The following is a 243,793-nucleotide window of genomic DNA, read 5'->3' on the forward strand; positions in this document are numbered from 1 at the left end:
CTTGTACCCAACACACAGTGCTAGCCTTGAGGGAACTCCCTTTTTACCCACCTCCCCAAATACAGGCACTCCAGGTTTTCTATGCATTTCTCAAATAATGAGCTCCCAATGCAAAATTCAGCACATCTGGATAGCATGCGAGTTGGCCGTGCACCCTGCTGGTGATTTCAGCAGAAGATGAAGGCCAGCAAACCATGAAGACAACACCCTCTCTGATGGAGATGCCTTTCCTTGCATTTTGCTCAGATTGTTTAAAACAAATTGCATCAATCTATCTCCTGCACACTGCACAGTCTGAATCTTAAAAAATAGCACATTGGGTTATGAATAAATGGAGAATAACATGTTATATTCCCGAGAAGTTTTAGACTTCCAGGATACGGCTACCCACTTTGCTAACTGCTTGTTCCACACAGGAGCCAAATAAGTAGTTCTCCACTAATTTATGTCACTAGGTTGTAATTATTTTCTAGTAATACTCTTGGGCGAGGCTCTGTATAAATACAAAATATAAAAATAGCCCCTGTGCTAGGAACTTGCAGTTCAAATGACACAGAAAGTAGTGCCATATTAATGAACATAGGATCATGGTGGGCCTTATTTATCCGTAATTAGCCATCAGATCAGATTAGATCTGATATTAGAAAAAATACAATTACTTCACAAGCATCAACTGTGCTCACATTAAAACTATTATAGAAAGTCACATATTTACTTAAGCAAAAAAAACCCCCCGAGCCTGTGTTTACTTTAGTGCTAAATACAAAAAAGTATTCTATTAAAGCAAAGCCTTGCTAGCATCTTCCTCGTCTTGTATGCCAGTCCATGCATTTCCCAACCATTGAGCTTCTCAGGAATGCTGCTCTTCTCTATTTACACCAAAACCTTTCACATGGCCAACCATAACTTGCTCTGCAGCCAGCAGTGTTGAGTGTGCTCTCTGCAGTGACCAATTGCCGGGTGAAGGGATGCTCACAGTGCCCAGGGGGCAGGGAAGACGCCACATTTCCGAAGCACATGGCACTGTGTGCACCTGCAGCATCAAGGTCCTTCCCAACAGGCTCTTATAGGAAGACATTTGTTGGACATTTTGCATTCTCAAGACGATATCAGGATCTAAAATCTTCTTCTCTACAGAGAATAAGTAACTGAACAGCATCTCCAGGAGCCCACTCACAACGATGACCTCTACATACACAGCAAAATTGATTAAATGTACGCTTACATCCCTGCAGCTTCAGCAAGGCCAGCAGGTCAATCACATTAATATCAGATACTCTGTTTTATTGGAGATTTCTTGCAGAAATAACTGTCAGCATGGATGCAGTCCAGAAATGTAAAGATTCACTGGAGAAGTCAAACATAAATGGATCATATTGTGAGGTTTGACAAAGCTTTTTCCATTGATATTTCTCCCTAGGCACCTCAAGCAAGGGCTGCAATATAGAATATGCTCTATGATTAGGAGAAATGTTTTGTCAGATAAAGTGTCTTAGCACAACACAGAAGCAAGTGAAATGCAGTGGCTTTTGGGATGCCATACATCTCCCCTGACACTGGAGATATTATTATAAACATCTCCATCTCCATTAGTGGCATGGGCTCCTTTCATAGCTAAGGAGACAAATTAAGACTGCTAAAGCAGAAGCTATCATCAGACACATTTAAGATACCTATCATAAAAGGAGATTGACCATAGCCTGAAAGTGCCTGTTGTGCTGCAGTCTCTGCAAAAGATGGTCCTTGTTTGTAAGGAACCAGCAGTTTCAGTGATAGATGGCTCAGATGGGGCTTGCAGCAGAGCTAAGGGGATGGCCGTGGCCTGTCAGCCCTTCCACTCTTTCTCCTTTTGCAGACTCCTGTCTGCAGTTCAGTCTCCTGCTTTCTCCACTGCTTCCCTGCCCTGAAGGAGCCCCTGTGCCATGATCGGTGTCACTGTAGTTTTACCATTGTGGCCACATGGGCTGGAGACCTGGAAGGAACAGAGCTTGGGGATTTCTTCTGCTCTGCTTTACTCCCCCAAAACAGCCTACAGCCTCGACTTGCATATTGCCTGCAAAACCCAAAACCTCCAGGAGATTTTAAAGTTTGCAGTGCAGTATATTAACAACACACCACACATGCAAATGCATAACTTCAAATATCATAGTGTTATAGAATAAGGTGGAAATTAAAGGGAAAGAAAAGGTAAGTGCTTCAGTGGTCCTGTCCTCTCCTGCCCCAGCGTCGCACAGGCACTGTGACACCGAGTCTGTGCAAGCCATCAAAAACCTCAGGTACCTGTTGAAACCAGTGAAATGACCAAGACACGAAGCTACTAGCACAGGGGTGTTTGTATGACTGGCAACTGCTCGCTAAATTCATGTTTTGTTTACTTATATTCATCCTTGTCAGATTAAATTAGGTTTCAAAACGCTTTAAAAATGTTGGACAAATTCAGTATATCATTAAGGGAAGATTCATTATCTGTGTAGCATTATTAAACTTATACCTTATACCCTTTTTAGCACCAGTTTTTGGTAAGTTAATTACCCAAAGCTTTTCTGCACCAAGAACACTAATGAAACCTCTAACGTGCTGCAATCAAGCAATTTTTTGTTAATATAGAGAAGTGCTTGGATTTATGTTTAAAGGCAAAAAATGAAGAGTAGTGTCAGATCTTTGAAGAATATATGTTGTATTTGCATTTTCAGAGGCTGGCTCATTCCTTGATTACTGTGTCCCTTGATTACTCTTACAGATGGGGTGAATGTGGCTGTACGAAGACAGCAGCTTGTCAAGGCCCCCGCGGTACCCATAAATCAAAGGCAGCAGCAATTGCTTTTTTTTTTTCCCTGCAGGTCTCAGAAATGTTTGTGGTCTCAGCTGTTTCCATGACTGGTCGAGCGCCAATTCACCATTTCGAACATCATCCCGAGTCCAGTCCCGAGCAGCTGAGCCGGTTGACGAGGCACGGCCAGGCAAGGCACGGCCAACTGCATGCGGGGGGATTTGTGGGCAAGAAGAGAACATATAAAAAAAGGCATGCAAAAACAGAGGAATGACAAGAAAAATGGCCCAGCGCTGTTCTTTGACCAGAGCAAAGCAGAAATGGGAGAAGCTCTCAGAGCAGAGTACAAGAAAACACATGTTTTGGAAAGAAAATAAACCAACAAAGACTGTAAATATCAGCAGTATGGGGAAAGAATTGCAGTTCCCTGTGAGGGAAATGATGGCTCCCATCTTTGTTGCGGCCACCTGGTGAGTGTCAGCGTTGAAATGCTCGCCCCGTCTCCCCACGCGGGCTGCACATCCCAGCAGGCACCAATGCCCTGCGCATCACCCCGAAAGGGGGGTGCGTGAGCACGTAAAACAGTAAATCTCAATAAATGCTGGGGATGGTGAAGTTTTGGAGCCTTCCCTCAAAAAATAGGCTCCATGTGGCAGTGACATTGGGAAGGGCTCCCCGGGAAGCCTGCTGTTCCCTGCCCTCCCTGGCTGCAGGGACAATGCTCTGCCGAGGGGACCAAGAGCAGCAGCTCCTCGGCTGTGAATTACCATGGGAAATTAGATAGCAAGAGGCAGTTTGCTTATGGACGCTGTGCCATACACTCTCAGAGGGCTTGATAAACTGCAGCAATATTTACCTAGCCAGCCACTTTCTATTTCAGAGGGAAAAAGGGCAGCAAACATTAAGAAAAGTGGCCTTGTGAGAGCTTTCATTCTGTCACTTGTCTACAACTGTAAGACTTTTAAGAGATGAAGGACAGTAGGAAGGCTAGAAATAAACATGACACCCTCTTATATTTTTAGACAGAGAAACATGCTATCTCATATGTAGGAAATATTATATAAAAGAAAGGTGTATTTGCAGTACTGTAGAGCTTTACATAAAACAGTGCAAGGAAGCCAGGCAAGCATTCAATGAACAATCCCAAGCTTAGCATCTTTGGTATTTCAGTATAATTTATTGCCTCTTAAGAGGTGACTTGACCAGAGCCTACACGAGTCTATGCAGGGGGAGTATATGATGCTGGCACCTAGCAGAAAATGGCACAATGAAATGGGAGCTGAGCCCAGACAAAAGGCTGAAAAGACGGCACAAAATGTTTAATAAAGACAATATTTAATAAGCTGTGTAGATACGCCAGCTTCCCCTGCACTGCAGGGCTTTGCATCGGGACTGGGGATCCTGAACTAAGGCAGCGCTGAAGTGCAGGCATGTTCAATCAGGAGTTACTGGGTGAGATTCAGGTTTGGAGGCGGCAGTCAGCCTTGAAAATCCATTCTCATCACTTGTGGCCAAAAAGCATTTGATTGTATCCTTTGAGTTCAGCTTGAGCAGTGTCATCGCAGGGCAGGGAAGGTTGGGCACCTTGCTCCTGCTCTGCAGGGAGGTGTCCCTGCCTACCTGCCCCTGATTTTCTGATCACACAGGAGCATGTACAAGCCCAGTACCCCCCCGCATAATGGTGGAGCTGCCCTCTGGTGCTCATCCTTACCGTCTGTGGTGACGGACACATCCGTGCACTCAGAGGATGGCACCGAACGGCAGTGGGATCCTGCAGGGAAAAGGCAAAGCACAAAGCCTGCTCAGGGACGGCTTGCCCGGGTGATACAAGTGCTGGCTCCTGCAATGACTGGGGAGTCTGCTGGCAGTTTTTTGTAGTTACGGTTATTCCCAGTGAAGAGCTCCTTACCTCCCACTGCGCTTCGAGCTGCAGGGTTTAACTGATATTAGCCTTTTTCCAGCTGTTTGAAATCTAGTGAGCAATGTTGCTTTGCTTCTCCCCTCTGCCATTGCTGGCCTCCCTGGGGGCAATATTTTGGCTGTTTTCCCATCTGAAGATGTGTTTGGAAATTTGGATGAGTCCAGGGAGCAAACTGTCTCTTTCATTCTCATCACAAGTACCACTAGAGTTGTCGGGCTTCATAGTTATTTCCACCACCACGTACCCGTTGTAAAACACTGCCCTGCCCTCAGCAGTGGTGCTGGCCCTCCTACTGCTGGTCCTGATCAGCATGAGCTGTTGCTTGTGGGTGTCTCTCCACCTCGCTCCCAGCCCACCCGAGGACCATATTGCCTTGTTTGTCCTTACCCCCCCGTCTCACTGTAATGACGTGGGGCTGACTGGAGCTGTTTTCTTCTACCCACGCAGCCCAAAGAGCTGCTGGGGAGGCACACAGACTTGGTCCCTCTGCTCTACACACAGTAAAACGGCTGCAGTAGATCAGCTTGCCAGAGATTGTGCCAGTGAGGCCAATAAAGCAATGAGTGTTCAAACAGTGTTTCAGCCCTGCTCTTCAAAACCTGCTGTTTAGAAGAAATAAGCTCTGTCTTGATCAGCACAATCCTGTCAGAGAAACGAAGCCTGGCTCTGCAAAACTGCTGAAGTTTAGGACTTGTCCTAAAGATGTGTGATTGATTGATACACCAAGGGTGAAGAGGGTCCAGGTGGAGAAGCTCTCACCAAGACTGATGCAGAGCTGGTGGGTGTCCTGGAAACCCATGTGGCTGCAAGCTGGGATGCCCTTGTACCCAGAGCATGGGCAGCCCTCGAGGCAACACCAGATGGGGAGAGATGCATTAGCCCTGGGAGATCGGAGCGGCTGTCCCCGTTTGATACCATGGCTTTGCCGGTATCACAGACTGGCTGCTGCAAACCACCTGCTGAAATAGGATTTTTCTGTAGGGTGTGCCATGCCCTGGCTGAGCGTGGTGGTAGAAGCAACTCGGCAAGTCGGCAATCTGACAAATTATGTCCTATGACACTGACTACCTGTTGCAGCTGGATTTGCTGTTAAACAGGATCTTTTCTGTTTCTGTGTAATATCTCTGCAAACGGTGTTCAGTTCAGAGCACCGCCCAAGACCAAGGCAGTAAGATGTTCCTGTGAATCACAGAAACCATGATACAGGAGAATTATTTTTGTTAAGCGATATGACCATTCTTATAATTTATTTAAAATCAGTAGTGTCCCAGGATCATTACAAAGAACTTAATCTTTTTAAGTAATAGGCTGAGGCAGTTCTATAGCAATTTTACTGCTATTATTATCCTCTTAACCACCACCTACATGTAGAAATATTCATTTGTGTGTATATATATGTATATATATACAGTGCTTGATATCACCCCAGGATCAAGTTTCTTAGTGGAGGAGAAAATTTTGCATCTAACCTGAAAGAAACTGCTTGCAACAAAAATACTTGGGGAGTAATGGGAAATGCGAACGCTGCACGAATGCTTGGAAGAGATCCAAACTGATGCTTTTAAAACCTACATCAGACCTTCCTGTTCTGTTGCTGCTGCTGTGTGATATCATGTACAGAGATGTCAAATTACTTAGAAGGCTGAAATCTGTGTAACTCAGCACCTTTCCCATCAATAAATTAGAGAATCAAAGTGTAATCAAACTATTAGAGGAGGTTTCCATGGTGTAAAGAGGCATATTTCCTTGCATTAATATGCTTTTAAGGGACAAATTCACCCAGCAGTTGCTTTACCAGCTTGTAAAATGTGCAGCGTGAGCACAGCCAACACACACGACAGGACAGACCCAGACCTTTCGCTACTCAGGAAAATCGCTTTCTCTGTGCAAACTTCAGGAGCTTTACCAGTCTATAACTTTACCAGGGCTGTATTTGGGCTGTATTTCTCCGTGAGCCTGGATCAACTGCGTCTTATTTGGGTGAGCACATCCCTGACTCAGGGCAGGTGGTTGCAAAGGGGTACTTTATAAGACAGAGCTTTCTCGTTTGCCTTGCCCGGGAAGGCAGAGCCCACAGTGGGAAGGGTGAGGTGGCAGCAGGGCTGTGCCTGTGGGCACCAGCTGGACCCCCGTGGCAGCCCCTCATCAGAGCTCTAGCAAATGGAGAGGAAAAAGAAGTCAAGCATTGCTCCTCACTGACTTTCCAAAGTCACCCCAGGTCCCTTGAATGCAGCAGCCCCCACCGGTGAAACCACAGTCACGGGCTTCTTCAGATTTACATTGTAGTGCCCTGGTGATGTGTTTCTAACTCGTCCATAAAAATGTGCATGTAGGTGAGACATTGAAATATCTAGGTGATTCAAAGTGAAAGGCATGAAGCTGAGTTTCTTTTTTTTTGTTTGGTCCAGCTGAAGTCTTCCTTTTTTCATCAAATTTGGCAAGGGGTTGGTTAAAAGCAGCTTTCAACCTCCTTGAATTTGTGGGAGCCTGAAACTTTCCCAGGGGATCTCTCCAGGAATTTCACAGGGAGCCTGGCTGTGGCATTACCCATGTGAATAATTAAAAAATGATCCTTTGGAGTGGTCAAAGAGGAATTCCTTTGAGAAAACTCAACCAAATCCAGCAATTCCTGAACAGCTCAGGAGGGGACCCAAGCACTCTTCTCCGAATGGGCCTTGGTGTGTCAAGATGCTCACCATCATTTCCAAAATAACCATAGGAGAAACAGCCCCTTTCTAGGTGTACGAGTTTCACACCTTTCGGTTTGATTAAATCCCCCACCCGCTACCTCTGCAAACTCTTTTGCTCTTGCCAACCATGGCCAAGCTCCTGGATGGGACACTCAACGGGTTGGATGTTATTTGCATCCTGCCTGATGGCAAGAGCAAAGTCCTTACGAGCAGCTTTGAGTCTGCTTGCCAAGTATAAGCCAGTCCTTTCCTGAATTAATAGCAGAGAAATTTCAACGTGCTGCGAGCCATGGCCGTGCCATCGGCAAGGATGCTCCGCAGCACCCGAGTGGTATCGCCGGGAAGCGCACAAACAGCCGGCTGGTATTTGTGTCAAATTGTTGATATGTAAGCAGGGAGCATGCTGTGCATTTAAATCACTTTCACACTAAATTTGGAACAGAAATCATTAAATATTTATTCTGTGCCTAAAATACTGCTCGAGCGTCCTACTTACTGATATTACATATTAATTCACATAGATTTTGCAGTACTGATAATGCGTTTATTTTAAAATGGTGACTCTGAGGCATTCATTATGATTGGGCTGTTTAATAAAAAGTGAGATTCATGGCCCCAGAGGAATCCCATCTAGTCACTTCTGTAAACCTGAGGAAGTTGCTCGTGCGAAGGGAAATTCAAGGGTTCATAATTACCATGAAAAAAGCAGTAGCTGGAAGTTTTTAGTGATCTGCTGAAGACCAGTAAAATCAGCCTTTCCAGAATAAAGACACTTCAAAGCCTAGTAGAAATTAGGAGTTATTTCCTTAGCAGCGGGAGTATTGTACATTCAGAGAAGCAATCACTCAGCTAGAGCATAATTGCTACAAATCAGTTGCTACCTTCTCCGGGTACTTCCCTGAAATGTGAGGGCCAGTTGAAAAACTACCACAAGAAACTTAAAAATAAGTAAACAGACGCACCTTGACTTGCAGTGACCCCGGGGATGGCAATCAGGCACTGAACGGCAGCAGCAATCTAGCCCAGGTTTTGTAGCAACCCTGTGCATGCTGGAATAGATCAGCTGCAATTATTTCCAGGCTCTGGGCTAGCAGAGTAGGGTGCATTTAATAAATCTCCCGTGGTCCTCCTACCTGCAATAAGCCTCAGTCATTTTTAATTATAGACACCTCGAAAGCTGGGAGCCAGTGCTGACTGGGCAGCAAAATATTGCTACAATCCTCTCAGTAGTGTTTGGAAAAGGATTTTGGTGCTGAACCTGACACGGATGTGATGCTGCCAGTCTGGCCAGAAAGCGGAGATAAACAGCTCGCTTGTGGATTTTGCTGAGTAGCCGCAGACGTCGAGTCTGCCCTCCTTCAGGGCCTGCTGGGTCAGGCTAATTTGGTGTTATTTATTTTAACACCTGGTGTAATAAACCCTAGGAAGAGGCTGCAAAGACCGGAGCCAGCGTCAGGGCCAAGCGCATCCCTGATGGCCAGCTGGCTCTGCCCAAGCCCAGGGGAGGAGAGCAGCGGGGCAGCGGGCCCAGGGCATGCAGTATGTTTCCCACCGTGGTTAAATGTGCCGATCTCCTGCCTTGCGTTATCAAAGAAGGTGACTCAACCTCTCCTCCTCTGCCCCTGCCCTGAGTTGCCTCTCACCGTGCATCACCCCTTCTCTCCCTGCAGCGTTTGCTCTCCCAGTGCCTCGGAGCAATAGCAGGCGCCTGGGAGAAACACATCAGGTGGATCATCACATGAGCATCAGCCTCAAGGCACAGGAGGCACCAAAGCCAACGTGCTGGCTGCCTCCTTCCCGCAGAAGGACTGCGGGAGGCAGAGGGCTGGGGAGCAGCAGCAGCATTGCCTTTGGTGACCAGGGCTGCTTCAAACCCAGCCACCAGCACCCCACACGCAGCCGCGGCTGCGGCGTGTCTAAATCCAGTTACAGGGTGGAATAAGCACTCCTACCTCAGCACACATGGCTATTTCTGACTGTGGAGCCTGGCTGCTGTGGGAGCTCTCATTTCCCTGCAGATGCTAATCAGGTCTGGAGAGCAGCACCCAGCACCTGCAAGGGAGGGAGAGGCGAGGGAAAATGACGGCTCAAGAGACTTTTTCAAGGGACTGAAATGCTTTCTCAAAGTGTCTTCAAACACACTACCCAGAAATAGATTAGGAGGTGACCTCATTGCAAGCCCCAGTTTCCTGGCGGCACGGGCGGCGTGGGGCACTCCATCTCTCCTGGAAGGAGGGCTCTGTCAGTCTCCAGCGGGCAGCTGCCACCAAGCAGGACACAGATAACCGGTCCCACCACGGAGGAGAGACAGACCTTCAATGGACTGGAAGCTGCCCTCTGAGATAGCAGTTTGCTGAAGAAAGGAAACTTTCTTGCCCAGGTTGTAATTCAGGGAGCCCTGCGCTGTAAATACTCTGTGTGCAGGGCAGGGAGGAGGCTGAGCAAATGCTACAACACTGGTAAGAGAAATGCTGAGCTGCAGCAGTGGCACTCCGGCTCTTGCACCATCCACAGCTGCAGCGGCTGGGTCTCCTGAGGTGCCTCCCTTTCCCATCCCACGCTTCCCCGATGCCGAGGGGTTAAGCAAGGCCAGCAGCCCTTGCTCGCCCCTGCTTTGCTCCTGGCGCAGCCCTGATGCAGCCAGGATCCCAATGTAAATATTAGCTGAGCGTGCGTGAACGGGTGAAAAGAGCACCATTTTAAGCCATTCTGTTTGGAAGACACAGCAATCTATATAACGCTGTTACCAAGAAACAAGGAATGTTTTCTGTTCTATTTTAGGAGTCAGTGAAATAAATGGAGCCTAGGACACACCAGGATTTCTATTTCCCCTCTGTAGATCAGTGTTATTACCAAGCGGCAGTGTTTCACAGTGGCACTTTGCAGCCGGACTCTATTCATGCCTAAAAGAAAGGATGTGTTGCTCAAACCTGCCCACTCACACGCTCCTGTTATCCAGTGTCGTAACTGCTGTTCTTTAATCTGCCCAGCTGCAAGGTGCAAACTGTCCGGCCCCTCGCAGTGTGTGTCCAAGGACATCACAGCGAGTCCTCAGGAGAAGGTACCATTTACTCGGCACTACTTGTTGCACAGCCCAAGCCAGGCTGGCCCTCAGCAGCTCCTCTGCTTCCTCTTTCAGTTGCTGCTGAAATTTCTCATTTTTGTGAACTGGAAGATATTTTTAAGTAGACTCTTTGCCACTTACTTTGTCTCTTTTTTTTCCTTTCCCTTGTCGCCTGCTACTGTACAAAATTCAGACTTGTATTGCAAACTTGCTTTTCCAAAACGAGAGATACAACGGAGGTAGAGGTACTTATTTCACGTTTTGATGGCACGTTGCCAAAGGGGTTGCGGTGAGTAACAGCCGGAAGAACAAATGATCACAGATGTTGGACTCCTATACGCGCCGAGAGCAGCAGCCAGCAGGCAGCGTGTAATTCCCGGGGGGCTGGCACCGGGCGGCACCGTGCCCACCTCTACATCACCCGAAATCTGGAGCTGCTCTGCAGTCGGTCTCGAAGTGAGGGTGAATCCCAGCTGAGGCCCCTGCACACCCCTCCAGCATTTTCAGATCCGCCCCCAGCACACTGCAGGTATAAGGCACATCATCCCTGGCTCATTTAACCAACACCATCCGAGCCGGGCTAGGGACAGGAGGTAGCGGGTGTGGTAGGTGACCTGTGGGGAGAAGCAGCGAGTGCCCCAGCACCAGCAGCCTGCGCGTTCACCTTGCTTTCCAAATCTTATGTTCAGTGCAAGTGATTTTCCGTGGCCACGAGGGATCTCAGGGGAGGCTAAACAGCACAAGAGATGTGCTTTACTCTCTCTTTTCCCTTCTAGACCGTCCCGCGACTCGCTGCCATCGGTGCACATAGATTTTACAAAGGCGCTAATTGCTTCCAGCTTTCATAATATTCTGTTTTAGGCCTTTAACCAGGATTAATAAAAAGAGCACGAGTTTGTTTGTTTTTCATGCAAATGTGAGCCTCCCTGTGGGAGCTATTCAGCTAAGCTCTCCCAAATGGCTGCTTTAAATGGAGTTTACTCTTTCTGAGGGTTTCTTCCAAACCATTGGGTCCTGCCAGCCTGCTTTCAAAGGCAGCGCCGCAGCACCCTGTGCCACGTACACAGGCCCTCTCTTTCCAAAGCAAGGGCCTCTGCTTCAGCTCTGCTTTTCTTTACAGTCATTTCCACAAATCATTATCTACACTGATTTCCCCTGTCTAATGGGAATAAATGGAGAGGGAAATGAATGCTACAGCAGTGATTTTTTCTAATATCAGCAGGTTCTGCCCTATGACACTGTACAAAATGGAAACAAATTTGAAGTATTTCACAAACTACTTTTAATATTCTTCAACCAATGCTGCTTCCAATATCTGAGGCCACCTGAGATCTCCTTTACGCAGCTGCAGTGGCTCCAGCCAGGAGAGGTGAGAAGCGTTACGCTGTCTGCAGGGATGGCACAGGCGCTGCTGGGCGGGTGCACATTTGCTGCTCCTTGTTTGTCGTGAAAAGAGGAGCAGGCACAGAGGTCGAGTATTCCTGCACGGCGTGCATTGCCTCTTACTGGAACCCGCAAGAGAGCTGGCAATGCAGGCACTTTGGATCTCATTAGGTAATTATTCTGGAAAGTGTTTTAGAAGAAGCAATTAATTCGTGATGCTGGGAACAAATAGGTAGGGCCAGATTTTTTGAAACCTCCTGGAGCCTGCTCCGAAGTGATAAGCTAGAAAGGACCATGGATTTTGCAGCTATGTTTCATCTTGAAAATGAACTGCCCAACATTACGCATCCTTTTAACCCAAACAGCCTCTGTTTTAGTATCCTAAGGAAACAGCAATATACACCAATATAATATCAAAAATGACTTAGCTAATGCTCTCATTTGTCTACATTTACCTACTCATAACGGGTAATTACACAATTACCCACCATGAAATACTACCACTGGAAGTTACGCACCCGTAATTTTCATGATCGCTCCTTCCCTTCCTGCATGATGCTGGACAGCCGTGCCTGTCACACGGCTGCTTTGCTGGGTCACCCAGCCATGTTTCAGATCATCTTTCTAGATGCAAAATTCAGGGTTCGCATGGCGTTCATGTTTTTAACACGGCAATATTCCTTGGGATGTTTCAATACCACGGAAGCCCTCAGCTCCTGCAAAAAGTGCCACAAAAAATGGGTGCAGGGAGGCTAACACTGAAAGCTTTTGAAAATCTTACTCCTCTTGGTGTCATCAGAGGGGATCTTCCCTGCAGCTGGAGATGCTGTAATAGTGCTGCTCTGCAGTAGGATACAAACAACTGTAAGTGGGAGATGTTTTAGAGGGAGCTGGATACACCTCTCTGGACAAAAATGGCATTTGGAAACAGAAAGCAAGAGGCCTGAGACTTTTTGACCTTGGTCTTTCCTTTACTCAAGAAAAAACATTAATGTTGTAACTGTACATTCAAACATACATAGCCACTGGGAAAACACGGCTGTGTGAATTAAGGAAAGAGAAAGTGTTGATCACTCTGAAGGCAATGTGTCCCTGCTTCTCTGGACCAGCAGCACTTCCAGACGAACCCTGACTAATCCGTGCCTGAATGTCTAGTCAGGCCCTTTCAAGCATATCCAATTTCAAAGTTCTCCATTGAGCAAAATCTCACCCACTAAAGGATAAATATAATTCTGAAAGCTCCTGAAGAAGAACACTTTTTTTTTTGGTGGTTGTACGTATCTATTTTGCATCAATTAATTTAAGAAATCTTTTCTGACAATCTGTCAGAAAAGTCAATCTGTCTCTATAGATAGATATGCAATGTCTGTGATGTTCCTACCAGGAAAAGTTGCTTCTGTCATCCCCAGCTGCTTTCCTCTAGTGAATCCACCTCTGCAGTTACCTAAACAGTTCAGAGCAATCACCACTGAAAGAAAACCTTTCATAAAAAATGGTTCAGTTTTCCACTGATCATCTTAGAGGGTTCCATTGCTGTCATGTCTGGGACTGGGAAGACGGAGAGCTGCAGCTTTCAAACATCTACCTCCTCAACTATGAGGGAGAGCATCTGCAGCCTCGTGTCACAGAAAGAACTTTCTCCGTTCTCCAGTATGATAAACAGCATTTCTTTCTTGAAAACCCCAAAGACAAAGGCTTCTCCTCTCTTGTGGGATTACCTATAGATAATATCATTATAGGCACTGATGTAATTGACTCTATTTTTTCTGCCTTCACAGTTGGCACAACTGGACTCAGGGCAATGAGTTTTTCTGATGGATAATATGAAAATGACATCAATTTTAAAAAAAACAGAAGAGACTTTAAAAAAATCAGAGAACTTGGCTGAGGAAGAGATCTTTGAGACATTCCCATCACCCTTGTGGTAGTCATCCTTGCGTTAGTCATGTTAAGGGCCATGTGCCAGGCAAAATGGCACTAGGAGGTGCTGTACGACCTGTCCCCATCGCAAGGGACTGGCAGCACAACTACATGACATGCCCCTTGGGCGAGGAGGGGTAGTTGCATCACAGCAATGATATCATGGTACTTTTGTTTGTTTGTTTGGGGAGATAATAAATAGGGAGGCATGAAGTGAAATGATTCTAAGAAAGGCTGAGAGGGGCTGAAGAACCTTTTCCTAACCTCAGCTTGGACCAGCCTCTGTATCCCAACACCACACCATGTGTCTTTTCCTTTCCCAGACTGATGGGAAGATGCAGATGTAGGAAAATGCCATGCGCTGCCAGACGTCCTCACCGTCCTGCCCTGCAGCCAGCACTGCCGCTCGCACAGCAAGCTGCCTGCCAGCACCAGCACCGTGCGCTCAGTTCACGCTGTTTATCCCTGAATGCCAGCCGGGCTGCGGGTTGTCCTGGTACAATGCTGGGGTGGCTTCTGCCGGCTTTTGTCAGCCCATGGGTTGGATTGACAGTCCTGGCAGTAGCTCCAGAGAAACTGGGCAATAAAGGACCGTTTCTGGAGGTGGTCTCAGATGAAAGCAGTAGCTGGGCAGAGCAAGCTGTGTGGCTGTTCCAGCTTTAGACATCTCCAGTCTGATGTGCAGTATTTATTTGACTTGCTGACTGTGCTGTTGCAGAAAATGCAGCGTTGCTTTCCAAGAGTTGCCAATGAGTGATGCAAACATGAAGGGTGTGAAGGTGAAACAGGGCTAGAGCTGTGTTTGCCTGGTGTGTTGGTGCGTGTCGGCACCCGGCACTTGTAGGAGCCCATCCACACTCAGTGGGGTCCAGGGCTCCCCCACAGCTGGCACCGTTGCAGGGTGAGAGGGCTCGGGGCTGTGCAAAGGGCAGCGGTCGTGCCTTGCAGAGCTCACCCTGACGTCCTGGGCAGGATGTCCTCCGGGGGGCCGGTCCCAAGAAGACCGAGCCATGGATGTCCTCATGCAGCGCCAGGGATGCGAGGCTCTGAATCCCAGCCTTGGCAAACAAGATTACCAACGTGGAGCACAGGGAAAACTTTGCTTGCAGGAGCTTGACAACTTTGCTCTTTCCCGCACAGAGCTCAGCATCCCCAGGACTTCCCGCGCCGCAGGCAGGACACACACCATGGCACACACAGCCGCAGGGCTGCAGCCGGCCACTGGCCCCCCTTAATGCTGCCGGTGTCCCCGCGGGAGAAGGGGCTCCCACGGCAGTGGCAGTGAGCCCGGCCAGTGAGCATGGCTGTTCCTGCACGCAGCTCCGTGGGGCGTGCGGGATGGCACAGCTCTGGCAGGTAAGGCTAATGGAAATGGGGAAAGCCATTTTTCCCCCTCTGCGCCAATTTTTCAGCCGCTTCTCGTGGCTTTTGGAAATGCAGGGCCCTGAAGTTTTTCCAGATTCATCTGCTATGCTGAGCTTTTAATTAGAAGTAGGCAAGAAGCTCAGAGGCCAGATGATGTGAAAATCCTGAAACACGTGGTCTGAAGCAGCACCCATCTCCCCTCCCATGAGCTAATCTCACAGCCCCATCACCAGGAATCGATGTTTACCTATTCTCCCCAAAAGTGAAACAAACATTTATTAACATGTATAACAGGTGACAGGTATTTTGACATTTACAAAACAGGCACTGCTAATTAGGCAGGAAAAAACAAACCTTGAAAACACCCACCCAGCACAAATACACACATACGTGCAAATGAAGTCTCAGTCAGATCTGAAAATCACCGAAAATTAAAATATCGAACACACACACACACGAAGTCTTCACTGATTCATCCCTCAGAGCCGCTCCTGAAGTCCTCAGCTCGCTCCAGGTAATTTTCAAAGCAGAACACCACGATACCATTACACATGTAATAATTAGTGACTTGGGTGAAATATTTATTAGCAGTATTGCTTTTCAATTAAGATTTTTAGCTGCATCCGCTTGCCAGAGAGCAAACTTGCTGAGAGCCTCAAGCCTGCAGACATTCGTGTGGCTCACGTAGCTGTGGGGACCCAGCCATGCCTGCGTGGGGACACTGAGAGACAGCGGCGTCTGTGGGGACACCGCGGGCACAGTGGTATCTGTGCGTGGCTGCGGGGACACCGAAGACACAACGGCGTCTGTGGGGCCACCCAGGACGCAGCGGTGTCCGTGTGGGGCTGTGGGGACACCGAGGACGCAGCGGTGCCCGGCCCGGGCGCCGGCCCCACGCTCCGCGCCCCGCCGCCCTCCTCAGGCGACGACCATGGCGCCTCGCCGGCCCCCAGCGGGCATGCGCGGCGGGGCCGCTCTCTCGCGCTCGCTCTCCCCCCCCTCGCCCCCCGCCGTGCAGCACCGCGGCCAGCGCCCGCGCGCACGGGGCGGGGCGGGGCGAGGGCGGGGCGGCGCGGGGGCGCGCGCGGGCGCGGCGGCGAGCGGAGCCGGAGCCGGAGCCGGAGCCGGGCAGAGGCGCGCCGCGGCGAGCGGAGCCAGCGCAGCCCAGAGCCGGCCCGGCCCCGGCCGAGCCCAGCCGCCGCCGCCGCGATGCTGGACCCGTCGTCCAGCGAGGAGGAGTCGGAGGAGCTGGTGGAGGAGGAGAGCGGGAAGGAGCCGCTGGCGCCTGCCGCGGCGCGGCTCTCGCCCAGCCGCCCCGGCGAGGGCCCGGGAGGCGGTGGCGGTGCCGGCGCTGGCGGCGGCGGGGGACTGCAGCCGGGCGGGCGCGGCGGGGGCGCGGCGCGGCCCTCCAGTCCCAGCCCCTCGGTGGCCAGCGAGAAGGAGAAGGATGAGCTGGAGCGGCTGCAGCGGGAGGAGGAGGAGAGGAAGAGGAAGCTGCAGCTCTACGTCTTCGTCATGCGCTGCATCGCCTACCCCTTCAACGCCAAGCAGCCCACCGACATGGCCCGCCGGCAGCAGAAGGTACAGCCGTGCGGGCTGCCCTGCCCTGCCCGGCTCTGCCTGCACGGCCAGGCCCGGCCTCCCCTGCCCGCGCCCTGCCCCGGCAGCTCCCCTGCCTGCCTGCACCCCCATCACCCACCCCTTGGCTACTCCCTGCCTGCCCCTGTCCTCCTGCCCCCTGGCAGCAACCTTCCTGCCTGCCTACCCCTAGCCCACTCTCCTAACTGCTCTTCTGCTCCCTGCTTACCTACCCCCCTGCATGCTCCCCTAAACACCCTCCTGCCCGCACCCCTGCCTGCTCCCTTGCCTCTCCTCCTGCCCCCCTGCCTCCATCCCGCTCCCCAGCAGCCCCAGGCAGGCGCTCCCCAGGCCCGCAGCCGCCCGGGCACCCCAAGGGCAATCCCGGCGCAGGGCACCTTGGGCCCGCACGGGTGGGGTTTGCCAGCAGCATCCCTGTCCCGGGGTGCGGGGAAGCCCCCTGCCCCCTTGCCACCCCTCCATGCTGGTCCCCGCCATGGTCTCCCGCACGGAGCTGGCGCGCTGACATATGGCATTGCTCCTAGTTACGCAACATCGGGATTCGGGAAGTTTGGGATGTTGGCCATCTAAAGGTTGTCAAAAGGAGAGAAATGGGTTATATTGCTCAAAAACACCAGGCGCGTGCCTTTGCCTCCTGCAAAGGGACTCCACAACTCCATGCTCGCTGCAAAGTTCACTTAACTGGGAGTGCTGGCACTGACTTGGGGAGTTACCGAGTCTCATTTCAACTTCTTGCAAATGTTTATGCGCGGCGAGCTCCCCGATGCTGGCTTCTGGGCAAAACGTGGCAGCAGAGCTTTGCGATGAAGTCGCTGCCACAATCCTGACTCTTCCTCCCCGAGTGCGTCACCACAGCAGGGCCGTGCGCTGCTCCAGGCAGAGGCTGGGCAGGAGCACTTCACCTGGGCTCCCCATCCCGAGGAGCTGTCTTGGAGCTTGTTTCTCCGCTGAGGCACAAGCTCATGGGCCAGGGCAGAAATTAAGTTTCTCCGGGATGCGGACACAGGCGCCTTTCAATCAAATGTAGCCAACTTTTTCCCTGTGGCAGCCAGAGTTAGGTCTGTGATGGGACGTAGCTCTCTGAAACAGCTGGCCGATTTTTTTTCTCCATTTTCAGTTGAGTTTCTTAGACTGCAGTTTTAGCCTTGATACTGTTCTGTGTTCACAAATGACCTTTACAAATCAGACAGGTTCCTGGATGTATTGATGCAAACGATATTCAGTTCTGCTACACCACAGGACTATTATTAGTCATTGCAACATACGGAGGTAGGAAAGTGTATCTGTACTGCATGTAGTTTAAAGGCAATATAGGACAATCTGGTGTTGCTGGAAGGTTGAATGATCTGCTTTTGTTTGCTGAGCAAAGTGCATCGCTGAAAATACAGCTAAGTTTGGAGATTTCTTTCTATATTTGTCTATCTATCTAGATATATATATATATGTATTTTTTTTTGCCTACAACCCTTTTCAATAGATTGTGGATTTTCAAAGTTGTCTTGGCTTTTATTTCCTGTGCAACTTCTTCGCATTAGAAAAAGATGACGGAATTTAAGTAATTGCCAGTTTTGCAGAAATTAAACAGACAAGCCCTGCAACTGTTTCTTACATAAAAGTGAACTGAGATTGAAAAGGAGTTTTTCCAAAGGAGCAGGCAGCGTCTTAGCGGTCCGGAGAAGAGTGGCTGGGAAGAAGCGCGATCCATAGTCCCTGAAATCAAAATACTGCACTGTGAAGGGACAGAAAGAGGGGAGGGAAAGAGAAAAGGGGGGAATAAAGTGCAGGTGAAACAAAGAAATGAGGAGTAATGAGAAAAATGATAAACTGGCAGCAATACTTGAGGGAATGGGGAAGTTACACAGGATCTTGGGAGGAAATAATCCATTCTCTCTGAAATGAATAACGTAGGGAAATGCGTCTGGCTTATTTATACAAATAGCTAAAATAGGTGTGTCTCGGGGGCTCACCATCTCCCCTCAAACTTAGCAGTGAGATGGAACTGGGAAAGCTAAATTTAACTTGACAACACATGTCAAATTGAATTCACCCTTTTAAAGGTGAATTCATTCTGGGTTTTCGTCTTCTGTATATCCTTATATTCAGTTGTCATGCTGGGAGTAAATCCTTGCTCTTTTTCCTTAGCCAAGACTCCTATTAAAGTCAATTAAAGGACTGCCGGAGCCTGGAGTTTGTTGCTGGACTTCATGTGTTCCTCTGCTTTCCTCACGCATCCCTCTGGGAAAGCCCACCCTTCCTCCTCTGGCTCGCGGGGGACCAGAGCGTGAAGGTGTGGGGCTCATTCCCTCTTGGGCACCGAGATTCTGTCATGGCGGCTCTGCCAAGCTGAGTGGTCTCTGTGGGGACTTTGTGTGTTGGTGGGCCTTCGGCAGTGATGGAAATGCCAGATGCTTCAAGACTCACCAGGGTGGAGCAAATGCATTTTACTCCTCAGGGGAAAGGTGGGAGAAAACCAGGTTTTGGTCCAGTTCTGATGGGAGCTGTTGCCTCAGTTTCCTCATCAGCAGAGAAGGGATAAACTGCTTCCTTCTCCATGTGCCATTTGCCTCTCCACCCTCACAGCCTGCCATTTGCGAGGGAAGGGTTTCATCCTGGGAGAAATGGGAAGCAGAAAACCCCCAAGCGTTGTCGTTTGCAGTCCCCGTGCTGGTGTGCAGGACCGTGCTCCTGCCTCTCCGGTTGGTGCCGGATGGAGAGGCTGTGGAGGGAGGTACTGGATCCACCGCACGCCTGGACACCCTGGAGATGTGAGGGCCTAACCCTGCCGGTCTGCCTGCTGTGGTCGCTGCCCGCGGGCAGGACAACTGGGAGCCCCGCTGGGGCTCTGCCGAGGCATGGGGAGACCAGCCGGGCTTCGCGTGGGACTGCTCAGACCCCACGCCTGCATCAGGGAGGTGCCGAGCAGCCACCGCAGCTGTGTTTTGGCAGAGCTGTGCAGCGGTGAGGGCTGGTGACCTGTCCCCAGCCCCGCTCAGCAGGTCCTGCCCGGCGCTAGGAGGAGGAGGAGGTCTAGCTTCACCTGGCCCACAGCTCTCCCCTGTAGCATGTGAGATGCTGCCACCTCCAAGCACAGCCCGAGCAGGGTGACCATGGCTTTGCAGGTGAGGCTGTCACCCTGCACAGCAGCTGCCTGGCACAACCCAGCGTCTCTGGGTTACCTGATAAGAGCCAGCCCATCTCCACGGGAGGACCACAGGGCCTGAGATGGGCTGCATTGCATGCAGCCCCCACCGAGCTCCCGGAGCCTGGGCTGCTTCTGTAGCTTCATCTTCTTCTTTGCAATTTGCTTGGAAAAGAAAGCAACTGATTTTGTTGCAGTTGCAGCACTGAAGTTCTTGCCTGGACTGAAGATCCCCGCGGTGTGTAATCCTCCCTCCTTGATCCTGCAGCGCTGCTGTATCAGAGCTGGCTGGTACCCTGAGCCCCAGGGGCTGCACGTTACGGCGGTGTAATGCATAGGCACCACGGGTACTGGCTGCACGTTACGGCGGTGTAATGCACAGGCACTGCGGGTACCGGTTATGTAGCAGCATGCCTGTGTGTAGTGCTCGGGAGCTGGAAAATGCAGCCTGGTGTTTTACAGCGCTCGTGAACCACCTTGGAATAAAGGGAAGTGTGTACTTAAGGTACTGTTGCAACAGAAAGATAATTACATGCCGTTTGATAAATTATAACATATACGAGAGCGAAGAGAGCAGTGGAAATGTGTGAATGGACGGCGTAGCCGGGCATATACTGCACGTGGGCATGACAGCGTTGCTTGTTTACACCAGTAACAAACTCTGTTTCAGATTTCAAGATGAATTCAAGCAAATGCCACTCAGAGCTGTTTTTTTTCTGATCCTGACACCCCAGAAATTTCAGCAACAGAGTAAAAATTGGTTTTTAGATCAGTATGTTCAAGCCTACACCTCTGCTTCAAGTTTATCTTGATGTTTATGTGGTAAGGCTTCACTTGAGTAACTACACATCTGTGATGTCTACCTGTAAGTTCTTTTATTTACATCTCACTAGCATTGTTTCCTAAGAAAAAAAAAACAAAACAAACCCGCTTATTAGATACCTGCGTGTGCTGTCTCACTTCCCGCTTGGATTTCTTTTTTAAGCCACCACTGAATTCCAGGCACATTTGACAGGCAGACAGTGGTCTGCAAGATACTCGTCCCTTAAAAGGTTGGTGAAAATAGGGAGATCCGTATGTATCTCCTACCCCAGGTGGGATGAAGGTGGCAGTGTGCGGGCAGCCCTTACTAGACACTGGGGAATCTGAGCAAGAGATCTACTGAATGTGTGGCCCAGGAGGAAAAGCTCCCATCAGAGCTTACACCTTGCTGGACACTGAAGGCTCCAGCCTCGCGATGCAGCTCAGGAGGAAAGCGGCTTTGCCAGCTCTGTTGCTCTCAGAACAACGTGTTTTAGTACCACAGATGGCACTTAGCTCGGTAATTGCTTGCCCAGGATGTATTTAGTCTTTTCTCTAGCTCACGCTGACTTGTTGGAAGTAGAGTTGAGATGACCGGCCGTGCTTGATCCCAACTGTCTGAAGCCTTTGGGAGGAAAGCTCAGCTGGCAGCCTGGGGAAGTCAGGCAACATGTATGTCTCTGTAGTGATGCAGACCAAGCACCCTTGGATGTGGGTTATACCTCTTGCTAAATACCTCCAAAGCACAGCAGCCAAAAGGCACAGCGCAACCCAGGAATCAGCGTTTGCTCATTCAAAATAGCATAAACTGGGAGATCTTCTCCAGATTATCACCAGCCCTTTGAAAACACTCGTTGGGAAAGGGGCAGCAGGAAGAACTTGTTAGGAGATAAAACATGGAGAGCATGTTAGGTCAGGCATCACTGCAGTCAGGGTTGCCATCACCTGTTTTCCTCCCCGCACAATGAGGGAGCGAGCAGGCGGCACACGGGAGAGTAGATCAGTTCCCAGCGGGATAAATGTGGGATGAAAAAAAGTTCCAGCTCAGTTGCAGATTACCAGAGCTACTCCTGGGAGAAGTGGCTTGTGATTTGGGTCCTTGTGTAAGCCTGTGGGATGACATCGGGTGCATTAGCAAAATTCTCAGTCAAATTCAGCAAAGCGCTTGAGCTTGTGCTTTACTGAATGGTGATTGATTTAAGCATGGTGCTTAATGCAGAACAGGTGTGAGGGATCAGAAACTCTGTTAAATTGGTTATGATGCATCTTAATATATCAAATTTCTGCCATTTTGGCATGCATGCAGATGCTACAACAGTTAGGAACATAGTAAAGCTAGTGCAGCCTTCCAAATAATCACATACTTCTTCCCTATCCTGGGTTGGGTTGTTACTCTCACATAATATTTACACAAGTTTTCTCTTAAAACCACCACCACGTTGTTCTTCTGGGACAGACTGTGACTCAGGTAGTGTTGGGACTTGTTTTAGCAGCTTTCTGCTGGAGGAACTGTGATTTTTATGGTCAGATTCTGCTCTGCTGGCCCCAGGAAACCCTGGGAGGTGTGGTTTCCTCAGCTCTGCAGGAGAGTAGAGGTAAAGATGATGCTCTGCTTGTTTTCTGTCTGTTCCTCGGTTGCTCTCTAGTGCTGTTTAAGAAGGAGATGCAAGATCCAGGCAGGTCTGAAGTGTGAGCTGGACCCCACGCACAGCTCTGTAGCTGCAGCAAAGCTTGCAAGATAATTATTGGTGCTATGCCCATAGAAGCCTGGAAGAGTAGTTAGGGGCTGCCTTTGCCGCTTAGCTGGCTCAGTGTGGGCATTGGCCACTGCCACCATCAAATGAGAGCTGTGTGTGTGGCTGGGCTCTTGGCTAGGGCTGTCCCTGGGTCAGCTCTGTGCTAGCCCTGCAGTGAAGACGAGCCTGCCCACATTTCACTGCTGCCTGGAGAGCATTGCCATGGGGAAGAAGGTCTGGCACATCTGAGATGCGGTGTTCCTTAGCAGTGTGGAGTGCAGAATGTGATCGTTGTGCTCAAGTTGTCTGGAATCTGCAGAAAATGGTTATTTTCGGTTAAAACACTTATTTATTTTGCCAGTGCCTTATCTTAATTTAATTCTAGCAGATATTAAATATTTGTCATACTTTGGCTATTTATGTTCTTGCAGCTTATTGGATTGGGAAGCAGGTAATTAAATAGGCTGTGAGCTTGGTCTTTGGCTGTTGTAAAACTTTGCAGTTCCTGATCCATAGCCTGACGATTCAATTATTGTGGGTGGCACCTCTCGGGTCAGAGGCGTTGTGAACTAAGAGTGCAGAAGACTCATCAGATCGTGCAGCTCCAACCCCTGCTAAAGCCTGTCGTTTCCAAAAGGTATTATTTATGGCCTTGCTTTGCGTAGTCTAGACGCTCTGCCCGAAGCACTTTGCCTTTTGCACAACTTGTAATTCCTTCTGCTGAATGATGAGTCACTTGTTCTCTGATCACCTAAGCGGGAAGCGGTCAGCAAGTCATTTCCCTATGTAATTTTTTGTTAGCTGGAGAAGTATTTAATTTGGTTTTAGTGTGGTTTAGCAGTAGGAACCCAGCTATTGCAACACTGCTACTAGCAGTGTATGTATACAAAACCCTTACAGCTACTGCCAATGCTTTAGTTCAGGGGGGTACAAGGTAAACATCCTATTTCTATTTAATTATGTAAACCTGATTAATATGTTAAGACCAATCAATATAGTATAATCAATAAAGCTGTTGCTTGGTTGGTGTCGATGTGAATTCAGCTAGTGGCTTCAGCAGCACCAGGGTTTCACCCACAAAGTGATCTCTAGGAACCATGTATATTTTAGTGTGTCTTTAAAAACTAAGACTGATTAAAACAGTAGAGTTCCCTGAAAATAGCAGACAAGGGGACCTTCCCTGGTGGTGAGCAGGTCCTCTCCATTGGTCACCCAGGAGGATGGGTGGCTCCTCAGAGGTGGGGTTTGATGGGTGGCCCCTCAAAGGTCTTCCTTTCCTGGAAACAGAGCAGGGTGAGGTGCAAGGGAGGGTGACACCTCACTCCCCAGCTCTCGAAGAGCATGATGCAGGCACAGGAGGACAAGCAGAGTTTGCTCCACACAGTAAGTGACACCACCAGCTCCCAGCGGGTCAGAATTGGGCCACCCTTCTCATAGACCATGCTTTGAGGACCGGCAGCAGGGTCCAGCTGTGCCTTCATGAGGATGGGAGAGGAGATGCAAGAGGTGGCAGGTTCCTGGGGAGTTTCCCCATGTCGTTACCCTGTAGGTACTGAAAAAAAGACAGGGAGCATCCTAACCTGGTGCTTGCTTTAGAAGAAGTTATTTGTGGGTACAGGATACTTGGAGTGCTTTGACTGGGTTTTCTTCTGGATTGGGTGGGCATCATTCTTAAAACCGGACGTAAGTGCAGTCACTGAGTGTTTGATGTGAATGTGTGAAATTGTTTGAAAAGGTGCTTTTAGTGATAATATTTGGTATTGTTTGTCTGTGATTCAGGCTGATAAAGTCAGATGTTTTCTAGAATTTAAACACCTGAGTCAAAATGTCATGCAAATGTTTATTCAGCTTGGGGTAAGCGATGCCGTGTTTGTAGTTGTCATAGTTCAAAATCTGTCTGTCTACCTCACAGTAAGATTGGGAGCTTGGACTTTTAGAAGCGTGAGGTATATAATGACCCTTGTGAGGGGACATTAGTACAGGCCACCTCCAGCCTGGAGGGGCTGGAAAACTGCCCCGACACACAACTCAATGACTTGGGCCATAAAACTCAATGACTTGACCCCTGTGCTTCAGGACAGTTGCGTGACCACAACTGCTCAAGTGCTGAGCATCTGCCCATACCCAAATGTTAATGTTTAATGAAGAAACTTAATGAAATCTAGATTTAGTCATGTTTTTCCTAGCCCAAAGGGTGGGGTTTTTTTAATGACGGTGCTGCAGTGTTTATCTTTGGGGACTGGAGATGCAGTGTACAGATCCTGAAGGAACCCCACTGACTTTGGTAGGACTTCGGCCTGATGCCACAATGCATTTGTACAAATACCCTGGCAAACAGGGCTGCCCACTAATGGTTCAGCAGTGGCCTTTTGTGATCTCATGTGCTAAATTAGGGTGATGTTCGCTCAAGGGCAGGGCACTCTTTGTCTTCAGAACATGATGAGACAGTCTTCAGGTCTAGCTTTGTCTGTAGGCCCCTGTTTCCACCTCTTACTCTCTTTTCAGGTGGGATTTAGATCCACAGTTGATGATTTAGGATGAGCACCAGGTATGAACTGGATCTGATCCTGTGCAAGCATGGAGCAGAGTGACCCTGTCCCTGCAAGCCCATCACGTGCTGTTTGTCTTCAGCCAGGGGAAGGATCTTGGGGGGCAAAAACTCAATAAACTTTTTGGCAGTGGAAAAGAAGCACTTGTTTTGGATGTTGTCGTTGCCTAACGTACTCCTGCAGGAGAAGGGAGCTCTGCATCCAGAGCAGCCGCAGCACTGTGGCGTGCACAGGCTCAGCTTGGTCCCTCGGAGCAGGGCTCGAAGTGGGTGGTTTGGCTCCCAATTGCCTGTCTGGCGCAGGGGAGGGAAGTGATAGGGAGGAAAGGCTGTTCTCCAGGCTTGCACCGTGAGGAACTACTGATAGAAGAAGCTATTTGTTAAGAAATGTCTTATTGAAACAGTTTCACATGTTGCCTTGTGAAGAGCATCAGCGGTGTCTGCTCTAGCATCTGAATTTGATCCTGAGCACCTGCTGAGATGGAGAGGATGATGCTGGGAGTTTGCAAATCCTGTAAGTTTGTAGTAACCACTGACGCCTATTAGTTGCAATACGTGTTTGCAATTGATGAGGTGTGCGGGGCACACCAACTCCTGTAGGAAGCGATTCTCCCTTCCCTGGGGAATCTATCATGTTACCAGTCCAGATGATGTTAAGTCGGCGTTGCCCTGAGATACAGAAGGCTGTGTGTTGGGGTGCAGGATTTTACCATCTTAAGCACCCCAACATGTGGCTGCAGCCACAGGTAAAATCCTGCACCCCAACACACAGCCTTCCCCACCTCCATATCACAGGGGAGCGGCCCCTTGCTTTCCTTGGAGCCACTGGGAGAGGGGCAGCGATTTGCTGCTTTCGGGAGGGATGCGGGTGTGTGTGCACAAGGGTTGTTTTGGAGCCTGGGGAGTCACAGCTGACGTACAGGCTCCGACTTGGAACAGGAGGGGGTAAGCTGCCAGGCTGGTGGCACCCTGGTGAGATAAAGGGACTTGGGTTTGATATTTGGCTGTCAGAGGGAACATAAAACGATGGTCCTAAATACAGCACCATGCTCACTTAGTGAGATATGATGTTAATTCAACAAGGAGGCAGATTTGGGGTCAAAAACTTCTTTTTTTTTTTTTTTCCCCTCCTATATAGAGAATGCGTTTTTTTGTACATGACCTTACTGTCCTTTCTACCACCCATCTCACTTCCAACTGGTGCTTTGCTTGGAAACAAACTCTTGTCCCAAGGAGAGATTCAGGGGAGCCCTGTCCAGCCAGTTGGCCAAGTAAACTAAAATACTGCAAAGGCACTTTGGGAAGAGGTTTCTGGGCTCGCTCTGGCCGACCTTGGCATGTGGCTGGTGCAGGTGGCTGCGGAATGAAGAAGCTCCTCCATGAGCAGCCAGCCAGATGCAGCCTGTGTGCCACTCAGCGCTCCCCTCGGTTGTCCCTGTCTGATGGGTGGGGGCCAGGAAGGAGAGGGGGTTCAGGCGTTATGTTTTAGGCACAGAAAATATTGGATGATTTGGGAGCAGTTAAGTGAAGCTGTTCAGAAGTTCTGTTGGGACTGCTGTTGATGCTGACAGGGGCTAGCTTTTGCAAGAAGGGGGTTTCACTTTGCCGGGCGTGCTGTGGGGAGGGTCAGCTGCTCTCGCACCTCAGCAGCAGAGGATTTAGGCAGCTGGAAGGCGATGCGGGCATCACACAAGCAGAACAGCAAGCAGAAAGCAAATTTCCTCTAAGATGTCAAATGTCCTTTCCTGATTCAGCAAGAGGGCACAAATGCTTTGCATATTGCACATGCTGAGTTTGCTTTTATTGCCTACACCCCTAGGTTTCCCCTCCCTCCTAGCAGGCTGCTCCCACCCTTCTTGCAACCAGAGACGACAGACTCATCGCTGCCTCAGAAGGAAGTTAATGGGGTGACGCAGCAGGAGCCAGCTGCTTTGCTACCTGCATGGTGACAATGCAAGGATGAAGGAAGGACACAGCCAGCACTTCTTCAGCCACGGGCGAGGCTGCGTGACCCGCCAGTGGTGCGTGCTGCAAAAACCAGCGCTGTGCCTCCCACCCCCAGCACTGCAGACCACCCTCTGCCAGCGAGACCTCTAGGCAGAAGCCATCTGCTGCTGTTATCTGGGGACGTGCAGCTGTCTGAGCTGCATGGGGTTGTTTTTTGGTGCATAGCCAAGAGCTAGCTGGAGTTAGGACTGCAGAGACTTTGTGTGTGCTCAGTCATTCGCGAGGGCAGAGCAGCTCCCGAGCGTGAATCGATGCCGATGCTCTGCGGTGGGAAGGAGCGGGGAGCTGGGAAGGGCACCAGGCCTGGCTGAGGGAGTTCGGAGCTGGGAAGTGACAGCTTTGCTCCTTCCCTTTCTTGGGCCTTTGGTGCTTCAGTTTGCAAATTTTCCCCCTCCAGAAGGGTATCTGTGAAGGAGCTGGGGCAGGGAGGAGGGATTGCTCACAGCTCTGAGGTGCAGCTGCGTTTTCCATCTCCCATTTGCTTTGCAGCAGGCATGGCCCAGGGCCGTGCAGGGATGGTGGGGAATAGTACTTTTCTAGCCTCTAGCTGTCTCAAGAGAGAACTGATGTCCTCAAAAAACTTGAGTTGATCATGCAGCGGTGGTTTACGTTGGCCAGGGATCCACCCGGTACAATTTCTGCTTGTTGACAGGTTCCCTGGACTTCAGTGGTGCCTTCTGCTCTTAAAGATGTTGGTTGCGATGCTGCAAAGACCCTGCCCCTACCTTCAGCTGGGGTTTCGTGGGTTTTACCTGCTCTGAGGGCTCCTTCTTCCCAAGGACCTCTCATGGCACATTCCCTCACGGCCTGAGCTGTGTGCCTGGACAGAAGAGTGTCTCATGGCAGCCAGTGCATTTGCTCCAGCCTAGCTGGCCTAGGGAGGGAAGGCTGGGCAGGGAATGGCATCAGAGAGCTTGTTCTTTAAACAGCAAGCTAGCTGCTTGCACCGGCTACCTTGAGCCTGTACAGCCAAGACATGGGCATCCCCCCAAGGGTTACACCAGCCCAGGGGAGGGGGTTACATGTCTGTGGAACAGTCGTGCTCCTCGCTGCGGACCAGAGCGAGCACACCTGAGGCACAGGTAGGGAACAGAAGGAGCACGCTGGTGGCAGCCTGAAGAGCACGCTGGAGGATGGGGGAGGTGGGTTTGGCATTTGAATTCCACTTTTAAACCTCTCTTTTTGCTTGCTGTTAAATGCTGTTACAAGTGCATGTGTGCACATGCTTGAGCAAGGGTTATGAGCTGAGCAGAGCAGGATCTCCATGGGTGCTGGAGAGCAGCGTGGTTAGGGGGTTTCTCCATCAATAGTGGCAGCCACTGAACTGCCTGGACTCCAGTACCGTACACGTTGCTGGCTGGTGTAAAATGGATGTTTCTTTCTAAGGCTATTTTGCATCTCTGCTGCTGAACTTTTATCTGGAGTTCCTCAAGCTTAGACCTCTGATGTCTCTGTTGCAAAGCTCCTGCTTGGTGTGTATTTCATGCAGAAGGATGTGTGTGATAGAAATTCTTCCTGTAATCTCATCTCTCTGTAAACTCTCTTCTCTCAGCTTCCGTCTCACACCAGAATATTCCTGTCTGTGCAGAAGTCACCCCAAAAGTGAATCAGATCCTGCTGAGCGGGACAGTCTTCCCACCACCTATTTATAGCGCATGCAATTACCCTCCATGCATCTCGGAACTCTAATTGCCTTTTTATTGCTGTTTAGCAGTGTGTTAAAGGTTTTTGAATGCTCATGCCTTGTTTTCTCATTAGCTCTATTTATTCCTCCTTTGGCTCTCTTCCTCAACCTCATCAAATTTAGCATCTTCTTGCCTTCGGGGCCTTGGGCAGCTCTGCCACTTCTTACTACTTCTCCTGTGTCCTTTCTCGTGTTGCTGCTCCAGATGCTTTGTGTTCCCCGGTCTCGCTCTGATGTGCTCTCGGGGCCTATCATCTCCTGGAAAGGGCTCTGCGCCTGCTCTGATGCTCTGCCAGCGATCCCTTTGCTGGGCAGGGTGGCTCAGGCAAGATGCCTCAGTGTCTCCTAAGGCAGCTGCCTTGCATCAGGCAGGGCTGGTTAGCGTGGCAAGGTTGCCTGGGCAATTAGGGGCAGCTACACAATCTGGGAATGGGGAGCAATGGTCAAGAGTCTGGAAAGGAGCTGGTAATAGGGACTGGGAGTTGGGAAGCAAGGTGGGAGGCAGGCGCTGTGGCCTGAGGTTCCCTGCGTGGATTTGCTTTGCCAGGGTGGCCCAGGAGCTGCTGCATCGCCAGCGGTCCCCGTGTAGCATGGCCCCTCTCTAAAGCCACAGTGTGTTGGGCCGGAGGCACTTACAACTAGTATCACTGGGGTTGCATTTTTAATGTTTCGTGTGTATCCTGTACCTGTTTTCACCTATCTGCTCTCTCTGATGGCCGTGACAACGTTTGTGCCTGTACAGTGCCTGGCACCCTGCATGGATAACTGGGAGCAAGCTGTAGCCTGGGTTTGTCTCATATGGTCTCTGAGTGCAAAGTCCTTTTTGATGTTATCTGCTTTATGTTTTAGCCTTGTTGTGTGGCATTTCCATAGCTCAAATTAATTTAATTATCCCCCAAGGTCCTTGCTTGCTCACAGTTGTCTGGGACTTTATTGCCCTCCTCTTGTGTATTGAGGAGCCCACACAACTCTGAATCATCAGTAAATGTAATCACAGTACTTGATGTTTGTTCTTCCAAGTCCATGATATATACAATAAATGAAACTGGTCTTAATACCAATCTGTGCCTCCCCTTTCGGCACCTGTTATGTTCCAAAACGCTGCCTCACTGTGTACGGCCCCGCCGCTCAATCCTAACAGTGTTCGCATTGACCGGAGAGATTAATATTTTATGTAAAATTGTATCAAAAGCTTTCTCACCCTGTAGGTAATTTATGGCCAGAGCTTGCCCCCAGCAACCTTAGCACATCTGCTAAGCGTGGTGTCAGCTCGGCGGGGGCTCGGTGACCAGACTGAATTAAGTAGCCTGCGGCGCTCTGCAGGTCGCGGGCTCGGGGCAGGTGAGTGCACCGCGCTGCCAGCCTGCATCCCTGCCTGCGCCCAGCGTTTGCCTGCGAGCCGGTGGTACTTGCGACGTGGGCTGTGCAGCGCGGCGCTAGGCTGGCATCCTCACCGGTGGGCTCCAGCTGATGCGGGGGTTCATTAGTCAAAGAGAAAATTACTGAACTGAAACAGGGACCAGAGCTCCCTGGTCGCGGAGGGGGTTTGCTGTTTCAGGTCCCTTGTGCTCCCAGGTGAAAGCAGAGGCAGAGCTGGGCAGTTTGGGCGCTGGCTAGGAGCTTGGGTCTGAGCTAGGTTACAGGCTCAGCTCCCTGCTCGCTCCTTCACAAGCTCACACAATTCTCCAGATCTTTCTAAAGCTGCCATGAATAAAAAGGTGATGAAAATATTTCTCTTTCCTCCATAGAGTGCTGGAAGACAGTGAGAGCTTATGAGATGCTGAGTTAATTGCTTAGCGCAGGATGTGCGGGTCCCTGGGAGCACTAGGACTGGACCCGGTGAGAGTGGCTCGGCTGTAGCTCAGACACACGTACACACTGAGCATCCATGGGCTGCCTCTTCTGTGACTTGCTGTGTCCTCCGAGTGGCTTCTACAGCTGCTCCCTCTTATAATAAGACAGTTAATAGTCTTGCATAATTCATGCTTACAAGTTGTATGCACTTGATGATAAAAGGAGCCGATGTTTAATTTACACACGTGGGGCTTCATATAGGTCTTAACAACTCTATGCACAATAGCCGTGCACCCTTTCCTCCTCTCTTTGCATTTGGGAAGGTGGGCAGCAGGCTGCCCAGTGTTTTCATACGCAGCGGAGTGCATGGCTTGCCCGCAGCTCGCTCCTCTGTCATCTCCCAAGCTTGTCACGGGTGCTGCCATCCTTCAGGAGGGTGCAGCAGGGAGAATTGCACTGTAATGCAGAAGCAGGACAGGAAAATCTTCAGCCTTATTGCTCCACTTTTCTCTTTTCTTTTAATGCTCTCACAACCCAACTGCTGTATGAAAGGAAGGCAGCCTGGAGCACTGAGCCTGGTTTTGCATTTCTGGGAGTCTGTGAAGCGAGGCTCTGCTCCAGACGGGCGCTCTCTGGATGCATATGCATGTGCTCCGGCTGCCCTTGCTTAGGGCACTCTCGGTGCAAACAGCAGCCTCCAGATGTTTGTCCCATGGTGATGGCTAAGGCTTGCAGGGGCAAACAAAACGGGACTAACAAGAGATGGGCATTTAAACTAGCGTAACAGCTCAGCTGCCCCCGATTTAAGCCCATACGAGCAGGAGAAGAGTAAGACCCCAATTCTTTCGTATCAGCCAAATGCATAAGATTCAGTGGCCAGCAAGAAGCAGATGGCTTGCTATTTCTGTGCCCTTTCGTTTGATTGCTGCAGGTCTGGGAGGGAGTTACAGCTGCTCCAGTAGTGTGGCAAATCGTCTCCATTTATCTTGCGGTGTTATGCCTCGATGATGTCGGATGGTCTCTTTACATTGCATATATATTCAGACTAAGCAAATCACAGTGTTTTTTCCATTAAAATTTAATGATGAAAGATGACACTATAAGTGATTTCTTTTCTTCTTTTCTTTTTTTCTTTAACCAATTGTTTCATTTGCTGTATAAACCTCATGCTAATGGTAATAATCTTTCCTTGCTGTGGCTCAGGAGAACAGATGTGTCTTTTGAATTTATTTTTTTTTACCTAGACAGAATCTTCTTTTTTTTTTTTTTTTTTTTTTTTTCCAGCTCTGATTACTTGCTTGGCAATGCTGTGACCTATATTCAAGGTGAAACTTGTGATAAATATTTGCTTTGGGGAGGGAGGCACAACCATGTTTTTGAGAAGATTAAGGCCTGTCAGGCAGCAACCCTCATTTCAATTAGATGTCAAAATGCAAATCATCCAGGCTTCAGAGTATGTCAAGGTGAGAGTAGAAAGGACTTTAATCCATTCTAAGATTAAGTTGAAATCCTCGTGTGCTTTAATTGTTCTTGGTCAATTATGCTGGGTAGGAATGGTGTAGGGGTAAGTCAAAGTTGTGCAAGGAAACCCTTCAATGATATTTTTTGTCATGTGTTAAAAGGTTTGCTGGCTACATGTAGTACTTGCTCCCTCAAAGGGCTATCATCCCTCAAATGATAGAAAAATGACTCTGAAATTTGTGGCTGTAGTAATAGCTCCCCTGATTTTAATGGCTCTATTTATTAATTTTTGCATGGGGTATTAGCAGGTAAGTGCTGCATGAACTGGGCTGTGGCGTGCCCAACACAGGGGCACAGGTTGTGCTTTTGGGTTAGCATCCCTGTGTCATGTCTGGGGGACATGTGGGGGCACAGTCTCCCCTCCGCCTCTCCTGCATCACCCTGGGGAGCCCCAGCCGCTGGGGGTGCGGCAGTCGGTGCCCAGGGTGCGCAGCATGAGGCCCGGGGTGGATGCGGAGGATGTCTTGTGCTCTCAGTGTTCCCTTCTGCCTGGTGATGCCACTGGTTTCATGCATTTTGACCAGAAAAACAACAAAACCCAGAAGGTTTTTAAGGCTGGCATCACCGAGGTGCATCCTGGTTTGGGCATCCCGGCCAGCAGGGTTTGTCTAGTTTGCCTCTTGGTACTTTTGGTTAAATCAGCTGCTTTCATGGGAGGATCTTAAAAAAACAGGCAAGTTCTCAAAGCAAGTTAAAAAAAAAAATCCAGCAAAGGCAGATGCAACATGGGTGCTACAGCCGGACCTCCCCAGGTGACCTGTGGGACCAGCAAGTCCTGCATGACCAACCCTGGTCCCTGTCCCAGCCAAGAGCCGGGGCTGCTGTGGAAAGGCGGGGGAGCTCGTTGCAGGATGGCAGGGCATGGGAGAAGCCCCTTGGGGCCGGTGGCAGCTCCGCTGGATGCTCCGTGGCTTGGATGGGGCAGCGATGCGGAGCGGGGCCACAGCCAGAAGTCGCTGAGCATCAGCATCACTAAATAGCAGGACTGGGGGTTTTCCCCACCATGCTGGTGCCTTTGGGAGAGAAGGTGCCTGGAGCCGAGAGCACAGTTTGCTAAAGCAGAAAGGAGCAAATTAGCCCCAGGAATTCGGGGGCTGGAGGAAGGAATTGCTCACATGGATGCTTGGTATGGAGCAGGTAGGTGCTTGGGAGGCTTTTCTTCCCTTTGCTGGCTTTGAAATGGTGAATGAGAGAGCTCGGGTGGTGGGAAGGCTCTGGAATATTTTCATTCTCTCTGCTTGAAGAGGTAAGTTACAGTTTTAGAAAATGTAAGGTAAATGAAAGATAATGTTTCCACTCTCCAGTCTTTCTCCTTGTCATATATCTGCTTCTCCTTCTGGCTTCTCAGCAAACATTAATGAAAAAATTGGGGGTGAGAACCAGCAAAAAACAACTTGTCCCTGTTGAAACCATGTGTACAAGGTCGTAGCTGTTTATGTAACAAATCTCACAGGACTTGAAAAATGTCCTTGGTGTCATCTTGTGCAATTTATCAGGGGTGTTTATGGAGTCACAGCACTACTTTGCACCAGAGATGGCAACCATACGCTATAGTTGTACATCGTGCCTCTTTTTGTACCCAGCTTGGATGACTTAAGATTTGTAGATACAAGGCTCATAAGCTCAATGAAAAAACAGCAAAAATGTGAATTATGCAGCTATATTCATAGCAAAACACTTCATTATGGTTGCGGGTAGACTTTGCACTAGAAAAACTGCTGTAGACGGAGAAGCTCTATAAATGTCTGTGTTCTTGGGAGCTGGACCTTGCCTGAAGGGCATTCACAGGCACCCCACATCCCCCCTTCCCGAGGGAGCTGAGCAGCCGGCAAGTCCCCCGTGGCTGGCAGGTCTCCCCCATCCCCGTGGGGTTGGGGGTGTTCTTGCAAGGCAGACCGGGGCATCGCTCTTGGGAGCTGCTGGGAGTTGGGGACTGAGCCAAGGTGGGAAGGGCTGCAAACGGGGAGGCAGAGGCAAGGGAACAACCTTCTGCATCACGTGGGCTGCTGCTGAATCACTGTTTACGCTGTTTCTGTACCTGCTGACTCGATGCATGGAAATAGGGTATCTCTATTTTTAGTTCTTACCTTGTGCATTCATGCACATGCACGCTGAAATTAGACTTTTTGTGATGGGAGCAGTTTCTTGCCTACACAGGGAAAGTATTTCGGAGTTGTGGCACAGTAACGATTCCCGATTTCTTCCCTTCCTAACATCATCTGCACAAGGAGAGGGTGAGGGAGAGCTGCTTGCTCAGTGTAGTAGTAAAGCAGCGTGGGACCCGAGTGCCTCAGAGCTGCCTCTGCCTTCGGCACCTCCAGCCGTGGTCCTGCCCCGCTGCATTTCTGGCACCAGAATTGCAGCTGCCAAATTTTATTCCATATCCTGCTGGCTTCCTTTACCTTCTCCTTTAGAGCTGATTTGGTACATAAATATGATCTCTCAACTATTGCAGCAGGACCAGGGTGTTTTGATTTGCTGCTGCCAGTTTTTACTCACCTGTGATTTCCTTTGCCTGTCTCGTTGCTCATTGATGCTAGTGGAGCAATATCGAGCTCTGTCAGCAGAGGAGTAGGTCCCAAGATGAAACCAGCACATTTGTGTTGGCAGGAGTTGTGTGTTGGCTGTTACCTGCTGCTACAGTTAATTGTGTTGTGAAAACAGGCGCCGCTTATGCATACGAGCCGGGACATTGAGGCAAGGTAAAGCAGTGACTCGTCAGTGGCAAAAAATCACATTGATTTCATTGGGGCCAAGATCTGGTTTACTTTGTTAACGCTGCATGGAGCAGGAGTGCAAAGGTGGTTGCTGGTGGAATATTCCAGTGAAAACAAGGCTTTCTCATCCTAGTGTATTGGGATTGACAATGGCATTTTGGGAAGAGAAGAAATGAAAAGTACTCTGCTTATAAATGGCTCTGTCATCTGTGTAGCAGGAGCTCTGTGGCACTGTCTGTCCTCAGCTGCTGTGACTTCAGAACCCGGCCAGGATTCCCTGGAGCTGATGAGATTATTTGATTTAGTGATATTATTTAGAAGATCCATTATTCCCTCCCTGGTGCCCTCCTGGTGCGGAGGGCGCTGGTCCCTGCCACCAGAAAGCCTGGGAGCGGGTGCTGGTGCTCAAATGAGTGAAATGGCACATACGGCGATAGCAAACTGGTGTGAGTGCTGTGTCGCGTGCGTACAGGGAGCGTGACAAAAGGCTTGTTGGGATTCCTGCCTTAAAACCCTTGCGTCCAAAACCTTAATGCTGTATTCACATCCATGATGTTCTTCCAACTGCCCTCTTGGGTTTGCTGTCAGGAGAAGGTGGGCAGGGGAGACCCTGCTGCTCTGGGTGAGGTTTGGCATCGGCTGGTGGGAATCATGGCTTTGACTCCAAAGTCTCTGTAGCTTTCATTTCTGGAAAGTCTCGTTGCTAAACTGCCATCTCCCAGCAGGTCTCATGTCCTAAACCGCTTGCAGCAGACCCTGCAGCAGTCTTGCTTTCCTTACCCAGCTTGTTCAGAGAGTCGATATCCAGAAACTAGCGTTGCCTCCAAATTCAGATCCATTTCTCAAATAACCATTAATTGTGCTGTGAGAGTGTGGGCTGGCCAGAGAGAATGACTTAGTCATTCTGGTACTCGCTCTGGCCCAGTGATGCCTGATGTCTTTTGGGTCCTTTGCTGCCCTTTGTCATTACAGTGCCTTGGCACCTGCACCCAGGAGAGCGCGGCGTCCTTGTGAAACCCTCGCTGGGTGAGTTCCTCCCCTTGTTTCAGGGATATCAGGAATGAAGCAGTCACTTGCATTGCTGCAGAATAGTTTTCTGCCTCTGGAGCCACACATGGAGCTGCTGCGCGTTCGCTCCTCACTGCACGTGTAGCCCTGGCTTTTTCCCGGCATGAAAAAGCCTGCCGAATTGTTTTGAAACTTCACAGCAGGCAAGAGCTTTGCTTCTCGTACTCTGTTGCGTTTGCCAGCCCAACTTGTGAGCTGTTTGCCAGAAGTACACACACGAGTATAAATGCATTGTCTTCACGTGGGCTGGTTTTCCGTGCATTTGTGGCTGCCCTGCGGAGGGGCATCACCAGTCCATGCTAGAAACCTCCCATGGCAAAAGGGGGGAGACGGGGAAGAGGGGAGCTGAGGAGAGGTGGGACGAAGGTGCTCGTGTTGAAGAAGAAACACCGTTTGCTTCTGCTTCACCTGCCTGCAAAGAGACAAGGAGGACCTCGGGTTTGTGCCAGGACGCTTCCCCCAGCAGCTGGGAATAAGGTAGAGCAAGGGATCAGCACATCCCAAGGATGGGATGGTGCTACCCAAGGGTACGGTGGGTACTGAGTGGGAGCCCACTGAAATCCCTGGCCCAGGTGTTGGAGTGTGGTGCCTTGTACTCGATGCTTTTGGTGCTGTGGTGCTGGCGTGGAGGGGCGTATTCCTCCCCTGTGGTTCCCTCCTTTCTTAGAGAGCACCAGCGATCTTATTAATGTCTCCTTAGAGGAGCAGGCTTAGAGGGCTATTACTAAGTTTATATTGAAAAGCCTATTTGTTAGGTGGGTTTTCCTAAGCTTTTCAGAAATGAGTCCACAGTACCTCTCTGTTTTGGGGGGAGAAACACTGAAGGTTTGGGCACTTAATGTCCTTTTTTTCTGGACCCCAAACTAAGATGCAAATCTTTTCTCTCCAAAGATGTTTAAGGCTAAGCATCATGAGGCTGAAACTGTGTGCAAGATCTCCAGCTGTGCCCAAGTCTTTGGTCTCCAGGATTATTCAAAGATTTGCAAATTAGAAGGGTGCTGAAACCAGTTGCCTTGAGTTTCGGTGGAAAAGTATTTGATGGTATGTGGTATCTTGCAGATAACTTCCCAGGCACCGTCCTACATTGGTGGTACTTTTCCATCACCAATGCTATCAGTGGCCAGAGCTCTCTGCTTGGCTAATAGCTGTCCTCTTATTTAAGGCAGAGAGAGACGAAGGCAAGGGGAAGAGGGGCCGAGCACAACCTGTACGGGGAAGACGCTCCCAAATCAGTGCTGTGCTCTAGCTCTTTCCCAGCTGTGCCTGGGGAGATGCCAGTGGCTATGCTGGGGATGTTCTGGTGCTTGACATGGGGTACGTGACGTCTCATCAGACACCTGCGCAGAGGGCTCGCAGGTCAATATCTTGTTATAGCAAATCCATGTGTCTGGCTTGTCTTTTTGCTCTCTTAATTGCCGCCTCCTTGCTTCCTATCTGCATCCAGTAAGCAAGCTGCTGTGATAGTTAATTACTCTTCTGGGTCGAGTGCTGTATTATAGTCCGTTCTGTCAATACTAATTGTTTTATAGAAATATGAAGTACCACTTTCCCTTCCCTCCAAGGACTTTGAGATGCAATGTGGGCTTTAATGATATCATTTGCCCTTCTGTCCAGTGTGCGCAGGAAAATTTGATCTCCCATTTGCAGTGGGCACTTAGGGTTATCTTTTGGAGAGCTGCAAGTGCTCTGCTCTGCTTTTGGGGCCTGTTCACCTTTCCAATAAAGCTTTTTCCCTGCCCTGGTACCTTGCTGGTGGTGTGTATTTATAGCTAATCAATCGCAACTCAAGATCAGAGCGATGACTATTGTTTGTACTGGTGAATCCAGGCAATCCTTCCTTACACTGTTCCCTTCCTGGGTGGGGTTCCTTCTTCTTGCTTTTCAACCTTTGGTTTAATAAATAGGTTGTGCAAAAGAACAAGTAAATAAGAAGAGGTTGTACGTGGGTGTCTCCTGAGAGTGCACACAGTAGCACATAAGGATATCACATAAGGAAAACTCTCCTTCTCATGCATGAAAAATGTCAGCCCTTGGCATTCGATTGTATCTCCACTTGCTTGCATTGGTGGTCAAGATAGGCGTGCACTGGTGGTGGTTCTTTGCAGAGGGATTTATAATTTTGGATGTGTTTTTATTGCTCTGGAGTAAACACCAGATAAACCCACATTCATTCATAATTAAAGAAAAGTAAATTAAAATGTGCCCCATGTGTGTTCAGCTTCAGGTTACATGGTGTGTTTGTAGTGACTAATGTTTTGGGGCTGTGCTCTGGTTCTCTTTGCCTCGCTGGAGGTTTTGCTGTTAGCTTTTGTCATTAGCAGTATTGCACAGAGCAGGATGAACTCCCAGGTGAGCACCCGAGATCTGTGCTAGCTGTTGTGCAGAAATGGAATAGGAGCGCAGGGAAGGGCTCAGTACCTGGCTGCGGGAAAGGCCCTGCCACCAGGATGCTCTGGACCTGATCCTGACTGCTTTGCATACCCACAACTTCCCGCAGAAGCCTCAAAAATGAGATACGGGTGTGTCTGAGGTGTTGGTGTGGTTTTAAAGGAGCCGAGGAGGGTTTGTTGGCAGAAGGATGGCTGGCAGAGTCACGTTCCCCGGTGGGGCAGGGAGGATGAGAGATGTCTTAGCCCTTCACTGCGTAGCACCTCTTGCTTGGCACGTGCCTCTGTGTTGCTTGACACAGCTGCAGGTGCACATCTTGGCACTTAGATCAGGGCTTCATCTGCTCTCGGCTGGTTACACCGGGTAAAAGGAGACAGGCTGTGCAGGAGGAGGGTCAGACACAAGGGTTGATGGTATTCCTCTGTCTTCCCAGGGGATTCATGGAGCAGAACCATACTTAATTAGACTTGCTTTCAGAAAATAGTCCAACTTCTGTTGCTATCAGCACTTTTCAATGGCAAGCACGGGAGGGCAAGCAGCAGTGGAGGTATTGCAGACCCACAGGGCCAGAAATGCTCGGAGACTGAGAACTGGGAGGCAGGAGTGCTGATCCATGAGTTGAACGGCGCCAAATGACTGCTGGCTACTCCCACCAGCATGCCATGGTGCTGGACTGCTGGACATCCTCAGTGCATCCTTGTCAGTCTGAGGAATCTTTGTTGAAAGTCTGAAACTGCTGTACGCAGGGTGAGATTACATGGCCATCAATGCAAGCCATGAACTGGGAGGTGACACAGCTTTTTCTCTGGAGTAGGGGTTTTTTTTGCATATCGTGTGGGATTTATAAACAAAACTTATTCCAGTATGGGCTAAACCTTTCCTTTATTCCATTAAAATATGGGGTGGGACGGAAATTAGCTTTTTAGACTTGGTCTCTATCCTCTTCATCTGTGTTGAGGGCTGAGTGTTTTTGTGACCAGAGATTTGTTGTTCGGTTTGGAGTTCCTGTACAAGGACTTCCCATCCCAGCTGAGCACTCTCAGTGACTTCTCTGCTGTTTTTCTCTGCAGGCATTCAGCAAAGTTTGATATACTGCTGCTGTCACCTGCAGAAAGTCCAGTTCCGTGACCTTAAAATGCATCCCAACTTCAAACCTGCTCCATCAGGGACTTGAGAAAGCCTGTGCTGATGTCCTTGCTCTCGTATCACCCAGGCTTGTTGAAGGCTGCATGTAAATTGGTCTCTGAAAACAGTTTTCTGATCTCAGCTACAAATCTGATTATGGTTACATTAGGGAATGGAAGCATGAGAAGCTGGGTCGTTGCTTTAAATTTTAGCATTAAAGGTCAAGTTCAGTTGATTTTTAATCCTTTGGCGGCAGCAGCAGCAGCAGCCTCCTGTCTTGTACACCTGCAACTTCATGTGTGTCTACCAAGGCATAAGCAGGAGCTTAGAGATGAGGCACCAGCAAGGCCGGGCTTTGCTTCTGGGACTTTTCTGGGGAAAAGAGGCAGGAATATCTGGGCTCTCAGTTTGTTTTAAGACGAAAGCCTGGAGCCACTGTCACTTAGAGGGACCCGATGCTGCTGCTTTGTGCCCGCCGTCAGTGGGATGCTGGGGAGCCCCAGCGCTATGCGCAGCCCTGTCCTGGGCGCGAGCAATGGCACCTCGCTGTTTGGGACCGGCACCTGGAAACCTGTGGCAAAACATCCACCGGGTTCAGCGGGAGTGGGGCCAGCTTCCAGGCTGTGCCCGCTCGGGGTCTGTGGCAAGAGGACGTGTGTTTTAGGAGGGTGCGGGGTCGTGTGCTTCAAAGGTGAGTGAGACTCCCACGCATGGACTTGGGGACGTGCAGCAGCTCAGGACACCACCAATGATACCGTCAGCTTAATATTCATTCATCTCTTGTGTTTGCAAATCTTGGCATGAGCTGCACATTCTTCTACTAGTGTTTTGGGGCTATTTCCTTCAGTTCCTTATTAAAATGCATATGTTTTTCCTCATTTTAAAAGATCATCTGTATCAAAAAGCTAATGATCACAATACCTGGCTTCCTTTTCCCCAACAAAGATGACAGCAGTGATATAAATCATTATGTTGCTGATTGTAAAATTGCTACCTTCAGGCACGTCTTTATTTTAGGGTTGGATTTTTTGGCTGCCACAATTTACAAGAGAAAGACAGTTGGAAATTTTCTCCTTTAATATGTAGTTTTCACAGCTCTCAAGTCTTTATCGAGTCAAGCGGCTTTGGCTGCCAGGCTGGAAAGAGCAGAAGATTAAAGTGCCTTTTTTTTTTTTTTTTTTTTTTTTTAATATGCAGCTCTTCATGTAAGTATATTGTGGCTTTCCTGAGGTAAGAACAAGTCATAAAGATTTCCTGGTGGGCTTTTGCATTGCTCGGCTATTGTGGTCCTTGCTGCAGTAGACAATGAATATCCTTTCCTTGGGACTTTTTGCTCGTCTGTTTTAAGCCCCAGTCACCTTCCTGCAGTTCCTGGCATGGTCGTTGTGGGACTACGGATCCTCCTAGCACCGAGGTGCAGCAGCTCCAACAGAGCTGGCACATGCAGGGTCCTGCTGAGAATTTGGATTTTAATTGCTAGTTTTTGGAGTGAAATCTCAATGGGATTTTAATGCAGCATCATATGGAAACACTAGGGCTTGGTTTGGGTTTTTTTTCTTTCCCCCGCGCCCCCACCTATGTGGGGAGACATAAATGCCTGTCTAGGAAAATCAGGAGCTGCAGAGAGTATCAGAAACGCCACCACCATCTGCCCACCTCCCAAACGGCCGAGGTCTGTGCTCGGTGAATGACGACAGCGGGCCCTATCAAGGGTATGGCTTGTATTTAATTCTGCATTACAATCCCTTTAATCTAGGATTATATCCAGTTGTTTTCTTCACGCAGGGTGTATGCTGTCAGATAAAAGCAATAGCAGCTGGGAGGAGAAAAACGGCTTCAAATAGGGGCTGAAAACCTTGAGTATCTGCAAATGCTTTTGTCAGAGGCATGAACCTATCTCACAAAAAAAAGTCCAGGCAGGTGCAGGGGCTGACAGAACCCTCCAGCTCTGATAGATGAAGACCCTAGGAAGGCAACTGGTTGCAAATGAAATGGTAATTGCTTTCCCCTCACTGAATGAAATCTTCTCTGAGGCGATTACACAGATTAAAGCTTCCCACTGCAATGTACCAGAATAAATATAGCCTGCGCCTCTCACGGGGGCCACTGCGGAGCAGCGTCGGGCTGTGGGGTGCCTTGTGCGAGGTACGGCGGGGTAGCTGGAGTCAAGAGTAGAAATCCTGTAAAAACAAGGCTGGAAGAACCTCAGGCTATCTGATCATCTTCCTCCCTCGAAGCAGGATTGAGTGTCCCCAGGTCATTCCTGGTGGTGTTTGTCTGGCCGGTCCCGCCGGGGATGCAGGGACATGGGCTCCTGGGCCACCTCCTCCTGTGCATCTGCATCCTTACTGGGACAGCGCTTTTTCCCCAGTATCCAGCCTGGCTTCCTTGCTGTAACACATACTTTTAATTTCTTGTCGTGGACACAGCGAATGAATTATTTTCTTCCTTGCAGCAGATTTTTCCGTACTTTGAGGACTCTTGTCCTCAAAGCCTCTCCCTCCCTGAGGGAGCTCTGCGGTTCCCGCAGCCCGTCCCCAGGCTCACATTTCTTGCCTTGCTCCTGCTCCCCTTCTTGGGGGCTCCCCAGGTAGTCAGGTGCCCCTTCCCTGCTCCAGGGGAAGGAGGGTGCTCCCTCTGCCTCTTCCCTTGTCTGCCCATCTCTATGTGATGCTTTGGCGTTTTTTGCAATACAGTATACCTCCCTTTGCTTGTTCTCTGCCTGTGTTCCTCTCCACTGACAGCTGAATAGCACTGTGCAAATGACTTAATGCACCCCCAGCCATGCGCTTTACGTGTTAAGTCAGACCGTTGCCCTCAATAACAGGTACGTTTTGCCAACTTGATAATTGGTAGTAGATGCCACTTTGACGGAGGTGCAAGGGAGACTTTGCCACACCTACACAAAATCATTTTCCTTGTGTCGCGGTTTAACCCCAGCCAGCAACTAAGCACCACGCAGCCGCTCCCCGCTCCTAGTGGGATGGGGAGGAGGATAGGGGGGAAAAAAAGTAAAACTCGTGAGTTAAGATAAGAACAGTTTAATAACTAAAGTAAAATAAAATATAATACTAACTAATAATAATAATAAAAATATAATAATAATAGTTGTAATGAAAAGGAATGTAACAAAAAAAAGAGAGAAATAAAACCCGAGAAAAGACAACAATGCAGTTGCTCACCACCCGCTGACTGATGCCCGAGCAGCGATCCGCCCCTCCCCGCCAACTCCCCCCCATTTATATACTGAGCATGACGTTCCATGGTATGGAATACCCCTTTGGCTACTTCAGGTCAGCTGCCCTGGCCATGCTCATCCCAGCTTCTTGCATACCTGCTTGCTGGCAGAGCATGGGAAACTGAAAAAAAGTCCTTAATTTAGGATACGCGCTACTTAGCAACAACTAAAACATCAGTGTGTTATCAACATTATTCTCACACTAAATCCAAAACACAGCACTGTACCAGCTACTAAGAAGAAAATTAACTCTATCCTAGCTGAAACCAGGACACCTTGCTTATCACAGCATGATTTAACTACCTGGCGTTGTTCATGTTGTTTGATTAGGTTATGTGCTATATAATTCCAAGTACAGTGTGTGCATGGTAGTTGCATAACACAAATTAAAAATCTCTGAAGTACAGGAGTCATATATGTGAGAGTCATAGAGATCCTTTTCGACTCTAATTAGCTCCTTTCCAGAAGAAAATAAAAAAGCATTAAAAAAATGCAGCTCACTTCAGTGTGTAGTAAAAGATAATGCATTGTGTGGGCTTGGACAGTGCCACATGACGGAGCATCATGCTGGGTGGTACAAAGCTGTGTCTCTTCCCTGCAGCGGTTTGCTCCCCTGAAGAGTCTGGCTTTGCTAAGATGGTTGGCAAACCTGATGTGAGCAAGCGCAGGTACAGCGGGAGGGGGGTGCCCTCTCCCTCCCCTGCACCCAGCTTGTCCAGACCCCATCGGCGGGAGCTTGCCTCCCCTCCCAGAGTTCAGCATCAGTCCATGCCCAAGGGATGCAGACTTGTGTCCTTTACACAGCCCTGGGAAGGGGACTGCTCCTGGCTCTCATGGATTATCATGTGAAATTATTCCGAGTTATGAGTACCTTGGGGCACAGGCTGGTGGGGTTTTTCTTCCATTCTGCACCGAGCGGTACAGGGAGACCATGAGAGTCCAGTTATCGGCAGGAAAAATAAACCCTGGAACTGACCTGGGTGCGAACGGGACAAGGCAGGTCCCTGGGAAGCACAGGCTGCTGCAGAGGCATTTGCAACCAAAGGGACCTGAGTGAGCCGTAGGGGAGCCCTCAGTAGTGCTTTGGATTGTGAAGGTGATCTCAGCACCCTCACCGCCTATCAAATGAATCAGCAGGAAAAAAGTATTTCTCTGGCTCAAGGCTAGTTAGTTTAATTAAAGGTCTGTTGCTCTTGCCAGCAGTTCAGGCAGAATTTGATGTAGTCAGCTAAGTTGGTTGCTTAAATGATGTGATGTTGTTATGCCTATTTTTCCTCGAGTCTGAATTTCTGTGGCGTAAGTAACAGGATGAAATGATCTGTTGCTGTCTGTGGAGAGCTGTTGAGAAACGAGTGGTGGAGGTGGTGGGGAGACACTTCAAACTGGCAGGGGATCTGCTGTGAGACCTAATGGTTTTGCTGCAAATTGCAAGGGCCGAGGATGTGCCAGCGACTTGCCTTGTGTGGCACACTGGATAAACGGCCACCACAGGCTCAGCACCTGCTTATTAAACTATTTTAAAGAAAATAACCTTGACATCTAGTTTATCCACTCTCAAAGGACTGTGGTTTGTATCTGGCTTTTTCTCTAAAGAATAAAAGTCTGTATTTATATCTTGGGGATGAATTTTCTCTAGGCTTTTGCATATCCAAAAGGCTCAATGACTTGAAGTGATGGTTGCAGTGATGGACTTTTCACTCTGCTTGAACTGCTGGACCATAATGGGGGATGTAAAGTAGTACATTTAAAGTGGGATTTGTTTCTGTAAAGGTGCAATGATTGTATAATTGCTGTCTGCTAAAAACCAATGAAAATAAGAGCAACCGTCTTTCCGTTGGTATAATGAATTTACAAGGCAAAAATAACACTGAAGTATCACTTTGAAACAGAGGTAGACATAGCTGAACCCCAGGCTCTTGATGTGGTGCTGTGTTGTAGCAAGGGTTATTAACTTTTTCAATCAAAATCTCTGTTTCGGAGATCCTGAGCTTCGAGGAGTCTGAAAACCACAGGGGTGGCTGTAGGAAGCAGAAACCTGAGTGAGTAGGTTGCACAACAAGGACTTCACAGGCTACTCCCAAGAAGATGTTTATGTGTGTTTAGCTAGGAAGCAATAATACTTCTTTCTGGTTGCTTGTTACAGAGCTGTGCAAGTGAAGCTAGGTATAGCCAAAAAAACCCCACAACAACATCTTCTGATTTTACGTCCCTGTTCTTCCATACCTGTAGTTTTCTCATGGACCATCTTATGTTTCCTGTTATACCATATTCTGATTCTAAGCGCTTGTTTTTCCATACCTATACTTTTCTTGTGAATCATCTTATGTTTCCACTGGGGATAGAAACGCAGCCTCCGTGCTCCGTCCCAAGGACCTTGGCAGTTGTTGGCAATAGCCATTCCTGGAGTAGCCGCAAGAAATGCTGTGGTGGCCACCTGGTTCCTTCAGGCTTTCTCCCAAGGACTGTAACCGACTGCCACGTGGACGCTGGACTGGGGGTAGGCTTGTGCCATTGCTGACACCTTGCTGGCCGTTTGCACTGCTCTGGCTCCGACTCCCCATCCCAGCTGGGATCCAGCCCTTCTTTGGAGCCTGTTGAACTTGAGTCCTGGCTGTTTTCTCATGCTTGCAGCCACGATCATTTGCGTGGTACAGCTGCTGGGACTGACTTAATGCAGTTCTGTACTTATCAAAGGCAATCATCGAGATTGTAGGCTTTTTGGCTTCTTGGCTGTGGCTTCTGTCAGTAGTTCCTATTAACACTAATGGAAATCACTCTCTGGCATCAGCAGCACAACACCCCCTGCACGGTGCTCCACTATCTGACAGCGTGATGCTGCAGGATTCACAGGAATGGGATTGTGGAGGTAATTCCTTCTGCGTCACACAGAGATTTTACTGCGAGGGGTCTTGCTATCACTTCGTACGTACTGTGCCAGCTTAATGTGCTGTTATTTTCGTTCTTGGGAAGAGCCCGTAAAGCTGAAGAGCGTGGTGGAGGTTAACACTGGTTCTGCAGGCACCAAGAATAAGGGAAGAAAAGTCTTACTTCTTTTGAACTCCAGCCTCTGTCGCAGTGCTTCAGAGGGTTTCTCTGTGGCCCTCCGTAACTACAGGGAACGTCAGTCTCTCTTCAGCAGCACAGCAGCAGCCCCCGAGCAGGGAAAGCAGCCTGTGTCGCCCACCCAAATGTCAGCCCGTAGGCAAGAGGATTTGTGCACAGGCTTAGCAGAGAGCTCAGCTACCAGACCAATTCAGAAGTCTCCTTGGTCTTCCAAACAGGCTGGTGGGTGCCTTGCTCTTACTGATTCATGTTGGCCAGACTCCGGGTTGCTCAAGATAAGCGTCTTCATTCTATCATGCACTTGCTGCATATGTCTGTTTGCTGTTAGCCTGCAATGTGGCAGAGGCATCTATCTTTCTGTGTTGTTTTTTTTTTTTTGTCTGATGCTATCTTCAGTTTCTTTGCTTCTCCCTTGTATCTGGATGAATTGGGATTTGTTTTGCTTGCTTAGATCACATTTCTGTGAAAGTTGTCTAAGGAATTAATCATGAAGCTCGACAAAATAGTATATGGTTTGAAAAGAAGTGGTCACAGTGTAGAAGATTAAAGGAAATAAAAAATTCTTTTTGCCCCCTAACTTTAACAGGAGCTTAGGTGTACCCCAGGAGATAGCATGGGAGAGAGAAGTGAAATTGCAAAGAAGACACACATCAACCAGAAAGAGTGACCTGTGCCCAGTAGTTCTGCGTTTGGGCTTAGGGAGCTTTGCCAGGGGGTACATGCTCCTGACGAAGACTTTGACTTTTGAGTCAGTGAGGGGAAAGGTATCTTCTCCAGGACTAGAGCTGCCCCTTTGCTTCCCGATGGGCAGTGATGCTGAGCTTCTCAGGTGACTTCTATTTCCAGCTTCCCTGGCTTTTCTTTCCAAGATTTCCTGTGGGAGGAAATTTGTTGCTGATTTTTGTTTGCCACAGTATGCATAGTCTCCGGCTTTCCAAGCCCGCAGCCAGGGTTTTGGCTGGAACCTGGCAGCTTTCTCTGCTGCGTGGGTCAAGCCAAGCGCTGAAGCCTGGCTGGGAATGAGTTGGAGGTGGAACAAAGTTTCACACCAGTTTGTCCTTCTCTTGTCAGTGTGGGCAGGATACTTGCCCACTCAAGTAACTGAAGTCTCTAAAGTTTGGAAACTGCAGATAAGGAGTGGCTGAATGGCAAAACAATGCTGGCATCACTGAAAAAAGCCCTGCCAGTGTGAAACTGCTGCTGCACCCAGGGGTACGGGCTTGTTCGTGCTGCTTCGCTGGTGCTTTCCTTCCATGCACACCCCAGCCTTGCCCAGCTTTCTGGACAAAACCTGCTTGGTGGCAGTTCAGCTTGGTCCCCTCTTCTTTATGGGGTTTTGAGGCCATGTCAGAGGAGCTGCACGAGCCAATGAAGCCAGTGCGGTGTTTTTTGGCAGCGCCTGCCTTCACCTGTGCACCCCGAGGGCTCGCCGCTCCCTCCCCATCTCACAGCGCGCCTCCTCCCTCGCCCAGCTGCCAGGGAAGCTTGCCGCCGTTATCCCAGAGGGGTGCGAAGGCATTTGTCTTCGAGACAACCGTCAATCAGGGACGCCTCCTCCCGAGCAGGCTGTGTGGGCCACTTCTGCAATATGTCGCTGTGCCGCGTGCCTGGGGAGAGGCGATCGCTGGCTGTGCCGGTGCATGCCCATCAGTTAGCACCGGGAGCGAAACTCCGAGCTCCTCTCATTCAAATATTTTGGGGCGTTTTCAGGTAAAAGACTGGATTCCCAGATCCTCAGTTCTGCAGCTTTTATTTAAGTAATATTTAAGATTAGTATTTTTTCCTTCCTATTTTTGCAGGTAACGGTTAACTCTAATTCTTTGGCGTAGGCTGAGGCTTCTAATAGGAATGCTTGAGTTAAAAAAAAAAAAAAAAAAGCAATCCACGCTGTAGGCTGAGGTGAGCTGGAGTCACTGGGATGGTGTGTGTGCATGTACAGCACAGTGTGGGATCTGTTTTGTGGGATGAGGGCACATGGGGTCCTGTGGTCCGGCTGCCACCGAGCTCTGGGATCTGCCACCTGCACAGACCTGCTTCCAGGACGTAGCCTGTTCCTTGCGCTTGCTGGGAGGAGGAAAACAAGAGTAGTGATTCAATGCATTGTGCTCATTTTGGGAGTTTATTTTCCCACTTTCTGTGGTTTTGACTCTTACGGTTTCAGTGACCTCTTCCAGGGCTCCTGGGAGCAGAAGTGAAGCTACAGGATGGAGAACGCTGTAGGCAAATTCTAGCATAGCTGCCTTTTACGAAGAATAATTTGATTTTGTTTTTTCCTCTTTCTGTATGCCCACGTGTTTTCTGCTCCTACAAACACTCCTCTGAAATTATATGCTTCAGATCTGCAGTAGCTGTGTTGCTTTTTGTGGGGGTTTCAACTTGTACTCTCAATGTGCAGACAAACTCATTACCAGATGTAGTAACAGGCAGTTCTTCCCGCCTGCCCTTTAGGACTGTGCTCTGCTACCTCTGTACACAGCCTGCTCTCCTCCCTCCTCGTGGGCTTTTTCAGCTAGCAATAAGGTGGCATAAGAGACAAAGGAAATCTGGATTTTGGGCTCGGACAACATATTCTGGGGGTGTGCTGAAGAGGGTATTTGCTCCATCTGTTACACCCCCTTCTGCTGCAGGTCACTGCTTTTGTAGCATCAGCTTGTAATTCTTCTCATCCACTTGCACACAACCTGCAGCAAGCGAGGAGCAGAGACAGCTCATCTGATGGGAAGGGGATAGCGGGGGGCAGTAACCCTCCCAGCAGAAATGCCCAGAGCTCCTCACTCAAAGCCCTTAAAAATAGCCTGCCTCAAGCCCAAAGAAGAAAAGTGACTCTCTCTTCTTTTTGAGACAGCCTTCAATATACTACACTGTACAGGAATCCTTAAAACAGCTTTCCTAGCTTTAAATGAGAGAGTTTTTAATGTGTAGTCATGTGTTTTTGGAAAGGATCTTTATGTAGGGCCATATACAACTGTTGTGTTGAAAATTGCCAGACTTCAGGTAGTTAATATATAATAGTGGTACCAAACTTGCTTTTTCTGGGTTTGTTAGAAAAGCTGGATGTTTCGAATTAGTATCTCTCACGTTTGGCCAAAAAAGGCACTACAGGCCATCAAAGGCACAAAAAAAAGGCTTTATTTATGGGTTTTTTACTTCCAGCTTACCAGCACTGTCTCTGTCTCTGTCTCCAGGCTGGGTTGCAGATGGGTGCTGGGGAGGCAAGTTGGACGGGACCAGATTTGGCTGCCTTTGCTCTGTGCCAGGGAGCCAGCATGAGATATTTTTGCAGTTGGGACCTGCCGCACGGGGCTGGATGGCTGGTTCTGGGTCACAGCAAGCAGCTTTGGGGGGTGTTATTTAGCTCTAATTAAACTTGGCAGGAGATGAAAGGCAAAATACAACCAGCACGCCAGCTAGAGGCACCAAGGGCAGAGGGATCGTCACTCGGGGAGCTAGGATGTCCCTCTTGCCCTTGCCAGATGCCCCCAGGGATGGTTCCAAGCACATGTTGGTTATGGCATTGCTTCTTCCACTCTACCGCTGGGTTTTGCTGTGGGGCAGGTCCTGGTGCCAAGCTGTGCGTGGCCTGGACACCTCACCCTGGAGGCTCCTGTCCTTCCACCGGTTCCCCAGCAGATCTCCCTGTGTTGCAAGGCACAGACTGATTGCTGCAGACTCCAAAGCCCGTCAGCCAGCAAATGGCCTTTCTCTTCTCTTAAAAACCGTTATCAAACTCCACGCCTATTTCATGCAAGCAGCTAACTGTCTTCTTTGCAGATGCCAGCGCGGGACCTGCACACGCTGCATGCAGCTGCATGCGCATCGTAGTGAATGCAATTTCTCTAGCTACATTTCATTTACATTTACAGCCCAAAGCTGAGAAAAGGCCACTGCTTCCTCCAGCCTCCCCTGCCAAGTGAATGTGCTCCGAGCCTGGAAATTTGAGCACTTGCTTGAGCTAAACTAGCCTCGGGGGGGTATGTCCCCATGGGGCTCTCACCCTGTCCCTGTGATGCCTCAGGTAATTTGCAAGATTTACCCCTTTCATTTTCAGCCTCCTGACATAAACTGGGTCCAAGGACTATGGCTGTGGAAAAAAATTGGATAATTTTAACAGTGCCTTTCCTTAAATAATAATAAATCACCCCAGTGGAACAATGTTACTGCAAATAGTGTTCCCTAATGTTTTTGAATGAGCAGACATTCATTCTCAGCTATTTTGGGTACATATCAGCCACTGTGCAAAGGTATATTCCCACGTCTCTGCCCGGCGGTGGGGATGGAAAGTTGAAAAGCTCTGTTTTCTTGCAGTAGTTTGCTGCCTCAGAACAAACTACCTTTTACCAAACTTTTTCTTCCAGCTCCAAACAACATGCCCTTGTAAAATCGGAGATTACTCACTTTAGCAGGAAATGTGAGGAGGAGGAGGAGGTGCACTACAGTTTCACACCTTTTCTCTCTTGTTTTTCCATCTAGAAACAAGTTCTGTTCTGGCTTGACTGATTGATTGAACCTTTTTCAAGTGCTGTCTGAAGGAGACAGCTTATCTTTACTGGATCAGAGATGTGTTTGGCTCTTAAACTGATTTTCTTTAAAATCTGGGGTGTTTTCTTTCTTTTTGTTTATTTCCTGGAAATCATAGCACATACACAGAACAAGGGAAAATTTTGAACACGACAAGTTGTACTTAGCCAGAGCCCCAGCATGTAATAGGTCAGATCTCTTGATGGGCTGCTGTGAAAATGTGCTTTCTTTGGAAAAGAAATATTGCTCAGACCTGTGTGTGCTTCCCCTTCCACCCCACCGGCCCAGTTTCAAGTTGGTTTAGACAGCAGCCCTCTGTTTTGGGGGGTTGGTAGTTTCCCCAGCTGTCGGCAAGGGCCGGCGGGTGCGTGTGGCATGCCCACGGCAGGGCTCACCATCTCAGCCTTGTCTGCCTGGAAGCTTCTCTCCATTTCTTGCTGTCTTGTTCAGTCCTATTAAAGATATTCCCTCCCCTGCTAACTTTGCCAGGCTGAAAACGGCACTTTCACAGAGGCTGGGACACACCAGGAGTCCTTGAGTCTCCATTCACTTGTCCGTTGCTTCTGCTCGGTTAGAACTGTTTTTAAAATAGCTTGTGAGGAAGAGAGTCAGAGTTTAATGATGAAAATGGTACAAAAATAATTCCAGTGATGGTGGATGTACTTTTTTTTCTTTTTTTTTTTTTTAAAGAGACAAGACTGGGTTTTTTGTTTGGGGATCTGAAGTGTCGGTAGGAGATCTTTAGCTCTGGTTGTTTAATGTTTTCAACTCAGCATGAGCTGCTGTATACATTAACCAGGAAGGATGATTAGCTTCTGTGGTATGTGAGGTCTGCCTGGAGTGGGAACATAGAGATTAAAATAGTTCAAATAGTGATTTAAAAGTGTGTCTCTAAAAGTAGCTTGCTTTTCTTCTTGGATAGCCCACCATCCTAGTCTGTGAGAGGCTCTCGGTCTTTTCATGCGTGTAGCCACTTCTGGAGAGAAGTGAAGTGCTGGTATTCTCCTTTCACAAATGGGAAGTGTGGCACAAAAGAAAAAGACAACTGGGCTGTTGGAGAGCGAGGACTTGCCTGGGTCCTGGGACACTGCCCTCCTCTATGGGGGACCCACCAGCATGGAGCAACTTGTGTTCCCACCCCATCCCTCACCCACTTTTTGGACTCAGCTAGCTTATGGATATTTAGCTGTTCTTAGGTTGTGCCTGGGATCTCCAAACACAGGATATACCAAGCCTTGCCTAGCCTCTAAAGTAGTCCAAGAATGGAGATGCTTGGGTAGTATCGGCAGCCATGTGGGTTACTGGTCTTCAGAGTACTGTACTGTCCAAATAACACTGACCAGAGTGGTGGGAAGAGGTTCTCCACTGTTAGTTACTCATCGGGAGGGGCTGGCAGGGTGTCCCTGGTCAAAGGGGCTCTGGCCACATTCATCAGCTGAGTAAAACCATTCACTTTTACACAATTCTTTCTGTTGGGCACCTGAGCATCATTTGTGAATGCACCTTTGTAGTACTTGTAGGAGATTTTGCACAAAACTTTTTTATTATGAAATAAATACAGCATCAGCTATCTACTGCAGATGATTGAACTGAGAGATTTTACATGCCTGTCTCAGTGACAGAGCAGGAGGCTTAGGTTTTTGTGGCCACCAGGCAATAGGTGTGCAGCATCCACACCCCAAACTGACTTTTTTACTTTCCTTGTCAGTAAGGCTGTAAAACATCCAAGTTCTGGAAGTTGTCCTCGGAAGATTTTGAAAGAAATATAAATTCTAGTAGTTTTATAGCCCAGCCTGTCCCTGACTTTTCCAAGGGACACGGCACGGGCGACTCATGGGAGATGACCTGTGATGTTCTCCAGCTCCACGCCATGCCCTTCCACTGTGAAGCACACCATAGTCTTGAGGCACGAAAGTATGCGAGGTGATGTCTCAGGAGCTGTGTCACGTCAATACTGACAAGCTTCAGGAGACGTGTGTTGTTTTCCATCCAAAAGAAAAAGAGAAGGAGCGAAAACATTGCTTTCCAAGACTGCCTGTAAGGCTCAAGAGGAAAGGAAGATCTTCCCTTGATCCTTTTTCCTGGGCTAAGTTTTTTTGGAGGTCTCAGAGCGGCAATGGACTGTACCTACCACACTGTACTGTTGGAGTAAAAGGGCAGGCCAAGCCATTTCTGTTGCATTTGCAGAGAGCTCCTATGCCAGTCAAAGCAAACATGACTTGACCTGCACCTCTGACCAAGGCCCTTGCTAGCAGGATTTTCCAGAGGAGGCTGTGTAAGTGGTTGTGTTAGCAGCCCTCGGGACTTGGGGTACACCAGAGGGTGACTGGGAGGGAGCAAAGAAGGTGTTTGGGCCTGAGGGAGGAGGAGGAGAGCCACCAGCTGCAGAGTCCAGCCTGGAGGAGACCTCAGGGAAATAAAGGGATTTGTCTCCTGCCTTTGGGGCACCCAGAGGGGCACCCAGTGTTGAGGGGGCTTTGCACATCGCTCTGGCCATCCTAGACAGCCTCCATTCTATATGCCTCCTGGTTTTATTTGCTAGCTGTATTTCTGCTAGTATTTTTATGGGTTTGTTTTTTCTGTTTTATTAACAGAGCAGCTACACTTTTACCACAGGCAGGATGATGCTGGGCTTTCTGCTGAAAGCTGCCAGATCACGATGAAGTGTTTTACCCAGCAGAGCTCACCAGGCGAGGCTCCCGTCACGGCAGAAGTCACCAGGGAGGTTTCTTGGAGCAGCAATTGCCCCTGAGCCCATGCTCAGTCACTGGCCTAGTATTTCATCATTTCTATTTCTTGCTTGTATTTTGTGCTGGCTTCTCCATTCTTCTGAGATCAAAGTCATATTTTTATTAATCAGTAAAAAAATAGGGGCACATATCTGTTTGATCATACACAGAAAAATACCCAGCAGGGCTAGCTTAGTCTGTTGGATCTATTGCAAACTCACTCTGCTAATGGCTTGCTTAGGTAAAATAAGATCAAAGTTGGGAGAAGTTCCAAGTTTTCTGTGCTCTTGTCAGGTGGCTCCATCTTGGGGTTATTCGCTTGCACACCAGCTGCAGAGGAGGGACCAGCCAGGGAAAGAGAGAGGCAGCAGGAGAAGGAAACTTGCAGACACGAGCAGAAGTTCCTGAAGCTGTCAGAGCTGCTTTTTCCAATAAGTGTGGTTGATCTTAATGGAAAAGGGGACCCTTTGCAGGGGGGAGATGCAGGGTTGGCATGTGAGCGTTGGACGGACACACCTGGTACAAACAGAGGTAGCAAGTGACGCAGACAGTGGCAAGGTATCTTTTGATGTGGCTGCATCTAGGCTTGCCCTGTGGTGCAGGCTGCAGAAGAAAGGTGTAGCTTGGAGAGCACCAGGGAGAAGGTCATCATGGCAAAGGCCCAGTCCCAAATCCTGGCTTTGCTTTCCTCTTTTAGCATTGTGCATCACTGTGTTTCAGAAAGTGGGAGCAGCCATAGTAACGTTTTAGGTCTTTCATGTATGTCAAAGAAGTGTGCCTAGCTGGTAGAGTGAATCATAGAAAAGAAATGCACTCAGGGTTTGAGAGGACAAAAAAGAGCATCCACATGTTTCAAAGAGAGCGACTCAGAGCCTGTGCTTTGTCTCTTCTGATAAACCTGCTACTGGATATAGTCTGGGGCAGTGGAAAGGAGAAATCTGCTCTGCTTGATCTAGAGGCTCTGTGCCTGCAACTGGCCTAACCAAAGGGATTGATGTTTTACCTTCCCATTACTTCTCCAGCAGTATTTGAGCCTCTTTAAAGAAGAAATGTTCCAGCAAGTGCCAAAATCATTTAGCACTCACTGCTCATGCTGCAAAGCTGCTGGAGTTTGCTTGTAATAACGGAGGTAGCGAGAGGTCCTGGCAAGGATTGGAGCTGATGCTGTGGTAGGGCACTGGCTGGGTGGTAGCTCTGCGGCTGGGCAGAGGAGGGGGCTTCCTTCCTCTGCAGGCAGCTCCGGTGGGTTTTCTCACCTCTTCGGTCATGTTGCTGAAGCAGACATTTACTGTCAGTTCAGGAAATATTATTCTTGTATTGTCGGGCTGCTTGAGTGAGAGGTTTGCTCAGTCTCTGAGCTGCAAATCGGTGCTGGGCTGGTGTGTAAGGACTCAGGGGCTGTTTGCGTTGCTTGTGCCCGAACCCAGCCTGATTTCTGAGCATGGGGCAGGTGGCTATGTAGGAGTGTTGCTCCTTGGAGGGTCCCCATCCCCAACATCCTAGGTGGACTGAACAGACAGGGCATGAGCTGCTGCAGGCAGAAGGGGTTGTTTGTGCCCTTCACTGCCCCATGTGTGTAAACCCAGGCATGGTGACAGCACAGTCGTTTTCTCTGCAGCAAGTCAACTGGGCACCTCTTCTGAGAGAGGAGAAGGTGGCACCAGGGTTGGTGGCCAGGGATGTGACCGGTGCTTTTCTTGTTTGCCATCCACAAAGGATGAGAATGGCTGGAGAGAGGGCGGGCAGCGTGGATGCACCAGGGCCTGTAAATCATGGACAGAGGGGGGAGGCAACAAATCAAGTGCCCACGAAGAGGGAATTGTATAGAGAGCGGTAAATCAGTGGGTGTGTGTCCAGTGATCCACTGTAAGGGAAAAGGACGTGCTGGCTCGGTATCCCTGGAAAGATGTATTGTGGCTATCGGAAACGAAAGCACAAGGAGGTCTCTCTGGTAACAAATATTAAACTTCTCTGAAACAACCAGAAAATACACTGTTAGGCAGCTGGGAAAAGTTCCCCGAGACTGGCAGTTAATACTGATCGCTTACGTTAAGAACGAAAAGCCAGCGATGTTCAGCCATTTGCAAAGCAGCCGCGTCTGCCCAGGAGAGTTTGCAATTAAAACCCCAAATGCTGGGGATGTGAGTCACCCCCCGTGTGGTCCTCTCTCCCGTCAGGGGGAAAGCAGCATTGGCGCAGGGAGAACCTGATGCATTTTCCCAGTGCAAAATAACCTGACAGGTTTTTTTCTAGTCTCATGCCCATTGCTGGGGCCTCTGGCCTCTGCCCCGAGGCCAGCGCTTGGCTGCTCCGGCCCCCTGCACCTCCCGCTCTCCCTCCCCCCCTCATTCATGTCATGGCTGGTTTTCTGACTGTGGAAGCAATGATGCTGAGGGATGCTCGTTTGGTTGGTTTAGCTTTTTGCTAAATCACCTGGTGCCAAGGCGTAATAAAATATTTATTAGATGTTACAAAACCAAACCCAGAACAGCAGCACAGTGAGCAGTTAAATATTCCTCCTTGCAGTGGTGCCTGAACAGCAGGTGCCCTAAGGAGGAAGAACTCTGTGCTGCTCTTGGTCGCGTGCTGTAAGCTGGCCTTTCTGGACAAAAGGCAGAGGTGCTTCCCCTGGGAATTACCTGCGGTTCCCAGCTGAACCAATTCCTGTGAGAACACGGGTGATACTGATGGGCTGAGCCGTCAGGGACCGGTGTGCAGCACCGCGGTGCATCCTCACGTCCTGGCTGCAGGGCAGACCATTCCAAGTTGGATGCGCTGGGTGCAAGGGCACCGTGAGGCATCAGTGCACTGAAACACCCAGTCCTCGATCAGAGGTGTTCAAGTGTGGCAGTAAAGGGGGACACCTCTCTACCACAGGGATGCCTTTCACTTGAAAACCTCCTTCTACAGAGTTGAAATCTGACTGCTATTCCAGCAGCCATCACGTTGATGGATAGGGCTTTATTAGCAGGTTTGCGTACACGTACAGCTGTGGATGGGTTATTCTGTAGCCTGCCACTGACAAATCAGCGGTTAGCCCTAAAACGTTTGGCAACCTACAATCTAGGATGGCCTCTCCTTGCAAATCTTCTGTTGGATATCGTACTGCCATAGTGTAATGTAGGTTGCAAGGGACTTCTGGAGGTCTCTGGCCCAATTTCCCTGCTCAAAGCAGGGCTCCCTCCCAAACCAGATCACGTTCATGCAGTCAGGTTGTGCAAATTTGCAAGGCTGGAGGTGCCACAGCCTCTCTGGGCCCCTGTCTCAGTGCTGGACCCCCCTCACTGCAACATTACGCAAGAATTCTTATAAATTCTTATGAAACTCTCCTTTCTACTAGCTTTCAAGGCATGTATCTGTGGCTTTTGGACATTCAGTACTGTTGATGTGCATCGTGCAAAGCTTGGAAAGACAACTGTCCTGTGAGTGCAAGTCATCTTGTTTTCTTCGCACATGCAGATTTGAAAGTTTGCTTTGAAAGAGTGAAAATCTGCAGAAGTCGTTCTGGTTCTTCGAAGTTCAAAGCATGTAAATCTGAGATTCTGCTTTGAGCCCATCCATGATACAGTGTGGGGTACAAAACCCAAATCCGGCTAATGTTATGTTGTTGTGTAATGTAGACCCTAAGCAGTGAGCTGTGCGGCCGTGCTTATTCCTGCGTGCTCAGACACAGCAAAGCATTTTGGAGAGAGGATGGATTAGTGAGGCACGTTGCTGTGTGTAACTGTTTTCAGGGAACTTTTCTGCTGCAAACAGCTCCTCTTTGCAATGCTTGTGCTCCCCCGGTGTAGGCGAAGGAGGCTGGAGACGATGTGCAGAGATAGTGCCAGCTGTTCGCTGGCTGGAACAACTCTGGAGAAGGTGCCATGGCTCCGTGCGTTTGGGTTTGCGTTCGGCTCTAAGTCAGATGGAATATGTGCAAAAATAACACGTAGCAAGAAAGCTGCCAGTGAGCTCCCGAGGAGGCTGGTGCGCTGGTTGCTGAGATCTCCATCAAGATCTCCATCAAATTCAAGAAATTGCCTCCGTGATTTGCTTGTGACCATGGTGGGGACATGGCACATGCCAGAGATTGTTCCACCCCATTTCTGAGGTCACTAGATTGTGCTAGGCATGCAGTTTCTCTTAAAAAGGTTAGACCAAGAAGGTAGGAAGCATTTGGATGCCCAGATCTAGTCACTGGTGAGCTCTTCCCCATAATTTAGTCCGTTTTGGAGAAGACCTCTGCCAAGCTTCTTATAAAAAGCTGTGCAATCCACTAGGGATGCCAGCCCAAAGCTCCATGGGTGCCCTGCCTGATACCTGTGCCAGGAGTTCATCACCACTGACTCAATTAATGACATTTTTAATATGCATGTGTATATTTGGCAACTTAAGTACTCACATGCTTTAGATAGATAAAGGCTGTGAAACACTCTGCTGCATAAACACACCACAATATTAACTTGGGAGAGTTCACTTGGATCCAGAGACTGTATGCAAGCAGGGCGTTCTGCAATCTCTGTCGAATGCAGAAACGACTGTTATTGCTTTAACGGCTGTCACACACTGAAAGCAGTTGTGGGGAAAACCAGTGAGAGTGGGAAAAGCGAGGGAAGGTAAATAGGATAAACCTTTTCCATCCACCACAGTGCTCCTGCTTACTCCCAGCTCTCTACTTCTCTCCTGTGTGATGGCACCTGGATTTGTATTTGCGTCAGGGGCAGGGAGGCTCTGCCCCCCACCAGCCTCACACCCGCGGAGCTTGCAACCCAACAGGGCTTCACCTCCTGCCGTAGCTGGCGCAAAGGCTGTGCTATTGTACTGATGTGCTTTGAAGGGGAAGTAATTCTGTTGTTTTCTGCTATTTGTAAGCACACTGCGGAAGGTAACTAAGTGAGAAGTGGTTTGTATTGGCCCCTTAGTGGCCTTACTGGATCTGCAGAAGCTTTTGGCTAGCTTTATGGGGATTTCTAGCTGGTCACTGGTGCCTCTAATAGCGAGAGATAAAATAACACCCCTGCCTTTAAAAAACTTAAGCTCCCAGGTACAAGTGTTCAGGGCATGTGCTCTTTTAAGCCCGTGGATGGGTTGGTGGCATTGCTTGGCCCTGCTTCAAGGCTTTGGAGTGTGACATGGGGGCTGAGGCTGCCCTCCTGCCCAGTCCAGCCTCTGCCGGGGAGGTGCTGCCTCCCGGCTGCCCGAGGGGCAATTCTGGGGTTCGGCAGCAATGCCCTTGGCGCCTGACGGGGAGGGGAAGAGGCATAAAATAGGAGGTGGAGCATGCTGGGCAGATTTCGTTGACCTGTGGGTCTGACCACCCTCCGCTTCCCGGCTGGTGCTGACTTTCTGCACGAGGCATCTGCTGCTGTGCTGCAGAAGCTAAATTTAATATGAAAGCAGTTTAATTTCAGCTCAGATTGACTGCTTTCCTGATAATGTCCTTAACAGTGGCACAGACACAGATCAATACACCGGTGCTGTTTCACGGTCTGGAGGGGATGGAAGACCGAGGGTCCCATTAGCCAGGGACTGGGCCATGCTGCAGCCTGGTGTGATCAGAGAGGATCTCTTTTTCCCTGGATGGGGAAAATACTTGCATAGAGCTTGGGGGTGAGGAGGAGGGAACTGACACTCCAGTAGAGACAAATCCGATGATTCATTTCCACAGCCCCCAGGAGCTTACGTGTGAGCTGTGTATTGGGAGTTTCTAGGAATTTCAAGGACCGTCATTTGTTTTGAAGGTAGCCCATTCAATATTGAGGAAGGGGCATAAAATATTGCTGCTAGATGACATTACAGTAATTGAACAAGCGAGGACTTCTGGAGGTTGTCCTAAGTAATAACCTGGGAAAAAAAAACCCATAAAAATGCCATGCACATTGTTAAAATCCCAAATGAAAAGCCTCTTGGCTCAGAGTATCTGTGCTCTTAGTATGTCTTTCCTTGTGCCTCAACACCCTGATTTCAGTGTTACCTGTAGTTTTCCTCTTTCTTTTCCCAGTTTCTTATGGCCTCTGTCGCCCTGTTGTTTCTGCCAGATGTTCACAATGGTTGCTAATACAAAATCGTCAATATATTTAATCAACATCTTGCTTTTCTCTTCGTCCAGATAATTAAATGCTTAATAAAAACAGACCTAGCACCTTCCCACAGGTGTCTCCCACTCGATCACTGCATTGTCTCTGGCTCCTCTTATCACTGACCCAGTTTTCTTTTCCATTCCGTCAGGAGTTTCCATCGGCTCAGATAGGTTTGGAGCCTGCTTTACGTCTGATGCTGTGCCTATTGCCCAAGGGCTCGTGATATCTAGGGTGCTACTGGCAAACACCACAAAGGGTTTTAGGTGCCTGACATGGCAGATGGACTCTTAAAGCCAAAAATTAGATCCTGCCAGCCTTAAAGCCAGCAGCTTTTGGCAGTGCTTTTCCACAGGGCTCATCATTGCAGATGGTGCCCAAGGCTGAGGTGAGTCAGGTTAGAGGGACGGTCCTTGCTCCAGCCCTGTGATGCTGAGCCTTGTTGCATGTGTCAGACCCTGTGAAGTGTGGGCTGCTGTTTTGGGGATGGGAATGACCCGTCTTTCCAGCACCCACAGGGGCGGCGAAGGCTGTTCCATGTTTTTTGAAGCAGAGTGTATTGAGTCTGGCTTTATGTCACTTTGATGAACACCTCTCCATAAGCACCAGGATAAACTAATGCCAGATTATCACATCAAATTGCCATTGCTCACTAACCCTCCTCAGCATGGTGTAGCAGAATTAATTACCAGTATTCATGATGTTCGTTACCACAGTCCCTAAACACCCCGCATGGCACATCATCTAGATCTAGTGATTTTTATCGTTGCGTTTTCCAAGTGGTCCCTCTCCTGCTTTTTATCACTAGCTGTGTTTACCAGGCTTCATTATGCTCTAGTTGTTTGGATGTCTGTAGTTTTTGATACTTTATTCAAAGCCATTTTGACACTTAGAGCCATTAATTTTATTTTTCTCTTCCATTCTAATAGGCTGGTTTCTTCTGCTGGCATACAAGTGAGAAAAAAGCACTCTTCTCTAGACCTTTTGGTCATTAGTAAATAGTTGTCCTAATTCTTACTGCTCTCTTTTCCCTTTAAGTTTGAAGTTGTCGTATATACATCTTGTTTGCTTCCTTTTCTTTTGTCTAAATTAATTCTTATCCTCAAACCTGAAGTAGCCCCATGGTAAACCAGGCACAACTACATTTAGGCCCCTGCAGCCCTTCAGCATGCGTGTTATCTGCATCTTAAGATGTTATGCTGACATTGCTGGTACATGACTTACGTGCCTGCTGTGACTTTGTCTGCACTACAAGCTGAAGAGGTGGGGGTTTTTAGCTATATCTGTTTTTAAACTGACAGATAAATTGGCAAAATAATGGCATGTTATCTTAAGAGGCTGGAATAAACCCTTGTAAACTTTCTATTGATGTCATTGTGCCAAAATTAGAACTGTCTTGTAAGTTATACCAGCTATATGCTGGACGGAAACTGTTTTGAGCAGCAAAGAGATGATAGAGAAAGTCCTTGCTAGGATAAGGAGAACAGGTTTGCCCTTGTATGATTTCTTTGGCATTAAATGGCATTAAATTCTTTCACCACTGGTCCTGACTGGTGTTTTATATGTGACAAGCCAAAAGAAATGAGCAAGGGAAAAAAAAAACAAACGAGGAAAGACCAAGGCCCCAGAGTGCTGATGAGTGCTGTCTTCAACAGCCAGCTCATAAGGCTTCCCGTTCAGTGATGAAACTTCATCTTCTGAAGGGGAGGAGAGGCTAAATGGGGAAGAGATTGCACTGAAACAGTCTGTTCCAAGCATGCACACAGCAGCTTGCTTTTGACTTAGGTATACCTGAAGCAGTAGAAGTCTTGTGTGTGTGTTTTGTGGCGGCAGAGTTGTTTAGCAATGATGTTCAGGGTGGTTTTAGGTGCTCGTGATGCTTAAATGAACTTGCCAGGGTGAAGAGTGCATGTGTGTGTGTACCCACGCATGGCTGATTCCTCATCTATTGCTGCTGTCCGCAAAGGAGAGCAGAAGTGCGCATCATAAGCACCCCGATAAGATATTGCAGAAGAATTAGTGGATTTTTTTCCTCATACATAAACCTTTCTTGACTGATTTTCTCCTTTTGCATGTTTTGCAGATAAGTAAGCAGCAGCTCCAGACAATCAAAGATCGTTTCCAGGCCTTTCTCAATGGAGAAACCCAGATTGTGGCAGATGAAGCATTTATAAACGCTGTCCAGAGCTACTATGAGGTAAGGAGAGACAACACAATATTCATATGAATCCCTGTTCTCACCCCTATTCACAGATGGGGTCGAATTCTGAACTAATGGATTGTCCTTTGTCAAACGGCACAAAACAAAGGCAAGTGCAAGGCTTCTTCCATCTGATGTCTGGTACATCACCAGGTTTGTGAGGTTCAGGGTTTGGACATGCAACCACACGGCAACCGTGGCAACCCCTATACCATGGTGTATCCTATAGCTTGATTATGGGGAAGATCGCCCTTCCTGTAAGCTGAAAAATACCTTCCTGATGCTTTTAAACAGTGTACTCTAAAACAGGGAAGATGGCACAATGTAAAATAAATGTCACATGCTCCCTATGAAAAATACCAAGAGAAAACTGGGCAGCACATTCAGTTCTTGCTGAAGCTTTTGCGTTGTGTCTAATTGACTTTGGGATTTTCAGCAAGAGTCTTGTCTTTTCTCTTCGGTATGACAAGTGCTGTAAAGCAAAGGGGAAGGGAGGAGGGTGTACATCTACAAAACTAGATGATACCAAAGAACAGGAAGCATCATTCATAATTGTGCTAAAGAATAATTATGCATGTCTGTCTTTTTGCACCTCTTTGTATGCAGCCCTTCATGCTGCCTTTCATATCTTTTCTCAGAAGGAAAGAGCTTCTGTTTTTGAAGGAAGTCAGTGCTTGCGATTTGTATGAGGAGTGTCACTTATTTTTTTGCTAGCCTTTCTGCAAACCATTTCTCTTTCTCCCTAGAGCTATTCGGTCATAAAAGGTGAAGATTTTGAATTGCCTACATAAAATATTTCTCTGGAAGTGGAATCTAAGAGGGGACCAAAATCAGATACTAAAACTGAAGGAATTTTAACTCTATAAAAAATGGCAGCAGCTGCTTCTGTGTAAGGAAAGCACAAATTATCTCTGGATTAACTGTATTAAACCGGCCTAGTAGTTACTGCTCCATCATTCTCTGTACAGGAAGGAAGTTGAGAGTAATTTACATCTCTTATCAGAAAAGAAATTGCCAAGGCATCATCAGTTTATCACAGCTTCACTGAACAGATGCTCTCAGAGAAAGTTTCCAAGATGGCGTGAGCTGCATTTTAGGATGCAAGAGCAGCGTAATCTGTTCAGATAAGACTATTGGGCAGGAGAAGGAACCTGCTTAAAAACAGGCAAAATACATCCCTCTTTCACTGGTGGGTCTGGCTGAACGTGTGTCCTGCCCAGCTCCAGAAGTCCTGTGCTGTATAATTACCCCAAGTGATCAAACTTACAAAGAGCGGTTGATCAGCTCTAGATGTCTGCAAACCCTATGTCTTCAGTTCAGTTGGACGCTCCACCTGCTCTGTCCTACTTAAAACAGGCCATGAAAAGCATAATGCATCGCTCTGTGTCCTTTAGCACAACTTTCTTTTTCTTCTCCTTAACTGTTGGCCGCCTTTAATTTACAGCCATGTACTTTCAGCTTCTGTGCAGCTGTAGCACGGCTGCGTGTCTCTTCCTCGGCACCATCTGCAGTGGCACAAGGCAAAGCCTTGCCGCAGAAAGCCTCTGCTCCCTCTCAGTGCCTGAGCAGCATTCCCTGCTGATGGTGTTCTCCTTCCGCCCTTCTCTGCAGAGAGGTGTCCACCCTTGGTCGAGCACCTTGATGGTGCAGTCACAGCAGATCCTGCTTATCTCAGCTCCTGCAAATCTCAGAGTTTTGTGCAATTAACTGTCCCTTGGATGGACGCTATCTAGAAATTGACGTTTAGGTACTGACTTGTAAAGCTGCATGATGGCTTGGAAAATAGTAAATATTGGGTTTTTGCTCAGCTGAAACTGGCCATCTCTGTGCAGGACATGGCTGATGTTTCTAAGGGGTTCACTTACTATGAGTGCAGAACAGGATCATTACCTGGGGAATTACTTTTTTTGCTGGAGAAAGAAAGAGGTAAAGGTGACATGGTAGGTCAGGGATGTGTTTGCTCTTGCCATGGACGTGTTTGCATGGCCACGTTCTGATGTTAAGTCTGCTGTCAAGGAGTAAGCATGTGATTGCCAGTCTTAGACTAGTTCACAGGCCACTATCAAATTAAAAGATTGAGTGAGCTGAGCAGACTCCACCACTGGTCTGCAAAACACCGCTGTGCCTGCAGGAATGCTGCAGATCCATGTGTGCGAGATGGGCCCAGCAAGCTCCAACAGACACTCCAGGAGAGCCTGTCTCATGTCCTTTTACTTCTAGTGAGTAAAGCTTCATCTGTCAACCAGCACTTTAGGCGGCAGTCCCTTTGGTGGGTATTATGGAAATGCTTCGTTAGACCCATTTCCAGTCTGCTGTGGGCAGAAAGAGCCAGGACCACACGTGACCTGGGGGGCTCGTCTCTGGACATGGCAGGAGATGCCTGACCCAGCTCACAGAGGCCAGTTCCCTTCTGCGTGTGCCGATGTATGCACCCACGCTAGGAATTTGCTCCAGAAATTCTAGACTCCTGGCAGTCCTACTAGGCAGCCTTACAGCCGGGCGATTCACCTGGTATTTTCTAAAGAAAGCAGCTCATTCTGCAGGACAAAACACCTCTTTCATCTTTTTTTACCTTCCTATTTCACGGTCTTTTTCTGCTGCTTTGTGTCTGACTGGCACTCCCCTGCGCCTGCCTCCTCTGTGCCAGCCGCAGACCTCCTTTCCTCTGCTGGCTGCGGCTCCGCACTCGGGGAGGATAAATAGGGGCTGAGGGGAGATGGGGGGTCAGGTCCCTTGGGGAGATGGGGAGTCGAGTCCCTCTGCTCACAGTGCCGTCACCCCTCCAATGGGGGTGAGGACCACGGATAACAACAGCCGCTGGTGCTGGCAGGTATGGGAAGTCATTAGCGCTGTCACACAGGGTCAGGCCAAAGGCGCTTGGAGCGGATGATTAGAGAGGGGATGTGGGAGCCGAGGGTGCTGCAGCGGGGCTGTTCACCATGACCTCCCACCGTTTCCAGCAGTCAGTGTGCTGGGGACTTCCTCGGCTGCGTCAGGAGCTTGGATTTTCATAGCTCTCACCTATTATTTAAAAGCACCCGCACACACCCAGGGTGTTATCACTCATTTTTAAGCTCTGCAGGGAAACGAAGTGTGTGCTGGTATCGTTTCAGCATGGACTGAAGAGGCTGCTGGTGGGATCCTGCCTGTCTCGTCTGCAGGGAGTGCTCCCCAGCACGGTGATGTTGGAAGGAAACAGCCCAGCTCTTCCTCAGCAGCATTTCTGGGCTAGTCCTGGAGCAAAACCCACTGCTACTCCCAACAGATGCCTGTGCCATCAAGCATCTGGGAACATGGAGTGCCATGTTGCTGAGTGGTATAAAAAAAATCTGCCATGTCCTTAGGTCATCCTCAAGCTCTTTAATTATTGAGAGCTGACAGATACACCCTGGTGCTGGCACAGCTTCTTCCCAGCCTGCTGCATTCATCCGTTCTCAGCATCATTAATAAAACAGCAGTTCTTGCTGGACATCGATTGCTCTCCTGTGTTCAGGGCTTGGGAGAGGAGACCTAACACAATATCCCCCTGTCCCTCTGTCACCCTTCAGCTCTGTGTTGCTCCCATGGCATCTCCTGGTCTGCAGGGGTCTGTTATGTTTTGACCCTTCTGCTGCTCTTGCAATGGGAAGAGCATCTTCATCAAACGCCTTCTCCCTTGCTCCTGCTGTCAGTGTCCTGCACCTTGCAGGCTGCTCTCTCTGCAGAGCCTTCCCAGGCAGCCTCAAGCCGTGCTGAACCATCCTGTGCTACTTCAACAGAGCTGGAGCAGGAAGGGATTTGGCCTCGTCCACCTGTGGCCGCGCCACCTTTTAGTGAGCTGGGTTGCCTTGGTGTTTACCCATCAGTTTGCAAAGATCAGGCCATTTGTCCTTTGTCCTTTCCCGGGGTGTTTTAACGGGGCTCTTGCAGTGCTGGTTGCCCAGGTTGGAAAGACCAGGGTATGGGAGAAGTGGGGACACACGTGTTATTTAACTGAAGGTAACATTAAATTAATGAACACAATGCCATTCCTGTCATCTTGTGACAGCAGGGCAGTCTGCAAAGATCTCGTCTGGTGTAATAGCTTAATGAAAGCCTGGTCCTTGCACTGGTCAGAGGTTTCCCAGGGGCCTGGCTACCAGGATAAATGCAATGCAATGCTGTTCACTTGAGTAGGATGACTAGGCTCCCTCTAACAAGGCAGAACTTGGCTAGGTGAATGTAGTTGTGCAATAACTTCCTTGTTAAAACATTTGATAGAGCAAAATATAATCCTGCTTTCCCAAAGGGCATTTATGTATCTGGTGAGGTGCGACCACAACATTGTATGAAGTCCTAATTGCATCAAAAGGTTCCATTTTAGTGGACACAAAGCTGATATTGAGCTTCACCCTGAGCTTCACCTGATTTCATTACACTTCCCAAAGTACAGCTGGAAACTCTGTCCATCTGGCAACATGTGGTTGTTGAGTGAGGAGTTGGAAAGTGTACTGGCAGCCAGTTAGCGGGCTTCCCAGCAGTGAAACCACATTTTGTGGTACTTAAGGGGGATTTTTTTTTTTTAACTGACACCATTTGAAGTCACCCTTTTTTTGCAGGTATTCCTGAAAAGCGACCGTGTTGCTAGGATGGTGCAGAGCGGAGGGTGCTCAGCGAATGACTCCCGGGAGGTCTTCAAGAAGCACATTGAGAAGAGAGTGCGCAGCCTCCCAGAAATTGATGGCCTCAGCAAGGAGACGGTCCTGAGCTCTTGGATGGCAAAGTTTGATGCTATTTATCGTGGGGAAGAGGATCCCCGCAAGCAGCAGGCCAGGATGACGGCAAGCGCTGCCTCAGAGCTCATTCTCAGCAAGGAGCAGCTCTATGAGATGTTCCAGAACATTTTGGGGATCAAGAAATTTGAGCATCAGCTTCTGTACAACGCATGTCAGGTAAGGTCCTTCTCCCAGGCTGAGTGGGAATGTAAGGGGTTTTCTTGGGGAAGAGCTTGCCAATGGGTAATACTGCTGTCATGGACTGGAAACTTTGGGTCTGACTAGACTGTTTTTGAGAGAACATCCACTAGGGAAGAGGATTTTGGTTCATGGTGGGACTTCTGCACTGCCAGTTATGTTCTGGCTGTCCAAGTGGGCCTCCTTCTCTTGCTTATGCTTGTTTTCTCTTGGTTGGTTGCTTAGGGTTTTCTGCAGATGTTTGAGAAGGTCTTTATATAAAGTTTTCTTTCCTGAAATCCCATAGGATTGCTGGGATGGGAAAATTTTATTCTTTCAGCTGAGTGTCTGGGTGAGCAGGTCTTTGATGGTGCCTAAGTGAGCCATTTTGCTGGGACTTGCTTGCCTTTCTGCTGTCACATCACCAATCTAAATGACAGAAGTACGTTCTTGCAGCCTGCAATAACCTTATTAGTACTTGAAGCTCAGATGCCCCTGGGGTGGATGTCTTATGCAGACTCACTTATTGAGGTTGTACGGGTTCTCCTTAAGTAGAGGGAGCCTCTGTGACCCCTGCGTGCCCATGGCGGAAGGAGAGAGCGTCCCAAACCCCCATGACCTCAGGGCGGCTCTGCTTGCCCTATGATTTCCCAGATAGATGAAAACCCTTTCCCATTCCTCTCTTTTTCTCCCCCAGTAAGAGCTGGTTCCCCAGAGGTGTGGCGCTGGGACTCTGCAGTGCTGCTTGCATGTCCAGCAGCTCTTGCTGAGGGCTGTTGGTGGCTGTCCAGGCTGTTGGTGACCCAGATTATGGTCCCCTGCTATCGGATATAAATATCGCAGGCGGGATAAAGGATGTCAGAGTCACGGGGAGGGTAAGGTAATGCTGTGGAAAGTTTTCAGAGGAGGCGCAGACCTCAATCTCTTCCCCATAATTCAGGGCTTCAACTTCTTATTGAAATTAATGCATTCGAGACCAATTCTGTCTGTCTTCTGTCTAGACATTTCCAATTCTTTTCAAGACATAGAAAACTATGCTTGATCTGTTTTTTCTCCTGTGAAGAGCTTAATTATCTTGCATTTGTTCTTCATCTCAGACCTTAATGGCAGAGTGGGGAGAAGATAATAAATGTCCCTGAGTAAGGCGTCTTCATAGCAAAAAGGCAACAGCAAGGACTGCATCGGTCCTCATAAATTATGTTTACAAACCAGATTTCGTGCCTCCATCCTCTGTTGGAGGACTTCTTTAAAATCAAACCCATAATGTTTTCAGTGATGTGTTGAGAGCTGAGTCAGTTCTGCCGTGATTTTTTTTAACTTAAACCAACTCAAGCCCTGTGTCTCTCATCCTCCCTTGACCTGTGCTCAGCTAAGGAACTAGGGTGGTTTTGTGTGAGCGTGTGTGCAATCCTACCCTCTTGCTTTGTGGTTCCCAGTGAAGCAGAAAACAGTATTTAATCATGGCTGCCCTGCTTTGTGGATGATCTCTGCTTATGAGAGCCTTTCTGGCTGACACCATAAACCCAGTGGCTGCTCCCTGCAAATTGCCCTGTTGCATCGAGCAACCTGTTTCCTGCAGTAGGTCCTGATTTTACTCTGAAAGTGAAGGATTTAATTCTGGGTCTTTTCTAATACTCAGAGGCAGCAAACCTGTAATTTAAGTTTTTAGAGAAAGACGTAATTTCTGTTGAAAGCGAGCATTATCATGGGAGTTACTCTGTTTTTAATACCTGGATAGTGAGGATTAGCTATGCAGAAGGGAAAGCCCTTTATACGAGGCACGGCTTAGAAAGCTGCAAGGCCGGCAGTTGTTCAGCCATTTGGTATATTCCTGGGGTACAGTGCGAGTGGTTACAGTGCCATGGTGCCGGCGTGGTGGGGTGGGAGCCTGCCCTGCAGGGAGTGGAGGTGGGAGCAGGTCGCTGCTGCTCCTTCTCCCATTAGGTGCTGCAGGGAAGGCAGCAGTGAGCACCCAGGGAAACTGCAGGCTTTGCTGTGGGGACCCTTATTTCGGTGCTACCTCTGGTCATCTGAGCTGTACCAGAGGGATCTCTGGAGCTCTCAGGCCACCAGCTGCTCTGCACTTCTGTCTCGCCGTGAAGCACCAAAATTGCTGTTGACCACTACTCCTTCCTGCAGGGTCTCAGCCATCACTTGCAGCCAGTCTGTTGTAGGGTATAAGTAAAACCTGTCAACCTACAAATGTTTTTGTTTGCTTAGCTTGTATGGGGAGTTCCTGGCAAAAGTTGAAGGTGCACACCACTTGGCTAGCGTGTTTTCTGCAACCGAGCTGCAGGGGAGAGCAGAAAATGATATGCAATAGGCAGTGATATGGTAACCTGCCCCTTTCCCCACATGAAAGCTTCCTCCTCATGAGGAAGCATTTGCATCAGCCCTGAAACAGGAGATTTTACCCTTTCCCTCTTAAACTTTAGTAGCAAATCATTTTCTACTCCAAAAGCTCTTGGTGTTCGCACAGGGCAGATTTCAAAGCCACAACGGCAGCTGGGTGCCCGATTGCTGCAGGCTGGAGATGCAGGTCAAGCCCTAGGTGCTGCCCTTTGTGGCTTGGAAACTCTCCCATGCTGTAACCCCTTGGACTGTGCTGAGCTGCTCTGCACCGGCAGCATCTCCGATGTGGGAAGTCTGACACCAATTAGGGAGCCAGAGGCACCTGCCAACATTACAGCACTAAAACCAGAGACATCTGGAGAGAGAAGAATTGTGTGTACAGCATTGCAGCAGCCCGGATGGGCGCTGGGGGGGAGAGGACCCGGGGCAGCTGGAGGGGAGGAATGGCTCCCTGCTTTGCATGTACCTGTGTGTGATGGCCGTGGCAGGGCTGGGACATGCTTCTGCAGGACTGACTTCCAGCCGCTCGCTCTCTCCAACCCCCACTTCGCATTTTCATGAATTTTTATTTGCCCCATCTGCCTTTCTCTGTTTGACAAGCCATCTTCTGTAAACACCTCTGCTCTGCCAGCCTCTCCCAAAATCAGCGGTGAGCTCCCTTTCTGGATGGGTTTGCAAACACCTCTCAGCCTGCGCCTGCAGCTGTACTTGCAGCACAGAGCACACCCATTGGGCTTTGGGGTGCTGGCCCCATAACCCCTAAAAATGGTCATTTATTGCCATCGTGCTGTTTTGTTTCAGTCCGGATTGTGTTTCCGTCAGAGTCAGCCTAAGCAGTGCTCGTTTGCCTCCCTGTGAAGACACAGTGACTCTGTTGGTCTGACTCTTGTCTCATCAGAGTTAATTGGAAGTACAACTTAAATCTTTTTCTTAATAATTTGATTGAAGCTTCTGTCACCTGTTTCGTAAGAACAAAATATTTTATATATTCTGTTTGTGAATAAGCTTTCAGTAAAACGAAAATACTGGCATTTTCCTGGATGTGCTGAAATTACAATATTCCCAGAAACGCTGTGCAGGCTCAAGTTGCGCATACGTGGGTGATTAATACGTTTGCTTTCCTCCCTTGAGCAGCGTACAGGCAGCTCCTGCCAGAGCCCACCGCGGACCCTGGCTCGGTACCCTGCCATGGTGCCAGCCGCAGGCTTTACACTGAGACTGAGCAAACCTCCCAAACAAATCGGGGGGCAATCACGAGCTTCCCAGCGGTGGTTTGGCACGGTATAAGCTACACTTATTTTTGACCTACGCTTGTCTGCCGTGCATGGGAGGAATTGGGAAACGGAGCCTTTTCCCTGGCAGGCTGTCTGAATGCCATCACTCTTTCTGGAGTGGCAGTGCAGTGCTGTTAATGCAGTTTATCAGTCAATCACCTGTGCTTAGAAAATCAAAGCCCATCGGCTTCTCCTATTGCTCCCGTTGGCTGGGAGCGGAGGGGCTAGCTGGTCTGATGTGCTCTCCCTTGCCTTGGTGTGCAGGGTGAAACTGCCCCAGAGGCTGTGCAGGGAGGCAAGGGGTAAGAAGGCTTTGTCTAGTTATTGGACTCCTAAAGCATGAGCAGGAATGGTGCTGAGAGCCCCAAACACTTGCTTGAACTTCTCCTGCAGTCTGGAAGAAGGTGCTTTTCTCTATGTGGCCTCCTGTTACATCATACTTACTAATTGCATAATGACTGCATCACTGGGACGGCATTTTCATTCAGTTCTGAAATAGTATTTTGTTTGTGGATGGATGATTTCTAAAGGGATTTTTTTTTTAATACAATATCCGCAGGTGGTATGAGATAAGTGTGTTCTTAATGTGATAGCGGTGATATAGCAGGATCTGAGATAGCAACAGAGCAAAAGGGATTGATGCAGTTGGAAAGGCTTCTAGGAAACAAAGATGGGAAGTGGTGTTGTAGCAGAATGGTTGTGGAGATAATGGTGGTGTTAAACACAACCTCTGACTAGAATGTTTTAAATAATACACAGAGGCTTAAGTTTTTTGCGTAACACATGCTATGTGGCTTGGTGTTTCTGCTCCACTGGAGTCAGTGTGGGAATTGAGTATCTCCAGCTCCAGCAGCGAGCTCCTCTGCTGTGCAAGAGGCATCGTGGAGGGAGCAGTGTGTTTCAGTCTAGGGTTTCTGGTCCAGAACCCATTGGCAAGGCTTGAGTTTAGTTCTTCTGCTTTGTAATTAACCTGTGGAAGAGTCATACAGGAGCTATTTTCTATAAGTAAGTGTTGGGCAACACCAAACTTGGGTCTTTGCTGCAGTCGGCATTTCCTTGGGCACGAGCCCTGTATTTCCCACTGACCTTCATGACGGCTGAATTGCAGCAGCATCTCTGAAAATCAGGCTGTGGTGTTCTCCCTGTCTTGTTCTTCCCCAGCCATAGGGCAGTGATTTACTTTTCTATCTCAAGCTGTGTTTGAGAGTCATTTTTAGCTGCAGTGAGAAGGAGCTAGTACAATGCTGTTCAGTTAATCCAGCAGCAGTAGCTGATGTCCAGGCCACATCTATGATGAGCTGCACACTTCTATCCTCCTGCTTCGGAGGAAGCGCAGGACTCTGGGCTGTCCATGCAGGACTGTCTGAATTCACAGGCTTCACAATCAGACTTTCTCTCCTTACCTGGGCCTGAAGTGTCCCGTACATGGTGGCATTCCTGTTAAATGTGCAAAATACCTGTGCTAAGTTTCCAATTTCATCTAATTCCCTTAGATACTAGGTTTGAAAACAAACAGATAAATATATGCATGTCAAACCTGCTGAGTAATACACAGTAATACATGGTCTTGGTTTTTCAACATCTATTCCTGTCCATCCAGGTAGAAGGTAAAACATCAGAGAAGCATGCATGTGTAGGTGGGCTACAACACAGACCAAGTCCCATCGCTGTCTGGTGGCTATTTCACGTAAAGGGATGAAAGCCTTTAACTAGTGCAATTGGAATTGTTTCATAAGTTTTGGGGGCCTGTGATTTTAGCTAGGAAACATTTCAACCCAAATTTTGCCGACCAGACCTGGCTTGAAACTAGAATTCACTGTTTTGACATTTATTTTTGCAGCTGAGTTAGGACACTGTGTCCAAAGGTTGACATTTCTCACAAAGTAGAAAGTTCCCCTGCCAAAAAAATTGGTTTCAGAAGCGTTAGCAGAAAAGATATTTAGGATTTCTGTCCCGAATCAAATGTTTGATTTTAGCTCAAGTCAGTATTAGAGATGATTTGCTGAGGTGCTGTCTCGCCTTCTGCCCCTCTCTCATCTCTGCAGTTCACGTGGTTTTCCCGAACTTCATTTCTTGACTCGCTGCAGTATGTTGAGCCTGTTGCAGAGATGCTGCAGTGGTACTTGGAAGATGCAGCCCAAGTTAGGGCAGAAACAAGTAAGGACAGAAACTGCCGTGAGGCACTGTAACAGCTCAGACGGTGAGATGAAGGTTAAGGTGACCTCAGAATAAATGTTTGGTTTGTGTGTATCCTCCCCAAACCAAGTATTTAATTTAGTTTGTTGTGAGGAAAAATTCCCAGCCATGCCTTGCAATGAGAATTGAGCCCCGGGTGGTTGCGCACAGCATGGAGTTACCTGTCTGTGCACATCTCTGTGTCCCTTCAGAGACACAGGGATTTAGTATCAGATCACTCCCTTCTGCTCCCTATTCATCATTTTTGAAGAACATAAAGCAATTCCTTTTTATTCTAGCTTCATCTTGAAGCTCAACGCCTGTGAAATGGCCATTTGCAGTTCTGGGCATTTAAGCAGTAACACTGGCTATAATGACCCCTCCAAAAGGGCAGGAGGTTTGCTTCAGCCCCAGAGCCCCTGCAAACAGACCGTCATGGGGCTGGGGGTGGCGAGCCAGGGCTGCCCCGGGGCTGCAGGCAAGGACCAACGAGCCTCCACGGGCTCCTCTCTCCAGGGCTGGATACCTGGATGCTGTGGACAACCGGCAGCTTCGGCCAGCACCGCTGTCCCCCTTGCAAATCCCCAGGGCATCAGGCAGATGCCCTGGCTTTTTTTCCCCCTCTTTCACTCCTTTAAAACACCTTTCGGTTGCTCCACCTATTTCTGCACTGTAAGCGTTATCCCTCTCCCCCCCTTGAAGCCACCACCAATAAAAATGGGTTAAGGTGGTTTTGAGATGATCAAAAGCCTCAAAATCCATAAAGCATCATACTCTCTTTTCAGTAATTCAGTATTTATTTCCATGGAAACGGAAATGGCAGCCTGGAGCCTTCTGCAGGGTTGTAATTACTCCTGTAGCAGCCAGCGGCAGCCGCAGCATGCCTGTCAGGGCTCGAGCATCTCCCAAAGACGGCAGTCATTTAGCACCCGATGGGAAATTGAAAAGAAAAAGTGTTGGGAAGTGAATGAAATTTTCCCCTTCATAATAACGCGACATAGATACACGTGGTCCTTCAGGGAGGAGGGGGAATTGCCTTTCTTCGTCGGCTCGGGGTGTGATGTTTTGAAGAATGATGTTGGCATGAGAGGGTGGAGAAACCGAGAGGGACAGTGGAATGTCAGGGATGGGGCGAGTGTGATGTCTGGCTCTGCTGGACCCTCGGCTGCCAGCCGCCCTGTTTGGGAGAGGTTTGCTGATGGAGGTCACCCAGGAGGTACAGAGTGGTCCCCTGATGGTCCCTGTTGGTCCCATGTGGTGCAGAAACGGTGACCCTACATGTGATACATCGTTTAGTGCCTTTATAATTAGGAGCAGGAGAGGTGGTTGAGATGGGACATCTGTCTGCTCCAGCATCAGAAACCTGGTCTCCTCCAGCATCCAACAGAGAGCTGTGGGGAAGAGCTCAGCCAGCTGGAGGGGGACATGGTGGCGAGCGGAGCGGCGCTGCCAGCCCAGCAGTGTGCCGTGGTGCTGCTGCCGTTTGGGGAGGAAAATGGAGCGATCGCTCTCTGCCAGGGTGGGACCCGCTGCCCCGAGCTGTCGTCACCGAGTGTCTGATTTGCATGGGCACGTATGGACCTACGTGTGCGTCCATTAGCTGTAGGATCAGCTAATGTTCTGTTATGGACTTAGAGAGCAATCTTGGCCCCTGTAATTAAATTTAAAGCAAATTAGCTCTTCTATTAAACAAAATAAATCTGATGTAGCCTAATGCTGTATTCTCTAGCTATGGCTGATCAATCGCTCCTGCAAAGAGCAGGCAAATGCTGCTGAGCAGATGGTCTTGGCTGAGGCATGGTCAATTAAACTAATTAAAGATGCTTTCATTTAATCAGAGGGTGTTTTAACCCTGTTAGCTGCCAGTTGGGGATGTATGTTTTCGTGCACTAGGAACTTCCAGTTCTGGCCCTACTATGGACATCTTCTGGTTTTACAGTCCCTTTACAGAAACCAGGCTAGAGTGTGCATTCGAAGAGCAGATGTTTGGCAGAGAAATGATAATGTCATGCAACAATAGTGAAGAGTTGCAGAGGAAAAGTCAGTCGTTTTCTTCTAACACTAACCAGAGATGTTTATTAGACTGAAGAAGTCTTCTGCACTGAATCCTTCCCACGCTACCTCCTGCCAGCCTTCCCTCTGGGTTTAGTGGTGTGGATGCCTCTCCACAGCCTAGCCAAATGTCGCTTGTTCCACCAAAACAAGTGGTGGCTTGTTATGGCGTATTATTTAAGGGACAGAAAATGGTTTCAGCATCCAGACAGATTCTGGAGTGGAGGAGCAGCCTCTTATTTCTGCTCTCTGCTGCCATGCAAAACGTTTTGGCTGCTGGGAGCCTCTTCGCCACAGAGTTCTGGAGATGGATTTAGTTCATTATTTGCTGCAGAAGTCCACGGGGACTCCTCTGAGCCAAAGACCTGTTTTAGTTTGCTTAATAGAGCACTAAGTCGTCGTTTGTCACAACTGGGCACCCTCACCATTTCCCGTTCCCCCTTTCCGATCTGCTGCGCTGCTCCCCTGCCCTCACTGTAAGGGGTGACACCGCTTGCCAGCAAGGTAAGTGCGACCAAGAGAGCTCATTAGTCTAATGGAAAAGCATGCAAAATTATCTCAAGAAGCAGCAGTAGACTAACGCATCCAGACCGTTAGTGACCCCCTCACTGGGCAGCACCGAGGGGCTGCAGCACGCCGGGACCAGCAATCCTCTGCATTTCCAGCAGCTTGGACAAATTAAATTAGAAACAGTTGTGCTTTATCCAGAGGCCACATCGGCAACTTCATGCATCAGACCAGATCTATCCTGCTCCAGCAATATTGATCCCTGCAGGTACATTAGGGCTACAGTCAGGATGATTTTCAAGATGTTCATCCTTTGTGAAATGGTTTTTATTCGTCTGTTTAGCGAGGGGTTTTTGTGGTGCAATATCAGCTGAATGCTCTTCGTTGTCTGTGTGGACTGATTAATTTCCACAGTTTAAGGTTTAAATTGCCATCAAGGTATCTCTTCAGTTTTATTTTTGTTTCAATTGGCCCATGCGTATTTTTCATCATCAGCATTCATGCTGCAAAGGAATGCATAAAAAATAACCATGGTTACCTTATAAAATATCAATGACTTGACATTTTCAATCTACCTTAAACTCTCTATTTAGGGACTGCTAATTCTCTTCTTTCACTGAAAATCTAGTTGTTGGCATGACTTTCCTGCTGCTTAGCCAGATTTTTTTTTTTCCCTCCCATCAGATCAGGAGCCTCATTTCAAATGGATGTTTATTAATACAATTCCATTTCCCTACCACTACCTTGCATTTTGGAAAGAGTAAATTGAGTGGTGAATTCCTGGCTCTAGGTAGGAGCAACTGGGGAAAAGTATGAAGGATTGAAGTAGCGGATGATGTGCTGATCTGCTGATGCTGCCATTTGCAGACTAGCAGAGGTCTCTGGGAAGGGAAACACTTTGGCCCTGAGATTATTAACTGGGAGAGCTGTTCTGGTGTCTGCTGCCTCTGCAAGTGCCTGGCTGCTTCCACCTCTGAGCTTTATTATAGGAATAGAGCAGAGCAGAGGGGAGGGTCAGGAAGACGGACCATTCCTGGCACAGCTGTACAGAGGGAGACGCTGAAGCAGTGGGGTAGGTTTTGCAGGAGCTAGAGAAATAGGAAAAGTTCTTGAGCATCATTAAATGTGACAACATTCGGGAATTATAGCTTGAAACCATTTCAGTGGAGAGGAGATTTGGGATGGCACAAAATATAAACCCCAGAGGTGTTACCTTTGTATTGGCAGAGAGGAGACTACTGATAGAAATGGGGGAGCAAGTGGAGAAAAAGTTGCTGAATTCAGGGAAACCACTTTGCACTGAAAAACCCAACGATCTCGTGGGGCACATTGCCACTGCACAGGGTGGCCCAGCCTCAAAACACCTGGTGGCTCTGCCCAAGGAGAAGCCAAGCCAAACGTTGTCCATCACGGGGAGGTGCAGTAGCCAAAGGTGATACATAAAATCAGATGTTTATTGCTGATCTCCCAAAAAAAGAACCTAAAATGTAACTGAGCTGGGTTGGAGTGTGGATTCTGAGTGGGGCTTCCATGTGGTCTGGTTCCCGGAGGTGGGATTCGACTCTCAAAATGGTATGTTTATTTCAAGCAATCTCTCTTGCTTTCCTAACGTTGAATTCAGTGCAAGCCACTGTACGTAAAACCCAGTTCCTCAGCCTGTCCTGTGTTTTATTAGGAAAAGAAAATGTCACTCCTCCTCTTTGTCTTTCCCTCAACCAGAGATGGTGAGCAGAAGACGTGACAAAGAAATGACCCCACTGGCCCCATTCAGAGAAAGTAATCCTGTTTTTCCTTTGAGCAGCATTTGTTCCCTGCAGTACATGTTCCTGTCAATCAGCCCAGGAGGCCCTGGGAGACAGAAGGGGTGTTATCCAGACCTCTGTCTCTTTAAGCAAGGAACTGCTAGCTGCAAAAGAACCCATATGTGATGCTTATCTTAAGGAAGGCTAGAATACTTAATAAGACATAACTGGTGCATGACCCTGCACTATGTTAATGCCTCTCTTTCTCTTCCTTTTAACTGGAAATACAATGCAGCCGCTAGAATTTAATTTTGCATGTAGGTCTTTAAATCTAATTTGAATTCCACATGAAAACCTCAATGCTTTGCAGCACTTCAACCCTCACTCATATATTTTATCGCTGAAATCCTGTTGCTTTCCTGGGGAACTTTCAATGCCTATCTCACGAGCAAAATGGAAGGATACTGTCGTAGTTGCACATTGCAGAGGTTATACATGGTCATGCTGGAGGCTTGTGCCAGAGCTCCAGGGTGTTCATTTCAACCAGCAATGTCTTGTTGGAGAACCTGCACTGGTTTTCACTGAGCTGTGCTAGCCCAACATTACACACTACTCTTTCAGTTTTCTTTTTATCATCTTAAATAGAGAGATCATTCTTGTGACATACATCATCCACTAAGCGAATATTCTGAAAGTTCTCTATTAATATTTTACTGAGTTTTCTCTAATCTTATTTCTGAAAGACGCGGTTTCTCCAAGGCTGCTTCTACCCCTTTGCAATCCATATCATGTTCAGTATTCCAGAAAAGAGAATTATTTTTAAAAAAGACGTGTTATTCACTAGTCCTTTCCTCCACTCCCTATACTTTGTTCTTCAGACTACCAGTGTTTCCGTGTTACTTGACAAATGCTTCATGCCACAGCTTGGGATGTGATAGACAGTGTCATTTTAATTCAGAAGAACCTTTGAGAGTCAGATGGATCAGGCCATAGAAAGTACTGCATGAATATAAAATACAGCTGGGTTAATCTTCCAGTTTGCATCTAAAAAAGTACCAAAATAAAAAGAGAATAGGTATATTTCTTAAGAGGAATGAGGTGCCAAGAATTTTCTTCAAAAGGATATCAAAGTAGGCACATACTTGTTCCCACTGAGCTGACTGTAAATTGGGAAATGATCAACAAACTAGATTTCATGCATTTCAAAGGCTCAGTCTCAATATCCCAAACTACAGGGAATGCAACTTATGTAAGCTGTTCCTTACCTCTATTTCAGTGTTGAGTTTTCATATTCAATATACTATGGTTTTTCTGGAACATGTGATTCTACTCATGGTTTGTGAGAAATTAGAGTGCAAGTTCAATGGGGAATTGGATGCAAGACAGCTTCAAATGCAGTCTCTCATGTATTTAAAAGGCAGCTATAGTAGCTTCAAGTCATATAAAAACCGTGCTGGCCTTCATCGCACAGACTTTGTTGTATAATGCAGGGCGGCAGTGATGTTTCCTATCAGGAGTGATCTGTGCATGTGTTGTTCATGTGCTGTAGCCTTTGGTCCAGTTCTTTTGCCTCTGAAATAGAGGACAGTAAGGAGATGGGGAGGTGATGGCACAATATTCTTTGTCGTTCAGTGTGAAGTCTTTGTAGAAACGTCATTGCAATGAAAGAGGGAAAATTATTGCATCCCCCCGTTTAATAAAGTGTAGGATGGTGTGACAGCCATTCCTTCCAAAGAGTATTTTGAGATTAAAGGCAATATTGAGTTGAAGTTCGTGTAATATGGGAAGACCTAGAAGGCAAGGGAGAGAGGTATAAGTCTCTCTGCGGGTTGTGCAGCCAGCTCGAAGTCAGACTTCAGGGGCGCATGTGTTTTGCTGTAGATGCTGTAAAGTTGGGGACTGTTGATGTTAAACATTGATAGCTATGGCAGGGAAGTGAGCTGAGTTTCCCAACACGGCTGTATGTGAGCCTGGAGTGCTGGTGGCCCAGGAGAGCGCAGTGCAGGCTGGAGGTTGGCATCTGAACCCCATGGTGCCCCTGTGTCACCGGGCTCCCAACCACAACCAGGTTCCTGCACCTTGTGGGCTCCTGGGCACTGGTGGAGCTGAGCTGCACGCTCGTGTGTTCATGCTTGAGCCTTAAGCCTTCCTTAGAGCGTGCAGAGGAGGGGCCGGCTGAAATTATAGGCATTTCCCACAACAAAGGAGAACAAAGTGCAGATGCATAATTTTGCTGTCCTCTTCTGAGCGTGCTGCCAGGGGAGTGAGGTTTGCAATGACAAAAGGTGCTGGGGAGGAAGCAAGCACAGTGACAGACAGTGACCCACAGAGAAGCGCACACAGACTTTGCCCAGCGCCCTGCTGAGCTTTGGTTATGTGTACCTACTCGTTCTCGCAGGTGCTGGGACGTGACCCATGCTCATTTCTGCATCTTGACCGACTACCACCTGTGTTTACAGCTATGCTGGCAACAGCAGCACTGTTGCAGGTCTCCAGGCGTCATTAGTCCACAGGAAGGGAATTTGGGCAACATCTATACTGAGGGTATTTTGCTCCAGGAATCAACATAAAAAAGTAAAACGCAGGACACAGAAAGCAAAATACCAGGTCACCAACAAAGCTAGGAGATCCTGGCAGGTAACACAGATTGGAGTAGGATGCTGGAGGGAGGCATCGAGTGTAAGGCTTTACTCCTTGGCTATTCCTTAGCAGAAGGAGCATCAGTGAAGCGTTTCCTTGTTACTAGGTTGAGGACCATGAGCTGTTGGCTTTTGTGGAGGGTTTTGCTAAACATAACTAGCTTCTCTTGTGACCTAGCTATGTCCAGAGATGACAGCGAGAAAGTCTTTTGGGTGGTTTAAATTATAAAATTCTAATAGTAGAGTAATTAAATGGTCTCTTATTTGTTCTCGACACCAGCCATTTATCCTGCTGATATTTCTGCCAGTTTGCTGGCGAGCTCATGTTGTGCAACATTGGTGAAATGAGCTGCAGGCATGTGTTTGGTTGCCATTACCAGGAGTCTTGCGCACCCGCATGCAGAGCTGAGACCAGGACTGGTAAAATAGCTGCAAAACAGAGATGTGGTTTCATGGAGAAACTATTGACACAATGATTTTATTAAATCAGGTGGTGCCTGTTACGTTTGATGAGAATGTCATTTGCCAAACGCAGCACTTTATTTTATGTTTTAAAATCACATTAAAACCCAGTGCTCTTTATTTCTGATGTAGGGTGTAATATCAGCAACAGTTCCTCATCACTGTACCTGCCGTCTCCTTGTGGCTTGAAGTCTCATTCCCTACCTTCCCTCCCCGTGCAGATCCAAATTCCCAAAAATGTAAAATATCAAGCAGCCATTTTCAGTCACCTTCTAACTCGGTTCTTCTTGTGCTTGTGGATTTTCTCTTTCCTTGGCCTTTTTCTCCCTAACAGTGGATTTTGGCTGGAAACAGTTGTGCTCAGATGGTTAAGTAGCAATTGAGTGTAAATTAGCTGAAGGAACTGTGGCTGCCACTGTCAAAATGATTCCAAAATAACTTTATGGAGGAGAGTGACTGTCAGGTCAGACGAGAGCAGCATGGTTTGGATCTGCTTGAGGGGAACGGAGTTAGAGAGGATAATACAGATTAGATTAATAGAAGAGCAATGCACTCTAAATACTGGCTTATATGCTATCAAAGATCCATAATAAAAATTATGGTAAGCACTCGTGAGTATGCAGCAGCAGTATTTAGGAAAGGATCTGTTTCAAACCCTGCATTTCCCATGAACATCTGCAGTATTCACGATGAGGACTGCGTGGTTTCTTCGAGGATAGTACAACAGCTTTCCTCTGGGAAGTCCCTGCTGACAGTGTGGTCCTTAGCAAAGTGAGAGGAGAAAACCAGCCACCATTTTTGCTAATGGTTTGGCTAATTGATGTGCTGCTGTTCTCCCTCGGTGGCACCGGCTGCAGCCCTGCTGCTCCCCCAGCACCGCCTGGTCGGTGGCAGGGGGTGACTCTGCTCCTTTTCCCGTGCATTTCTTTTGCCAGCCATGTAACTCCTAATCTTCTTTATTACCACTTAACGTAGGCAATTGTTCAGGGTCATTGCTTGGTCAATCTGTTCTGCCTTTATGTATGGCGATTGCAAAACAGCTGAGGATGTCTGGCAGCCAGTAGAAGTTTTATTTCTGCAGATGAAAATAGCCAAAGATACGTTCAAGGAGATAATTGGGATCATTAAACTTTCCTATCATAATGCCAGTTGCAGTTTCATTCATTGTATGGCTAAAAACATAAGCAGCATCAATGAACAACAACAACAAAAATCTATTTCTATCCCAAATATACCAGCAGAAACACTGGCGTTGTAACATCAGAGTATGGGCCCGATCTGAGCATTGTCATTAGTGATCTTGGGAAGACTTGGTCTGCTTCAAAATAAGGGTGATCTTCTGGATGACGACAATCAAAATACATTTTGTTTATGCCAGATCAGTGGTTATCACTGTCACATGAAGCACCACGTGAACCACTGGAAGTCAGTAACTCACCCTGATACCTGGGAGAGCTCGTGTCTCAATGCCTTAAATTCTGTCTCGTCTGCAGTCAGGGTAGCAATAGATGCACGAGATGATTTAGGGAAGGGCAGCGCAGGATGCAAGGGCAGGAGAGCAAGCACATCTGTCTCCCTAAGGCTTCATGCCATACCAGTATGCCACAGCAGAAGGGAATCTCTTTCCACTGTTGCGTGAAATTACGGGATGCCAAATATCAATCAAAAGTAAATTGCTCCTGTTCAAAGACGGAGAGTTCAGAAGAATCATTAATAACAAAACTCCTTCTGTGTAGAGGCTGCTGAGGAGGGGTGTGTCAGACTGCTAGTGAGCGGTGCTGGTGAGCAGAGGAGAAGAAAAATGGGTCAAATAAAGTCCTGCTGGAAAAGGAGTAAATGCCCATTGATAGCATTAAATCAGATGTAACTGGAAATCAACAGGGGCAAACTCTGGACATGAATTGGCCTATGCCAACAGGATCCCCGGAGAAGGGAAGAGCAGTGCTAGTATAGCAGCTAACAGCAAACAACAGCAAGGGATGGGCTCAGAAAAATTCACCAAGCAAAACAGAGTTCAGCATGAAACAGGAACATTGCCTTTCAAAAATGACATTAGCTGTCTGCTGCAAAGCTGTCTTCAGGCTGTAATGATTCCTGCCTTAAGATGGAGCAAAACCCATCCCTCTGATCTGACGGTAGCGATCTGTGTGGAGAGCTTTTCCAACTGCCCTAGGATGTCCTGGTGTGAAACCCTCCCGGCTGCCTCTCCTGGGAAGGACGTGTGGATACAGTTGAACTGGAGATGGGGCCAGACCTGCTTTGCTACAGCGGTTTGCCTACTCTGTTTTCCAACATCTGAAACAACTGTGCTACCCTTGCTTTTCTCGGGATGCAAGCCTGTAACCTCCAGGATAACTTCTAGCAAACTTTAGAGGAAGATCAGCTCCTTTTTTTATCTCCACCTCCCCCCCACCCCCCCACCCCCTTGTTTTTTCATCTTTTTTCTGCTTCAGAAGAGACTCTGGAGAGGACTTACAGGGAAAGCAAGCAAGGAGGAAGTATGAGCTGTCATAAATAATGTTAAAGCAAGAGTCAGGCTTACAGTAAGGTAACAAGGTGCCGGGGAAGGTGATGACTGAGTTGTGAAGGGTTTTCAAACTGCTTGTGTATGATTGATGCCTTGGGGGCGTCAGCTGAGGCATCTCGGGGCATTGGTGTAAGCAAGGAGTGCAGGATACAGCCACAGCCTCAGTGGGCATGCTGAGGTCACCAGCCACGGTGCCAAGCCTTCGACATGCGTGAAGGTTTGGCTCTTGCAGGAAAGCATGAAAGAAGAGCCAGGCTTTGAACTCTGTGTGCATGGAGCCATGAGGAAGGCAGGGCCAAAGATGAAATGAAGACTGAAGGACTGAACAATGCAGTGGAAGAGCGTGTATCTCCAAAGACAGAGTGAAGGGGAAGAATGCTGAAGAAGGGATGGGGATGAGGAGGATGTTTTGGGATCTGGTGAGTGTAAGTTAGGGACTAACCACCCTTGTGGGATGCTGAACAGACTGGAGAGGATTTGACTTTCAGAGCAGCCTCTGAAAAGACTGTGAGGACAATTGTGCATGAATGAGTCTGAACTCTGGTCCATGCTGTAGCTACAGTGGCTACTCAGGTATTGGCTAGATAAGCAGAGGAACCTCAGGAAACATTGCAGGATACCATTATCCTTCTATAGGACAGCAGAAAGACCTCTACTATCTCCAGATCTGGGATCTGCGCTATAAAGATGCATTGGAAAAGTCTTGGGAGTCACGTGGAAGGATAAGGAAGGACTAGCAGTTTGCCTTACCTGGGGAAACGATCCCAAGTAATTTGATCTGTTTGCAAATGTATTGGAGTGATCTTTAACCGTGCATGTACAAGTGCAGTAAAACTGTGAGATCAAAGCAGACGCTATCAGCTGCGCTTCTGATAGTCAGGGCTGGAAGAACTGGGCAAAGGTTGTTGCTGTGGTTTAACCCCAGCTGGCAACTAAGCATCACACAGCCGCTCGCTCACTCCCCCCAGTGGGATGGGGGAGAGAATCAGAAGAGTAAAAGCGGGAAAACTCGTGGGTTGAGATAAAGACAGTTTAATAGGTAAAGTAAAAGCCGCGCACACGAGCAAAGCAAAACAAGGAATTTATTCACCACTTCCCATCGGCAGGCAGGTGCTCAGCCATCTCCAAGAAAGCAGGGCTCCATCATGCCCAATGGTTACTTGGGAAGACAAATGCCATCACTCCGAATGTTCACCTCTTCCTTCTTCTTCCCCCAGCTTTATATGCTGAGCATGACATCCTATGGTATGGAATATCCCTTTGGGCAGTTGGGGTCAGCTGTCCCGGTTGTGTCCCCTCCCAGCTTCTTGTGCACCCCCAGCCTACTCGCTGGTGGGGTGGGGTGAGAGGCAGAAAAGGCCTTGACTCTGTGTAAGCCCTGCTCAGCAATAACTAAAACATCCCTGAATTATCAGCACTGTTTCCAGCACAAATCCAAAACATAGCCCCACACCAGCTACGCTGAAGAAAATGAACTCTGTCCCAGCCAAAACCAGCACAGTTGTGACAGCCTTTCTCTCTCCAGAAGGATACACCAGATATTTTTCTGTTGGATAAGCTCGAGTTTGAATGGAGGGTACGGCCTTAACATAGCAACTGTAGGCTGAGTTTTACTAGAGGTATACAGGAGATAGCGCGGGAAGGGGCTAGTAGTTCATTTTGAGCTGGGAGCCCATCAGCCTCACATGGCTGGGCAGGTTTTGGACACCGTGAAAGTATCAGTGTTATTGCTGAATATAGAATCAAAATAGTTCAGTTATTTAACTGAACTTTGTCTGGGCTGCTTATTTCATTTTAGTCTGCAGCAAAGTTGTGGTGGGCTCTGAAAAGGAGCCCTGCAGCCAGGCAGATTGGAGCTGTTCCCTGGTCACGTGCAGCCAAAAGCCTTTACTATGGAAATACCCGGGTTAGGAAGCAGGACTGGGATGCACGGAGCGCTCAGTGCTGCGTGGCGGTGCAGATGAGGTGATGGCAGATGAGGGGACACTGCTTTGCCAGATGAAGTTTGTTACAAATTCCCATCTGCTCGGAAGCAGAAGCTATACGGTTTGTGCTGTGCAAGTAATTATTTGTTATACGTTTTTAAACATGAAATCTAGTCCAAACAGCAAATATTTTTAGTGTGTGTCATTGTGCAGTTAAGAAAGCTGCCAGCAGCATAAACCTGAGTAACTCTGCGTGATGATCGGGGTGGGGACGGGAGGCAATTACCTTCACTTCAGTGCCAGCCTTGCAAACCAGCTATTGCATGAGGTGTCCCCTGTGCTGATTTTGGAGGGCGCCTGCAAAGAAGATGGTTCACAAGGAGCGGCGGCAGGTTTGTGCCAGGTTTCTGTTTGTCCTGCTAATGGTGGCAGTGAGCATGGTGGGGTGTGCTAACACAGCCAGGCGCTCTGCGAGCAGGACTGCAAGTGGGCATCGCCTCTGCTGCCTCTGCCTCAGCGCTGGCAGTCGTCCTTGCCTGCTGGGTGGACGGGTTTAGCTGGAGAGGAAAAATAAATAAATTTAAAGAGAAGGATTTTCTGCTTTGCCCATTTTCCCCTCCCCACGCTTAGGTACTCGTTCCCTCTTCAGCTGGTCTCCTGCTCGCATGAGGCAGCATCTTGCAGAGCTGGCTGCTTTCTTGCCTGCTCCATTCGTTTTACCTGCAATGGAAAGCGCACATCTGGCACAGCTGGGATGTGTTCGGCTGGATGTGAAAATGGCTTCAGAGAAGACGGGAGAGGATTGTTGGTTTTCTCCTGGTGGAATATGGAAGAGGCAATCTCACATCTCTCGGTTTTCAGCAAACGCATCCTGTGGAGTGAGCCTGCATGCGGTTTGTAACATAGGCAGATTTGGGATGAATTAAGCATTTTTCAGATTTTCAAGGAACTGATTGAGTTGTTCCACCAATATTTCACCCTCCACTCTAAATCCCTCTGAAAAAGAGTGAGAGAATGGATTTGAGATGGATCTGAGCATTTTAGAAACAGAACGGCTTAGGTTTTTTAGATTGCAGAAAATGTAGTAAGGAAAACTGTCTGAAAATGAATGCTTTTTGAGGGGGTGGGATCTGTTGTGGATTTTGCTCAGCCTGTAAGCCAAATGATTCAGTTATTCCCTCAGCTTTCATGTAAGGTCACAGCGTGATCCTCGGTTGATTCCCTTGCATCTGCGAAGCAGCACAGGCAGGTATCAGAGCGTTTCCCAGCTGTGCCAGTTCCCAGCAAGAGCTCTCTCACTCTCCTCCACCTTCCTTAACAGCTCGTAGCATTTGGGCCATCAGTCCCATCGGAGGCTGCTTTTTCCTGTTGTTTTTCCCTGTAACTCCAGTTGGAGGGAGAGACGCACGCCGAGGGAGCTGCTCTTCTGCACGGGTATGCAGCCATGGCAGCAATCTGACCCTGTGGGTGGTTGCACACACACATTATTTTTTCCAGTGCCCTGAGCACTGCTTTCCTCCCCTTGATTTCCATAGATCTGCTTGATTAATAATAAGAAACAGAGGGGAAGAGTTTCAGCTGTAGGTTCCATACATGTATATTCCCCGTGGTTTTATAGCCGGTAGCATCTGATGGTACCTTCATTTGAAGTAACAGGGTGGCTCTAGCAGTGCAATTTTGACCTGGTTACAGAGCAGAATGCGAAAAAAGCTGAATCCCATGAGAATGCTTCAAGCATTGCTCTTCTCTTTAATCTCTCCATAGGTGTTTTTTCTTAATTTCTAAAAAGAACCACAGCTGCTGTCTGAGATGGGCAGGTACAGATGCTGCGGACCTGCAGTCACAGTTGCACTCTGGCTCACATCTGGATTCCAGCTGCATATTCTGCACTACTCTCTTGCATGTCTTTTCTGCATATGAAGTGCGTTGCCCTCGGTGGAAGCTTGAAGGGAAGACTGAAGGTAGAATACAGATGAAATGGGATCAGAGAGCAGGTTATCACCTTATTTTTGCAATGCACTGCTATTCAGAAAGCACCAAGAGACCTCAACAATAGCAGAGACTATAATGCCATACTCTTGAGTGTCCAGTGTATTTTCCCTAACTCTGTAAGCAAAAGCCTCCTGCCCTGGTAACAATTTCAAAGGAAAGAGGTCATGCCTTGCTGAATGTAGTTTGAAATAAACTGTATTTCCTCAAAAAGCGGGAGATGAGAGTGCTCCTTGCAGAGGAGCTGTCTGGAAGAGATGCCGTGCAGCTACAGTGAGGCCTGACCCACCACCCAGCCCATGTCCCATCCTTAAATCAGTCATCTTTTGTTCATGGAACTCTGCTGCGGAGGACTGTGCCATCTCCCCCGGCATCCCAGCCCTGTCCTTGCCTGCCCTCCCGGGGTGGGCTGCCCCTCCGGGGTTCATGGGTGGTGGGTGCCTGTTCTCCAGCTCTGCTGCATCCTGGCACGTGCCAAAGCTGAGGTAGTCCAGCCTGGGTTGGGATGAAGGTGTTGGGCAACTACTGTTTTATTTGGCTTTAAATACAAAGAATAATTAGTAAAACAGTGTGAAAAACAGCTCTCCACCCTATGGGGATGGAAAGGCTCTGCCTGGAGGCTCCATCCATACTGAGCTCTAGGGAAAGATAATTAAAAGGCAGTGGGTGAAGCCTGGAGGGGGACTGGGGGAAAGCTAGTGGTGCTTTCATGAACACAATGCAAGACCCTCAGGGTGGCACCGGACTCTTTTCTGCCTTGGTCCCCCCATATGCAAGATGTTGGAGTCCATGTCACACACAGCGTCTGCAAAGAGCCTCGGAGCGAGCTGTGTGGGGTTGCAGACAGTGTTTTAAAATGCTCAACAGCAAGCTGACTCCATTCGCCATCTCGTGGTGATCGCTGTCTGGGGCTGAGGTGTGCAGGGCAGCTTGTGCAGCCTCAGGCGGGCGGTGGTGGACAGACAGACGCCTTGTCCCTCCGCTCCGGCCGGAGCGGGCTGCGGGCAAATGGCTCTCCTGCACCCGCTGGGACAGCAGAGCAGCTCAAAAGCTTCACGTAATTCCACACGGAGAAGGATGTTAATGACAGGGAATGTCATTGACTGCCTTTTTCTGTTGCTGCTGTATTATCTCTATTTAAATCAGCTCACATTAACTGCAGTTATATTTAATGCTGTCTGTCTACACGGCTGAATTTTTAGACTGTTAATTTTCAATTGCAAATTGCTTCATTATGTCTGACTTTTTATAAATATTTGTAACGTGAGTTAGTGTTTTCTATTACATGCGATACACATTCTGGAAAAAACTAATTGTTCTCACTGCTGTGCACCAGGTCTGTCGGGAGCCCCCAAAGCCTCGGTGCTCTCTTATTTAAAGGCCATTGCCTTTTACAGCTGATGTGTCAGAAATTGAGGTCTGTAGCCGACGCTGTCTGTGTGTTATGGTTAGGAAAGCCATTAGGAATCCCCGCTAAGACTGGGGGATTGGCTCCCCGACAAGAAGAAAAGAAAATGTTTATTGTCCTCAGCATGAGAACAGAGTGAAGACTCAACACTCATGACCCTGCATGTATGTGTTATTGCTGTGCTCCTGGACCCCACTCTGAACATCCATGAGAGTGGAAGGTGATGGCTCTTAGCTTAGGAGGAGTTTTAAACTGTACCATTTTAAGGACTTTGAACCCCAGGACCCTGAAAGCCCATCCATGTTCTCATAGCGGGATGCCGGCTGCCCATCCTCCCTGGCCCGGGCAGGGCTGCATGCGATGTGTGCCCAGCAGATGTGGATATTTGTCTTGGTGGGTCTCCTGCAGGGTTTATGTAGTGAAGGGTAAAAGACCAAATGTCTCAGCTTTGTATCTGCCTGGCTCTCAGCTGTGGCTCCTCCGTTCATGGATGCGCTGAGCGAGGGTCCCCGGGGCAGGGAGGCAGAGGAGTGCCTCTCGCGGCAGCTCCAAGGGCAGGTCCCCAGCCGCATCTGCCACGAGGCTGTTCTGCAGAGCTGCCCGAGAGCCTTGTCTCACAGACAAATTCATCGGTGCTTAAAAATCCTGTGAGGTGCCAGCCTACGGCAGCAGCATCCAGCCGGGGCGGCAGCCTCCAACGGAAAGGAGGGAAGTGCAAAGCACCAGCTGGACCTTGGTGGGTAATTGCTGTTGGGGTGTATCTCCCCAGGGAGCAGTGCCCTGTCCTTCGGGGTGCACCCGCAGCCCCAGGCAATGCCGGTGAGCATCGGCATGGCTCACTCAGCCAGTGGGGAGGGGTGTCGGGGGTCAGCCAGGCATGCACCGAGCCCAGATTCGGGGTGGGACGGTGCCATACTCAGTCTGTGTCCCTGCTTCACAACTGCCACGGTTTGAGCTGGTTAGAGTAAAGCTAGCGCTGGCCTGGGAGCAGCAGCACTGTGCTCCTCAGGCTGCTGTGCAAAGGGAGGTGGGGTGTCCTGCCGCCTTGCAGGAGCTGCTGCTTCCAGGCTGAAGCATCTTCTTCTGTAGTTGTTATAGTATCTGTACCCATGAATTATTTATCTTACATTTAATATGGACACATAACAGCATTTTCCATATTGCGTGGACGGCTTGCTAGGCCGACTGCCCTCACCAGTAAGGTAACGAGGACAGCGTACCCCATGGGACGACTTGCCTCATCTGCTAAGGTCTCCCCCTGCATGGTACCTTGTGCCGAGCTCCTCCTCCTCTCACCTTACAGACTGGCTGCTTTTAAAAGCATCACATTTTTGCTCCCTGTGTTTGTTTCTTCATGGCTATGCCTCTCGCTGCTTTTCTGTGTCTGCTTCAATTCTTCTCACATCCTTGATGTTAATGCAGGTGCCAGAGCACCTCACAAGGGTATTGTGCGGGGTTAAATCCCACACGACAGCTTGCGGCTCCACGTGGCCCTTCTCAGAGGTGCCATACATCCATTTTGTGCCACTGGTTCTTCAGGGGCAGAATAGGTCCTGTTGGAGGGGATCAGGCAGTAAAAGAGGTGGCGGATGCTCCCAATTAGTGGAGCTAGGATTCCAATCCCTATTCCTTGCGGGTTTTTTTCATGTTGTTGAATGCTACTTCTTTAAAAAAGAAGTGGCTTTTTCAAAATGCAATGATAAATTAGATAGGATTGGTATGGCTAAGGGTATTGCTTCTGTTTAAAAACAAGAAATTCCCTGAGATAAATTTCTCTGAAGCCTTTGAATGACTCAGAGCACAACTGTCAGGGCACTGTTCTAAGAAAGGCAAGGAATTGACCTTTTAATTCGCATAATATAGTAATTCAGCATAATAATAATGATTACTTATTAATAATTAATAATTGTTATTGTTGTTGTTATGTATTGACCAAAGGGGTTTACAGATGTGATGTTTCTGCTCTGGATTTTGATAAATTGATACCAATTAGTGGAATGTTAGGTGCAACCCAGAGGGACTGAAAATAACTGATTCTGCTGTGGAGGGCAGTTCCTTTCCAGTTCTCCATTGCTGTAGGAAGGGGTCTAAGGGTGACCTATACAGAGATTTCTGGAGAAGCATGGTCCTAGTCATGAGTGAGACCAGCAACTTCAGCTCCCTTAGGATGTCATCCACTGAGAACATGTGGTGACCTCTTCGCATGCTGAGGATTTGCTGCCTAGAGGCTTAATTCTCCTAACTGCTTTCTCCCTAACCTCACAAGAAAGTTTGCTGCGTCAAAACAGTGTGAAAGACATCAGCCCATTCAGGAGAATGGTCTCGTTAGGTCTCTGGCTGTGATAAATCTAAACTTCACAAATACCAAAATGAACTGTTAACAGGCAGCGCTGCAATTTTTGCTATCTTAGTCCTTGAAAAAGTGGGAGCTGTAACCTTCCCTCTACATTCCCTCTCCTCTTTTTCTGCTGATACCCAATTGTTTGGCATAAAAGGGAACCAAAGCCTTGCTCTTTGTGGCCAAAGTCTCTGCTTTGCCAGTTCTTCGCTCAGAGCTTCTGCAGAAAAGCATCTATTGCCATGCTACTGCAAGAACCAGTGTTGCAATTCCAACTACAAGGTATGCACCGACATACCACGAATATTTATTTTGGAGAATGGCTGTCCAATTTCAAACTACATCTCTGTGGCAGGCAAATTTCTTTCTGAGTATGGTTTTTCTTTCAATTTTATGTTAGCTATTTTTAATGAATAAAAGTGACCATCATTCACATGATGATCTGTAGCTTCTGTTATCTATGTGTTCACCTGTGTCATCATCCCTACCAAGCATGGTGCTGGTTGCAACAGAGGAACTTGAGTCTCTGTTTTACCACCTGGTCTCAGCCCCTGAAGGATACCTGGTTTTGTGTCAACAGGGAGGCCAGCTAGGAAATTTTAAATTCATGGCTCAGGCCTGATCCTCGAGCTGTCACCAGAGCTGGGAACGAAACTTGCTTGGCCGGGGAGCCAGCTACACAAAGACCTCCGCGGGAAGGGCTGCACGGCATGGCCAGGGAACCCAACACCTCCGGTTCAAAAGGACAACTCCCTGCAGGAGTGGCACTCCTCTCAGGACACCTTCTCATCCCCAAATACCCACCTCTGCCAAGCATCAGCAAGTAGAGGTTTTGACTTGAAATGTGTAAATACGCGGTGACTCTGTGAAGCCCATCAGAATCTGCCACCTTGTGTTTGTGGAAGGCTTTCAGGTGCCGCAGCCATGGAGGTCAGTTGAAAATCCCTCAATACGGTGATGAAAAAGCAAGAAAAATCTGAGTTCTCTGCTTGAGTCAACAGGAATTGAGACCTCGGCCCCAAGCACATTTCAGCACAGAGGGGGAAACGTTTAACGGTGGCGTGAGTTCCTATGCAAGAGCCTTGCCCCGGCCCTGCCCGTTGCATAGACACCATTGGAGATGTTTCCACGTCTTATTCAATCACCTTTAATCTGCTGAGTGTCAAGGTACTGCAGCTTTGCTGGACCAGGTCCTCATGCAAGTTGCTTTAGCTCCGAAGGCCAAAGCCCATTTTGAGTTACGTGACAAGTATATCTACCATTAAGCTTTTAATCAAAAGATAAGGATTTGAGGATATGTAGATCTTTCTTCCATGATGATTGGGATGAATTAATTGCAGCTAATTCTAGCTGTAAAAATTACTTTGAACTGAATAGTGGTTTATTGTCATGTGTAGGAAATTCAGGTGATTCTTTTCCTGTTAACTGATGTGAAATTCAGCACATGATAAGCTGTAAGGAAACACAAGCAAGCTAAATGTAGTGATCTACCTCGGGCTGCATCAACCAGCCAGAGCTCCAGTTTCTTTTGTGGTGCCGTAGCTCTGCGTATGCTGCCCACACGCCTTCAAGCGTCCTTATGCAATGCCATAAGAAGAGGGTATTAAGGCATGCTCAGAGGTCAGAGCCTCTGGACAGCTTAGTCTTTAAGCCCTTGCAGTGTCGTACACCTCACATGGATGATCTTGCAGAGGGATTTGCGGGGTTCAGAAGTTCTCTGGCCACAGATGGAAAGGACATGCCTTTTGAGTGGAAGTGCTCCGCCATCCCTTTTCTTAACAGCTTGCAGAATATTTGCAAAGGCAGGCAGTGCTTTTTCTTCCCCTCCCTGTTTTGCTGAATCTGGTTTTTCATTTACTTTGATTTATCATTACACATAAATCTGGAGGTATCTTTGCACAGTCTACTGGCAAGCTGCGTGCTGGGTTTGCTTGTCTCAGCTTTCCTCAGCCCCACGGCGCAGCCTTGCAAAGCTGCAAGGGGGTATGGTGGTAGGCAGGTTGGTAAATGAGATGGCACGGGGGGATGTCCGTTTTTCCTACACAGGGTCAATGCCGAGCACCTGCCTGCCCTTGCCACGCCACCGGCACGTGCTGGTTGATTCATCAGCGCTCTGCAGATGAGCAGCGGGTACCCATGGGTGCTGCTGCCGGCAGCAAGGAGGGCATGAGAAACCTCTGCCTGCACGTGCCACCAGTGCTCCTCCGAAATATGTTGGAAATCAGCTCAGCTTGTGGGATAAACAGCTATCGAAAAGGCAGCGTTTAGACTGTGGTTAATTCAAGGGTGGATCTCTTGATCCTGAAGCAGGCGCAGTCCCAGCATCTGCCAGCGGGTGTGATGGGCAAGAGCCTGCGCAGCCCAGGAGGCTGGTGAAGCACAGGGATTTATTGCAGTGTTATAAGATTCAGTGCTCGGGTGAGGAGGGGCTGCTGTACATCCCGGGGAATATTTTCACCAACGAGTCTAGTGCAACCCTAAAGTTTGTGAACCATGAAATAAGATTTCTCTTAGAGAGGGAAGCATCAGCCCTTACCGAATTATCCAAGTCCTTTCTGCTGTTTTAAATCACCCCCCCAGGACCCCGTGACTGCTCTCTCACGGCAGCAGTGGTTCATTAGATAACCCAGGAGCTTGCCAGGATATCGGGAGCGGGCACCCATCTGCAGCAAACAACTGACAATGTGCAGCCGCAGTTGGAAGCGACTAAATTCCTGCAGCAGGGCTGATTTTACCTACACAGGAGCAAAATGGTGTGGGCTCTTCTCCAGGAGAGGGGGTTTGCCACCTTTCTGGATGCTGGAGCCCCAGGGCTATGTGAGGAGCTGGGGCCCACGGGAGGGAAAAAGAAAATTTTGGTGAAGTAATAGGCACAGATTGTAATTCCTTGAATTAAGGGGAATTTTATATTGTGCTAGAAATATTCTGCATGACTCTGATCCTAAAAGACTGATTTGGGGAAGTCTGACTGGCCAGAGGAGAGGTAGCCTTGAGCATCCGTGTCACGCAGGGGCACTGGGAGGGCGGTCCTCCTGGGATGCGTGGGGATAGTACAGTGTTGCAGTGCGGAGAGCTGGTGGAGAGGACGTGTCCTGCCAGTTCCCTCCAGCTCTTCCAAAATCCTCTTTTGAACCACACGAGGGACAGTTGCTGAATCCACAGTCAGACTGTGCTGATGCTGCTGGTTTTGCTGACATGGGGAGGTGCATAACACGGGGAAGCTGTTCTTGCTTCCTCTTCCTCGCTCTCATTTCAGATCCCAAGGCAGCCGGCGGTCCTTGGTGTGCGATTTGCTGCTCAGAGGATTAGCATGTTGCCCAGGGCATTAGTGACAACACTTAGCATCGTTTGCGTTCCCAGTTGAAAAGGGAGGTCAGCATTCCACCTGCGGTTGAGGGAGGTTCAGATCCTCCTCTGCTTTCTGCTTCAGAGACATGGGCAGAGGTCGAGGCCTCGAGCGCCGGGCTGCCTCCCTCGCTCTGCCCTTTGCCGCTCGTAGAGAAGAATATTTCCTGTTAGTGGGAAAAGGATGCTACAGATCAGGCCATGATGGTGGCACAGAATGTGTCTCAGGAAGCCGTGTGCGGTTCATGGTGCCACTCTGTCCTGTCTCACATCACTTTATCTCCTACAGCAGTGGTTTTCCAATAAGAAACTGAGGGCTTCCATGCAATGAGTCACTTTGGGGGGCACGTGCTTCTTTCAGCTGGAGCACAACATGGTGCCAAATGCCATGAGTTGTGAGCACGCCTGGACTAATAGATTAATTATTAATTGATGAGGGCTTATGAATTTTTCAGTATTTTCTCTCCTTGTGCATCACAAAGCGAAACCACCTTTTATGAGACAAAGATCTCTCCTAAAGCCCTACATCAAAGCTGCAAAATTGTCACCCATACTGTGATCTTGTTCAGCCTTCACATGCAGCATGTTTGCTTTGAAATACTTAATCAACCATTTGCTGAGCTACAGAGCTCCCAGCATGTCAAAGGATGAGCGCCTTGAAACTTTGTCTTTGAGGCTTTTGGCACCTATAACTGTACATGACACAGGTATTTGGCTGCATTAATTATTTTGGGAGGACTTAAGTCAGGCTTAGGAAGGACATGAGTGGGTCACGGCTTTTGTCCTTGTCCTCCACCCAGGACAAATTATTCACAAAGTGGGATTTTCAGACCCCCCAGCTGCGTGGTGGTGTGCTGGACACAGGGACAGAGAAAATTAATGTTGGAGACTGCTGCCAGTGCCCCCAGCCAGGGCAGTCCCTGCTTGGTAGCAGCCTGTCTGCGCCTGTCTTTGGCTGTGCAGGAGGGATTGCCCGTCCCCGGGTGCCGACACTGCTGCGGGGGAAAACCAGCACAGGCGGTGGCTGCGGATTTCATGGAGACCTGCACTAAATGATTTGCTTTCCAGAAGGTGAAGAGCCGGGTTTGTTTCCATTCCCAATGCAGCGCAAAGCAGGTTGCTGCAGCTCAGCATTCGCATTGCCAGAGCATTTAAAATGTGGTTTTCCAGAACCCCGTTGCAAATGACTTGTCCTCTGCAGGAGCGCGCGGCACAGGAGGACAGCTGGATTCACCACCACGTTGCAACCTTTCTCAAAGGGAGGGGAGATACTTTCAGACAGGCCCTGGTTATGCTTCAGGAATGGGGATGTTGTGACACTTGCTGGGAAGCAGGGATCAGCATTAGCAGTGACTGACAGGGAGGGATTAAACTGTTAAATGGTCCCAGTGGTTTCTGGCTGGGGCTGATGGCAATTATACCAACAATACCTGTCACGTCCACGGTGCGTGGTGTAAATGCCAGGCTGATGATTGAAGGTGTATCTGTATGTTGCATCCTGTCATTATAAATCCTTGTAGCTTACAACGTTGTTTCATTATAAACCCTTGTAGCTTACAACAACATTATTTCCAACAGTGCTGAGCTCAGAGCGTGGGTATAGATCCCACGTCATGTTTAACTCACCTGTGTCCGTTGGGAGCGTGCCCCATCAATACGTGTTCAGTGGTGTCCTGGTTTTGGCTGGGATAGAGTTAATTTTCTTCTTAGTAGCTGGTACAGTGCTGTGTTTTGGATTTAGTGTGAGAATGATGTTGATAACACACTGATGTTTTAGTTGTTGCTAAGTAGTGCTTATCCAAAGCCAAGGACTTTTCAGCTTCCCATGCTCTGCCAGCAAGCAGGTGTGCAAGGAGCTGGGAGGGAGCAGAGCCGGGGCAGCTGACCCGAACTAGCCAAAGGGGTATTCCATACCATGGAATGTCATGCCCAGTATATAAACAGGGGGGAGTTGGCTGGGAGGGGCAGATAGCTGCTCGGGCATCGGTCAGCGGGTGGTGAGCAATTGTATTGTGCATTGCTTGTCTTTTCTTGGGTTTTATTTCTCTCTTTATTGCATTCCTTTTCATTACAACTATTTATTATTATATTTTTATTATTATTAGTTAGTATTATATTTTATTTTACTTTAGTTATTAAACTGTTCTTATCTCAACCCACGAGTTTTACTTTTTTTTCTGAACCTCCTCCCCATCCCACTGGGAGGGGGGAGCGACTGCGTGGTGCTGAGTTGCTGGCTGGGGTTAAACCACGACAAGTGGCATGGCCAGATCCACTCTTCTCTTACCGACCGGCTGAGTGCTGTGTACGGCGTGTCACTTGTGCCACCGGCATCGTCCTCAGGCTGGGTGGGTTAGCCCCAGCTGCATCCCTCTCGCTGTGGCCGACGGCACGAGGGCCGTACCCTGCTCGGTCCCCAGGCAGGTGGGTCGGTCTGAGGTGTTCATCTGAGCAAAACCGCTTTGGGCATAACGAAGAAGGGGAGAGGAGGGCAGCATGCACCACTCCAGCATCACATTTGGAGCCAGGGCTGCGATTGTAAATGGTTTGGCTTTAAGCTGTGATCAACTGAGGCTGGAGCTTTAAATATGTAACACTTTGACTCCAAAAACACGGGAATTTAAGGTCTCCATTAACACTCTTCATGTCCTTGAACTGCCTCTGGCATTGCCTGGGGTGAGTGGAAGTGAGCCTGGGCTCCTGGCTTTAAAAACTACAAGGCTCAGGTTGGGGGATACGCAGGAGGTCTCTGACACACCAACCAAATAGTTTAGGCGTGGATTTGGTAAGTGCCTACGTGTCTTATTGAAGATCTTATGGCTTAATTAGGGTGGTTTGTTTGCCTCTGCTTCTGCCTTTCAAAGGAGTAGAGACATTATCTGCCATCCCTCTGGGATAACATGAGGAAAAGCCTTGCAGTGAATTTGTTTCAGGGTCGTAGAAGCAAAGGGTCACTTCTGCAGACCCGCGGCCGGTTCTTACTGGTGATTAAAACTGTCAAACTCGCATGATGAACATTTTTAACCTCTTTCTTTCATTTACTAGTGCCCATTAAAAATTATTCCTTATTAGCGGTTTATATGTAAAAAACCTCTGTCTTCTGCAAGATCTTTTTCTTGCAGTTGAACGGTCACCAAGGGTTAAAGTAGGCACATGCCCTGCAATGCCTTCAGCGACGGGCTGGCTGTGATGCTAGTCAATTTTGGGTTCCACTCAGAATCTGATCTACATAATTTTTTTTGTTTTTATTCTTTTACTTTAGCAACTGTTACACCAATGTAGATAATCTCTGCAGGGCAAGCAGAAAGAACTAATGTCGTATGCGGGTAGACATATGAAAACATCTAATTTACCAGCAGGCAGTTGGGTAATGATCAGTTGAGAATTGCAAATTATGTACGTCATATATTTGTGGCATGCTGCTGAAGAAAAGCCCAGTGCATATGACAAATCATATATATACTGAAATTTATAATACCTTTCACATTTAATTGACTGGGGCAACCTTATGATTTATGTCTTTGCTTTATTCATAGCACACCCATAACATAGTCATAATGCAGAACGAAACTAATTCAATTTCTCTTTGACTTTGTAAATCATTTATATATTTGGCTGTCAAATATTTGAATATATTCAAAGTGGGCATGCATACGGCAGAAAATAACTAACTGATTCTCTAGTTAAGAAATTGAGTTTTAATGATATTAAGGTCTGTGTTGCCTTACTTGGATGTTTGGTCTTGCTTAGATAGCATGTCTTGCATTTGCCTCTTGCCTTGTTTCACAAGCAAAGTATATTTTATGGGCACCAGCATTAATCTCTTAATGGCCCTATATAGTGTTATGACTGTGTAAAACGTACTCGGCTTGCTTTGACGGCAGCAGGAGCCCTTCCCAGGCTCAGGAGCAGTAAGTGGCTGAACGGTTGGGCTGCTACTCTTAGTCACAAGAGGTCTGCTTGAACGTGCCAGGAGGACACGCAGGGACTGCAGGCAGGGGCTGCCTCATTAGTACCCTTCCGTACATAACAAGAAGAAAATGTTCTGTTGGCCACAGCAGTGATCGCTTTCCCAAAGATCAGTTTTAGCCATGGAGCTATCATGCAGAGTCTTTGAAAATACAGCCTGGAAAGATTTTTTCGTTTCCTTTAAATACCAGGTTACCTGGCTTGGCATCACTAATTAACCTTGGGAAGCACAGCAGCATATAGCCCTGAAAAGGAGTTCCTTTACCCACTCGACCACAACCAAGGAGGCTGCCGAGGGTGCTTGTTGCCTCCTAAGAAAAATAATCTTCTGCAGTCAGGTCTTTCCTTGACATGGTTTTTGACACCTGTAGCATCACTGGAAAACATCTGCAAAATCAAGATAGTGCAGAAAGTGTGAGGCAGTTTGCTCGCTCATTATCATACTGCAAAAACAGCTCTCCTCCACAGCAGCACCCTTGATTTCTAAATTTAGCGCACGAGTTATTTTGGGTAGTGTGTGATTAACCTCAATTACTGTAGCTCGGATGGAATTCAAATAATGCCCCCTCTTTCAGAGTTGCAAAGAAATGGAAATTTGGGACTGTACATTTCCTACCCTTAATGAAGCAGCTCTGAGAGGTGCTTGCACATTGGTGGAGGTCAGTTGTGCGCTGCATTTGTTTATGGGGAAATTAATGGGGGCAGCTGATCCCAAAAGGTGCTGGTGGTCCATGGCTCTGTACTGGTTTTGGGATCAGGAATATAAAGATGAAGGCAGCAGGTTATGTGGTGCAGCTGCTGCGAATGAAACCTGGGTGGCCACAGCAGAGATCACTGAAGCTTCAGTGGATTTGGATCACAGTCAGGACACTTTGTAGTTTTCCTACTTGAATTAAGTCAGTAACGGAGGCATTCAAAAACTAATCAAAAATATACTTTCCCTCAGTCTCAGCCGTAATGAATGTCAGCTCTCTGGAAAATCATCAGTGGTGAAGCAATATGCGAATACACGCTTGCACGCGTGCAGATCTACACGAGTGTGTGCAAGAGAGGGGAGATGCAGGATGCGCAGGCAGACGGCCAAGAAGATGCCGTGGAAAGTGGCGGGTCTGGGGGAAAGCGGCGTATTTCAGCCTATCCAGGGAGCACTAACGGACGAGCTCATCATCCGTCAGGCTGAGAATTGAAACTTTTGTCGTCGCTGTAGCTGTAACTTTCCGGACTGCACTGCACCAGCCGAGCCTTTCTTCTGTCAAGCAGTTTGTCTCCAGAGGAGGATAAAACCCAGGGAGGTGGTTAGTGCAACACCAAGCCAGCGAATAAAGCTCATTTATGTGTAGCAGTCAGTGGGAGAGCTGACCTACGGCAGCATGTGGCAATTGCGTTTGCTGGTAGCCAGAAGAGGTCGATACTTTGCAAATGAAGGCGCCGTTTGGATGGAGGAGCCAGCCCTCCCACCTGAAGTCATGTTTGCTCAAGGAGGTGGACCACAACCGTGAGGTTTTGCACCAGGCTGAGCTTGGTTTTATGCCTCGTGGGTGGAGTGGCACTGTGACCACCCTGCTGCCGCACATTTCTAGCCTTGTGCCGTGGCCAAAATGACCCCAAAGGAGTCTACAGAGTGGTTAGAGTCTGCAAAGCAGCTATAAAATTGCCACCTCATTACAGCAGCTATTGACTTCTTCAGGGGCTAGTTTGATTTTGTGCTTTTTTGTTGTTCTGTAATTTATGTCTGTGTATTCCCACTAAAAATAACAGATCTGCCTCAAGTCCTACCAATGGGAAACTGTTTGCAGCGGTCACTATGCCTCTTCTATGTGTGCTGTAATTGCTTGCTTAACTGGCAGAAACAACATTTTACCCTCAGAAGACATTTCAGGGCCAGGCAGATGCCCAACGCTGAACCACAGGGCTGCAGGCAGTGTGTTGCAAAAAAAAAAAGGTCTCTGCTGAAGGCTGCAGAAAAACCAATTGCACGAATTGGGTGGTAGCACAGGGATGCAGCAATATGGGGGAAAAGGGAAAGAAAATAAGCAAATGCCGTTACTGTGCATTTCTGCTGAGCCGTCTTCTGTCATTTTTTGTGTGGCAAGCAGGGGCAGGGGGTGTTTGGCTTGGTGATCTGGAGCTGCTCTGTGTCCTGACCCAGCACAGGGGCACTATGGCTTCCCAAGCACCAGTGAAGTGATAGCCTCTGGAGGGCACCCCACTTTCAGAGGTTGAGATAGTCACCGTCAAGGCTTGCTGCCAGACTGGCTCACAGGACAAAGTGGGTCTAAGACCTCGGGATGAGGATGCTCAGCCCCAGGAGGCAGCTGGGCAGGCATCAAAACAGGGTCTGCACAGTCCCCTGGTCGTGTTTGTCTTACGATGGTGAACATTGTGTGTGTCCTTTGTGGGGGGCTCTGTCCCAGAGCGGGGCCCGTCACCGCTCCCTTTATGCTATACTTAACTGATAATGTAATACAGGTGGTCAGCCTGAAGAATGAACTGCTTGTAAAGGTGCTGCATTGGTTAATCTTTCATCTTGATTTGCCTTTTGTTTTTACACAGCTGGACAACCCAGATGAGCAAGCAGCACAGATCAGACGTGAGTTAGATGGACGTCTTCAAATGGCAGAGCAAATTGCCAAGGTAAAAAAAAAAGTCTTCTGTATTAATAAGCTCTTCATATAGAAGCACATAAGTAGCGTGATGCAGCCCCAAGGTCCTGTCCTTCTCTCACAGGTTTCTTCTCCCAATGATCACCAGTTAAAAATTAGCAGATTTTTCACTACAAACAAAACAAGTACAGATAAAGGTGTTGTGATGTGCATTTCTTGGAATGTCCTGATGAGCTGGGACAGTTTAGGTTCCTGCAAAATCCTTTACGAATCCTCAGCAGTGGGGAAGTTATTGTCCTGAAGTGCTCCAGCTAGATCTGCAAGTGCATGTCTGAGCCCTCTTTGTCAAACTTCTATGCTAGGCAATAAGGTGGGTGATGGCATGTATGGCTGGGCTGCTGGGAGCCACAGTTCCCTCCCCATAGGTAGATGCTGCCTCAGTAAAGGTGCTTCAGATGTGTTGTCCCAAATGTGTTCACACTTTGCACGAGAGCAGTCAGGCTAGCATTGCACGGTGCGGACATCGCTGCTGTCTGGAGCAGCAGGCACGGGACCTCCAAACAGTTTTCATAACCAAGCACTCAGCTAAACTCCCTGGAGACCCTTCTGTAAAGAGACATCTCCCTAGCAGCAAATCACACCCTCACACAGTGCAGATTTATGTGGCCTCTGATGGACCACAGATGGACAGAAACCCTGGATCCTGTTGACATCAGTATGGCCCAGATTTTATCCTTGCCTCTAATCAGGTGCTCTGAGTCACCGATAAAGCCCTAATGGGGCTGAAGTCATTGGGAGTGATCTATCTGGCTGTTCTTGATAATCAAGAAACCATTACTAGAAGGAAAAGAAAAAGGTCTAATCAGAGAGACGTAGCTCAGGTTAGGGACCTGCCTTTTAGCAGCAGTTCTCCCAGCACCGAGCTGTACCCAAATTGGGGGTTTTTGTGAGAAAGGTAATATCAGAGCTGTTTACAATCACACTGATATCCCTGGATGTGAAAAGCAGAGCACATTCATTTATGGTCAGGTGTTAGCAAGGATGCCGGTAGCGCCTGCGCAGTTACTCCTCACTAACGCTTCTGTTAAACAGCTACAGTCATTGCGTCTTTGAGGAGGTAGGTTCTGTTTTTCCCCACTTCACTGGCAAAAATAGTAAGACGGCCAAGGACCATGTGGCCAAACAATGGCGCAGCAAAGCAGCAAACCGACTGCAGCTCCTTTGTTCCACGGTTGGCCCTTTGCCATTTTATTGTCAAGAAAACCTACAGTATTTTTTATTTGTGGCAAAATGTAAGCCCCTGTGCGGAGCGCTGCTGCTCCGGTTCTGAGATGGGTAGCCAGGCACTGGGTGCCAGAATGAGATTGCCTGGTTTCATTGTTTCATTTTCTCTTTATGGCATGTGGGACAACAATATGCATGGTTCAGTAGCAGCCAGCAGAGGCTGCAGCTTCATGAATTATTTTTTGCAAACAAGAATTTGCCATTTCCATTCCTCCCCCAAGGATGCTGAAAACAAACCATGCCACTGCTGACCGTGCGAGAGACAGTCAGGGGAAAGTCCTCAACCCAACCTGACATTTCCCCGTGCAGAATTTAACCTTCAAAATACAGCTGTGCAGCTTGGAGGGTGGTTTAGAGTAAAAGTGACTTACCTGTGATCCAGTTGGCAGGTATTGATATTTAATCTCCTTCACGTTACTGCTGCAGGGCTTCTCTCCAGAATGTTAGATCCCTCCAGCACCTGCCTACAAGAAACCTTGTTCTTTCAGACCCATGAATACCATCTTTTGGAGGCATCCAAATGACCTTTTGAATCTTTCTGTGTCCTCTCTGGGCAAGGTTGCTTTCCCTCTAGCATAGGGCAGGTTCACAATTCAGCTCAGTGAAAGGAGAGCATTTCCAATTTTATCTGCAATTTGCAGCTTTTAATGCAGATTTGCTGCACAGGGCGACTTACAGTGCTTGTGAAACCAGCCCTGAGGTGGCCGTCTTGGAGATTCCATGCTAAAGACAAATTAATGCCTCATTAATAAATTAAGAAATTCACACTAGGACATTTGTACTTCAGAGGCAACGAAGGCTGTGGAGTCTAATGGGACCTGGGATTGCAGTGTTGCAGAACTGGTGGCTCTGCAAGCCCTTGTCTGACCTGTCGTGTGACCTTGAACAAGTCACTGTGCATGCCAGCTTTCCTGCATCTGGATACCAGGGCACAGCTCTGGGTCTTTTTATCTCCTCCTGTGCCCAGGAGAGCGCAGCTCAGCCCAGCGCCAGTGCAGCATCAGGCAGGGTCCCCCACTGAGCCTGACTCCATCAAAGCACATAAGCCCAGCCTTGGAGCCAGCCAGCTTGAGGATCACGCTCGAAGTCAAGCAGATGTTTTACAGCTGAATCTGGACAGGCTTTTCACTCTGCGTGTTGTACTTTTCCAGCAGCTAAATGAGAGCAGCATTACAGCTGAGACCTTAGTGATGCCAAGGCAGAGGTATATTTTTCTCTGCAGTAGCAAATGCTCTGCTGTCCTGTGGTGCCTTTCCCCCCACCGTCACCTAGGCCTCAAGGGCAAGAAGGAACACATGTAGGGGCAACTAAATGAGACCTTGTGATGACACCAGAGCAATATGTCCATCTGGGGCTGGACCCACTCTGCTCCAGCCTGCTGGACTGGTCATTCCTCGTAGTCTCTTAACTCTGCTTCTCTCCACACTTGTCCCCATTTCTGGTCCTCTCCCTGCTCCAAGTACATGTGGAGGTGACTAACACCCTTTCTTGCTGTTGTCTGCATCTCTTGATGGTGTCTTCCTCCAGACTTCCCCCAGCTCTGTCTCCAGTCTAATGGGTAACTTGGGACCACACCTGCATCTCTGCATTTCCATCATCAGACCCAGTCCCAGTTAAATTGTTATGTGTCACTTCAAACTACCTGGTTTTAGCCTTAGTATGAGAAGTTGCTGGTGGCACACAGTGAAATGTCTCAGTCCTTGCTGCACTTCTGAAGAGGTTTGTGGGGGCAGTGCCAAAATTGCAGTCCCTGGAGAGATGGATAGCAGCAGGGTGAAAAAGCAATCATGTTTGAACATCATTGCTTCAGCGGTAGTTCTCAAAATCTACAAAACAGTTGGGGTTTTTTTCCTAGGGGTGGCTTACAACTTATATAATGCATAGACAATAAACCAGACTGATTAGGTAGTTTATCTTATGCCAGGTCTAATTTACATGAGCGAATTGCTTCCCAAGATTGAGACTGGAAACAGAAGACTATATTTTAACTGCTTGGTGCGAGTGCTGCTGTGAGCTGTGCTTGTAATGGGTAAGCTATTGAGGTCTGATGCAAAAACTAGTGCAGTGGAGTACTTCTTCAGCAGCCTGATGAGAGTCTTCTAGAAGAAACATGACCTTGTTTTCTTTCCTAGCATACATTTTACGAACTGCTTTTTACAATATTATGAATTGCCACTAAGATACTTTGCACATCAGCCTCAAGTTCCCTGGCTGCAGATGCTGCCTCGCTGTCGTACGCCTTGCGCAGTCTCTCGTAACCCACTGAGAGACGTTCAAACCCTGAGCAGATTCGAGGCATAGGCAGAGTTGTCAAAAGACATAGGGCTCAGACCAGTGATCCTAACAGAGCTGGAGCATGGGCAGCGGTTCAAAGCTGAGAACGCATGTTGGGGAACATCATGTTTTGCTCTCACTGTCACCTTTGGTTTTAATGTTTAAATGAGCCGTTTACACCAAGCAGCACTGGAGGGCCTCATAGGGAAAGGTGTCTTGTTGGAGGGAGAGACAGGCCCTGGCAAGTAGTGGAAAGGGTGTTTTACACCTTCTTCCAGTTGGGACCACACATTCCTGCCCACACATTGCTGATTTTCCCTCCTTGGGCTCCTTTCACACCTAGAAAACTAATGGAGCTCAGAAGTGTTTTTAAAAGAGACTGGAAAACAAGTACCTAACTGTCAGCATCCTTTGAATCATTAGTAAATTGCTGTCAATCACAAAGTTCAGCTGAGATCTGGCCTGGAGTGTTTCTAATTGTGAATACATATATACGAAGAAGGCCATTTGCAGATGGAAAAATCAATGAAATGCAAGTGCAGGCAAGAAACAGTACAGTTGGATAAGTACCAAGTAGTAATTCTATGGGAAGCTAACAATAACGTTTGTACATTACACAGGGGGAAGCTGTAATTTGTCATCTGGTTTGTAGGAGTTCCCTGCTTGCAAACCTCTCTGCAGATGCTCCTGGGGGATTTGCCCAGTGCAACAAGTGGTTGCTGATTGTCACAGCCATTCGTTCTGTTGTTTTTGTTTCCAAACCCAAGGAGCGCAAGTTTCCGAAGTTTGTGTCCAAAGAAATGGAAAACATGTACATTGAGGAGCTGAAGTCGTCTGTCAATCTCCTGATGGCAAACTTAGAGAGCATGCCTGTGTCTAAAGGAGGCTCCGAGTTCAAGCTGCAGAAGCTGAAACGTAGTCACAACACCTCAATAATTGACATGGGAGAAGAAAATGAGAACCAGCTTTCCAAGTCAGATGTCGTGTTGTCGTTCTCCCTGGAGGTAAGCTTCACGCACACGACAGTGTGCAGAGTTCATGGGAGTAAAAATCACAGCAGCCAACTTCTGCTCAGTTCAAACTTAAGTTAGGTGGAGAGAGGTCAGCAGAAATCACTTTCTGATCTCCATGAGGAATGGCTCCTCTCTGAGTTACCAGAAGCTTTCCCTCTGGTCAAACACTGTGTCCTTTCTGGTGTCTCACCATCTTGTTGGAACAAACTGTGTGAGATAAACCATCTGGCATTTCCTGCTGATGTATATCAAATGGATGGATTGGAAATCCGCATCACTAACTGACCTCTTCATGCGGCTTGTTACTGAGTGTACCCCAGTAACCTTCAGCCTGTATTGTGCCCAAAACCAGTACAATAATGCAACACCATAAATGTCAGTGTGTTTAATTATTGCCAGTTAGAGCTGTCACTGTATTTCACTGCAAGCCTTGCTTCCTCTTTGGAGAATTGTTAAAAATTGCTGGGGTTTGAATGCACCCAACAGATTGGCTTGCAGTTTGTGTGGAAGTACTGTACTTTGCTGGCTTGCTCTTTGCTTTGTGTTGAGCGCTGACTTTCTGCTCAGCACTCTGTCAAGCAGTTTGTCTGTACAGCCCGGGGGAAGGCAGGGTGCTGCAGGGACCTGCCGTTACCTCCGACACCGGCTGTCTCAGTCCTGGAAGCAGTGTTGCTCCAGTCGCTGTTTTCAGCCAACTTAATGGTTTTGTGCAAACATATTTGCAGTCTAGGCAAGACATTTACTCCAAGGAGTCATCAGCACACCCATACAGAATTGTTGTTGTCTGTCAATGAGTGGGTTTATGTTACATTGTCAAAACAACTACCAGGATGGGGTCAAAAATGTAGGATGAAGAAATATCAGAAAACTCTATTTTTGTGTAGTTTCCTGTTTATTTCTCTTCCTAAGGGGTCTCTTGTTATATATATCATGCCAATGCAAAACTTAACAATGCTGGTTGTCCAGTCTCAGAATTTAACTCATTAGATGTCTGAAACCATCTTTATAATATTCAGTTCAGTCTTATTTAAAAATAGGGCTATGAACCCAGAGATGGTGCCTTCAACAGCAGCATCAAATAAAGCCTGACTTCTAAGCGTTCCCATATGGAGGAGCAGGGAACTATCACAAAGCAGTAGACCTCTCTGTTGCAAAAGCCTGTGCAGCGTGTATAGCCAGGCGTAAAGGGACTCGCCCTTACAATGGGATGTCTCAAACACTTTGCTCCAGCTGAACCCCATCTGGTGGGACGCAGAAGCTCAGTGAAGCACTGACTTCAGGAGCTGGCAGGTCTGTGCAGCGCTCTGTGCACGAAACTCTTGCTGCAAGAGAGCTTTTACCGAAAATGTGTGCTCCTCAGAGGGTTTGTGGAGCTCTGTGTGCCAGGGAATGGATCCTCAGTGCAAGGACAGATCACAAGACCTGAGGAGAGGAATTTTAAACCCCTGTGTATATACTTCATAGATAGCTGTAGTAAAACATGAACAGAAACTCCCACAATGTTTCTTGTAGAAATGTTTAAGGAGCGTGGTTAACAGGATTAATCACCTTTAAAAAAAAAAGGGTAATTACCTGCAAGAAACTTAGATGGTGATTTCTTAATAAGAAAGATGGAGAAAGACTTTTTACCAGGGCCTGTAGTGACAGGACAAGGGGCAATGGTTTTAAACTGAAAGAGGGTAGATTTAGATTGAAAATAAGGAAGAAAATGTTTACACGAGGGTGGTGAGACATTGGAACAGGTTGCCCAGAGAAGTTGTGGATGCCTCATCCCTGGAATTGTTCAAGGTAGGGTTGGACGGGGCTCTGAGCAACCTGATCTAGTGAAAAAAGTCCCTGCCCACGGTAGGAGGGTTGGACTAGATGCTCTTCAAAGGTCAAACCCAAACCGTTCTATGACTAGTCTTGAAAATAGACTTTTGGCACAAGCTGAGTAGCTGTGTGCTTTTTTTCTGGATTTCACATATTAAGGCACTTTTAGGTGGGGCAGGACCATGTCTGTGAGGCCCATCTCCTGAAGCTTGGTACAGCCCTGGGCACCCAAGTGTTTCAACAAGCCCATGTGCAGTCAGAGGGAGACCTCCCGGTCTCCATACAGACCTCGCTGGCTGCTGCAGTCCCCACTCAGCCTGGGCAGTGCCACCGTCCCTGCCCACCTGCCACCATGAACATCCAGCAGCACGTGGAGGACCCCAGCGCTGGCTGACCCCGTGGGTTCAGCAGCCAGAGCGAGGTCTGAAGGAGGCTGCTCCGCTTACACTCCTCTTTCTTTGCCCTGCAGGTTGTCATCATGGAGGTGCAGGGTCTGAAGTCGCTGGCCCCCAACCGTATTGTGTACTGCACCATGGAAGTCGAAGGTGGGGAGAAACTGCAGACTGACCAGGCTGAAGCCTCAAAGCCAACGTAAGTCTTGCTTTGCCTTTTGCTCTCTCCACCATGCTCTCTTCTGCCCCATCTCTGTGCTGCTGAGTCGCTACAGATAGCTCTGGCTCCTGCATGGTGAGGCCAGAGGGGACTCTGAGAAGCAGAGGAGAAACGTGGCCTTCCATGTATGCAGAGCGTTGTCCTATGACTAAGAATGGCACATAAGCCCTGATTGAGAAAAAAAAGTGTTAGTGACAGGCTTATGTCTTTTGTAGCCATAGACACATAAATTTGTGCCTATACGTAAGTCCTTTGCTAAATAGGGACGGAGTTAAGCATGTGCTTAGATAAATACTTGTCTGAGTGTGAATCTGAACTGGTGCCATCAGGTGTAGGTACATAATCTCGTCCTCATGTCAGGGTTTTGGCAGTCCTACGAGAAAGGGAAACAGCTGGTGGGGACATGCCCTGGCGGCCACAGCCAGAGGTGGGAGAGAGGAGCTGGGGAAAGCTTCAAGTCACTCAGAACTTTATCTGAGGCCACTCTGCCCTAGTCCAGTTGAAGGGCAGAGTCTTGTTCTGTCCTCTTTGACCTGCTCCCCAGATCCCCAGCCTTGGCCCCATACTTGGCTTTTTTGTCTTACCCAGATGTTGTTATAAGCCTGCTAGTAGGGATGGACCTTTGTTAATTTGGAAGGAGAAAATGATGAATGGCTTATTTCCTTTCCGATCTGTGGGATTAGTTAACTTGAAACACTGTCTGTATGGATTTGAGGCAGTTTTCCTCTGGTTCACTGCAGAAATTTCACACTTAAATGAAATTCTCAGTGCGCATCCTCACAGTAGAGAATTGCCAAGGCGATATGAAGCCTCCTCCGGTGCTGGGGAGCAGTGCAGGAGGGGCTGCTGTTGGGCTATTCCCTCTCTGTTCCCATATCCCATTCCCTCCAAGTGACCAGTCCCCAGCAGCGTTTCACCAGGAGCTTCCCAAGCTCGTGGAAGGAAAGCCAAAAACACCCGGCTGCATTACATGCGAGTGCACAAGCGCTGCAGGCGAACAGTTCAAGACCAGCTGATTCAGGCAGGAGGAGAGCAGAGCCGAAGGCAGGCTGCCTTCTCTTGGTGGTTGTCCTCCCGTGGAGGCACAGAAACTGCTGATGCCTTGTGCCCTGCGCTGTACCGGAGGAGCAGGAATCTGCAGTAAGCGGTTTAAAAACAATATTCCCAATCAGGGAAAGTGCTGCAGCCTGGCTTACTTTTCAAAACGCTTCAAAATCTGCTTCAGAGAAGGAAGTAGGAGAGCAGTGCTTGGAAGAAAATTTCCATAAGAACCTGCAATTGTCACTATTTTAGGTATTTTTATTGCTTCAGTGGAGAAAGTTGGGCTCTATTTAGAAGAAGTTACTACTACCCATACTGAAAAGCACACTTCTGCTGGTTTTCGTGTGCTTGTTTAGCTTGGTCTGTTCGTCCCACTTTTGCTCAAAGGGTCTGTCCTTCCTTATGCAAGCCTTCTTGCTGTCAGCCATAGGACCATTTATACAAGTGTTGTTTTGAAAGGAAGGGCTGCAGGAGTGAGCTCTTTAATTGAGTGGGTCTTTTTATCATAATGAAATGTACAGTGTCTGGGCATGAAGCCATCAGCCCTCAGGAAGATGCAGCCAATGCTGAATGCTGCGGCGTGATACAAGTTATGCAAGTCCATCACACTCATCCTCTCTCTGCACTGGCTTCCCGTAGAGGTGCAGGTCAGGCTTGAAGTCTCCTGGGTTGCTCCAGCACGTGAGCTCATACCTATGGAAATGCCTTAGGAGGGGAGTAGGTTTGACAGTTGCATTCCTTGAGGGTCCTGGGACTTTCTACTTCCAAAACCAAAGACCATCCAAGCTGAGGCTCTAGAATAACCTTCCACAGAAACCAGAGACCATCACAGAAAGCTTGTGCTTTTTTCCTCTCTGCATTAGAAGTGCTTCTTTCACCTTGCTTCCCCTCCCAGACACAGCAGCCCAGACATGGAAAACCAAAGCCCTATGAAAGCAATTTACTGCACTTATATTCTCCTCTTCAGAAGAGAAGGGAAGAGAGAATGAACCAGATGTGACATGTTTGTCACGTTGCTTAATACAAGACTTGAAGGCCCTCAGGTACTCCGGTGATGAGGGCAGTGATAGAAGCAGCTCAGAGAAGTCTTTGGTGCATTTTTGAGCTATGCTGCCTTGCAGACAAAAGTTTCGTGGTCAGCCAAAACAGCCTTCTGGAGTGTCTCTTTAGATGCCGATGTCACTCTCACCGAGGTCATTCACACCGTGTTTGCTTGTGTACTTTTTATCATAAGCAAAACACTAATTGATAAAGGAACTAGATCAGCAAAAGCGTGCTGGACTGCTCTCCAGGGAAGCTCGCTCCTCAGGCGTCCCAGGTTTTGTGTGCTTTGGCAGGGGATGCTGGCTCACCTGGGGGTGAGGAGCACGCTGCAGGGATTTTGAGCCTCAGCGCTATTAAGTATAGATACTGAAGCAGGTTACCCCTGTACATCCCAAAACTTTTATATCTCAGAGGCTCAAAAAATACAAATGCAGGTTAAGTGTCTGTACTCAGAAGATGCCGTAAATACAGTTCTGGAAACAGGCAGTATTTTCTCAGAAGTTTAATCTGTCTTCAAACTGTTTGAAATTCAGTTTTGCCATTGTCTGGAGGCTCTACAGGCTACAAAAGACTAAATTTCTTACAAACATCAGGGGGAAAAAATTACATTTGAACAGTAAGATTCACTGGAAGACTTCCCTTTTTTATGACAGCCCTGTGTGCTGGGGTGGAAAGGAGAGTGTCACGGGGCCGCACGACCTTGTAGGACATCTTTTTACCTAAGAATGACTCATGGAGTTGTTCACTGTATTCTCACATGTCCTTGAAATGCCAGCCCTCAGCTAAAACACCCAAGTCACAGCACACTGGTAGCAGTGGCTGCTCTTCATGTCGATGCCGTGCCGGGGTGCTAACCTGGGCTCTGCACCCCTAATGGAAAAAGGCAATTTCCCAGCCAGGGAAGGGTTTCCAAGAGCACTGGTCTAGGTCTGTGAGAGATTTGCCTTTCACCTTCCCTGGTGCAAAACCAGCAGTTTTTGAGAATAAGATGTTTGAAAGCATCTTAGTGACTTTGGAGCTTGAATCCTGTTTGTAGATCTTGAAAGAAGCAGGGTAGCAGCAGGGTTAGCAGCCACGCGTACCAAGTGATCAGATGAGTCATGTGCGAGGAGTGTGGCTCTTGGGACGGCAGTAAATACTGGTCTTCTATTTCTTCTCAGGCTCCATCTTGGATTCCTGACATTTTAAGCCCAATCCCTTCATGTGAGGATTATCTGCCTCAGCGCGGGTACAGGGGATGGCACAGTTCTAGAGAAAGCCAGACCTGAAATAGCAAGGGTTATTTCAGATCAGGCTTGCAGTGTATTATTAGTAGCGCTTTTAATAAGTTGTGTAAGAAAAAGCCTTTGTATCATGCCCTAACCCGCAGATGCCTCTACAAAATATCCCAAATCCCAGTGTGAGCGGGATTTTACTGCTTTTCGCACTGTATTCTTGCAGATTGTTAAGGTGTTTATACCTCCTCTCTTCCCTGCATGTTGGCCTGATGTCTGCCCTCTGCAAAGCACAGGGGATGAGGTGGCTCTGCACGTCTCCAACACTGCCCTTCCAGGAGCTACGTTAGTAATGCTGCTGCTTGCACGGCCTGAGAGCAAGGTTGCTGGGAGGTCTGGGAACAGCACGAAAGGTCCAGCCACAGCACCCCTGTCCTATGGTCTCTAAGGAGACTGCTGGATATATTTAAACAGTGACCTGTGCTTGTAGCAGTGCTCATGGGCTGTACCCGTGATTCATCTTCTTATTATATCACCTTTCTCTGACATGAGCAGAACAAAAGAAAACAAAGAGACCCAAACAACCGCAAGGTCCTACATGCCTTGTGAATAAATGCTATATATTCACCTGGACATATTTCAGCACGCAGATAAGTCTCATTCTCCCCTTGCTCACAGTAGTGAAAATCAGGTGTACCTGCGTTGAGCTCAGCTGAACCATTTGGGTTAAAAGCAGTAAATAACTGATGGGGGAAGAATCTGGCCAACCTGTCTGGGCATTTTGGTGCGCCCAAGAAGGGATGGAGGTGTGGGCTGCTCCTCTGACTCTGGAAGTGTCTTCATTTTGAGGTTTGTCCTGGTTTCGGCTGGGAGAGAGTTAACTCTCTTCTTAGTAGCTGGTACAGTGCTGTGTTTTGGATTTAGTGTGAAAATAATGTTGATAACACACTGATGTTTTAGTTGTTGCTAAGTAGCACTTATCTTAAGCCAAGGACTTTTCAGTTCCCCATGCTCTGCCAGCAAGCAAGTGTGCAAGGAGCTGGGAGGGAGCACAGCTGGGGCAGCTGACCCGAACTAGCCAAAGGGGTATTCCATACCATGGAATGTCATGCGCAGTATATAAACAGGGGGGAGTCAGGAGGGGCCGATCGCTGCTCGGGCATCGGTCAGCAGGTGGTGAGCAATTGCATTGTGCATCACTTGTCTTTTCTTATTTCTTTTTGTTGTTGTTGTTGTTGTATTCTTTTTCATTACAATTATTATTATTGTTAGTTAGTGGTGTATTTTTATTTTTACTTTAGTTATTAAACTGTTCTTATCTCAACCCACGAGTTTTACTTTTTTTCCTTTCCTCCTCCCCACCCCACTGGGAGGGGGGAGGGGGAAGCGGCTGCGTGGTGCTGAGTTGCTGGCTGCGGTTAAACCACGATAAGGTTATATATCCCCTCTTGCAGAGCAGCCTCTTCAGTCCTAGTGCAAGGGTTGTGCAGTAGCTCAGAGTATGAGAAGTGAGGATGGAGCTTGTTATTTTTGAAGGAGAAAAGATCACTCTTTATTGCCTGGAGTTTTTTTCCATGCAGTTTTCTTGAGCACGTGCTGTAGGGCAGTGCTGGAGAGAGCACACTCAACAGGTCTCATCTGACTCCATGTCACTGCTTATGTTGTTTGTCGTGACCAAGAGCTTGGGCCTCATGCCCTCTCCAGAAATTCACTCTTGAAAAAGTAATGTCTTTGGTAAACTTTTAAACCTTCTCCATCTCCGTTCCCTTAGCCACCGCACTAGGAGACAGGGGTGCCCTGTTTTATCTTTGTGCTCACTCCTGATGCTGCTCCCTGATTTGCTTTCAAGGTGCTCTGACAGCTCAGCTGCTTATCTCTGCTGCGACAGACTGCCCTTGTTTGGATCCCTACACCAAATCTCCAAGCTTATCACTTGACTAGGGTCTTTCTTTCAAATTGGTGTGCTGCATCCATCAGAGCCTGCTGCCTGACTGTGCAGAGGGACAGGAACTCCACAGCATCCTTCCTCAGCACTGTTCAGTCATCATCTCCTTCTGGGAGATGGGCACTGAGCAGCAAAGGGAGAAGCCCTGCGGGAAGGGAGGCTGGTGAGCAGGGATGCCCTCTCTCTCTTTGCAGAAGGGGAAAATCTGGTCCTTTCATTCAGGAATCCCCTGCCTCAGGCCCTGGAGTGATGCTCAGCGGCTTTGCACAGAGTAGGAGCGTGATAAAAGCGTTTTGTTGCAGTCAGTGTTTTGCTGCCATGGTTAGCTGGGAGATGCTGTGAACACTTCCCCGTGGTAAAATGAGAAAGGTCCTTTTGAGTTGTATAAATTACAAATAAATAGTCCGTATGCTGTAGAACTAATTTAACTCTGCCAAACTAAAGGGGTTTATACTGATGCGAGTGAGAGCAGAGTTTAGCCCGTAGTTGATGTCGTGTATCCCTCAGTACAGCTGTTGGTGCCGTGCCTGGTAGGTCTCTTCCAGACATGTGCGAATCTGCAGTCCAGGAGGCTGGCCACCGCTCTCAGCATTGCTGTCCTGCTTGTTGTGACAGCCCTGTGGGCTCCACAGACTGGCAGGAGAATCAGCTGCCTTCTTAGACTTCCCGGCATCACTTGGGTGCTCTGAGCCCATGCTACACTCAGAGCTGTTGCTGTGTTGCAGAGGTGTCACACCACGGCAAAGTTCAGGCAGAAGACCTGCATGGCTACACAGTTTTAAGCAGTCGTTCATATTTAGGTTTGCGTGCCTAGCTAAGCCCTGTGTAAGCAAAATTCATGATGCTGAGTAAAAAACAAAGTCAAAAGGAAATTTTAGGAGATAGCTTTTTTTCCCCCCCCTCCTTCCTCTTCTAGTTGGCTTCAGCATTAAATATAAGCTGCCTTAATTACCCAGACTGATTAGCTTGCCTTTGCAGTTGCATGGTTTCATTTCACAGCTGTGCAGATGTTTACAGCTCTTTTTCCTCAGGAAACCTCGAGGAGCCTTACAAATGTGTCGAAGTAGGTGACTGAGCCCTGGGTACAGCTAACATCAGACACCATCACTTCTGAGTTACAGCCCTCGTCCCTGGGGTGAGGGTCTGAGCAGAGGGTCATTCTGCCCCAAGGCATCTGTTGGGGAAATGTCTTCCAGGAGAGATCTTCAGCTTTGCTCTCTGTGAGCACGGTGTGGATGCTCTGAGCCCATGATGCTGCCTGGCTAAGAGGTGACAATGACAGGGACAGGAACTTGGGAAGTTGCTTTTAGCCCCTCTGTCTAGGGCTGAAGGGTATGAAGTGGTGTCCAAATCCCCTACACAAGATTTCTTCACTTACAGCTATTTAGCATGTCTAGGAGCCAGTTTTCCAATGAGACTGTGCATGGCTTTGCACCTGAAGGGTTCTCCTGTTAGTTCGGTCTGGCCTGCTCTTCAAATCCCCTTTTGTGTGTGTGATAGTATTTCCATAATTATTCTGAGATTTATGCTATGACATTCCCATTTTTGAAAGTGGAGGCTGTGGGCAAGTCATTTAGCACAGCAAAAAATGCACTAAAAAGTTATTACTCAGGTGCAAGCGTGTGATCTATTATGGGATCCATATAATATACTCACCAGGTTGGTGGTACGCACACAAGTGGTTTAGTGGCCTTTTTAATTTGGAATTCAGAACCTCTTCTGATGCTTCCTCGTAGCTGCTCTGCAGGAGTGGTTCTTACATGGCTCAGCTGCTGCCCGGGGGACCATGGGGCGACAAGAAATCTGCTTTAGATTAAGCAGCAGAGTTTTTCCCAGAATAAAGGCAAGGCCCCATAGGGATTCCCTTACCCCGAGTATAGCTCAGACGGCCAGGCTGCTGTGGTGCAACCTCCTGGACAGCAGTGCAATAGTCTGCTGGGACTGCAGATGGTGATCCCAGGTATGGTCCTACTCCCAAAGGTCTCATGTGCAGTCCCTCCTCTCTTCTGTACTATAAATGTTACACTAGAAACTGTGTTGAAGAATAATGAAGGCTTGTTTTTATAGACTTACCTCTTGTAGTTGGCTTCTCTGGTATCAAGTAAGTGCAAGCTCTGGCTGTGTTTTCCCTAACCTTTAGAGCATACATAGCATTGCTTTCGCATGGATTCTCTGGTGTCTAGTAAGGGTTGAGCTCATGCACCTTCTCTTTCACAGATGAATGTCTCTCTTTTCTTGCCAGCTGTCTGATTTCTTGAGTGTTCCTATGCACTTGGGAATTATGTATTCCTGTGATAGTGCATACCTTCAAATTTAAGTATTCCAGAAGGTGTGATGATGCCCAAGGCAATTTTCATCGACACCCGTCTGCTTCATCACTCCTATGCATGCAACCTTAAGATGGGGTAGTAAAGACCAAAAGGACAATGAAATGAGATTGAGATTCAGTGATCTGAAATAGTGCTAAATTAAGAGGAGGACTGCAAAACAGAAGTCCTGGGATACATTCAGTCTTCTTGTTTAATGCTCACGGTTGGTATTTTAAAAAAAATTAGGCCATGCCTTTGTGCAAATTCTGCACGTCACTTGCTGAGGGAAAGGCAGGGGATGAGACATGTGAAAAGTGCCCAGTTGTTGGTTTATTTATTAAGTGCTGTGTACAAGTAGTGCACATTATTATTTAATGAGGGGTACTGCTGTTGCTGGTTGCAAAGCAGCGTAGGGAGATGGAGAGCATGCTTTAAAGAATTGGTACTGTGCCTACTCCTGCCTGGACAGAGCTCTGGAGGAGGGAATGGTTTAATGGGAAGGCCAACCTTGACAGTGATTTCTCAACATTTTAGTTGTCCTTTCTGTGAAATGAAGGTAGAGAGGCTCGTTGTCTTTGTGAACGTCCTAGGTCTCCCAATGAACAGCAGCACTATGTGCGAAAGCACTTAAAGGGAGCTATGTACTGTTGTCACGACATGGGCAAAGAGAACAAGGCATGCTCATGGAGAGACGAGCTTGCAAACATGGCCGGAGTGCAGAGAGACACGGCAGCGTTTTCTTGAATCCCTTCCAGAGCAACTACAAGGTGTTTCAGATTGAAAAAGTCCATGAAAGGCAGGACACAGCACACAGGAGTGTCTTGCCCGGCTCGCCAGTCTTTCACACCTTTGCCGAAAGTCCTTGTAGGCAAATAAAGCCAAGAGCATCTGCAGCAACTCCCACTCCATGGCTTAGAGGAGGTGAGAAGCCACTGCAGCTGCAGGATCCATCAGGATGTGGGAAGAGGGCTCACCAGCGCCTGTTGGTGGTTGCTGAAGGAAGGATGAAGTCCTGCAAGTCAGGGGTTGCTGAGCCCTGCAGTCATTGTCAGGCCAGAGACGCAAAATGCATGTGTAGGGATGGATCTCCCACGGAAACAGAGGACGTGGTGTTAGCGTATTTGCTCTAGCTCTTCTCAGTGGCTGTGTGTCCCTGGGCCAGTGGCTGGCTCAGTCCTTACTTTGGGTTTCCTATCCATGAAACTAGGGCAATGCTTCTATTTCACAGCAGAGAAAATGCTCGTGACCGAGGTGGCTGGGTGGGCATCATCTGCTGGAAGTGCCCACTCATCCCCACTGACCCAGGAGATGCCAGGATGGCTTTGCTTCTAGCCATCAGAAGTTAGGCAAGACAAACCCTGTCCCAAGTGTCTGGCTGGATCTGGGCTTCCTGTCCTGGGTCCTGGCTTAGAAGAATATAGGACAGCATAAATGTGAGTGGTGGCACAACAAGAGTCGGTCTCACACCTCTTGTTCCTCTCTTTAGCTGGTTTTGGAAGGGTACCTTGTGCTATTTTCTGATCTGTTTCTATTTAGGAAATATTTCACTGCTCTACTGAATTTTATAAAGGAGAGTCTAGACTATGTTGGCACAAAACCAGTATCCTGTATTTTCAGGCAGAGGATTTCTCTCTGCTTTTGCATGGTCTGCACTTGTGAGACACCGAGTTTCTGTAAAGCAGGCAGTGCGTGGCCTTGGTAAGTCAAAATCATAACCAGGCCTTAACTAGCTGCAGGACTCCCCTTTGCAGTTGTCGTTTCTTCCAGGGTGATACGATTTGGTAGAAGTGATTAACCACATCTGAATTAAATAACTGTTCTGTGAAATGAGCAGCTCTGTGGCTGGTTCAGTGGAGCATCTTTGGCCAAAGGAAACTTTGATTAGCATATGTGTAGCATTGTAGTCACCTTATACAAGAAGTGGTAATAACTGCAGCTAGTAAATGCACACAGACCCATTTCCTGAATGAAACTCTGACTCGTATTGTATCCAAAGCAGATATACTGATGAAGCACATACAGTAGGCAGCCCTTGTAAAAGCAATTATTCTTTCAGTTCAGACCTCCCAGTAAAAGGTTGCTGGGCTTACATTTTCATTTCCTCCTGCTGAGCTTTTCTCCTCTAATTATAATATCATAGTATTAAGTGAGAGCACAGGGCATTTGAAAGGAGTCGTCATTTAAATCCCACTAAGTAATCACGCTACTTATTTTTGCTGTTAATACCCCGAAGATTGCGGTGAATAGCATTGCCATAAATTCTCATCCAAACCAGCCACGGGATTCCTGCAGTAAAGCACAGCCTGGGGTGAAGCAGGCTGGGAGGAGTGTGTGGTCCTGGGCACAGGAGGTGAGGCTGGGCTGGGTACAGGCATGGCAGAGGGACATCTCTGGGGCAGGAATGCCATCTCGTGGCCGTAAATAGCTATTATGTGATTAAATCCACCTCCCTTCCCTTCTTACAACTTCCCCATAACGCTTCCCCTGTGTATCAGCTATGCTTAGGAAACACTTCATGCTGAAATCAAGCTCTGCTTTTTCTGTGTAGCAAAGATCATCCTTTTTTGGGTTCCTAAAGCTGTGCCGTCAGCCTCAGCAGCTCCTCTTGGCTGCGGTGCCCTGGCAGCCAAGTGACATGGTGCTGGCACGGGAACGGGGTCTGCGGGGACTGTGTGTGAGCCACAAGCAGATCAAGAGCAGACCTTCACAGGCTTTGCTTTGCTGCAGTCTCCGTCAGCTTTACCCTATTCCTTCTGCACCTTGCACACTCAGACGCAGATGTGATGCTCTCCTAGACATATTTCTCTCTCAGCCGGCAGTCGTAGTGTTGCCGTAGCCAGTTTGAGGATGTGGGAGTTGCAGCTCCTGGAAGGAGAGATGGTGCCTTTTATCAGCTGTCTGGTACTGCTGGCTGCATGATGTTAAGCAAGATGGTGTCTGTGTGCATGACACTTACATTGTGTCTCAGAGCCATGGGAACAAAAAAAGGACAGTCCATGAAATGCTGGAGGTTGGAAGGCATCCTTAGCTGCTGCTAGGAGGAGCCCAGACCTTAGGGACGTTCTGTCTCTGCTCACCTTTTGGATAACACCATAGTGCTTTCTGCAGCGGTGTTTCTGGGTAAATGAACATCCTTTTTGTAAGCAAAAGAATTACTAATTTTTTTTATTTTTTTTTTTTTTAGCAGAGGGAGGGTTATATGCTCAGCAGGAATTAGGATGTCACGGGAAACGATGGATTCACTCAGAGAGCCCTTGGGTTATCCCATCAGAGCAGACGTCAGTGCTCTGTGCAGAGACATGGCCTCACTCAGCGTTATGTAGCTCCAGGGGAAGGCAGGTACAGCCATCGCTGCTGGCCAGTGCGTGCGGGGATGCTGACTTGTTGATCACCTGCACAGTAGCTGCATCAGTGAAAGCAAGTTTTACCATCGTTATAAAGTTTGTGCGGGAAAGTCTAGGAGGAATCAAATCTGTTTGTGCTGTCACTCCCACTTCAGCTCAGCTTCTTCCGAGGGGATGGGACTGAAAGGCTGTTCTGTCAGCAGAAAGGGAGGAGAGGAAGCAAATGTGAACAAAAATAGGCCGCGTTGTCAATCTGTGTCTGATGACTTTGGGTATCCTGTTCTGAAGGTGAGTAAACACATCGAACTTTTACCGTGGGAGGAATCCCAGAGGAGGCTCAGCAGCTCTTGGGAATCAAGCCATGTTACAGATGCAAACCGTTCTCAATCCATTTCTACAGGCAGAGTGGAAAGGTACCTTTCTTAGCACCTGAATTGTATTTCTTAGCCCAGGACATTTTCGCATGAGCATAAATATAGAAGGTTCTCTGGATCTATATATATTCTTTGAGATTTTCATTTCAGGTCTTTGTTGTGCACCTGCAGCAGTCACCTCCAGCACCCCTCTTTAGCAGTGGAAAGACAGGGCCGCTTTTAGGGCAGGCTTCATTTCATCTGCTTGCTGCCTCTAAATTGGGATGAGGCAAATTAAGGCCTAACTCCACTGACCGTTAATTAGATCTGTTCTTTTTACAATAGCAGGAGCCCAAGGCAGGTGACATGGGCATATGTACATGGTAGTCTCCTAAATTTGTGTTTTTCCACAGTTGTGATCAGTCTTGTGTCTCAGCATCCTCTCCTGATAGCTAAAGATCAAATCCTTTCCTCAGAGCCATAGTTCCATTTGAGGCCCTCTGCAGCATGTGAAATCCAAACTCAGTCCCACAAAAAACCACCAAATGGATTAAATGACTTGCTTTTTTGCCGGTGGATGGCTGCTGCTGGTGGGAGGAACTGACACCTCCTGTACTTCATCCACAGCGTGAAGCACTCGCTGAACGCTGCAGAGCAGGGCAGCACGCGCTTTCTTCTTTGTTTGGTGTCTTTACTCAGCATCTTATTTTGTTTCTGACTAAATCATTTTTTATCTTTCAATAATGATATCTCTTGAGATGGTGTGTCGCCCACTGGGTTATGTTTCTTAGAAGAACTCAGCTGACCCCAGTCGAGGTTTGTAGTCCTACTGCAGTAAGTCGCAAACCAGTTTGTGGGTTTTCAAATCCCAAAGACACAAACCAAAACCTATTATCCGTTGCCATTACCCGCAAGAGTTGCAGAAAACACATTATTTTCCTGAAGGCTTTGGGATGCCCTACTTCTTTTTGTTACGGCTTTGTGACCCAGCTGGTGCAGGTGTGAGCACTGGCCTCTGCCACGTGTCATGGACACGTCGGTGCTGTCACATCCCCTGCCAGTTCAGTGCCTCACCAACACTGCTCCCAAAGAGGAGCGAGCTGTCTGCTCTCCCAACGCCTGCTTGTGAAGGGCTCAGCACATGGGCAGTGTTGTCTCATTTATGTTGTTCCTAGAAGTTCACAAATACCCATTTCTGAAAATGAAACGAGCATTCTCATCCCGGTGGAATTAATGCCATCCCTGCATCAGGTTTTGCTGTTGAGCTGAGTAAGTCTGTGTGTGCTCCATTATAATGAACTGCAGCCTCAGAGTATGGGCCAGGGAAGCTCAGAAAGATCACCGATAACCATAATCTTTGTCATCGACCTCTATTTCATGTTTTTGAATGGCTGGTATGTGTAAAGCATTAGAGAAAGCTTAACAAAAAGCTTTCCTGTGTGCTTCTTTGCATACAGTTAACTGTTAAACACGTTTAAAAACTGTTTATTTTCCTCCTTGCTTGTATATCTAGAAATATGTAAAAAAGAAACACACTTTAGTGTTATATTAGAGGAAAAGGTGTACTACTCCATCAGCTGCATGAAGGTAGGTTAGCTCAGTGCCTGGTGTGCTTCTTCTCTAACTTTGTTTTTCCCAGTGCTCAAGCTTTGGGCATACATGATTTATGGCCCAAGATTTAAGGCTGTTTGCTGGAAAGGTCTCTTCTGGGAGGGGAGGAGTGGACTGAAGAAAGAAAACCATCATTTGTTAGGCAGAATATCTGAAAGAACTAAATCAAGACTGTACATAGCATTTCAGTCTCCCAGCGATGAAGGGGGATTGGACCTCTCCATCCTCAGGGCGGGATCCGGCTCCAGCAGGCACCACGGCTGGGCACTGTGGTAAGCCGAGAAACCAAGACTGGATTAAGAGCATCACACCACACAAGGTGAAGCAGTGACCCAGCAAAAGGTGACTTTGCTGACATGTGTTTCCTCAAAAAACAGGCAGTGTCTATCAGGCTGCTGCCTGTGCTGCCCTCTTGATGAGCTTCCCTTCACCAGCCGGCTTGCTTTGGAGACCGAACTACGAATACACCAGGAGGGACACAGACACGCTGGTGAGGGTGCCAGGAGAGAAGAGGTGAGGGATGTGGATGAAGAGAAGCGCACGAAGCGCAACGCTTTCCTGCCTGCACTGGCAGCACACGAGGGAGGCAGCCAGACCGGCCGGTCATTGCGTTCGCACCAGATCCCATTCTGGCAGCAGAGGACAGCAAGTGAGGTTAAGCTGGCCTTGCAAATTTTGTCCCAGACGTGGTGACATATATTAAAGGCCTTTCAGATGGACCTCCCTGCCTCTATACGCAACCAGCTGGCTGCTGCAGGAAGGCGGGAGGCGCTTGGGGCTGGTTTAGGCAGCTGCACGCCGTGTTCTGCATTCCCAAGGACGTGCTCCTGGCCTGGGAGGGGACAGGCATTGCTGCTGATTTCATTACATTTGAAAAACGATACTGAGCAGGTGGCTCAATAAACTAGTGCAAATCTGACCAACATGCAGGAATATTATTCTGCAAGGCTTTTTTACTTAAGCGGTAAACTTGTGGGAACAAGGCAGAAGGGCAGCATCTCCCGCAGAGAGGTGCCGTGTCCCAGGGTACTGCTGTGTACTTTGAGTGTAATGCACACCTGGAGTGAACCCACCGAGGGAAGAGCGTAGCTCTCCTTTAATACACTTTTTTACTTTTATTTTCTGATTTTTTCACGTTTATTCAATGTAAGCTGGCAAGCAAACCCATTTCAATAAATATATCTGGAGAGGGAGAAGAGGTGTCCTCTGGCAGTTTTGAAGCCCATGAGAACCGGTCATAGATCATGTTTAAATGTCGGCCCCACTGAAAGTACATCTCTCTCCAGCTGCTCCCATGTTAGCCTACTGACAGGCCGAGCTGGTTAGCAGGGCTGATTCATGGCCCAGCAATATAATTCAGTTGCGCTTGTTCATTATTTATAGAAATCACAAGCATCAATGTTCTGGCTAGATTGAGTTACAAGAGCAATGATGGAAGAAGGGTTACTGTTTCAAATTAGGCAGGGGCTAAGCAGGCTTGCTGGAGACCACAGTACAGGAATGAAAGAATTTAATGCATTCTCCTGGGTATTAACATGTATGTTCACTTTTGGGAGGGTCATGGGTGCTAAAATTTCCTTTAGAGGAACTTATACAGTAGAGGTGAATAGAAATGATTAAGTCAATGTCTCTCAAGGACAGCTGAGAAAATCGTAGATTAGGCCACGTAAGTGGGATATCGTGGAGAAAAGCAGACGGAGTCAGAGACCCTGCTGCCTGGTTTCATGAGATACGTGAGTGCAGTCAGGACAAGGACACTTGCAGGGTTTTGCTCAGGCCTTATTCATATCCCAAATAGTTTTTTAATCACATGCTGTAACATAGCCGTGCCATGGCATTTGAATGATTTTGTCTTTTTGGCTACGTAGTAATTTAACTTTATAATTGCTGTGTCTGCATTTTGGTAGCACTCAGAGGCTACAGCCAAAGATCAGAATGTAAAGCACTTCACATCCATAGGATGAAGACAGTTGTTTCTGCAGTGACCTTATGTCAGGAAAGGGTAAGAGCTTGGTACAGCAGCAAGGTTAGGAGCCTATGTGGTCTTACTTATTTTGTCCATAAGTTGGGAAGGGCTGAGTAGCATCAACCTGAAGGTTTGCCAGAAGATCACCAGTGTGTTCTGGTGGCAGCAGCTGGCAGCAGCTTGGTCTGAGCAGCCTGGCACCTGCATCAGCAATGGCATCACTTTCCCTCCGTGTGCCAGTAAGGACAGTGCCTGTGAGAGCTCCCAAACACTCCTGAAATCAGACAGGTAAGCCCATCCTTCAAGTGCTCCACCTTAGACGAGCCCATGGAGGTAGTGGGGGACAAGGCTGACCTTTGTCCCATGTCCACTCACGCCCTGTGGATATGTGTCATTTTATGTTTCATTCAGAAAAAAATCTCAGCGCTTTAGGCTGCTTGGTTAGTAACTGTGATGGCACCTCTAGGTGAATCTGTAGACACAAAGTCTACAGTGATGATCTACTTGTTTTGCTTGTAAAAGGTGAAACAAGGGCCAGCATTTGTCAAGTTAGCACATGGGGCATATCTCATCTTCTGGCTCTTTGCAGCCAGAAGAGTTTAGCTACTCATCCTAAGTTTGATGCCTACCTAGAAACCCTGGAGACACAAGTAGATCCTAGTGATATCACTGGAACAGCAGAGATGCCATAAATAGGGTGATAATTCTAGCAAAGTCCCTATGCACGGCAGCATTTCTTGGTCAGCTCCAGGCTTTGGGAGACACTGGGCAATAAGAAATGCTGGGCTGAAGTTTCAGGTGGGATTCAGATAGTTAATATGGTCCTAAATGAGAAAGTATTGTCAGAATTTTTCTGCTTGCATACTTCTTTTCTGTGGCATGTGTGTATATATGTGTGTGTGTGTGTGTATATGTGTGTATATATGTGTATATCCTGTTTTGGCCAGAATGACGTTATTTGTCCTCGTTTGCAGATGTGTTATTGCTTTGAAGTGTCAGCATGAGCTCTGTGATATGGGGACAAGATAGCATGGCTACTTCACAAGAAGATTTGTCCAGAACTCGTCCCAAGGCACTTTCCCAACAAATAAACTCTTGCAGTGATAACCTGCTTAATTATTAAATACGGAAATGAAACCATTACATTGTTAGTCCCTCAGAAGATCCTAATACCTAACTACTGTCCAGAGCTAATTTTCTGAACAATAACTTAATACACAGCACAGATAAACTGCGTACTTAGATTGAATACAAATGATGTTTCAGTGACATGAATTATGGCCTTATGCTGAGCATCACTATGGCAACTAATGACATCACCGCAGGCTTCAACCTGCACAAAACCCAACTTCTGAGAGTCTCTATTTGTTGGCGTGGATCTTTTCAGGGCTTTTGGGGGTATGAATATGTAAGCACCACAGTGTTGTCAAGGGTTTGCTATGTATGTTTACTGTCATTTGAAACATTTATTCCCTTTGTCGTTAATGGTGTTCTCATGAAGGAAACCTAATGAAAATTACTGTTTGTATTTGGTTAGTAACATTTGTTGATAACATATGGTCTGGGAATGCTTCAGCAAATAAGAGCTTTTTAATAGTAAACAGAGATATGAGTTCTATAAAGCAGATGCTGTCAAAATACACAGCGTAAGGTTGGATATTTTCTTACTTTTGCCTCTTACCCAAACCAAGATTATCTTCCTACTTTCCCTGCTGGTGACAACACAGGTTTTTTAAGAGAGAAAACATAACCTGTGACCTGAATTAGAAAATAAGGTTGTTTCTTGGTTCTTATGCTTAAAACTTTTATTAGGTAGCTGATGGCTCACACATGAAAAAGATATAATATCGAGGATCTACCTGGACTTGTAGTGCTGTAGATAATTTATGCCAAACCTCTGCTCCCTGGCACTGGTGGCAGTTTGATGCATCGTCATAAAAGATGAAATATGTGGAACAGTGACACCGGGAGAGAAAACTTCAGAGCAAAGCTGATGAAGAAACTGAGTTTGTTAGTCAGCTCTGCACTGAACACGGTCATCTGCTAAGCTCAGTTGGACAAGATTTGCTCAGTGGAGAGCAAAGCATAAACCCATACTCCTTGTGCACAGGAAGGAGTAAATTATTTTTCCCGATAACTTTCCAAATGCAAAACCTGCTGTTTGGTATTTATGTTTGAAGAACATCTGGTCGCTGGATGATATGTCATCTGAGCCTTTTCCTGGTCATTTCAAGGGAACTGCCTTTCTTCAGCAGAGGATCTAGTTTGAGGACAGTGTAAAATGAGAAAGTGTCATTAGTAGTGTGAGGGTGAATAGAAGTGGTTAGTGAGATATGGTATCATCTCTCATCTGACTTGCAGTATTCTAGGTTGCAGTGTGTGTTCCATCACATCACTCAAAGGTGTTGCTCATGGCACGCTCTTGGGTTCTTCCAGTTTACAAAAGCACCTTGTCTGTGATTATGCTTCAAGCTTGCTTGTACACTTCGCATGAGTTTTGAAGTGTGATGAATTTTCAGGGTCTCTGGGAACAACATAGAAATCTAGCTCACAATGAATTATTAAAAAAGACAAAGAAAAAGAACAAAAAAGGAAAAGAGCAGTTTTTATCTGCTAGTTTCACTTGGGCCTCTGCATGATTGGATGTTCGGGAGCATCCTCCTTGCAGTGGTGTGCTCTTCCCCAGTCCTCCCTCTGCCCTTCATCTTTGGCTGAGTTGTTCTCTGCTAACAAGGACAAGTGCAGTTTTAGGAGTGCTTTACTTAGCTCTGTCTGGAAGTTTCTGTCTGGCTTTATTTTAATAAGTTTCTAACTTTCTAAGCTGTAGAAACACAGCTTGAAACACAGCTGTGAAGTCTCAAACATAAAAGCATCACGACTTTTTACCCCTTAGTGTAGAAGGTATTTTCTTCTCTTCTCTACTACTTTCAAAATTGTTTAAAGCTTACAAATAGGCATTAGTTCAAATTCCACTTAATTTTTGTTCCGTGACCCTCTTCAGTCTGTACCTGTTTGCCACAGGGGAGCGTTTTCCTGTATCTCAAAAACCTTAGCACAGGTAAGTAATTTGACGTGTTGGTGTGAGTGGCACCACTTGCGGAGGCTCTTCATGAGCCTATTTGAAAAGCCATGGCCCTTAGCATGTTGAACAGACTTGCTGTTTCACGAGTTTCTTTTCCTTACAATCTCTTTAAATCAAAGCTGACTGCTGTGTAAGGTCCAGGTATCTTTAAGAGAACCCCACAAGGATGCTCACCAGCGCAGCTCAGGTGAGCCCTTGCAGATGTCACCAAGCAGCAGCTCCAGCAGCTGGGATGGGAACAGGGCCCAGGAGGAAGGTCCCTGAAACAGAGTGCAGTGAGCTGTGGCCAAACTGGGGCTCTGTCCTCAACGCTTCCCCAGGTGTCCGGGTTGAGAGAGGAAACCTCTAGCACGACAGGGTCGGGCCCATCACCAGACCTCCCTCCGGCAGGGCTGCTGTGGTTCCCACACTCGTGGGGGGAAGGTCAGCTGCGGGCTGGGCTCCCCTTGTAAGATTTGAAATGGCAAGTTTGGCCATAGGTGTTGGCAGACTGTGGCTGGGACCCTGTGCCTGCAGGGCCCCGCATGGAATGAGTTCATGTTCTCTGCACACTCGGGCAGCTTGTGGTCGTAGGAGCTTGGAGATGTCCTCTAGAAACATGCATGTCTAGAGGGTATTTTCGCATACTGTGGGTCATTCGGCCTCCATAGCGCTCCTTTCCAAGCCACGGGACCAGCCAGGGGATGACTCATGGAGTACAAATAGTAGATGGTGGTCTCGGTTCATTGCGTAGTTGGCGAGGTAGCCACTTCCTGGCCACTGCCGTCCCATCCCCAAGGAGCTGGTGTCCTGCTCTGCCGTCCCAGCAAACTAGGATTACTCCAGATGTAACGGCTTGAACTTAAACCTGGGCTAGGTTGGAGGGCTGGGCTGGGACTCAGAAGAGGACCCAGGTTAAATTGGGGTTTCTTCAGAGAAAGCAAACCTCACTATCAGCCTGGAAAGGAGAGGTTAATTAGCCAAGAGAAGAGCAGAGGCATGAGCGATTACAGACGTCCTAGTTGCAGATGTCCTCGATCCTCAACTTCTGTTGTGACTATACAGGCTGTCGCTGCAGGAGACATGTTGTTCTTTCTGAATAAAAAAGTTCTCTTAAATTTGGTTTCATGCTGCTTCCAGATACTCTCTTTTTTTTCCCCAAAGAACCATCATGGGTTTTCCAAACATCTGTCCCCCATTTCCCAAAGAAGATAATTAATGCCCTTGATCATTCAGACAGCCCAGCCACTTCGGCTTGTGTCAGACAGGACATTTTCAGTTAACCATTGCATACCCAAGCAGTAGTGCTGCTAACCTGCCGGTCGAGCTGAACGTCTCTCTGTCCTGATTTTCACAGCTGGGGCACCCAAGGAGACTTCACGACAACACACGCGCTTCCTGCAGTGAAGGTGAAGCTGTTCACGGAGAGCACGGGAGTGCTGGCTCTGGAGGACAAAGAGCTTGGGAGGGTAAGGAGATTTTGAGTTTAATAACGTTTCCTTCTGGCCCTGCTTTTCTGGAGAAATCTCTCCTGTACGGAAATATCTTAGGAGCACAACATGCTCTGCTTTTTTGCCAAGCTTCAGGAGGGGGGAAAAAAGCAAGCTCTCCACTGCTGGAAAGGAGTGCATCTTGCATGCTGTCTTTGTTGTGAGTTTTTAATGGCAGCATTTCAGCTGGCTGTGCCTGCACTGAGCAAAGGCAGAGGATCTTGTGTGCGATATTGGCAGTCCGGAAAGCCTTAGAAGTTGCTTACGGAAATGGACATTCCTGAGGCAGAAAAGAGGATTATGCTGAAGCAAAAAGAGAGGATTTAAGTTTGGCAAGAGAGTGTTAAGCTGCTCTCATATCTGCTGAGCAGCCGGTGCACGGTTTGAACATTTGAAAGCACTGACTGCAGTACTCACTGCAAAGGGCTTGAAATCCCGGCTTCCCCTGGGGATTGTGGCTGAACTGGTGGCTTCAGTGTGGCTGGACTGGGGAGTGAGACATGGGGGTTCATTGCCCCCATCAATGATGTTAATAGCAAAGAGCTCAGATTCCTGGGGTACTGACCACAGAGCCGACCTTCCCACCCCATCTCTGCCCCTCACCTGTGGTCCCTAAAGTAGCACCTTGGGACTGGTGGCCCTCCATCGCTGCAGCCCACAGCTCCAGAATATCTGTGGATGGCACTTTTCTGTGGCTTTGGGACACTTCAGTTATTCTCCATGGATTTTTTTGCAGCTGTATAATTTGTGTTGGCCCCAGGCATAAGTGGTAGCAAACTCCCTGCCATGCCTTCCTCAGCTCTTCCGGGGTGTGAGATCAGCATGGTGAAGACCCCATGAAAATTGATTCAGGGTAAGAGAGGCTGCACCTTACACACAGGCTTGGCACCTCCCATGTCACGGCTCAGCGTGGCCTGAGCGATCTCCAGGAACAGCCTGGGCTCTGTCTGCCCGGCTCTGCAGCACACCTTGCTCTCCACCCTGTCTACATGGCTATGGCCAAGAAAGCCATGGCCAAGAAAGCCACTGATGCTGTGGCAAGCCCAAGTACGGTATTTCCAATTACCGACTAACCTGTTGGGATGTTTCTTGCTAACTCCATGGCTGCTTGTGCCTTGACACAAGAGAGTCTGTGTCCGTACAACAAAGTTTTTCCTAATTAATGTGATTTTGTGTTCATCCTATTCATACAAGTGCCAAATGTTCTTTCAGGTCCTAGTGAGCAGAAGGTATAATTGATTTAATTTCTATCTTTATGGTGAAGAGCGCTGCATGTGATTTTGTCTCATATAATTTATGTTCATTTTAACTATTTGTGTTTTCACATTCATGTAACATCCTTTGTTCTTGCACTTGATAGACAGAAAAGCAAAGCTACCCCTTCTTTTCTCCTCTCAGTCTTCTCTTCAAAGAGAGTCACAGCCCTTTCAGACTTTCCTCATCCACACCTTGATCCTTCCTTTCTCCCTGTCCTCCTCCTTTTTTAACAACGGGGATGACCCCACTAGGCTGCAGTACTCCAGCCGAAGACCTACAGTTGCTTTGCTGCACAGCATCATAATATTTTCAGGATTATTTTCAAAACCTTCTTCTTCAAACAGCGCGGCATTCCTGCCTTTATCCGCTGCAGCATGCTGAGCAGAGCTTTTCACCCAGCTGACCGCAATGCCATTCAGGGCTTTTTCCCCTGAGTGGTTACACTCGGTGTAGACCCGCTTGCTTTGTAAGTCTTGTTTCCACTGGCAGCCATGAGTGGTGCTGACTTTGCTGGTCTCGGGAAGCAATTAGCTGTGCATGTTGTTCTGAGAAAGACGTCAGGCCCCAAAGCAATCCCTCTTGCCCTGAAATGCTGATGAGCCAGCCCCACCAGTGCACTTTAATTCCCAGTCCAGCGGGAAGCCATCCCTCGGCTCTGAGCTTCTGCAGGCTGAAGGACGTGGGCCAGCAGCGGCGAGCGCGGGAAGCCAGGCGGTGATTTCCCCTGGCCCGTGGCCACCAGTGCTTTCAGTCGGCTGAACTTCAAAGGGATGCTCGATGTGCCCGGAGCGGCCGAGAGATGACGCGTGTCTGCTCCGGCTGCATCAGGATTTCTTATTTAATGAAATAATGAAACCAGGAGCGTGTTAAGCCCCTGGTTTAGCTGTTGGAGTGGGCATGAACCTGTCTGCACGGAGAGAGGAGGGAAGCAGGTTTTATACACAAAAACACCCATGCTCAGCCGCCCTTTGAGAAGCAGCTTTGTGCTCTGCCAGGCATGTACAATGCCCACTTTCTATTGCGAGTCTTAAATTGGCAACCGGCCGGCACTCCTCATTTCGCCACTTTTATCGAAAGGAGAGCTGGAAAATGCTCCCAAGCCCTAAACTGCTGGATGGGCAGCTGAAGGCATGGGAATACATCCTGGCCCTATTGAAGCCGGTGGCAAGGCTCCCACGGATTTCAGCCATGCCAAGACTTCATCTACTGAGAGCAAGGAGGGGAAGAGCCATGAATTGTAACAACACTGCGCAAAGTTTATGCGCCTTTTGATGAAAAAGAGTTAGAAATCAAAGTAGAGAGCATCCCAAACACCCTGAGTGGCTGCTGCCTCGCTAAGAGATGCAGTTTAGTGCAAGTCTATGTGCTTGCATGACCTGCCTTGCAGTGGGGGTCCTTGGATACTGCTCAGAGTTTGGGTCCATCCATGTTTCTAACACCCTGCATGGAGGACTCTCTTCTCATCTTCAGGATTTGCTTAAATGTGTTTTTTTCCAAGAGTTATACAGTAAAGACTGGTGTTGCTCAGTTATCTATGTAACTAATAACAGCTTCAGATTCCTGCCAGAGAAAGCATTAGTCTAATTCAATAAAAGAAGTGATAAATAATGTTGATGAATAAGGGTGAAGTCGAGAATCTACTGATGTTAACCTCAGGCTTTGGAGGAGGCAATAAAATAATTTTTAAAATCATTCATCAGAGGGTAATAGCATCAAGGATATTTTGGTTGAAAACAGCCCCTGGGTTGTTGACTCAGCAGTAAAGTTGAAGAGCAGAGGAATACAAGATTATAGTCTAGGCTGGAGTTTGGCAGGAGCACGGACTAAGCATGAGCAAGGAACGAGTGATGGCAGCACAAGTGAATGCTACCATTTGTAAAATAATTTGCTTGCGTAAATGTTAATGGATTTAGAGGAGATTCATCTCACTACAGGACAGTGGAGGCTTGAATGAATTTGTGCCAGGCAAAGTCACCTCTGAGAGTGAAAGCATCAGAAGAGGAATGGGCGTAGGGGGGAGAGGGTTAAGCCACCTCAAAGGACACATATGGAAACACCAGGAGAAGATGGTGGATGTGGTGTAGTTCTGGGAGAATACTCTGTGGCTCGCTGTCTGAGGGAGCTACTCTGCTTTGTAGGGGTAATGGGTGAGTGGGAAAAGCACAGCTATGATCAGGAAAGATTACTCGCCTCTTGGAGCCTTTCAGTTTCTTTGATGAGCCAAGCGCTTCCGTTGGTGTTCATCTGCACAGCTCCACTGCAGTCATTGGTGTTGCACTGATTTACCCAGGCTGGAGACTGTCCCGTCGCTTCCTCGCTGCATGAAATGGAAGCAGAGAGTCCTCCAGCCACTGATGTCATGACATGGGATGCAGATTTTATCTGCTGTTGTAGTGCAGTCAGACACACCAGCCTACCTAAAATGTTGCCTACTGCATCCAGTCTTAACAGTAAGCAAAAAATCAAGCCAGCTTCCCCACAACCTGATAGCAGCAATCGATGAACCATTTTAGGGAGAGCTTTCTGAGCCCTCGAAACAGCCCACCTCACATGGGAAATGTCAGGAAGGCTGGAGGTTGACCAGGTTGTATGAGTCTGAAAGTGGGCGACTGCAGTGGGCACCCTCAGCAAAAAACTTGTTGCTGGTTTGCTAATCACATTAGTCCACCATCACTTCTAGACTGATTTACCTGGACAGTTGCAAGTTTGTTTACCACGATCTTTCCTTAAATGATCGGAACTGATAACGCAGTTTTGTTCTGCACAACCCCGTGAACAATGGCACGGTAGATAGAGGAGCCAAAGAATATATGAACTAATCTCAAAATAATAAGCTATACTTTAAAAAAGCAATGAAAAGCCATCCTCACTGATGTGACTAGAAATTTCCAGACTGACTTTTAGGGCAAAAGTAGCTCATCTGATGTGCTTTTGTTCCCCATTAGAATCCATTTTGTGAATAATTTTTCCCTTTAACATTGTTGATTTTGACATTTGCAGGTTGTTCTCCACCCTACTCCCAATAGCCCAAAGCAATCAGAGTGGCACAAAATGACTGTTTCCAAAAACTGCCCGGATCAAGACCTGAAGATCAAGCTTGCCGTGCGAATGGATAAGCCTCAAAACATGAAGCACTCTGGGTAAACACTTGTCTCGATCTGAACTCAATTTGTTTTGAATGTGCATTAGAAAATTTCTCTTTTTTAAGATTCTGGAAGAAAAACTCTTTTTCTCAAGATCACTGGAGGTCAAAAGAAAGATAAGTATAAAAACAGCATTATTTGAGTCATTTATAATGTACTTTCCATATTCTTAGCATAGTCTTTTTAATGCATATCAGCCAAACAGTTTAAATTTTAAACAGTATTCCTCAGGAAATTGCTAGGTTATTTTTTTTCCTGTAAGGAAATAATAGGTGAACTGCCTGACTCTTTTACTGAGAATGGTATAATTTCCTAAGTTATTTTGTGTTTCCCTGTATTGACTTCTCAGAACCAAAAGGACAGTGCACCTTCCGCTTCAAATAAACTCCAGTGTGATCGTCATTATTTATACAGAGATACACAGCACAATTAAATAGCAGTTACCTGGAGTAGGCAGTTGCCTGGAGTAATGATTTGGAAGGTTAAAAGGGAAACCTCTCCCCTCCAGATGTGAGTGTCAGAGGATCTGGGGCCAGGGGGAACCCTGACCGCCACCCTGGCTTCCACCTTCCTGCCGTGCAATTACAAATTAGATCATCCTTGGGAAGATCTAGCTAACGCCATTGGCAAGGCTTTCCTCTGTTTGTTCTTCAGAGCTGAGGATGTGGTAAAAACCAGAAACTGCCCAGGAAAGTCACTGTTTTGATTTACTCTTTCTCCAGTAAGTTTTTAGTGCTATAAAAGTGACTTCGTTTCATTTTTTTTTTCATAGTGTTTTCTTAGGTTCAATCCATTATTAGATGGTTTGGATCACTCATCTTTTTTTTAATTCCTTCTCCTCCTCCTCCTGTCTTCTCTGCTAATGAGATCAGAGCCAATAGCCACATGTGAAGTTTAATTTTTCCACCACAGTCACAGACACCAAAAGCAAGAAAGGACGGTTCACATGTCGTATTTGTTTCCTTGGCCGCAGCTGATAGCAACAGGGCTGAGCAGTTGTGGCTTTTCTCAGGCTTTCTTCAACTAACGTTTGATTTACAAGATGCTGCTTAAAACTATGTGGTTTATAATACTAGCTTGCTATCAGAACTGAAATTGTCTTTCTGTTGATGTTAGCGGCAATAGCAAAAAGGACAATTATTACCCTATTCTTGAACTAGCCAAGGACTCAGTGCCCACATTAGCATGACTTGGAGTTTTGTGGCTTAAACATTCACCAAGAGTATGCTGGATCTCTTCCGGCATAAGGAACGACTAACATAACAAAAAAAGAATTGTTTTTCTATTTATTGAGCCAAAACTAAAGTAATTATAGTGATACATAAAACATATTAATGCTGAATAATGTCCTTGTGTTTATTATTAGTCTGGTGCTGCCACTATGTTTGCCAGTGTTTGTATTACAGTGTCGCAGTGGCCGCTTCATCACAGAGATTAAATGCTAATTTTGACATTAATTTTCAAAGTTAATTCTTCCTTTGTAGAAAACAGTAAATTCAGTCCTCCTTAGAAATTATTCAGTATGCTTGAATATCTGTAGCCAAGCGATTTCTAGGAATTCATCTTAAGCTGTTCAGCGAAGTGTCCTGGTTTAGTCCCAGTGGATACTGGGATCCCGGGTACTGATTTTGATGTAGTAAGTATCCTTCTGTTTGACAGCTCCCCTCAGCTAAATGGTTTAGTGAAGGCTTAGAGCAACATTTGGCGTCTCTCTCCCCTAATTCTTCCGTTGCAAATGTATTCTTCACCCATCCGACCACGTCATAGCTATTCACTGGCATTAAAGGGCTTCTAAATTCTGAGCAAGTTGTGAAAGACAGAGGAAGAGAGCATTAATACTGTGTAACATTAAGACTCTGGGAGCTTTTTATGTCACTTTCTTTACAGGTTATTTGTTCAGGCTAGGAATAAACACATTCATGAATGCTGCTGAGCTTAAGAGTCTTGTAATTACTCCTGCTTGTGCATTAACTTCAGTTTCTAGCTGTAAAGAAAACATACTGAAAAGCAGGAGAACAACATATAGTCACTTGTGTACTGAATTCACCTGTTCTTTTCTCCTAGGTATTTATGGGCCATTGGTAAAAATGTTTGGAAGAGATGGAAGAAACGATTCTTTGTCCTGGTCCAGGTAACAGATTTAACTAGAAGTGATCTTAAATCACAACATGAAATATTTAAGTCTTTCCTCTGGCCATTTTCAGTGCTGTGTAATTGATGCTGAGCTGTGGTTCTGCGTAGGGTGTCTGTTAAGTCATGGATTTTTTTCTAAACATATACATCTTCTGAAGGATATCCCAGTTGCAGACCTCTAGCCATGAGTTTCCTGATGCACATGAATGCTTGGTGAAGTGGAGAACCAACTTTAGTGAGGAATTAATGAGATGAGGAGGAAGCTCGGTCTGTCTTGGCTGGAGGTACTTGGGTGCAAATGCTCCCTTTTGAGCCTCCAGGTAAAATTTGAAGTCCATTGAAATGTACAGAAGTTTCATCACTGGCTGCATCAGAGTCTTGACATTTATCCTGTCTTCATGTTCATTACTGCCTCTCATTGTCTACAGCTCTCATCGATCATTTTGCGATGTCTTTCTTCCCTTTTCCCTTTTTTCTTTTTTTCACTTTCTGCCCTCCCAGTTTCAGTAGACCTGTATATTTGACCATGGTTAAGAATTTCAAGGAAACAGGCAGAAGACGTCCTCTGTGACCTAAAAGGATCTGGTCAGTACTTGGGGTGTTAGATCCTCCCTCACCTTCTCAAGGGCAGCTGAAACCACTGCATTGGCCATAGAAGTGTGGGGCCCCAGTTTGAGCAGCTCCATCTTCACACCAACCTGATAAAGCCACAGAGTCCTCTTGGGTCCATCTTTCTCTCCCTCCTCTCTGGGTTCCCCAGGGTATGTTGTCTCCAAGTATGAGAAATAAAAGCTTTGTGCAGGTTCCTGTGGTGAAAGCAACACACAGATGCTCTGATGGAATAACATGGGATCCAACTGAGATCTTGTGCCAGCACAGATCCAAAGTGATCAAGTCAGAGGGTGAAATCCTACTGCCAATGATGCAGATGGCAGGTCTGCTGCAGAGGGGCCGGGATTTCTCCCGTGTGTAGGAACAGAGATGGTGTAAACCCGGTGCACCAGGCTTCACATTTGGGATGGAGCATGCTTGTGTGCTGGCTTTCCTGTGCCGGTAAGGAAGTCCACGCAGTCCATCTTCCACCTTACACAGCTGGCTTCTCGGGTCCTAAATCACCCAGTATAAACTGGTTCATTTGTTTTGAGTTAATTATTACTCCAAGTTCAACTGTCTCAGTAGGAAGCTTAATTGCATTCCCCATTTGTCCATCACTGCTGGCCTTCATAGTGCTAAACTATGTGGCAGATGATAAGAAAATCCATCCTGGGGAGGTAAAAGGGATTTATGATGTGCGTGACCCATGTAAGTAGGAGCCTTTTTGGAGACACCAGTTGAGTACGTAGTCCAATAACCAAGTATGATCAGCAGCAACAGTTTAAGTGCTCGTTTTGTACTCCAAATAGGGTCAAAATGGCCACAGAAGTGGGGGAGTGTAGAGCAGCCACAGGAGACGCCTCTATCTGCCCAAGCAGTATATTTAGATTTAGGTAAAAGTGATGGGTTTAGGATCTGTGTAATCCATTCCTAGAGGCATCTGGTTTGCAAATGCACTCTCCGTGCAGGGACTCGCCAAGTCCCTGGTGGGGTAGGGTGCTTGGCACCTCGCAGGGGAACCCAGTGTCTTGCAGAGCTAGACCGCTGGAGGTAAATCCCAAACTGTCTCCTGGGTAAGAAGCAGCAGAGGTCATAATGAAGGAAAAGGCCTTTTGGGAACATTATGCAGTGACCCTCTTCTTGGGCAGGGATTGAGGGATTGCTTTTCTCTGTATGTTGCCTTTATTATGTTCTGAAATGAAGTTAAAAGTGCTGTGGCAGTCTGTGATCACCTGTAGATCAACTAGTATTGCTCTTCCCTGAGAGACGATTCATTCCTGTTAGACCAAGTTCACAGTCCCTTTTTCCCTGTGAACAGGGATTCTCCAAAGCAGAGAATCCTCTTTCCTAACATAGCTTCTCCCATAAATAAATCTATTGATGCTCTTCTGTGCAAGGGTTTGCAGGTTGGGACATGGATTCCCGTGTCTCTCTGAAGGAGCCTTTCTTCTGGCCATTCTATGTGGCTGCAGTTACTTCTCTAGTTTTCAGTTGCTATATATTCTTCAGCTTGCTGTGGAATTGAAGCTCTCAGAGTTATTCCATGTTTTCTCATGTTACTAGGTCTGTATTCGTCAGTTGGCATATAAGAGCAGAATTTGGCCAGAAAAGCAATTCATTTGAATAAGATGAGCAGACTTTTGCCCCCAGAGAGTCTCTGTAGCCCACCTCAGAAATTCCAGCTGCCACTGCAGCTTCTCTGTTATGTTACCGTTTGCTCAACATTTGGTGCAATGTAAAGTGTTCTGCCGTACATCAAATATAAACAAGAAACACTCTCTATGCAGTCCCTCAGATGTAGTTTGAGCATATTGAACATGTCAGCAGGCAATAAAGATGGAATAAAAATACTTTGCTGTCCGTATGTTTGTCATTTGCTTTTCATGCAATGCAAAGGATGGGTGCTGATACGAACAGGGACTGGCAGCAAAGGTGTTGATGTCCAGGATGCTCTGAACTCTGCTAAACCACAGACAGAAAATAACCCACACAGGAAGGTGAGCTGGCTCCATTACATAAAGAACAGACAAGGAGCAGCCCCTGTTTCAGGAGCTCGCTCATCTGCACCAGGCTCCTGCTTGCACCAGAGCCGAGAGATGGAGTCCAAAGCATAAAGTCCATTTGGGATATAGTGGTCTGGTCAGTCCGTGACACTGCCAACAGGGCAAGGCTGTACGTTCGGATGAATAACTAAACGTTCTGATCCCTTGTCTCTGTCCCTTACCTGTAGCATCTTCTATTGCAGCTCTGCCTCCTCCCCCGTCCCTTGGAGAGTAACCTCCTCCTCCTGGTCCTGTGCCCTCTTCTGCCTCTCTTTCCCCATTTCAGATGGACGCAGCCTCAGTTCCTTCAGTGCTATTGGGTGGTACCGCTCTGCCTTCTGGTACCAGCGGTTAAGAAATTCATGGTAATAAATACTCAAACTCTTCATAACCATCTAAACAAGGCACAAAGGTGCCAAACTGCATGGGCGGCACGAAGGAGGAAGGTGTTGATGGCAGTTTGTCTCTTTTGTGTCAGTGATGCCTTGCTGGTATGAACGGAGGCTTTGCGCGCGTATGTAGAAAAAGGAGCTCTGCAGGGAGCATTTCCACTGCTACTTGGCTTGTGTAAGCCCTGGAGAGAAGGGAAAAGGAGCAATAACTGCCTTGTAATTTGGGTGGAATAATCCCTCGCACCTTCTGTGTCTGTGTAGCTGTGAGGGTTGTACAGGAGTGGAGATGATTTGTTTGGGTATAGCGGGTGAGAGCGGTTCCTTTGTGCCGTTTCTAGAACTGGGCTTGACCTCTCCGGTGCGTGCATTGCTGGGTGGACTTGGTTCGGCCCCTCGGGGAAGGTTTACAGCATGGTGCGGCTGGCAGAGCTGGTGCATATGCTCCTCCAGCATGCACCCGTGCGTTAAGAGGGGATGGTTTTGTCTTCCGAATGAATCGCAGTCCTCTCTGCACGCTGCCCACCCTTCTCGTAGACACCCTTTGAGATGAGCAGCAGAAGAGCAGAATACTGATTAGATGTAAATTACATGGCAGAGAATCGTTACTTGCCTAATTTTAAATCCTGAGATATGCAGCGTGAAAGCGATGGCAGAATATGGCCCTGAGCTTGGATGGAAATGGTCCGCAGCATCACAAGTAAGGAAAATGCTTCGTAAAGGCAACAGTAACGCCAGTGGCAGTGGTAAGCGAAAGCAATGGAGCAGTTTAGGGCAAAGTTCTCCGTGACTGGTTAGGAAAGAAAATGTACATCTATCACAGATGTTATAAGTGTTTCCTAAGTTGCTATATCAGCTGCCTGAGCAGAGCATACAAATTTCAGCCAGTTTGCCAATTAGACCCTTGATCGTGCAAAAGCTGGGATTTTTGATAGCTGACAGAGCTTGTATTAATTCTTTGCAAGGTCTAATGTGCTGTACTGGCAACAACACTATTGTTGGTTCTGGTGGGTTTGCTGGCTTTGCGATAGGAAATTTCTTATAATGATTCTTAAGGGCAAGTGAATTAATTACATTGAGATTTCAGACTGAATCTGTTCTTCTCTTGTCATAACCCCATTTCTGCGCTCTGGCAGCATATGGGAAGTAACACTCCATGGTACCTGGATGACATGTCTGCTGAGTAGCTTGAAGCAGTTTTCGGCTGATTGTGTCTGATGGTGTTTGCAGAATGTTGTTGGAACCAGATCAATCTCTGCAGATTAAAACCAGTTGCAGTGTCTACGCCTGGATCTATTGTTCTAGTGACAGACTCCCTGAACTCATTATAATTTAGACTAACAGTGACAGTTCCTGCTTTTAGCAAAACTCAGCTGACTCGGGATAAAATGAAATGAAGTAAGTATTCAGTAACTCCGAATAACCAACAGAATTTGAAAATAATTCAGCAAAATTGCAGTGTACTACACCAGCGGTCCTAGACTGTGGTCCTCAAGTCAAGGTAAATGACCCGTAGCTGGTCCCCATAATCATATTAAATCATGTTTTCAGTTAGGTCCTCGCTGAGAACTGGGCATAGGTGGTGATTCTTGAGAAACCTTGAGTGTTGATGATAAATACAAAATGTTTGGAAACTGCTGGTTAAACAGCTGCCACAACTTGTTACACCTGGCTACGGTAGGTCCTGCGTGTCCCGTCCATACTCACACGGGATGGCTTCCCATCACGCAGCCCTGCCCAAGGAGAACACACACACACCTCCTGCTTGAAGGAAGAAGTTAGGACAACTGCTATGTGCAATTGTTTAGGGCTGAATGGATGTGCTGAGATGTGAAAACTGTTGTTGTCACATTTTTTTCTTTAAGCTAGATCATTTCCTCTGCTCATTTGTGTCAGGAAAGGGCTCGGGAGGCAACGTACAGCTGCAACCAGAGGACAAGAGTCTCCCATCAAAGTGGAAAGCTGTATTACAGCTGGCAGTATCTTAGCACAGTTTCTCTCCCTTGGGACAAAATGCATGCTGTTAATCTAGGAAAGGTCCATTTAAGAATTTAACCCAAGTGGGGCAGTGTTATGTCAACAGTGAGAAAGGGGGAGGCAAATGACTGAGCTCGGAGTGCGAGGCACGACAATTAACAGGTTTGAGCAGGATCATGGGGAAAGCGGTGCTCGCTAGAGCAGGAGTCTCTGGTGGAAAAACAAGGACGAAGTCAGGACTGGTTAATACATATCTACTGTATTTATTAATCAGTTGGATTATATAGCTGGTGACAGAATATGATCGAGTGCCAAGAAAGTCAGATCTAATTTAGCAGCCTGGGAATAGTGAACTTCGGCATTTGTCTCCCGCTGTCTGCTTCCCCTTTCCTGAATTTCTTTGTCTTTTTCTCTTTTTTCACACTTTCTTTTCCTTCTGTTCTTTTGTCTCAAATTATTTCTCAAAGCATTTTCCCTGTTTTGTAATGAACCAGCCAGGGCAGCCTTGGATTATTTCCCTTCTTTTAGTTTCGCTCAGTTCAGCTTCCTTAGATGCTCCTTTCCTGGCCCTCGTCGAGTGCCTGGATGAAATCCCAGCTGCTTTGAGAGTTTGTCCCTCACTGGGCAGAGATTTCTCCTCTGTCTTCCTTCAGTTTCCTCTCTGTATCTGTGTTTTTTCCAATTACTCAAACCATTCATCTTGCCCATCCCATCTGCTCGCTCGCTCTCATACTCAGCTATGGTTCGGTGTGAACTCAGCAGGCTGTAAGATTAATTTCTGCTATTAACTGTTTCACTTGTCTGGCCACTTCTAAGCTTCTACAGAAAGCAGACTCTGTAAAGCACAGTGTTTTAGAGGACCGATGAAAGGCAAGCTGCAATCTCCACTTGACCCTACAGTGCTGTTCAGCAGCAAAGCACAATCGTGACATACTGAGCTTAGCAGAATCTCATTTTGTTGGGTTTTGCTTTACCACCGCTTGTAAATGGAAGGAGCCACATTGCACTAAGTAACCAGGGCATCAGCTTCTTTCTGACCCCGAGCAGAAAATGCTTTAGGCAGCAGGATAGGACAGACAGGCTGGTATGCCAGTCCTTGAAGTCAGTAGCTCGAGTTGTTTAGGTGCAGGCACTCTGCATGACACAGTTGGCACCTTTTCCAGAGGCCATCGATAGCTGTTTCCTCCCTCCAGCCTGATCCTAGCCTGCCTCCTGCCAGCAGGCTCTTGGGCAATCCTGATCTTGGGCTTTGCACTTGAGCTGTGTGAGTAGAGAAGAAGTAGGACGTGAACCCAGATGAGCCCTGGCTCATCGCACGTTGTAGACCCACCTGTAGGTTTCTCTTAGAGGTCTCTTCTAATAATGATGTAGAGCAGCTTCTTCCAAGGAAATAATGTGAATCCTGACAGGAGAGACCAATTTGCTTTGCCTCTGTCCCAGGATGGCTCCACCAGAGCCTACTGTCTACATCTGTCTTTTGTAACTTTTAACATGAGAAGTATAAGCTCTGAAATGCCTGTGTGTGTTTCCATACATTACTGTTGTGTTGGTATGGTTGGCTTATTGATAGGGATGAAGAATATTTTCTGGGTCCAAAGATGAGAGGAATTATTTGTACATGAAGAAGAGCCTGAAACTGAGACCTCGTGTTCAGGGTCAGAGAAGAAGAAACTGAACTACTGAATGAATTTTACCTGTTGCTGTACAGCATACAGGAGAAGGAAAAACCATTAGTTGTATTAATGTTTTCAATCAATGTCAGCGTAGGTTAGCACTGACTCATTTCAGGAATTAAATTTATCATGCAGTCCCTGAAGTTCAGGCTGTCTAACACAGAGAAATCGAATCCTCACTGCTCAGATGAGATCTCCAGGATCTTACCATAAATAAAGTACATTCAGGAGTTTCTCCAGGAGATGGCAGCAATATACTGCACGTATAACTGAATGAACACTGCGGGAGTCGTCTGAATGTTGTGCTGTGGGGCACTAGGTTATTTTTAGATTTCTTCCTGTTAATCTTTTTAATTTTTGTGTTGCCGGTATGATGGTATGCATTCAAAGTTCATAGCATAGAATATGCACCGGTGTGCTCCTGCTATTGGTCTGTTACTTGTCAATCTTTCGTCAGTGCTGGTAGTTTTAAGGAGGATGCAAGATGCTTAAAGCATCACTTTTAGTCTTACTCCCACAAATGTGTTAATGATAGGGTTTATTCTTAGGTGGCTTTTGGAGCTGTTCCTGGAGGAAGGCACGGTGCAGGCAGGGCTGCTGAGAGCAGGCTGGCAGCTAGCAGAAGCCCGTAGAGGGCAGCAATAAACCGAGCGCTGGCTGGGAGACACTATGCCGATAGACGGGTCCCCTGACTTAAATAAATGACATTTTATTAACGATAGGTGCCACCAAAATAGGTGCTGCATGTGCATTTGTAGCCGAGCGATTTGTCTGGAGTTTGAAGGCAAAATCCCCCAGCCCAGCCGCTTGCCCGTCTTTCAGGATCTCTCCCGACTTCCAAAACATGACGAGCATGATCCATTGCCACCCACCAGAGTTTTAAAGTTTCCTCTAGAGGTCAAGAAAATGTCCAGACGAATAAAATTACGTCAGGCGTCCAGGATGTGACATAACCTTAACAAAGTCATTTGAAATCATTTGACAGTAAATTTCCCCGTGAGTTCCTAGCCTGGAGCACGGAGAATCCTCTCCTCCCTGGACGAGCTTCTCGCCGACCATCCAGATTGCAGCACGCCGAGTACGCGCGGGGTCTTGATGCGGCCTGATGGCCTCCTAAAGGCGATTCGGGAGCCTGGCAGAGCCCCCGCAGCTGAGTCGGCTTCCGTCAAGAGCTTGACATTGAATGTATCGTGTCATGCAGATGGTACCTCAGAGGAGTGAGAGCTGCCATTTACAGCACTGATGACAACAACTGCCGAGATCAGTGGGATCTTAAGATTGCTTTAATATGACTGGCACCTAGCAATTTAGCTCACATTGTTTGTGACAGGGTGTCACTCTTGCACTTGTCTGGGGATGAATGATAGAGGGTTTTAAAGCGTGGAGCTTCCTCTTTTGGAGGAAATTAAACCGCTGTATGTACTGATGCGGAGAATTAGATGCCTGCCGCAGCAGCGTGTGTTAAGAGAGAGCTTTGCAAAAGCCTGGTAAAAAGTTTAGTCTGTCTCGTACGGGCAATGACCGTCAAAATTACCCCACCACCCCCAGTCCCTGTAAACACGCCATCAGCATGCGGCATTTGTAAGCGCTTTGGATTACCTTGTCGTGATCACCCGGTGCCATCTTAGCTTTGTGATTTTCTTCAGGTTAGTCAATATACATTTGCTATGTGCAGCTACCGGGAGAAAAAAGCTGAACCTCAAGAGCTGCTGCAGCTCGACGGATACACTGTGGACTACACCGACCCGCAGCCAGGTACGGGGGCCGACAGCTTGCTGCTGCACCCATAGGTGCTCCTGCTCGCCACACTGCGTATGGCTCCCAAACGGGAGTCCTCTCTCTCTCCCCCTGCTTGCAGCTGAACTGTGATCAGCATTATTATAAATATGTTTGTGTTTATACAGATCATTAGCTATGCATGACTTTACTATAAATAGATCTAAGGAATTGAGCTAGGAGTTGCACCAGAGGAGGGAAAGACTCATCTTCTCTGGGGAGCCTAAGTGAATTAGACGCTTAAATCCCAATGAAATTTGATTATGAACTGAATGCTCAAAGTGATGGTCCTAACCTGTGCCTTCAGATTATATTCCCTAAATAAAAGGTTAGCAGCTGTGCCTGTCTTTATTGTAGAAAATATTTATGGGACCAACCCAGCATTTTTGTCCGTCCCATATTCTCTCTGATAGATGTAAGTGAGTGGAAAGGGCAGGATTAGAAAACTCCCTGGTACCTGGAGGTACCTGTTGAGTGGTGAGACCCTTCTTCACATGGAGGAGCGCCACATTTTTATTTCAGTGGGGCAACACATTGAGCGTGGTGATCCTCACCATGCCCTGGATAATGGTATCCCCAGAGGAGATGAAGAAAGACACAGTAGATTGTTTGTGAAGACCTTGATTCCAGGTTAATTCCAATGTTAGGGAGATGGGAAGATGGATGCCGAATCAGGGCAAAGACAGAAATAAGCACGTCACCCAAGCACCTTCAGTGCGGCGTGAGCACTGATGCACTCGCTCTAATGGGAAGCCTCCCACCGCATCCCCTCAAAACCCATTTTTAATGGGGCTCCAGTGGTGCAGCCTGCACAGGACCTGCACAGGCGGGCGGTAGGTGAGAGAAGCAATTAATCTGAGTGTGTTGGGGCATGTTTTAGTAATTGCAGTGCAGGGTGCTACCTGGGGACCTGGCGGGCTGTCTCACGGGTGAGTTTGGTGCAGGTGAGGGGACTGAGCTTGGCCAGGAGCCGGGGGCAGCGCGGGGCTTGCTGAGGGGACACCAGGGGCAGCGGTGGGGTGGGAAGCCAGGGAAGATCCCCTGGCTGGCCTCAAAGTCTGCGAAACTCCATTGTCACTTCCTCTCCTGCCAGGTTTGGAGGGCGGCAGAGCATTCTTCAACGCTGTGAAGGAAGGAGACACGGTGATTTTTGCAAGTGACGATGAACAGGACCGTATCCTGTGGGTCCAAGCCATGTACCGAGCCACCGGCCAGTCTCACAAACCTGTGCCGCCTACCCAAGTGCAAAAGCTTAATGCTAAAGGAGGAAATGTACCCCAGCTAGACGCCCCAATCTCTCAATTTTGTAAGTAAATAAGTTCTCCTAGAGAGCGGAAGTCTTTGATGGAAAGGTTTTCTGCACTGATGTAAATCAATATTCGCACACATGTTTCTGACTCCAAAATGAATTTTTTTTCATTATCATTAAGCTGCTTTGTACATCAGTGGATCCGGAAGCAGTTAACCTGTGTGTTTAGCACAACCAAACCCAAGAAACAAAATTCCTTGGGGAACTTGCCAATGAGTATTTTAAAGTGCAATACTTGATGGAAGAGAGACTGGGATCTGAGAGCCTGAGACCCAGCTTGCTTTCTGCAGACACGCGTTTTACCACTACACAATGAACTACACGCCCAGATCAGAGCGATTCATTAGCACCATTAGCTGTCTGTCAAATGCATCACGTGCTCAGAACTACAGGTGCAAATCTTGCAAGTATGAAATGCACACACAAAAAGAGGTCTCCTGTTGAATATTCAACTGTAGGAAAACATATGGTATTTTTAACAGGTTGCTTTGCAGGCCAGTTAGATGTGAATTTAAAGCAATCATCTTTTAAGTCGTAGCTATGCTGCATGTCCTGTGCAGTTATACCCAGTTTGCTTAATTTGAAATTTAGAGCAATTTCTTTTGTCTTGCAAATGTAATTTGATTATAAACCAGACGAATGCCTCCTCGCTCATTTTTCTTGAAGGTCTCAATCACACGTCTGGAGCCCCTTTGTTATGTAACATACAGCAGTTCTTGCTAGTTTCAGCAAAATTTAAGAATTAGTATCATTAAATATAAGTGAAATAAGCAAAGGTGGTAAATATTAGTAAATTCTTCTAATTAAATCAGATTTTAACATTTAAAAAAAGCTCTGTAAAGCTGTTATGGCGTATTTTGTGGTAAGGAACTCAGAAAACCTGCCCCTTGCTTATCAATATCATTTGACCGTCTTTTATATTGATTTAACTTCTTCATGTCAGTATTTATGGAAAATAACAATGCAAGACATACAGCTGTACCATCAATGTTACAGCAGAAAACCTCTGCTTGCTGCTTTTCTTTTTTTTTGTATCCTCCACATGCCTGCATATTTTGGACTCCCTTCTGCCTTGCATTGCTGTTGCTGTCAGTGAGGACGTAGCACGATGCAGCGTGGTAAACCCATAGTCAGTATTTTCATTTCAGTGACCCTCATCCTCTTCATCCCAGTCAGGTCACTGACTCTGGGAGTGCAAGGTGTAAAGGATTGGGGTCAGGAAGGAAGCCTCTCAGAAAGCCAAAATGGGAGGTAGGAATTGGGCTCCTGCAAGTGGGAAGTTTACTGGCTGTGATTAGCCTCTAGACCTGGCCCAGTCGTGCTGACCTGAGAGCACTCCCAGGGGTTGTATATCCCTCTGCCCAGGTTCTTGGATGTCGCAGGCACAGGGCCTTCTACAGCTGCTTTTTTACATGCTAAAAGCCTTCAAAGTGTAGCAAGGGAGAGCGGCAGAGGGATGCTGCTTGTGGCTCCCTCTCCTAACAAGTGGTGCTGCAGGATGCTCTTAGCTGTGTGGTTGGTGCAAAGAGGATGCGCTCCTGCTCATCCCAGCATGATCCCTGTGGATTAGGATAAGGGCAGTGAGAGAACATCAAGCTGGGGAAGCACCTTCCCCTCTAGTCTTCTCCCATCCCTGCAGACATCAGGCCTGGAGAATTTTTCTGCTGGATAAATTCCTGATATCTATGGAGTTTTCACTTTACCGGATCAATATGTGGGGTCACGTAAAGGGTCCCTTTCCCAGACACATCATAATTGCCTGGCAGCAGCTGTAGCAAAGTCTGCCAGGAGTTTGGGGAGGGAAAGGGGATGGCGCGGGGCCGTGGACCTTTGGGTGTGTTGTCTCCATGCACAACCAAGCACTGTGTGCGTGGGGAGAGCTGAACCCCCCTGCTTAGGTTACCTGGGATGGAGAAGGGGCAGCTGGCTTGTCCTGGTCCTTACCAGGGAGCAGCGAAGTCGGTGACTGAGCCCAGGAGTCCTCTCTGCATCTAACCACAGCCCACACGTCCACCGGAGACTTGTGCTGCTCGTGGTCCTGCAGACTGTATCAGCCTGACTGTGCTCAGAGCTAGAGAAATGCCACAGGTTTGACCTTGTTTTTCCCATCTCACTCATCTGCCAGGAGGCAGGGATCCTTCATCCTCCCTTCTGGTGAAAACAGCTGAGATTTCACCCCCTGGTCCCTCCAGGGCATCTGAGGGGGTAAGGATCTGACCGCAGTTTCTCTCACTTGTTCTCGTGCCAATACCAGCTCCAAATCCGGATCATTCGGCTTTTTTTATGCCACCACCCTCTTTCCATCCACAATGTCTTTTCCCCATAAGCTGGGCAACTTCAGGCTCCCCTTTTTGCTGCAAACACTGGGAAACCCTCTTTGTTGTGTTGTGCCAAAGCCTGGAAGGGGGAAACCAGTCGGCTCATCAGTCTGATGATGACTTGCTACTTCAGCATCCTCTGGGCTAGTGTGTTTTGTCCTCGGTCTTCCTTCCTCCTCCTCCCTTGGATCTAGATCCCTCTGACAGCTCTTTGTGCACAGGACCTTCATCCTATAAGAGGAGGAGGGCAGCGTGCTATAGTGCACCTTCATCTCAACAGCAAGGGCTACTCACTTTTCATATTTCAACATTTGTACATGGCTATGCTCGTTGCAAAAGCCATTGGGCACAGCAGTTAAATAATCAGAAGCAGAAGTGAGTCATGCATGCCACACATGATGGCTTGTCGGGAGTCTTAAATGCACAAATACATATCTCAGATCCTTCAGTCTTGAAATTCAAACATATCAAGTGTTGCATTTTTAAAAGGGTCTTGGTTTGTTATTGGGTTTTTTTGGCTTGGGTTTTTTTGTTTGTTTTTTTTTTTGCCTGCAGAAAGGTAAGGACTTTTGCGAGACATTTTATTCTTGTACATTTATCTTTATACCTGTCATATTTTTTGTGCTTATTAGAGGCTATGGTGAATGAGGATGTGCAAAGAAGTGAATGTTAAGCCATTTGACGAGTAACTGTTGTTCTAGCTTTCATGTTGTAGCAGTCCGAGATGGCACATGCACATGCATGCACATGCAGAGAAAATCCAGCCCTCTGCTCCTGTGATGGAGCTGTCTGTTAAACAGAAACTTGAGAAGAACATATTTTGTTGTTGGGGAAACTTGGGAGAAATAGTGAATTCATTTGGTTCCCACCTCTTTTGACTTCGTAAATACAAACTTCGAGCAGCACTCAAATTCTCATCTGCAGTTCGATAGCAGTGCTTGACTTGGAAGTAAACAGACAGCTCTGAACCAGGGTGGAGTTTATTTTATTTGCAATTTAAGTACTGAAAAAAAAATAGATCCTGCTATTCATTAATTTTTGTATGACTCTACAGTTCCTTTTATGTGGGTGAACAATACCTGTTAGAGTGAAAAGTTTTGCTTTTTTTGTTTTGCTACAATTTAAAAGAAGAACTCCATTCATGCCAAGCTGTGCTTTTCTCCAGTGTTCGCATTATAAAAGAAAAAAACCCAAAACTGTTCTTGTTTACTGTTGAAATCATGCACAGTATTATAGTCAATAATGCTGCCAATATATATTACACCTTTTGGCAATATTTAAGCTTCATAAAAGTGGTCACTTGTCTGAAAGCACCAATCTTTGTTCGTTCTGTGTTAGTGATGCATCAAACAAAATTCCCAAACATGCTCAACGTTCTTTTTTTTTTTTGAACCCCTTTTCTTTTTAACATGAAAGATTGGTCCGTACTTGTTTTACGTATCACTTGTGGTTATATTTCATTTTTTAATGTCTGTTTATATTTAATGACTGTTAATCACACCATATACAAAGAGCTGGTTGTTTTGAGAATTTGTAATGATTTGTTCCCCCATAATAAGTAGCGAGGTTTATTGAGCTGCTTAAGAAATTTTCAGCTGTAAGTGGGGTTTTTTTTGGTTGGTTTGATTTTCTTTAAGTTTCTTTTTCATTCTTTGCTTGAACCCAAATATTTAGCTGCTAGGTTAGGGCTCCTGTCTGCTTTCCTGAGCCTTGTTGCTAGTCTTTATGTTATTCTGGTTTGTTCCTTCTTACCCTGCTAACTTCTAGCTGGACTCAAGGGTAAGTGCTTCCCTGTAGCTAGCACAGCTCAGATAATCAGACTAGATTATCTGACATATGCAATGTGCTTTTTTTTCTCTTAAATCTTTCTCATGTTTAGATTTTGTAGTACAAACTTTCCATGTTATTTTCCTGAATTGAGGTTTGAAATGTAAGTTTCCATACTGAAATTAGGATGCATGTGATGTTTGCATAATTGCCTTCTCTCCCTGGCTTTCACATTGGCATCAAGTGATCCTCTTAGTAAAGCCAATCATTAACATTTCTATTTTTCATTCCAAGATGTAAATATTAATTAACATCACAATAAAACTGTAAATAATACCTTCTTTTGTTTCATGGAATTTACATCTAGTTGACTGCTTCCTGCCTGAAAACAGATCATTTTGCACTCTGACAATATCCTTTCTCTCCGTGCCGATGATTAGCTTGGTGCAGCGCACCAGCGTGCGGGGCTAACCATGGACACCTCAAAGCGTAGAAAGGTAGGGCAGGAGACCCCGAGAGACCTAGACGAGGTGCAGGACTCCACAGGAGCCCCCCAGAAAACCCCTCCACACATGCATTGTGAAAACAAGCCTGAGTCATCGAGGTTTGGTAGTTCCCTCTCCCGTAAACTCAGTAGGGGATGATTTCGGCAGCAAGCGGCAGCTCTCTGGGTCACCACGGGTTTAGAGATGCTGACCCGCTCTGACTTAAATACATTAGTCATGGAGGGGTGCTGCTGTTCCCCCAAATTATCATAAATTAATGTTTTAGTGTGGGTGTCAGTCACCAATCAAAGCAATGCTTGCCAAAGAATAAGCCAGGGGAATTATTATTTTACCTTTTCCCACTGGAATACCTACTTTGAAAAAGATAAAAGCCCAAACTTGTGCTGTAAAAGAGCTTCTCCGTAGTCTTTGTTCAGTCTTAAATACACCTGGTGCAAATCCTTTATTGGTGTTAAAAGCTGCTTCTCTAATACCTGGTGAGTGCTTGCTTTCCTTAGGAGGGAATAGCATCAGTGGGTCATGAGAGCTGGCAAATATGTATCCGGGGTATCTGAATGCAATTATGAGAAGGAACAGGCGGTGTCATCCCTCCTGGCCATCAAACAAGACTCCTTTTTTTCTTCTTCCTCCTTTTGTTTCTTTTTTCTTCTTTTTTTTCTGTGTGTGAGTATGTGCGTGTGTATATAAATATACCCCTGGGTAGCAGGCAGAATTCCTTCTCAGCAGACACTTTCTTTTTTCTTTCTTTTTTTTGTTTTCTAAATGTTTGGATTTCCAAAGAGGATTCTTATCAGACTTTACCGCAAAAAAAAAAAGTTTAATTTGATGGAAATACAGATTTTTGCCACTTTGAAAGAAAGAAAGAAAGAGTGAATGAATGAATGAACTTGGGTCTGGCAACATTACATGTATTTGCACTACAATGCATTGCTATCCTATTAGATTATTAGTTTTGTGCTTTAATTGCTTTATTTTTTTTAGATAGTTAGAGATATCATGAGAACGCTGCTGTGTCTTCTGTATTGTCAACTTGCAGATGCTTCATTGCAGGAATGCAGAATTAAAATGTTAATTCAGTTCTCACATAACTTGCATGAATTTAAAACTAGCCTGTAAATCACTTCTACGTGCTTTAAGAAGCATGGGACTCTAACTTATTAAATACAAATTCACAGGTTTCCGCAGTCGTCCAATTCAAAATATTTTTAAATAGTTATAAAAATGCTGTGAAACAATGTTTTATATTATAAATAGCTGTTCTAAAACTGTGTTTTTAACTTGCCACACAAGGAATTATGTAAGTGCATACTACAAATTCTTATTCATTTACCTATGAAACATTAGATAGCTTAGACTTCAATTCAGTGCCTAGTGTGTCTGGTGATTTACAGAAACATTCATAATCTTTTATTAAAATTGTAACTCGAGCAGCAAAGAATTTGTTTGCAGCAGGGGGAAAGCCATAAAATGCAGGAATAAACAGCCAATTAAATTTAAAGCTATCTTCTAACGTGGAATAATATGAAGAAAAAGAAAGAGCTCTTAGATACCCAGCTGAGAGGCGAGTTCAGCCTGCTGCAGCGGCCGCAGCTCGTAGTGGGGGGAGGTTTGCAGAGCCCAGGGGACACACACACACACACACATCACTTTTCAGAGGTGGCAATGCCGTAGCGCACGGTGAGGAGGGGACTTGGTAAGTCACCAGCCGGCACTGCCAGCAGCTCGCTCGCAATCAACAGCCTGGCATTTTAAGTCCCGGTACGGGGTTTTTTTTCCCCCTCCGGAACACTGATATTTGCTAGTAAAGCCTCTCGCTCCACACGGCCAAACAAAATGAGGTTTCTAGGCGCTTCCCCTGGGTATTTCTTTAACGAGTCGCAGCCCAAGCGCGTCCGTTAGCTCCGTGTAAGCGGTGAGGGCAGGAGGGGACCCCGCCGCCCCTCGGAGCACGCGGCCGAGCGTGCGGCAGGTCGCGGTGGGCACGCCGTCGCCCGCCCGCCCGCCGCGGTGCATTGCCGGCGAGCACTGCGCAGGCTGGGAAACTTCTCCCGCTTTGCCCAGCCAGGCCAGCGAAGAGTTTTCTAGAAATATCTGTAAATGAATAGCTGCCATCAATCATTGTCATTCCTTTATTTCATGTCTCCTGATGAGGTTGACTAGTGTCATTGTTTGTTACTGTCCAAACCACATCTTCATTCTTGTAATGTCAAGCAGATATGACAAGCACACATTTTCCAGATGAGTAAGATACAAAGTCACCTTTTAATTTACAGTTGTTTGGGTTTTTTTGTTTGTTGGGTTTTTTTGGTTTTTTAATAAGCAAACGTGTCGTAAAATTTACTGGATGTTCAGTAAATGTTCAGTGACTAAAACAAAGTCACTCATTAATGAAAAGAAATAAATCTGGAGTAAGAAATTCTTACAATAAAATGGCTACCTAAAGCCTTTTATAACAAGAATTCTTTTATGGAGCTTGTCCCCCGCTATTAACTTCACCGCTCTCAGAGCAAAATCTGCCAAAATTATTGCTGGAGCAAAAGAAATGCAGAGGGCAGGGAAATGCATTTAAAAAAAAAGAAAGAGAGATTTGACTGTTTCATCTCTTCCTTCTTAAATATCAGTTAGATAAAGAGAAATACAGCCCTCAAAGGACCAAATGGTGGGACAGTCCTTTGGTTTTCATTATTGTTGTTGTTTTTGAAATCTTTGTGTTCCCGACACTGGCAGATTTTTAAGGCTCTGATTTCAAACACTTGCAGGGAGTGTGCATGTGACAGGGGGCTAGTTAACGGAGTCAGTATAAAATACAAACTGGATAAAAATGAACAAAATAAACCCGGCAGTATTTAAAAAAGACCATAATGTAGGTGACCAAGTGTAGTATAAAAGGCCAGAGTCTGCACTTTTCCAGAAGAAAGGTTTTTGGAGTCTGTGCTGCCCATTTACCTCCGCTGGCAGCCTCCCTTCTGAGACCACCATCGAACACCTTTCAGCTGCAGTTGTGTGCAGCTTGTCTAAATATGTAAGATAACTTTTGTGGGCCTGTAGCAGCATTTTGGCTGGGGCCCCGAACAAAGAAGCACCAGTGAGCTTGGCACGGCACCTTGGGAAGGGATTGTAAGTTACTGGAGCATCATATAACTTTCTTTCTTTGGTTTCTCCTTTCTTTTTAGCTAGAATAACAGAGCAGGGTCAAAAAAGCAACCATATTTGACTGAAACAATTAATTTAAAGTACTTACAAATTAGCTGTACAGTTTGGGTGCGAATATTAGCCATTCTCATTTTGTACTTTGTTTAAAATCTCTTTGAAACTGTACAAGCCATTTTGAAAGAGGGTAGATTATATATAAAGCTTATTTCATATGCAGATGTTGGCATTATTTTAAATCGCAGATCAGCTGTCTGGAGCGGAGTAATAATATATTTAGATCTATCCTTTTCTTTTTGTATTGCCTAGGAAGTTTAATGCTTTCAGTATAATTTGAGTCCTAAATTTCATTTTTAAAAGCAAGTCCATTGGAAAAATCAAAATGCAAAAATAAATTGCAAGTTGCGTGGGTTGTTTACTTTCTAATTAAGGGAAGGTGAGTTTAGTGTAGGATTGTCCTTTTTAACCTGCTCCTAGTTATTCGTAAGAATTTTAAGCATCTGGCCCAGAGCAGATAGTCCATTTAAGAGAAATACATGTGTGTATTACCATTCTCCAAAGACATCTCCAGTTCACACCACGCCAGCTTTATCCCCTGGGTGGGTGACGTGCACCCATCCAGCCCTGCAGCCCTGCTGACGCAGAATGGTTTGCTCGCACCAGAACTGCGGCGCTGGGCTGCTGCAGGGAGAGCTGTGGTGGGTCATCTTCCTTCCCATGGCAGAAAACCACATTTTACACCACCGACTGAGCAGAAGTCCTGCTGCTCATACTTTTTTGGTCACTTGAGCTCATGCAGTGCTGTGTCTGATGCCTCTCTCTTTGGGTGGTTGTTCAGAGGTGGGGAGATTTGGGACAAATGGGTTTTCGAGCAGGCACCCAACGGGATGCTCAGTAAGGTGTGGCTTCAAAGTAATTAATGAAAGTAAAATTGCACCTGATTATGGACAGTCATGAAGGCCATTTAATCATTGTGTCTGTTCTCATGCTTGGCAGGGAACTGTCTGTGCCCCTGCCTTGGGCAGGGTGATCTTAAAAAGCCCAGGACAGACCCTCAGCTCCATGGAAGCCAGCAGAGCTTCAGTCGGTTCACACCAACCGAAGGTCTGCTCTGTGCCCACCTTGCTCAGAGAACATAAAGTGGGGAAAAGCTTATTAGTCTGGAGTAAAAAATATTCATTTCAAACATGCTTTCTAGCACATATGCTCAAAAAAGTTCACCAGCTAAAGGGCTAGAGGACTCTTCAAATTTCCAGCTGATTTACTCAGCTCTCGGAGCCTTGTTGGCTGAGCAGGAGGATTGACAGTGTATCGGGGCTCCTAATTGAAAAGTAATAAAATCTCTGAGCGAAGCTGGCAAATGAAGGCCTCCAGCCAATTTGTCAGCTTGCAGTCAACTCCGAGGAGCCGGGCAGAGCAGCAAGCCATTAAAAATAGTCTGATAATATCTGTTAAAACGCTTTGCGGGCACTAGGGATGGAATCAAAACCAGCATAGACAAACTCTTTGGGAGTGAATGCAGTCAAATCGATCTTGGCCCAAAGGGACAGAGACGATGGGGCAGAAAGCTGTCAAGACTTTCAAAACTTTGTCAAAACTGTCAAAAAAAGACAGGAGCCGGCCCGTGCCATGAGCCCCAGGGCTGGGTGGGCTTCTCATCCCACGTCCAAGGATGCTGGAGAGGTGCCGTGGAGGTGATGCGCTTGTCGGGAAGGTTGTCGCCGTCCCCCAAGCCAGCCCACGTGCTGCCACGTTGCTCAGCACCGTTGGCGGCTTCTTCTGTCCCCGTGCTGAATGCACGGAGCTGCCGGCGGAGGCAGAGGAGGGATTTGGGACTGGGGAGGGAGGCGGGGGGAGGCAGCAGGACCCGGCGCATGGAGCGAAACAGGGGAGTGGACCCTCAAAAATTAACCAGCTGTAGGGAAAATAATCAGTGTTTATTCAGTAGGGGTTTAATAAGGAAAATTGCCAGCTACTGCTAAATTATGTATTGCTAGCAGCTAATTGAAATGTTACATGTTTTAATTTGTCTGATTTCTTTCCAGTGGGTGATGTTATTTATATAGTTTGTATATAGCGAATGACAGACTATACAGAAAATGTAAAGATTGCTCCCAATGATCAGTAATATCTGAGAGCACAGACATGAACAAGGTATTTAGGAAGACATGCCATTCTTCACAGCTTAATATGAAATAGTAAAACATATAAAAGAACACTGTCTCATTATCATTTAAAGTTCTTTTTTTTTTTTTAATTAAGAATTTTTGTTTTTTCTGGTAAAGAGGGATTTTGTTTTAAAACAAATACAGTTACCATATACTATCGCGGAAAACTACATTTTTGTGTCCTTTCAGCCACATTGTTTCTAGGCCACCCAGTTCCCCTAGGAGGCTATAAACAGGGGAAGGATTTAAATCCTATTTTCTTTGTCGAGGATTTGGCAAGAACCCATATAGTAGGAAGCTGAGCACGGACAAAACCGAGTGAAAGGTGTCCTTTAATTCCCCAGCCGCTGGTAGAACAAAGCCTGCTCCCAGCGGGGTCCCGGCTGGCCGCACCCAGGCCAGCTTGGCGGCTTCATTTCAACTGCTGAATTCGGTGTATTTTTAGTTAACCATGTTGAGATTAATTAATTAGCCCCTAGGAGTTAGTGCCCGTAAACGTCACCCAAAGCAGAGAAGTGTGAATACGTTGAGGCTGTTAATTCACCCAAAAATGGCAGCTTGTAATCCAGGCAGAGGAAATTCAGTCCCTCCGTCGGGATGACTGGCAGCTCCGCCACACTATCGGGTTACTGCCTCAGTGACAACAAACTACATATCAATTTAACTTCTTAGCGATGCTTAAAAGAGCATCTTTTTATTTCGGTGAGGTAGCATTTAAAGTTGCCATTAGGAAAAAAATTGCCGTGGGGAGACAAACATTGGCATTTGGATAAAGAACAACGTAACTGGTCTGATACCTAGAAAACCTAGTAAATGTAGAGAAAAATGCTACAGCTGTAACTTCATTAGAATGGCAGAATCTATTATAATTAACCGCAACTATTTAAATAGGAGCTAATTTACTTATGTGAGCCAAAATTCTGTTAACTCATAGCGCATTGTAAGACACAGAGTAAGTTCTTGGGTTTTTGTTCTGGTTTTAAGTACAGAATAAATGCACTATAATGAGCAGTTGACAAGATGTTAATTCTAAAATCTTTTGCCTAAATGCAATAAGATAGTCCATAACTGATGCAAGTTGACAATGGGAGGTGAAAAGTGTACTGTATAGCCTGCAAAGAGAAAAGTTAATGGCAATGTAGGGAAGAGGCGATATTTAGCTTTCATGCTTCATACTGTATATTTTTTTCTGTTGTATTTGTCAACTAAAATGTCTTATATCTCTCTAAATGGTGTCTTTCTCTATATGTATAAATGAACAGATGCAGATAGAGCTCAAAAGCATGGCATGGATGAATTTATCTCTTCCAATCCCTGTAACTTTGACCACGCTTCACTCTTTGAGATGGTTCAGCGCCTCACTTTGGACCACAGACTTAATGATTCCTATTCTTGTCTGGCAAGTATATTCTTTGGTCTCTAGTGATATAAACATCAAGCAGCAAAGTCAAAGCTAGTGCGAGTGGGGGCTAATCCCCCTGTTGCTGGAAGATTGACTTCTGTTTACACCAGGTTTGAATTTGGCCCAGAGGTATTTTCTTTTGAGAGGCTACCTGCAGTGAACTGACTGCTGTTCTTCTCCAGTTGCACTGTCTTTATCATTTCTGTTTGCAATGCTTAAAATGTTTCTTCCTGCAAAGACAAACTCCAGTGTGGGGATGTGAAGTAGAGAGCAGTGTTTTGCAGCCTCCCACACTGCCTTCCAGAGTCTTCTGGATGAAAGAACAGGGGAAAGATGATGGTCCAGTACCACCTCCCATGTCAATGGTGTCCCACCAGGAATAACTGTGGCCCAGCTTTGTGACTTTATGAGCAGGGATCCCAAGCAGGTAACAGATGGGACTAGGTGGATAACTGCAGTGATGCTGCAGTCTGTCCATGCTCATGTAGTCCCGTGCCCATCTTGATTATTCTCCTGAGCACAGGTTGCAGCTCTCAGCCCACTGCTGTGTAACATGGTCTATAGGACAGTGGCACTGAGATGCTCCAGGACAGCTTGTAGCCTTTGGCTCAGGTGCAGTGCCTGGGCACTGTTAGGTACTGTGAGGGTTTAAATGACAAATAACATTTAATAATACAACTTGAACAATTAATTTTTAGCAGTTTCAGTGAAGAGGATGAAGAGGCTCTTAGTTTTTGAGAAAACAATAGGATGAAGCCTTTCTAGAGGGGCCTGAAATGGAGGTCCTGTCCTGAACATGGCATGGGACAGATCCTGACCTGCTGCCCTCCTAGTGTTGCACAGAAACCTCCACATTGGGTGTCAACGTGGGCTTCTTCAGCAGAAAGACCACCCTGTGCTGATAGCCTTCATGTTCTGCCAGCTGTGCAGTCCCTGGAGCTGGGGCTCTTGAGTGGCTTGCTGTTAAAAGCAGCAACCTGGGAACACAACTGAGCAGTTGGCAGTGAGGCTGTCAGTCTCAAATCCTGTCCTCCACGTCCCCCTCCACCATGGTGCTCCTCTCACCTGCTCTGCTCCTTGCACCACCCGCAAGGGCTGATCTCCTCAGAAAGGCTAAGATCCAGTAAATGCCATTAGCGGTAGTGAGTTGTCACCTTCCAGATGAGAGGCAGGGCTAGGAGGAACGGTTGTGGACGTCCCCTGAGGTAAGGATGGGGTGGGGGAAGGCTGCAGCGTGTACTTTACTCGCAGATACCCAAGTGGTACAAGTAGGCTTGGTGGGAGCATTGTCAGACCTGCAGCGGGTTTCTCACCGGTTCCATCGAGGTCTTTGCTCCGGCAGGCAGTGAATTTGGCATGCAGCTTCTGCTCCCCACGCATGGCTGACCCTAGGAAGACCATGCCCATCCATGCATGTCTGACAGGTTGGCTTGCAGCTGGTTTGTCTCTGTGCAGTCTCGGGCCTGGTGAATTAAATTCATGGAGAGGTGCAAGGCTATCACTGAAAATGATTAACAATGTTTCTCTTCAAGAAACCCACCAGCCACACTTCTGCTTGTTATTGAGGTGTTTAGGCCCTTGCTAGAAGCTACTGGAGTGGTGGAGCTCCCCTCAGCACCAAGACTTGTGCCTCTTTGGAGCAGAGCATCACCAATTAACCATCTTCTTTCAAATCACCCATTGCAGAGTGTTATAAAGAAGAGAATAATGGCCTGTGTTCACCTACGCTTGGATTTCACATGCTTCTTTACTTATTTTAATATGGTTTTGTCCTGATTATGGCGTAAAAAACCAGACTGACCTCAAAATTTGAGTTCAAGTGCAAAGAGCTCCCATTGCTCTTGATACATCTGTGGGACGTTGGTGATACCACTGCGCTGGCTTGCCTGGAGGAGCTGCGAGCCCGTGGTAAGCCTGCTCTGTCCACTCTGTGTGCCGCTGGGCAATTGTTATTCTCCCTACAGGACATTCCCATGCACGATCCCGCAGAGTTTTGCCTCGTCACACCTCCTCTTGTTTTCAAACGTGGACGTGGAGGTGCCAGGGAAGACTTACCCAGACACAGTGGCTTACCCTGACACAGAGGATAACTCAGCGTCACCTCCTTTCCGTGGAACCAGGTTAAACAACGTTATTGCGAGGCCACTGGCTGGCTGAGCCAGGCATCCCTATGAAAACAAACAGGCTGGCTGACTAATCTCAGCTATAGCAGAAGTGATGTTTGCTGGCGGAGAGCACCATGCTGGGGAAAGGGAAGAGCGTTGTCTGCAGAGCTTGTTGAGGGCTCCTGCCCATCGTCCACAAACTGGTAGCACAGTCGCATCACAGCTCTTCCTGGACTTTTGGGAAGAGTATGCAGCTCTTCCAGCTTCATATGAACCCCACACACATGAGTCTTCATTCCTTTCTGCTTGGACATGTGTATTGTTTCTGAGACTGCCCATCAGCTCTTCTCAAGACTTCCCAACCCACTGCCGGCATCTGGCTCATGCAGCCGGGTCCCTGCTGGAGCTGTATTTCCCATGATGTGTCAGCATTTGTGGGATTTGCATAATACAGCACGGCATGTACCGAGGAAAGATGGTCTTCCAGAGTGCCCAGCCTAGCCGAGATGATGTGAAAGAGTCAGGTTAAACGGTCCATGAAGCAGGCCACCAAGATGAAATTCTTTTGGATTTCCTATGGTAAATGGGAAAATTCAGCTACTGAAAAGTGAAAATTTTCCCTCAAAAATTCTGGCTTTCACAAAAGCTGCATTTGCCATTAGAAAAATTGCCAGTGTTTCAGCAACCCTGACCAAGCCTTGCTTTACCCAGCTCCAAAGCTCCCGTTGCACTCCCTGCTGGTGCTTGGGACACATGTCCCATTCTTGGTGCAGTTCAGCTTGTTGAACACGGTCAGTTGAGCTCCCTGTGCTCTGCGGCCTTTCTCTGTTGTCCCCTCCAGCTTTCCTCATGCCATTGAAGACCATCTGGGAGACCACCCTGAGCTACACCTAGCTGCACTGGGGAGAGACACCCGGTGTGTCATCACTATCGGCTGCGTTTGCCAGACTGGCTGGTTGTCAGCTGGTTGCGCCAGGCAAATCTTAATCAAGAGCCAGGATCCGCCTGAAGATGTGGGGGATTTGTCTGAATACTGCCTGTCATCAAACCTTAGATGTTTTCTGGGGCTGTGGGGAGCAGCATTTACTGCTCCTTTGGAGCCCAATTCAGCAGCAGGTTTTTTATTTCCTGCCTCTGCCATGGAAAAGAAGACCACCTGGTCCTCCTGGGCTCTGGATCTCTCCACCCATAGTCTGCTTGCCTATGCTCTCATGAGGTATGAGGCTCACCACTGAACCTCTGAGCTTCTGCTCGTGCTTCCCCTCATTGAGCCGTGGCAGCGATCTTGTGTTTGCCTCCATCCCTTCTGTCCACCGGAGGACCAGCACTTCTCAGACCCCGGTGCAGGGGAGCAATGTGGGGTGCTTCAGATGCTGGGTCCAGCCTCCTGCTTCCTTTGCCCCAAACCATGAGCTTGATACTTGGCTCCGGTGAAATTAGTGCCAGCCTTCCCGTTGATGTCAGTAGGGCCAGGATTTCACCCCATAGGGAGGACTGAGTCCTTTGCATGTATTAGGTGAATATAACAATTTCAACTGCATTTCTACCCCAGTAACCAAAGGCACACGTCTTTCTATCACAGAACAATCACGGCATTTCTATATTTTTACCATGCCTGATCGCCAAAGACTTGTGTGAAGAGAGGCAAGGTGAAGAGAAGGTCCAAGGATGTAACAAACAGGCAACGTAAAGAAATCCAGAATCAAGCATAATACCACCAACCAAAAAGCAAACAAAAATACCGTTAAAAGCAGTGAAGGCAAATATACCCCTCCCAAAAAATAGCCTTCCAGAGTGCCGTCCCATCTGCATTGTTCTGTGTCTTCATTTTGAAATGTGCACTTCTAGTGATCCCAGCACTGTAGCTACTCCCTATATCTATCATTTTCCCCTCATTATTTTAATTCTTTTCTCAATCTGTTTTGGAGTTGGCCCAATAAGGATGAGCAAATCCTTCTCTATGTCTTTGAGCTCTTAATTGATATTTCTTCAACTCTTTTCAAAGCAGCTATTTTGGCATCTAGAAAAGATTTGGTGTCATCTGAGTGGTAGAAAATATATTTTAATCTTTCACAGCAGTGTTGTTTCTAAGATGTAGCATTTGGGGTAACAGATGGGGTGGCAAAGAAGTTGCCTATAGGGGCAGTGCTCTGCCTCAACTACTCTCCCGCCCGCTGCAGGAACTTTTCAATTAAACGATGAAAGATTTTGCAGCTTGATGCATTCCAGAGCTGCGTCTTAGCAATTGTTTAGCACCCAAATTTCCATGTAAATATTGACGGTTTTGCAGCATTTTGAAAAGCAATCTACAAGAATATTCTTGTTCTCGCTAGCGCCTTCCTGAAGGCAGAGGCGCGCTCCGCTTCGGCTGTCCCGGGACGTTCACCGGAGCCGTCCCCTCACGGGGAAGGGCGTCTTCCTCGGGAGTCTGGACGTTGCACCACAGGCCGTGTGTCACCACCAGGCCCTCAGGACTGACAGACAGAAATAGTCTGAGGTTTCTGGATGTGTAAAGAAACCCTGCTCATGAGCAGAGCTTCCCTTTGCTTCAATGCCAAGGAGGTGGGCGATGGCAGAGCGCGTCGCCAGCGGTACGCAATAAGGACGATGGGAAGCGTCCCTTTCTGATACTGTGGAGCTGCCTTCCTCTGTCTGCAGGACGTTCCTACCTGCCAGATGCAAGAGAAGTCATTATTCAGTGTAATCCTCCATGCTCTCCCCAGATCAGTCTTCTTGCTCCTGGCCGAATGTACAATCCCAGCCCCGAAATGAGATTACTGTTCCATGCTGTTTAAATAACCAAACCTTTGTCATCTCTTAAAGGTGTAAGTCTTTTTTTTTTCTTTTTTTTTTTTCTTTTTTTGCTAGATACTGACATGAACTGGCCTAACTTTTCAGCATTTTAAATGACATTTCCCTTTAATGGTAGCATAATATGTTTTTGTTAACAGTTGCACTGAGTATATGCTGTGTTTGGGTGATGATATACAGACTGTATTGTTTAAGTGACCTCTCTCCTTCTTCCTTAATGTAGCCTTAGGTTTGTATTTCTTTTATTAGAACAGTTGACCACTACACCTCCAAATCTGATAGCCTTTGTATTTAATAACTTATATTTAAAATCAAGTCTCTTTATTTCTAAACAGGGCTGGTTTAGTCCTGGCCAGGTCTTTGTGCTAGATGAGTATTGTGCACGTAATGGAGTGAGAGGCTGTCACAGACATCTCTGCTACCTCAGAGATTTGCTAGAGCGCGCAGAAAACGGAGCTATGATTGACCCCACCTTACTTCACTACAGCTTTGCCTTTTGTGCATCACATGTTCATGGCAACAGGTAAGGCATTCTTCTTGGCTAGTAGCTCCCTGCCAGCAAGGGATGACTTTGTCAAATATAGGTTTCCTTGGATAATCCACAACAGTCCCCAATTTGTTTTCACAGTGGATGTTTGGCAGCAGCGCTTCTAGTGGCATAGTCTGTTTGTTTGTTTGTTTCATAGCTTGTTTAATGTAAGCAATAAAAATGCACGTAGAGGATCCAGAAATTAGGGGTTTTAACTTTCTTACCCAGGCACCTGCTAGATGCAGTTCTGGACAAGATAGAGTTGAAGTACATGTGACTGTCACGGGTTGAATAAATAGAAGTAAACGATACACTGTGCTGATTTAATTGCTGTGCGAGAGGATCTGACAAGTTGCAGCAGTGAAATTTTCAGCAGTATCAAACTTCAGTGTTCAGAAGGGCTTTAAGCCCTCGGGCACCCGTGTCTCATTCAAAGTCCACGTGACGTCAGTTCGGAAATTGCTTAGACATAACTGAAAATTTTATCTTGCTGCTGTTGTAAAGCAATTTCAATTTCAGAAGTAGCCCATTCCTTTCTCTCAAATGTGTCAAACCTTTGATGGGAGGAACTGGAGCTGTGCTTTTTCCTTTTCTATTTATTTTGTTGGCAGCTGTAGCATCTATTGCAGCTTCTTTTTCTGCTTTTTGTCTGTGAAGTTGTATTATATACTTTGAGATATCACTCTCTATCCTGCATATGCTGCTGAAGAAAGGAATGTTATAAAAAAATTATGTGTTTTCATAAATGCTCTGGTAAATACCATCCCGAATTATGACACGCATTGCCCAGGTTTCATGTTGCAAGGCTGCTGCTTGCTTTTGCAGTTACTTTCATACATCTTGTCATGGAAACCGAGTTTTTGCTTCCTTAGTTTCTTTTTTAGTTCTGACTTTCTTTTGCTCATTTGTTCCTTCTTTGCCAATTGTTATTTGATTTCAGTTGTTTCCTTTCAGTTTAGTTTCCTTTTGTTTTATTTTGAGTTTTTTCATGTTTTCTTCTTGTTTCTTTCACTTTTGCTGCTGGCCTTGCCCCCCGTCTTTCAATCACCCCCCAAAGCCAACACATGGCAGAATTACTTGGTGGGTCACAGCCAAGTGCAGAAGGCGAGGGGGGCAAAGTGTCTCATGCCTCTGCCGCTGAAGTGGAGACAAAAAAGGATTCCAAAAAGGAGTCCAAAAAAAGGAAAGATTCCAAATCCCAGCCGAATCCAGAGCCGAAAAGGTAAGCGAAAGCGCGCAGTGCACAGAAGTGTGTTGTAGAGGGCACCAGGCTCCTCGGTCACTGAGCACACTGGGCAGCTTGCGTCCCCGCGGCACTGGGAGACCCGCTGTGGCACCGGCGTTCGGGTCTTACACTCTCCTGGGAGTTGGATGGTGTTTGGGCACCCAAGTCTTGTAGGGGGTCAGGGCCTTGAGTTTTTTAGGCATGTGTTTAGGAGATGGCTCACACGGCGTGTAGGGGATGGGACCGGGCAGGTGAAACTGGCTGCCCCCATCGCCCCTCTTCCATAGGCAGGGCTCATCCTGGCAGGAGGCTGTTGTGGGGACAGGACCTGGTTCAAAGCCCATTTGGCCCATAACAGAGAGGAGGTCGGATGCCAGTCATGGCTACCCTGTGTACCTCTTCACAAGGTCCAGCACAGCCAGAGCTGGAGCCTCCTCTTCGTCAAAGTCGGTGGCAGGAGGTATCTGATGGTACTGGCCAAGGTGACACCCCACCTTTCCCTCCCCATGGGGCTGGATTGTTGTGGGCTCAGGAGCATGTCTTGCTTTAAAACCCGTGTGGTGTGTAGACCCCAGTCCCGTGCCTGTAAAGCTGCCCAGGGCTGTGTGTGGCTGCTGCGCCACGCTGGGAGACTGCTGGGCACTGCCAAACGGGCAACTCCGCCACGGACGGGCTATTCGAGTAATTCATTTAAAATATTTCAAGAAAGGAACAAGGTGTTTTACTATGACTTAGCTGTCTTTAGCTGATGGTTGACTTCACATCAGAAGGCTGAGGGTTCATATTCCGTCTTGGTTGCTGCCATCTCTCTGTTGCCTGGAGATTACGGGATGCTCTGTGCTGGAGCTGCAAGGTTGCGGGCATCGCGCTTTCTCACTGAGGGCAGGCTCTGCGTAACGCCCGGGAGTTTGGTAGGGAGACTGCGGCGTGCGGTTTCTGGCCTCTGCTATTGGGAGGTCACAAAAAGGGACCGCAGGGGGTCTGAGAGAAAACACGACTCCGTATCTTTCGTGTCTACTATCAGAAATCTGAATATCTGAGCGGAAGAGTCATGATTTCTTTTCAGAAAGCTGTTTAGGCCACATGCATCATGCATTTGCGAGCTGGCTGGCAGAGAGCGACAGAAAGCCAATATTTACCCATGCAGTCCTTACTGGCAGTTGCGACGTGTGTAAAGCCAGGTTCGCTTTAGCTACGTCCCTTCCTCCCACCTGCTGCGTCCATACGTTGCTCATTGCCTTAGGGCTGGCCATGCTTTCCCCAGGAAACCTATAGCTCATGGCAGAGCTGAAAACTTTCCGTGTAAAATTTGTCGAGGCGGGAGCACGCCTGCCCCGGGACCTGGCACGGCGTCCGACAGAGCATCTTGGAGCAGCCATGCGTTATGTTGTTATTGGTATGCACAGTGGTCTGGGAAAGATTCAAGTTACAAGACATTTTTCTGTTTAACAAAGGCTTCTTTTTCTGTCGAAACTGAGAAAGTGTCGATTTTCTTTACAAAAGGAAGTTCCTTCACTTTTAGACAGTAAAAAAACCTGAACCGGTGGTTTAGCTTTCCCCAGAATGAGGTTGGCTGTCAGTCAGAATATGCCACCCAGTAATGAAGGTCGAGCAGGGAGATAATTTCATGTGGCTATCAATCTCCTGTATTAGCAGCAGACAGTGATGGAGCTGAGGTGGGCTGTCTGTTTGTATCGTGTTTGCGTAAGGTCAGGCAGCGAGACAACAGTCGCTCGCAGTCAGCGGGGAAGTGCAGGCAGGCTGCGGTGCGGATGCTGAGGACAGCCTGAAGGTCAAGGCTGACAGGATGACAGGCGTCAGTGCAGGGACGATGCCTCCTCGCCTGTCCAGCTCCCGCCTCGGCGGCACGGCCGCCGCACCGCAGCCGGGACGGGAGCAGGACGGCTGCTGGTGGAAATGCACCTCCAGCTTGGAGCTGACCCTGCAGCCACAGCAGGTGAAATGGTCAAAATGGGATTTTGGGGACGTTTTGGAGCCCTGTTGCTTTATACGTCAGGGTTTGGTCTCCCCCCCTCCTTTGGGCTCCTGTAGCTTATTCAGATCCCTGAAAGCCTGACATAATCTCTCCAAACCAAGGCTGTAAATCACTGCTATTTGCATGACAGTCCCCTTAATTTTTCTGTTCATTTCATCCTTTTCCAAGTAAAAATGGAGTTAAATGTAAATTGCTTGTCCTAAGTTTCACCTCCTGCAGACACCTGAATATGTAAGGTGCAGGCTGTCAGGAAGGCAGGGACCAGCAAGAGGCAAAGACTGCTGAATATCCACATGGTTTACTGTTACCCAGGTACTTGCTGTTCGCTAAGACTGAGGAACTCGAGGCTTTTTCACTGTTGTGGTCACTAGTGAGTTGATAAAAGGGTTTTGTCCACCAGGTACCACTGGATGCCTTTTGTAAAGTCCTACCATTATGAAAGATGATGTGATTTCTGATGTATTTACCTACGTGACAGGTAAGAAAGGCATAGCGTTATTCAGACGTCCAACAACACACGCTGTGTGTTTATTGATGTCTGTTTGCTTTTGGTACCACCACTACAGTATTGAGGCTGTTGCTTTCCTTTATCAAGAGTCCTCCAAAAAACTAGTGAAGGCAAGAAGCAGGAATGCTTTTGAGAAGACATCGTGATTTGGGGTAAAATTATGAAAGGTTTTACATGGTCACCCAGGTCTTTCCCTGCCTTCTGTTTCCATGTGTGTCGCTGTCCTCACGTTGGAGGGCTATGACAGTACTGCCAGCATCATTTGACATGCAGAGAAGTGATGTGTTACAGGAGCCTTGCTGCTTCCCTGTCTGCACACGGGAGAGGCGTCGCAGAGCAGAAAATTGAGCTCAGCTTTCCCAGGCCCAAAGTTAGCACCTAAACTTTGAACAGTGGTTCCTGCCCCTTTCAAAGGAGTGGCGTTCAGGAGTGACCTTGGTTTCGCTTTTGATTTAGGCATATAATAACTTTATTTTTAAACTTTAAAGTTGGCATCAAAAAAGACTCTTTCTGTGCTTGTTAATCCCGAACTTTTAAAAGTGATTGTGTGCGTGCTAAGTATTAGCAGACATTGAGCTTATCAAAATCAGGATGCCAGACTGAATCCTCTCCAGTCTAATAATGAGTGAACACCATCATTTTCTGCAAGTTGTTCAATGACTATTTACCCAAGGTCCAAGCAGCTACAAGTCTCTCTGTTAATTAATTTGGTATATTAGTGACTTGCCCTTTCCTCTGTAAGCTGTATTTTACGGCATCAAACTTGTTTTCAAGAAGTAGCTCTTTCGTTAGCTAACATTACCATTAGCTTTCATTAGTTTTTTACAACTGTAAGCCAGCAGAAATAATGTTATTGTCATAGGCCTTGAGGAACTGAAAAGTCTGCATAACATATTTGTAATTTTTGCCATTGTATTCTAATTACATATCTGGCTGTTCACATAAAGGCAAGATTTCCATGTAGCTAGTTAAAAAAACAAAACAGGACATTTTTGGTCCCTTAAAAGAAGTAGTAAATATATGAACACTTTATCACAGTATCTTCATATGCTTCCCTGGTACTTTGCATTTAGTTTCCATGTCTCATTCAGATGCATAGCCCTGGCTGCGGTAAGGCAGGTTAAAATCTGGCAGGGCGTAATGCCGTAACCTTTCGTTAGGTACCGGCGCCGGCACGGTGTCCTGACCGGCCCCGTGGTAAGTCCGTGGTGACACGGCGTGCATTACGGCTGTCTGTCGGATAGGATCCGGCATCTGTGCTGAAGGGCGGTGGGTTGCCAGCCACCAGCAGATAACCAGCTCTGCGCGGCCAGCTGACGTGATTCATTACAATGGGTGTAGGATGGCAGTGCTCAGAAACCATCCGGTTCAGCCGCGGTACGTCAGGGGTGCAGATCGCACATGAGAAGCGATGAGCCGTGACTTGGCTCGGCGCTGCGCCGTGGAGCAAAATGAAGGCAGGAGTTGGGAGGATGAAATGGCTCCCATGCTCTGCAGCATCTCGAGCGGGCGGCTGGGGCAGCGCCCAGGAGAGCGGGCGGAGGGCCGGGCTGAACAAAGGGCTTTCAGCCGGCATTTCGCGCAGGGTGTGAATTCCCAGAAGAAAGGGGAGTCGGGGAAAAATCGATGTTTGCTGAATAAGCTTTTTTTCAAGGGGTCTAAACAGGTGGGCTCTTTCAGGTCAGATTTGCTGGGGGAGATGCAGGAGGCAGCAGGCAGGCAGCTGTGATCCTGCCCCCATCCCCAGAGCCAGTCCCCGTGCAACCGGTGGGACTTCGCGCAGGCACGTCTTCCTGCGAGGGATCCTTTGAAAGCCTATCCTGACACATGCCGTCCAAGGCACTAATCATCGATGTTTACTGTATAGCTCATATGTGCTGCACCTGGCAAGCAGCAAGGGAGCTGAAGGCAGCACGTGTTTTATATTTGAGTTGTTACTTAAAAAATCAAATTATTTGCATCAGTTTTTGACATTGTTTTTTTTTCCTTGGCTCTGTATGCCAGGGCTCACAGTGCGTGCAAAGATCTGTTTGCTACGTGTAAGCAATATTTTCCCCAGTAAAAAAAAGTGTAGACAAGTTAAACATAAAAGGTGTAAAAGATGATATGTCTTTTCATTTATAAGCCGCCATGGTATTTCATACAGGCTTATGTCAAAGAGATTAACCCACTGGAGCTATACTGTATATTTATAATTGCATACAAATGCATGCTATTGCTTCATATATTAGTCTTTGTTAAAAAATCATTTTGATATATTTGTTTTAGCAGCATAACTAGCCCTGGGGGCACTGGGTATAATTAGAAAAGGGCATGGGGGGAGGCGGGGCTTGTAGAATAAAGCAGTGGCCTTAGGATCACAGGTCCTAATTATAATTTATAATTAACCCTGGAATTTGCACAGACCATCTAAGCTAAACAAGAACTATCATTTTTGCTGTTTAAATTGCAACCTTTTTTTTTTATTTCACCACCTGCTTTGTTGATGTTGTTGTTTTCGTGGCTTAAAACTTAAAACCAAGGGGGGATTAGGAAAGCGGCATTTAAAACTTTTCATATGAAATATTTACAGTGGGAATTTACTAGTTTAGAGCCAACGTAGTGGATCTGCAGCAGGAGGAGTGATTTAAAACTTGTTTACTTATAATTTAAAATCTCCTAATTTATTTTTCTTGCCTTTTTTGCCCTTCTGCTTCCCTCTCTGCCCACAACTTCTGCCGTACACCTCAAGTGCCCATGAGCAGGAGCTATAGAGAATCGGATGAAATTGTGTCTCCGCACAGATGGAGACGTTTATGTTGTTTGTTTACCCAAATTCAGAGACCCAAACCCATTTTGTCCCTCGTGCATCTGTATATACCATGTACATACAGAACCTTTTTTCACCCTTTTGCTCTCCTCTCGTTCCCCGTCACTGCTTCAGTGTAATAACGATTGCGTGTGAGAACATCCATTTCCTCCAGCTGCATTTTAGCTAGCCTTGCTGCAGAAATGCTGCTCGCTGGAGGAGTCGGTGCTTCTGTCCGTGAGATCAAATAGCAAATATCAAAGTTGAGCTGGAGACCTTTGCTGAAAACAAAATTGCTGATAAGCATCACAACGAGCTGGTGCGACTTGAGCTTCTCCTGGGGATTTTCTGCAGCCCCATCAGCCGTGTACTGGAATTGTCTAGAGCATCAAAGTGAATCTTAAATTATAGCGATGCTAAGTTATATACCCTTTGTGTTCTTGCAAAAGGGAAAATAAATACGTTCCCTCAAAAAGATTACATTTTCAAAGTATATTTGACTTGAATATTTAATTAGGTTTCAAAATTATCGAGCTAATAAATTAAGTGTAAGGCTTTGGGTACTGTTTTTCCAGTTCTATGTATATCCTGTATTTGTCACTAATTAATGAGTTCCTAATGCTTCAGCTTCTGGGAAGATGAGCAACAAAGATTAACATAACTAGTAAATCTGAAGATGTACAGCTGGGTTATAGTATTTGAAATTTGACAAAAACATTGGAAGTATTATTATTTGTGACATGGCTCAAGATGGGGGATTGTGAGGAAAGCAAAGATGACAGAACTGGTGCTAACCACTGTGACAACAACTTGAAAAGCAGCCGACATGACATCTTTCCTATCATGCTGCCGAAAATGTCAACTTTGTGAAGGACAGTGAGAAAATGGTTTGCCGAAAATTTGAAAGGTAGATTCAAGAGATGCTCATCATGTCAGATGCAATATAGTCCACAGCTGGGTGAGAAAGGGAGTCCTTGCCGTGGTGATGGCTCTCAGTTGGCAGGCCCTTCCAGACATCCGCGCTGCTCCAAAAATGGCTACAGCTGACCTGTAGATTGTCTCAAGTTTGCAGTAGCATGATACGCGAGAGCAGCGTGTGTTTACACTGCGCGGCAGGCCCTGCATGGAGGGAGCAGTGGCCAGAGCCACCGGTTTTGATGTCCTCCTGGCTCACAAAGACTCCGAGAAAGGCGAAGACCAGGGATTTAAGCCTCCGTGGTCTACGCACGCCTCGGTGGTTGGGTTGGCATCCCTTGGGGTGTTGTGACCTGGGCGAGAGCCGCGTTGGCCAGAGGTTCTCTCTCCAGAGCCGGCCCTTTGTCTTCATGTGGGTCAGTGTTTTCAAAGCAATGCTTCCAGAGCCGCCACTGCCCAGCTGGGACACGACTGATGCTGTCACGTCGGCCCATTTCAGGTGTCCACCATGTGTCGTTATGTGGCGAGCACTAAATAACTGGTTCTGGCAAAACCGAAGCCCTTTGAATACAGTGAGAAACTGCGATTCATGTGAAAGGGCTGCGACCCAACCCGAGCTGTCAGATCCTGCCATTAAATCTCGCCAGTTGAGGTTGTTGACCCAGCAAAGGGTAACATAACTTTCAGACCATTTCCAGTCCATCAGCAAATCACTGCCAGGGCAGGCAGCTTCTCCTACCTCGTTTGTCAGTGCTGATACAATTAACCTAGTGACACTCCGTGAGCTGTTATGGGTACGGGGGGAGAGCCGAATGCCAAAAGTCAAATGAGGGCTTCAACCCTGCCCCTTAATGTACGGCATTTATTGCGGTCTGCCTTGAATTATCTGCTCTTCTGCTTGGGAGCAAACTAGGCTCTGTGAGGTGCACAGCATCACAAAAGGCATGAACAGCTCTGTCTGAATATTAAATATTTTATGGAACTTTGGAATAAAAATATGTTAAGCATGTTCAGACATTAATTTTTGCTCGATATCTAATTTGGGGTTTTTGTGGCTTGCTCATTTCTTCAAAATAACTAGTCCTAATTAGGTACTAATGAGACCAGATCCATAATTCCAAAGTTGTTTATGAAATGTGTTCCCCAGCTGAGACATTTTATCCAAGTTTCAGCCTAAATCTTTTTTCCTTAATACACAACTGAATTTGGCAAATAATCAAGTAAAGATTTCTGATTAAATGCTGTTTAAATACATCCCCTGGTATTCAAGTCTTTTTCTGTGTCCATGTTGCAAGTTTCATTTAATGTATATTTAGCTTTAAAATTTTGCAGTAAATACCATGTACGGTTTGCAAGTTCCTCTTCCAAAATGTTTTAATGGTTTATTCACCTGTGTTGGAATATCAGAGTTCATATTTATAATATTAAGAGCTTACTAAATGCAGGGTCAAGGAGAAGTGATTGTACAGATTTTATAGCTTTTAATTTTTTATAGCTTTTTTTTTTTTTTAAGTTTAGGGCCTTTGATTCTTTAAGAGGAAAATAAAGCCAACCAATTAACCCCTGACAGGAGGTTCATTAGAAGCTTTGTAATCCCTTGCCAAGTCTTTTGTATAGCCAAACCAGTCTAGTACTGCGGATTTATGCAGCTTAAGCTGAACACTGGAGGAGGCCTTTAAGTAAGAACATTTGTTCAATTTTAAGACGTCTTACATTACCTAAAGAGCGCCTGTGCCAGCAGAGTTGCCCAGGAGTACACAAATCCGTAGACTTTGCTCGCCGGCAATGGGAAGCGGTGCCGTTGATTGTCTGCCTGGCCGATTCCTTTGGTGGATGGATTAGACTCGCTCTCTCCTCTCGCCCGGGATTCTGCTGCGCTGCGTATTTTGCCATGTGGGTGTGGGGGAGAAGGAGGGGATTGCTGCTTTCGGCTCTCGGATGGGTTGGCATCGGCAGAGGTACGGGGTGGAAGAGCACAGGGACCACCGCATCATCCAGCCCTGGGAGAGCTTCAGCAGGGTTCGCCTGCACACTGTGCTCTGTGAAAGATGAGAAATACTCCAAGGCAGCAGGACCTGGGTGTCTCACAATGCACTCCTGTGCACTCCTGAAATACAAGAGTGTAGTACATAGTCCGAGAAAATCTTTGATAAATTGTATCAATGTGTTCATTTTCATAAATTAAAATTAAATGACCGAAAAGGCATTGCATTTTCAAATACAAAATGCATGTCGCTCTCTAGGCACCTTTTGGCAGAATATATTGAAGATGATTCGCTTCAAGAAATCACTATACTGGGGTGATTCAGCGGTTATGAAGGAGTGCAGAATTTTATATTCTGTTTGTATATACGCCTGTTGTCGATATTCTTTTATACTGTGAAATGTGTTAAATTAGCCGCTGAATTTCCCTGCAGAAATTGAGTCCCTGTTTTGCCAGCAATGGGCCCAATCCTGCAGTGAGAGCTGGCATTGCGCTCCCTGTCACATACCTATATTTAAAAGGGGATTCTGCTTTTTCCAACTTCTCTATCACAGGAAAAATAAAGGGGGGTGGTGTCTACATCTAGATTATCACTCTGAGAGAGGATATTTCTTTCTTTGTTTATTTTTGATACCTTGGCAGTCGTGCTGCCGTGACCACCCATGTCTCGGCGTGGCACGTCCTCTGTCCCGGGTCTCACACTTGGTGACATCCCTTTCCGAAAGGGCAGCGTGCTGTGTGCTGTGGGGATGAGTTACCAGCGTGGGGAGGTGGAGTCTGAGTCATTCGTGGCATTTCTCCTCCAGGCCTGACGGGATAGGAACTGTGACCGTAGACGAGAAAGAGCGTTTCGAAGAGATCAAGGAGCGGCTTCGTTTGCTTCTGGAGAATCAGATCACACATTTTAGGTAAAGGCAGAGAGCCCAGGCTGAATGCGAGAGGACAGATTTCCTCCCAGCTCCCTCCTATAAGCAGCAAAGCCAAAAGGCAGGTTTTGAATGCATACAGGAATTTTGCATAAGTGGCACAGACTTACACAGGGCAGTGAAGCTTGCACTGTAGGATGTTTGTAGCTGGAGAGTGATTTTAAATATATAACCTTTAAAGGATATTCCAAACCATCTTGCTCCCATAGGCGTGGTAATGCTGTGGATTTTTTCTAAAATATATCAACAACAAAAAATCCCTTATCCTCTTATTTCTTTTCCCCCCTGCTCAGTTATTACCCATTTATTTTCCCTTCTCCCTAGTATACAGACAGGCAAGGCTTTCTGCAGGTATGTCGTAGTTATAGAAAGGGTGGATGCTGCCCCCACAGAAAGGGATGAATTGCCCCCAGCACACCAGCCGGGTCCTGAGCGGGCGGTGCACGTTTGCACACAGACGGGTGATGTGCATTCGCATGCAGAGTCCCTGCGGGAGCCCCTTGGAGCTGCCACTCACCAGGGATGGTGGCTGCTTCAGCCGGTTACCTACAGCCTGGTGCATCGCCGAGTCTCTGGCTGGAAGTAAATGTCCTTTCCAGAGGGGCTTTTTTTTCCATTTTTACAAGGAGGTGATATTTAAGTCTCTCCTATGAGATCTAAAAACTCTCCAGGTGACACCCAGATTTAATAAGCTGCTAAAACTATCAGCTTATTACTACCCCATATTCTGTTTTGCTGCCTTAGTGTCCACACCATCAAACCCTTTCAGAAAATTACCTTGTAGAAAGACTGCTCATTCCAGGCAGAGGGACTAGATCATTGCTTGGGCATATTTAGGAAAGCATCTTTATAGCGCTGGAAAGGCTTGTTCGCATGCACCTGGTCTGATGTTAACGTGATGTGGTTTTTCTAGGTACTGCTTTCCATTTGGCCGTCCAGAAGGTGCATTAAAAGCCACTCTATCGCTGCTGGAAAGGGTAAGCATAAGAATAACCAGGAGTAGTTAAAATTACCTGTATTCATGTATCTTTCCATTCAGAAGAGCTTGAGGAACTGTTGTTTTTGCATAGGACGGGTAATTAATCACAGTTAATATGGAAATGTGGGGTATTAGGTGGTGTTATTATCTCTCCTGCTTCAGCTCGGAGGCCAGTGTGTAGCCTGGCCGCTAAAGGCAGCACAGCCTGCGTCTGTGTTGATAGTGGAGGATCTCACTGGCAAGCATCTACACCGCAGACCCTTGTAAGCGATGCCTGGCTGCTGTCCGGTGAAATTCCCATCTCAAGGCAGGCTCATTCCCCTCAGGCATAGGAAACCTGCTCACCATCATCCTCCCCATCCCTATTTCAGCCTTCCTGCTGCTCCGACATCCTTCTCACCTCTGCTAACGCGCAGTATGGCCAAGCCCAGACCTTAGCCCAAGTCAATCAGCAGAGCCCGGGAAGAGCATAACATTGCCTGGCACTGGGGAAGATGTGATAGATCTTAATGTCATGCCCTAAAAAATCAGAAACACAGATTTCAGGGCATGCCATGGGGTATAGATACAGAAGGGGAATAATACAGCCGGGGTAGGTCCCACGTCTCAAGCTGGCCAAGGTGACCTTGTAGTGGATCCTGCGTATTGTATGCCACGCAGCACTAGTGTAGGAATGGGTGTATGTGCTGGGCTTGGAGGAAAGCAGTTCTGTGTGCCCGATGCCACAACAAATCAGATTTTCTTGTGTCAAGGTTCTGATGAAAGACATAGTTACTCCGGTCCCTCAAGAGGAGGTAAAAACAGTCATCCGTAAATGCTTGGAGCAAGCAGCTCTAGTCAATTATACTCGACTATCAGAGTATGCCAAAATTGAAGGTAAGGCTCGCTCTTTCTGAAATTACAATTTTGTTGTGTTTCTAGGTGGCAACTGTGGCTGGGAGCTATTTAAAAGAAGCTCATTTGCTATTTATTCACTTGTCAATAAAACTGATGTGATTCTGAATCATTTTTGTGGTGTTGGCTTCGGAAGCAGTTAAGAATGGAAGCTGTGCAAAACGTTTCTTTTTCTGGAAAAGAGAGATGAAACAGTTAAAAGGAACTGTAGCTTTTTTTTTTTTTTTGATCGTTAGTGCATTTGGCCAGTGGTGTAGTATTCAGACTCATGTCGTGGTTTTAAAAAACAAATTGAGAAATACTTGGGATGTCATCTTTGCAGCTGAAGGTATAGTGCAGCTAATCGCTTGTGACAGTGGAGTTTAGGAAACAAATGAAAAATAAGAAGCTGAAAAACTGTTTAATCTATGCTTAATTATTTGTAGCCAATTTAAAATGTCTTTTTTCTGGGAGTGTTTCATTGTCTTTGCAGTTTGCATAGCAGTCATTGATCAGTGATCCCATACTTGCATCAGATTTCTTTCTTGTCACTCTAAATCTGGCATAGCTGATATTATTGACCTTTTAAGTTATGGGAGAATAATAACGAGTGACCAGAGACACATGTAGCCATCAAAAAGACATTTTAAAGCTTGCTGGAGGATATGTGTTAGCTGAAGCAATACGATCCAGTCGTTCTTTACATGTTAATCAGTTTACGTTGGTACCTTGTTGGCTGCTATTCCCAACTTGAAGCTACTACCCAACTTAAACCGAGTTCCCAATTGCTTAAACCTGTATGTTCCAGATGACTGGTATGTTCTGCTCTAGACTTTGGGTTTCTGTCATGTGTGATGTGAAGCTTTCCCACAGCTGAAATTATCATTGTATGCCTCTAGGACAATATTGAGAGGAGGAAAAAAAACCCCCAAACTCCCTCTGATTTGTTCTTAGTTCTTGTTTACATGAAAAATTGGGTTGTTATATGACAAATTGTCCAGGTTCTGTACATGACATGTCCTCTCTTTTTCCATTTTCTTCCTGTCTTAACGATGCAAATTGTGTACCAGTGGTAATGAATTCATTGTTATGCATCCAGTGAGAAACACTTAAGAATTGGGCACTAAAAGGATGTTTATCAACTCTTGACTTGGTAATGAGTGACAAAAATAGAAAAGAAACGAAGGTTTCATAAGCACTGTATTATCAGGCAATTTATCGAAGTACTCAACTTCACAGGATATTTTAATTGGTGTATTCTGTAAAATGCAATGTTTAAATATACTTGACAAGGATGGAGAAGGACTGAGAATCAAAAGCAGCTTTTCTGTTGATGGATGCTTCTACCCAGGGCTGGCTCCCTTAGGTTCTCTGTGTAAATATCACTAACTTGTTGGTAAGATTTGCTCTCTTCTTTCAGATAAATCTATGCAAAAACAAACTTTATGATCTGTAAGTAAAAATGCATTCATTTCCAAAGTAGAACAGTTAGTGTGTACTTTTCCTTTTGTGCCTCAATTCTTCTTGGTTGTGTTAATTATCTGCCCTCTTTTTTGCACTGTGACTTTTAGGTCTGGGAATACTTTGAAGCAACAAACCTATTTTTTTCCAGCTACCTTTTCAGAGAAATAGTTCATTCCACACTACCTGCTCTCTTCTGCTTTTCTCCTCCTTTATCCGTGATTGGCCACAGCCACTTTTTGATACTGTCTCTACAAAAGTGGTTGTAACACCAATTTCCAAGCATGCTGGGATTGTTAATTCGAACAACCCAACATCCACCGGCTGCATGCATCAGGTTTTCTCTCATGAGCATAGTCCACTACATGTTCAAATACTTCCTTAGAAGAGCAAATAACAAATTTACCTCGGTGAGATGTGTTCCTGCGTGCCGTATGTGGCTTTGAAATCTTGCTTTTGAAAGCTGACATTTGAACAGCCACATGTTTAAGAGAGTTTTGTCAGAGATGCAGAACCAAATCAGTGGCAGCAGTGCTTGAGGCTATGCTTATGAAGAAATACCTGTGAAAGCCTTAGATACTGAAGGCTGAAATCCTTAGTATCTCGGAGCCTTAAACCAGTGAAATTCTATTTCCCTCTATTCATGACGTTTTGATCATTATATTCTTGCAAACAGTTCAGAGCAAACCTCTAGAGTCATGGTCACAGCCTCTCTTGTGACTCATGGGCATGCTGAATGGTTAATCCAGTAGATCTCCAATTTTAACCCTCTTTTTTTTCTTTTCTTTTTTGTTTTCTTCCTTTTATCCTGTGTGTATCCCAAATACTCTACGGCTACTTTCCTTTTAACCTAATATAAAGTTTTCCTCTGACCTATAGCCTATAACCTCTTTACCTCTGACCTAAGCCTCTTGCATGCCCAAATCCTCTTTTATAGGGAAAAAGAGAGAAATGTATGAGCATCCTGTCTTCTGCTTGGCCTCTCAAGTGATGGATTTAACCATTCGTGAGTACCTACCACCCTCCTCTCCATGCTGTCCTCACTCTTTCTGTTTTCATTACCTCAAGAAAGTCCAGATCCAAACCAACTCACTCTCCTTGCTTCAAGTCTTTTAGCATTGGCTTGTCTGTTGCTTCTGTCTGTGAAACCCAGTGTGAGAAGTCCAGTCACTTTTTATCAGCCTAAACCAGGTTAGACAATTAACCCATCTGTTTGTGATAAACTCAGATTGTCTGTAAGTTTTTTCAGTTCTTCTTTATGTCCGTGACCTGAATGCATTTTTACTTTGCTTCTGTGTAACCCCAATTTGTAAAGTGCTTGTCACTGGTACACAATCAAAAGGTAGCAGCTACATCGGGGAGAAGTGAGCTAGAGGTCAGATAAAGGACACTTGGAAAAAGCCACCCCTTTGCCTGTGTATAAGATCTTTACCCAATCCTGTGTATAAGATCGTATAAGGCTGTCCTTTCTCTGTACATCAGATCTTACGTGTCTCCTGTCTGTTAGCTCTCGAGCGGAAGGATGCGCTTTAGTTGCTCTCCTCAATTTTTTTACTGACTCCTTTGCACCGAGCTCTGGAGGGGACATCCCAGCCCCGCTGTCACTTGGAGATCCCCTCTGTGTCCTCAGAGCTCGCCCTCTCTGGTTTTCTATTTGTGCAGCGTTTTCTTTCACCTCCGTGAAAGGAGCTTCTTTTGGTAACGCCATGCTTCGGGGGGGCGGGGGGCGAGACGGGGCGACTTTTCTTCTTTTCAAATGTCATATATCACGCATAACTGGGGGGCTGTGCGGTCCACTTGCTCATTAATCCTGCATATCTGTTCTTGTTTCTCTCTTTTCTCTCCTTGTTGCTTTCTCTCTTTCATATAGAGAATCAAAAGGACGCAGGTGAACAATTGTATATGCATTATAAATTGCTAGGACTGTTGAGTTATATTTATTTTGTTTTCTTTTTTCATAGCTCCTTAAGATATGTACTCCTTCAGGCTGAAAATGGAGATGCATTAATACTTAAGGAGTTAATTTGTGCTGTCTACATAATCTCCTTTTCCTCCTGCCTTAGAATAGAGTGTAGATTAGAAACACCTTATAGAAATATAGTGTCTTCTTAGGAGACAGTTTTAGAGGAGAATCTAGCCTTTGTAAAGAGAAAGTTTCTTGTTTTCCAAAAGAACTGTAGCTCATTTTGGGTGAAAAAATGTTGGTGATTTGGCCATTAATTTAACACATCTAATAAGCACATTTATAACTAAACTAACGTTCATTTTTGGTTTTCATATCTTCTGTTTTATGCCCTGATGGGAGGACTGGGTTTTTAATTTTTTTTTTTAATTTTCTATTTTTTTGTTAATGTGTAACAAACGATCCACTGGGACAGAAGTCGTGTTTGTCTCTCGTTTATAACCTGTGGTGACATGTAACAAGGCAAAGGCTCAGCGCAAGTGCCCGTCTCTTCAGAAGGGATGGTGGAGCTCTGCAGCCCCTGTTCTCGTTTCTGTTGTATCCCAGAGTCCTAGTTCGAAAGTCCTTGAAACCTGAACTGTTCATTCTTTTTGTGAGTAGATTGTTCTGTTTTGTGGAAAAATAAAAAAATAAAAAAGATCAGGTTGATTTCAGCTCTGTTTGCAAAGGGAAATTGCTTTTAAAAAGCAGTACAAGAGGCTGGGCCAGGTTCTATCCTGCCTTCCCCAGGCCTCCGCAGCTCAAATTTGGCCCATGATCTAGAGCTATTGCATGACAGTAAAAGTAATTTTGAATAGCAATAAATATTTAGAAAATGGAAAATCATTTTTCTCTATGGCTATGAGAGGTGCAAATAAACAAATAGCAAATAGAACAATCCCAGCTATTACCATTAACTACAGCGGATTAAAGTGAGCGCCGGCTGTTGTGCTTTAAGCACAATAAATGCACTGAGCATCGCGCTTGCTGGCAACGGCTCATCACGTGCTTACAATTTAGAAATTCAGAAGGACGTTTCTATGGCCCAGCTTGTTTAAAAATAAAACTGCCTCTTCTCGATGCTTGGAGCGAGTGAAAGGACACAGGGAGTTGTGACTCCACTGCTTCGTGCCCACAAATCTGTCGTCTTAAATGAAAAATTTTCGGGCAAGGTCAGCAGGACTCAACTTGAAACCAGTTCCTCAGCTGAAGTGGAGTCAAAAGTGACTGGGTTTTGGCCTGACTTTTTATTTGTTTTGCCAGAAGCAAGAATAAAAATAAGATACTGAAAACAACTTCTTCTTAAACACACAAATGTCGCCCTTTGATGTCCTTTCTCCTGAAAAGTGTGTAGCCTGTTGCCTTGCTTTAAAAATATTGAAACAGAACATTAAACAGAACACTACACTAAAACAATTAAAGATTCATGACTTGCTTTAATTATTAATCAGACAAAACTACTAACACTCAGCTTAATAAGTGCAACCTTTTAATAAGTGTTCATCTGCTTATTTATATAAGTTGGGAATACATTGTTCCTTTAGAAAAGAATAACTTCTTCATTCCTTAAGCACAGGATTTGTGAAATGTGCTGCACTGTGTTGGAGTGCCGTGACACTGAGGGATCCCGTGAACACAAGTGCCACTTTGCACTGCTGGAGTTGGGTACAGGCAGCTTTAGAGCTGGTGCCAGCCAAGGTGATAGTTGTCAGTTTGACAATTGATTGTGTTTAGTATAAGACTTGGGTTTTTTTAGTTTTCAGACCGAGTTTCATATTGTGATTTGGTTTTGGTCCCTGTAAAGAGAGGCTTCTTGTGGTACTGCTGAGTTGATGCACAGAGATGAGAAGTGAAGGAGATGTGGGGATGGAGGCAGCTCTCGCCTCGCTGCTCGGTGCTGGGGCGGCAGAGCAATGGGGCATGGACTGCAAGCGGAAAGTAACTGGAGAGTAGATGGACCCACTGAAGTCCTATTGCTCTGTCACCAAGGGAAATCAGCTGCTCCTGGGCTATCAAAAAATGCCAGGTTTTTGCTTGTCCCACAGCCTCCCCAGCCCCTGTCCAGGGAAGCAGGGCTCCAGAGGCACAGCATCTCACCACGCTGCGTCGCTGGTGTGCACCGTCCTCCCCAGATCTGTCCCTCCTGGCCAGGCTGGCAGGGAAGCCTGAATTCCCTCGAAAATGCACTCAGTGTGGTGCTGGGGTGGGTGCAAAGCCAAACCCTGATCAGTGCGGGGGTCAGTGCTGCCCACGGAGCAGTGAGGGGCAGCCACGGTGCCCGTGCAGAGGCAGACATCTCTCAGGTGCCTGCGTCAGGCTGGGGACCCACAGGAGAGGGACTGAGCACGGCGGCTTCAGCAGCATCAGCCTCTGCTGGCACCGGCCTTGAATCATCTTGCATGTAGCACTCGCCCCAGCAGACGTGGAAAGCATCCTCAGCTGAGGAAGTGGGTGCAGAAGAGGTTGGTTTTTGACTACAGCAATACAGCAGGTTGTTAAGAAGCAGTGGTATCTTTCAAGGCATTCATACTGGCCCTTGTCACAGTCCCTATGCTCACTTTACGTCACTCACCTTCCCTATTTCTGGATCTCAGCCTGGGAAGCTCTGTGCACGTATCCGTAACTCTTAGCGAGAGCGCTGAAGGATTAAGGGCTGAGCTGCCTGTTGATTAACGTGGTCCGAGTCAAGGAGAGGTCCTGTGTGATTTGTCAGCCCAGCCACTGCTGGGCAATCACTCCCAGCATTTGTGATAAGCCACAAAGCTTAAAAAGAAAATATAATTACATTACCCAAATAAATATGGATGCAAAATGTATGAAAACATCAGTCTTTTTGTATGTGAGAGTGGAGACTGAAGTCATTAATAAATCATGCACTTTAAGTCAGGCATAGCTACAACCTGTATTTGTGTACTGCTGAACTGCTGCTTTATTTGTTTCATCCTTGAAGTGGCATTCGGTTGTGTTTATCGAAGAATTGTTATGCAGCTTTCAAGATTTCCTCTTGCCCTTTCAAAGACAGTGTTTAAAGCAGTATGAAAGTTATTACAAGAGCTTCAGAAATCACAAAGATCTGCTTTGTGCCGTTATCTTTCCTCAAGTCTCTTACCAACTGCAGAGCAACTTGCTGCCTGAGGCATGAGATATAATTCAGATACGCAAAAATTCCTCACTAGGCTGAATAATCATCAGAAAGTCAGGAGGTCAGTTCTCTTTTCAGTATGTTGAGTTTTGAGAGCTGAATTGAAGTCTCTTTCTGGGTTGAAAAAAACCATTTCTGTGAATTTTTCTTACTTTTAAGATAACACATCTTATTTTGAAAGAAAAAATGATATCATCACTGAAATCCCTTTCAGATACACGCAAATTCATCTCACGAATATAATAAAAGGCTGCTTTGCCTCGTCCTCAGGCTAAGTCCATTATTCTTTATAGTTATCTTGAGAACAGCAGCTCTTTTTTATCATTTTCATGATTGGCTCGCAAATGAACACACACATAACACTTGGGTACCAAAGCCTTTGGCAGGGGTCGTATATTTTTAATTATTACAAGGAAATCATTGAGTCAGTGGCTACGCTTTTAAAAAATATGAAAAGTCAACAATACTCTTCTCCTATTGCAAGTGTAATTCTCACTGTTGCTGATGTGTTAGTAGCCCATCTAGCAGAAGTCATGATGCTGAGTGAGAAGGAAGTAGTTTGAAAATCTTCCAGTCCGTAAAAAGTCGCACACCATGAATTGTATGCAATATAAATACCCAAAGTAGCACAGATTTTCTAATATACCTGTTATACTCATTGCAGGCTGAAGCTTATTGCAAACACAACCCCAGAATTTGCCAAGTAGTTCGGGTTTCTGCAAGTATTTTATTTGCAAGTATCTTGCAGAAGTGTAAAAACCTTTGGCAGAAGTTTGTCCAGGACAGCATTTTGTCAGGTTGTTAGCAAGGAAGAAGCTGCTCCTGCCTCTGATTTCAGTGATGGAGGTGGTTAAATCTTATCCATTTGACACGCGTGAGCAACAAATACAAGAGCATTTCTGATGCTAAACTGGCTGTGGCGAGGGATTAGAGAGGAAAAGGACAGGGAAGAAAGAAAAGCCAAAGTGAAAAAAAATCTGCCACACATGCTGCAGCTTATCGCTGGCAAGTGCCATAAACCCCATCCAGCATTACGCATCTCCCTCGCTCCGAGCAGGAGCCAAGACACCCCGTGAAAGGGACCTCACGTATCATCTCCGACACCTGGACCCAGAGAAGCATGTAAACTCCAGTGCCTTATGAGGCATTACAGTCACGGCCCCATTTCTATTTAAATTTGCAGAGGAAATTAATCACTTTCCTTAGCCAGACCTTAATCTTTTAAATTTTCTTGAAATAAAGAGGCAACAAAGAAAAGCGTGGGTTGGGGCTCATGAGGCGTTCAGTGCCCCCAGGAAGGGAGAGAACTCTTCCTCTCCTCTACTTCGGCTCCAGGGAGTTTTGCAGCCATCATGCAAAAGCCCTGGATTTGGGTCTGAAAAATTTAAATGAACAAAAGAGCTGAATATTTGTGCAGATTCGGCCAGATCAGAATTACATCAAGAGTTTGTTGCTTAACCTGCTGTAATCCCTTGTGGAAGCTTGTTTTCAAGAGCTGGTGGTGGCGGGGAGATGCCAGGAGCAGGGCTAAGGCGCTGGGGGGATCTCTCACAGGCCTCCCAGAGAAGTGAAAGCCACCCCGGGGCACCGTGCTGACAACTGCACAGCGGGAGCCTCCTCCAAGCTGTTTTGTACGTGCTGCACTAGTGATTTGTGAAGTCCCGGTGCTGCTGCATCGCTTGCCTTTTCCTCCTCTTCCTTCTCTGTTAATGACTTTTCCCTAGGACAGAAAACACTTGCACAAGTCAGGCCCGTTCAACACTATGGGGTCTGCATGTCCGTGAAGTCTGAGATCTATTTTTCGATGGGTAGCTGTTGGGGATGCAGGGGCTGGATTCACATTTAAGGGTGCTTGAGGGTCGCAGCGCTGAGAGGTGCAGTGGGATGCAATACTGGGATGCGATTTTCCCCTGGCTTAGGAGGAGCTCACTCTCTTTGACACTGCCAACTTTGGAGCCCGACGGACTCCCGTGGGTGGCGAGGGGTTCCCACCACACGGTTGCCAGATGCAGGGGGGAGGAGATGTGCGGTCCCCTCTCCCCGCAGCCCCTTCCCATCTGGGGACCTTGGCACAAACTGCTCTCTGTAGTGATGGGGAGTGAAATATTCTTCCTACATCTACATGTTGAGCTCAGGAGCCATCAGTGAGTAGCCAAATTGAATTCTTGCTTATGTTTTAAATTAGAGTGAAAGTCATTAGGCCAATGCCCAAAAAGCAGTTATTTTTGTCACTTGAGGCTGAGAGGTTTGTTTCTGGGGACAAAGCCACCCTTGGTAAACATTGAACAAGGATCATCCAGAGATGAACGAATAGATTTGCTTTTCCTGTTATCACAAAACAACAACAACAAAAAAGCCAGAAACCAGTAGCTTGAATCTCAGAGTCTGAATTAAATCATTACACAGCTTAAAAGACTAAAAACGTGTGTGTGTGTGTGTGTGTGTGTGTGCATGCGTGCACGTGCGCATTGTACGTGTGTTTATGTACGTATGTATATCTATATGTATGGAGAGGGGAACCAATCTAATTCATACTCTTTAACTAACGGTTTACTCGAATATTCTTTATTATACTTTGATAAGTGTTATAAGTCTGTGAGAATTAAAAGCAATCAGAAATCTACTTTGCACAAGCCAATGATTTCCCCCCCCCCCACTGGAAAATGCAAGCAAAATGGCAAGGACTTTTGGCAATAGAATGTCCAGATAAATATGCCAGATTCCTTGCAAATGGCATTATTAAAAATAGTCACAATGCTGCTAAAAACTATTATTAAATGGAATAGAAACTATTGTGTTAATATATTCACAGTATATAATTTATTCTCTGAGTGTATGTAAAAGGAAAGGCTATTTTCTTTGAATTTTTCCTATGCTGATATTGTAAACTATATGACAGATGGGTCAAGTCCTGATTGCAGTATTCTAACATTTGGAATAGCAAGTAACATATTTGATAGAGCTGGCAAGTTTTTATATATGATTCAACCCAGGATATAAAAGCCACTAGAATTCCAAGTTGAAAATAATTAAATGAGCTGGAAACGATCAGGAACCACATATTTTTAAGTGACAGATTTTTTTACATGTTTAAATTGCACAAGAATATTTTATAGCTCCCTTTAACCAACAGTGACGTTTAATTCTAAAATGTGTAATTGATATTTGCAAAGCAATTAATTCCTGTGGCTCATTATTCTATTGCTAAATGTACCTAAGCATTGGGGTGCTGACTTAAAGCCATCTTTTTTAGTTCACCTTTTCTGAATTCCAGAGTTTTAACTGAATTAACCTATTTCCGTTTCCTCATGTGGCTGCATGAAGTGCAGTTTCATACTTGCATTGAATTTTTAGCTTTCTGATTGCACAGTACCGTAGGATGTTCGAATCTGCTGACTTCTAAAATATGTGTTGTCAAATGGTGTCATTACCGTGTAATACTTCAAGTACCGATAAGCAAAAACCCAGCAGCTTATTCCATTTGTATTTGATCATTTCTGCTTATGTTCCTTTTGAAGTTTCCATCTTTTTGTCACTGTTTATGAAGTCATTTGTCTCTTTACTTTTGGCGTCTCTCTCCGTCATGCACAAGCAGCCCGTCCGTCCAAGCCTAAGCCACCGGCTGGGCCACCATCATCTCCTCAACCGCAGACTAACATGATAAATCATATGCTCAAAGGCATGGCCAAACAGCCGCCAAGTACTGTAATAGTCTTCCTTCCTTTTATTCAGTGGTTTTCTAGTCTAGCAGTTGCTTGTGTAGTAGTAGAAAGCTAGTTCTCATGTGCAACTTTATACAAAATACCTAGCGCGATGTGGTAGGTTTTAGAGATTTAGAGGTAGCATTTATTTCAAAATGTCCACATTTTTTTGTCTAGCAATGTCTGACATATGCAACATTTTCAAATATCAACGTCAGCACAAAATAACATTGTTGTTGCATAACATTTTGCATGAAAACTATAAATATGTATGAGCTTTACATGATGTTGGATGAAATGTTTGATAAGTATATCGTATACGTTTCATGTAACTGTCAGTGCTCCAGCTATCTTAGCAGAATATTCTGATGTATAGTAACTTAACCAGGGAAATATTTAAAATAAGAAGAAAAAAAATTAAGATTGACATCTGCTGGCTGCCAAAGTTGTATAAGCATCAATATTTTCTTTAAAGACAGCATCTCTGAGCAGTTGTTCTTATTAACACTTTTGTCTTTTAGTTGTATTTGAGAGCAGATCAGTGTTGCAAATGAGAATGGGCCTGATGCTGCTCTGATCAATGGAAAAGCTTCCCCTTGGCTTCGGAGGTGCAGAAACAACCAGAGCTTACTTAGGGATATGTCTTTGGACTCCTTTTGCAAAAGGAAGAGGTTTCTACTTCTTGTAGCCAGTGAGGTGCTGGATTGAATAGCAGAAAGAACGAGGAGTTAACCAGCAGTTCTCCAATTTCAGTATTTGCCCAATAGATTATATTCAGGGGAACCTGGATTTTTTTTGTTTCCAGTGATACAAGAAACAAAAGGAAAACTGGAGAAGAAACCCCCAAGGCCCCTCTCTGTGGCATAAATCAGCAAGAATGTAGAGTTCATTTGCATGATGCTTTACCATGTGGCATCTCTCAGCCAAGCTGAGCACCTGCAATGCCAGACCTCAGCTGACTGGGTTGCTGAGCTCCTCCGAAAACCAGCCCGTGTACCCCTCGCTCGACTGCCCAGATGTGACTGTTCTGAAAAATATGGCTTTCCTTTTTGTGGGAAATTTGCCACCTGTAAACAGGTATTCAGGGAACACTAGGAGCAGGCAAGATTTTGAGGGGGAGAATTAAGTCCTCGAAGCTCACCAAGCCTTCAGCAAGGCAGGGATTTCACCCAGGTGAGCTGGTGGAGCAGAGCCGTTGCCACCTGTGTGCAACCACAAGTTTCTGTCCCATCAGTAGAGAAGACCTAAATGCTAGCAAAAAACTAGTGTGTGCAGAAGGCTGGAGCAAGATGCCCAGCCAGCACCTTGCGTGTTGGCATGACCCAAGCTGCTGGCTTAGCTGGGCTCCTTTGGAAATCCCAGCGTGGCTGGTAGTTACAGCGCTTCAATGCATGCACTGCTAGCGTTTTGCTGTGTTGGGGACATATAGTCTGTTGTACGCTGCTAATTGCGGATTGATTGGCTATTTGGTTTTTGGGTTTTGGTACTTCACCCGTTTATGAATTCTCCGCCTTTGATATCATGGGAAGGCCAAAACGTACGTCGGTGCAGAGGTATGAATTAGCTGGTCTAGCTACCAAAGTGCAATGCCATTCTTCACCCTAGCTGCACCAGAGCGCCGGGATTGGCACCCGGTTCTTAACCGGAGGGACATGTCTGTAGTTAACATGGTGACGTGCTGCAGCGTAGGTGGATCCCCGGGGAGCAGGTCTCCTGCTCCGCTTCTCTTCAGGGCGACCGTCGCAGGGAGATTTTGCACGCCTCAGGGAAGGGAGCTGCGGTGTCAGCTCACAGAAACCTCCGTGGTTGCACTCAGCCAGCTCTGCAGAAACTGTCGTTCAATGAAAATGTGATTATTTTCTTTTTCTCTATATTATTTCTAGTGAAATACTCTAAATGTTCCAGATTGTTAGCACCTCGGATGTTTAATATGTTATTATATAACATAAATTACCTAGAAGAATATAATTTAATTATTTTTAAAAGTCTTCAGAAAATGCTGCAAAATAGCTCAACATAGCTAAACACCAAGCTCCAGGATTTAAACTCTTTGGTTTGTTTGCGGGGTTTTTGCTGTAAAGTTGCATCTCTTTTCCCATATAAATCTTACCTATGAACGCCTAGTGGGATTTACCACTTTCCACTCCCTCCAGCATGCGTAACTCCTTGACCCTTGTGGAGTTAAATCCTGGAGCAAGACAGACCTGCAATTTTTGCTTTCAGTAGCAGGTGACATTTAAATTGCTCGAGTCTGACAATTTATTAAAAGTACAGACAGATTTGTTTGAATTGATCTTGTTAAAAGAATTTTAAAATAATATAGGCATGATTTCTATAATAGCATCATCTACATTGAAGGATACATGTTGTTCGTATATTAGTGGCCAGATGCTGTCTTTAGGGAATGTGATGTTCTTATTGGAGCTAATAAAGTGCCACCGTCTCACCATAAAGCAAAACAACTCTGACAGTATTGTGAAATGTGGAGCTGGAGCACTGTATTTTCATAGTATAATAACGAATGTGGCTTTCTGGTTTGCTGAGTACTAATTATATAAGCATTTAACATATGCATGAAAGATCTTTAAAGCTGTAGAATATTATGGGATTTTTTTTTAAACCTCTAAAATAACTTACTGTACGTCTAGCTTTTCATTCTGCCTCCCTTTTAACTCGAGTTCTTGTACTACAGAGAATGTAGGCCGGTTAGTCACACCAGCTAAAAAGTTAGAAGATACAATACGTCTGGCAGAATTGGTAATTGAAGTCCTACAGCAAAACGAAGAACACCATGCGGAGGTGAGCAGCGTCGCCCTGCGAGGTCGTGTCCCCCAGGTCTTCAGCAGGCTCCGGTGGCTTGCTGGGAGCTTTGTATATTTGTGTGATGTCTTCCCAACTGGTGCTGGGTTATCTTCTTTAACAGGCAAAAGTATTCTTAAATAGTGGTGCTCGAGTACGATGAAGGCAAAGTACAGTTCAGGAAGATTGCTTTTGCAGAGGGGAGGGAGGGCTAAAGGAGAATTAATTCAGTTCTGCTTTCCTCTGCATCAGTCTGCAGCCTTTCATACAGCGCCAGCAGGAGCTGAATCTGGCCAAATATATTCGCCACCAACTACATACAAGAGCAAGCCTGTCCACTTTTCAGAAAGGTCGTATTTCCAAAAAATGTCTTGTGTTTGTGCCTCCAGACAGCATTAGCGGGGTCCCTGCAGCAGCTTACCGCTCCTGCTGTCCGGAGCTGGAGCAAGGAAAATCACCACAAAACAAAACAATGCTTTTTTGTCCCTTTCTGAGCGTTCAGGTTGTTTCCAGGGGTTTCCCTGGGCCCCTGCGGTACACAGTTAACTCACCTGGTTTCCTGTTGGCCTCTTCTGCCTTGGCTTATTGGGAATACCTCAATTACTAGTCATGGACATTAGGATGAATTATTCTTTGTTACTCATTATTTGGGTTGTCTAAGGCCTAATACAACTACTCTTAACTCTTCAAAGCACTTTTATCTAAGGCCTAACAGAACTACTCTTAACTCTTGAAAGCACTTTAACGAAAAGATTCATGTTTTAAAACCACTGAAACCATGTCATAGTCAAACATAGACCAGAAAATCATGAGGCTTGATCCTGGAAACACTTGACCCCACAGGCAGCTGACATTGCTGGCTGTAGTCCCGCTCTTAGCACGTCGGGACATTTCTACCTGAGCAAATGATGTTGCGTACCTGTGTAAGTATTTGCAGGATTGAGCCCGCTGTTCTCTATAAATCTGGTGCTCTTGGATACGTATTGGAAAGTTAATCATTTTGAAATTCAGAGTGAACAGTTATTGTTTATGACTGTAGGTAATGTAACACATTCACTATTTTCTCTTTTCCTTCCCATTGATATATATATACTCACTATATTTTGCATTAAAAGCATTTGATAAATAATTTCACAATCACCTAAAAATCATTCCAGTGTATATTAAATTTGCAGTATAATTTAACTTATTGGTAATACACAACAATCCACAACACCCAACTAATGCCTGATTGCATATTTAAATTTCCTCCCTGTTTTTCTACTATTCATTCAATCTTGGATGATCCTGGCAGGGGAAAGAGGTATGTGACTAAACCGAATGAAACGAGTCACTCCTGTCATATTTTGTGCATGCCCTCTCAGTGCCATGTTTCCTACTGGGATTCTACCCGGGTTGCCCTCGCTTCCGTAACTTTGACCAAGGAATGTAACAGCAACTTTTGAGTCGGCTGCTTGCGGAGCTGGTAGCCTGACACAGGAGGGTAAATGTGGCATAGTAGTCTGGTTCATGCATGTAGCAATGGATATATTTTACGAGCGCTGCAGTTACATCCCAACACAACCCTACCTGCCTGGACTCTCTCCTCAGCCTGTTGTTACCTCTGTCGTTTTGCATTCACCTGACCTCTAGTACACTGTGGTGGAGATGGACTAAGTACTACACGAGTGCCTAGAATGGTAGTGGTCTTCCTCTGGTTTTGTCTGTATGTGCCTTGTACTGGATATACAGTATTTATATGTAGAGAGAGAATATACGGGGTGAAGAGTGAAATAAACTTCATTTTTACAAAAGCGAGGAGGTGCTCGAGAGCACTGCGCTTGCACGTGAGCTGTGGTAACCTGTCCAAGGATAAGGAGTGTTTTATTCCACTCATCACCAGCACAGGCTGGATGTACGACCAGCCGGGAAGGAGCTGTTTTTAAAATGCAAGTTATTTTGAAAATAGTAGACTTCTGAAGGAAGCGGTTACAGGGCCAGTCGCGTTCAGCCAGCCACGCTGCCAAGGTCCTCACCAGGAGGAAGACTCAAAACTGTTCTCCAGCATCTTTTGTGTCACAAGGTTTTGATTAGAGACAGAAGGTTAATGCCAACACGGATAGGAGGCATCCCGGTCCCTTGTTCTGAACGGTGACCTGGAAGGGTGAAATTCATCTCTCTCCAGAAGCCCAGCGCACTGTCGGTACGTTATTGAATCCCTGTCCTCAGGGTGGCTGTGGCATTTCAGCAGTGTACAGGCAGTTGGCCAGCTCTCTGCACACTTTGAATTGCACCCAAAGGAAGAGAGAGAAGAGGCTGGGTGGTTTCTCACTGATTTTTGTTATGCATTGTAGCCACATTATGATCTCACTGTGCAATGAGAATTGCTGAGGTATTGCACATTTTTTTTTCAAATTATTCCAGGTGAAGTTTTTTTGACATGTTGTCCTTTCACCTGGAGAAGGTTCGACCTGCGAGGTGCAACTCTTCGGTCTACTTCGGATGTTCAGCAGAAAATTAAATTGCACCGCTTACTGAAGAAATGCCTTAATTTACTGAAAACCAATAGTTTTTGCGATTAAAACATGCCCCTTTTTTCCCCACATGGACGTCCAGGCAGACTCCCTAATGAGAACCCAGAAAATAATACACAGAGCATGGAAAACATTCAAAAAACATTACAACAGAAGTACTGTGTCTAGTCAGTTGGGTTTGTCTTACCTGTAAGAGAGAAGCAAACCAGCGCAGGCAGAAATGCAGCAGAAACCGTGTGCCTACGTCTGTAATCTGTGAGAGCGGGAGGTCTCTGTCATTGTGTCATCTCTCCCATCACGTCTCCCACCTCCCTTTCCGTTCCTCTGGATGACTGATGACAAATGCCAGAGACGATGGCATTCACCTATTTTTAAACTTGTGTTTTCTCTCTCTATGTATACGTATGTGTATATGTATATATGTATTTTAACTCCTTGAGGTCATACATATATACATGTGTATCCATGTGTAAAATACACAATAATAGGTGTGTTTGGCTAGAAAGCACACTTTTTTTTCCCCTTTACATTGTGTTTTGAGCAAAGCAGGTAAGTAGATGGTAAATAAATGAAATGTTACCATCTTGAAGGAGATTTTGAAAGTATGGTGTTACCGCTCCCACCGCAGGAAGGTCCTGCTCACCGAGACTAGGGAGGAGGAGGTTGAGGATCCTGACATAAGTTAGAGACTTACAGAGCTAAAATTTGACTTTTCCAGCAAAAGAGAAACTGTGAGTGGTTTGGGCATATTTTTTTCCCACAAATGATCACATGCTTTTCTTCATAATTTCTCTTAAAACTAGCTTTTTTTTTTCCTTTTTCATGGAAGCAGGTTTTTATTGCAGGACTCTGAAGTGTTTATGTTGGGATTTGTTGCAGAAGATATTCTCCCCTCTTTTCCCTCCCCCCAAAATGCCGGTTGCCGTTGGTCCTTCGTAGCAATTGCTCTTTGCCCGCAGACCTGTGGGCAGTATCTGATGGGGAGACAGTGTGGCAGGCTCTTGGCAGGCAGAGGCACAGCCAGAGAAACCACGCCAGTGCAAGGATAGCCCTGACATCCTCCTTGAAAACCACAGGCGAGCGCTGCTAATTTTAAGAGGACCCTCCACAGCCCCGTTGCTCAGCATCCACTTGTTTCCCACCTGCGCTTTGGGGAGAAGGTTTGGGCAGGCATCGGGAGCAGACCTGGGTCTTGACATTTGTGGTTCCTGTGTGGTTTCGCCGCGGTTTGACACCCCCTGATGCGGCACTGGCAGGTGTCCAGCCGTGCGCTCGGTTGGACACCAGCACCAAACGTGGGAGGAAGAGCTGAAGAGCATTGCCACGCGTGCTCAGCCCTCCGGGCTCCCTCGCCTCGGTTTTGGCTTTTCCAGAGTAACGACTCTGCAAACGCCCAGGGCCACCGTCACCGCTGTCTCTGAGCTTTCCAAGCACCCCAGGGCACGTGTTGCTGCAGCAGTGCCTGACGGCTTCCTCCATGTGCGTGGGGCTGGGGGCAGTTTGCAGACGAAGGAGCCCGGTGTAGCCACCTTTTCCCCATGCCGTGACCACAGGGATGCTGTAACCTGCTGGTGTTGCCACTCCACGGGCATGGCGTTTGCCCAGCCTGCCCCTGGGCACACTGAAGCCATGCCTTCATGGCACAGCCCACCTCATCTACATCTACATCTTCACGCTCATGACAGGGCAGGCCCAATACTAAGATTAGTTTGGGTGTTACTTGGTTATTTTGGTTATTTTACATCTTGGATGTGCTCTGGGCGCATAATGCCCAGCGCTGCGTCCAACCTATGCACTGGTGTCTTCACACCGGTTTTATATCAACTCATGGAATAATAGCAGGGCAATGGCAGTCTGCTTTATATTTTGGGGAAGCGAAGGAGTGGAAATAGTCCCAAAGACCCCCTGCCAATATCACTGGCAGCTGAGAAGTCCGGCCAAAATAGGAAGAATTAAAGGGGTCGATGGCAGTAACCTGTTTTGGGGGCTTTGCTCCCTCTCCATGGCCAAGTGAACCAGCAGCTGGAGTTGTGCTCTGCACATCACTGCAGTTCTTCATCAGTGAATCAAAACTGAACCCTGAGAAAGTGAAAGTCCATTCTGCTTATTCATGTCTGCTAAAATCTGCAAAAAATACCCCTCCCTGACTGGCAATTCCTCTTCGAACTGATTCATCTATTCCCAGTCTTTTCTGTTTCATCTCCAGTCTTGTGCCTATGCTAGAGGTTTCTTTTTCTTGCAAAATGCCGGAAAACAGCTTCTTAGATCCTTAAGTCACTGAGTAATTTCCTATCACTTCAAAATGACAGCACATGGTCCTAATGACAGCACTTCTCATATTGCATGTTCCCAGCCAGAAGTGATTACTAAACACGCATGCATGCATTTGCAGCATTCACATCTGAGCCATGTATGATGTGAATGTCACGTCAGAGAGCCCGTACAGTGAATTTTAAGGACCCATGTGCATGAGAATGAGTTACTTAACTGATATTTTTTGGTTTTCAAGTTTAGATACATTTTTTTCCTGCCTCTGTGAAAATACAGGCTTGCCGTAGATATTTTTTTTATCTTGGCATGTTGATAATAGAGCTTTGTAATCGGTTTCCTGAGCAGTAGCATTATAAAGGTGGTAGTGTGTTTCTATGGATGTGTATAGCTAACCATGTAAAATGAACAGTGCTGTAATAACTTTTACTGGTGATGTTTGAAATATCTCTAAAGGAGAGTGTGAGTGATTTAGGACAGATTTTAATGTCTTAGGCTTCTAGTTTTTCAAGACAAATAGAAGTAGTGAATCCAAATAAAGTTCAAACTGTTGAAAAACACAGCAGAAAACCCACAAGCACAGTAAAGAAACTCCCAAATTTCTATACTTTAGAATAAGAATTAGTTGATTTTTTTCTGATAATTAGCAGAATTAAAGCTGAATGAAGTCATTTATTGTAAATTGAACAGACGAAACCTTCTCTGCCACGTTACAGCTGCGTGCCTTTACGGTGGAGCTCTGAATAGAACCTCTACAAGAAACCTTTGTATTAAAATAGCAGTGCCTAATTCCTGTGATTAGCACTGTCTGTGCAGGCTAGCACTTTAAAGCACTGTTCTCTTTACAATAAAGGTAGTTTCCATGGGATGCACTTTTTTTTTGAGATATGTGGCCTAACATCTTTCCCTGTGCTTTATCAGAACTAATATACTTCTTTATTATCTTTTTCTACCAACTCTGAAGGCCTTTGCTTGGTGGTCAGACTTAATGGTTGAGCACGCGGAGACCTTCCTGTCACTGTTTGCAGTGGATATGGATGCTGCGTTAGAGGTGCAACCCCCAGACACCTGGGACAGCTTTCCGCTCTTTCAGCTTCTAAACGATTCCCTCCGTAGTGACTGTATGTATTGTATTTTGATCATTTCCTTTTCAGTGGGCAGCTCAGGTTACTGATAATACTTTCAGCCTCTCCGTACTGCACAGAGAACTGAGATGGGTAGAGATTGACAGTACATACTCTTTTAGCATCAGCTTGATTTTGTTCCATTTCCACTAGAAAAAAGCACACAGACACCCCTTAAATCAAATGCCTCAGCTGAAGGTGAGAAGTTGAACTTTTATTTTGCTTCATCTTCTCAAGTCTCTCATCTTCTCAAGCAGGGAATTAGGTACTCTATCTCACTGTCATTAATGTGTGTATCGTTTTATATGTGTGTACTGCATTTATTTAACATGGAGTAAAACAGTCCCTGCTTTAAAAGATTTTATTGAAGGGAGGAAAATACTAAAGTCAACGGAAGCAGGAGAATAGTGTTTTGTGAAATAAGGCTCTTCTCCAAAGCACGTGAGCCCATGCCTTCAAAACCTGTGAGGATTTGGCACTCTCCCGGGTGGTCCGACCGCTCCCCGGGGAGCTGGTGGCAGAATTGGCATTGCCTTCAGTTCGGTGCCAGAGCAGGGCCCTAGTTAGCTTTCTAAGACCACATGAAAAAGCCAGGGACTCATCCTCAGAGAGCAATGTTCCAGCGTCATGGTAGCGAGTAACCAAAGAAGAAATTATTCTCGTACCTGCTAAAGCCATAATGTTTGCCATGCTGTATTTCTTACATCCGTTTTATTTGCAGGAAGTAATAATGTATTTGTAAGTTTGACATTAATGGAAAAGAAGATTCGTTGTCTGTTTATTTGTTTGGAGTAAGAAGCCATTCCTGCTGTCTTTGTCATGAACACTGGTGCCTGATGCCAGCTCCTGTTATGTTCTTGAAGTTTCTTCCTGTTCGCTGACAAATTCGTTGTGTAATGAAGTGCCACGCTGTGGTTTGTTACAGAGGTTTTAGTAACAGTAGTATCTTACTATACTTTTATTTATCTATTCTAGATAATTTGTGCAATGGAAAATTCCACAAACACCTCCAAGACCTGTTTGCTCCACTTGTTGTTAGATATGTCGATCTGATGGAGTCCTCAATTGCACAGTCAATTCACAGGGGCTTTGAGCGGGAGTCATGGGAGCCAGTAAAGTAAGGAAACCTCCTTTGATACAATCGGAATTTGGGTGCAAATGGATGGAGATTCATACAGAGATGAATTAGCAAACATTAGACTGGACATGCAGAAAGTGCTTTAGATTTTCTAGTTTAATGCTAAAAATAGAAGGCCTGATCTCTTCAGGGTTTTCAAGTTAATGAGGGAAATGCTGTTTGCGTTTTGAAATGCATTGCTGCCTCAGTTTGAACCGTGTGCCTTTGGACATGGAAGCATGAAAATGTGAAAACCTTCTTAGCTGGCATGGCTTTTTGGATCCCGTTCTAAAAGGCCTTTTCCAATGCTGCTTTTGAACTCAAATAGCTCCTTTTCAGAACAAAAACCCTTGCTTCACTATGTTCAGTCCAGCCCTATAACCTATGTGAGTCATTGCTGTACTTATTCTTCCCAATACTCATTTTTTCCACCCACCCCGTGGAGGGATAGTGCAGGGTTGTGCTGCTCGCGTCAGCCCCACGGCTGATGGCTGCACGTGTCCCTGTGTCCCAGGGCAGCTCTGCCGGGTCCCAGCTCCCTTGCCTGTAGGATTAGGCATGCAGAAACCATAGTGAAACACGGGCGAGATGATTCGAGCAGAATCAATTATTAAATTTGGAGAACTAGGAATTTACCAGCAAGAAATGGGTAGCCTGAGAGAAACCCAAATTGAACTCAAGAGCTGGTGAATGATAAAAACGTGGCATGTGCTTTGGATTACTGTTGTTATTTCACAGGTTTTGAAGCATTGCTGAACCCTGTCATGCTTGCTCTAAAAAGCCAAGTCAGATCCTACAAAGGAAAAGAACTGACTTTTCCTTCTAATAAAAGTATTAAAAGAGAAAGATCGACCCTTTGCAAACAGCATGAGTCTGACGGTGCCTCAGACAGGGGATTGGGACCAGGTGACCTCTGGAGAGACTATTTTCCCTGCTTTTTTGTGATTCTCTAGGCAAAGTTAAGTGGCACTGCACTCTCGGAGGTTGCTGTATAAAAGAACGTGTGGTCTTTCAGGGCTTTTCACACCAAATATGTTCCGTTTACAAGGAAAAGAGATTTTGTTCGGCAGCCAGCCTCACATATGCAACCTGGAGTCTGAGTACCCAGGTTTTTTTCCTTTCTTTCTTGTGCATCCTCGGCATCCGTAAGGATTCTGCCTGCCAAATCTCAGGACTTTTCTTGACACCTGATCATCCCCTCTGTTTTGAGTGGGGTTAAGTGGCTGGCATTCAGGAGCCTCTCTCACTTTCCATTTGCTGTCTTTGGTCTGCAGGCTAACAGGATTAAAAATTCTAAAAAATCTTGTTTCAAATAAGCAGATGTGACCCAGAAAACATACAAGAAATAGATCTTTCGAGTAGGAGAATGCCATTTTTACAGCCACTCCTTCAAGCAGAATTGCACTTTGAAGTTAGCATTAACTTTAGTTTCAGAGCTCTGCTTTAGTAATGAATATGTTTGTATTTCCTTGTCTGTTATGAAACAGAGGCAGTTAATTCTGTGTACCTGTCTGCCTCAGTCAAGCAGTCAATAAGCAATTTGTTCTGCTTTTTTCTTTTTGTCAGAAGCTGACATCATTTTGGCTTTTAATGACTTTAGTGGCATAACTATAGGTGTCCATAAGTACTTGGCTGTGGTACTTGGCTGTGGTACTTGCCTGTCAAAATGCTTTGTCCCTGGGTATGCCATTATCTATCATTTTCAAGTTATACTTTGACAGTTATAAAAGATCTTTGCTTAGGTCTTTTGTAATGGTTATCCCTTTCTGGAGTTCCAGTTACAGAGTGGTTTGAGCGTTGCAGTTTCAAGTGAAAGCCCAGGATGGACTTGGGTATTTAAAAGATTTCTTCCAGCAGGAAAGTGGGTGCTTTTCACAAGAAGCTTGTGTCCATCTGGTGAAAAGATGCACTGTGCGTTTTTTTTCACTAGTTGGTATTTTGTTCTTGTGTCTCGCACACAAAAGCGCAACTTGCAAATGCTGGCTTAATGCGATGTGACCCGGTGAAGGAAGGCACCAGCGAATGCACAGAGGGTGGGCACATGCAGTGTAAGGGAAAAGAGGGGTGTCGTTCCTAGGATCTTCTGACACTTTTGATGTGCTGTTCAGAACTAAATGTTAAGGCATCTTCATCTTTTGCCTCCTGGGCAGACCACCTGCTCCTCTTTGTCTGATGGACAGTGAACTTGCAGAAAAAGTCAGGTCAGAGACTTATTTTGTTTGATTTGCCCTCCTGTATCTACTGCCTTCGCCCCCCACGTGTCCATACTGCAGCACAGTTGAAGTTTTGGCCATTGATTCTCAAACAGTTTCGATCAGCCAATTCCCATCCAAGTCATGGCCTTCCATTGCCACCTCTCCAGCAGACCTTTTTGGGAATTGGGAACACTGCAGTATGTTTTTCCATGGCTTTCCTCTGCTTTGAAGAAAGGCCTTCAGGTTGGCCAGAAAAGGTAGATCATCGTGGCTGTCTGTTCCACCGAGCTTACTGTTGTCCTGCTTTGGATCTCTACAGTGAATTGTGAGAAGGAAATCTCATTATCCCCTGCTAACCAAGGAATTATTCCACAACATAGAGTCTTTTAAAAGGGTTTCTCTATGCTCGTGCTTGCAATCAAGGCTGAAATATGTAGCCCTCCATAACCTGACCAGATGGCAGTTTGCAAGCATGTATTTCTTCTATTTTCATTGCTGAATACTCTGCACCTTATGCTAGGAGGAGTTAGGTATAGAAATCACAAACAGTGAGAGAGATACTGTTAAGAATTGAAAACATGGGGGGGAAAAGCATCGATGTAATGTGCTCATGAGGGCTATGTAATCTGCCTCTGCAGAGCTGCTGAATTTGCAGGGGGTCCTTGCCCTATAGCTAGAGCAGCTGGTGTGCTTGTATGAATCCACGCAGAGAAATGTGGAACACTTGTCCTTCGCACAGTCATCCAAATACGGAGGATACAGAGTAGGTCTGTTCTCTGGTGAGTTGAGAGGTCTTGGAAAAGTAGGGTTTGCAATGGGTTTTTTTCATGCTAGCTTCTCGGAGAACGCTGATTTATCTTACAGCCAGCAGACACGTACGTGTGTGTGTGTCTCTGTGTGTGTGTGTCTGTGTTGAAAGATCTTTTTGAGCAAATGCTAAAGCCAGTGCAATGACAACCAGTTTCAATAACTTGACTAGGATGTTACTCATTGACCTATGGCTGTCTCTACCGCACTGTAGTCCTGGCTTTAGCATCTATTAATTGCTCACTAGCCCTTTGGAAACTATTTATAAATGTATCATTAATATAAATGTAAGAACTTGAACAGTATGGTTATACTAATCATTTTATAAGGTTGTACTACTACAAAATGCTAGTGAAAAATGTTTCCCCTTAAAAGAAGCACCGTTGTAGTGAAAATGAGTATTTTTGTTACTATTCTGGGTGTCAGTCACAGGAAGAGCACAGATTTGACTGCCTACTTCACTATCAAGCTCTTTGCTTCACATCAAGGCTTTTGTGAAAAGATTTGCTCTTGAGCATTTGCTCAGCCTAGGCAGTAAGGTAGTAAGTGTTTATAGTGACGGAAGAGACAGGCGTTTGCGTCTTCCATCACTAAATCATTTCAGGCATCCCGTAGGAACTGAGCATTTAAGTATGGACAAGGGTCTCGTTTAGCTCTGTTCTGAAGCCAGAAGACAACTCACTAAAAACACTGTGATTTTTCTGCCCTCCTTTCAGTACTAGGGCAGCTCTACAGGAGCAGCCCCTGTGCAATTGGACTTGTTTTCTGTGATCGGTGCTACAGTACAGTGTGAGCGTTGGGATGTTGGCCAGGGGTATGTTGCCAGTGTGTTTGCACTGAGAATTTCCCAGCAGACAGTACAGGTGAAAGCCACTTACCCAGCTAGCAGGCACAAATGGGGGTGAATCAGAAGAAGCCAAGAACACAAGCAGTACAGCTCCAGAGAATGCGTCTTTTATCAAACGTATCAGGATCCAGTCCTGAAGCTGAGTCGTCTTAAATCAGACAGCCCTCATCTTGTTGATGCAAATGCCCACATTCCCTGCCTGATGGCTGAGGTTATATTTAGCCATCTATATTAAATAGGCATGGCTGGCTTCTAGAAACAGTTTCTCATCTTGGACCTGTAGTTTTATGGTCTGAGCAACTGCAAGCTGGAACATTTGTTGGTAATATTAATCATTTTTTACAGGTCTCACTGCAACTGTTAGTCAGATAATTAGATCGGTTGAACCTGCAACACTGTGCATGTCAATTCAGGAGAATATTTTTAAAATTAGTTACTGTATGTTAACATAATATACTCCATTATTTTGCTGTTTTGTTTTGTTTTAAGAGTACTAACTTATTCTTGCAACATATCCTTGCATCAGCAAAATAATGTGTTGTATAAAAGAAATATGTTTCCGTGTGAATATAGTATACTGTTTACTCTAGAAGTCATATTTTATTAATACAGTGTTTTTATTAATATAACACTGTCACTTCTTGAATTTTAATATTAAAACCAAAAGGTCCTCTGATTTATGTATTTACCATCTGGCTAAGTTATTTAAGTTGCTTTTCCTTATACATTTATATGTTGTCCACCTCTTGCTATTTCTTTATTTATTCCATATCAGTATCTAACCACATGCACTGCCATTTCTGAAGATTTAACACTCTCTCAATCACTATGGAGTCTGTGTCTCATTCAATAATCATACCATCTCAATAGCAGATACAGTATGAATGGAAACAATGGACAGCTTTGTTACGTTAGTAAATTCTCATATCTGCTTACTGCCTAACAAAGAGAACAAGCAGATAGCGTGAAGTCAGATCTACTAAGAATCATAGAAACAAAAGAAAACAAGAACATACTTTTTTTTTTCACTAGCAAAAGACTTTAGATTGTGCTTTCCCTCCCCAGCAAGGGATTTTATTGACAAAGGGAGAATGAGGATAAAGTCTATTCCCTAAGACTTGCCACCAACAACAAGCTGAACTCTTGCAGAGATGTGGTTCAAATCTTCTGTTGCATTAGGAAACATACATTCAGTATAGCCAGCTCAATTCCATTACTGTGGGTTTTGATATATAAAACTTGCAGTAAGAAATGGAGTTCAAAATATGACTCAAGGAAGTTGCAAAGATTTTAATATGCCTTGAAAGACGTAGTGTATAATTTGATAGTTTCCTGAGAGTCCAGATAATGCTGCCTGTACAGTAACTGATTTAATCCAAGGGAATGGGAGAGACCTCCTAAGGTGGCACGTCCTGGTGCAGTCACTGAGAGCAGGGAAGTTTGAACGCTGAAGCTGTGCCCACGCACATCAATAGAAAAGCACAAAAAAGTGCAGGGTGAAGCTGAAATCTTGAAGTCCTGATTCCATTTTCATTGAGCCCAAATAATGATCCGGTGAAAACGGTGTCAAAGCATCTGGTTTTGTTCCTCAAATGGGACTTTAAAATCATCTATGGATTGTGTCCCAGTGTGCCATATAGTATTACTAGGTTAAGGCAGAAACAAGATATACTTCTGAAACTGGCTTCTGATTCCCAAATCCTGTGACATTTTTATTTTGCATAAAAATTAACTGTGATGAGATACTCATTAAAACAGAATTAGACCAATTATAACATCTAGAGACCTAGCACACTAAAATACGTCAGGGTGTTTTGCAAACTTTGGGCGTGCGGTGCTGTTACACCGCACATTGTTTCAGGAGAGTATGTTGCATTAACTTAATGCACTGGCTCACTTTTAAAAGATCTCTATTTGCATAACAGTTGCACGTCTGAAAATATTTATTGAAGGCATGATGCCCAAGTACACATGCTTGATAAATTAACCTTTGAATGTCTTAATCACCCCATGGCCCATTTCCAGCCAAGAAACATTCATATACCAGTCCTGGATTTATTAAGTGCAATTCATTCAAGTGCACACGTAGAGCTGGGCAACCTTCAGGACCCATTTTCTCCACACCCAGGAATGCAAGGGCAGGATCAGGGCATGAGTCTTCACTGAGGAAGAACCTTGTTGTTCACCGTTTCATTGCTCCAGATTAGCACATCTTCGTTATTTGTAGAGTACAAAATAAACAGAGAGGTTTTGGAGTGAAATCCCGACTCCTGAATTTGGTGGCAAGAAAAACTCTTATGAACTTCTGCAGGGCTGGAGTGTCAAAGTCTCTGTTTAATATTTTGAATCCCAATTCTCTAGTAGATCTCTTAGTTTAGCTCTTTCATCCAACCTAACTGGGTGTGTAAGAACTGAGGCTGACTTCCTTACAAGAGAGATTTTTCCAAGGAAAGGCTGCTCTCTGCACTTTGAAATGGTATCAGGACTTGAAGGTGGAGTTATTTTCTGTGGGTGTTTTGAGTACTCTGTTAATTTGCAACTTTGTGATTCTTCTTCTTTTCATTCTGTTTTTTTTTTCAGTAACTTGCTTTTTATTGCAGACTGCAAACCCAGTACACTTAAGCTTCCATACTCATGCTTCTTTCTGAAATGTTTTGCTTTAGTTTTTTAACTGTCGTCGTGCTGTGAACTTTGCAGATTTGTTTATGAGTGTCACGTGCTTCTGCTACATCTGCATTGTCACTGTTATGGTATTTTTTCTTTCTGTCTGTTTCTTCCACAGGAGTTTAACAAGTAATCTGCCCAATGTGAATCTACCAAATGTGAATCTCCCTAAAGTACCAAATCTACCAGTTAACATCCCACTAGGCATCCCACAAATGCCTAGCTTTTCTGCACCGTCATGGATGGCTGCTATTTATGATTCTGAGTGTGTATTCAGTTCAAATTAGATCTCATTTAAATTTAAAGTAATCTTGGCATGGATATGTATTGTTTGTTTCTGTGCATTATATAAAACTTTAAAGAGTGATACAGTTAATTAGACGTTTTCTGAATGAGACACTAGTGAATTTCTGGCATGTGTATTTTGAGAGTTTTTTTGTATAAATCTTGAAAATTTGTCTTACTCCCACTGAGAGTTTGAGCAAGTATCTTGCTTTACAAAATAGCTGTCAACAATGGGACATGGTCTGAACAACATACGAACCGCAGAACTTATAATGTGACATTATGTGTCTCAGCAAAGAGCTTTGTCCAAAAGAGAAGATGAACCAATTTCAATGCCAGTCAACCAATTTCTGTGGACCAGATGTAGATCTAAAAGTGCATTTTATTTAATGCAATCTCCACATTTCCCAGATAATAATTTTTGTCTTGATTTTGATGAAACAATTTAACAAAGAGGAACACCCTGCAACAGTTTTTATTCATGTTGGGGGAGGCCCCAGAGAGCAATTTAAGCTCCATAGCCATCATTACAGCCTGAATAATGCCCTGACCAACTAAAGAAAGATATTTTTAATGTGAGCTTTAGATTATGGCCTGGAAAATCGGGCACAATGTCAAGCAGTCCATCTGTAGGAGCCTTGTGCTCTGTGCTCCCAGCTCCCTGTCCAAGTGTCCCAGGGTGCACAGGTGGAGCTCAAGGGGGACATACCGCAAATCCTGAGCACAGATTAGGCAAGTTCTCTTCTTATAGCAGATTTCCCTTAGAAGTCCCAGCCACCAAGCAGTGTGGAGGGTGGTACACAGTGGGCTCAACCCCAATCTCGTCATTTGAGATAGCTCGTCTCCCGAGATGTCCTAGCACAGGAACTGAGATCTTGCCAGTTCTCCTTCTAAATTCCTAGAGGGTTATTTAGGGTTGGCATGGGGTGGTCTCAGCCAGCACTGCACAGATGTGTTGCTTTTTCCCTACCTTCTCACTTAAAAGATAAAACCGAAGAAACCCCCCAAAACTACCCCCTTCACTGTTACTGAAACACCCTCGATTACATCTACACCTGGAGTCCACCAAATGCCTCTGCCATTAGCCTCACGCAGGCTGTGTTGCAGAGCAGTGGTAACAAACCAAAGGAAAGCAAACACTGATGTTTGATTTTTTAATAGATTTTAAAAACTTTTTAAATATTAGCACGGTCATTTATGTTTCAAAGCTATACAACTCATATTCATGCTAAGATAGCTATATTAAAGGCTAGCTTAGGCAGTTGTCTGTAAAGAGTACTTGGAAGTTTTAATCTTTCTCTGTGCATGCTTTGTGGTATTGCCCTTGAAAAGATAAGAATCATGTCATGACAGAAAATTGGATAATCCCTCTGAAAACACTTGAGCATCAATGGTATATTGCAAGCTGCCTGCATGATTAGAGTAATTGCAGTGCTCACAAGCGAAATATTAACAGTGCATCTTGGAAATGAATATACTATATTGTTTACTTGCATGGAGCCCTAATCAAAAGTGAGAAAAAGACCAAGAATAATACTTTCAAAATTTTGAAACCAAATGGATGTCATAATGTTGCTGTAGTAAATACCAATTATTGTATTTGTATATATTTAATTATTTAAAACATAAATTCATGCAGTTCCAAAACTGGGTTTAGACTGTTAAAGCTTATTTATACCCGAGCACAGGTTTGAACCAGGCGCAACTAAAAACTGGCAGTAGATGAACACTTGAGACCGTTGTACAAACTGGTCCCCTGGTTAAAGGAAATGCCTGATTCTTTATCTTTTCATCTCCCTGATTTCCTTTTACTCACCCTTCCCCTCCATCAAGGACATGTTACCTGTTGCTTAGTGTCAGATGCGTTTCTCCTACAACCGAGACGACTCATTCTTTATCTCGTTAACTCTGTTAGCGCAGGACCCCGCAGGACCCCTCTAGCATGTTGGGACTACGGTTCTCACCTTGCAGTAGCCATGTATGCATTAGCTCCGATCTCCTCTAGCATTATGTCAATGCAGCTGGCATCTGTCACAATAGAAACACCCTCCCTCATCTGTTTCTATAGATGATGTCAGCACAAGTGGTAATGCATGGTGTGTTAAATATCTTATGAAGTACCGTGTTAGCATTAGTGGTATGCGAGGAGGGGGTTGAACCTCTTGAAGCTCCCTCGGTAATTGTTCTGAAAAAAAAGTGAGGGAGAAGGAGAGAGGGAGAGAAAAGAGTTATGGATGCATAAATTTCTCTGCACAAACAGAGCACAATCCAGTTCTGTATTTTTATTCTGTAAGTGGAGGTTTGAGATATAATTATACTGTGAAAAGAGCCGGTGTAGCTACACACTGCAGGACCAAAGACTTCCACCTGGGCAGGGGTGTGGGTACGAGAATATACACTTGGGAGAGAAATTCAGAGTTTTGTGACAGACCAAAGATGTTGCAAAATGAATTTTAAAAAAATGGAAATTTGTTGTCCTATAGATGCCTTTGCAAGAGGCAGACCTGTGAAAAGGTGCAGCGGTCAATCCTGCCAAAACTCCTGGATACGAGATGTCTAGTGCCCTTAGCTCGATTGATTTACCCTGATTTTTTTTCAGCTGTTCAAGAGATAAAGTGTGTCCTCGCTCACCACTTGTTAGCACTGTCCCTTACCTGGAAACGGGGGCCTCACTGGGGGGGACAAGGCAAACTCAAGGTATAATAATTCGGAGGGGGGAGAATTGCATGAAACCCTAAATCTTAATAACTGCATACAGTCTAGTATGGCAGTTATTATTGATCGAGGATTTTCTACCACAATTTCTAGCCTTAATTCTTAATAATCACATACGTTAATGTGGTTATTAACTAAGGCTGATTTTTACCATACACACATTCTTCCTGTTAATATGTGTAACTCATAATGTTGTCTTACTCATCTGGTCTGGAAAGTTTTGTGGGTTATGACAGTAAGGTAGATTAGGCAACTGTATGGTAAAACTCAAAATCCTGATGGTGGAGATTGCCAGCGTTGTCCTGTGTATGAAACTACTGTCTGCTCTACACTTGTTGCAGGAATGGTCTCCACATCAGGTTACAAAGAGCCTGATGCCACTTATGACTTTTGTTCTCATTTTGCCCTGCCAGCAACGGATCAGGCACCTCGGAAGATCTGTTCTGGAAACTTGATGCCCTACAGACCTTCATTCGGGATTTGCACTGGCCTGAGGAGGAGTTTGGAAAACACTTAGAGCAACGCTTGAAGCTTATGGCGAGTGACATGATCGAGTCCTGCGTGAAGAGGTACGTGCCCACGAGTGAACTAGTCATGTTTCTCATAGAAGCTCACAGGATGCAACGTTTTTTTCTGTCTTATTATCAATGAAGCTTCACTTCAACCACCATTTATTAGTGACCCCAGCTCACCTCTGCCCAGCACAGGCGTGGTGGAAAGCCACCCTATTGCTGTGAATTGTGGACTCTCCCAAGCAAGCAATTCTCTGTTGAGACTCTGGAGAGTGCATATTCAAAATAAGGCAATAAATCACCCATTCTTTCAGGCTTTATAGACAGTTACTTATTTTCAGTGCCACACATGAGGCCAAGTCTTTGTAAATGCAGTTTGGTGTCGACGAGGTTGACTGCTGAAGGCGTAGCCCTAAGATCCCAGCACCCACCTAAAAAACACAGATCCATGAAAAAACAAGCAGAAAAGTGATCCCAAAAAGGGGATAGTGTGTAGCTTGGCACACAGGTTTCACATCTGCTGCCGATTGAGAAAAGCTGTTGTATCATCAGCCACATTATAGGATATTCATCTGCAGATCTTCCAAAACAGAGAGGTTTCTTTAAAAAACTTTTGAACATACAGGCAGCTGTCATTTTGAAAGCAAAATCTTAAGGTTAAATTTCCAACTTTTCCACAGTAATTTATGTCCATTTGGCATCAGAGGTGATGAGGCAGGAAGAAGAAATGAACTTTGCATTCGATCGATTGTGCAGAAATTAATAGACAAAGAGACGAACCAAAGGAAAGATGGGTGCCAAATACAGCTGGTACACGCTAATATTAGCTGCAATGTGTGATGTGGCTGTTCTGTACCACAGTTGCTTGGCCACTCTGCAAGTGTGAGCGTGGCATTTATTGTTCGCACGTTCCTCACAGTCTGGATGTGCAACGTCACCGTAGGAGAAGGCACATTCGGTCCCTGAGATGTAGGCAGGAGGCTCGCCCGCTGGAAGGCAGACAGCTCGAGGCTTGCTCTCCCACCATTCTGGAATAAACCCCAGTGCATTTTAAGTGCAATGAGATGGTCGTGATGTCTTTGGCATCGAGCAGGTCCCCCTTTATTGCAGCAGCTCATCTTTGGTCCTTTGGCTGGCACAAACACTGAGCATCAGCTGTCCTCCAGTTGTCAGACCATCCTTTAGGAGCAAACCCAGTGCTGAGCTCTGCTCTCTGCTCTGCCCCCAGCACCACCAGCAAAACACTTATTTTCTCTTTTTTTTTTTTTTTTTAAATTGGAACCAAGGCACCTTTGCTGCACCTGCAGTGCGGTTATAGCTGCGATGATCTATAGAAATCAGACCAGGTTAGCTCTGCTGAGATAGCTGGGAAAAATAAGCAAGTTTCCAGGTACATCTGAAGAAGGGCTTGTGTGCCTGAAAGCCGGGGTTTTTTTCCCAACTGCTTCAACCTTTCTACAAATATGTTGCCCCTCTGTAAAAACCTGGCCCAGCTTGTAATGGTATGACTATATATAATGGTTCTGAGCATAAGTAAGTAGGAACATGCTCATCTCTGCAAGGAGATGGAAAATCCCAGTCACTTTGGGTCCTTTCAGTAATTATCAAGATTCTAGTCCCCGAGTCCAGGCTAAATCTGGCACTGGTAATTAAATCAGTTCAAATGCCACTGCTGATGTAAACCAATATGCTGCCTTCCCTATTTATATCACCTGCAAACAGGGCCTGGCTAAGGTTTCTTTAGCAATTTCAGTTTGACACAACATTTTTCTTCGCGTCTGTCTCTGAACTGTTGAATACCATGGAGGAGCCACCCCGCCTTCCACACTTGGTTGTATTTCGGTGCTGTCAGGAAAGCAGCCCTTGCAAGGAAGGCCTCTTTCGCTAATAAATCTGGGCAGGGGGACCTATGTACCAGCTCAGATCTGATCCCAAGAACGGGAGTTTCACATTTATAAATGAGTTTTCATTTGCATAACCCTTGGGGGATCGTTCAAGATCAGAGTTATTCCTGAGCTGTAGCTGATATTATTTGTTATTTCTAAATTGAAGCTCCTATGTTAATTTGTTGGCAGATTCTGTCTGATGTGATAATTGTTCTGTGTTAGGTTAGATTAGTGAAGTACCTCTGGAATCTGCAGAGGGGCTCCAAAGAAAGGCAAGGCAATGCCCACTGTACTGCAGAGTATTCCCCATGTTAGAGTCACAAATGCCTTGGTATTTTAAAATATGACACAGGATCGAATTCTGTAGCCCTTGGCCCAGCAAAGCTCTTGGTGTAACACAGTTTGCAGCTGCCAGGGATGTCAAATTTGAGCTCAGTGAAACGTCGGGAGGGCAGAGAGGTGCGGGCTCGTGCGATGCGTGTCCGTGTGTTCATACACGCACAACTGTGCCTATGCACATTTTGCAGATGTATTCTGGTCAATATGTATGGTTCAGGGAAACCACTTCTATGAACTTATGAGACAATTAGGAACTTTCAGCAAGCAAATACAATCATGTAGACCTAGAAATGCAATGATCTGGCAATGTCCTTTCAGTCAAGCGATGAACAAGTGTCTGTTATTTGTAGTTGATAACATGGAGTGATAGGAGCTTCCTTTAATGCATCAGGCTTGCTATTTGTCTGTGGTTATAAATCAGCTAATGCAACCAAATTCTGGGTGTACATTGACACTGCTGTTTGTAACATCATCACACTGTTTATCAAGCATGAGAAAGTCATAGTTTCCCTGAAACCGTTGCACACTTTATAAATAGTGTGTATTCTGGAAAATGGGTTTCTTTTTAAACTGGAAAATCATTTTTAGTAAAAGCACATTTGTAACAAGTGCACTATAACACTTCCAGCAGCGTTCAGCTTTCTGGTTTCTCGAACTCTTCTCAGTATTGTTTCACATTATTATTATTAGCTTCAGTATGTTTAAAAGCAACTGAAACATCTTTTTCTACTTTCCGTAACAGAACCAGGATTGCATTTGAAGTAAAGCTGCAGAAAACCAGCCGATCAACAGATTTCCGAGTCCCTCAATCAATATGCACCATGTTTAACGTCATGGTGGATGCCAAAGCTCAGTCAACAAAGCTTTGCAGTATGGAAATGGGCCAAGAGGTAAAAATGCAGGTTCTTCCTTTCACAGCTTTTAAAGGCAATGTCATGAAATTTCCTATCTCCTGTTGTGCTAGTTTCAGAGACGTTATATCAGTTGCGCATTTAGCCTTCCATACAGAGTATGCAGATGAATATGCAGAGGGTTGCGCTCAAATAAATCTAATGAATATAAACATTTGGAATCCCTGTCACTTAGGAGTGGCTTTTTACAAGAACTGTGGTATGCTTAAGGTATCTCTTAAGCTTGGTTGATGCATGGTGACCATACATACTGAGTCATTAACTGCAACTTGGAGCCAGGTGTCGGCAACATACTTTCTGTATATGACTTTTTTCTGCAGACAAAAATAAGGAAAACAGAAGTGCCAAGTTGTTGCTGTGATGCTTGTAAGGAAAAAAAAAAAACAAAAAACAAAAATCCAAAACACCAAAATAGGTAACTTCCAATAGTAGATTGAAATTCCAGCTGCTGTGACTTCCTTGAGTATTGGCTGTAATCAGCACACTTGATGATCCTGGATTTCCAGGTTCTTAATGACTCAAGTTTCCAAACAACAAATCTGTTTTAATTAATTGCTGATTTTTTTTTTTTCTGCTGAAGCCATATTTGCAGGTTGAAGTTTCTGTGAATTGATCTATGAATTAGAAAGACATGGTAAATTGGACTAGATTAAGTGCATCATAATGATCGCTTTGCTACAGTGGCTTCAAGCCAAATTAAATATTCATATATCAGTCTAGAATAAATTCACAAATACTGTTTGGCTCTCCTATCCTGCTGCTTGTCAGCATTTCCTAGATAAGCCCTTTCGCTACAACTTTCAGTGGTCAGATTTTGCAGTGAATCATTTCAAGTTGGTTTGGTTTTTTTTAACTTGTTTACATCACCCTGTTCCTCTGAGGGGACTTGCTCCAAAGGCCACTAGATGCAGCAGGGATCCTTGCCCTGATGTCAGTGGTGTTTGGATCAGATCCAGCCGTTCTTTTTATTTTTCTTATACATGTTTCAGTTATGACATTTTATTTGTGACAGTCACCTTGCAAGAGAGGTTTCATACTGCTCATCATCAGGTTCTTCCCTTGTCCTCCAGGTCAGCTGAAGCAGATCTTGAGTGGGCTTTTGTTGTCCAAGCCTGGACATGAACTTCTCTACCATTTTCTCTTCCATATTCATACCCATTTATCTCCCCAAATCCCTCAGCCTGCAGCTGCTGCAGCATCTGCCCTGGCAGTGCCCCGTCAGCCAGGAAGGGCCATGGTTGCGACGCTCCCCACTGCAAACCAGGATCAAACGCTTGTGCATTATACTACCCCAGTCCCTGGGGAGGGGGATGTTTTGGAGATCAAGCAGACTCCAATATCATGACAGAGCAAGCTCACTGCATTCATAAAACTATGCAAACATAAACTGTCAGGTTAAGTATACAGATGGCACGAGACCAGTAACATCAGCTGCGTCTGGATATAGTGTGACCAGGCACTCACTGCATCTTTCCATGCTAACTTGTGATGCTCTGTGCTTGCCGCAGTTTCCTCCAAATTTTGAGCATCAGTCGCAATGCACATTCAGCCTGAGTCAAACTGCAAGTGAGAGGGGAGCAGGCGGCAGCGCGGTTGTTTCGCTGCTGATCTCAGCTGCAGAGGGGATTAGCTCTGCAAATCTGCCTATGCCGCTTCAAGAAGGTGTTTGGTACAGCAGCTCGGAGACAGCCTAACTCCTGTGGCAAGCAGCAGTTGCTGGGGCATGAGGTTTTTAACAGATAGCTTAACTAATAGACCTGTAAAGCCGATGTAAATTATTGGTGTATAAGTTAGCATTTAGGGCTGCAGTATTTTATACACCCTCCCTTTTCCTTTCTTTCTTTTAATGAGTGTTCCTACCTCCCCCTCCATTCACTTGTGCCACTCCGTATTTCGGCTACCTCCATCTCCTCTTCTTGAAGCTGTCTAAACCTGTGCGCTGAGATGGTTGTGCTGTGGGGGGTAAAAGTTAAGATATAGATCTGTCATTACAGCCTGCGAGGGGAGGACAAAATGCCACCCCGCCTCTTCCAGTCCCCGGTGGAAATGATGAGACAGTCAGATAGACAGCAGAGGGATGAGAAATGGGGTTTTGAGCCTGTGTTTTCCTCCGTAATTCGGGGAGCTGGGTCTGTGCATCGTTGAGTCCCCCTGTCCCCCCATCCCTGGTGCGTGGCAGCCTGCAGCCCCTCTGGGGAGGGATGGACAGGGAGGGAGGGACAGACACAACTCGCTGACAGGACCCTCCTTCAGTGCCGCAGCCGCTGTGTGGCTCCTCAAATACGTGGTCCCTTTGCAGACAGTTCGAAAGCAGCAAAAAGGGCTCAGATTGCCCACCGCGGTGTTCATGCAGGGGCGTTTGCCCAGACCTAGCCGGAGAAGACACTTTGATTGGAAACAAACCAGTGATTTTTCTCACGGTCCAAGCTGTACGTGGGCAGAGACTCTCTCGACACGTTATTTGACCTCGCTCCTGCGGTTTCCCTCCCACCCCAAAGGCCTTCCCTTTAAGACCACCTTCAGTTACACTCACTTTAACAGATACTTGTATGCATTTTGCGAGCATTACCCTGTGAAACAAACACCCATCATTTCATTTCCATTTCCTTGTCTCTAAAGGCAGCTGTTAAAACATTTGGTAAACATACTTTACCATCTTAAATATTTATTTTTCCTCTGAATTTTTAATACATCTAAGGGGATAAATGTATGTATTAAATGTTTCTCAGTTGGTCTAGTATGTTTCTATTTAATATCTAAGGTCAGATGGTCCTTAGAGAAATACAACGTACACACAATCTGTTACATGACAAGGCAAGATACTCATCACATAAAGTCAAGTTGAATCATTGTAGTGCACTGATTATGGATTGTAATAATTGAGCTAATAGAAAGCTGTGATGAACTCGATCGACAGCGAGGGCCACACTGGGTAAAACAAACCAGTTATGCGATCTTTAACCTCGGGCATTTTCATAAGAAATGTAGAAGGAGCTGTTAGAAACGCTGGTTTACAAGCCAGGCGTCTGTGAAAGCAGCACCAGGCAGTCGTTTTCCAAACGGCCATCTTCTCCGACCCCGTCCTGGCCAGGGCTCGTCTCCCCGAGGTGGAGCTGGGCCTGCAGCGCGGGCAGTGCAGGGGGCACATTGCTGCGGCTGCCCCGGGGCCGGACCCGCGGCCTCACGGGCCCTATTCTGCACGGTCACTGGCCCTGTTCTGCACGGTCACTGGCCCTGGCGCTGGCTGCGAGTCTGCCCCAGGGATTGCAGCCGCGACGGGAGTGAGCGATCAGAGTCCTGCGACACTGCCTTGGTGCATGCACAGGGTCCTCTCCTGCTCTCAGAGCTGTGGTTTTATTCCATCAGGGCTCTTACTTGCTTTTTAAACAAGCTTTTAATTGAAAATGCATCAGTCAGTGCATTTCACAGTGTATCGTTTTGCACATAGCTAGCCATTTTTGAGTTAAAACTCATGACTTACCCAATGAAAGCAGTTAGCTAAATCCTTGGTTGTGAGGTCTCCCACACACACAGAAAATGCAGTTGCAGAAGGAAAATGTCATGGGGAAGGCACCCCCAATATAGGCACAACCCCTTCTTCGTCTCCCTTAGGAGGTCCTGGCTGTGTATGTCGAGGATATCAGCACCTCCTACCCGTACCCAGCTGTTACAGGTCCCCGTCACTCCGCAGCTACATCTCCAGCTGTGCTGGGAAAGACCAGGTCAATCCTGGGAGCTGATAAGGGCTAACTCTGCGTTAAACAGATTAATCATAACTGTGATCCCATAAGGGACTCGTATATGTCTTGACCTGCAAAGCAGGACGTGGAAATGGGAACTGCAAATGCAAATATCACTTGCTTGTTCGTGTATGTTTTTTCCTCTGAGTGGGCCCAGCAGATCGCAGCCTGTGGCGTGGTGGTGCCAGCCTGTCCTCCCGCCGGGGTGAGGCTCTGAGTAGCCCCAGCCAGGACTTCGGCTGGGATGTGCTGCACCACGTACCCCTGTCCTGCCTGCCCTGCCCTGCCTGCCTTGCCTGCCCTGCCCCTGCAGCAGGGCTCACCCCTCAGGCACGTCCATCCCTGGTGAAGGGTGTGCAGCTGCCCCGATGCTGAACCCTGCCTGTCGACAGCTGGTTGCCTTCCTCTTCGGAGCGAAATAAAACCATAAGAGATTGTCAGCAGTTAGGTACAATCCGGTCCCTTCCCCCTGTTTTACTGCCTGCAAATACTACAGGTAGTGATCTCTGATATTTCAGTGAAAGGAAGTTTTGATCACATTTCATTTTCCATTGCTTATTGTTTCTGTGCATGATGCTGTTGTTCTCATACGTCTCTTTTTTTAAAAGATTTTGGTTTATGTATTGTTTATCTTCATATGTTCTTTTTCCTGTCTTTTGCACTTTCCTCTTTATTTCTGTCCCCAATCACCTGAAAAGTTTGCTAAAGAGTGGGTAAGTGTGTCCTACTTTTATTTTCTTTTTTCCAAATTCCTGTATTAATACGTTACTGTCATAGAAAAAAAGTCCCCAAACTGTAGAGCCGTTCAGAGACTACCGATCAGACACTGAGACCAACATCTAGCATTTGTAAAGCCCTCGCAGTCTTCCTTCTCAAAGTCTGATTAGTATTTAAAGCAGATTTGTCTCTTTCAATGTGATTTGATGTTAACATTTTAAAACAATATTAATGCCAAGTGGTAATGAATATAGTGACTAGCACCAGTGTTTGAAATGTTTGACTGAAAAATCAAATGTTTTGTGTTGGAAAGCAGTCATAATCAGTATTTTCTCAGTCCATTGAAAATAAGAATATACTGTATGTTTTCACTAATTAAATCTTGTATTGGAAACAGGTCTTTTCTAAATTAGTAGAAGACTGTATTTTAGTACCTATTCTAGCCATATTGCAGCTGATTGCATCAGAGCTCCCAAGCTAAGCAAGGTTTGGCATGTGCAGAAATTGGGCTGAAGACTCAGAAGCGCTGATGCTGCAGGCGCTGGTGTTGGTCAGCCGGTTCTGAGCTAGTGCCACGGGATCTGCTAACACCCCGGGCTCGGGGCTGCACCGCCTGCTGGCTTTTGCATGGGACAAAAAGACTCATCTTGGTTTGTCGGGTGTTTTTTAAATCTATCTCATAGTCACTGAGCGAAGCGTTTAAATGAGTGCTTAATTTGAGCCATGTGCCTGCTGAATCCAGTGTGTGACACAGGCTCAAGTGCTTTGCTGCAGTAGATGGGAAGGGTGCAAGATCATTCCCGGTGGTTCAACCCACTGCAAGCTCCCCTGGCTCAGCAAATCCTCCCCACTCCCCTTCCAAGGGCTGTGTGGTTTGTGGTGCCCTAGGCAAGGGCTGCCCGTTTCCCTCCAGCGGCAGGCGTATCTCATTGTCAGGTGCAATCCATGTGCAAAATGAACAGGATAATGCCTGCAGAACTGAAGCAAAAGGACTTCAGGGTCTCTAGGAGCACGGGGTGCTGGTGCTCACAGGGATGGCAAAGCCTCCCCTCCGACATCTGCGTGTGGCTCCCGGAGCTGCGGGCACACAGAAGAGGGCAGGGTTTGCCCATGCTTCACAAACTGATGTAAGATTCTCCTGAATTCAAGGTCTCTCCTACAAGTGTAAGTAATCACTGGCCACTGTAGTGGAGCACAGGGTAATAAGCTGCGTAATTCTTTGGTTTAATACTGCATATTGTGGTTTACCAAGGGAAGAGGCTGACAACCGAAGAGCTCTTGCCTGTGATCAATGCTAATATTTTCCTCCTCCCTTCCTTTTATTTTTCTTTAGCACCAGTACCATTCAAAAATAGATGAACTAATTGAGGAAACCGTCAAAGAAATGATAACACTCCTAGTGGCAAAGGTAACCTTCGACTTCAGGTGAAGTGATTCACTGTTAACATTGCATTTTTAATATGTGTGTTTCCATTAAAATGTGACACATTAAGATGTTGAATTGGCTTCTTGTTTCTCACAGGCAAGATCATACATCTCCCAGTCCTTTCATGGTGACTCTTTGATGATTAGGAACTGCATGAGATGTAATACGCTGCTGGCAGGATTGCCATACTGGGCCAGAAGTGGTTTTAAGGAATGGGTGTTATGTTAATGGGGTAACACCCCATGGTCAGCATCACCCCGTGGCACTGAGGGTAGCTGCAGTCAGGGGGGTGGCACTGCTAAATGTGCTGCGTAGACGTTGGGGTGGCACGCAGAGGTGGTCACCACTCCTACGCATGAGGTTGTGCGGACGAGATAACTTGTCTTGTGCAAGATCGCCATATGCTCTTCTAAGAAATTAATTTAGAGGTGACAGTAGTGGGAAATACGTTCCAAAATGTCAGGTTTAATTGTTTGGAAATTGTTTTTCATCAGTCGGCTCCTCTAGCTCAGCTGCCAGCATTTCCCTTGGGTTGTTGTGTAGGTCTGGTGTGCTGCACTAACACAGAGGGGAATTGGTACGTAGGGAGAAAGATGGTGGGGTGTGTTTTCCTCTAGTTTCAAACTTTCTGAGAACAAGTCATCCCTATTATACAGTGGAGACCTTTAAACATAATCCGCCAACATATGCCAGTTCGATTCTTCTGCAAGAATACCCAGCTAGCTGCGTGCTTGACACTGCATACTGGGAGCAAGAATCACCGGCTTCCCCATCTGGAGAGGCTGTGCTGGCTTCCCCGCATGCTGCACCCACCTCCTGTCCCCAGTATCACCCACGACACCCAGGGATGATTCCCACCCACTGAGAGGTGGACTGTGTAGCACCCAAAAGGCAATGCTCCTTTCTCCCCACTCCCCGGCCCGCTGTGCTCGGGGACAGGTTGTCCGTTCCTTTGTCAATGCTGAGAGCTCCACTGGCTTCTTTGAAACTGATGCTGATTTTTACACCCTTGTTCAATTAATAAAAATAATTGCAGTATTTTTTGTCTCCGTAGTTTGTCACCATTTTGGAAGGAGTCTTGGCCAAACTGTCTAGATACGATGAAGGAACTTTGTTTTCTTCTTTCCTGTCCTTTACTGTAAGTACAGACAATATTTTCCTTTCTTCTTTTTTTTTTTCCTGAGCTGTAGTCTCCTGCTCTCCCCGACTAGATCAGCTACATAATAATTCTGCCATTCTGTGATGTTTGAACACTGTAACCCCCACGTGAATAGACAAACAACCTGTATGCAGATATACAGTACCTAAACACCCAAGATGCATAGGCCATTGTAATGTAGCACAGAGTAAAGCCATCTCCAGTCATCATTCAGGTTCGTGGAGTTTATTCTGTTGAGGATGCGTATGAAGATGAAAAAAATCATTGCACTGTACATGCAATTTCCCTAACTAAAGAAGTTGCTTCATTGCCACCTTGCATGACGGGTGTGTTCCTCGCAGTCTTCTGGCCATCACAGTGATCATCTTAAGTAGTGAAAAACAAAATAAGGGAGATCTAGGGAGTGCCTTTGTGTTTCTAAATGAGAACAAGGGAGGGGAAATGCCATGAAGTTATGCAGCACAAGGTGCCTCTAATGACACATTTCTCCCTAACATTGCAGAACCAATCCACAGCTCATCCCATTACGTATTTCCTAGAAAGGTACAGACAAGAACAATATCTGTGCAAAATTGGCCTCAGTGTGCACAAGGGTTTAGCAATTTGAGCTGTATTCCAGAAAAGTGTTGTGACAGCTTCTTAGGACAAACACATAGCAGCTGATTTACAAAGGTCATCTGAAAATTCATGCCACAAAGTTTACAAACGCATCTTTTTGCAAGCCTGACTTCTCTTAGCTGAGCTCACAGACAGGTGTGCACCCAAATGCATGTGTCTGGGGTTGCTTCCAAAGTTGCATTAACATTTTCACCCACCAGCCCTGCTGCCCACATGCGCAGCCTGTCCTGCGCTCGCTTGTTCTCGGAGACTGGGCAGGAGGCAGAAGGCACTGCTCTGCAAACTGGGAAGGCTTTCCAAAATCTCATTCAGGAGTTGTCTTAGCTACTTGCAATTGTCTGTTGTTTGCTACTCTTGGGCCCTTTTTGCTGAGTTTGAGGCAGTTTTGTAGCATCCGTTTGGAAACAGGGATGGATGGAGGAAGGCTTACCAGCGGAGGCAAGAAGCTCTGCTCATGGGCAGCTGTGTGCACACAAAGTCTGGCAGCTTATCTAAAGCACCACGAGGTTCAAACTAAGCATCCTGACTTTTCAGGTGTGCTGGAGGCACTTTGTTCTTCAGAGAAGGAGGGGAAGGGAGGGTGTCCCACTCACTGCCCCACAGTGCAGCTCTTCTCCCAGGATAACCCCTGCGTGGTTACAGCCCCGGGGCTGTGCTCGTTCCTGCTTGGGGGGATGCAGGGGATGGCTTGGAGTGGATACCTTCCCTCATTCCAGTGCTGCGGAGGGTTAGGAGATGCTCGCGTGCCAGCAGCAGAGGATGTGGAGGCGGCAGCTTTCCAGGCATCGGAAGTACCAGCATCAGCCCGGGTAGACAGCGTAATGTGCAGCCCTTCCTCCTCTGTGAATCCAAGCTGTTCCTCGGTTGATGCTGCGCTGCTCCCACCACATCCTACTGTTTACGCTGCCGAGTGCTGCTCCCTTCGATTGCTGAGCGAACCCTCCGGCCATGCTTGGGCTCTGGGCACCCATGAGGAGGCAGCACGTAGGTGCATGGGGTTCAAGCATGCTCCTCGGACACTTACTGACAGTTAACTGCCCCAGCAGCAGCAAAACGGTCTGTCCCACTCCGACGGCCCCACAGCCTTTGAACCTGGCCTCATAGCTTCAGTTTCCTGAGTTTCCAGCCGGGAAGGGATGTGCATTCAAATAGTTACTGTGCGTGGTGTGTGCACGTCCCCAGGAAGGTGCTGAGCCCTCGCCCCCAGCAAGGAGGCTGGATGCACTGCAGAGGAGCAGGAATGCTCCTTTCCAGGCAAGGGACGTCTCTCGTTTTGGCCCGCTTGTTTGCTGGGAGCCACTGGGCAGCACCAGCTGCAAGAGGAGGCTGAGGAACAGCCCCGACCCCTTTGGCACTGGGCTTAGAAAGTCTCCCTTCCCTGCAGTAGTAATGTGATTTGCTGTGTTTAGTCTTTGCAACGATAAATAGAGAAACTCTCTTGTTACAGCATGCTTGCACCACCTCCCACGTTTTCCCTGTCTGAACAAATACAACAAAGTGTGATGGTCCAAGCCGCTGAGCTCTAGAAAGCATTAGTCTCCCACCCCCTTCCACCGACTTCTTTCATCGCGTGTTTTCCAGGCGCTCTGCAAGTGACATGTAATCGGGGGTCTTGTGACAGACAGTTTTATCACCTAGTAGGATATCCTCATTTCCAATTCTTGCCTCGAATTTCAAGATAAAATTAATGCATCTGTTGTCCTAATAAATTCTCACTAGCCACTTCTCCTTGCAGAGCACTTTTAGAGGAAAACACCCTTCTAAATTTGGCCAGACTTTTTTTTTTTTTCTGTTTGTTGCTACATTTAAGTGCATCTCGGCGGCAGCAGCCCAGGCCCTGGCTGGGTGTCTGCATGTGCAGATCCACTGAGTCACAGGAATGACAGCTGCTAAAATTCCCTTTAATCTGGATGGCCTCTGTAGGCGGAGAATTACACCTACGGTAATTAAAACTAAAGACTGCATATTACCCAAGGGAGGCAGAAGTAAAAGATCTTATTTTTGTTCTGCGCAAAATTTGTATGGTAAACTGAGACGTTTCATGGCAAAGTCACATACTTTGTGAAAAACGGCAGCCTAGCAAAAATCACACAACATCCGGCAGTTTGGAAATTTCACTAAATGTAGCCAAATCTCAGTTTAAAGAAAAACAAGTAATTATTCTGATTAAAGGGGAGTGGGCAGGAGAAGAAGCTCAGTTTTTTTGTGGGTGGAGGGTGGAGATCGCAGGAAGCCGACTGAGTTATTCTTGTCGCCTCTTGGCTTTGGAGAAGAAGGTAGTTTGAGACAGTGGTGCTAAGCTGGACCTAAGGGTGCTAAATCCACGCTCAGATTGCAGATTTCCTGGGGTGCCACTGCATTACTTCATGCCCTGTATGATATTTGAAGATACAGGTGCATGGCACGGTGCAGCCCTGAGCGCGGACCCCGGCTTGAATTCTGCGGGCTGTTGAGCTGCATCGTTTTCCGAGCTTTCCTCCTGGTTGTTTAGCTTTGCTGCTCGGAAAAAGAGCTCTTTTGGAGCTAGCTTGGGCAGCCCTGCCTGCGGCTGCTCCACGCCGGCGTGGGTGTGCCGTGACTGCCTGCTCCTTCGGAGCTGCAGCCGTTGGCTGGGTTCCAGCTGCCTTCACGCATGGAGGCTGGGGCTCCTCCGCTCCCGTTCGGCAGGAGCAAGGGATAGCGCTTCGCTACCTCCCAAGAAAGTTGTGAGGATAAATGCAGTGAAAGGGCGAGGTGTCCAGACAGCCGGCTGGAAACGGGGATACCTGGAGGAGAGACGAGCGTTCGCTCTTCGCTGGGAGCGCGGGCTCGGTGCTGATTTTGCTACCTCCTTCATAAACTCATGTGCTGGGACGTGCCCCGTCCCCCTCCATCCCCTCTGACAGCCAGACCCCCTGTCACATCACGGTGGCAGGCGCTCGGCACCCTCCTCCTGCCCTTCCCTCTGTTCTTGCCCCCCGGCTCGGCAGCCCGGGCGCTGCCAATACTTGCAGCGTTCACCTCGGCAATTACCACCAGTCTGGTCTTTTGTATCGCCTCATTGTGCTTAATTATGCACCCCCCACACACACCATATGAGTGCTTCCACCCACTCTCACATTCTGTCTCACACATACATTCATTCTCTCATTCGGGACACATAATTTATTCATCCCAAGATGCAACTGTGTGCGTGTTATATTTAGGCTGTTTTAATGGTAGCTTTAGAAATATTTAAAAGCAGGTGAGCTTTTACACCCAAACAAAGATGGCCGGCAACGCTTACCCTAATTAAAAGCAGAAGCGTTGTGGAAAATCCCAGCCGTACTCTTTCTAGACACGGTGCCTTATGCTACAGTGGGAAAAAGGTCTCTCTGGCCAGCTGGGCACTGCTCAGTTGGAAAAGTTGGCCCTGACACTGGGGGCCACCCTGCCTCCCGTGCCAGGCGATGTGCACCCTGCTGCGTGGCAGACCAGAGACGAAGTAAATTTGGGGTCTTGCAGCCCCCGCCGGCTTGTGAGCACACCGCAGAGTGCAGTGTCCACCCTCTGATACCTTCCCTCAAATAGCGTCTTTTAAAAGGGGGGAAAAATCATGGGAAACTAATGTAGCTGTTCAGAGTCTGGGAAGCAGAAAAGCTTTGGGGCACTTCTCTGTTGCATGGCGTGAGCATGCTGCCCCAACACGGCCTGCGAGCTCCTGCCAGCGTCAGGGCCAGCAAAAAAGGGGGAAAATAATGTCCCAGGCAAAGCCAGGGGAAGCACACTGCGTGTGGGATATGGGCAGGGGGCAAAATTAGGGTCCTTTGGGCACTTCCCAGTGGCCACCCGGGTGCAGGTGCCTGCCAGCCCTGCCGTGCCATTGTGCCCACGCTGCCGGGGGGCTCCCACGGTCCCCAGGATTTGAGTCCCGACGGGAGGGACACGCGCTGCCTTCAGAGACACGTGGCATCGGGCGGAGAATGAGACCTCTGAAGAAAATAACGATGTCTACTTACAAACCCCGTCTTCCCCCGCTCGCTGAAGTAGAAGAGGGAGAAGCACAACTCCCACACTATCATCTGTTGCTATTAGAGCTTTAGCAGCAGTAAAGTTACCTCTCCAAAAAAACCAACAACAAAAATACCGCCCTCGCCTATTCTTTTAGACAGGAAACGTAGTTTTTATCACCCTTTTCCCCCGACTCGGCATTATGTTCTCCCGAGTCTTGGCTGGAGAAGCTCTTACAGGTGTTTAAAGAAAAAGCAAAGACCTGAAAACGTACTGATGGTGTAAACTCTCCTCTTGTTCCTTTTACAGGTGAAGGCTGCTTCCAAATACGTGGATGTACCCGTAAGCACAATTTAAACAACTTCTGTCATAGTAATTTGCATCGTGCTTTGGTTTATGGCATGTGTAGCAACCCATATTATGCATTAACAGCCAAGATTGAACCATGGGCCTTCACACTTCTAACATTTGAACTGGAAAGAGTATCTCCATGACGTTAATAATGAGCAGTTACCCTCTTACGGAGACCTACGAGGCTGTTTAGGCAATAATTTGCAGATGGTGTCAAAAAGGTACCATATTTATGCAATTGGCTTGAATCACATTTTAAAAAAAATGGGAGCAGTGCATTCTGTTAATTCTTCATTTGGACTTGTACAAATACAGTATAATTTCCAAACAAAAAGGTCCAGACATGTTAGAACTGAGCCAACACACATCTAACACATTAGCTAATCTATTTTATTTTTGTTCTTCTAATTGTTGGTTTATTTTACTCTTTTGGAAAATGACTTTTTTATTACTTTGGGGAAATGGTGATGAGCTAGCAACATGTGTTTGGGAAATTGTTAATGAAAATAATTTTATCCATTTTTCTGTAATTGGTATAGGAAAAATGTACATCGTCTCCTCTAATTAGACCTTGATTCATAAGGAAAAGAGCCCTTAACATTCTTAGACAGAGCACTTAACTTGCCAGAAATTTACATTTAAATTGAGTTGAAGTGTAATATATGAAAGTTGGCTGGAATAAGGGGTTACTGTAACATTTACAGGCAGAGAGATCCTGAGCAATTACAAACGAAAAAAGAGTAGATCTTAATATACCACACCAAATCCTGCATTCAGTTAGACTGGGCAGTGTAAATCAAGAATAACTCCGTTGACTTTGATGACCTGTATGTATAATGTGTATATGTGCATTTAGCAATGCAATTGCTCTGCATGCTTTCACATGACAATGTGATAAATTTATCAGACATCTTGGACCACATCATCTGCATTCGGTGTTTCCATCCCTTTAGCCCAAAAGAAATCTTTCCTACCAAACTGCCGTATCTTTAGCCCAGCATGGGGAAGACCAACTCTTGAACAGTAAGAGGTCTTGCTTGGTTTAAAATAGCCCAGTGCAGAGATCGGCATCCTGTTGTCTTGGAGTAACAGAAACAAGATATGGAGAGCATTAGAAGGAGGAACTCAAAATTCATTTCTAGCCCTAGAAAGTGTGGAGATCCTGCAGCTGAAATCCCTAGTTGTTTGAGTGCATCTTAAATATTTAGTCATCAGGAATTTGAGCACAGAACAGTTATTTTAAATAACTTTTACGGCAAAGTGTGGCCTTCTCTGAGTCCTCTACATTCCTGAAAAGTAAAGCATCTCCAGGGAAGTGATCTCGGTAAAATGCTATACAACCCTTTCAAGCTTTTCCGAAAGCATTGTACCTGGGACACCCTTGGGAGGTCTGCAGCATCATGGCCGTGCGGGAGGAGCGAGGCTCTGCTCCTGTCCTCGGAGCCAGTCAGATGCTCCAGTTCTTTGTGTAAAATAGAGCACAAATCATTCATCCAGGTTATTTTTTTGGTTGTTTCCCCACCTTCCCCTGGAAACGCAGCCACATTACAATGGCTTCCTTGACAGCCCCAAAAGTTTTGATGAAATCAACCACCAGCCACGCACAGCTCCCAGACCTTTGCGGGAGGATGCCCCATGGTCTGTGAGCCACTGCCTTTCTGGGGGAAGGAGAAAGAAAAACCTGTTTGACTAGAGGACAGAGGGGAAATCCTGGTGTTGAGCAGAAAACCATCGGTTAAATCTAATTCCGCGAACGCCGTCGCAATTGTCTGGGTACAAACCAATCCGTTTAATGCCACCTTGAAATGGGCACGATCGGCGTGCTGAAAATTGCTTGAAAGTGTAACACTTGACTACTGCCACATCTGTGTTGTCCTCATTGTTTTTCAAATTAATACCTTGTCATTGTTGCAGTAGGTGTTAAGAAATGTTACTGGCTTCCCAAGGGCCAAGCACTGGCCCTTTGCTTGATAATTGTTTGCTTTGTATTAAAAAACTCCCTTCCTACTGCTTTCCAAACTGTCCTAATTTTCACCCTGGAAATTACACAGATGTGTTAACTAACTTCAATTTACAGCGGCTGACAATCGTATCTTGCAGAGAAATGATACTCTGTGATCTGAGGTAAATCACAGTAATGGAAACTAATGACACTAGTTATTAACAAACTTACAATGTGCCATGGAAATTTAAGATTTTGTGGCAGCTCTTGTAATGACTCGTGTTACAGTATTTTAATGGGTTTCCTTTGAGGTAAGTTTGATTCCAATATATCAAGCAATGTGAACTCAAACAGGATTTTTTTTTTAACTATTTTCCCATCCACCTGCTTCAGTTCCCATTTTCTTTAAAGAAATGCTGTTATCCCCAAAATCTTGCACACTTGTAGGTTACTTTTTAAAATCAGTTAAATTCTGTAGAGAGCTGTAGAGATGTGACAGCACAGGCAGGCTTCCTGCAGTTTAGCAGTGGCTTAAACATTCATGTAGACATACATTCCCTGACTTATCATTTACCCGATTTATTCTGAAGGGCAGCACTAAATGTGAGCTAAAGTCAGGGCTCTAAACAGAAAAAGAAAGGTGATTTTGGGATGCCTCCTGCAACAGCAGCTGCTTACTGCACGCATCCTCACACCGCAGAAGAAGAACCGAGAGCCCAGCTCTGGCTGTTAGCTTTCTACCTTCAGAAACCAAGGGCTTGCATAGAGAAGATGACCCAAGAAAACAAATCCCCAGCCCGGCTTGCTGGTTCACCCATTAGGTCAACAGCACCAAAGGTAGCAAGACAACTTCCCGGCGTCGGTATGTCGAGGAAGAGCTTTATTCCTCTGACCAGCTTCGCTCTAGGTGAAAGAAGAGAAAGAGCAAGTGTCTTTGCATGATCTTGTGCTGCACCCAGTATTTTGCTGGGCATGGGGCACAAAGCAGCGGGACTCGGTGTCCGTCAGGTAAGGAAAGGGTGAACTGCAGGAGGACAGCAGGAGATGGAGGAGAAGGAAAAGGAGCGACGAGGCTACACAGAGGAGCTGCTCCCTGCGCCGCTATTCATGTTTCTCTCTCTCTCTCTTCTTCTCTCCCCCATGCAGAAGCCGGGGATGGATGTTGCTGATGCCTATGTGACATTTGTCCGCCACTCTCAGGATGTCCTGCGTGATAAGGTCAATGAGGAGATGTATATAGAAAGGTTATTTGATGTAAGTAAATGCCTTCTCCTCCTTGGACACCAAGCAGGAGAGACCCAAAATGTGACAAAATAAGACAGGAGGATAAGTCACATTTTGAGAAAATTTATTGGTTATAGCTTTAAAAAATAAATAAATCTTTCCTTTCTTTCTGACTAAGGCTCGTATCTGCTCTCTGCCTGCTTTAAATCTCTACTCTAGTCTACTGTGTCTTGGTCTGTCTGTGCGTGGATTTTAAGGGAACAGCATCTTCTAAGAGAGCCCTTTACTATGTTTAAGCTTGTAGAAAATCTCTCTGTAACAGCACATCTTGGTCATTGTTCTCACTGTTAAAATTTGAGCCGGGTTTTTGGCAGATGCTTTTGCTAAGGGCCATCTCTTCTGCACATTTTGCAGTGTGTTTCATTGACAAGCACTCCAAAACTGACAGCGAATTAAGCGTACTAAATTTTAATTGTAAAAGCTAACCGAAACAGAGCTGATTAGGAATGGACTTTAGTATTTCAGGAGGACCATCTTGTGGTGTCTGACACCAAAGGTGAAGTTGAGACATGGTCTCCTTGATGAAGATGGCATGGTAGGAACTGACCCATATGTTCAGAGCTATTTTTCTGTTGCACAAGATAAATTCATTGGACTGTAAGAGAACAGTGACCTGTGATGCCCGTTTGTTTTGGATTTGGATGCATGTTAACCGATATCTCTGTTTCTGTTGCTCTTGTTGCGTTATAGCCTTTCTGTCCTCATAGCTGTTCTATAGCGAAGGTTTTCTGTTGACGGCCAGCCTGTAGCATTAGTGTTTCAGTCTCCTCTAGGGTATTTGTCCATATATCGATTTCTGTTTGAAGCAGCTTCTGTTCCTACTTTCCTTCCTTTCATCTCTCAGCAGTGCCATTTCTCAGTCTCCCGGCTCTGGAACTGTAACAGCCTTCCTCGCTTTCTTTACTCGCTCGTTTGCTTCCTCAGTGTGCAGGGAAAGCTGCTTTTTTTCCCAACCAACCTCCTCCTTCACTCGATACCTCTCTTTCTGCGCATTACCTGTCCCTTAGAAACCTCTTCCTCCTTTACAATTCCCACTCTTTCTTTCCCCTGTACCTTACCAGATTAAAATGGAACTTATCTCTCATGTCAAATGTTTTATCACATTATATCAAGTGGCATGAATTAGAGTCAAATAATCTTACTGTGTACATCTACTAGCATGACCCATATCCACTGAGAATGCCTCATTCATGCACGGAGCACAGCAGTGCCTCCTCCGGGCGCCGCGCGTGCTCGCTCCGGGGAGAGTTTGCAGCGCAGAGCACCAGACGCAAATCACCCATCAAGCAGGCTTGGGGAGAAAAAACAAAACATAAAACAAAAGACTGTCGCTTCCATCTGCAGCGGGCCTGCGAGTGCATTGCTCGTTTTTGTTGAAATTTATTCCATGAGCAGTTAAATTTCCAGAGCTCATCTGGACTGTTCTTTTCAATGCCCACACTGCCTTTTCCCTCATCCTTTCCCTATGATTCACAGTTGGTGTGTTTGTACCCTTTGGGCCATTATTTCCAATTTTCAAAAGGCTGTAATTAGCACAAATATTGATTTCAGTTTGATCCACTCGTACTTAGTTTTACCAAGCCATATTTTAAACAAATTAACAGTTGACATGAAAAAAAAAAAAGAGCAGCTACCTTGGTGGAAAGCAAAAAGTGCAAAACCCTTCTTTCCCTCCCTGCTTTCCTCCAGTCTCCCTAGTCCATGCAGAATAAAATAATCAAGAGTAGGGTTTTTTACATTGCTCAGCCTGTTTTGACCCACACCGGCTGCAGGCGGGAGCCGCAGCGTGTGGGAGCTGTTCCCATTCCTGTTCCCGTTCCCGTTCCCATTCCTGTTCCTGTTCCCGTTCCCATTCCCGTTCCCGTTCCTGGACCCGATGCCGCCAGCCTCTTCGCGTGCGTCTTGCATACGTGAGTGTGCGCCCGCGAGCGGGGCGAGCTGCGGGGCCCTTGGTTCATAAGGAGGGAGGGGGATGTGCCGAGCCCTAGCCACCCAAAAATTGGAATTACGTTTTGAGCGGTCGTGTATCGTCTTTGCCAGGTTGCAGCTGAAGAAGCTGATTGCTCCTGAGGTCAGCTCTCAGCATAGCTGAGGTGCTGCTGGCGGGTCAGTAGCAGCAGGATTTATGAGTATGTGGGGGTCACCTGGGCCCAGACCCTGTTTAAATCAGTGCTGTGTTCACTTACGTTTTGGTAAGAACAGGAGCAAACGCTTCACTCCGTTGTCCCAAGCTCAGCCACAGCCCTGCAGCCCTTTGTCCCCCTCACCTAATGCAGCGAAGCAGACGGCCCCAGGGTCTTTAAGCTCCTTTCGTCTCTGCACCGATGGTCGTATTTTCCAAGGACATTTTAGGTGCTAGCTACCTTTTTAATAAGAAAGAGAAGAGGAATAATCAAAAATGGTATTTATAATGCCAAGTTAGACTTGGACCTGATTTTGTTCTCGCTTCCCCCAGCGTGGCAGAGGAGCAATCCTCTTAGCTGCAGAGTTTCTCCAGGCAATGAGATTATTAACACTTTCGAGGCCAGCTCCTCCACTGGCTTAGTGCAGCGATGCTGGCTTACCCCAGCCAAAAGCTTAGTCCAGTTTTAGGATGTTATATGGTAATACATGCAGCAGCAGCAGGTAAACAGCTTAAATCTGCCTGCAGGCAGTTCCTCTGCCTTCAGTGGAATCATGTTAGAGACACAATATAGGGTGAAATCCCCTTTCTGTGCAGTCGTGAGTAGTGCAAGAGTAGAGGTTCACAGTGCAAGGTTGCCTATTGCATGTTCAGTGGGGTTTGCAGCTCCCAGGATATTCCTAATTCCCACATTTCTCTGCAGTCCTGCCCAGCGTTTCCATTCATTTCCCCTCTTTGTTTCCTCCCAGGAGCAGAGGCTGCAGAGTGCATTAGGCCATCTCCCAACAGAAGCGAGGTTAATGTGTCTTTTTTTTGGTATTTGCCATGATTTCTTAGCTCAGAAACCATCTCTTCCCCTGCATCACATGCCCTGCTCACACCTGCAGAACAGGGCTACGCTCTTTGGGAAATACTGGTGTTTGCGGAAGATTATTGTAATATTTCTGTGTGGTCTGTGTGTGTTAATCCTCTTAATTCTGCAAATTAGTCAGGGTTTCCCCCCCTCCGCCCCGAAATAGAGTCATCTTAATTTTAAAAATCTGTATTCTTGGGTTCATTGAATGAACAGATTGATCGTGGAGTTCTGCTGGTAATCAAAACCTAACTAGCTTTTTGGCAGTGCTGTTTACTGCAGAGTAACATGACTTATTTACTTGGCCTGGCTCACTAATTTGATAACATTTAAAGCTAAAACACTGTAATAAGGCCCGTTGGTATAGAGCAGTGGTAACAGAAGAGTTTCAGAATAGCATCGTAGCATCCGCTCCCTGCGTTCCTGTGCATGGCTGGGTGCTTTGGGGTTTAAACCGCTGTGATACTTTGCACGCAACGCAGAAGGATCGCAAACTCTGTGTAGTGCCTGATAGAAAGTAAAATTTTGTCACTTTTTCCCCGGAAAGGGGGCAGAGTTGACATGCAGAATGTGACTGTTGACAGGAACAATGAGGCAGAGGCAGGCGGATGTATCTTAAACGTGGGAAAATATCTTCAGAGTCATCTCGAGTCTTCAGACCAATCCTGCAAAATTCAGGTCCCCTTTGGCTCAGGACACTCAGAATTTCATAGGATCAGAGTTTATACATCCGTAATTTTGTCTGAAGGCAGTGGGAGTTTTACTTGTAAGGGTTGTGCCCTTTGGTGGAAGTTATTTATACATGTATGTACGTGTATATCTTTACACACACCCTTAGATACAGTATAGGTTTCAACCCATCAGAACATATGTGATCCAGAAAGTCTGTGATGATTGACTAGTAGACAGTGTGATTGCCAACCTTTCTTCCTCATAAATTGGTAAACACTAATGTAAAACATAGTGAGAATATTTCCTCCCCAGCCGCAGGCGAGTAGCACGTACACAAAAGGCTACTGAACGTCGAGTGAGCTCCCCGAGATCCTGCGAATTCCAGCATCCTGATGCAGTCCCTAAATAGCGCAGATGGCATTTTTCTCTCTGATGATTAATTCAATATCTTACCGAAAAAAACAAAAACATGCTTTTGATATGAGAGATCAAAACACCAAGAGAAGCTCCAAAGATTGCAAGGACCTAAAAAAAAATTAATTTATTTTTTTCCTCCTTGTATTTCTTGAAGACACCAGCCTGAGTAGAAGATAAGGATTAAAACAGATGTGCTTAGTGCTAGTTCATCTGCTTAAATCTAGCAGTCTCTGAGATCAGTGATTAAAAAGCCATCTCTAACTTTGATGAAATCCACTGCGATGGTAATACTGTGTCTCTGATCGCTTTCTTATGGGCCTCATGTCTGCCTAAACCGGACATAGAAAACATTTCACTGGAGATGATACATGGATTATATGGGTCAATTATACACTTAATCTGCCTTCTGGGGATTAAATGTGCATAGATTGACCCTGCGTATTTGGCTTGTCCTTGGCAGTTATCAGATCAGGAAGGTTGCCTTTACCAAAAAGTCTGGTAAGAACTTAATCACGCGGTGATACAGCCCGCTGAGGTGGCAGTACTCACGGTGCTTTTTGCAGAAGGCAGTTTTACCACTTCACTGTCACTGTGTATGGTCGGCTTCCTCGAAGGTCTGTGTCACAGCCGGGATACCAGACAGAGTGTTTTCTCCTGAAATGAGAAAGCGAGCCCGTTCGTCTCTGCAAGACGGAGGCGTTTTTTTAATCTTGATGGCGGGGTGGGATCAGCAGGGTCCGGGTGGGCGTAGCGGCGGGGGGCGATGGGGGAGACTGGGGGTTTGCTCTGCCCTGTGCCGTCCTCGGTGCAGAGGGACAGTCACTCCAGGTCGTCTCCCAGCAGCAAAGGAGAAGCCATGGCTCAACTGTTAGAAGAGCCAGCATCTCCTCCCCACTGCCCTTGAGGAGGCACAAGCCCTCGGCTGGGGTTCCAGCGCCAGGTCCTGTGCCTCAGGCTCAGCTCAGTTGGGTTTTTAGCTAGATGTTGCAGCTAGTGGATTTTCATTCCCTTTCCCCAGCCAGGAGGCCAGCAGGAATGCCGGGCCTGAGGACACGGCTCAGGACTGTCCTCGTATTTCCAAAGGTGGCTGCCCTCGCTGGTAACTGACTTCTGAATACCAGAGATATTGAGTAATAAGGATGCGGGGCACTGTGCGAGTCTCAGACTTCAGCAAAATCCTTATACAAATTTCCAGGAACCTGACCGAGCACTTCTCACTGGTTTACTGGAGGATCCACAGGCAGCTCAGCATATGTTTCAGTACCTGCTGATTTGGAGCCTGATATCACACCTGAGTATACGGAAAAATTAGAAAACACAGATTGACAGCTAGATCAGTTAATTCAGCAAGTTCCTCTGCAGACACTTAGGCATTAGCTTATTCTTAAAATCAAAGCTTTTGCCTTCAGCGCGTTTACCCACTTGAATTTTGGCAGCTCCTTCAAGGCGTGCTTGCAGGATCATGGCATTTCTTGTTAGAGTGTAAGCCTTGCACGGCACAATCAAATGCCAAAAGAGAGCCTTTCTCACCCTCCCTTCTCCTTCTCCTCGAACCCAAAAGCCTGGTCGTGAGTCAGTGGAGCTACTCACTATGAGTTAGAATTACTCACAGGAGGACGGGTTGCAGGATCAGGGGAAGAACGGATATCAGGCTGCGCGCCGGGCTCCCATCTAATATCTGCTTGCAGCCGCACTCACCGCTTTCTCTTAGACAGACAACAACCTGTTTCCCTCCTACGCAGCTAGACTGCTCATTAGGGCACTAACTCTCTCCCACTCCCATCCTGATATGGCCTCCACTGAGCTATTTCTTCTGCGTTGTTTTTTGCTTCCCCCCCCCCCCCGCCCCTTCCCGAGTGAGTTGTGAAACGAAGACAATTAGGCAGATTGATCTCAAGGAAGTGCAGCTTGCTTTTTTTCTCCCCGTGCATCTTTGGAGGAGCCAGAGCAGCGCAGCTTTTGCTGCAGAGGCTGCCGCAGCCCTTGGCTGGCTCGGCAGGACTTGGACCCGGACCTGGAGTCAGTGCAGGGACCTTTGCTGGGAAAAAAAAATAAAATTGTGATGGCAATTGTCCGTATATCTTCTAGGAAGGGACAAATTCTCTTTGTCCTGAGGGGGCACAGCATGCACCGTCCTTCTGCAGCCTCTTTTTCTTCCCATGTGCCCTCTCGGAGCCACACAGGAGTGGGGAGAGGAGCTCAGCACGGACACCACTCCTCAGAGCCAACCCTTGTCCTTTTATACTCCCATACGTGAGCTTCACACGGCAGCAAGCATGCACTCGCGTCTGGCCTCCCGCCTCTCCTGCATTCCCCTTAGCAAGGCTTCTTTCCTGAAGTGCTCATTTAAGTAGGCTCCATTTAATTTATTTTAGGCAGAATCTTAATAAAATAAGTCCTAGATCTGTCATGGGATTTTACATGCTCGTAAGGGGTTTTTTTTCCCTCCTAAATGTCTTTATCGGAACAGCTTTTCGTGTTCCAGTAGACATTTGGTTGAAGACAGTTAATTTGATTTCTTTTCCGGAGGAGATTTTCCATTAATCATTCTAAGAAGGCAGACTGATTGCTCCGTTACGTTAAGGTCAGCATAGGCTTGCTAACATCATCCGCACAGTGCTTTTGAGCGTCAGAGATTTTTGTTTTAGGGCTGGCACTGTGTGAAAGATCATTTATTTCCCAGTAGACGTGAGTAGCCAAGGTAGGTTTTGGGGAAGAGGTGCCATCGTGCCGTATCGCAGGCAGCAAGGTATCCTCAATCCAGAGAGCGCCTTCTTCCAAGCAGCCTCTCTGCTCCCTGACCGGGAGCTGCCTGTGCACATTTATAACTGCAAACGAGTTGCATAGTATGCTCTGAGCTGAAGCTGCCTTCCAGCTTCGTTTAAGAGACCTTAGCTAATTGAAGCACCAGTCTTGTGGGTTGTCAGGAAGGAGAGCCTGAAGGTGCTGTCGTTCCCCGTGAACCCCAACTCACATGGGTTCCAGCTGAGTCTGGGGGTGCAAGGAGCGTGGGAAGGGCCGGGACGTCCCGGTGCACGCAGATGTGCGGGGCTGAGCCCCCAGCCCGCCGGGGCACGGCTGCCGCGGGGCTGAGCCCCCGCTGCTGGCAGCTTTGCTCCCTCCCTCCGGGCTGCGCAAAGGGCCTTTGCCCAAAGAAACTCACGGTGCGCACAGGGGTGAGCCAGCGGCCCCTGCACGGACAATGAAGAATTGTCTGATTTCCAGCAGCGCCTCCAATCCCTCTTTTCCTTTTCTCCCCCTGCAATCCAGCCCCACACAATCGCTGCCATTGCCCCCGCCAGCCAGCGGTGCATGTGAGATTAGCCGTCCCAGGTCACTTCGTTTCTCTTGATCTGCGGCTCTTTCCTTTCCCGGTGCTCCTTTAAACCTCGCCCTGGATGTATGATATCAGCATTCAAAAATGCTTAGCAGGACTTGGGCAGGGAGTGCGTTGTCTCCAGTGTGTAACCCCCGAAATGATACCAGGGATGCTGCTCCCTCCCACGCCAGGACCGAGATACCCGGACAGCCTCTAGCTACTTTTTTGGAATTTGCAGGCTATAAAAGAGCCAGCTAAAGTTTATCGAGTTCCACTTCATGACAGCTTTCAATTCAATCTGATAACAAGTATAATTAAAGTATTCCATAGCATGCGTTACTGTATTGCATCTTATGGAGCAAGTTTGCATCCAGTTATACCATCACTGCCTTGCACTAACAGGGCCCTGGAATCGGGACAGAAAAAAGCAGCACGCTGTGTGGATATTGTGTTTTACTAAGCTGCTTTATATAGAAACTCAGATTTTAACATGTCAACTTCATTTCTTTTTTGAAAAATGGAAATAAGCAGAGAATATAGGTTAAAAAAAGTATTTGAGAACTAGCATCCATACAGAAGTGGTTTTGTGTGTGTGCGCCTTTGTATTTTTTTATGCAGAAGCTCTTTCATTTAGGAAAACCAAGGCCTGCAAAATCCTGCGAAGCAGCAGGGGTTCTTGGGTTTTATTTGGTGGTTCCCAGCAAGCGCTGTGCACTTTCCTGAGCTGTATCTACAGCAAAAGGAGAGAGGGCCCAGCACCGAGCCAACCTGACGGTGCACCCAGGGCCCCGTTAAGAGCTCAGTCCTCTGCGTGCCGGTACATGGGATGCTGCGTGCCAGCGCACCCTGTAAAGGCAGGGTCTTCCAGCTCAGGGATGCACGTAGCCAGGACAGGTTACCCAAAAGGCAGCCTTTTCTTCAGATGTATAATGCGGTGCCCAAGGATTGGGTCTGTCCTGTCTCAAAGGGGAAAGGGAGCACCCGCTGAGGCTCTGAGCCTGCAAACCTGCAGGTTTAGGCGTCGGGTGTCCCCAGTTAGAGGATGTTGTGAATGAGAAGTTAGAGGTGCCATCAGGAGCAGTGCCAGTGGCCTTCCTTCCTGGATCACCGTGAGCATCCCCCCCCTGCACCCTGCCATAGATAAATAGCTGTTTCCATTCAGGTCTCCCTCGCAGTTTTCTCTGCCTGCTGCCCTCCATCCAGCTCTGACCAGCGCACAGCTCCAGGGGTTTGTCCTCCTCAGAGCAAGCATAGCGGCACGTGGTTGGGCTATATTCGGAGATGGTCAGCGTGCGAGCTGGCGTAGGTGTTTACTCACAGCAAACGCCGGTGTGCTGGGACCGGGGCATGCCCGGCTGTAGGAGGAGATGGGCCAACATTGCAGTAGCTCCTCAATGAGATCCTCCCCAGGGGAGAAAGCTCAGGGAGACGTTGGCATGTCCTGCCTGTGGCTCATCCCCAGAGATACCCTGCCCTCACCTCTGCCAGGGATGTGAGTATGTGGCTCTTGCCTAGGCAGAGATTTTGGCATCTGGCTAGCGGTGTAGACCACCCTGACGTATAGCTTGGGAACGTCTGAGTAAGTACAAGCCGTTAGATCCCCAGCAGCAGATTTGTTCTTCCTCTGGTGAAGGTGCAGTACCATCTGCAGGTCCCTTTCTGGCTCTGTCTGGCTGTGTACCTGCAGTGGGAAACCTTTGCTTGTGTGATGAGAGCGCATGGATTGCCTGCAAAGCCACTGACAGGCGGAGTAAACAAACCTGCACCCACCGCGGCGTGTGGAGTTGCAGCTGCACAAAACACGTGTAGGTGTTAACTGATTTTGTGCAGCACTGAAAGCGGAGAGTGTTGGAGATGATCTTCTTGGGCATCTTTATTTGCTGGGGACCTTGGCCCCACTGGCATGAAAGATGTCGATCCTCCTTTTCCTCCCTGAAAAGGAATAAAATGATTTTGGGTTAAGAGCGGAGAGAAATTTGCAGCGAGGAGCGTGCAGGATGAGTTGTGCCCCTTTGGCAAGCGGGGAATTGTGCAATCCCACCAGCACGCGCAGAAAACGTACGCACAAGGAGTCCCGCGCCTCCCTCCCATTAACACCCGTGGCACCGACCCGCCGAGCCCCGTCGGGTCCAACTTCGAGCCAATTAAGGGTGAAGCACCAGCCTGAGCACACCCTCTTGCCGAGATCCCCAAACAGTGGGTGATCTCAGGTACCATATGTACTGCAAAAAGCATGCGGCACTTCCATGCACCTGGGTCTGCGTTTCAGCTTTCATTCTGAATTCTTTTCCCTGTTTGAAGGCAGAGCTCTTACGCAATTCAAAGTTCTTTTGTGGTTTATTTTTGAGAAGGGAAGGGAGGGGAAAAAGATAATGTAATTCGGTGATGCCATTTGCATCCTAGACAGATGATGAGTCGCTCTGGCTAGCAGCTTAACCCTATTAGGCAATGCTGGGACCGTGACTTTATTAAATAATAGTACAGATTATTTTAATATCGAGCCCCTTTGACTTTGTAACTTCCTCATATAGCTACATTGTCAATGTGAATGAAATTTTGTAGTTAAGGAATATAAAGTAGAGTAAAAGGCATCCAGAAAGCACAGCACTGGAGTGGATGTTGAAGAATGCACTGTGTGTACTTGCAGTGATAGCATTACAGCGATACAAAAAATCCCAGGAAAAAACAGTGCAGCCATTTATTTCAGTAATAGCTCAGTGCGAGTGTGACCTGGGAGACTCCAGACGGATTCACGAGGCTTTGATAGAATAAAGTCATAAATTTTATTAAAAAAAAAAAAAAGACCCTGGGGTTTCAGGGGATTTCTATTAAATTGTTAGCACTTTACTAGATCTCTAGAATTTAACGTAGAGTTTAATAGAGAGGTTTAATTCAGAAAATGAGGGTCATGTTGCCTCTTGTGAGGACCGCTTGCCCAGGTGTAGGCAGAGCCCTGCCAAGCACGGCTGATGGAGGATTTGCTCGTACAGGCGAGGTGCAAGCGTAGAGTCCAGAGTCTGGCAAAGAGTTCATGTATCCCAAACACTTCCCATTTGTGCGCTCTGTTTCTGAACATACCACGCCGAAGACCCTGCAGAGAAGTTAAATTAGCACACTGCAATCTGTTACCAAAACTTAGATTTATTTTGTGAAAGAGAAGATACTTTCCAAAGTGTGTGAATCTGGGGGGGAATTGCCTTTCTAATAGCAAACCGAGGGCTGCCTGTAGCCCTCTCAGGGCTTTGCTGTTGTGTGCTCCGTAGCGCTACACAGAAAGACCTACTTTTGATGTCGACTTTTGCATACCTAACGAGAGTATACGCACTTAAAGAATTATGTGCAATAGAAAAGCTACCTAATGATCGGACAGTGTTATTATCTGGCGCGCGGCAGCGTAGCAGGACGATAACTATTTATTTACTCTTTGCGGATAATGTTCTGTTATTTTCTAGTCTTTGGCAATAGCAAGAGAGCATCTGATATATACAATATTGGTTTGTATCCAATTGTTTGTGAACATCCCAAGTTTTGAAACACGGTTGTGAGAGAGGAATATAAGCTTAAGCTTGAAAGGCTAAAAAGCAGAAAGCCCCACACGTAAATGCTATTATGCACTTAATGAGGCAGGGTTTAAAAAAAAATCAGCCACACAAGTTGGTTTTATCAAAGAAAATGTATAAATAACAACCAGTGATTCAAACTGCCTCACAAAGGGAAAAGCAGGGACGGGAAGCTAGCACTTCACTTGTGGCATTCAGATAATAGTATTTACTACACTAATCTTTTGGGCTTAGCAATTGACAATCAATATATTATTATCAACAAGCGTTAATGCAAACAAAAAGCTTCCATTTCTTTTTTAACCATGTTCCCCTAAGTCCCTTAAATTTAATTAAAACCGGACAGCTCTCCCTCTAGTACAAATTAGAGTTAAAATCATATTAAATATTTGTTCTACGGGAAAACAAAAGTGTCAGCTTGTGCTACCGGGTTTGGCTGCCTTTTTTTTTTCCTTCTTTTTTTTTTTTTTACACACAGAGGGGAAAAAAAAATACCAGCTACTCAAAGTTAAAATAAAGTCTCTCTCCCTCCCTCCCCGTCTCCCAAGACTACTGTCTATAACATGTTGTTCCTTATAGAAAGTGGGATATGGTGGCATTTGCTTGATTAACTTGCTCGACAAAAGTGACAGCTGCTGTGGGTGCATGTAGCTAAGCTGCACAGCGCAGTTCCGCCTTTGTACATCTGTCAGCAAAAAAGGAGGAATAAAGAGTGAAAAGAGACAAATTGGTCCCAAAAGGCAATCCATTCAACTCAGGAGGTTTGCTCTATTCAAGCACTCGCTGGGAATCTCAAGTGCTAGGTAGCTTATTCAATTTCATTCATTCTTTAGAATGAGCCCACAAGTGTTTAATTTCTTATTCTGTTGAATAAAAAGGGGGAGCTTTTTTTTTTATTGGAAGCATTAATTGTAAGACTAGCTGATCAATGCCTGTGATATTAACTCATTGCTTATTTTCTGGTTAGCTGTGTGCTTTTAGGTCCACAGCCGCTAAACTTCATTTCTGTAACGTGGGCAATGTCACACCAGTTTCTCTGCTTCCAGGCGCAATACTCGGTCCCCTGAGCCTTGGCCCCTGCCAGGCTTGAGGGAACGGACCAAATCCTCGGCAGGTGTAAATCGAGAGAGTCACTGGTTTATTATTGATGCCACCCGTGGCCGCGGCCGGGACATGACCGAGCCAGATGCTCTCTGCCTGCGGGGCTGAGCTGCTGACCCTGCTGCAGGTTTGGCCCTCTGCACTGGAGGAGGAGGTTTTGTAGCTCAAAATGCTGATCTGCCTTTGGATGGCTTTTCTGGTCCCCTGGCAAATGGCAGGAGAGGGGGAGCGCGTAAGCAGGGCGCCGTGGAGTGATACCCGGCGCAGAGGATGGGTTTTGTTGAGTAGTGGGAAGAAAAGTTGATGAACACGTGGGATGGGGATTGCTGCGTGGGCAGGTCTCCGCTTACCATCCAGAAAACGTATGCTTGCAGGGGAGAGATGTGCCTCTTCCTTCTTCATCGTGTGGCAGAGAAGGTCCGTCCCCGCCTCCTCATCGACACTGGGGACCAGAGCTATGTGTGCTCCTGAGGGACCGTGGCCCTTTGCCCACCTCGGCTGTGCCACATCCTCCTCCGGGCCACCGCCATGCATCTTAACTCAAGAGTTTCAGACACACTTGTGTCACCAAGGTTCTGTCCCTGCTCTTCCCCCGCTCTCCCAGCTGTGGGTCAGTCTAGGGGACAGCACGTCTTCTTCTGCAGCAAGACAAAACCTGAGTTTCCAGATCACAGCCTGAGAAATAGCTGGGGCTCAGCTCTGGCAGCCCGGCCGAGACTGCTAGCGCTGGCTGGGAGCAGGGCAAGAGGCACACTTCGTCCCACCACCACTCTCATCCACATCCAGCATCCCGGCTGAGCTGGCTTTCGGAGGAGGCTCTCAAACTGGGGTCGCGTACGCTGCCGTGTACGTTCAGGCTTGCTGGGAACATCTCTCTTTTTTTTTTGAAAGAAAAGAGTAAGAAACTGCATTGACCATGAGGCTCTATGCTTCATGCTTACTGTCTTTACCAAGTTTTTGTAGTTGCAATGACTGCCTGGGATCAACAGTGAAAGAAACATTGAGGGAAGGTGGAGAGGAATGCCTTCGGGGCCAGAGAAGATTGGAGGGACAAGAATGGTCTTGCGTGACTGCCGTCGAGCAGCCTGGGCTTTGAGTTGCAGGCCTGCAGTGAGCTTCGTGTATACAAACCCGGCTGTGTGTGCGTACAGGGCGCACCGTGACCGAACGCAGGAGCGCGGTCCCTTGGGCAGGCGGACTTCACCAGAGGAGCTCCTGCTCCCATTCACCGAGCAAGTCTTCACGCAACACTGGCAGCTGTGTGTGTAGGGCTGGTCCCCGCAAAGCACGGTCCTGAGCGGCTGTGGCTGCATCCCGACCTTCCCTGCGGAGACGACACCTGCCAAGGGGAGGTGGCTGCCGTGAATGCATGTGACAACGCCGAATACCGAATTTGATCTCAGAGCTGCCCAGGATGGGGATGGACACGGCTCTGTCGGCTGTCACGTACTGTCAGCAGTTGTAAATCAGCACAGCCCCGCTGTGCTTTCCACCAGCTGAGCTTCTGGCCCATCGGACGGGGATGCAAACACCAGATACAAAGAGTTGGTAATTTTTTAATTTCTTTTTTTTTTTCCTGGCTGATTGAGTCGCTTTGAGAGAGGGCTGTTGCCTGAGAGCAGGTTCAGTTTTCCTTTGGGAAATAAGACTCACAGTCAGCCTGTTCCTCTCTCCCTTCCCACCTCTGTGGTCCCCTCACCCCATGCTGGCCAGCTCGGGGATGCTGCGGAGGCAGCCGCCCGACATCCAGTCCCTCACCTTTGAAACACCTTGAATTCAAGGCTTCATTTCAAAGCTGCCTTTCAGCATTTCAAAACAAGTCCGTGTCCCGGACAAAGAGAGGGAGCCAGCCGGCGTTCGGAGCCTCCTTGTGCAGTGTGTGTCACAGTTTTAAATAGATTTGCCCTGCTTGGATTGGTTCTGGTTGGAAAGCGAGTACTGAAATGAGAGGTCATAGGGGAGAGTTACTATGGTAATTGAGTAGTATCACCAGTAGTTTTGCTCTTATGAGCATTAAAGCACATAATAATAGACAAACAACAGTGGTTAAAGCAAGCAGGTAGGATTACTATGTTCTTTTGTCGGAAGTATATAATGTCTTGTAGTCAGTTTTAAAGACTTCTCAACCCCCAAATCCACCCAGCAGTCACCTGCTGAGTAATTTTGTATGCCTAATCTCTAGCCCTTAACTACAAGCTTTCTGCTAATTTGAGGCAAATGGGTATTTTTGACACTAAATAGGGCAGTAAAGAATCCCTGACCTAGAAAAACTCCATTCCAAGGCACTGAGAGCAGAAAAATATTCTTTCAGCATCCTTGTGAGACCTTTGGAATGACATAAAATAGCTTTGACTAAACTGTGCTGTAGCCTTCGATTAATGGTTTGCAGAAACTTGCTGAACATCCCTACTACAACTTCCCCCATAAAACTTGTCACTTCAGATTGCCATCAGCCACCACAACAATAATCATTTCATGCCTATTGCTAATTGCAAGCACAGCTGAGGCTCAGCGGGGTGCTCTTGCACAGTCCCAGGCCTTTATACCAGCCTCAATCTGTTGTATGGCACTTGTTCACACACAAAAAAACTACCAGTAAAGGCAGAAAGAGGCAGAGTCACAGGTTCCTTGTAATCCCTCTGCTACCCTGCTGACAACCCAGCCCTATAAGCATTCCTGGTTTTGTCCCACTCTTTACAAAAGCTGAAGTGACCTTAAGCTACTAGTATGTAAGCTTTTGAATGAAGAATACAGCTCCTTCAGGTGCCTTAAGAAGCAGTGTTGCATCTGGCTTACGAGATTCTGTTTGCAGCACCCCTGGGGTGAGCTGTGGCTTCCTGTAACATGTAAAATATGAGTGTGAACTCAAGGTTCATGGCAAGGAACAGGAGGTCATGCTTCCATTCAGCTCACACCAAAGAAGACGGGGGTTTGCAGATGTTCCTGGGTATGTGTAATGACACCACCTCCCGGAAAGCGCAGGAGCCCAGCACAGGGCGTTTTTTTGATAAAATGTGCCACACTCAGTGTGTTACTTGCAGATTTATTCATATCAATTTTTGCAACTTATGTATTCAGAGACAAACTTGCTATTTCAGCAACTTATTGATCATGCTTTTGCATTAAAAAAAAAAGACGGGGGGAGAACGAGGAAGCTTATTGCTCGAGCTGGTTGGGGTGTTGGATGGGCAGCCATGGAAGCCCACCCCTTGGCATGCTTCAGCTCCTCTAATGCCTGTCCAGGAGCATCCCAGCCAGCCCATGGCCCACCTCACCTACCCAGGCTAGCACCCAGCAATGAGGGCTGCTGTGAAAGACAGAAGGCGAACAGGAAAACTAACCTGAAAGAGGGATTAAATTCCTGGCCTTGCAAATATGGTATCTACTTGCTGTTACTGGGCTCTGAGAGCACTCAAAGAGCGTCTGTTTGCATTTCCTCTGCTGTTAGCCAGGTCGCACCGCGCAGCAGGCAGCGGGGGCCACGGCATGGCTCTGCGGGAGCCCTGGTCCCTTCCCTGCTGACATCCCAGTGGATGTGTGGCATCCACCACGCATCTACCAGGATGCGCCCTCCACAGCCGTTCCTCACCCTGTGCCCCCAGACTGAGTGTAAATTGTCCTCCGAGTGATGGACAGGGATGCCAGCTAGCATCAGTAATGTGTGTGTGCAGCAGCGAGTTATATGTGGAGCTGAGGTCCATGGGCCTGGGAGCATCAGTGAGGTCTACTCGTTCTTTACAACCAGGTGTGAGGAGTTTTCAGAAAATATATTTATATTAGTTACTTCAGTGTGCCCATGCCACAGCTTAGCTGGCGCTGGGGCTCCAGAAATGTGCCTGAAATGTGTTGCAGCCCCATGGCAAGGCCCCGAAGTTCAGTATTTGGGCTGTGCCCTCTGCACCGTCTGTATGGGGACAAGCCGCAAGGCTGGAGCTGGAGCCCCGAGGAACCCTGCGTCCCCAGCATGCACCCCGCTGCCCTTCGGGGAATGGCAGACCCCCCCCGGGGAGAGTGAGGCGGCTGGTGTCCTGACAGGACCACACTGTGCTCTTTTGTCTGAAATGATCACGTTTCTGTTTCAGAGCATTTGGCTTTGTTGTTGTTTTTTTAATAATATAATCATATGCAAATGTTATCTTCTTTGGTAGGTTAGTCATGAATCAGAGGGCTTGTGCGTCTTATAGCACATCAACACTAGTGATAGCTAAAGGGAACATTTAATTTATGGGCTAACTTATTTTTATGAATATGCAGGGCTTAAATTCAGCAGTTGGTGTGTGCTCTATGAAGTGACGTGACGGTTTTGTGTATCAAGATCAATGAATTAAACTTTGTCTTTTTCTCATAAAGCAGAAAGTCTTTGGAGTAACTTAGCTTTGAGAAAGAGAGCTCCTTTCATGCAGCCGAGCAGTACGCTGGCTGAGCCCTTGTCAGCCAGTGCTCAAGAGGAGAGGCGTACGATTTGGATTCGGCTCAGAGGAGTTTGCATCTCCCCAGAATCCAGCGTGTTGGAGGGACTATCAGAAACACAGAAAAATGTTTTGTTTTGCTTAATCTGAAGGTCTCGCAGCAGCAAAGTCACCTTGCTGATAACCTCCGGGCAGAAGTTGTAATTTCTGTTTTGGATTCATACAGCCGTGTCAGTGTGCGTGGCACGGGACAAACAGAAATGGCAGGACCTGCCCCCGCCAGGGACTTCTCATCTCGTTTAGAGGTGACACAGACACCCGGCAGATTGTTTTGTGGAAGACGAGAGGCAGCAATGGAAGGGAGAGGGCGTGCATATGTAACATACAGTCGCTTCGTTCCTCTGTGGGTTTTGATTTAGAGAGGTGGTGGAAGGAGGCGTTTGGGTGACCTGGACACCCATGTGCCAGCGCAGCCCTGGGTCACAGCTAATGTCACCCGAGAGCATGACTCATTTAAGCATGCTGATTGCAGAAAAGTAACATTACAAACATTAATGATTTCTCTCTGTTTTGCCCACATCGGCCTGCAGCATTACAAGGAAACCCAGGCAGATTCCCCAGTGACAGCAGTCACTTTGTACCATCACCACCCCCCTACCCCCCCGCTGTCTGCTGTCTGTCCTGGGTCGTTGTCCCAGCACCCACAGGCACCCAGGCCTCTCTGGGGATATCCAGGGATGCTCTGACCTCTCAGACTAGTCTGAGGAATCCCTCAGAAAGTACGAAGACTCACCAGACCTTCATGTCTGCTATGCTGGTCAGGCCTACACCAGCTAACCAGGGTGCTTCACTCACAACTCAATCTGACATCAGGACCTCAAGTGACAGCTAACAGTATCTGAGCTTGACTTCTGTTACGGAGAGACCTCCTGCTTGCCTGTCATAATTAGTTTCATTCGAGCTCTTAGCTCTTGCCAGGTCTCCGTCCTGGAGATGAAGGACCAGCAGGAATCTCTGCCACAAGTTGCACAAGGTGTAAGCATCGAGCAAGAGATCACCACGTGCCATTTCTTTGGTGACTCTTCCACCCCTTTATTGCCTCCATTTCATTAAGAAGTGGTGTAGAAATAGAAGTACAGGAACATCTTCACTAAAGTGGGGGGAAAAACCCTTCCCCGTGCAGCATGACTAACCTCTGCTGTCAGCTCCTGGTGGAGGGTAGCAACTCCCGGGTGCATTACTGTATGGTTCAATAACGTGTGTCGAGCCCACATTTTTGTGGTGCTGGGCTGGTTTAGCTTGGACTCATTTGTTTGCTTTGGTGAGCCTTCTGCCAGCTTCTGCCTCTGCCCCAGGACAGCAGTGTCTGCGGGCCCCGGCGCTGCCAGCTAAGCCCTACCCAGTGACAGCTGACGGTACTGGAGCCGCACGTCCAGCAGCGCCATCCGCACTCTGCTCGCAGGCAGGCGCTGGCCTCTCAGCCGGTGTTGAATGGTGGAGGGTAACAAGTCACCGGCCTCAGTTCTGCAATTACAGAATATTCCGCTGTCTCCATTCATCTGCTGCGCTGGCAGCTTCAGCAACTAGAGGGAAGAGGGCATGTTTCTGTGTCGGAGGCCTCCACCAAAGGTGCAGTGAAGGGAGGCGATAATACCTGCGTTAGACTGATGCAAGGTTTTAGGCTAGTTGGGAGGGAGCTGGTCTAACCTGGATGGCGCTCGATCAGGATTTTTATAAACTGGTCTGGTGGGGTTTTTTTATCTTTAACTGGTTCTAGATTAATTACAGCTGGTCTGCAGTACAGGTTTTGATCTGTGTGTGTGTGTAAGAGAGATTGCGAGAGAAGGATGTGACTGTGCATACAGAGGCGTGATGGTTTTCTGTATGCAGACCACTTTGTAACCAACCGTTGTGCTGAGTGCCGTGGGGAGGTTTGTGATCCTTCCCCCCCCCCGCCACAGCCCCGGCTTTTCCTTCTCTCGAGGGCTCGCTGCTCGTCTGTGTGGCGTCAGACGTGCAATGCCAGCCCTGCGTGAGCAGGGCGCTGATCCACAGCCCACCGGAGACTTCCTGCGCTGCAGGGCTGGCAGGCTGCTGCCACACAGCTGCAAGCCTTTTTCACAGACAGGCAGCAAAATTTCAGGCCCTGGAGGGGCCCTGTGAGTTCAGCAGCTTGAAACAAGCTCATTTCTTTGCTGCTTTTCCATCTTGCATAATTGTGAGGGTGAAACCAAAGCATTTCCCGCGCAGCCTGGGCAGGCGCCTGTAGGTGCCTACACCTGCATCCTCACCCGCAGCCAAACCTTGCCCCGCACGAGCCTCCCCTCCGCTCGCCGTCAGGGAACCAGACTCGCCCCGTGGCTGTTTATGGTTGAATTTCAAGACGGTAAGTAGCTTGAGTGTGGGTCTGACACACTTAAAGGCAGGACTGTGCTCTCACTGGGGGGGAGGGGGGGGGAAATGGGTTAAAAAATGGTTTGGGCCAAACGCACACCACTGCTGGCAAGTCGCGTCAATGGCAAAATCAGATTACAAAAACCTTGTGGCGTTGCTGGTGGCCGTTACCCCTCTTAATAAGTTTGTTGTTGTTACTATTAAAATTTAAAAGCTCATGCATGGAAATTCGGTGTAGAAGAGGGTGCCTGTCTCCCCCTCTAAGTCTGTCATATCCCATGAACAGGCCGGCTAGTGGGAAAGGTTGGTGCTGCCGGTATGCTGGGTGCAGCCTGTGTTATTCAGGGCACAGCACGCAGCCCTAACGTGGTTGCTGGAGAAGTCCTGTCTCTCTTGCAGCAATGGTACACCAGCTCGATGAATGTTGTCTGCACCTGGCTGACAGACCGCATGGACCTGCAGCTTCACATTTACCAACTGAAAACTCTCATTAGGATAGTAAAGGTAATCATCCCATGTGTTTTCAATACCATCTTGCTGTCAGAAGGAGCGTGTGTGTATGCCTGCATGTGTGCGGCATGTTCTCTTAGGCAAACTGTCGCCGGCAAATAAATTAAGCCATTCATTAAAATTCTTAAAAATTAAGATACTTGTGTGTATGGCACATAGCAAGGGTAAACAGGAACTTGAAATGCATATAGATGCAAAATACAGGTGTGCAAATAAGAACAAAGTAACTGCTTGCATGAAAAAAGGGAAACTCTACTGGTATTTGACCCCGCTTGTACAGTAAGCACACCAAAATTAGCCTTTTTGTGGACAAACATGTTGATCACACCAATGAACTCCAGTGTTAAAATGGGTTAAATCAAACCAAAAGTTTTTAACACTGTTTTACTAGAAACATTTGAGCCCAGCTATGGCTTGTAATTATCGTCAGAATGCAAATGAGGATTGTTCTCATTGTTAATTGAAGTCGTTTCTTTTACAATGGGTGTATATAATCAACTCTAAGAGATCACAAAGGTGAGATAACATACCCTGAAAGTAACATTTTTTCCTTGAGTGCACGTGTATGTGTATATGTGTGTGTGTGCGTGCCTTGGACTAATGATAATTATTTCAGTGTGAAATCACAGTGGTTTACATGAAATAATAAGATCACAGAAGGGGGTAAATATATTTTTGATCATTTTAGGTTCTATCTAATGCTTTTTGGTCTAGTATTTTATAATGTTTATGGTCTTGTGTGCAGTGAACACATTGAAGGCATGAATAAATTAAAACTGAAATGTATTAAATGTGCTTTTCATAACTGAAAACAACAGGCACAGACAAATTATTTCTACTTGTCAGCTAGCTGAGGAAAGCTTTCTTCCTTGTGCTTTATTTATACCAATATTACATTCAGAAGCAGCTACAACAAATCCAAGGACTTTCTGAAATAGCAGAACAGTAAAGTTTCCACGCAGAGCACAGAGCAGAATTAAATGAACTACGAGGCCAGAGTTTTATCTCACAGAGTCAAGAAGTTTTTAAACGTAAATTCAAATGAGAGATATTAATCGTAATAACAAGGGAAATATAGCTAACCATGGAACTACAACTCCAGTTTCAGAATTAGGTGAAGAAAGAGAGATTTAAGAACCACATGCCATGTGCTTATGTTTATACATCAACAATTTTCTCCGGTATCCTGGACTTAGTTTATTTAATCCCAGTACTGTAGGTAGGATTGTTTAATACGGAGCATTCCGGGAACACGTAATCACGTCTGCGGTTACGGGCGATAAGCGTTCTGCTGCGTGAAGGAAAATAACTGACATTACAGGCAGGATGAATGCATCCAGAAGCAAGGGTAGTTAGTTGGAGCAGAGCCCTTATCTGTTGCTTTGATGTCTTTTTAGACCCCAGCCTCCCATATCCAAAGCTCCCCTGAGCAGCCCCCAGTACATCCCTGCTTCGAAGCCTGCATGCAGCCACACAGCCCGGCCACCCTGCAGGCTCTGCAAAGGCAGGGCTGGAGTCGCAGAGCCGTAATTTGTTGCCCGAGGCACCCTAAAGGGACCTCTGCCACGGCAAAGCGGTGGCCAGGAGAGACATCCCCCCCGCCACGGCCTCTGCGCTGTCCGGGGCAATGCAAAATGTCCCCAGGGCTGAGATTTCCCTGGCATCCCAGCCTCTTCCATTAGTGGCCCCAAACCCCGGGCACGGGGGCATGGGCCGACTCCTGCGGCGAAGCGGGGGAGCCGGTGTCGGCCCTGACCTCTCTGCTGTCTCCTCCTTCCTCCATGCCTCTCCCCACTTTAGAAAACGTACCGGGATTTCCGATTGCAAGGCGTGCTGGACTCCACTTTAAACAGCAAAACCTACGAGACCATCCGGAACCGGCTGACAGTAGAGGAGGCCACGGCGTCGGTCAGCGAAGGCGGAGGGCTCCAGGGGATCACCATGAAGGACAGCGATGAGGAAGATGAAGAGGACGACTAGGGAAGCTGGCCCGGAGGACCGGCTGGGGGTCGCCTGGTATCCGTGCATGTACCTCGTCTGTAACTCAGTTAGCCACATTAGGAATTTTTATGTCAGCTCTAAATGCCCATGAGAAGTTTACCAATACAAATGCCATGTTAGCTGTGTGGTAATAAGATTAGCACCTCTCTTTGATTCATCGGTTTCCTAATTTCATATCTATATGTTCATAAGCAATATGGAGCACCATTGTTTAATACTGTTAATGGAAAAACTACATAGAAAACATGCTAGGTGTGTCCCTGTTATAATTAAAGTTTAAACAATGCTTCATTAATGTACTGTATATACATTGATGGTAAATTGTTGTGAAGATGAGTGAATCGAGTCCTTTCATTTCTTTGTTTCTCTTCTGTGGATGCCAACTGCTTAAAATTAATAAAAAAACAGCTTTGTTTTTAAAAGAAGAACGAGGCAATTACAAATGATTTTTTTGTTCTCTCTGTTCATTTGAAAACCAGAAAACAAACAAACCCAGACAGCCGTTTGAATCATTCTGCATCTTTGTTAATGTACCAGGTTCTTCCCTTCAATATGCAGTTAACTCCATAGAGGCTACATCCCAAAGGATTAGTCATTCTAATTGCCACACCAGATTAATCCTATCATTTTGGATATATCATGCCACATTACAAGTCCAAAGCAGTTGTTTTATGTTGACGTTTGCTCCTCTAAATGTTACATTTTTGTTTAAATTTCAAATAACCGTGTATGTACAAAGACAACTTTATTTACAATCTTAGACTATACAAATGTGTTTATAATAATATATTGAATATTTATTTCAGTAGATTGTAACCATAATTTACAATTCCTCTGTTTCACAATGGTTTTTATATATGTCATGTACATTGCATTTTGACCAGTAACTGCATGTCCATCAGTCCCCCCTCCAGAGCTTTTACTTTCTGTGTAAAATAGTGATCCATCTTGCTTTTTTTGCCTTATACAAGCCGACAGTTGTAAAAGTGTGAGAACTGTGGCTTCTCAATAAATAACTATTCAGATGTCCTAAGAATAAATTATGGAGTCTTTTTATGTCTGCCTTAGAAAAAAAAAAAATTACAAGCTGAGATGTAAGAGCCCCCACCTCTCAGAATAAAGGCATTTTCTTTTCTCATGGGTGTTTTTACAGTTTATTAATTAAGAAGATGGTTTCCCAATTTGCTCCCCAAGGTCAGGGTGGGACCAGACTGTTCCCCAGGTACAAGGGCATTTCTGCTATCACCTCCGCAGTGGTTTCCACCATTATCTGCACTCTACATCCTATGATTTGTCTCTGGACATCTAATTGATGGTCCACCCTGGTACAGCCGCTGTTGTTACATGGGAATCAGCCTTGCCCACCACTTACCTTCCACCAAAAGGCCTCAGTTTGGATTTTAGCTTCTCCCAAAGCAGCCAATTGCAGCAGCCTGCAGGGCACGTACAAACACACGGCACGGGGCAAAGCCCTAGCTGAAATTAAAAAGCAGGCTGGTTTGATGGAAAGCATGTTAGATTGGGAGTTTTCCGAGAGGTTTTGCAGTCACTCCCTCCCAGCAGCCAATTCAAACCGACAATGACTCCTGCTAGCCCAGGTTTCAGTCATTTGAGAGAGAAGAAGAGCTGATGTCCTTCACCCCCAAGCACAGCAACCTGTTGCCACCCTGGGGAACGAGGACAAACGTTCACCACCCTCAGGATGGGCAAATGTTGGAAAAACGTCCTGCCTAGACGAACCTGCCTAACATAATGAGCCGTTAAACTAAACCATCTTCCAGTGCCCAAGAGCCATGAGACGCTCCCTGGACATATGGGAGGAGGAGGGGACATCTGGGAACAGCCTCTGAAGGGCGTGTTGAGTCCGAAATGGGGCTGGGATAGTTATGGAGCCTGGAGCACGTTCACCTGCAATGCTGGATTTCTGGGTCCCTTCCCTCTGTGGCAGAGTTTAGCACCTGGCTCTGGAGGTGATCTGCAGCCCCATCTGGATGGCCATACCCTACACATTCAACACCCACCTACCCATGGTGACCTGCATACAGCACCCCCCTTGGAAGAGGGACATCAGCAGGGTCTTTACTTTAGGAGGGGGTGGTAGGCACGCACATTTAGCACCATTTACGTGTTGATAAGCCATTTGATGCACTAAGATAGACACATTTTGAACCCTAACTGTAGCCCAGCAGACCACTTCTTGGTTTTTGTGTTGCTCCATGATGCTGGTAGAGGGAAGCATTGCCAGGAAAAGCCACCTCTGAGGACTTAGGCAGGAACGTGGCCTTGTGGCCACTGACACAGGAAGCTCTTCCCCTTCTTACCCACCCTCCAGCTGTGCAACTACTTGGTCCTAAATCCCCAGAGGCACTGAGGTAGCAGTTGAGTGTTTAAGTCATACTGAGGCTACCAAAACCAGTTCAGGTGCCTCTGCAGGTCTGTCACTGGGATGCATACAAAAACCATCTATATCTTGACATCGTTATGCTTGGAGCCTTCAGTCACACCCTGAAGCCCTCACAGGCAAGACATAAAGCAATGAACAAACTGCAAGCACCACCTGGCCCCTTCTTTCTAGGTGGTTGAGAGCCACTTGAGACCCATACACATACTGATGCCTACGTGTGCTCGTGCCTTCTTCATCCTCTCCCTCAGCTGTCCCAAATATTCATATGAAGGCCAACAGCTCCATGAGGAGACACTGGGAAAGCCTTACCTGGGGTGGTCACCAGGCTGGTAGCAGAGAGCAGTGGGGGAGACGCAAATTTGTAGCTCTGCTCCCAGTCAGGCAGAGCAGAACTGGAGAAACAGCTTGATTCTGCTCTGGAAATGGCTCCCCCTTTTTTTTTTTTTAACATGAAATATTTATTGGGTAAAAACACAGCCCACTTCCACCTGCCACCTTTCAAAACAGTGAGTCCTGCTCAGTTTTTTGAATGAAAGAGTGCGGGCGCAGTCTTCAGGAGATGATCCTTGGCGGAGCATCACTAACACACATAGGTGCCTCCCTGAAACGGCGGTGATGGACACCCTTGTCTGAGTTTCTCTGTCATTAGCGATGACCCTATAGCCTGTGACAGCTTTTTGTGTGTCCTCAAACCCCAATAAAGCACCTCAGAGACTC

At 46.7% G+C, this 243,793-nt stretch overlaps 1 protein-coding gene across 17 annotated transcripts; it reads left to right on the forward strand.

Annotated features, from left to right (window-relative positions):
• The first annotated feature begins 16,322 nt into the window (after positions 1-16,322).
• On the forward strand, positions 16,323-241,791 carry CADPS (calcium dependent secretion activator). Of its 17 annotated transcripts, XM_050904405.1 has the most exons (33): positions 16,323-16,694; positions 60,931-61,044; positions 65,625-65,957; positions 99,215-99,295; positions 103,590-103,826; positions 106,117-106,238; positions 125,505-125,616; positions 129,895-130,034; positions 132,102-132,168; positions 140,492-140,600; positions 141,715-141,893; positions 145,763-145,765; positions 148,469-148,496; positions 153,102-153,238; positions 158,493-158,680; positions 168,909-169,010; positions 169,942-170,005; positions 170,760-170,883; positions 176,978-176,984; positions 183,805-183,925; positions 185,220-185,228; positions 189,671-189,827; positions 190,806-190,947; positions 197,591-197,725; positions 200,874-201,029; positions 203,940-204,087; positions 208,547-208,561; positions 209,899-209,973; positions 211,046-211,129; positions 216,047-216,079; positions 219,177-219,284; positions 238,561-238,665; positions 240,472-241,791. In XM_050904405.1, exons 1-33 carry the CDS (start codon positions 16,323-16,325, stop codon positions 240,649-240,651), a joined length of 3,987 nt encoding a protein of 1,328 aa, XP_050760362.1. In that variant the 3' UTR covers positions 240,652-241,791. The 17 variants fall into 17 exon arrangements, with proteins under 17 accessions (XP_050760362.1, XP_050760358.1, XP_050760369.1 ...); XM_050904401.1 differs by lacking the exon at positions 208,547-208,561; XM_050904412.1 differs by lacking the exon at positions 197,591-197,725.
• The last annotated feature ends 2,002 nt before the right edge of the window (positions 241,792-243,793 follow it).

Source organism: Gymnogyps californianus, chromosome 13 (genome assembly GCF_018139145.2).
Source record: "Gymnogyps californianus isolate 813 chromosome 13, ASM1813914v2, whole genome shotgun sequence".
Taxonomy (NCBI): domain Eukaryota; kingdom Metazoa; phylum Chordata; class Aves; order Accipitriformes; family Cathartidae; genus Gymnogyps; species Gymnogyps californianus.

Coding starts and splice junctions, on each gene's coding strand:
- CADPS (XM_050904405.1), top strand. CDS start 16,323: ATGCTGGACCCGTCGTCCAGCGAGGAGGAGTCGGAGGAGCTGGTGGAG. Junction 153,239..158,492: donor ATGATTCCTATTCTTGTCTG/GCAAGTATATTC, acceptor ATTTCTAAACAG/GGCTGGTTTAGTCCTGGCCA. Junction 169,011..169,941: donor AATCAGATCACACATTTTAG/GTAAAGGCAGAG, acceptor TGGTTTTTCTAG/GTACTGCTTTCCATTTGGCC.